Here is a 281338-nt window from a genome sequence, read left to right as displayed (position 1 = left end):
AACATCTCGTCTGTTGAAGCAGATATTTGAGAGATTTCAATTGGCCAAACAGAGATTTTGAGTGAAGCTGTTGAAAGGTTATCTGTGTGAATGTCTATTGACTGGTTTGTTTAGTTTAGAATTGTGACATAAAATAGATTTGACTGGGCTGTTATACTGACCTCTGAATGGATGGTTGTGGAAGTCTACACTTAATCAGAATACAATCGAAATCTGAATTGATCAAATCATTGCTATCTGTCTTACAAAACTCCCTGAGGTATTTCAGTTTGTTCGATTATAGGGTTTATAAGACTTACTTATTATGAACAGGCGACGTTCCTCAACTTTCATTATTGACACGATAAGCACCGTTTCCTTCGAAACAGGCTTTACTCTCAACTGCGATAGTTCAGCTATCGAATACTGTCAATGTGCATTGTGTGTTTCTTGAATAAGCATGACCGAAAGTTCCCTGCTATGATTACAGAAGAGATTTACAACACTTAATGAGCAACTCTCAACCCAAAATACTCCCCCCAAGGGATTGCGTTTCATTTTCAAGGGTTCAAGATTACAACCAAATGTTCTGTTTAGAAAAAAGTCAGTTGGCTCCTTCGTCTGGCCTAGTAATGTTAATTTGTTTGCCATTCAAGGTAAGGTTATTCTAATGAGCCATTGGGATACTACGATTAAAAAGCCATTTTCTCAATCGTCTCAGTCAGGCCATTTCTGAGGCTTTCTCCTGTTTTTGTAGTTTCTTAGTGCCTTGTTCATTTGCATACTGTGGTATTTGAGAAATCCATAAAATAAATCTTTGATCTGCCACAGTTTTGTCTAATCAATCCCTCGGCCCTAGAAACTACCATCACTGTCTCAGCCATCAAATGGTGAGAGAGCCACAGCTCCAAAGAGAGAGAGAGAGAGAGAGCGCGCGAGAGATCGAGAGAGAGCTGTGTGTGAAATCCAACTACCATCATAATGGAATCTGCCGCGTGTCTCTTACTTTGGCTACTCAGCCCTACTACTTCACTGGATTTAGTCACGACTGACATTTTCCACAGCTTGCTCGCGTCCCATTACATAAGCACACTAACTGGGGTTTTGAGTAGGTATCGTCGCTCTCTTGTTCGTGAGGGTTCATAGGCTTAAGTCGTGTGTTTTAGGCTGGGTTTTGAAAGAGAGTAAGGGCCAGGGTGTGCTGCTTTTTATATAAATATTCTTCTAGGCCTCCACGGTGCTCTATAGTTCATAAGAATACAGTGCCACAAACTCGGATTTTGATTTGAGTCTACTAACATGTCATTACGATTAATCAGTGATTCAAAACCCAACAAAGTGTCGCGAGCGCTAAAAATAGCTCAACAGTCAGTCTATTTAAAATATGGACTATTAATGATGGAGATGAAAAGTTCAAACGCTGCCACAAAACATAAGCAACTCATCAGAGCACGTAATTACCTAGCCCCAACCCAGAGCAGACGTATTTAATTAGGCTGTCATGTTTAGACTTCCTCAGACTTTAGTAGCTACTAAACCATGATTGATCTCCTGTTTGTAGGGAGAGGCCACAGTAAGTGGATGTCTCCCCTACAGTGATCAGGTCTGGGCCTACTCTCATTGCCTAAGCACCACACTTCTCACTCGAGGGGGGTGTAGAGAGCATCAAAACGGGCATCATTCTGGATTCAGTCTATTGCCTGTCAATTGTATCGACACTCACTGGATGAGACATACGGGTGGGGACTCTAATAGTGTGATTAATCAAGGCAAAATTGGTCATTGGCGTTTTCATTACTTGTTGATGATGACAGTCATGGGCAGCATACTTTATAGTCACTGTATTTTCTCTCCTTGATAGATGAGCATATAACATTCATCTGTATGCTAGTCAGACTAGAAGAGCATTTCAATGCCTTTCTGCCGTTTTGTTATGTATCTATCCAGAGTTGCCAATGTGTTAAATGCCACTACGCTTAATTTGAGGACAGCTGACAATTTTTCTTTAGTCGCCATCACTCAGCATCAACCCAAGGTTATTTTAGGTTTCAAGATCAGTCTGTCATTTCTCACTCACATATATATATATATATATTCCAGCTATTGATTCTGCTCCTCTGAAAAAATGGATTATAATGAAAACCCGCTGAGGTGTGTGAGTTGTTTGACCACTGTATTGTCCATAGTGAATGTAGGACTGCTGTCTACAGCAAGTCAGTACTGTAGGAAGTGGACCCACTACTTTTCGTTGATGGGATGAGATGGTCTTAACCTTTCTCCTAAACCCGCTCCCTGACCAGCCCACCCACATGGATCTGCTGGAATGTAATTTACTGTATGAACAGATTACCTTTCTGTTTTCTACACATCAATCAATCTCCGTTGATCCCATTCCACACCATAAAGCTTCTTCAAGGTTAAATCTTTCATACTACTAATATATACATGATGTACTTGTTCCGTCCTGTACATTACACTAGATTTGATATTTAATGGTTTGCATCTGCCCATCAGCGGTAGGAGAAGAGAGAGCAGCACAATCATGGTTTGCTCTTCAAACACTGCTCCTCCACACCATTTTATGAGCTTGTTTGTTTTCCTGTAGTGCAATGTTAAGTCAACTGGTAATTATTTTTCCAGGATGATCATACTCTGTATAAACTAAACTATTACAATGTTCTACTATAGGCAGTGCAGTGGAGGACTGCAGAGCTGACAATGTGTTTGTGTTTACTAGAGCGTCTTGGAGACATTGCGATGATGTGCGTCTGTCTGTGAGGAGCTGTTGGAGCCCAGGGTTGGCAGGGCTGGGAGTTGAGATTTGGTTCTATTTAGTAAGCTGCTCTTTTGCATTGAGCGGCGTGTTATTGCTGCAATGGCGTGTTTGAAACCGTTGTGTAAATGTGTGTTTATGAACACAAGGATGAGCTGCCAGCTGCTTCAATAGGGGTCGAATGATGCACATTTTTCCATTCTATCAGCGTGTCTATTAGCCAGGCCCTGGAAGTTTTTTTTTTTTTAGCACGACAAAAGGAGAACCAATATTAAGACATAAACACGTGCTCAAATTAATTAATTCTAGATATGTTTCTGTTCTGCCCGTCAGCCCTGCTGGCTGGCTCTTTCATCTTTTTGGGCTCTCCTGATCTTTCCCAGGTGGAGCACAACCAGACACTTGACGATGACCGGATCTGACAAGGCTTTGAAAATCTAGGATAAATATTGGATTGGTGTTGTGGCGCAACAGGGGCAGGAATTGATTAGAAAAGGAATTTGCCTTAACTCTTTAACAGAGGCATGTCATGGTTGTGGGTAGACTGCTCTCTCCTGCCGCAATTCACAAAATAAGAGGGCTGTAAAGAAAAATAAAATACTCTGACAAACCCATACAAGACAATATGAGCCAATCGCAACTCCCTATCTGACGATCATAAATGAACATGTTTATTTTTATCTATTAGTAGCAGCATACTTCTGTATTACAGTTTGATTGTTCTCTTTTACCAGAGCCTGCAGCTCTCTACTACTCATAGTAGATAAGGAAGTAGTGTTTACAGAGGTTCTTGCGAGGTTGTACATCCATTTGAAAGAGAGTGAGGGATTCATTAGGAAGAAATATCGTTAAAGTAGGCGTTCTTCTCTGCATCAGGTTTGAGTAAAAGTGTTTTGACCTCTGCCCTCTGTATCACTCCTCACAGAGAGCCTTCTTACCTTGATGACGAGTGTGTGCATTTTTTGTTTTTTTAAACTGCTTTTCATTCTATAGAAGCTGCCAAGTGTATACAGCAGAATACATGGATGTAAAATACAGTATGTTAAAGATGAGCGTTAAAGATGTTTTGGTGTAGGACATACGGGATGGTGGGAAAGATTATGATTTCTTCCTTCATTACTTAGGTTTTCAGTGAGAAACATCTTGGGCCCTAACACTGGATGCTTGTCAAGCATAATTTACCATTTTAGTATTCTGTTAATGGATTATGCCTCTGGAGGGGGCCTATGCATTTCCCCACCTCTGTACACTGGTGTATGACTAACACATACAGACACAGTAGGCTATTCCCTCCCATGTGGGTTATGATACATCTCTTCTTCTGTGTGTTTCATTATGATTCATCTTTCTGAATGTCATTATGGAACAATAATATATTCCACACATCATGCTATGTCAGTGGGGTAAATCTGTTATTTCTAGGAGTTTCACAATATATTTGGTGAAAACACACTACTCTCATTTGTGGGAATTCAGTCAATCTCCCATTTGCCTGTAACAAGAAATGATGCACATCGTCAATATTCCTGTAGTGTATTGAGATGCGTGAGGAAACTAATCCCCGTTTGGATATATGCAAAGTGTACCCTGGTATGGGTAGTTTTGTTTCTGTTGGGTAACTATGGAAACAGTGCTGGTGTGTAAATGTGACAGCGGTCTAATCCTGTGGTGTGAATGACACATCCTGTTGCGTGAATGACACATTTAGAGGAACCGTTTGTTGTGTAGGCTACAGAGGTGAACTGTCCAGGGGTGTAGTTGATAGCTTTTAGAATTCCACTGTTGTTATGTAAGGGGATGTGTTTGGAATAGTCATTCAGCTTTTAGACATCTGTGTTTTAGTGTGTACAGCCACTTGATCACCCAAACCTATCTACCATACTGAAATGGTTTCAGCCTCATGCTCATGGAAAACAGATCACTGTTGGTAGTACTACAAGCACAGTACACACACTGAGTGTACAAAACCTTAAGAACGCATTGATTTGCACCCCCTTTTGCCCTTAGAATAGCCTCAATTTGTTGGGGTATGGACTTTACAAGGTGTCAAGTGTTCCACAGGAATGCTGGCTCATGTTGACTCCAATGCTTCCCACAGTTGTGTCAAGTTGGCTGGATGTCCTTTTGGGGGTGGACCATTCTTGATACACACGGGAAACTGTTGAGCATGAAAAACACAGCAGCGTTGCAGTTCTTGACACAAACCGGTGCGTCTGCCGCCTACTATCATACCCTTTTCAAAGGCACTTTACATATTTTGTCTTGCCCGTTCACCCTCTGAATGGCACACATACACAATCCATGTATCAAATGTCCTAAGATTTAAAAATCCTTCTTTAACCTGTCTCCTCAAATTACATCAAATTGTATTGGTCGCATACACAGATTTAGCAGATGTTATTGCAGGTGTAGCGAAATTCTTGCCATGCTGCCATGTCTGTCGGCGCCCCTTTATCTACACGGATTGAAGTGGATTTAACAAGTGACATCAATAAAGGATGATAGCTTTCACCTGGATTCACCTGCTCAGTCTGTCGAGGAAAGAGTGTTCCTAATGCTTTGTACACTCTGTGTATATTTTATTATACTAGAGAATGTACATACGGTTGTGTGGGTATAGACTGTTCAGCAACTGTAATGATACTTTATGTGTACAAGCTGCTGGACAGAAATCTCCGTTGAAAGAAAAACCCATTAGTTGGTAAGTGGAGTAGCGCATATCCTTTTTCTAACCCCAGGGAGAGCCTGTTTTTTTGGCTCATAGAGGAAACTCGTATTTACTGTGTGTTTTTTGCCCTTGTGAAAGGATGACATGCACAATCTTGGCACTGAGAAATGCCAAGTCGTGGGCATGGAGAGAAATCCGGTCCGCCCATTTTTTTGTTGAGCATGTGTCAACTTAAAAACAACTTTAAAACAACGTGACTTGAGAATTACAATCTCATCATCTGACTTAAAAGGATTTGATTGAGACTCATGGCAGTCAGTTTAATTTCATGTCCTAAGACACTGGAGATGTTTGACTGAAAATACATATTCAGATTTAGAAGGGAAATGAATTGAGGGCAGGGGTGTTATCGCAACAGAAGGGGTCCAAAAGGGAGCTAGTAACATACATGACATTGTCAGTCTGACTAACAGCACACGTTATGCATAAGCATGGCATATGCTGTGGATTTGGTGACATACAGCTTGACCTCAGTGTAATTGCTCTTCCTGACTCCCCATTTCTGCTTTTCTTTTCCAACAAAGCTTATGTCATACAGCTCTCTGTCTGTCTTCATATCTGGGACAGTGCTTTTGAGATGGAATATGTTTTATTTAGCAGCCTTTCTAAGTGCACTCTAACATGAATTGAGAGAGCCATGCACCAGACTGTATTTTTGACATAGCTACAGTAGAGAACGTGGCTGTCACTGTGTGATTATTAAGAAAAATGACGCCATTATTGATACACCATTACAGAGATATATTGTTTTGTGTAAAATCGTCCACATGCTTCCCAGCCGAAACAGTTCGGAATAGTTGGTGCATATATTATGACATTTTGTTCGTTTTAGACTTCGGTAAGGGTTTTTTCGTCTGTTCGGCACATTTTCTTTCTTGAGGCAAGCCGAAGTCATTGAGAAATACTGCACCAAACATCTTAGTTAGATGTAAAATTGCACGACTAAGATCTCCTCTGACAAAATGTCAAAATTAATGACAGATTTCATGAGTTGTCTTTTCTTTTTTTCTGACTTTTGAGGAAGTGGCTGGCTACGGTGTCTCAAAATGGACAAAGAGTACTATCTTGTTTTTCAAGCGAAGGTCTTTTAAGGGAGTATGTGAGCACACTCGTTCTGTTCGCCAGCCGAACTGAAGCCTTACGGCGCCGCGCTCCGGATTTACTGTACTCGAGCTTTTAATGATGCCAGTTCTGTGATTTTCAGAAGGTGATAAAGTACTGTACCACTGAATGTTAGGAGATGGAACTGACTGCTTGTTTACAAATTTAGCGCATGTCGTAATGTAAATAATGTACAATGAGCTCCAAGTTTTGGGACAGTGACACATTGTTTTGTTTTTTTGGTTCTGTACTCCAGCACTTTGGATTTGAAAATGATACAATGACAATGAGGTTAAAGTGCAGACTGTCAGATTTAATTTGAGGGTATTTTCAATCATATCAAGGTGAACCGTTTTGAAATTACAGCACTTTTTGTTCACAGTCCCCCCCCATTTTTCGGGACCAAAAATATTTGGACAAATTCACTTGTGTATTAAAGTAGTCAAATGTTTAGTTTTTGGTCCCATATTCCTAGAACACAATGATTACATCGAGCATGTGACTCTACAAACTTATTGGATGCATTTGCTGTTTGTTTTGGTTGTGTTTCAGATTATTTTGTAAGAATAGAATGATTCTAAACACTTCTACATTAATGTGGATGCTTCCATGATTACAGGAATCGTGAATAATGATGACTGAGAAAGTTTGAGGCATGTTATTGTAATGGTGAGAGGTTGGCATGTCTTGGGGGTATGATATTTGTGTGTCTGTAACTAAAACAAATAGTTAAGGCATCCAACAAGTTTGTAGAGTCACAACCTAGATGTAATCTTTGCGTGCTACAAATATGGGACCAAATACTAAACTTTTGACTACTTTAATACAGGTACAGTGGCAAGAAAATGTATTTGAACCCTTTGGAAATACCTGGATTTCTGCATAAATTGGTCATAAGATTTGGTCTGATCTTCATCTAGGTCACAACAATAGACACAGTCTGCTTAAACTAACACACAAACAATTATACGTTTTCATGTCTTCATTGAACACACTGTGTAAACATTCACAGTGCAGGGTGGGAAAAGTATGTGAACCCTTTTAAGAACTGGTTGACCCTCCTTTGGCAGCAATAACCTCAACCAAACGTTTTCTGTAGTTGCGTATCAGACCTGCACAACGTTCAGGAGGAATTATTGGACCATTCCTCTTTACAAAACTGTTTCAGTTCAGCTATATTCTTAGGATGTCTGGTGTGAACTGCTCTCTCGAGGTCATGCCACAGCATTTAAAATCGGGTTGAGGTCAGTACTCTGCCTGGCCCACTCCAGAAGGCGTATTTTCTTCTGTTGTCGATTTACTTTTGTGTTTTGGGTCGTTGTCCTGTTGCATCACCCAACTTCTGTTGAGCTTCAATTGCCAAACAGATAGCCTAACATTCTCCTGCAAAATGTCTTGATAAACTTGGGAATTCATTTTTCCGTCAATAGCAGGTTGTCCAGGCCCTGAGGCAGCAAAGCAGCCCCAAACCATGATGCTCCCTCCACCATACTTTACAGTTGGGATGAGGTTTTGATGTTGGTGTGCTGTGCCTTTTTTTTCTCCACACATAGTGTTGTGTGTTCCTTTCAAACAACTCAACTGTAGTTTCATCTGTCCTCAGAATATTTTTCCAGTAGCGCTGTGGAACATCCAGGTGCACTTTTGCAAACTTCAGACATGCAGCAGTGGCTTCTTCCGTGGTGTCCTCCCATGAACACCATTCTTGTTTAGTGTTTTACGTATCGTAGACTCGTCAACAGAGATGTTAGCATGTTCCAGAGATTTCTGTAAGTCTTTAGCTGACACTCTAGGATTCTTCTTAACCTCATTGAGAATTCTGCGCTGTGCTCTTGCAGTCATCTTTCCAGGATGGTGACTCCTAGGGAGAGTAGCAGCAGTGTTGAACTTTCTCCATTTATAGACAATTTGTCTTACTGTGAACTGATGAGATATATTTTGTTCAAGGCATGTTTCACATCAGGCAATGCTTCTTGTGAATAGCAAATTTTGTGAGCATTTTTTACCGGGCAAGGCAGCTCTAACCAACATCTCCAATCTCATCTCATTGATTGGACTCCAAGTTAGCTGACTACTGACTCTAATTAGCTTTTGGAGAAGTCATTAGCCTAGGGCTTCACATACTTTTTCCAACCTACGCTGTGAATGTTTAAATGATGTATTCAATATAGACAAGAAAAATGCAATAATTCGTGTGTTATTTGTTTAAGCTCACTGTTTGTCTATTGTTGACCAATTTATGCAGAAATCCAGGTAATTCCAAAGGGTTCACATACTTTTTCTTGCCACTGTATAAGTGTATTTGTCCCAATACTTTTGGTCCCCTAAAATGGGGGGACTATGTAGAAAAAGGGCTGTAATTTCTAAACGGTTCACCCGATATGGATGAAAATACCCTCAAATTAAATCTGTCAGTCTGCACTTTAACCTCACAGTCATTGTATAATTTAAAATCCAAAGTGCTGGAGTACAGAGCCAAAACAACAACAAAAATTGTTTTTATTCGAGCTGTCTAGCAAAACTGTTATTTTTTATTGAATGCTGATTTAGACGATTCTCTCACTGACTACCCCTCTACCTGACATCTAATAGCCTAACCCAGACACAACCTGGTCGTCAGGCTCTGTCTCAGTATTCGACTTGAAATCAATATTAATCTGTCTGAAATGTTTAAATATCCATTTGGGATTGTCAACTTAAAAGTTATGAGGTAATGTATTCACTGTGAATGTGGCATCACACTTTCTTGTGTAGTTTTAAGGTCTTCCTAATTGGCAGCATGTTGTGTTGCTGCTTGATTAGCGTCAGGGATTAGGAGATTCCACCCTCTGTAGAAATGTGTTTTCCAAAGGTTGGTATAGCAACCTGATAAATTCATCAGAATCTGTAAATGTATGTGAAGTTGATTTCGGATTACATTTTGTCCTGTGCTGAAATGACTGTATATTCTCCTCAAAGGAACCACATCCTCAAAACTCATTCTGCTGTACTACAGTATCCAGTGCCATGCATCCCATCCCATACTGGTCTATTGACAGGCTCCATCGTCAAAACATTACCATTGCTGTGTTGAGGGGCATGTAATACTGTAAGTTGTACTCTATGCTTGTGCTTAATTAAAAATAATTGAAATGTATCTGTCCCGTATGTGCCCAAACAGGTTGATAAGCTGGCCTCATATGGGGCTCCAGACTCAACACTACCCTCAACTAGCTCAAACCAAGTCTAAGAGAACACACCAGTCAGTTACACCTTGGTATCATTGTCTTGTTTGGGTTGCAGTCTCGTTGGTCTCTCATCTGAATCCTACAGGCAGAGCAGTGTAGTGGCACTTCACTTGATGGGAATGACCTTTTCACCAAAACAGATGGTAATGAAGTCCCTACATCTATTTCCCCTGTCAGAACGTTTTGAATTGTACTTTTCTATTGGATGTTGGTCTTGTACTGCTACTTGAAATGATCGGTGTGAAGTGGATGTATGTCAGTATGTCAGTACTTTTCAAACATTTACCTGAATTGTGAACTACGTTTGGATGCAGAGCTACAGTAGATTGGTGTCGCTATACCACAGTACTGTATGTACTGTCAAGTTTTTGCTGCACTTTTTGGGGGGGACGGGTTGGTGGGGCATAGACAAAATTATTGTTTTTCTGACATTGTGGTTCTAGATTGATATCAACATGAATTCATTACTGTGATGTTTATGGAAACACCACTTTCCTGATGTCAGGGATTCACCGCTTGCTTGACATTTTGCCGTTTGTGAGCGTAAAATAACGTCATCTGTTGCCTCCCCTGTCTATTGTTCTAATGATGGTATTTTCCCAGAGTGGCATCATCTCCAGGCTAGAAGCTTCCTTCCCTCTAGCGCCCACCACTCATTTAAACCTCCTCTCTGAGCGCTTATCTATAACGTATCAACTCAGTGCGAAAGAGATCCTGACACCTCCCGCTGCTCCCTCCCTCTTCTCATTGCTGTAGCTCAGACATCAGTCTTAATGACTCCCAGGGCAGTGGCAACCCGTCATTCATGGCAGGTGGGGCTGGTTTGCGCCCCACATTTTTAGCAAAAAAACCCACATTTTATTATTTTTGGGGGCTTGCCTGTGTTGCATGTTATTTTGGCATTAATACGTGTCACATATCAGCTAAAATTGCCAAAATCCATTGCCAGGCCAGATTACTACCCGTCACCACCGAAGATTTAATTAGTGTATTTCCTGGTGAGACAAGGGGACAGCCCCCCCCGGAGGTGAGGATTGCTTTAGGGTCGGGGGCCTTCTCACTAGCCTCAATCAATTTTCCGCTTCATTCTCACTCAGTGTAAAGATCCATCTTGTCAGATATCATCTATCCAAAATCCATGGTCTTTGGTTTGTTGTTTTGAAGGGTGGCAGTTTCATCCACAATTTAAAATGGATTTTCACATTGTTTGCAGACAATGATTATCCTCTTAGATTGGATTCAACCTGTTGATACAGTACTTTATTTTCAACATTGTACATCTAATTAAAATGATAGGGGAAAGGTGCTCTGTAATGTAATTAACTCACAAATCAAGGGAATCTAAGGCCACAAGGACATTGGATCATGAGATCAACAATGTTCTTATTAGATGAATCAGGCCAGATGGTTGAAAGACTAGGCATTAGGAGTGAGGGCTGGGGAAAATTGTAATTACTAAGATACTACCTCTGAGTTTTTAGTTCAGGCGTCCTGAGAGACAGCTTCTCACAGCTGAGAGAGAGGAAGGTTTTATTTGTGTTATCTATGTGTCAGTGCAGCCATGGTATTTCCTGTGTGTATCAGAGCTCAATTCAATGGCTGTCTACGGTGGAGGACACTGATCTATATCGCCAAGAGAATCCCTTTTGTTCTGGCCTGACGTCACATTAATAAGAATGCTATATATCAGGGTTTCCCGAACTCGAAACCCTGCTATATATAACCAATGCTATTCAATCTGACTCAAGTCATTATTGTAAAACAAAGAAATGTTTTCTGTCTATATACAGTGAGCTCCAAAAGTGTTGGCACAGTGACACGTTTTGTTGTTTTGACTCTGTACTCCAGCACTTTTGATTTGAAATGATACAATTCTTATTAGGTTAAAGTGCAGACTGTCAGCTTTAATTTGAGGGTATTTTCATCCATATCGGTTGAACCGTTCGGAAATTATAGCAAAGCCTTGAACTTGAGACAGAATAAGATGTCACTCTGGTGCCACAGCTCAGTGAAGTACAGCAATCAGAGACACCTGGCTTCAATCATTTCTTTATTTGGTGATTTTATGATGAACAGGTTTAGGACATTCAACTGGTGTGGAGCAGGAGGGGGGAAATCAGTTTAGCTCATTTCCACTGCTTTCCTCCCTGCGGTCTGTAATATGCTTACGTTCATAAAAATGCGTGAAGCAAAATCTGTCACTCTCTTTTTTTATGAAATGGGGAGATAAAAATATAAAAAATATGCCAGGTTAATTGCCAATTAATCTACCGTTTGTGTGTGTGATGGAGGGGCTGATACTGTTTCTATGGAGACTGAGGATGAATCGGGCAGCAGAGGGGCTTGGGCTTTGGCTCTGACGTAAGGTGTCCAGTGAGGATCAATCCTCCATAGGTACATCAGGTTTAGGAACTACAAAGGGTAACCCCCACAGTGGGCAGCCATTCAGTTTCTGAGGGAAGCCAATGTTACCCACTCAGAGATCCCTTGGGTGTTTGTGACGTTAATGTTTGATTGTGTAGTGGTGTTTCCTGTTATCACACTGTTGCAGGGGCTGTATGTTGAAACCATTCTATTCTCTATTATGAATTTGACATCTTGGAATATCACATCAAATCGTTGATATTCAGCTACAGCATGTACTGTACAGATCAATGTTGTGATTCAACATTAGGCAGATATGCACATCTCCAAATGTGTCAAGTTGATTTGCTTAAGCATTAAATCATACGGTGACTGCAGAACTTTACAATATCACCTGTTATCAGATTTAGTAATAAATCAATATCCATTATTTGTGGCCAAACCTAAGATGAGTTCAGATACCCTGAATGGTTGATAATGAATCACATTGGTATTGTAACTGTGCCTGTTTTTCTCCTTTAATTAAATTCTTATTCCCATAAAAAAATGCATTGTGATTAAATCTGCTCTGCCTCTTGCTCAAGTGGCGTGGGCTACAGTACATGGTGAAAGCAGAATGAAGATGGATACTAAAAACACCATCTGGGCAAAGAATCCTCCATTTGCGTTATCCTGGCATTGTGATGGGAACGTCATTTTTTTTGTCAACATTTCCAACAGAGAAACTTGTAATGAACAGAAATTAATTTACCAGAAGGGTTAGCTGAAAAATATCGCATTAATACACATAACTGAGCCGTGAAGCTTTTAATGTGACAGTCGTTGAAATGTGTTGAAACTGAAAGCAGATATCACATCTGTCTTCCACTGGAGGAGCTGAGGATTGCAACTGGAATAATCACTGGGGAATTCTCATGTGGTGAATCTCATTAGAGAAAGATGGCTGGTTGGGAAACAGCTTCACCATATTCAACAAAATAATAATTCCATTCCATACTATCACCGTAGAGAAGCCCTATATAGATGTAGGATCTTAATTTGATCACCCTGTTGCAGGAGAACTTTGAGATTTAAAAAAAGCTTCTGAAGTTTTTAATTTCCGCTTTGAAATTTCGGCTTGATTTTCCCTCACGAAAAATGTATCAACCCCTACAAAAATGTCCATAAAAAATCCACATAATAATTCACATTTCCTGATTCTGCAGGTAAATTTTTTTCCCGCTGTAGTAGCAAACTGGCTCAGATTACAATCCTACATCTGTATGTAACCTTGTGATGCTTTGTAGCGTCCATTATCTAAGTGTTGCCCCTCACTTTAGTTTTACATTGTTTACGTATATGAAAGGTCGGGCTGTCAGGATGTCTGTTAGAGCTGTTCTGTTCGCTGCTCCACTGCTCACACCTGCCTGTTCCTGCATCACAGCACACTCAGTACTCTCCATTACCCAACACTGTATAGACCATGAATAAGGTACCACCGTTTTTACTAACTGTAACTGAATATCATGTAACCATCTTTGAGGAGATAGAAAATGTCTCAGAACGACAGTAATAACAACCACCTTAGAAATCATATCAAACATGGTTGAGAATTGTGCTACCAGAGACTACAAGGAAAATGTTGAGGAGCAGGTTGCCATGGGGATATAGTCTCTCCAGCTCTCACAAGGAAATCAGTGCATTTTTTTTCACAACAGTCCTTCCCCTTTTCAGACACATGGCCTGCATGGCCTGGCTTTACTGTGGTGAAGATCCACAGCTCTGTCTGTAGGTCTAGCGCTTCTGTGGAATCAGTTGCTGCTGTTTTATTACTTGACTATTACTAGTTTCTTACATGTTCTAATGAGTGGGAGGACGAGTGTCTCTCTGCATTCCGGGAAGCCTTGGTTTATTATTCACAATGTAAAATGTAGTCCGTCATCTGAATGTAACGGCAACAACAACATCAGCGCTAGGTTACTCTCCCTAGTCCATATTTCCTGTTTGATAGTCTACCAGCCTCCCCATGTTTAGCTTGTCGTCTGTGATTTGGCCAATGGGAGAGAAGGGCACAAAGTAACAACTAAATCATTCAAATTAGAAACCACTTAGAAAGCTGTTATTCAATCTGCTAATGCTTGGTAAGTGTCTACATGCCTAGGAAGTTTTTCTTGAATCGATAAATACTTGTTTTTTTATTGACAGGTTTTTTTTCAGTCCAAATTCTCTTTTGTGATTATTGACCTGTGGAACAGTCCCTCTGTATCTAATCATAATATAGTATGTCCTTTTTATCAGTAAGAAGAGGTCTTTTGATTGGTATGGTTGACGATGATAATAATTATTGTTGTATTTTCTCAAGACCTAAAATTCAATGGTATTTTATATGGTATTTAGACACATTTACATAATGGTATAACATTTCCCTTCTTTACATCAAGTTTGCCAGTACAACTATATAATACCTTAGTTTAATTTTCCTATCTTTAATTGTGGCTATTTTGGCAATAAAAATATATATATTTAGTGTATTTTCTTCCAAATATCAGTTTCAAATATATATTTTTTGTGTGTTTTTTACCATTTGAAGACCGTGTAACATTTAACCCCGCAGCCTGTTAAAATTAACCCCACCAAATTTATTGTAACATTAATTGTAATGTTTTGACTTTTATTTGTATTTTATTTAACCTTTATTTAACTATAGGCAAGTCAGTTAAGAAAAAATTCTTATTTACAATGATGGCCTACTCCGGCCAAACCCGGTCGACGCTGTGCCAATTGTGCGCCGCTCTAAGGGACTCCCAATCACGGCCGGATGTGATACAGCCTGGATTCGAACCAGGGATTGTAGTGACGCCGCTTGCACTGAGATGCAGTGCCTTAGACCGCTGCTCCACTCTGGAGCCCAAGACTCATGACTTATGCCTTGAATTATAAACTACTATGTCCTAGAAACGTAGTTGATGTGTAATGGTAGCTGAGATATGTATATTATTCATCTAACTCAAATCATCTTTTCATAAATGAGCAAAAGACTGAAAGTGTTACTTTGTGCCCCAGTCTCTCCTATGAGCAGCCTATATGTGGCCTGACAGACATTTTTATCATGCGCTCGGTCTCTATAACCAGTGTTCAATCCAGCCAGCAAGGGAGAGGTCGGCTGGGGCTGAGCGGTGTGGCCTAAAAAGGACATCTTTCGCTATTCGTTCAAGTAGTGTTACAAAATAAATATTTATCCAGGCCACGCCGTTCCTCATATAAAACAAACTAAATGAAACTTCTATTCATGTTGTTTAACTTTGGATGTGTGTGCTCATATGTACTATATTTAATGGAAGGGAGAGTCCTGTTCTGTTTCTTCTCAAATATGTTTAGGAATGTGTTCATTACTGTGAGGAACAGCAGAGGGATACTTAATATTATCATTACGTTCAAGTACAAGAAAGTATTGCACAGTTCAGCGCTATTGTGCTTTAAGGAGGTACCGTTCTTTACAGTTCTCATCCTGGGCTTGCACTATGTTGACTATTTTGTGGATGTGGACTGTATTTTATTCAGTGGTAGTGCTGTAGGCGTGATACTGTACCAAATGTAGTTTCATAGCCGTTTTTTTTTTTGTCTAAAATGTAGTGTGACGTTTTTTATAGATTTTCTCATCTCACATCAGCACCTTTTGAGTTGAATAACAGACTCATGACAGAAAGGGTGTGTGTGTTTGGGTGTGCTTTCACATGCGTGTCTCTCTTAGTGTGTGTTTTGTGTTGAGACCGCATGTTATCAAAACCCAACACGTTTCTGGTGTACGTTTTACTAATGGGGCTTCAACCTTCGAGAGGGACAAACGAAGAGGATTAGTTGCCGTTCTATCATCCACTTTACGATGAATGCTCGATGGCAGGATTAAGAGTGCATTCAATTAAAGGTCACTGTGTTTTTTAATCCTCTCAATGTAGATATTTTGAATTTAGTTAAATTAGCGACAGCTTTTTTGGAGAACACCGTCAAAGTCCAGTCTTTTTACTGTGATCGAAATAATTTCCACCGGACATGTCATGATGAATGATTCCAACCTTTAGATATTGATCTCAGAGGCTTGATAAATACTCCCAATTCCTAATAGGTGGGTTGACTTTAAAGGGACAGCAATTGTATCAATCACAGTGGGCTGCATTCACTGCATTCAGTCTCATCAGAAATAAGCCACGCAAGGGGAAATAAATGGGGGAAGTTACTGGTATTTATGGTTTTAATGGTGGTTTTTGATGTGATTTAATGTTGTGAGTAAGTCTTAAGTGCTGGCCAGCTGGGCCTGATGGTTAAAATAGGACAGAGAGACAGATGGGAGTGGATGGACACACAGTTATGATTGAGCTAAACACGGTGACTAGGAAGGATGCAGCAGCCACATGCTGTACATGTATTGATACACTAGTGCTGTGTCGAAATACCTAATACTGTTTGCTAAGGTCTCAGGTTAAAAATAATGGTCTCAGGATCAGATTGCCTTTACCAGCTGTGAAGGAAGGTCATTGGTGTATAGTGAGTTACTGAACCTGACGCATGTACAAATATTTAGGGGATAGTTTGATATGATTAGCTGATATAATTTTATGTAGATGTTTGAGTACGTGGAACAATGATAATTTCAACAGGCAATACATTAGGGAGATCATTTGGCAAATTTAAGAAACGCCCCCAGTGGTACTGCTTCCTTCTCTTTTCTCAGTTCTCACCGTCACACTTGACCGCATTAGAATTAGAATTATACAAATTATCCATTCAATTAAATGACTGGCACCTTGCCACAGCTTTATGCAAATGTGTAATTGCATTTGAGGACAAGAACCCTGAGAAGAAAACACTTGTTTTAATCTAGTGTGATCATTTCAATGTAGGGTGTCTGGAGAACAGTGGGGGCAGATGAGGATAGGCTTTTTAGTGGCGAGTAACACATGTACTATTGTACTAACTGACAACATTGTTTTATGAGTGCACAAAAACTGTGGACTTAACCTTGATGCACCCAGACATTTTAAAGCAACTTGTAAGAGTTTTACTTTCACCCCAAGAAAGCAACTGTACATTAATACAGTATTATACTTGCTCAAGGTAAACAAACAGACAACACAGTGTAGCTATCCAAGGTCAAATGAGAATTTGTCTGGTAAAATTGGAATTGTTCACCTTTACCCTGTCTCTTTCTGAGTAAATCTTTGTATTCCCTGGCTAGTGCACATAAATCATTAATTTGACCTGGAAACATCCATTGAAATATGAATGACATTATTACACAGCCGAATGAATAAAGGAGGACTGTTGTAAAGCTGCCAAGGCCACCAGTGGGAGGTTACAGCTAAACTGTGCTCTTTAACAACAATACAAACTGTTTAATGATGTGTTGTGGATGTAAATGGGTGGTAGAGGCCAATTCACTCTATGGTTTAAAAGCTCCCTTTATTTTCTCAAGCACTCCTCTAATAGTCAGTGAGCGACAGTGTTAACTCATGATTATGTAGCCGACTGTATGTAAATAGTTGAAATGAGGACATTTGCATTGAGGGTGTAAATGAGGGGTTTATTACGCAGTATTAGGTACTAAATGTTTGTTTATTATTAGAATGAATGTGTGTGTGTAGTGTCTCTTGAGTGCCAAGGGTCTAGTGTGTGAGATATTCAGGGTCATATCTTAGAGTGCTTGCAAGTCAGTGGAAGCTCCTCCTCCTCCTCAGTGGAGGCTCCTCCTCAATCCTTATCCCAGTCTGCTGTTCCCACATGCTTCAAGAGGGCCACCATTGTTCCTGTTCCCAAGAAAGCTAATGTAACTGAGCTAAACGACTACCGCCCCGTAGCACTCACTTCTGTCATCATGAAGTGCTTTGAGAGACTAGTCAAGGACCATATCACCTCCACCCTACCTGACACCCTAGACCCACTCCAATTTGCTTACCGACCCAATAGGTCCACAGACGACGCAATCGCAACCACACTGCACACTGCCCTAACCCATCTGGACAAGAGGAATACCTATGTGAGAATGCTGTTCATCGACTACAGCTCAGCATTTAACACCATAGTACCCTCCAAACTCGTCATCAAGCTCGAGACCCTGGGTCTCGACCCCGCCCTGTGCAACTGGGTACTGGACTTCCTGACGGGCCGCCCCCAGGTGATGAGGGTAGGTAACAACATCTCCCCCCCGCTGATCCTCAACACTGGGGCCCCACAAGGGTATGTTCTGAGCCCTCTCCTGTACTCCCTGTTCACCCACGACTGCGTGGCCATGCACGCCTCCAACTCAATCATCAAGTTTGCGGACGACACTACAGTGGTAGGCTTGATTACCAACAACGACGAGATGACCTACAGGGAGGAGGTGAGGGCCCTCGGAGTGTGGTGTCAGGAAAATAACCTCACACTTAACGTCAACAAAACAAAGCTGATGATTGTGGACTTCAGGAAACAGCAGAGGGAGCACCCCCCTATCCACATCGACGGGACAGTAGTGGAGAGGGTAGTAAGTTTTAAGTTCCTCGGCGTACACATCACGGACAAACTGAATTGGTCCACCCACACAGACAGCGTTGTGAAGAAGGCGCAGCAGCGCCTCTTCAACCTCAGGAGGCTGAAGAAATTCGGCTTGTCACCAAAAGCACTCACAAACTTCTACAGATGCACAATCGAGAGCATCCTGTCGGGCTGTATCACCGCCTGGTACGGCAACTGCTCCGCCCACAACCGTAAGGCTCTCCAGAGGGTAGTGAGGTCTACACAACGCATCACCGGGGGCAAACTACCTGCCCTCCAGGACACCTACACCACCCGATGTCACAGGAAGGCCATAAAGATCATCAAGGACAACAACCACCCGAGCCACTGCCTGTTCACCCCGCTATCATCCAGAAGGCGAGGTCAGTACAGGTGCATCAAAGCAGGGACCGAGAGACTGAAAAACAGCTTCTATCTCAAGGCCATCAGACTGTTAAACAGCCACCACTAACATTTAGTGGCTGCTGCCAACATACTGACTCAACTCCAGCCACTTTAATAATGGGAATTGATGGAAATGTATGTAAAAATGTATCACTAGCCACTTTAAACAATGCCACTTAATATAATGTTTACATACCCTACATTACTCATCTCATATGTATATGTATATACTGTACTCTATATCATCTACTGCATCTTGCCATCTTTATGTAATGCATGTATCACTAGCCACTTTAATCTATGCCACTTTATGTTTATATACCCCACAATACTCATCTCATATGTATATACTGTACTCTATACCATCTACTGCATCTTGCCTATGCCGTTCTGTACCATCACTCATTTATATATCTTTATGTACATATTCTTTATCCCTTTACACTTGTGTTTGTATAAGGTAGTAGTTGTGAAATTGTTAGGTTAGATTACTCGTTGGTTATTACTGCATTGTCGGAACTAGAAGCACAAGCATTTCGCTACACTCGCATTAACATCTGCTAACCATGTGTATGTGACAAATAAAATTTGATTTGATTTGGTTTGGAGGAAGGGAAGGACCATCCTCATCAGTGAATTTCATAAAAATAGTGAAACCTTAAAGTTGTCCTTTTTAGATAAAACTATACACAATATATGTACATGTGACCAAATAATTGATTATTGAAGGTCTACACTAGCCTCAACAACACTCTACAACACTGTAGGGTAGCACCATGGTGTAGCTGGCGGACAACTCGTTTTCGTCCTGTGTACATTGACTCTAATACAAACCTAGGAGGCTCGTGGTTCTCACCCTCTTCCATAGACTTACACTGTAATTATGACAACTTCCAGAGGACATCCTCCAACCTATCAGAGGTCTTGCAGCATGAACTGACATGTTGTTCACCCAATCAAAAGATCAGAGAATTAATCTAGTACTGAAAGCATAAGCTACAGCTAGCTAGCACTGCAGTGCATAAAATGTGATGAGTAGTTGACTCAAAGACAATAGTTGAACAGTTTTGAAGAAATTCTTCAAAAATTAAGGAGAAGCAAGAGATATTTTGGAGAAAAAAAATAGCTTTCACTTACTTAGCTAGCGAATGTGGCTAGCTAGTTTAGCCTACTCAAAAACACATCTCAAACAGAGAGGGATGCTATGTTAGCTAGCTGGCTATGGCTATCCCACACTGGAACTCTTCTAAGTTAAGTTGTATTCATTTATTGCCACCGGGGCACGCCGATGGACCTGCTAAACTGCTTGCTGCTGACTGTACACTGTACTGCATGATTGTAGCAGGTCTACTAACTTGTGTGATCAGGGGTGTATTCATCCTGCCGATTCTGTTGAAAAACATTTCTTAAAATGAAGCAAACGGAACAAAATGAGAATAAACATACCTGAATTTGTCCAATAGAAACTCGTTTGCAACTGCTGGACTAATGATTACATCCTTGATCAGCTAGATGCAGGCAAGATTGCAAGGTGGTATTGAATGTGCCAATGTTTGTCACCTTGATTACTCAAATTTCAACATTGTAATATTTCATTCATAGGCTAGGATGTAGCAACATGATGGGAATAGGGAACATTTTAGTACCATGTAGTAGCCTAAACCAATGTTACATTGAGCTGGGTGAATGTGAATGACAGTCATCCAATATGCTGTAATAGAAATAAGGCCATGCTCATAAAAAAAATGGCCTCCCATAAAGCACCGACCGCCACTGTTGCAAGTGATTGTGTGTTGCTCTGTACTCAAGTAATGAGAGGGATCTGAGTCTTGCTGTGAGTAATTCAGAGATTTTACTGTGAAAGAAAGTGTACAACAAGGACCACTCAGGCTGATTGGCGTCTGGTTTATCCTTGAGGGCAGTAGAGGATTTAGGTCTAGGTGACATTGGCAGCCGCCAGGGGCGGCATGGGGCGCCCGCACAAAAACATTTGGAATGGTGACATTTGCGTGATCGGTTTTCTATCACTCATTTGCACATCATGTCAATGATATCATGTCACCATGTGGGACTGTGGGGCAATTAACCTTGTCGGAGTGGGCTAGGCAGGCAACTGCCTGGGAAGGTCTCCCACTCAGAAGTACGAGATGGGGAGGGGGGCGGGGGTAGGTTGACCTCAGGTCTCCCCACTGGAAGCCCGAGGTAGGGGGAGCGGGGGAATCTATCAAATAGCACACCTCTAACTTTGTACAGTACTAATGCAATTAGTAAAATCAGTCACATTACGAAATGCTACCAAATACACCACAATTCATTCATAATACTGTGAATATATAGTTTCACAGACATATTGTTGCATTTTTTTTCTGGTTTCTGCGAAATCGTTAAGAATAATATAAAACCAGTCTGCACACCACCAAGGTGAACTGGTTTAGTCTTGACTCTTGGTTGACAGTGTTGGGGGATGGGTATTGTAGTCTTGACTCTTGGTTGACAGTGTTGGGGGATGGGTAATGTAGTCTTGACTCTTGGTTGACAGTGTTGGGGGATGGGTAATGTAGTCTTGACTCTTGGTTGACAGTGTTGGGGGATGGGTAATGTAGTCTTGACTCTTGGTTGACAGTGTTGGGGGATGGGTAATGTAGTCTTGACTCTTGGTTGACAGTGTTGGGGGATGGGTAATGTAGTCTTGACTCTTGGTTGACAGTGTTGGGGGATGGGTAATGTAGTCTTGACTCTTGGTTGACAGTGTTGGGGGATGGGTAATGTAGTCTTGACTCTTGGTTGACAGTGTTGGGGGATGGGTATTGTATTGATGAGCGCCAAATCAACACGTGTTTCTATTTGTCTTTGTTAATTCTTTTTGATATTTATGATTCTTTTTGTATATATTTTTTATATTTATATAGTTTTAAATGTTATGATTATTTATTTGTGTTCCAAATGTCTGACAAAAAAATGACAGTTAGTGCAGAATGGTGCTTTTTGGGGGGGCCTGAAGAGGGGGTTCGCCCAGGGAGCCATACAAGCTACAACTGCCACTGCTTGAGGGATAACTGCTTTCGAAGTGGACATCATGGTCAGACACTTTCAAATGTGTTTACCTTTCTCAGCCACTTAAATGTGACTGAAAATAGTAGTGTAATTTCTACTATACGATACAACTATTTCTAAATGGAACTCAAATCGTCCCACTTCAATCAGGATCCTTCTAGGATCTTCTACAAGAGAAGAGAAGAAAATGTCTTGCCTCATTTATCTTGTTTAGCAACCAGTCTTGGTTCCCAAATGATTAAAAACACACCTATACTAGCCAGGCCTGTGTTTTTATGAGGGAATGAGGTTAACCAATCAAGCACTCTGTGTTGACGTGTACAGTAAAGCCTTTTTCTTTAATAAGGAAAATGAACAGAATGACCGGGAGTGATGAGACCAATGGATGGAGGAGGAAGGTGTAGCTGGAACGAGATGCTCTGGGTGACCTTCAGTATCCCTCCAAGCAGAAGTTATTTACATGGCTGATTTTTAGAGGGATTGGTGGGGGGTGAGTCAGAGCATGGTTTCCATTTTTGTTTAGATGTGTGGGCAGATGATACCAGCGCAGGATTGGTAGGATTTTTGAAGAAGGGAGTGGGCCTCCACTTAAACTCTCGCAGTACATGACTCTGGTACTCGATGGGAAAGCAACGCAGCAGGCCTCAGCGGATGTCGTTACCTTCATATAATGGGCTGGTGTTTGTATCGGACCACCTTTTCACAGGCCCAATTAAATGTCTGAGTTGTTCAACGTCTAAAAACCCACACTGAAATGACAATGTATCACTTTGAAGAAATGGCCTGATACAGAATGCAGGCGCAAATGTTTCTGCCAATAGACACGCTCTTTGAAGCTACTCTTGAATACTGCAGGACACACTTCATATTTGCTCAGCCATCCATTTCTCCACATATTCTCTCTCGGCTGTGTCTGCATGTCATTTATTAATAAGCATGTGGAGTGTGAGTAGTTGGGCAATGAGGTCTTTCCTCTTGAATGAACAACAACCACCGTCTCCCTCGCTGTATGAATCCCAGCAGTATACTGTACTAAAAGTCAATTTTATCTTCCCAGCAAAAACCAACGCCTAAATACCTTAGATACAATGATATATCATTGAAACAAGTGAGCATCACACTCATTTCACAGATAGTGTAGTAGACAACGTTACCATCACACGCTGTGCAAACGGAGGTCTGAGCTTACAATGGTATGTGATGGGGGGCTGACTGAATGAGAGCTGCTCAGAGCTTGAACAGCTTCCCTGTTCCAGACGCTACCCACACAGCCCCTCTTTCCTAGTTATCGCAGCGCTTTCATTTCCCAGAAGGCTTGGAGGGAGCTGCGGTCTGCCCTAATAAGCTGCTTGGAGGATAGTCAGGATAAAGATGCATCCTCTCATTCTCATAGTGACATTGGCAACTGCATTAATTTACCTCTTACAGACACACTAGAGCTAATTTGTACCTATTTAGAATCCTATTTCTGCATTCCATATTCCATGCAGTAGGGAGTGGAGGAATATTGGTATGGGCCCTGACCTTCTAAACAAATGTCAAACCTTTCAAACGTTCACTGGATAACTGCCATATGTGGCAAATGTTACACAAAACAAATATTTCAAACTTTTTTACCACTAATATCAAATATAAAATAAAGTCAGACAAGAAAAGTTTTGTTACATTCCTAACGAGGCTTATTTACATATCTATCCTTCCATCCTTGTTAATCGCATTCATTACTTGATGCAGATAAAGAAAATGCCAGAAGACATTTTTATACTGTTTGAATGTACCACAACTACTTTAACTCCATCTCCATTTCATCCTAATTCAAAAGACGACATGAAAGCCGACAGGTACAGAAATATACATTGTTTTACACCAACATGATTGACTTGATGTTTTAAGTGTCGAAAGTTTAGAAGCTAACAGCGAGCAGCTATTTCCAGTACATATGTACCCATTACGTCAAAAAAGCTGACGGGGAGTGAAGATGGGGAATGTAAACAGATATGTCTACATACTGTACCCTTTGTTGCTGTGAACAATACAGACTGGAAGATCTCTGAATCATTCATGTTACCCACTCACTGTGCAACACCTATCAGCAGGGGTTGTTGAAACAAGTTTCATAAAGTTCATGACGGCACACACTTTACACCCTCAGATAGAAGTGACATCACACCGTTTACACCCTGCCTTGTCACTTCTATCTGAGGGTGTAAAGGTAGAGTATAAAGTCTGTGATTACACCCTCAGATAAAAGTGACATCATACAGTTTACACCCGCCTTTACACCCTCAAATAGAATTGACATCACACACTTTGCTGTAAACTTGAGTCAGGACTTGGCCCTTTCTGGGTATAGCTCGTGGCATCCCCCTTTCTCTCTCTCTCTCTCTCTCTCTCTCTCTCTCTCTCTCTCTCTCTCTCCTACACCCAGGTTCTGTTATCTCAGGTCGTAAATTCCTGGAGGAGACTCTCTCCCTCTGGCCATGCAGAAAGAGAGACACATAGAGAGAACAAAGGATTTCACATGGCGAACTCCTAAATCCCTAAAATGGGAATTTGATACAAAAGATCCACTTGTTAGAAGGTGGGAATGGTCCATTGATGCAAGTGTGTTTCATTTGATGACAGAGAGGACAGGAAACACACATAAATATATCTCTGTATATGTACATTTCTCAATTATGGAGTTTGCATCTAATTCTTGTATAAAATGAATGAGTAAAGATGAAACTATTTGTGAAATGATGTAAGGTGATGTTAAACAGTTAATGAAAGATAATTGTATTCCCTTTAAAGTTTAAGTCATTGGTCCGTCCCCCGTGAGCACAGACATGATCTGGTGTCATAGACCCGGCTTTTCTATTGTTACGAATAAAAACCCCTCCTGAGGAAATCCTCTTCAGACCACGCGAACCTCGATGGACACCGAGGGGGCACAGGTTGAGTTAGCTTATACTGAGGTTTTTGTGGTCTAAGGTTGAAATGGTTGTTGAATTCCTAACCATACCACATGGAGCATTGGCTACACGTCTGGAAATGGTTCAACTCTGACTATTGATCCCTACAGAATAAGAGCAAAAGACGAAGACCAACAACCGCCGAAACAGCTATTCTATGAGAACATTTTTGAATGGTACTCTGAAGTATCCATTCTAACCACGAAAGACTTTGATCTTCAGGGATGCAGAGAGAGAAAGAGAGACTTGGTTGAACTCTCCAACAGAAGGACTGACGATTCCAACAGAGATCACGACGACACACTGGGCGTAAATATATATTGATTACAATTATTCCCGAATGAGTGAGCGTTCATGTGCAAAGGATTAGCATTTAAATTAATATAATTCTAAACGGTGTAGTGACTCCTTTTGTCTTTCCTGCCCTTTTCAGTCCACACCCACTTCCCTTTGTCCACCAAGCCGTCATATCGGCTTAGCCCACTAGGGAACCTCCCCTATCATTTCCTTGTAACCATATCTACTGTGTTGTTTGTTTGTGCATTTATGTGATTATTTAGTTAGTTAGTAAATAAATGATTAAGACAATTGATGTATGGATGATTCATGGTAAAGGCTGGGTTTGTGCAGATGACCAACTATTTACGACATTTGGAATGAGACTAACGTGAGGTAAAGAATAATTCCTTAATTAGAAGACTAATTGATCAGATATTAAAATATTATAACTTTGTAATTTGAAGATTTTCCTTGGTGCCCCGACTTCCTAGTTAATTACATTTACATGATTAGTTCAATCACATAATAATTACAGAGAATTGATTTGATAAAATAAAATCACTAAAATCACTTTAATTTAATGATGCCAAAAACACGACACTTGACAAGACGCATGTTATTTCTTGTCATTGATTGCTATGCACGGACCCGGTAACAACGACAATCTCAGCCCATTCACAGCACAGCAGTAGCCACTGACAAAGAAGTCCCTCCCTTAATAAAGGCCATTATGTAGTCAAACTGTGTAACCAGCTCTTACAGACGTTTTCTCAATCAATACAGTGTTTAAAAGCAGTATGAAACATTTACTCTGCCTACAATGATTCATAGGCTACTCTTGGCACAATCAAGCACTCGTTATGGCATTTCACTGAAACACGACATGACCCCCCTGAACATAGAGGAGCCTTCAGAGATTGAGGCAGGAGGGTGGGTCACTGATTTCACTGCAATGGTTTACAATGTGAAGTAGGTGGACCTCATGAGACGGTCGAGTCCCCCAAGACCCCCAGCATTGATTCACCCGACACCCTCAGCTTAGTGTGGACAGGATAGGTCACACTCTCTGGTTTACCAACACGCCTCCTGGAAAATGAGGATGGGGATTAATAGGCCATGTGACTCAGTCAAGACATTATTAATAGGAGTGTAATGCCCCTGAGTGACCTTGGCTGCAGCCTAATGGTGGAGTTTCCTAAAAAATGAAGGACAATAACAAGGTGCTGAAGTTCACAGAAGGTAAGCCAATTAGTAGATAGAGGCAAGAAACAGTCTTAGCTTGCTCAATAGTTTGGCTAAGTAGCAGTTTTATCAAACGTTGAATAACTGAATAAAGAAGACATCCACATTTCAAGACACTGTCTTACTGGATCAATGACAGTAAAATTGATATGACATTTTAAGCAATCTTTATCATATTCATGTTTTTCTCTTGTTTTGACACATGAGCCTTTGCAGCTCTCCTTTGTCGCATGCCTGAAGCAGCTGCCTCGCTGCATTTGGGTTTAAATACTGAGGGTGCCTTTGTTGCCATGGCAGTCAGAGGGGGTCCCAAACCACTGCCGGAAATGTGTTGCAGATTGACGTCCTAATGAGCTAGAATAGCATCCCGAAGGCCAGGGTCTCACCCAACGCTCCCATTCCCCTGGTGAGTGAGTGAGGTCCAAACCCCAAGGCTCCTCAGCTCCTACCAATTAACCCTGGCCTGCCCTGCTCCGCAAAGGTCATTTGTCGTCAGTGACAGGGGAGTCCCCAAGGAGCACCGGTGGGAGGATCTAGCAATGAGGCAGAACTAACAAAGTACTTTTTTTTCTTTTGATATAATATTTATGCTGAAATAGATATTGGCTTTTTTGGTTTGTTGATTGTTGTTTGAAGCCGCAATGTTATTTGCTTTGATGCTAACTCAGTCAAACTTTATCTACCTTCTCAAATCCAAAACTATCTCCAACTTTATCTGTAACCTTTTTCTGTTTAGGATGAGTATCCGAGCGGGAGTTGTGTGGACAGTAGCCTATATATGCCACGATATTCTCTAAAAATGTACAAAATCAAAGCAAAAGATACTCTTTATTACTTTGCATGAAGTAACATTCACTACTTAAGAACATCAGAGGATTAGTCAGTGCTTCATCCATATCCCACTGGGCACAGATGTCAATTCAATGTCTATTCCACGTTGGTTCAACATAGTTTCATTGAAATTACGTGGAAACAATGTTGATTTGAACAGTGTGTGCTCAGTGGGATGATATTACCTTATTATTTTAGAAGTGGCTTATGGGAAGATTATATATTGTGAATAGTCTACCCATGCTAAGAGAGCATAGCAATAACAGACCAAATCGGCAAGGCAGAGGCTGTATTTTTGAAGAATATGAGAGGCGGATTGGAATTCACGCCACTCCACCTGTCCAAAATAGACTTGCACCCAGACATCCAATGTTTCATTGATTGCTGTTTTACAAAATACCACCTCTTATAGATAATAAATAGGGGACACAAAAATATTAAATCCAATGTCTTTCTAATTGCAGTCAGATAGACATTTCAGCTTAAGAAAACATGGAAAATATATCAGATCCTGAACATGCACATGGCACAGTTTCTCCTGTTCGTATTGACAATATGCAATCCTTGTTTAAATATCAGGCTTCCTGGAAGTCGCACACATCTTGGTTCACTCCCCCTCCAGATGGAACCATCTTATGAGACTCCTCTCTACTCTGGCAGCTCCCAATTCGATACTCCCAGATCTCTTATTATTCAACATGGGAATGCTATTTACTTCCTTGCCAAAGATAAAATATTTTCCCTTCTCAACAGATTCAAAGTTTGTGGGGCGAGAAAGCAAATGTTAGGAGAATTTCTCAGTTCATTCACTTTCAGAATTCAAGAGACGAAAGGAACATCAGAAAAACAGATGCGAGCAGAAATACTCTGTACTGTTTATAGTATTGATTCTATCTTTGTGTTTAAAATACATCCACTAAGGCAAGGTTACATACTTTTCTGTGAATACATAGCACATTTCCAAGGCGGTGGAGAGCAAAATAGTATATGCTATCATTAAAGACAAATGTTACTCATTGAAAAGCTTAATTTTATTCGGAGAAATTTGTAAATGGTACATTTTACGCCTTTTTCTTTAAAAAAAATAGCAATGTGTGTTGAGAACAATACATTATTAAAAGCTCCATAGCAAAATATCTAAACAACTCTTGTACGTACACTGACCAGTTTGAACAAAAAGTACAGCGTGTTGCAACAACACACAGACTATAGAAACGTGACAAGAAAAACCACAAGTTAATGGTGTAGGTTTCTGTACTTCTAAGTTCACTTTGAACCTAATTTGAAAAAATGTATGAATTGATTTGTGCTGCAAACAGCTCACACACGTAACACAGCCACTCTTTCTTTAGACTGCAAACAGACGGACTACCTGAGAGCTCCATCCCAAAACGACATGTGATCACACTTACAATTTACAAAGCAACACTGACAGTGAACAGCTAGAATTGTATTGCAGAATGATCTTGTCACACAAACAAACACATTGTTAGATTTAGGTCCAAGTAGTGGGCTTCATATAGCCTGGAACCAGATGTGTTTGTGCTTTCTTGCCAACTCATATGGTCCTCATCAGGTGGAAATGACCATAGGAGTTGGCAAGACAGCACAAACACGTCTGAGACCAGGTTTTGTAAGAGTTCCATTTAAAACCTGGTCTCAGAGCTCCCTCGTTTCATAGTGTTGCTCATGAACTGCTTATCGTGTTCAAAGCTGAGGTTATTGTGAGACCTGGAGATCATGAGCAGTTTCTCTTTCTTGGTGTAATCCTGTTTGACTGCTACCTGGGGCAGCTGCAGTCTGTCCATAGGATCCTCCTTGTTCTCCAGCTTCATGTAGCCTTTACTGTTGCTGCGGTCCAGCCGGGGCCAGCTGGGATGTTTCCTTTGCTCTGGCTTCACTGTTAGGGTGGTGGGCCTTCGATCCAGGTCCAGAGACTTGGAGTGAGAAGACAGCATGTGGAGGGAGTTGTTGGAGCCGAAGTCCTTGCGGGCAGTCCCGGGGGACAGGTACCTCCCACTGGCAGAGCCTGCGGACAGAGAGCTATGAGAGGACGAGAAGGAGGGGGACTCTGTGGCTGAGTTACTCCTGAGGAGCATGACGTCGGGAGGTTTGTAGGCTTTGGCAATGTCTGCCGGGACAGGCACAGCCAGGGACTCCACAGAGGGGGGTCGGGACCTAACACTAATGTGCTCCAGGTCCTCTGTGATGTTGTCCATGTCAGGCTCGTCGATCACACAGTTGTTGAGCTTGATAACGGGCAAGGTGAAAGCGCTGATCGAGGACGAGACGATTGACCTGGTCTGGCATCTCTTGGGGAAGCTGCTCTTCTCGTCCCTGTGGCGGCTGCCCTCATGCTGCAGACCAAAGATGGAGCCAGAGCGCTCTCTGTAGAATGAAGGCAGGAGACCATGCCCCCCTTTGGCCTCGTTGAGAAGACCCTCCTCGTCCTCCGTAGAGCTGGCCCTGCGAGACACCCTCACATTGTTCCCCATGCCGGGGAACCCTAGCAGGGTGTTAGCAGCAAGCTTGGAGGCACACTGGTTCTCATAGGTCCGGACCTCATGCTCCCTACAAGAGCCTGAGTAGGCCCCGTTCATGTACTTGTGCTCTTTGATCCTCAGGCTGTGGATGTCGATGACGGTGGAGTACATGTCTCTCATGTGGATCACCTTGGTCTCCCGGTCCCTGTTTTCGTGCAGGATGGCATTGGCACAGATGAAGATGAAGATACCGATACCCATGGTGAAGGGGCCAAGCATCTTCATCTTCTCAGAGTGCAGGTGCTGCTCAAAGAACTGGGCCAGTGTACCGCTTTCCTCCCGGGTCACCCTAGTGTCGTTGGTGGATAGTTTGGCGTTGGCCGCTGCGAGGTCCTCTCTGTGTGGCCAGTAGCCCAGCACGGCCATGGCGATGCCCATCAGCAGGATCAATACACCCAGGATGAGGAAGAACCCAGAGGCAGAGTAGAGGCGGATCTTTCCCCTGACCACCACAACGTCGGCCCTGGGTTTGCGCTTGGCCCTCCTCTTCTCCTGGGCCTCTCCTGGGGCTGGGGACTGGATGGGCAGGTGGTGTTGGGAGCGGGCTGAGTCCTGCCTCTTCAGTGCAGCAAGGTGACCCGTAATCACTCCACCAGCTGAAATCATCACTACCGCTGTCCACGGCCCTGTAAAGACAAACAGAGAAGGGAAGTGAGACGCATCTGGTATGTTTACTGATGTCTCTTCTCTAGTTGCTGGGTTGCTGGCACTGTCCTCCTGGTATTCCCATGGTGGGAGGCAGAGCAACCTTAACCTTTGGGGGGCGTCATCAAGCTGGGAACAGCATCTGCAGAAAGCATTAGCTTGCTTTGGTAATTAAGAATGATGACAATTATGTTCTAATATTAATTCTAGTCACAGCCCGTAGGCAACAATTCATCTGGCATCTGGTGTTTGCCCTCTTTGTTTTTCCTCGCTAAAAGAAAGGAGGACTTTTTTGGAAGCCAAAATGATGATTGAAATGGCAAATTGCTTTATGTTTGTGAACGAATGAATCTAGATTTATCTGTGATATAGCACTTTACATTTACACATGCCCCCTGCCTTTTCCGCTCCAGCTGTTTGTATCTCTCTCTTATATACTGTGGGGAGAACAAGTATTTGATACACTGCCGATTTTGCAGGTTTTCCTACTTACAAAGCATGTAGAGGTCTGTCATTTTTATCATAGGTACACTTCAACTGTGAGAGACGGAATCTAAAACAAAAATCCAGAAAATCACATTGTAGGATTTTTAAGTAATTAAATCTGTCACTCTGTCTCGCTTTCTCTCTTACACACACCACAGACAAGCACGCACAGATTCTCTTTTCCAAATTACTCCATCTATTTGTCATCTCAGGAGGAACATCTCATTTCCTAGTAGGGTTTAAAGAAATATAAGAGGCCGTTACTTAGTCCCTATGATGTTAAACGGATCTTAAATTAGAAAGTATAGAATTAGTTATGGCAGTCTATCAATGGAGATGACTCACAAGGGACCTTGAAATATTTTACAGTAAAGTAGAGCCTCAGCTAACACAAGCAGCACTGGTCAGTACTACTCAGTACTCAACCGTACTGACTACCATACACCATCATATTTCAACATTTGCCAATGGACCGTGACAATCAACTTATGGGAGAAATATGTTATCTTTTTAGGAACGGTCATCTCATTCAGTGTATCCAATAAAACCCCTTCAAAAGTACCGACAACCAGGTTGAAGGCAGGAGAGGTGCAGTAACATGGTGCTTCACCAAGAGGTGGGTGGAGGGAATCATCAACATCCTCTCTCTGTCAGCACTAACAACAGGAGGTACTGTAGTGTGGACAGGTTGTCATGTTTACACACCAGAGTGTGTCCGAGGAGCACACTCTCGCTCTATAGGGAATATTTACACTACCGGTCATAAGTTTTAGGTTCTTTATTTTTACTATTTTCTACATTGTAGAATATTAGTGAAGACATCAAAACTATGAAATAACACACATGGAATAATGTAGTAACCAAAAAAGTGTTAGACAAATCAAAATATATTTTATATTTGATTTTCGATATTCTTCAAATATCCACCCTTTGCCTTGCTGACAGCTTTGCACACTCTTGGCATTCTCTCAACCAGCTTCACCTGGAATGCTTTTCCAGCAGTCTTGAAGGTGTTCCCACATATGCTGAGCACTTGTTGGCTGCTTTTCCTTCACTCTGCGGTCCGACTCATCCCAAATCATCTCAATTTGGTTGAGGTCGGGGGACTGTGGAGGCCAGGTCATCTGATGCAGCACTCCATCCCTCTCCTTGGTCAAATAGCTCTTACACAGCCTGGAGGTGTGTTAGGTCATTGTCCTGTTGAAAAACAAATGATCGTCTGTCCCACTAAGCCCAAACCAGATGGGATGGTGTATCGCTGCAGAATGCTGTGGTAGCCATGCTGGATAAGTGTGCCTTGAATTCTAAATAAATCACAGACGGTGTTACCAGCAAAGCACCTTCACACCATAACACCTCCTCCCTCAGTCCTTTACTGTGGGAAATACACATGCGGAGATCATCCGTTCACCCACACCGCGTCTCACAAAGACACGGCGGTTGGAAACAAAAATCGCCAATTTGGACACATTTCCACCGGCCTAATGTCCATTGCTCGTGTTTCTTGGCCCAATCAAGTCTCTTCTTATTATTGGTGTCCTTTTAGTAGTGGTTTCTTTGCAGCAATTCGACCATGAAGGCCTGATTCACACAGTCTCCTCTGAACAGTTGATGTTGAGATGTGTCTGTTACTTTAACTCTGTGAAGATTTATTTGGGCTACAATTTCTGAGACTGGTAACTCTAATGAACTTATCCTCTGCAGCAGAGGTAACTCTGGGTCTTCCAATCCTGTGGCGGTCCTCATGAGAGCCAGTTTCATCATAGTGCGTGAATGTTTTTGCGACTGCACTTGAAGAAACTTTCAAAGTTCTTGAAATGTTCCATATTGACTGACCTTCATGTCTTAAAGTAATGATGGACTGTCATTTATCTTTGCTTATTTGAGTTGTTCTTGACATAATATGGATTTAGCCCTATTTGGTTAAAAAAAAACATATTCTGTATACCATCCCTACCTTGTCACAACACAACCGATTGGCTCAAACGCATTAAGAAGGAAAGAAATTGCAAATAAACTTTTAAGATGGCACACCTGTTAATTTTGTCATGTAATCCGTTACATGTAAGGGATTGCAAAAAACGGTAACTGTAATCTGTCCATTACCACCATAAATATTGTTATCAGATTACAGATACTTTTGAAAAACTAGATGATTACTTTTAAATTCAGAAAGGATGCTCAATGATATTCAAATCAGCATTGACAATTTTTAGCCATGTTTTTACCACCTGAGCGAGTCTGACCACAAGTCAGAGACCACTATGATGACACACCAAATGTTTTTTAAATTACTTTATTGAACCTTTATTTAACTAGGGAAGTCAGTTAAGAACAAATTCTTATTTACAATGAAGGCCTACCCCGGCCAAACCCTAACCACTTTTGGCCAATTGTGCGCCGCCCTATGGGACTCCCAATCACGGCCGGTTGTGATACAGCCTGGAATCGAACCAGGGTCTGTAGTGATGCCTCGAGCACTGAGATGCAGTGCCTTAGACCGCTGCGCCACTCGGGAGCCCTGATAGATCACGGGAAAAGAGCAGGAACAGGCTTTTGTATGCTACAGTCCGAGCTATGTCTTCCAATGGTGCGGCTGCTGTCGGCATCCAAAGATTATTCAACTTGAATAAACGCTTGGAGGTAAAGATGACAGCAGCGATGTAGTTTACGGCGATATGGATATCACTTATTATTGATATCTACATAGCGCATTGATGTGAATCACACTGCTACTCTCTCATTTAGCTATTTGTGCCTTACGGATTGTTGTTGTTGCGGATGGCTGTTCACAAATCTAAATGTGTATTTGAACCCAATAATGGTTGAAATCAAGAAGCTTAAGCTAACTATCAATCATTGTTTTTGAAACCAGTCGACCGCCAGTGAAAAATGTGCTCTTGCAAATGCTGCATAGTGCGGATTCAAGCCTATGGAATAAAAGTGGGGCTTTTATTGCTCAATCTAATTCATGCTGGTAAAAAAAGAAAATCCATAGGTCTAATGGACACATGCATTAAGAAGGAAAGAAATTACACAAATACATTTTTAAGAAGGCACACCTGTTAATTTTGCACACTTTTGATAGACTTAAAGGGGCAATCTGTAGTTGCTACATCCATTTTTGTATTTATACAGTTGAAGTCGGAAGTTTACATACACGTTAGCAAAATACATTTAAACTCAGTTTTTCACAATTCCTGACATTTAATCCTTGTAAAAATTCCCTGTCTTAGGTCAGTTAGGATCACCACTTTATTTTAAGAATGTGAAATGTCAGAATAATAGTTGAGAGAATGATTTATTTCAGCTTTTATTTCTTTCATCACATTCCCAGTGGGTCAGAAGTTTACATACACTCAATTAGTATTTGGTAGCAGTGCCTTTAAATTGTTTAACTTGGGTCAAACGTTTCAGGTAGCCTTCCACAACCTTCCCACAATAAGTTAGATGAATTTGTCCCATTCCTCCTGACAGAGCTGGTGTAACTGAGTCAGGTTTATAGGCCTCCTTGCTCGCACGGTTTGCAACTGCACATGGGGACAAAGATCGTAGTTTTGTGAGAAATGTCCTCTTGTCTGATGAAACAAAAATATAACTGTTTGGCCATAATGACCATCGTTATGTTTGGAGGAAAAAGGGGGAAGCTTGAAAAAGCGTGTGCGAGCAAGGAGGCCTACAAAACTGACTCAGTTACACCAGCTCTGTCAGGAGGAATGGGCCAAAATTCACCCAACTTATTGTGGGAAGCTTGTGGAAGGCTACCCAAAATGTTTGACCCAAGTTAAACACTTTAAAGGCAATGCTACCAAATACTAATTGAGTGTATGTTAACGTCTGACCCACTGGGAATGTGATGAAAGAAATAAAAGCTTAAATAAATCATTCTCTCTACTATTATTTTGACATTTCACATTCTTAAAATAAAGTGGTGATCCTAATTGACAGGGCAGGGATTTTTCACTAGGATTAAATGTCAGGAATTTTGAAAAACTGAGTTTAAATTTATTTGCTAAGGTGTATGTAAACTTCTGACTACTGTTCAAAAGTTTGGGGTCACTTAGAAATGGCCTTGTTTTTTAAAGAAAAGCACATCTGTTGTCCATTAAAATAACATCAAATTGATCAGAAATACAGTGTAGACGTTGTTAATGTTGTAAATGACTATTGTAGCTGGAAACGGCTGATTTTTAATATCTACATAGGCGTACAGAGGCCCATTATCAACAACCATCACTCCTGTGATCCAATGGCACGTTGTGTTAGCTAATCCAAGTTTATAATTTTAAAAGACTAATTGATCATTAGAAAACCCTTTTGCGATTATGTTAGCACAGCTGAAAACTGTTGTTCTGATTAAAGAAGCAATAAAACTGGCCTTCTTTAGACTAGTTGAGTATCTGGAGCATCAGCATTTGTGGGTTAAATTACAAGCTCATTGTAAACATTGTAAATGTAAACAAACACTATATAGCCTCATAACATGGTTAAAACAAAACATTTTATATCACGGATGGTCAGTCCTTGCATCCATAGCTTTTTCTATTAATCTGAGAGTGGTTACATTTCTCCAGGCCCATCCCTCAGCTTTTTTACCAAAACAGAGGCGGGGCGACCGTTTTGTTATTGTTTCATCTGTGGATTTGCCCTTTAAACAGCTGCATACTATCAAGATATCAAAGTGTCACCAACAAAAAGGTTAACAATAGGCCTATAGCAAATGCAGCATATGACATTCATTTTTCACATGTACTGTAAATAGCACTTCTCAGTATTGCTCAAAGCATGCCATTCCATGAGGGCAGCATTTATTGTTCAACTGGAATCAATGAGTCCAATCAGTCCTCCATGACAACAAAATCACAAACAACAGAGTAGGGCTAGCTAATATGTCCTTAGTTTTGGGGTTATGCTCAGGTAAAACAATTTAGCTAATCTATACTTCCATATTTCCAAGTCCTATTCTTGAAGATCAAGGTGTGTAACATTTATTGGAATGACTGGAATTCTGATAGACTTGTTTTTAATGTAAAGTTATAATTTAATCATATTATTATATGTAATAGAAAGCGATGGGTTGGAAGAAGCCTACATAACTTTAACATCCATAAATGTAGCATCCAAATATGGCCAGTTATGTAAACTTTAACATTGATTTATCCTGCAATAGATGTTGTTCAATTGGTAACATACATGTTAGTCTTCTCTAATGCCTCTTAAGGGGAAAGTAATCTCAAAGAAACGGAAGGTAATCAGATTACTTTACCGAGTTTGGGTAATCCAAAAGTGACTTTATTTGATAACAATTTTGGACAGGTAACTAGTAACTAACAGATTACATTTAGAAAATAACCTACCCAACCCTGCATCTGAGTAGATCCCTCAAGGCACTTCCTTAGTAGTTTATGGTCACTGCACATGATTGCATGGTGAAAATACTAGATGTCATATGTTCGAATCTACAAAAATTTGTTATTCCCATTGCAGACAGAGAGGAGACTCTTGGGCGGATGCATGACAGTTGTATGACCCACTTCTCTGACTGTATCCATCCCCCCCCACCCAGTCCCCCCCCCCCAGCATTAGGTCTGAAAGCAGGTGTGGGTGGTGTAGCCTTTTGATGTCGACTTATCTAAAGTTCACCATTAAATACCAGGATGAGGCGAGAGAGGAGCAGTGGGCGGCAGGGGGTGGATTATATCAATAAATCGGAGAGTGCCGTTCCTGTTGACTTTCTTTTCTTCTTTTTAACGATGTGTTTGGAACATAGAACATTGCTTGAATGCCACATATTTTTTTGCAAAAGGACACACAGGAAATCTAATAAGAGTAGGACAGCCCATGAGAATCATAAACATCCGTGGACGTGAAAAGACTATTCTGTCAGAGATAAAAACAGAATAGATGAAAAACAGACAATAATATGTCAGGGTGTCAGTGAAGATATATGTCTGTTGAGTGTTGAAAACCAAATCTGGTCTTCTCAGATTGTAATGTGTCAAACTTGACATGAGTTTAAATGATCAGATAACGCAAAATTCCCTTGCTGCTTTGGCAAATGATTTATTGACTGCAGCCATAGCAGATGAGATGAGGAGGAGGATTGTGGTCAGGGCATTATTGGTGTGATCAAGGGGGCAGCCTGGTCTCATAGACTAGACGTAACATAGTAAATGTACATCTGTGACGCTAAACTAGTATGATATGTTTGGTATGGTTACATAAGACAGATGGTGAAGTAAGTCAACCATTCCCATAACCCTAACCCTAACCCTTTAACCTAACTCCTAACTTTAACCCTAACCTTAACCCCTAACATCTAGCCTAGCTAACGTTAGCATTATCCACCTAGCTAACATTAGCCACAGCATATTGTTATTCGTAACATATCATATAAAATGGATGATACCATATGAAACATAACATATCACTCTAATTGGAGTGTCTCGGATTTACATTTACTAGGTTACATCTACCCATGAGTCCAGGTTGAAGTGGGAGGTGTTGTTCCAGACGCTGCATAATGTCTGGATTAGAGAGTGAGTGCGAGAGAGAGAGAGAGAGAGCCGTGTCAGTAACTTCTAGACGGGCGCGTGTATGCAGTGTGTGGGTGGGCGGTGTAATGGTACCGCTGGTTCCAAGAAAATGAATCATTTGCACAGTAATGCAATAAACAATAATACAATCAATCACTGCATGTGCACGTGTAGAGATACAGTATGTAAAACCTACAAACACCAGATCAATAGAATATTTGCAGCTATGTTCCCATTTTCATTTAAAAAATGCCTGCAGGGTAAATTGTTTAAAACAGCTATGAATAATAGCCTGTGATGAAACGATGGGAAGGAATTTTGAATTCACCAGAATAAAAGAAAAATTGAGAGATCAAAGTGGTGAGAAGGATAGAAATGATATTTGCTACGAGCGCAGCTCCATGAGACTACCCAGTCAATGGATTCGATAGATAAAAACATCTGTTTAAATAAAGGTTCAAATAGAACCATGTAAATAATCGTTATTTTATTACAGAAAAGGCCATCGAGGACAATACGTTTTTCTTGAAGAATAATGTAATTGTTTCTTACCTGTAAAATATGGTGCTTCTTTCTAGCTGGTGTTATTTGCCCATTACGCATGGAAAATGATAACGCAAGCCATGTTTCTCAACACTCATGGTTGGCTTGCTATGTCCGTTTGTATTCCCATTACATCTATAATCGAGTGCCGATACGAAAAAGAATAAACTTCCAAAGAGAAAAGGTTTCAATGTTTCGCTCCATTTCCAAAACGCGCACCTGGACTGTTGGCCACACGGCTGTACTAACTGCTCCAAGCTGCGCAAGGCGCAGATAATGTCTACTATTGTTTTACTGTCAACCTTCTCAACTTTTTGTCACTAAAGCCCGGTGATCCACACACAGTCGACTATAACAAAGCAAATCCGTGTTCTGTTTAGCCCACTAACATTAACGTATTCACATCTGGGAACAAAGCGCTGTGAATCCTTTAGGAGTAGAACCAAGACGCCTTATCATGTCCACTTTCATTTCCTCCATGGAATGGTAGCCTGTAGATAGGCTCTCTCCACCAGCTGGCTTCAGCTCGGATTAATGCATTTATTTGGGATGTAGACTAGGAAAAGCATTGTACTCCCACAGTGAGTAGAAAAAAACAAGAGAAAACGTATTTGAATAATATATGCGTGGAGAAGTCAAGCATCTGAATACAATATTACCATAATAGTTTACAATGTCCCCAATGCAAAGACAGGAATTGATGCAAATATTGATAATAAGTAGTAATCTAAGCTCCCTGCATGTTGCTTTCAATCTGGAGATGCAAATGATTGAGTTAACCAAGTCCTTTGATGATGACCATTTAAGAATGCAATCAGTTATAATGTCTCCATAACACAGATATAATAGCCTATATAGCCACTGAATCCAGATGAAACTCATTCCCTGTTCCTACTGCCTACATGCTGTGATGAGCAAGCACACTCAGAGTAAACAACCAACTGTAGCTTATTGTAGCAGGAGCAATTAAAGGGTTAAAAGCCCAGAGATCTATATCGAAATGTTGCAGATGTTTGAGTCTGTCATTTCCTGTGTTTATGCAATGCAAGTCTGGCTCAACTGGATACCAAAAAAAAAACATATTCACTGGGGGCTTCGAGAGAGCTAGGGCTTAAAGTGTACGTGGCTGGGTTTTTATAATAATTTCTCCACTGTGATACTGCCTAAATGTTCTCATTTGAAATGGGACTAACCCAACTTCTAGTATTGTTAGGTTCCACTTCAGCCTTTGGGGTTGAGGGGCTGAGAAAGGGTTTTAAAGAGGGGCTACGCCTATTCTGTCTCCCAACCCCTCTGGTCCTTGTTTGGAATTCTCAGGGTTTGTTAAATGGGGAGATTGACAGCATTGTTAAGATGGTGCCGAAGAGAATGTCTGACGTGTTACATGCCCGTAACAAATTGTGCTATTTTGTTTGTTTTTTTGCATTGTTTGTAACTTATTTTTGTACTTATTTTGTACATAATGTTGCTGCTACCGTCTCTTATGACTGAAATAACTTCTGGACAGCACAAACTGGAAGAACCTTTTTCCTTTAACGAGTCCGACGAGAAACTGCTCTCCCGGGAACAGGCCCAGATCCCCGTCATTTGCATGGAGAAAAGACGGAGGAAAGGAGGACGAAGATCAGACTGTCTTTTGAGAATCCATAGGTGAGAGAGTAAACTCCCACTACCATCGATTCTACTTGCTAACACGCGATCATTGGAAAATTAAACTGATGATCTACAATTATGATTATCTTACCAACGGGATATTAAAAACTGTAATGTCTTATGTTTCACAGAGTCGTGGCTGAACAACGACACGGATAATATAGAGCTGGAGAGATTTTCAATGCACTGGTAGAACAGAGAAGCTACGTCTGGTAAGACGAGGGGTGGGGGGTGCGTGTCTTTTTGTCAATAACAGCTGGTACGCAATGTCTAATATTAAAGAAGTCTCGAGGTATTGCTCGCCTGAGGTAGAGTACCTTATGATAAAATGTAGACCACACTATCTACCAAGAGAGTTCTCATCTATATTATTCGTAGCCGTCTATTTACCACCACAGACCGATGCTGGAATGAAGACCGCACTCAACCAACTCTATAAGGCCATAAGCAAACAAGACAACGCTTAGCCAGAAGCGGCACTTCTAGTGGCCGGTGAATTTAATGCAGGCAAACTTAAATCAGTTTTACCAAATTTTTACCAGCACGTCACATGTGCAACCAGAGGGAAAAAACCCCAGACCACCTTTACTCCACACACAGAGATGCATACAAAGCTCTTCCCCGCGCTCCATTTGGCCAATCTGACCATAATTCTATCCTCCTGATTCCTGCTGTTCTGGATGACTATGTGATAACGCTCTCGGTAGCCCGATTTACAAAGCCGCGGGCATAGATGGATTACCAGGACGTGTACTCAAAGCATGCGCGGACCAACTGGCAAGTATCTTCACTGACATTTTCAACCTCTCCCTGACTGAGTCTGTAATACCTACATGTTTCAAGCAGACCAGCATAGTCCCTGTGCCCAAGGAAGCGAAAGTAACCTGCCTAAATGATTACTGCCCCGTAGCACTCACATCGATAGCCATGAAGTGCTTTGAAAGGCTGGCCATGGCTCACATCAACAGCATCCTCCCGGACACACTAGACCCACTCCAATTCGAATACCGCCCCAACTGATCCACAGATGACACAATCTCAATCGCACTCCACTGTGCCCTTTCCCACCTGGACAAAAGGAACACCTATGTGAGAATGCTGTTCATTGACTACAGCTCAGTGTTCAACACCATAGTGCCCACAAAGCTCATCACTAAGCTAAGGACCCTAGGACTAAACACCTCCCTCTGCAACTGGATCCTGGACTTCCTGACGGGCCGCCCCAAGGTGGTAAGGGTAGGCAACAACACGTCTGCCACGCTGATCCTCAACACTGGGGCCCCTCAGGGGTGTGTACTTAGTCCCCTCCTTTACTCCCTGTTCACCCACCTGTACTCCCTGTTCACCCACAACTGCATGGCCAAACACGACTCCAACACCATCATTAAGTTTGCTGACGACACAACAGTGGTAGGCCTGATCACCAACAATGATGAGACGGCCTATAGGGAGGAAGTCAGAGAACTGGCAGTGTGGTGCCAGGACAACAACCTCTCCCTCAATGTGAGCAAGACAGAGGAGCTGATTGTGGACTACAGGAAAAGGCGGGCCGTACAGGCCCCCATTAACATCGACGGGGCTGTAGTGGAGCGGGTCGAGAGTTTCAAGTTCTTTGGTGTCCACATCCCCAACAATCTATCATGGTCCAAACACACCAAGACAGCCGTGAAGAGAACACGCCAAACCTTTTCCCCCTCAGGAGACTGAAAAGATTTGGCATGGGTCCCCAGATCCTCAAAAAGTTCTACAGCTGCACCATCGAGAGCATCCTGACCAGGTGGATCACCGCCTGGTATGCCAATTTCTTGGCATCTGACCATAAGGTGATACAGAGGGTAGTGCGTACGGCTAAGTACATCACTGGGGCCAAGCTTCCTGCAATCCAGGACCTATTTAATAGGCGTGTCAGAGGAAAGCCCATACTATTACATTGAAACCCCCCCCCACCTACATGTACAAATGACCTCCAACCTGTACCCCCGCACACTGATTCGGTACCGGTACCCCCTGTATATAGCCTCGTTATTGTTATGTTATTGTCTTACTTTTTATTATCTTTTACCTTAGTTTATTTGATAAATATTTTCTTAACCAACAGTGCAGTTCAAGAAGAGTTAAGGGCCTGTAAGTAAGCATTTCACGGTAAGGTCTACATTTGTTGTATTCGGCGCATGTGACAAATAAAGTTTTATTGATTTGATATGGGGACCTTGGTGGTTTATTTGTGTGTTATTTATGGCTTTTCCAATTGCTCTAAGAGGGAGGAGTCGGTGTACCACGGCAAGTTGGGATTAGTCTGTGGGTCCCGTGTGGCTCAGTTGGTAGAGCATGGCGCTTGCAACGCCAGGGTTGTGGGTTCGATTCCCACGGGGGACCAGTACAAAAAAAAAAAAAATATGAATGTATGTACTTGTAAGTCGCTCTGGATAAGAGCGTCTGCTAAATGACTTAAATGTAAATGTAAATGTAGTCTGGGTAACATTTGAGACGCAGCCTTGGTGTGATGATAAATACACTGGAGTAGCACTCTGCTGTCAATCTGAAGCCAATTTTCTGAGTGTGAGCATCTCAGCTGCATGTGGTCACATCCCACTGCATAACTGTCTAATAACATGAGTGAATGGAGCCAGACTAGTGAATCTCAGTGAGGGGACAGGTTTCATCCATGCATGTCCTGAGATCGTTATCCACACCAGCTGTAATACATTTGAATGTACTGCATGACACATGCGTGACGAATGTGCACACACAGCACTATACTTGTGGTCTCTTTTTTGTGTGTACATTCACTATCTTAAACCATATTAAATTAAGCATATTGTGAGGGGTATTTTTGTTTTATGCAGAAAAGCTGCTGAATTGTGTCAGGGATGTCAGTGAAAGGGCACTGTCTATTTTTCTAGGATGTCATACAACTCAATTTGATGGATACATTATCTTCTGTTGATGGCTGAGATGAATCATGTTCATTGTGTTCATTTTTTTAGCTCTTTCAGTGAATCCCTCAAAGCCTTTTCCAGATCAGTGACGATGTATGGCATCCTTTAGGATGCCACAGTTTCCTTGTGACTGTTGTGGTGTGTGAATACATTTGGCATTAATTTCATCTGAGTATTGGTCATACATTACAATTACCATGTTAAAGTGAATCCTCCTTGTACATGCTTCACATGCACAGTACATCAGGGCGTACATACCGGCATCTTGAATGTGATCAATTTAAGACATAGGATGCTGAACAAAACTCATTTAGGATACATTTATGAAATGTTAAAAAATAATAATAATACCAATATTCTGGATTCTAGCATCTCAATTCAACACAGTCCCAAATACAATCAAATGCTCAGTTCTAAAACTTAAGCTTGTGATAAAATCCACCCACATGAGCCCTAGTGGAACAGAAGTGTAGTTCTAGTGACCTTTCCAAACAGTATTCGTGTTTTTTTTAAATTTCCTTAACTAGTACGTGTACATACAGGTCACGTGATCTTATCAATCACATGGAGTCAAAAAACTGGAGGGGGACCTATTGGTCAGGTCGAGTGTCACAGGTCATCGTGTGTTTCCCAGAGGTTAAGTTCGGGAGAGAGGAAAGCGCATCAGCCTGCGGAACAGAGAATGAACATCTGAGGAATTTTGAAGAAGAATCAAAAGGGGCTTGTTTCTTTCTGATCTTCTCAGCAAACTTTGTATTTAGCAGCTCCCAGCCTTCCTTGGAATGTGTTTCTATAGAAGAGAGCTGAGTAGGTGCTGTGCTGCGGGAGAAACACACAGTGAAGTAAAGCTTATTTCAGCGGTAGGGCCAAATGCTGTCTCCACAGATTAATCTCCTGACGTTCTGCAGGCTGTGTAGGTGTGATCATAAACCACCCCCGGGTCTAAAGATAGATTACCTCTTGCAATTAGGATTTCACATGAAGAAAACACGTCATCCTGACATTGAAACTAACAAAGACTGGGTAAATCTTGTGACGACAACGGTCTGGTCTGGATTCAGTCAATATTTAATTGACACAGAAGTTTGCCGTCATTCCTATCTTTTGTGTAAAATGGGGCGGGGGTTCAAAGCGTGATTCTGGGTCTTATTTTACCCTGGCAATTTCTTTGAATACACTGTTGTCACTGAGTAACTGTTGAGTGATTTGTTAAAAAATAGAAGCCCAGTGGGCAAAACCGGATTGAAAAGACGTTAGTATAATTATGGTCACAAACTGGTTGAAAAAATGACTTTTTTAAAAGTATTTTTACTGACCAGAATATGACGTATTTTTCTGACCACCATACAACCAGCGGGCCATAATTCTGACCACTATACTATGTGTTATATTATGTAATGGTCATAGTTAAGACCTCATCATAACCTGGCAATGACCACCTGAATACAGCTTATTACCTACTGTAAAAAGTATTACAGAGGAATACACCAATTAAAGTTTCAATCTGCAACATATTTTTACATTTCAAATAGATCAAGCAATGGCAAAAATAAATCTACATTAAAAAAAGACACATCTAGGTACATTAATTGTTTCATAATTCAGACATTACATGCATAGAAAGACTGGGACAGAGTATATAAAGGCCCATTGTTTTTTTAAATGAATGATTCATAAGAGTGGTGTGATGGGGTAAATCCCCATCAAGGACCTCTGAACAGAGAAGGCGAACTGGAGCGTAGTGGCCCCCTTGAAGAGTGGTGTGATGGGTCAGATTTGAAGAGTAGTGGCCCTCTTGAAGAGTGGTGTGATGGGTCAGATTTGAAGAGTAGTGGCCCTCTTGAAGAGTGGTGTGATGGGTCAGATTTGAAGAGTAGTGGCCCCCTTGAAGAGTGGTGTGATGGGTCAGATTTGAAGAGTAGTGGCCCTCTTGAAGAGTGGTGTGATGGGTCAGATTTGAAGAGTAGTGGCCCCCTTGAAGAGTGGTGTGATGGGTCAGATTTGAAGAGTAGTGGCCCTCTTGAAGAGTGGTGTGATGGGTCAGATTTGAAGAGTAGTGGCCCCCTTGAAGAGTGGTGTGATGGGTCAGATTTGAAGAGTAGTGGCCCTCTTGAAGATTGGTGTGATGGGTCAGATTTGAAGAGTAGTGGCCCTCTTGAAGATTGGTGTGATGGGTCAGATCTGCAGTGAAGACAATCAGCGCAATACAACTTTATCAATTTGAGATTTTAAAAGCAAACTAGAAAAGAACATTACTGAAGAACCTTTGTGGACTCAGCTGGTTAAAGGTATTTACATGGTACTAATTGAAGACGTTTGTGGCAGTTATAGCGTAGAGATGTCTTAAAAAAGAGCAACTTGCTCATATACATACTTTGCGTCCTCCTCCACCACGGTCGTCAGGGACATATTCTAGGACTTTCCCGAGGGCCCGCAAAACATCAACCTCCTGTTTCTGGCTTTTCATGACACTTACTTTAAGCATAAAAAGAGAATAATATACATTAACGAATGGCATAATGTGGGCATGCAAGACACGACAGAACAGTAACGCACATCTAAAATATCTTTAACAGTCAGAATCTACTAAAAATGTCACATTGTCTATGTCAAATGTCACCGCTCACATTTACTTACAAATTATAATGGAACACACATGAGTGGTATGAAAGGCATATTTGCTCCTCTGTCCCTTCATATGGAAGTGGGACATTAACTTATTGGTGATCAATCTGAAACAATTTAAGAAAGAGGATATCAAAATTAGACAGTAGTTGGATAATGATTTTTTATTTGTTTTACTCATCTCTAAATGGTCAAGTTTTGCTTAATCCTAATACTTGTTGTAATATTCAAACAACTTTTTATAAACATACCGCTCCATAATCCTGAGGCCATTGTCCCGGACAGAGGTTCCCCCAATTGAGGACAGCTTTGCAGTCTTAGAATAAAAAAGGTAAATGCAAAAATGTATGTATAAAGAGACAAAATATTATATTTTTTAAAAGTTGTGTGTCTGTCATATCATTCCTGCAACAAACATTGTTAGACCTTAGTGTAATTGACAAATCTCTTCCTCTTCTCTGCAACTGCACACGTGTGTGAGTTTGAGTGAGCGACCAGGAAAATGAGCAGGAGCGAAATGGGAGAAACTTTACATGACTCACCAATTGAGGTGTCTGTTGAACACAAGGGTTTTGCACCTTGAAATAGGATTTGATTTGCTTTACAGACTTATATTAGAGTCGGTGCTACCTCAATTGGATCCACTTACACTAAGATCAGGCACTTATGGGCAGCTGAATAGCATGTCTCTTGGGGAATCCAGTCTCAGTGAGACCTGATGCAGAGAAAAAACGTTACTGATCATCAGCATAGGTCATACAAACCTAGCTCTTACCAAGCTGGTTAGTAGGATTCAATACACATTGAAGATCAACATTTTGCACACCAAACTTACTGTTAATGACTACGGATTTAAGGACGGGTGGTTCTATTTGCCCCTTTACCTGGAATGTGGCAGAATACTTCACTGGTAACTGAGTGGGTGGCCAAGGACTGCTGACCTGCATCAGGTAATTTACAAGTTTCATGAACTGTAAAGACAGAAGCGAATCATGATTAACCGTTAAGTTCATTAACCTAGCTACTACAGAAGACCTGAGGCTTTCACTAAGTTAGACTTAGCCTAGCAAGTATATTGACTATGTTGCCCCTCAGAAATCTGGCAGTCAGGCAGACAGACGGAGAGAAAGCGAGATAGACAGAAAAACATATGCCTGTAAATAACTAAAACAGATTCCAATCCTAGTTTTAGTTGGAACTGATATGCCTACCTCCTTATTTACGCTACTGAAATGTAAATAAAACTAGTGCACACATTATGTTAATTGCTTAAAAGCTTTAAGGGAAAATATAATAGTCATATTTTCAGGTGCAATAATTTTTTACTAATTATTGACGGAAATAAATGGGGTTGTGTAAATCCTGGTAGATTGTAGTAAGATATTGAAATAAAATGCGTAGGCCTATGTGTTATTTGTTAAATTCTGAAAACAAATTTAGTTAGTCAATAGAACATCAAAATTGCATTCAGTGGAACAGAAGAAAATGTGCTGCACAATAAACAGTGCAATTAGCTAACACAGACAAAAGATTACTGTTAGAAACACACACAGCAAGCTACCAGATATCATTCATTTAAAAAAACATGATTTAATTGTACTGCATTTTAACGGCAGTCAATTTTTGTAAGGGTTTCCTGTATATTGTGCATGTTTATTATACATGCTGATAGCCTAGAACAAATGTTACGGATAGAATGTTCACTTTTCAATTGGATGGACTGCAACTAGGAAAAACATTGCCATAGCCTGTAGTAAAATCAAGAGCATTTATAGCGTCAGAGATTCTCTAAATTAGGGACCATCTCTGATAGATATAGGACCATAGAGACTGTCAACATTTCTTGCTTGTTAATGACCTAACAAATTGGATGACTTGGAGGTGAAATATATCATGTTTCTTGCTTTTTTAAAATTGGTTTCATCACCTGCCGAATAAAAACCTTAAATGGCCCTAGTCTTGAAAAAGTGAGTTGAGCTGGATAAGCTGAAGTAGACTCGGCCCGAGAACCATTAGCCGGAGCCCAGAGTAACATGATTCTGCTGGATTCGAGAAGAGCTTGGCCCACATGAAGGCCCCCCAAGTTCGAGTCCATGCCGAGTCCCCCAAGTCTCAAACGGAATAGACCTGAGCCCAGCGTGTTGACTGGGTACAGTGTGCCATGAGACCTTAACCCACTTTGGTGCTCTCTGCAAGCTGTTGTTTGCCAGCTGAATCATGCGAACCCTGCTGAAAAAGAACATTACTCCAATTGTAATAATTGTAATGGTTCTAGTGTCTTATATCCAATGGATGCATGGCCCCAAACACTGTGTACATGTTTATATAGATTGGTTTCGATTCACTGAGTAGCATTTAGATAACTGGACAGCAGTTAAATCAGATTTGAACCATAAACCATAAATCAACCAAAATAAGACATATTTTTCATGACGTCAAAAAGACATGAAACAGACGTGTTAATCTGACTAACCAGACTAAAAAATATATGTCTTTAGCACGTCGCATGCCTACTGAGAAGGATATTATATACTCTTCATGGCCTTGGAGGTTATTAACTGTATAGATATCACATAATATTATAACCAATTATAACCATGAAGTATGTTATCCTATTCTTTTATTCACAGTCTTTTAATTACAAAAAACTAAATCAGGACATTTTTCTAATTAAGCGTATGATCTTTCTGACCAACCTGTTTACTACTCTGAGTTCTGATCAGTATGAGGATCATGCCTTGAGGAAGCAAACATCAATGACCAACCGAGCCTTTGTATTGTATTTTCCTCCAGCTACAGTTGCCTCATATCCCCCTAGAGTGCATCTCCTCCCCTCTCTTCTCCTCTCTTCTCTCCAACTCGCTCCTCTTCTTACAGTGGGTCAAGCTCAAGGCCAATTTCTTCAATAATGCCTGGTATAAAGGAGATTCCTGAAGGACGGTGCTATTGAATTAGAAAGGTGGACAGACGGTCTGAATACACTTAGCAAAGGACAAAAAGAGATTTAAATCCTTGGCACCATCATTTCTGTTATAGTTGGTGGATGTGAAATCTATATAATCATCTGTTGTGCAAACCTCAGTTGCAATGGTTCCATTTATATCAGGTTGTACAATGTAGAAGCATTCTGTTGGCAGTGAAGAATAAATGTATTCACGAAAAGAAGTATCACCCAGAGCATCTGTTACGTATGAGTTTTTACTGAACCTTCTCATCGTACTACAGCTGGTAACACGTACTTTCAGTGTAGCCCACATGTTTTTGACCTGGGTAATATAGTAAGATGGGAAGCCGCCTATAGCTAATTGGAGAAGCTGTGGTCCATCACAGACAGACTCTCTACAGCATGCTGTCATCTCCAGTTACAGCAGATGCACTAGCCTCTCTCCCAGGGAAGTGTTACAGCTACAGCAGATGCACTAGCCTGTCTCCCAGGGAAGTGTTACAGTTACAGCAGATGCACTAGCCTGTCTCCCAGGGAAGTGTTACAGTTACAGCAGATGCACTAGCCTGTCTCCCAGGGAAGTGTTACTGTTACAGCAGATGCACTAGCCTGTCTCCCAGGGAAGTGTTACAGTTACAGCAGATGCACTAGCCTGTCTCCCAGGGAAGTGTTACAGTTACAACAGATGCACTAGCCTGTCTCCCAGGGAAGTGTTACAGTTACAGCAGATGCACTAGCCTGTCTCCCAGGGAAGTGTTACAGTTACAGCAGATGCTGCCACACTCTTTCCCCGGACACGGAGAGCTCCAACTCCAACTGAAAATCAGCCACGCAAACTTGGCTATTGTAAATCGCAAACTTCAAAAGTTCTACTTTCCATACTGTTCTCAAAGTGTTTACTGGCATGTCCGTTCTTTACTCGACTGAAGGTAGTCGTAATAACACTTACTTGGCACTGAGGCTGAGCAGATTTGAGATGTAGCTTGGAGCTAAATGGACAAAAAAACCTCGGCTGAATCATGAACAAGGTAATAGTCATGAAATACTGAACCCCTCAAACATGGGGGCTATAAAAAAACAAAATCTACAGTTTCCAGCCCTTCCAGTGCTCATCAGATGTCTTTTAGTCTGGAGCACATTTGAAGAATAGACTGCCATACAGCTGCAGTGGCAGGGACTGATAGACTGTGCCAGCTTCTAATGTCACTTTCTCTGAAATGAGACATGGCATTCACGTTCTTCTTTGCATAGCTCCATTGTGTCACCACCACAAATTAACATTGTGAAGTGTTTAACATAAAGAGAGCGTTTATTTATTCAACAATGGTCTATATCTTTGAACTGTTTTTTTCAGCAGATCTCTGTGACGTCATTCTGAAATAGAAATATGATTGGGAGGAAAGCATGCAGAGACATGTACGCACACCCTCCTTTACAGACAAACACACACACACATACATGGCAATGACGCCCATCTAAAATACAGAGAACAAGAGATGGTGTCTCCATGGTAACGAGGATGCTGGTTGCTGTGGCAGCATGGCAGGAAAACCTTAGTTAGTTGAAGACCTATTACACAAAGAAAAGTAGTGATTCACACACACTTATAGTCTGATGCTGAAAAGCATAGTCTTCCCCTGTAATTACTTTAGTCATTTAGTAGATTGAATAATATGATGTCTTAATAAGACAATAAAGATGCACTCTGGGATATAAACCACAACAAATTCGTAACATATTGCACAAATTGTATTTGTAACATATCACACGAATTGCAAAATTTGTATGATATACGAATTGCAAAAATTTGTAGCATATCACGCAAAATGGATGACATAGTACACAAAAAATGGGGACCAGTTTTGGCTCGCGACCACTACTTTCAAAACTACTGGCTGAAATTATGCGAAGTTCAAGAGTGCATCTTTAATTCACATCTCCTTTTGTTAAAATGACATCCGTACCGTGTATCTTCATTCAGCCTGTGCTGATGTGAAGACATTGTGAGTGTTCAAAGTTATCCTGTGCCATAGAGTAATATTATGTGGGTGATGAGGTCTTGTTGATGTTCAGTTGGTTGCAAAAATGTTTTCTAAACGTATCCCAACTGTATCAAATATTTTGGCAGATATGAGTATATCCAAATACCTTGTGCTGAAATAACATTTTATTGGTCTGTGCCTGAATTGTGTTTAAAAAGTGCCTACCCTAACCTCCTTATCTACACAGCAGTGGAGGCTCCTCATAGGAGGAAGGGGAGGACTATCCTCCTCAGTGAATTTCATAAAAATAAAAATAGTGAAACATTAAAATTATCCTTTTTAGATATAACTACACAAAATATATTCACTTCACCAAATAATAGATTAAAACACACTGCAATGAAGGTCTACAGTAGCCTCAACTGCACTCTGTAGTGTGTAGCCAGAGGACAGCTAGTTTCCGTCCTCCTCTGGGTACATTAACTTCAATACAAAACCTAGGAAGCTCATGGTTCTCACCCTCTTCCATAGACTTACAGAGTAATTGTGACAACTTCCGGAGGATGTCCTCCAACCTATCAGAGGTCTTACAGCCTTAACTGACATGTTGTCCACCCAATCAAAGGATCAGAAAATGAATCTGGTACTGAAAGTATAAGCTACAGCTAGCTTGCACTGCAGTGCATAAAATGTGGTGAGTAGTTGACTCAAAGGGAGAGAAAGACAATAGTTGAACAGTTTTAAACAAATACATTTCTTCAAAAAACAGAAGCACGAGAGAGAGCTAGCTAGATTTTGTTGTATTTTTTTTCATTTTTACTTTCACTTATTTAGCTAGCGAATGCAGCTAGCTAGTTTAGCCTACTCAAATACCCGGCTCAATTAGAGAGGGATGCCTAGTTAGCTAGCTGGCTATGCCTATCCAACACTGGAACTTTTCCAAGTCAAGGTAAGCTTTTGGTTTTATAAATGTATTGCCACTGGGGCCCACCGGTGTAACTGGTAAACTGCTTGCTGACTGTACACTGTACTGCTTGATTGTAGCGGGTTCACTAAAGCGTTAGTTCTAGTAGCTATGTTGACTATGACATTAGCTAATATGGTGACAATGATGTTGGCTGTGTGTAGCGGTTAGCGCTTATGATATGAAGGTTTGGCTTGGAAAGGTTTTTTTGTCTGGTCACAGACAGCTGATGTGTTGTGCATTGAAGTCCACAAGCGAAGGTAAAAGGTGAGAGGAGGGTAGCGCGTAGATGTGAGAAGGAATTAACGAGCAAAGTGATCATGCTGTTTGTATGTGGCTGCTATGAAAGTGAACTGTGTTTGTGTGTGATCAGGGGTGTATCCGTTCTGCCGATTCTGTTGAAAAACGCTTCTTAAACGAAAGCAAACAACTGAATTTGTCCAATAGAAACTCTCATTTGCAACTGTTAGACTAATGTTTACAACCTAGAGAGTGTGAAAGGTGGAATTGAATGTGTCACTGTCTGTCACCTTGATTACTCAAATGCTTCTCTCGACCTGTGCACCTTCGTTGTAAACTTTTATTCATAGGCTAGATTGTAGCAACCTCATGATGGGTACAGGGAAAATGTTTGTATTATGTAGTAACCTTAACCTATCGATGTTACATTGAGCTGGGTGAATGGACAATGAATGACATTCATCCAATATCCTGTAATAGAAGTAAGGCCATGCTCATGAAAAATATTAATCGTCCCCCCTAATCTTAAACGGCACGACCTCCACTGCAACAGACAATGGATAGCCAGTTCAGTGGGAATTATTGATTCATAATAAATAAAAGTCAAACATTTAGAATCTGTATGATCTGTTTAGAAATGTTGTTGTTCTGGCAGGCTCATCCTTTCTTTATACATCTATTATGGATTTTCTCCTGCCTTCCTGGTCTCATTATCCAGAATCTTTCTTTTTGATCTAGAATTAAACTATGACTGGTTAAAACTCAGTTACATGCTCGTGGGAACAATAGGCTCTTATTATGTGTAAGATATAACCATCATTTAAAGAGAAAATAATTATTCAATTGGATAGACTACAAACAGTCAGAATATACGTATTTGCCTTGCAGTGTAGGCTACATCTGCCTCTGTCATTCATCCTGGATGTGCATCATCCTGATCATAGACTGGCACTGGTCAGGGGCTCCCCAAGCAATTGCCTTACAGGCTGAGTGAGGTAATAGTGTGGAACATCTGCTCTATTATCAAGGGACTAACGTCAGTGTAGATGACTTGGTACAACTGGAAAAGTGATAGGTTGTCAGATTTGGCTGATGATTCCTGTTTTGCATAATTGGGAGAAGAATTATGGAGCACTTTGATGACGTGATAAGGCCAGGCTGGGCCAGGCTAATTCAGCCAAATCTCACTTGGCTGTGACCGGGCCATATTGTTTTATCATTCTCCTCTCTTTCCTCTTTTACCCTGATCATTGCCATTTGGCTTGGATTTGAAGCTGAACTTGGATTGTCGGTATGCATTCTTCTTTTCAGACTATTTAGGTTTAATCCTTGGTCAACATGTCACAGAATCCTGCATTTGCAGAAAAGGAGCGGAGGTTGATTTTACTTTAAAAGAGTTACAGCTCTGTTTTCACAGAGCAGAACATTCCAATCCATTCCACAATATTCCAGTGAAATTTGCTGCAACATTATGCGGCATGTACAGTGCATTTGGAAAGTATTCAGACCCCTTGACCTTTTCCACATTTTGTTACGTTACAGATTTATTCAAAAATGGATTGAATAGTTTTCCCCCCTCATCAATCTACATACAATATGCTATAATGACAAAGCAAAAACAGGTTTTTAGATTATTTTGTACTTTGTTGAAGCACTTTTGGCAGTGATTGCAGCCTTGAGTCTTCTTGGGTATGACGCTATAAGCTTGGCACACCTGTATTTGGAGAGTTTCTCCCATTCTTCTCTGCAGATCCTCTCAAGCTCTGTCATGTTGGATGGGGAGCGTTGCTGCACAACTATTTTCAGGTCTCTCCAGAGATGTTCGATCAGGTTCAAGTCCGGGCTCTGGCAGGACACTCAAGGACACTCCTGTGTTGTCTTGACTGTGTGCTTAGGGTCATTTTGCAGTGAACCTTAACCCCGGTCTGAGGTCCTGAGCACTTTGGAGCAGGTTTTCATCAAGGATCTCTCTGTACTTTGCGCCGTTCATCTTTCCCTTGATCCTGACTAGTCTCCCAGTCCCTGCCGCTGAAAAACATCCCCACAGCATGATGCTGCCACCACCAAGCTTTTCCATACGGATGGTGCCAGGTTTCCTCCAGACGTGACGCTTGCATTCAGGCCAAAGAGTTCAATCTTGGTTTCATCAGACCAGAGAATCTTGTTTCTCATGGTGTGAGAGTCCTTTAAGTGCCTTTTGGCAAACTCCAAGCGAGCTGTCATGTGTCTTTTACTGAGGAGTGGCTTCCGTCGGGCCACTCAACCATAAAGGCCTGATTGGTGGAGTGCTGCAGAGATGATTGTCCTTCTGGAAGGTTCTGGAGCTCTGTCAGAGTGACCATCTCCCCCGATTCTTCAGTTTGGTCGGGTGGCCAGCTCCAGAAAGAGTCTTGGTGGTTCCAAACTTCTCCCGTTTAAGGATGACGGAGCCACTGGGTTCTTGGGGACCTTCGATGCTGCAGAAATGCTGTGCCTCAAAACATTCCTGTCTAGGAGCTCTACGGACAGTCAATTGTTCTCACGTCAACTGTGGGACCTTTATATAGTAGGTATGTGCCTTTCCAGATCATGTCCAATCAATTCAATTTACCACAGGTGGACTCCAATCAAGTTGTAGAAACATCTCAAGGATGATCAATGGAAACAGGATGCTCCTAAACTCAATTTCGAGTCTCATAGCAAAGGGTCTGAATACATATGTAAATAAGGTATCTGTTTTTAATTTTTAATAAATGTGCAAACATTTCGCTTTGACATTATGGGGTACTGTGTGTAGATTGATGAGGTCCAAAAAATATTTCATCCATTTTAGAATAATGCTGTAAGAAAATATGCAAAAAGGGAAGGGGTTTGAATACTTTCCGAATGCACTGTATTAATAATAATCAGGAATGACAGTGAAATTGGTTTGTCATATGCATATTGCTCATATGCCACCATGACATACATTACGAGGATGATCCACATGTGATGGTAGATTAATGAACTGAAGTTAGGATCTTTTCCCTGGCTAATCAAAAACTGCTGTTGGGCTCAACAGCATTCCTCTATTTGAGAGATAATGGCTGATGCATTTTTGCTTTGTCAGTCTGCTGTGTGAGAGCATATGACCTCTTTTCACTGTAGCTTTAAGGCCAAGTCTCCCAGAGTTGCTGTGTTTCTGGAGGAGGGAGAGAATGGCTGGGGATTAGCTGTGTGTGTGGGATAACTGGGCTTCTCCAGCTGCTGGATCATAGGGTGCTCCACAGGAAATCCCAAAACGCCATTCACATTCCAGGAGGAACTCACAGTTTTTAGAAATGACAATGTTGTGCGCGTTGCATCATTGCATCATGTAGGAAACTATTAAGAATGTAGGCTATGAGCTGGTGCTGGATTTGAAACAGACTTTAAAATCTATGCCAATGTCTTTAGAGTATACACTGAGTTCTTGTAGCCAATGCAGCACTAAAAGTGAGAAAATGTACAGCACACAAGTTGATCATGAATGATTAAAGTAAGTGTCCAGTGTTTCCACATTTCTATTAGATATGACCTATAATAAATTACAATATGAGTGAAATAGTTTTCCTTCCAAAAAATTAAGTATTTAATTAAGTATGTTAAAAAGCAGCTTTTCTGTGTTGAAATGGTGTGGGCATACCCCGGTGGCGGTTAGTGGCGTTCGAGATAAGGGAGGACAATATTTTTATATAAGCATGGCCTTATTTCTATTGCAATATATTGGATGACTGTCATTCATATTCCATTCACCCAACTCAATGTAACATCGATAGGTTTAGCCTCCAAACATGATATTCCAATTTGCACTATACCCATCATGTGGCTGCTACAACCTAGCCTACAAATGAATGTTTATAACGTAGGTGAACACGTAGTAAGACAAATTGGAGTAATTACATTTTCATTCACTTGTGGACTTCAGTGCACAACACAACAGCTCTCTGTGACCAGGCTCAAAAACTATCCAAGTCAAACCTTCATACCATAACCGCTAACCGCTACATCGTTCTCACTATGTTAATGTTATAGTCAACAAACTAAAACTAACGCATGAGTAAACCCACAATCCATGTGTACAATCACGCAGTACAGTGTAGAGCAAGCAGTTTAGCAGTGACACCGGCGGCGCCAGTGGAAATAAACGAATAAAACCGAAAGCTTTTTTTGTTGTTGTATTTCCTTTTATTTGAGCAAATAGAAACGCATTGAATAACACATTCATAAATGGCAAAAAATACAGTAAAAAAATAAATCATAAGGAATAAGGTTTTGAAGTGTTTGTCCTATATCTAGGTGATAAAACTACCTCCATACTTCCATTCATTTGTATGGGTTACCGTCAGATGAGTTCAGTGACACTTGTGGAGAACACCATTGTATTTGTGAGACTCTCCCCTTTCCACAGTCATATTAGTTTGTAGCCCAAGCGGTTCGGACGCTACAAACGTTTTCATGAGAAGACAGATTTTGGGAATGTCTCCTGGTCTGACAAACACTTTCAACCGCAGATGGGCGAAATAGGCAGATGGAGATTTTCTTTATTATGTTCATTAGATTGACGCACAGGATTTGACACAATACTCTTAAGGATTTTAAATCAGTTATTTGGTGACATGTACATTTATTTAGTGTAGTTTTATCTAAAAAGGATAACTCTGTTTCACTGTTCTTATTTTTATGAAATTCACTCCCCTTCCTACTCGAAGGAGCCTCCACTGGCATACTGTCACGATCGTCTTCGGGAGAAAGAGAGGAGGACCAAGGCGCAGCGTGAAGTGAATACATTCTTCTATTTATTAAAGAAGAAACGAAGAACACTTGACAAACTTACAAAACAATAAACGAACGTGACGCTATACTGTATATAAACAGTGCAGACACAAGCAACTAACATATAGACAATAACCCACAACCCACAATACAAAACAGGCTACCTAAATATGGTTCCCAATCAGAGACAACGCAAAACACCTGTCTCTGATTGAGAACCATATCAGGCCAAACACATAGAAATAGACAAACCAGACATACAACATAGAATGCCCACTCAGATCACACCCTGACCAAACAAAACATAAAACATACAAAGCAAACTATGGTCAGGGCGTGACACATACCCTGACAACAGAATGGTGTGGGCATATACCGGTCATAAAGAATATTTATGAGAGTAGACTGCTGATTGGATATCATCCTCTATGAGGAAATAGCCAGCATTTTTGATACGGTCTGTTTGAGATACAAGTTTGAGGTGTTATTTTCTATAATTTATGCTTTGGCCAGAAATATGAGTATAGGATGAGTCAAAAACATAATTTGGGTATAATTTAACGGAATATGAACTTTTAAAAGTGAGATTTTCAATGGACAGTTACTTTAATAACACCAATTGAACTATCCATTATAATGAATCAGGATTCATTGTTATTGATAAAATTATCAGTCACAACAATTTTCCACTGAAGTTAATTTTATAATTAAAAAAATGCCTAAAAGATGGTGGCTCTCTCCCACCCTATTCCAACTCAAAATTGAAAGAGGCAATCATGAGATTACATTGTCATTAGAAACACATAATAATCATAGGAAATTCTGCTTAGGAGCAGAAATCAGAAATAATAGCATAATTGCATTTCACATCTGATCCTCTCTACCAAATGTCAGTCAGGGCCAAGTGTAATAAATGTACATTTGCATTCATTATCAGCCAAGTTCATGGACTGTTTTGTGTCTGAGGGCACATGTAGAATTATTCAAGCAGTGTAATAACAATCTAGAACATAGCCCTCGTCTATCTGCAATCTGCACGGTGCCCTAGCTACACTATGTTTGTTTATTCATGTGCATACGCATTCATAATCTCATAAGTCTGTAGGCTTGTTAGCTAGAATAAGTTGCTCCTTTGTTGGAGAGAAAAATAGCACCAAACGTCATGATAAATATTCATAACAAGGCAAAAATAGATGCATATACCAGCTTCAGCTTGACATTTCCAGAAGATGCCAACTGTCATGCTCTGGCTGTAGAGGTATTGGAGGCAATTGACTCTTATACTGTTTTTCTACAGCTATCCGCCTTTTTAGGGTAAAATGAAATATTCCCCCTGAAGCTAGTCATCTGTAAGTAACCAACCTAATCTAGAGTCGTCCATGGGAAAAGGCTATTCAATAACAGAGTATGTACTGAACACTTCCCTTAGCACCAAACATTGAATTAAGTTCAAATCATATAGATAAATCAGGAATCTGTGGTAATGCCTATTTCTAAATTCTGTTGAAAATCTTTATGCTTTGCAGTAAATAATACATTTCCCATTTGAAATCTTGTGCGTGACAAAACACATCAAAGACAAGGATCCCTTGACAAACAGTCCAGCTTAGATTCTTAGCTGGAGGCGATTTAGAAGAATGAAGCGTCGACACGATGATCAAACATCAGTTGTCAGATGATTTGTACATGGAATAAGAAATAATAGAAAATTAAAAGATTGTGTTGAACCATGCGAAAGGGTTCACTGCATGAAAAGAGAACAAGTGAATTATGTTTCCCTTCTTAGGGTATTAAATATGACATGGTGACAATAGGAAAAATATAGCACTTTGTGACAGGATGTGAAAATTCTTTGAGATTAGTGAGATGAATGAAATATGCATAATATTCTGGTACTGAACACTTCAACAAAGCCAAAGTGGCTTTAGTGTACCCTGGAAGGACAACTTGAGACAGAGGTAACACCTGGGACACAAGTAGACTTAACAGTAACACAAGAGGCAGCCTTAGTGTACTTCTCATTGTATTTATTTGTGAACCAATACAGGTGGAATTAAAGGCTTCATCATTATATTAGCTTCAGAAATGGCAAGCTCTTTTCCATTTACATTATTTTGCATAATTCTGCACACAGCAGTCTCACCCACCGGTATGAGATTTAAATAAATAAATAACAGCAAAACATAAACTGGCATTTTGTTCTCTTTAGGCTTCGGCAAAGCAAATTGAAATAGCACATTACAGTCAACGTTATTTAAAGAGCACTAAGTATGCTATTTGAGATTATCAGCAATGTACCTATTCAATTATATTTAACAATTGCTTTAAATTGCAGTACATAAATAAACAAAATTGAACAATTGTCCACATGAAGAAATACCCATGTCCATATAGATAGCCTTTTATTTTATATTTGATTCAATCAACCAAACCCGTTCCCTGGGTTTAGTACATTAAAGTACTGTAAACAGACACTTGTCACTGCTCCAGAGGTCCTGAACAGTACTGATGAGGTGACTGTACAGTACACAGGAGAAAGAAACCAGACCAAGATGACCCACGTTGGTCTTTATACAGGTACTGTATATTGCTATCCATAAAACATAAGAGTTGGGGGCATTTACCATGGGGAAATGAAATGCAGGGCCTGGTACATTGAATTATTACAGTAGGGTGGTTTGGTGAGAGAATAAAAATCATTTTCTCCTCTCGGTTGAAATATACAGCCTTCTCCTACAGCACCACCAACCCATCAGACAGACAGAAGTGACAAGGATCAAAAATCATGATTACTTTCTCATGAATGTATTCATTTCTCTGACCTGTATGACGCCGGCATTCCAGAGACACTGGAACAGCTAAAGCCAATAATCTTCTATAATACCAGAGACCCTGTGCAGATGGCACTTTCTACATGATGAAAAGTTGCTGATTGTGATGCACTAAAGGAAATCTGAAGGATGATAAACTAATAGTCCTCTGCATTTCCAGTTTCAGTTTTTAAGTAGATCAAACACCACGCCAACACTAATATAAAAAAATGAAAATTACATTTCTTCAATGAGTCAATCCTATTGGAGATTCTCAGTATGCAATATGGTTGTCTTAAAAAAAAAAGAAGAACTTGTGCAATTCAGTTCGCATGAGATACATCCGCTGGGAAGGACAGTTCTTTGTGCTTCACATCTTTGTCTGTAGACCTCCTCCTAAGGGGGAAAAAAATAGTACCCTCCCACCTTCGTTAGAGCTCATTACATGCCGATTCCTCCGCCGTCTTGAACATCAAGATGGAGTTGTAGATCTTAATGGCTGGACCCAGCTTGATGCTCATGATCCTCACCAAGTCAACCTGGGTCAACAGCAAGAAGGCTTCGCCATCTATTTGCTGGACAAGAACATGGGAGGGAGGAGTTAGAGAAGTCTCACATTTTAAAATGGGCACCATCAAAGCATTTTCCTAATAACCATTTTTGCCTATTGAATATGTTTCACATTCAACCTCCAATAGCACGTAGTTAAGATATAGGGGTGCTCAAAGAATTCACTTCAAAGACTAGGTTTTTTAAGGATTCTCCACCATGAGGGTTATGCAAATGTTCACGCCTCATTAGAGGGGGTGTTTTACAGAGGTTGAGTCATATTCTACCTTTAACAACCTGTCGTAAAATCACCCGCTGTTACTGTTGACAGAATGGCACAACATGAACATGAATTCATGAGAACCATGAGAAGAATTTCCTGTGTTTAATGACTTGGATGATCTGTAGAGAATACCCAAATAGGCCTAATTGAGTGGGCGAATAAAAGTACACTTTTTTTTCCTTGAACCACAGGCCTCTGGGACAATTAAGTTATAGAATTTTTTTGTGAACAATTGTTTTTATTGCATCACAAAGGCAATACAATCGATAATAGTTTTAAGAGATTATCTGAAGATTAATACAATACACCAATTTATAGAAAAGATGACCAAAGACTACCTATCTCCAATCCACGTCTTTGTTTCTGGAGCTGAAAATACTCAGGTTTGTTGGGAGAATGAAATGATGGGGGACATATGAGAGTGAATCAGGCGTCCACCAGCAGACTGTGTGACAGCTGTTTCTAGTGACAGCTGCTCTGTTTGCAGTCCCCAGTCAGTCAATCAGTCAGTCAGTCAGGGACTAGTACTGCATGTCTTATGTATAACTGCTTCCATCACTCAATTTAGCTCCAGAGAAATATGTCTCGAGTTGCCTTTATTAGCCATTGGAACAGCTGGGTAATCCTTTAGTCGTTAACAGTTCTATAAAGTGACTCCATTCATGAATGTCAATCAAGCTGCCAGCATATTCATTCTTTTCCCCATTGACCCACTGCCTCAAGTAGAGAGGTTCATGGACACAGCAATTATCAATATGCCAACATTTATCTCTAAGGACTGTTAGTTGAACTACTGAACTCATACAACCCTTACACCTCTACTACACTGCATTATTACAAGTTGTCATTTAAAAGTTTAAAAGTTACATTAGTGAAACATTAAAAAAGTCATCATTTTTAAAACGATACTAAATACATTTATGTTACCAAATAAGTGATTAAAACACACTGTAGCCTACAGTAGCCTCAACAGCACTCTGTAGGGTAGCACCACGGTGTAGCCGGAGGACCGCTAGTTTCCGTCCTCATCCTCTGGGTACATTCAATACAAAACCTCGGAGGCTCATGGTTCTCACCCCCTTCCATAAGCCCTATTTGCATGGGCCTAGTATTTTATATAGAACGTCAGTTATGTAATTATTACACCAGCATGTCTGTTTTTCCAGTGGATGATTCGGATGGGATTAGCTTTACCAAACTGCCCGTTATATTTTTTTCCCTCATTCACAATTGACCGTTATTACGGAAGCCTGGAGGCTCTTCTAGGCATGAAGATATTTCAAATGTCTAGGGATAGCTTTAAATTGGCCTAATGGGCTTCAGTTCGGAGAAAGTCTAAATAATAGTAACGACTACCCCACGGTTTCCCTGTTCCATCTATTGCTGTTCACTGGACCCTATGATCACTTGGCTACATAGCTGATGCCTGCTGGACTGTTCATTAATCACGGTACTCCATTTTGTAAATTTTTTTGTTTACCTGTCAGCCCCAGCCTCGAACTCAGGCCCTACGTGTAGTTAACCGACCCTCTCTGCCCATTCATCGCCATTTTACCTGTTGTTGTTGTCTTAGCTGATTAGCTGTTGTTGTCTTACCCGTTGTTGTCTTAGCTAGCTCTCCCAATCAACACCTGTGATTGCTTTATGCCTCGCTTTATGTCTCTCTCAAATGTCAATATGCCTTGTATACTGTTGTTTAGGATAGTTAGCATTGTTTTAGTTTACTGCGGAGACCCTAGTCCCACTCAACATGCCTCAGATACCTCCTTTGTCCCACCTCCCATACATGTGGTGACCTCACTCAGCATAACTAGCGCATCCAGAGATGCAACCTCTCTTATCATCACTCAGTGCCTGGGTTTACCTCCACTGTACCCGCACCCCACCATACCCCTGTCTGTACATTATGCCCTGAATCTATTCTACCACGTCCAGAAATCTGCTCCTTTTATTCTCTGTCCCCAACGCACTAGACGACCAGTTTTGATAGCCTTTAGCCTTACCCTCATCCTACTCCTTCTCTGTTCCTCGGGTGATGTGGAGGTTAACCCAGGCCCTGCGTGTCCCCAGGCACTCTCATTTGTTGACTTCTGTAACCGAAAAGCCTTGGTTTCATGCATGTTAACATCTGAAGCCTCCTCCCTAAGTTTGTTTAACTCACTGCTTAGCACACTCCGCCAACCCTGATGTCCTTGCCATGTCTGAATCCTGGTTTAGGAAGGCCACCAAAAATTCTGAGATTTCCATACCCAACTACAACATTTTCCGTCAAGATAGAACTGCCAAAGGGGGAGGAGTTGCAATCTACTCCAGAGATAGCCTGCAAAGTTCTGTCATACTTTCCAGGTCTATGCCCAAACAGTTCGAGCTTCTAATTTTAAAAATGAATCTCTCCAGAAATAAGTCCGCCGCCTGTTATAGACCCCCCTCAGCTCCCAGCTGTGCCCTGGACACCATATGTGAATTGATTGCCCCCCATCTATCTTCAGTTCATTCTGTTAGGTGACCTAAACTGGGATATGCTTAACACCCCGGCAGTCCTACAATCTAAGCTAGATGCCCTCAATCTCACACAAATTATCAAGGAACCCACCAGGTACAACACTAAATCTGTAAACATGGGCACCCTCATAGATATTATCCTGACCAACTTGCCCTCCAAATATACCTCTGATGTTTTCCATCAGGATCTCAGCGATCACTGCCTCATTGCCTGCATCCGCTATGGGTCCACGGTCAAACGACCACCCCTCATCACTGTCAAACGCTCCCTAAAAAACTTCTGCGAGCAGGCCTTTCTAATCTGGCCCGAGTATCCTGGAAGGATATTGACCTCATCCCGTCAGTCGAGGATGCCTGGTCGTTCTTTAAAAGTAATTTCCTCACCATCTTAAATAAGCATGCCTCTTTCAAAATATTTAGAACTAAGAACAGATATAGCCCTTGGTTCACTCCAGACCTGACTGCCCTCGAACAGCACAAAAAACATCCTATGGCGGACTGCACTAGCATCGAATAGTCCCCGCGATGTGCAACTTTTCAGGGAAGTCAGGAACCAATACACGCAGTTAGTCAGGAAAGCAAAGACTAGCTTTTTCAAACAGAAATTTGTATCCTGTAGCTCTAACTCCAAAAAGTTTTGGGACACACTCTTATGGAGAATAAGAGCACCTCCTCCCAGCTGCCCACTGCACTGAGGCTAGGTAACACTGTCACCACCGATAAATCCACGATGATCGAGAATTTCAATAAGCATTTCTCTACGGCTGGCCATGCCTTCCTCCTGGCTACTCCAACCCCGGCCAACAGCTCCGCACCCCCCGCAGCTACTTGCCGAAGCCTCCCAAGCTTCTCCTTCACCCAAATCCAGATAGCAGATGTTCTGAAAGAGCTGCAAAACCTGGACCCGTACAAATCAGCTGGGCTAGACAATCTGGACGCTCTTTCTAAAATTATCCGCCGCCATTGTTGCAACCCCTATTACCAGTCTGTTCAACCTCTCTTTCATATTGTCCGAGATCCCTAAAGATTGGAAAGCTGCCGCGGTCATGCCCCTCTTCAAAGGGGGTGACACTCTAGACCCAAACTGTTATAGACCTATATCCATCCTGCCCTGCCTTTCTAAAGTCTTCGAAAGCCAAGTTAATAAACAGATCACTGACCATTTTGAATCCCACCGTACCTTCTCCGCTGTGCAATCCGGTTTCCGAGCTGGTCACGAGCGCACCTCAGCCACGCTCAAGGTCCTAAACGATATCATAACTGCCATCGATGAAAGACAGTACTGTGCAGCCGTCTTCATCGACCTGGCCAAGGCTTTCGACTCTGTCAATCACCGTATTCTTATCGGCAGACTCAACAGCCTTGGCTTCTCAAATTACTGCCTCGCCTGGTTCACCAACTACTTCTCAGAGTTCAGTGTGTCAAATCGGAGGGCCTGTTGTCCGGACCTCTGGCAATCTCTATGGGGTTCAATTCCCGGCCGACTCTTTTCTCTGTATATATCAATGATGTCGCTCTTGCTGCGGGTGATTCACTGATCCACCTCTATGCAGACGACACCATTCTGTATACATCTGGCCCTTCTTTGGACACTGTGTTAACAAACCTCCAAACGAGCTTCAATGCCATACAACACTCCTTCCGTGGCATCCAACTGCTCTTAAACGTTAGTAAAAACAAATGCCTGCTTTTCAACCAATCACTGCCTGCACCCACCCGCCCGAATAGCATCACTACTCTGGACGGTTCTGACTTAGAATATGTGGACAACTACAAATACCTAGGTGTCTGGCTAGACTGTAAACTCTCCTTCCAGACTCATATTAAACATCTCCAATCCAAAATTAAATCTAGAATCGGCTTCCTATTTCACAACAAAGCCTCCTTCACTCAAGCCGCCAAACATACCCTCGTAAAACTGACTATTCTACCAATCCTCGACTTCGGTGATGTCATTTACAAAATAGCTTCCAATACTCTACTCAGCAAACTGGATGCAGTCTATCACAGTGCCATCCGTTTTGTCACCAAAGCCCCTTATACCACCCACCACTGCGACCTGTATGCTCTAGTAGGCTGGCCCTCGCTACATATTCATGGCTAGACTCACTGGCTCCAGGTCATCTATAAGTTTATGCTAAGTAAAGCTCCGCCTTATCTCAGCTCTACCAAGTCATGATAACACCACCAACCCGTAGCACGCGCTCCAGCAGGTATATCTCACTGGTCATCCCCAAAGCCAATTCCTCCTTTGGCCGCCTTTCCTTCCTGTTCTCTGCTGCCAATGACTGGAACGAATTGCAAATAAAAATCGCTAAAGCTGGAGACTTATATTTCCCTCACTAACTTTAAACATCAGCTATCTGAGTAGCTAACCGATCGCTGCAGCTGTACATAGCCATCTGTAAATAGCCCACCCAATCTAACTACCTCATCCCCATATTGTTTATATTTACTGTTCTGGTCTTTTGCACACCAGTATTTCTACTTGCACATCATCATCTGCTCATCTATCACTCCAGTGTTAATTTGCTCAATTGTAATTACTCCGCTACTATGGCCTATTTATTGCCTTACCTCATCACGCCATTTGCACACACTGTATATAGACTTTCTTTTTTCTATTGTGTTATTGACTGTACACTTGTTTATTCCATCTGTCTGTTGTTGTTTTTGTCGCACTGCTTTACTTTATCTTGGCCAGGTCGCAGTTGTAAATGAGAACTTGCTCTCAACTAGCCTACCTGGTTAAATAAAGGTGAAATAAATAAATAATAATAAAAATATAAAATAATAATAATACATATCAATAAGAACCATTAACTGTAACCTATGCAGACAGTTAATGACGTGACGTACACTAAATTACCAAAAGTATGTGGACAGGGAAGGGCCTTCCCCAAACAGTTGCCACAAAGTTGGAATCACAGAATCTTCTAGAATGTCCTTGTATGCTGTAGCATTAAGATTTCCCTTCACTGGAACTCACACTGCCCTATCCCATCTGGACAAGAGGAATACCTGTAAGAATGCTGTTCATTGACTATAGCTAAGCTTTCAACACCATAGTAACCTCCAAGCTCATCATTAAGCTTGGGGCCCTGGGTCTGAACCCCGTCCTGTGTAACTGGGTGCTGGACTTCCTGACCGGCCGCTCCCAGGTGTTGAAGGTAGGAAACAACACCTCCACTTTGCTGATCCTCAACACAGGGGCCCACAAGGGTGCATGCTCAGCCCCCTCCTGTACTCACTGTTCACCCATGACTGCGTGGCCACGCACGCCTCCAACTAAATCAAATCAAATGTTATTTGACACATCCACCGAAATCAACAGGTGTAGACCTTACCATGAAATGCTTATTTACAAGCCCTTAACCAACAATACAGTTCAAGAAATAGAGTTAAGAAAATATTTACTAAATAAACGAAAGTAAAAAATAAAAAGTACAAAATAAAATAACAATACCGAGGCTATATACAGGGGGTACCGGTACCGAGTCAAGGTAATTTGTACATGTAGGTAGGGGTAAAGTGACATGAATAAATAATAAACAGCCAGTAGCAGCAGTGTCAATGTAAATAGTCCGGGTGACCATTTGATACACTTTTATGCAGTCTTATGGCTTCGGGGTAGAAGCTGGTAAGGAGCCTTTTGGACCTAGACTAGGTACTCCGGTACCACTTGCCGTGCGGCAGCAGAGAGAACAGTCTATGACTTGGGTGACTGGAGTCTGTGACAATTTTTTGGGCCTTCCAATGACACCACCTAGTATATACAGTGAGCACCACAATTCATTGGACAGTGACATTTCTTTTGTTATTTTGGTTCTGTACTCTAGCACTTTGAGTTTGAAAGGATACACCCATTTTCGGGCAACAAAAAACATTGGACAGTTTAACATAATGTAGAATAAAGTAATCATTGTTAATATTTGGTCGCATATCCTTTGCATGCAATGACTGATGGAAGTCTGCGATGCATCAACATCACCAGACGCTGGGTATCTTCCCTGGTGATGCTCTGCCAGGCCTGTACTGCAGCCATCTTCAGTTCCTGCTTGTTTCGGGGACTTATTGCCTTCAGTCTCCTCTTCAGCATGTAAAATGCATGTTCAATTGGATTCAGATCCGGTGATTGACTCGGCCTGTTAAGGATTTTCCACTTTTTGGCCATCAAAACCCCCTTCGTTGCTCTAGCAGTATGTTTAGGGTCATTGTCTTGTTGCATGATGAAGTGCCGTCCAATGAGTTTGGAGGCATTTGGTTTTATCTGAGCAGATAACATATTTCTGTAGACTTCAGAATTCATTGTTCTACTTCTGTTTGCAGTCACATCATCGATGAAGACAAGTGAGCCTGTTCCACTGGCAGCCATACAGGCCCAAGCCATAACACCCCCTCCACCATGTTTCATGGATGAGGTGGTATGCTTTGGATGTCGCATGTCTTTTTTTTCTCCACACTTTCCTCTTTCCATCACTCTGGTACATGTTAATCTTTGTCTCATCTGTCCACAAAACTTTTTTCCACAACTCTTGGGGCTCTTTTAGGTGCTTTTTAGCAAACTGTAATCTCGCCTTTCTGTTCTTCAGGCTTATCGGTGGTTTGCATCTTGTAGTGTACCCTCTGGAGTCCTCCTGGTGTAGTCTTCTACGTACGGTAGACTTTTGACACATCTACACCTTCATCCAGGAGAGTGTTTTTGATCTGTTGAGCTGTTGTCAGGGAGGTTTTCTTCAAGTATTTGGTCTTCCTCAGTCTACCGGGTCTTTTGACATAATTGAGTTCACCGGTTGTTTTTTTTCTTGTTAATGATGAACCAAACTGTTGACTTGGGCATGCCCAGGGTTTTTGCAATGTTCCTGATTGATTGATTTTCATTTCTGAGCCTTATGACGGCCAGCTTCATTTGCATCGACACTGCTGTCTTCCTCATGTTGTCACACCCCAACAACAACCTCCAAAGACAATAGCAAAGTCTAGAATCAATACTATTCATCAACAGCTCTCCTGCATTCACTAACGACACAAATGAATACACCTGCTTAACAACACACATCTGTGAAGCCAATTCAACAAATACTTGTAGTAACTTAAAATGGGGGGACCATGTACAAAAGGTGCTGTCATTTCTAAACGGTTCATCCGATATGTTTGAAAGTACCCTCAAATTAAAGCCGACAGTCTGCACTTCACTCTCATTGTCATTGTATCCTTTCAAACTCAAAGTGCTAGAGTACAGAACCAAAATAACAAAAAATGGTCACTGTCCAATGAATTATGGTGCTCACTGTAGGTCCTGGATGGCAGGAAGCTTGGCTGTAGCTCGTATGCTGAGCAGTTGGTATACCAGGTGGTGATGTAACCAGCCAGGATGCTCACGATGGTGCAGCTGTAGAACTTTTTGAAGATGCCCACCCAATCAAAGGATCAGAGAATGAATCTAGTACTGAAAGCATAAGCTAAAGCTAGCTAGCACTGCCGTGCAAATGTGGTGAGTAATTGACTCAGAGTGAGAAGACAATAGTTGAACAGTTTAACAAATTAATTTCTTCAAAAATGAAGGAGAGACCTATATTTTGTTGTATTTTTTCACTTTCACTCACTTAGCTAGCGAATGTAGCTAGCTAGTTTAGCCTACTCAAACACCTGGCTCAAAGAGCGAGGGATACTATGCTAGCTAGCTGGCTATCCAACGCTGGAACTCTTCCAAGTCAAGGTAAGCTTTTGGTTTTATTAATTTATTGCCACTGGGGCTTGCCGGTGTAACTGTTAAACTGCTAGCTGCTGACTGTACACTGTGCTGCATGATTGTAGCGGGTTTACTAATATGGTGATAATGATGTAGGCTATGTGTAGCGGTTATGATATGGTTTGACTTGGAAAGGTTTTTTCGCCTGGTCACAGGAAACTGATGTGTCTGAAGTCCACAAGCGAAGGGAAAAGGTGAGAGGATCAAAGGGCGTACATGTGAGAAGGAATACAATGATTAAAGGGATCATGCTGTTTGTAGCTGCTATGAAAGTGAACTGTGTTTGCGAGTGATCAGGGGTGTATTCATTCCGCCGATTCTGTAGAAGAAAAACGGAAGCAAACGGGTATCAACAAAATGGGTATAAACACACCTGAATTTGTCCAATAGAAACTATTGTTTCCAACTGTTTGACTAATGATTACACCCTAGATCAGCTAGATGCAGGCAAGACTGTGAAAGACGGTACTGAATGTGTCAATGTCTGTCACCTTGATTACTCAAATTTCTTGCAACCTGTGCACTTACGTTGTAAACTTTCATTTAAAGGGTACGTTATAACAACCTCATGATGGGAATAGGGAACATTTGAGTATCATGTAGTAGTGTGTGTGTGTATCAGTGGTTAGCTGCAGGTTCTGTACTGAAACTGTACCTCGTCTCTGAAAGTGTGCACGTGTTCCCTACAGCCTGGAAGACCTTGGATGAACTCAATCACCTGTAACACATTGGACATCATGCTTAGTATAGTTATCCAAATGAACAGCACAGTCACTGCACAGCAAGCAACAATGTAGCGACAATGCAAATCATCCATTACCTCCTCCACTGTCCATGAAGCCACTTTGCTTGAAGTGATGCCAGCCACAGTGGGAAGTAGCTTGCTGTGCTGGTCCCAGCAGAAAGGAGAGCTGCTAGGGGATGGCGAGGTGCATGGCATGAACACTGACTGGTGAAGGGCTTGCTGTAGTGTCTGCTCTACTTTAGGGAAGGGAAGGAAATAAACAAAAATCCTCAAATTAATTCACTTAAATTTGGAAAAGCAAGGAATTTGTTGCTGTGATTACCTGAAGATGAACAGCTTGATACTAAAGGGATCTGATGGAAGTCTTTGGAGAAACAGAATGCAGATGCTTGGTGCTCACTCCTAACCATATTGGGAAGCTGTGGGAATCAGCCTAATTAGATAGTGAGTTAATGCTGACTGTTTCTTTATCCAGGCATAAACCCAGCTTTGAGAATCTTCCAACATTTATCTCCTAAAATTGACAATTCAAGTGAAGCGGAAAATTGTGATGTTTTGAGAGTAATTCTAAGGTTTTGATGGAACACAAAGATAAATATTGCCTGAGGAGGAATAAATCTAGAGAAATTCACATTAAGATCACTTCATTGGCTAATTGCACACAAGGTCCAACCGAAATTTGACTTCCGCTTTTAACCCAACCCTTCCGAAAGACACACATACATACACATTTAAAAAAAAACATTTTTATGTAGGAACTAATCTACTGTAGCAAGAGAGGGAAGCAATTACAGTCTGGACCAATTAGAGAGGTAGCAAGGGACACAGTCACAGACTCATGGATCATAATTCTTTAGGACAAATTTAATGAGGTGACAGTTGTGACATAGCAACTTCATGTAACTTTACTTTGGTTGATGGAGAAACTAACAACAAAACAGTTGTTCGCTTATGAACAAACACCCCGAGGACATCAATATTCACGTTTCAGGGAAATGAGGGAGTATTTTCTGGAAGAGTCACTCGCCATTCTACTGAGTAAATACCTGAGAGGCACTGGGTGTTACTCCTGCATATGCATGTTAGAGAATGATCACTGCTCATTAAATCTAGAATATATACACAAATAAATATATATACACACACACATACATACATACATACATATATACAGTTGAAGTCGAAAGTTTACATACACTTAGGTTGGAGTCATTAAAACTTATTATTCAACCACTCCAAATGTATTGTTAACAAACTATAGTTTTCGCAAGTCGGTTAGGACATCTACTTTGTGCATGACACAAGTCATTTTTCCAACAATTGTTTACAGACAGATTATTTCACTTATAATTCACTGTATCGCAATTCTAGTGGGTCAGAAGTTTACATACACTAAGTTGACTGTGCCTTTAAACAGCTTGGAAAATTCCAGAAAATGATGTCATGGCTTTAGAAGCTTCTGATAGGCTAATTGACATCTGAGTCAATTGGATGTGTACCTGTGGATGTATTTCAAACTCAGTGCCTCTTTGCTTGACATCATGGGAAAATCAAAAGAAATCAGCCAAGACCTCAGAAAAAAAATTGTAGACCTCCACAAGTCTGGTTCATCCTTGGGAGCAAATTCCAAATGCCTGAAGGTACCACGTTCATCTGTACAAACAATAGTATGCAAGTATAAACACCATGGGACCACGCAGCCGTCATACCGCTCAGGAAGGAGACGCGTTCTGTCTCCTAGAGATGAACGTACTTTGGTGCAAAAAGTGCAAATCAATCCCAGAACAACAGCAAAGGACCTTGTGAAGATACACAGGTACAAAAGTATCTATATCCACAGTAAAACTAATCCTATATCGACATAACCTGAAAGGCCGCTCAGCAAGGAAGAAGCCACTGCTCCAAAACCGCCATAAAAAAGCCAGACTACGGTTTGCAACTGCAAAGATCGTACTTTCCTCTGGTCTGATGAAACAAAAATAGAACCGTTTGGCCATAATGACCATCGTTATGTTTGGAGGAAAAAGGGGGAGGCTTGCAAGCCGAATAACACCTTCCCAACTGTGAAGCACGGGGGTGGTGGCATCACGTTGTGGGGGTGCTTTGCTCCAGGAGGGACTGGTGCACTTCACAAAATAGATGGCGTCATGAGAGAGGAAAATTATGTGGATATATTGAAGCAACATCTTAAGACATCAGTCAGCAAGTTAAAGCTTGGTCGCAAATGGGTCTTCCAAATGGACAATGACTCCAAGCATACTTCCAAAGTTGTGGCAAAATGGCTTAAGGACAACAAAGTCAAGGTATTGAAGTGGCCATGACAAAGCCCTGACCTCAATCCTATAGAAAATGTGTGGGCAGAACTGAAAAAGCGTGTGCGAGCAAGGAGGTCTACAAACCTGACTCAGTTACACCAGCTCTGTCAGGAGGAATAGGCCAAAATTCACCCAACTTATTGTGGGAAGGTTGTGGAAGGCTGCAATAAAATGCAAATTAATTACTTAAAAATCATACAATGTGATTTTCTGGATTTTTGTTTTAGATTCTGTCTCTCACAGTTGAAGTGTACCTATGATAAAAATTACAGACCTCTACATGCTTTGTAAGTAGGAAAACCTGCAAAATCGGCAGTGTATCAAATACTTGTTCTCCCCACTGTATATATACACTGCTCAAAAAAATAAAGGGAACACTTAAACAACACAATGTATCTCCAAGTCAATCACACTTCTGTGAAATCAAACTGTCCACTTAGGAAGCAACACTGATTGACAATAAATTTCACATGCTGTTGTGCAAATGGAATAGACAACAGGTGGAAATTATAGGCAATTAGCAAGACACCCCCAATAAAGGAGTGGTTCTGCAGGTGGTGACCACAGACCACTTCTCAGTTCCTATGCTTCCTGGCTGATGTTTTGGTCACTTTTGAATGCTGGTGGTGCTTTCACTCTAGTGGTAGCATGAGACGGAGTCTACAACCCACACAAGTGGCTCAGGTAGTGCAGCTCATCCAGGATGGCACATCAATGCGAGCTGTGGCAAGAAGGTTTGCTGTGTCCGTCAGCGTAGTGTCCAGAGCATGGAGGCGCTACCAGGAGACAGGCCAGTACATCAGGAGACGTGGAGGAGGCCGTAGGAGGGCAACAACCCAGCAGCAGGACCGCTACCTCCGCCTTTGTGCAAGGAGGAGCACTGCCAGAGCCCTGCAAAATGACCTCCAGCAGGCCACAAATGTGCATGTGTCTGCTCAAACGGTCAGAAACAGACTCCATGAGGGTGGTATGAGGGCCCGACGTCCACAGGTGGGGGTTGTGCTTACAGCCCAACACCGTGCAGGACGTTTGGCATTTGCCAGAGAACACCAAGATTGGCAAATTCGCCACTGGCGCCCTGTGCTCTTCACAGATGAAAGCAGGTTCACACTGAGCACATGTGACAGACGTGACAGAGTCTGGAGACGCCGTGGAGAACGTTCTGCTGCCTGCAACATCCTCCAGCATGACCGGTTTGGCGGTGGGTCAGTCATGGTGTGGGGTGGCATTTCTTTGGGGGGCCGCACAGCCCTCCATGTGCTCGCCAGAGGTAGCCTGACTGCCATTAGGTACCGAGATGAGATCCTCAGACCCCTTGTGAGACCATATGCTGGTGCGGTTGGCCCTGGGTTCCTCCTAATGCAAGACAATGCTAGACCTCATGTGGCTGGAGTGTGTCAGCAGTTCCTGCAAGAGGAAGGCATTGATGCTATGGACTGGCCCGCCCGTTCCCCAGACCTGAATCCAATTGAGCACATCTGGGACATCATGTCTCGCTCCATCCACCAACGCCACATTGCACCACAGACGGTCCAGGAGTTGGCGGATGCTTTAGTCCAGGTCTGGGAGGAGATCCCTCAGGAGACCATCCGCCACCTCATCAGGAGCATGCCCAGGCGTTGTAGGGAGGTCATACAGGCACGTGGAGGCCACACACACTACTGAGCCTAATTTTGACTTGTTTTAAGGACATTACATCAAAGTTGGATCAGCCTGTAGTGTGGTTTTCCACTTTAATTTTGAGTGTGACTCCAAATCCAGACCTCCATGGGTTGATAAATTTGATTTCCATTGATAATTTTTGTGTGATTTTGTTGTCAGCACATTCAACTATGTAAAGAAAAAAGTATTTAATAAGAATATTTCATTCATTCAGATCTAGGATGTGTTATTTTAGTGTTCCCTTTATTTTTTTGAGCAGTGTATATACACATACACTACCGTTCAAAAGTTTGGGGTCACTTAGAAATGTCCTTGTTTTTGAAAGAAAAGCTAATTTTTGTTCATTAAAATAACATCAAATTGATCAGAAATACAGTGTAGACATTGTTAATGTTGTAAATGACTAATGTAGCTGGAAACGGCAGATTTTTTAAATGGAATATCTACATAGGCCCATTATCAGCAACCATTACTCCTGTGTTCCAATGGCACGTTGTGTTAGCTAATCCAAGTTTATAATTTTAAAAGGCTAATTGATCATTAGAAAACCCTTTTGCAATTATGTTAGCACAGCTGAAAACTGTCGTCCTGATTAAAGAAGCAATAAAACTGGCCTTCTTCACGAGACTAGTTGAGTATCTGGAGCATCAGCATTTGTGGGTTCGATTACAGGCTCAAAATGGCCAGAAACAAAACAACAAAGAACTTTCTTCTTAAACTCGTCAGTCTATTCTTGTTCTGAGAAATTAAGGCTATTCCATGTGAGAAACTGAAGATCTCGTACAACGCTGTGTACTACTCCCTTCAGAGAATAGCGCAAACTGTCTCTAACCAGAATAGAAAGAGGAGTGGGAGGCCCCTGTGCACAACTGAGCAAGAGGACAAGTACATCAGTGTCTAGTTTGAGAAACAGACGCCTCTATCACGTCCGTCGTTAGAATGAGACCAAGGCGCAGCGTGGTATGCGTACATTCTCTTTTAATTAATGAACACTGAACAAACCAACAAATATAACAAACGAAACGTGAAGCTATACAAAATAGTGCTGACAGGCAACTACACATAGTCAAGATCCCACAAACACAAATGAGGAAATGGCTACCTAAATATGATCCTCAATCAGAGACAACGATAAACAGCTGCCTCTGATTGGGAACCATATCAGGCCACCATAGAAATACAAAAACACCTAGATGACCCACCCAAGTCACTATCACGCCCCAACCAACACAGAGAAAAAACAGCTTACTATGGTCAGGGCGTGACAGTACCCCCCCCCAAAGGTGCGGACTCCGACCGCAAAACCTGACTCAATAGGGGAGGGTCCGGGTGGGCATCTATGATGGATGACGCAGGGCGTCGGGGGCGGCTCTGCTCGTACCCACTCCGCTCGCAGATACGTCTTTCTCCATGGCGGCTCTGGTGCGGGGATCATCGCCGGAAGCTCCGGACCGTGGGTCGTCGCCGGAGGCACCGAACCGTGGATCGTCACCGGAGGCTCCGGACTGAGAACCCCTGCTGAAGGCTCTGGACTGCAGATCGCCGCTGGAGGCTCTGGACCGCCGACCGTCACTGGAGGCTTCGTCGCTGGAGGCACCGGACAGTGGATCATCGCTGGAGGCTCTGAACTGGGAACCACCACCGGAAGCTCCGGACTACAGATCGTCGCCGGAGGCTCTGGACTGCAGCTCGTCGCCGGAAGCTCCGGACTGCGGACCGTCGCCGGAGGCTCCGGCCCGTTGCCGGAGGTTCCGGGCTGGGGACCGTCGCCGGAGGTTCCGGACTGGGGAGCGTTGCCGGAGGCCCCGGACTGGGGAGCGTCGCAGGAGGCCCCGGACCGTGGGTCGTCGCCAGAGGCACCGAACCGTGGATCGTCACCGGAGGCTCCGGACTGAGAACCCCTGCTGAAGGCTCTGGACTGCAGATCGCCGCTGGAGGCTCTGGACCGCCGACCGTCAGTGGAGGCTTCGTTGCTGGAGGCACCGAACCGTGGATCATCGCTGGAGGAACTGAACTGGGAACTACCCCTGGAGGCTCCGGACTACAGATCGTCGCCGGAGGCTCTGGACTGCAGCTCGTCGCCGGAAGCTCCGGACTGCGGACCATCGCCAGAGGCTCCGGGCTGCGGACCGTCGCCGGAGGCTGCGGACCGTCGCCGAAGACTCCGGGCTGGGGACCGTCGCCGAAGACCCTGGGCTGGGGACCGTCGCCTGAGGCTGCAGGCTGGGGACCGTCGCCAGAGGCTCCGGGCGACTGCCAGTTGAGGACTTGTGAGGCGTCTGTTTGGGTAGGCACAAAACTACCTTCATACTTCATTTGTTTTGGGGCACTTGTGGCGGTCGTAGAGCAAAATGGAGAATGTCGTGTTCCTTGAGAGTCTCCCCTTTCCATAGAGTGGTCATAATAGTTTGTATGTCAAACGTTTGGACGCTACAGACATTTACGTGAGAAGACTGATTTTCGGGATGTCTCATGATTGGACAAACACCGCTCTAGCTCTGCTACCTTTCATCGCAGATGGGGAAGTGCGGCACTGGCGGATGCAGTGGATTGTTATGTAATTTAGATTGACGCATCGACTCTAGGGGGTTAAACCCACATTCTAATCGTAAACCCCTTTAATTCGGATCCAAAATCCCTCATGACCATATTATAATTCTACTGCGTCGATGAAGCAACTGCCTACTTCATTTCATCTATTTCATCTTCACTCCAGTGCATTTTTGCAAAGCTCCAGAACGTGATCAGACTCACTCACCATCACATTTAACTTTAACAATACTGTGATCCATGTTAATATGAATGCATTTTTTAAAATTCTCTAAACCCTCACGTAAGGGCCTAAAACCAAAATCGTCCATTAAGTTTGACTACAATAAAATCTATTTTATAAGTTGTTTATTTGTACATGTTTATCTGCTCCATGTGGCACCACTGAATATGCTAGGCATCAGAATGAAAAGAACAACTGAAGACATTAACAGAATAAGGAGCATTTGTTGCTGTATAGGATGCATAGGTCTCGGAATAATTACATGAAAGGGACCCATATAAAGTGACACAGAGAGAGATGGAGCTTTGAAAACTCCTTACAGAAGGTGATCAAAGCCAAAGTGCCTTTACTGTCCAAGGCAGATATACAGACTAATTAACCCAGCATCATCCTAAACGGAGCTAGAGACCGAGTCATTCCATGTCACCCAGAAACATCTATTTCCTTATGTAATTAAGTATATCTTCCATGGCTGTACATAAAGTACATGCTGTTTAAGGTTACTACACACGGTGGCAGACCCCGCAACTGTCAGAAAGGTCAGTGCCGTTTGATGTCTGTTTCAGGAAAACATCTTCTGTCTGTCTCTGTATTCAAAGAATATTTCCCTCCAGTTTGCTGCTTGCTGCTGGTTCACTCTCATTACTGGCAGTTACCTTCTATCCCTTCAGAGGTGTGAGAACTCACAAAGGACCAGAGCAGAGCCTTGGATGTTCTGACACTGGAACATCACACAAAGAACCCTGGATCCACAGTACTGTACTGTAGAAGGAGTGAGTCATCCCTATTGTCTTTAGGTTAGGGTTAAACTACACTGCAAAGACAGTTTTGGTACTCAGTGCTGTTCGGTTTCATTGGGAGAGGATGAGAATATTGGAATTCTCAACAAATGAACTATAACCAAAAGGAGCTAGGCTCAAATGACAACAAACAAGAAATTCAAATCATTTCAGCGCGTGCCAAAGACATGAACATCCACATAATAACACTGTGTGAAACTTTTGTTTTGAGAGCGTGCGCCTAGCTCTGGCAAGACGCAGAGTGAGGGGAGGAGACATCCCAAGAGGTGAACACATTCAGCATAGTAAAAGACAGAGGGAGAGCTGGATCTACATTACTGATTCATACTGTGAAGGAAGGCACTGGGTAATGAGTGGGAGGCCATAGATCAGACTGTACTAGGGAGAGACACCGTGCAGTGACGCTCTTAAAATATTTGAACGATAGGAAGAAAAGAATGTTGTTCAGAGACAGTACAGTACCTTTGGTTTCCATTATGCATGACACCTCACTCTCCATCTCCTCCTCCACCGGCTCCTCGACCTTCCTCTGTTTGCATGGCCGCCCAACCCTGGGAGAGAGAAGGGAGTCAATAGAGACACACAGATAGGGCAGTACTGCAGGGACTGAGCTCACACAATTTGGAACAAACGTTTCATGACATATTGAGTCACTACTTCATTGATTATCACTGTGCATTCCAAGATGTTCCAATACTAGCCGTCACTACTCCTGGGATGAAAATGTCATTGCTTGTAATCACTTTTTAATCCTAAAAACTGTTCCGTCATACTCAACCAACACGCTGCTCTGGTTGAGTCTTGATAAATCCTAAATAACAGGGTGATGACTTGAGTTTCTCTCTAAATTAAACTTAGCTAAGGCATTCTGTCGCCTCTCTTCTCCATGTGTGCAGAAATAGTTAGGTGCATTGGACTGAAAGAAGGTCCCAACTCCTGAATAAAAGAAAGATAAAACTTAGCCCCAGTCCCTGGACAACCAATTAATCTACGCAAATAAGGTTTAACATTTAAAGAACCTATACAAATCAAGCTGCCCACATATTCCATCAGTTATCGGAAATACCAACACATCTCTGAGGACATGCATGTGGAGTAGAAATGTCTAGTAAAATGGGATTGAGTGCATATTAGAAATACCTGCTCGTAATGACATTTAATAGTTTGATAAACATTTTTTAAAGAGAAACTGTCACGACTTCCGGCGAAGTTGGCTCCCCTGCCTGTTCGGGCGGTGCTCGGCGGTCGTCGTCACCGTCCTACTAGCCGCCACCGATCCCTTTTTCGTTTGTCTGTTTGTTTTGTCTGATTAGTTGCACCTGTGGTTTTGTTTTCGTAAATGAGCTTCCCTATATTCAGGAGTTTGACCCGCCCTTGTTTTGTGCGGGATTGTCTTTTGGTTACATGCGTGTGTTTTGGGTTTTGCAAGTGTTTCTCTGCGCCCTGTATGTTCGGGCTTATCATTTTTTGTGAAGTAGTAAAAAGGAATATTTTTCCCAAGTGGCTCTCTCTCTGCGTCTGATTCTTTCACCCACCTAGTCCCGCGTGACAGAAACAGCATTATGTCATATATGACTAATTGAAATCTGATGAAAACAGTGCATGATGGTTTTGGTAGTGTATGCCTAAGGAGGGACTTCTACTAGTACACCTTATATAAACACAATGAACGGAAGGTAATTGTAGGGCAGGCATTAACCTCATCTTCAGCCTCGAGAGAGAGCCGGCTGGTGAACAAGATTAGGCAGGCATGAGTCAGATGACAGTTTGACAAAGCTCAGGGAAGCTGCTGTGGAGAGGCTTGGTAATTACAGCAATCTTCAATTATACTACTCTGACTGTGGCTCTCTCTGTGTGGTAATAAATGTGGTCCAGAAAATAAAAAATGTCAAAATATCACCTTAATTGCGTGTCGGTCACTTGAAGGAGAATGTATACAAGGTTACTAAAAGGGCACACCCCACGCCAAATTCGGACAAAGGCCATCAGCATTCACAAAACATAAGAAATTCACAATCTAGTCATAACCGGTCTGGTGAAAAGCACATCAGGTTAGGGTTGTCGCTGTGACCGTATTACCGCCACACCGGGTCCGGGAATGCGGCGGACACAAAATGCATAAATATTAAAAAATTACCCGTTCTGAGAGGACTTAAAGGACAACCAGTCCAACCCGAGTGATGGAAGCAGCAGAAAAGCCAATTGTTTTGCTACTTTATTAAACCAAGAGAAAGAGAAAAGGGGAAAAGGGAGAAAGAGAGAGAGCGAGAGAGAGAGGGACAGTTGTTGGCTATTAGGGAGCGGAGGCTGTGCAGTGTGTGTGAATGTGTGAGTAAGATACAGGAGGCTCGGAGTACCAGAGCAGCAACGGAGGGAGAGACGGCAACCACTTATCTCGCGCTAGACTAACTTCTAGTTACAGTTGAAGTCGGAAGTTTACATACACTTAGGTTGGAGTCATTAAAACTCGTTTTTCAACCGCTCCACAAATTTCTTGTTAACAAACTATAGTTTTGGAAAGTCAGTTAGGACTTCTACTTTGTGCATGACAAGTAATTTTTCCAACAATTGTTTCGTTTACAGACAGATTATTTCACTTGTAATTCACTGTATCACAATTCCAGTGGGTCAGAAGTTTACATACACTAAGTTGACTGTGCCTTTAAACAGCTTGGAAAATCAAAAGAAATCAGCCAAGACCTCAGGAAAAAAATTGGAGACCTCCACAAGTCTGGTTCATCCTTGGGAGCATTTTCCAAACGCCTGAAGGCACCACGTTCATCTGTACAAACAATAGTACGCAAGTATAAACACAATGGGACCACACAGACGTCATGTCGCTCAGGAAGGAGACGCATTCTGTCTCCAAGAGATGAACGTACTTTGGTGCAAAAGTGCAAATCAATCCAAGAACAACAGCAAAGGACCTCGTGAAGATGCTGGAGGAAACAGGTACAAAAGTATCTATATCCACAGTAAAACGAGTCCCATATTGACGTAACCTGAAAGGCCGCTCAGCAAGGAAGAAGCCACTGCTCCAAAACCGCCATAAAAAGGCCAGACTACGGTTTGCAACTGCACATGGGGACAAAGATTGTACTTTTTGGAGAAAAGTCCTCTGGTCTGATGAAACAAAAATTTTACTATTTGGCCTTTTTATGTTTGGAGGAAAAAGGTGGAAGCTTGCAAGCCGAAGAACACCATCCCAACTGTGAAGCACGGGGGTGGCAGCATCATGTTGTGGGGGGGCTTTGCTGCAGGAGGGACTGGTACACTTCACAAAATAGATGGCATCATGAGAGAGGAAAATTATGTGGATATATTGAAGCAACATCTCAAGACATCAGTCAGCAAGTTAAAGCTTGGTCGCAAATGGGTCTTCCAAATAGACAATGACCCCAAGCATACTTCCAAAGTTGTGGCAAAATGGCTCAAGGACAACAAAGTCAAGGTATTGGAGTGGCCATCACAAAGCCCTGACCTCAATCCTCTAGGAAATTTGCGGGCAGAACTGAAAAAGCGTGTGCGAGCAAGGAGGCCTACAAAACTGACTCAGTTACACCAGCTCTGTCAGGAGGAATGGGCCAAAATTCACCCAATTTATTGCGGCAAGGTTATGGAAGGCTTACCCTAAACATTTGACCCAAGTTAAACACTTTAAAGGCAATGCTACAAACTACTAATTGAGTATATGTAAACTTCTGACCCACTGGGAATGTGATGAAAGAAATAAAAGCTGAAATAAATCATTCTCTCTACTATTATTCTGACATTTCACATTCTTAAAATAAAGTGGTAATCCTAATTGACCTAAAACAGGGATTTTTTACTAGGATTAAATGTCAGGAATTGTGAAAAACTGAGTTTAAATGTATTTGGCTAAGGTGTATGTAAACTTCCGACTTCAATTGTATATATCGTCTCATCCGATTGCATAGTACCTGTCTTGACTATGTCAAACTGAGAGAAGCTAGCTAATTAGGCTAATTGAGGCTAGCCATAACGTTACTGTGCTTCTTACCATCCTACAGTTAGCTGCACATAACCACAACTCCACTCAGATTATAGCCTAAATAGCAGCCTACCTGTTGGCTTTTGGTTGTTGTAGCTTTTCTTTCTCATTTCACTTTTAATTCTGTCATTTTAATTCCATCTTTCATTGATTAGATATCCCCTGACTTGCTTGCCACATAAGCAGAGCAGCAATGCAATTGTCTCTCTCGCTCTCCTCTGCGGGAAGTGCAAGGATCAGAGCGCAAGTCTTTATTTAGCGACTTTTTCCAAATCATCAATATAGAGTCGCATCATGCAGCCCATATGTTTTGATTTCTAAGACATTCCCAGGTTTATAGGCCTATCACAACTAAATAAATACTGTCTCTTATCGTGATGGCATAGGCTATACGAAATGTTTTGTTTTTAATTTATTTTAAATGTAGATGTTCCAAAGGCGAGCATCAGCAGCTTGTATGAGTGGAAGCCCAGAGATGCTAAATGTGTTTATGTTAATTTACAAGTCAATAACCGTGAGACCGCCAGTCATTTGCATGACAATTACCGGCGGACAAAATGTAGTGACTGCCACAGCCCTACATCAGGTCCTCACAATCCTATCAGTCTAACACTGGACCAGCCGGCAGTAACGACACAGTCACACACCACTCAACCATCCGATTGAATGCGGGTTCTGTCAGCCATTCCGGATAGTGCAGGGCTTTTCACGTGTACTGTAAGGGCCACTCACCTCCTTTTTGGCTCTGTGCCGGCAGATTTCTTGATTGACCGCTCCATGGCACTCGCCACCCCGATGCCAGCCTTCTCGCCCCTGCCAGGCTTGTCCAGGTGATTTGGGTTGGCGCTTAAGTGCTTGCTAAGAAATTAGCAGAGAGAGAAATGTTTCTTAAGTACAATAATAAGAGAGCCATGTTTGGAACGGTTAAGCATGTGAGTCACTTCAGACAGAAATAGATGAGGGCTGTTCGCACTTTTTTGGGGTGTTAAAATGCTCGAAGGAATTTGGAAATGAAGTTGAACTGCAAAATTCGAAGCTACGCATTGATAGTCTCAGCCAAACTCTACATTCTAATACGCCTACACTGGAATCATATATTTTCCCCCCTACAATATCGGTCTCAGACTGTCTTGAGAATAAATTGTAGTTAAAGCAGTGTTTTGGTTACTGATTGGTCCTTACTCTGCAGTGAGAGCTGGAGGTGGGTTGATATCTGGGTTGGGTTCTGCCCGTCGGGGTCGCCCCAGTCCTCCTGACCCTGGCATCTCACCACTTAGACGGTCTGGCAGCACTGAGTCCTTGTTGATGTTGATGTCAGAGTATGGACATCCCACCGCACTGCAAATCAGAGCATATACATTATTACAAATGACTGATTTAAGGAAAAAAGACTTGGTGTAATAACTTCATAATAGGCCTTAATTACAACTTAATAAAGTGTTAATCACAAGACAAGATATTAATTCACACATCAGTGATCTTGGGGACAGAATCAAAAGCTAATATAAGCAAAGCAGCAGAGAGATATGTATATATATCTTTTAAGGCAGCTCGCTCACACTGAGTGTGTGTCACAAACGCTCTTTCCTGTCTAATCGGGCAAACATTGATGTTGGCATAAAACAGTTTACACAGTTCCTAGTACTACTCAATAGTCACTACAGCCAACCTAAAGAGTTCTGAGTTTCTGGGGTTGAAGTGATTCATTCCAGGGTGATGAATCTCAATTTGGAAACATTGAACGTGCTCTAACTCAAGCTACAGACAGTAGCAGTCTGCAGACTGAGACTACTTCATTCACAACGCCTTGTCATCGTCCACCTGTGTAATGTGCTATTTCTCATTACCTTAGGGGGAAACATACTTTACCTCAACTAAAAAGGAAACGGGATGGGTCTATATAAACAACATATTTGCATTGAAATGGTTGAGTAAGCCTCGCTGTCACACCACGACCACTCTGACTGACGAGAGGAGAGAGAAAGAGAGATTGCGTTTCTCCCTTCCTCTCACTCTCCGCTAATCCCTCTCTCCTTTTCCCTAGCCGCTGTCACACATTTTTTTTGCATAATGAGGGCTCTTTCACATGATTTCTGTCCGTAGCTATCTGTCGCTCTACCGGTTTAATATTCCAGGTGTGCCAACAAACACTGATAAAGCACCTCTCATTCCATAGATACATTTTAATACACTACATTCTGTAATCAGACTCCAAGTTAATCAGCTTACATTACAGATACTGAACCAACGGACTGTGTCCCTATTAAAAATTGTCTCTACCGCAGTGTGCACGACCTCCGGTCACTCCATAATAAAGCACCGCAACGTCGGGAGAAAGAAAGAGAGTCATTATGCCTTTTCTGCAAATATGTTTCTGCTCACATTAGTAGATCTACAGCTAGAGGGGTACATGTTGTAAGAAAGCCCGGTGAGGCAGAGGTGGGAGTATGGAGAGTGGAGACGCGGTTTCTCAGGAGAAAAGGGAAAGAATTGTGATGAATACTGATGGGAGAGAGTGACACTCATGTGCTTGCAGCGCTGTGCTTCTAGCTCCACGCAGCCAATTATACAGCCTATATACAGCCTCACCCCAGGGGCATTCAGGTATGTGTGGATCATCTACAATACCTACCTATATTGTTGACCTCCAGACCTACCACAGCTGCTGTAGGCTAACATTCACTTTCAGTAGGAATACATTGGGTGTCTCTTGCATTATGAGTCTCTATGCTACAGTAATACAGTAATAAACGTAACTGGTAACTGGTGGATCAATGAGCCTGAAGCCCAGTTTGACCGGCAACAAGTGACCATTCACCGGCATGTAGCGATATGAAGCCTGTTGGGGTTATAAGTGGACATTTCTATTGGATGGTAGTTTTGATGGCCTGGCCAGCCAGACAGAGTGATTGCTGTGAGTGTGGGTACCTGTGGTGGCCAGAATAGCGGGCTCCTTTGATGTGGCCCACACCTTTACACCCTGGGGTGGGACATCCGCCCTGCTCAGATGACTCAAACAGCTCCTGTGGACCTGGGGATAAGGAGAGGAGAGGGGGGTGAGATATTACATCCAGATCTACCTAGTGATACCCTATTCACTACATGACCTCAGGCGAACCATCCTAAAATAATGTTCACAGAATCTAGCCGATTAATGTAATGCGAATGTGCTGTGTCCATATTAGGACAGCCTCAGTCACAAGGAGTTGGTGTCAACCTCTCAAGGAGCTGGTACTATTGACAGTCAGTACAGGTAGAGAGAAAGCAGATATGTCCCTGGATGTGTCCATATGACACGAGTGAGCTGCCATGTGGAGCAGTAGCTCTCTCTCTGAGAACCCAGCTCTCTACTCTGAAACATGACGGCAGCATCAGCTGCACTCTAATCACAACTCCTCAATCCATGTTTCCATGGACACCACTACACAGGGAGAAATTAGTAGTAAGTGGAAAGGGAGGCAGAGGGAAGTTCATTGTTCAGCTCCCAGCATCCTCAGGGTAAAATGCAGGACATTGACCACAGAGAGAGCCAGGACTCATGATAATAATTTGCTTTTTTTCCCACCAACAAGGCTTCTTCCCACCACTCCTTCAATATAATGACGGCAGATCAGATTAAATCGACGCAGAGACGGAACCGTCTTTTCAGGGAAAAGCATATTAAGCTATTTGCGATTGAACGGGATAAGAAATAGCAGCGTCCATTGAGGCCTGGCTCTAAGTGTGTCTGCTAGGAACCGTAGGCCTGGAACTGAGGCAGGGAGCTGGACATGAATAGATTAGGATGAGTCATAAAGCCACTCACTGATTGGGGGCTGGAGGGGGTGGCCTGTCTTAGCACACCAGCCCGCAGGGTGGATGTCTGGACTGTCTGTGTCCACCCAGTAGTCATACTCATCTGTCCAGCCATCAAAATGGATCTAGAGGAACACACACCAAGGACAAACAGTTACAGTAGAGTCCGACCATATACGGTAAATATAGAAATGTGGGGAAAAGAGATTTAATCAAAACCATGGTCGAATGATAAAGACATATCTTGGAGATTAGAAGCTGAACTACTGATTGCGTCAATCTAGCTGACAAGCACTGTCTCGGACTGAAGCCCTTGGCACTGCCCTTCCAGCTGGAGGAGGCTAGCCCGGCTATCTGTGGGAGGCCGACACACAGCATAGTTGGTAACTATCGCTCATCCTCTGTTCTTATCCACACTCCTGACAATGATAGTGTGCTTCACAGTATGGGGCAAACAAGAGGAGACAGGAGCACACCAGGGTGTCGTGGGAAGGCAGACCCTCCTAGTACACAGCCAGCTTCCCTGCCTTGCTAAAAACTATTGTTATTAGTTCAGTTGAAGACAACATGAAATATGAAGCATGCGCTGGCACAAAGGGACTGAAGATGGGGAAACAGCATGAGAATGTATGTGATGCTTGAAGGACAATGAGAGCATGAAATGCATGTAGTGTTGGTTCGTGTATGAGTGGTGAGAGTGATGGTGGTGGGGGAATGGATGGAGCTGCAGAAAACAGTCTTGGAATGAGTGAGAGAAGATAAGAGTTCAGAGATAGGAGGTCAAGATCAACATCGAAAGCCTTTGTATATAAAGTGACAAGTGACAGTGACAGTAGAGAAACCAAAGCTAAGCTGAAGGAGTACGAGTTTAGAAACCCGGAGGGACTATATAGACTGGAGCTATGCTATCTAGGGCTATTTTTGCTCCATGAGATGACGGAACAGTATAGGCATAAGTAGGGCAGAGGGGGAGGCCCTGACATACACCCCAGGCAGACAGCTGTCCATCGACTCCCAACACTGACCTACTGTTCACTTCAGAGTTCAAAGAGCATTGAGCTCATAGCTCTCCTGAAAATGGTCTAAAGGAGAGAGTCAAGGAGATGTTAATTTGATGTACTGGAAACTGGAATAAGGGGCAATGGGGAGGTCTTGAATCATTTGTATATGTATTCCCAGTAAATCAGCACATATCTCCCACAGGACACCTTCATACAGAGTTCATCTCCCAATTTCCTACGTAGAGCTGGAGTTTCATTCTTTTTTGTTCTTTGAAATGTTTCGGAGAAATCTGTAGTGAACCAGAACTCAGAGATTATACTCATAATAATTCTGTAATCTAGGATTATACTAGTTCAGATCTAGGGTCTAATAGTTACACACTTCACAGTGCAGATGAGTGACGTATTGGCTAATCCTCCTGTCCTGTACAGCTGGACTAAACCCCCCCCCCCCCACACACACACACACACACACACACACACACACACACACACACACACACACACCGAGTCAAACTCATCCCTACATCTGAGCTAAAAACTAGTGATGGGAGAGGAAGGGAGACCTCCTAGTTATTGACATAGACAGAAGTGTTGCTCCAGCTGAGTCACAGTATCATGTTGAATGACTCCAGTCTGGAGTGCAGATGGATACTGGTAGACACAGTGGTTAGACAGAGACAGATAAGAGAGTTGAAGAGATGTTCTCACCTGGACCCTGTGGTCGTCAGTGTCTACCACGGTGGCCACTCTGACAAGCATGGGGTTCCTCTTGTCCACCGTCTCCAACTTCATGAGTGGCTGGAAACTGTGGGGGGGTTTCTGTAGAGGGAGAGTGGGGTGGGGGGGTGGGGGGGGGGGGTGTTAGGGCTCAGACACACCAATAGCGCTTGCGGGCCGAGTACTTAGCACCTCTGAACATAATTTGCGAACCGAGTGCGCTCTGATTTTACATGTAGAATCGAGTGAATAACTCCGGTAGTCCGACCTCTACAGCGGGTGGTTCTTAAAGCACAGCGCGCTGACGATTGGCAGACGAACGCTAGATCCACATTCGGTGCGATGTGTGCGCATCTTTAGGCAGCATATCATATGTCACACTCTGCGGCAGACGGCCAGCTAGGCTACTCCAGTAAACTGTGTTGGAATGTAGATGTAGGGCTGCCACATCGTCTTGCGTGCCGAGGATAGAGAGATGAACAGCCGTACCCCTTTAAAAGCCCTGGCAGGAGCCGGTGACGAGTGGGTCTCCTCCAGATACTTTCCCCAGGAGAAATTCTTGACATTGGGGTAACCTACAGGAAAGAGTAATGAAAAGGATTGAGCCAGATTGAGCACAACTACATATGATGTATTATGTAGTACATGTGTGGGCGGGTAAAGTCCCTTGTGCTTTCTGTCATTCTAAACCATCGGTCTTCTCCACAGTGGAATAAAATAATTTACAGATCAGATTAAAACAAACAAAAAAATTCTGTCATTTAGCAGACACTCTTATCCAGAGTGACTTACAGTAGTGAGTGCATACATTTTCATACTTTAATTCATACTGGTCCTCTGTGGAAATTGAACCCACAACCCTGGCGTTGCAAGTGCCATGCTCTACTAACTGAGCTACATGGGCGGTGATCTGTTTGGAAACTTTCCATGTGTTAATCTTTACTTTCAGAACTGTATGCTCAATCATCATTACACATTTGTGGTATCCTGGCATCTACAGGATAAATAGTGAGTTAGTATCTCACCTGGAGGCTTGGTGAGAATCCTGTCGTTGTCTTGACACCAGCCCACTGGATGGATGTATGGACTGGTTGCATCACACCTACGGAGGAGCAGGAGAAGGACAGTGGTAACAAAATGCCATCTGCTCAGCAGATTTCCCATTTCTTTGTATATATATTCCTCCTCTTCCCTATAAACTGTTATGACATGAACTTCCCCACAAACTGTTACGGGGGATTGAATAGGGATAATGTTTAGGAGTAAGCACGAGGATAGGAGAATAGATCAGCTGACATTGTGACAGACTCTGAGCCACTGTGGCTTCAGCCACCTTATTTCTGAGTGATTAACCCGTTCAGCTAACCATGATGGCATGTTATGCAACAATCACTTTGACGTATCGGGACAGTCAGGGCGAGAAAGGATACTTCCGTCACAACTTCCCACTGTTCCCTCTCTCCACGTCCACCATCAGTAGGATAACATATCACTGAATGATGGGCGGCACACCATTGACGAGTAGATTGTAGGTAGTAATACTCCTATGATGCAGTCATTGCATCAGCGTTGCAGGGTAAATTGCAAGGGGCTTGAGAATCTGGTCAGTATATCGCAACCCTCCTTACTTGGCCAAAAAGGTTATAAGACAACTGAAATATCTAAAACGGTTTACTATTTCACCATGGACTCAACATACTGTATCGAAACCAATCCCTTTTTGTGTTGTGCCAGTGTGACACAAAGGTGTGGTAATCTACATTTGAGGATTGCCATTGTTTCTTCCTCAGTGGTCAGTGTTGTTACAGCAAGCTTGTCTAAGGGACAACATAGATTCCTAGTGTCCTACTCTCTGGCCAGGCCAGGGTGAAGCAGAGCCCAGTGGAGTGGTTAACCTGCTCTTTGGCCCAGAGGTGTGATGCTGTAGGGCCTGGGACTGGCTGACGTGAGCTGTAGCGACAACACACGAGAGAGAGCGTCATCTCCCTGGGGGAATCTGCTCGTCCCTTAACCGCTCCAGGCTCTACTCTCTCTCTCTAACTCCTCTCCTCCTTGACATTTATTTGACGATCATCCATAATTCAGCCAATACAAGCTCTTGTATCGTGCAGACTGGGACTTCCTCCTGGCAGTCCAAATCCCAAGCTGGGAGGGCTTAGAGCGGGCACGAAACGGCAGTAACGACACACGCAATTCTCAGTCAGAAAAAGACAAACAAAGGCGAAAATCAACAAGGGTTGGAGGGATGACAATTGAGGGGGGAAAGAAGACTAGAGAATTGTGAGGAAATTGACGTGCGTGCTAGTGTCAAAAGAATAATTCATGGTACAGCCGATTCATACTGTACTTAAAATGTATTACACAAGTAAAGTAGCTTGTTTGCTTGTGTAAAATATTAATAACAAACACTCTGGTAAGAGGCAATGCTTTTCTCCTCCCAGACACAAACATTCTGTTGTAATAAATCTAGCACCATCTAGTGTTCAATTCTGCAACAAGAAAAAAAAAGCAATATAACTTAGATATGGCATCAGTAAACACAAATCACTGCTTTGATTTTGAAGTCTGAAATATTGTAAGGAAATGTTAGGAAATGTAAATCACAAAGTTAGACATTACCAGAAGTCGTAGCTCTCATCCCAGTTATCAAAGTGCACCAGGAATCGACTGTCCACCATGTCTGTTACTGTGGCAACACAGATGAAGGAGGGGTTCTTCTTGTCAATGGCCTCCAGCTTCATCCCAATTCTGAATCCTAAAGGAGTGACAGTCTGGAAAATAAAAACAGGACAGTTACTCAGAGACAAAAGCTCACATGAACCTTCTTGTATTATAGCCTTTAAACTGCTCATGAAACTACTTCATATATATGTTGAACGGGTTGATGTCAAGTATTGCACTTCAATGAAGGAGGTGTAAAACTGGGTGTGAAGTCTAACTAAACTAAACAGTTTCACCTAGTGGTTAAACACTAGTATCAAAGCAATATGAAAGCGATCCGTAAGGCCTTGGACACACTGGGATTTTGTGTCAGAGAATTGCAGATGAAGCCAATGGAAGTCAACAGTTGCTGATAGAATGACAACGCCAACGGAGATGATTGTCCGAGGGGGGGGAAAAAACACACAAACGGTCTGTCTTTTGATGGATGCAACTCGTCCAAACTCGTCCGAAAATAGTTGAATTGAGTTTAACTTTTGACGGACAAAAACTGACAATGATGTATGTCATATACAATTTCATCCGAGTTTATGCATCGGAGTGTGTCCCCGGCCTAAATTAGATCTGTAGGCTGCTCTTACCGTGTTCTGATTCTCAAACAGGGCCTTGGGAGCTGCCTGGGCTTTGCTCAGCTTGATATACGACAGCCAGCTGAACTCCTCGTCCTTTAAACCTGTCCATCCATAGAGGGGGGGGGGGGGGGGGGGATTTGGATAATTTGACTCTTTATCAAATATTCTTGGTTCAATTTCAGGTATGCTAGTAATCATGCAGAAAATAGCTACTAAAAATACACGAGTATTGTTTTCCTGTTGCCATAGGTAACCCGCTTGCACAAAGTCTAACAAATGAATTGTAACCATCCCTATATGACTAGTCTCACATAGGAAAGAAAACTGGTCAGCAATATTGTATTAAGGAAATACTAATGAGAAGATGAGAGAGTGCTACAGCAACAGTTTGAAAATATCCCACCCAAAATGACCAATACTGTATATACGTTATTGTCTTTTCCAGGTGGATATCTGTCTAAGGTGGCATGTCTCTTACCTTTGGGGGGGTGAAGCTTGTGTCCCGTTTTCTCACACCATCCCACAGGGTGAATGTCTGCAGAGTTGGAATTCACCCAGAAGTCATAGTAGTCGGAGTACTTGTCAAAGTGAAGCCGTATTCTGTGTCCTGAAACCTAAACATGGAAGAAGCATTAAGCATCTTCATACATGACATGGCTATCCTGTGTTTGCTACTCAAGGGATGAATTAAGTAGTAGCCTACTGACTAGGCGCGCATATGATGCCAACATAGAGAAGTGGACATAATTCAAAGTACAAAAACGCATTTATGGTCTTATAAATACTGTATTTTGCTAATGCCATTGCATAGCAACACATAAGTCATCACAACTATCACAGCTTGCACTGGAACAAGAACAATGACAATGCAGACTTTGCTTCAGATCTTCCCAAATCTGAAGATATCCATGACATGAGTTTCGACTCCCCTGAGAGGGCAGCAATGATGAGTCGAGGTGAGAGGTTACCTCAGCTACAGTGAGCACACAGTACATGGAGGGGTGCTCTGGATCCACTCCCTCTAGCTTCATTCCCACCCGGAATCCATTCTTACTCTGGGGGAAGGCCTGGTGCTGAAAGGAAAATGTGACGTCATTAGTTTAAAGTACATATTTCCAGGCTTTTGAAAAATAATGAACTTAAAGCTGCAATATGTGACTTTTTGGGCGACCCGGCCAAATTCTCATAGAAATGGGAGTTATAGATCTGCCATTCTCATTGAAAGAAGCAGCAGATATGTTCTATGTGCGCAATTTCTATGCTTCACATTCTCAGGTTTCGTTTTCTGCATCTTTTACTTTTGGGTTTGGAAAACCAGCTTCAAACAGAGGAAAGTACAATATTTATGGTTATGGAAAATATATTGCACAGCAGTTTAGATGGTACAAGGATTCTCTACACTATACTTGCTTGTTTTGTCACATAAACTGAAATTATGCCAACTATTAGAATATTAGCAACCAGGAAATGGTGGAGCGATTTCTGTATAGTGCACCTTTAACACTGTTTTTGTAGGCAAAGAATAACACATGTGATTAATGAGTTGAATAAATGAATTCTCAACATGTAGGAAGAAATGTAGGACTTGATGTGAAATATCATCTTAACCCTGAATGACAAGCTGTAGAGGAGAAATAGACTAAAGAATAGAATGACTAGAAGGAAACGGAGAAGGATAAGGGTTTAGATTTAAGTCAATAACCCATTCTATACAGGCCTGAGGGGTATGGTATGATAGCGCACCTCTTTGAACAGTTTAGTGGGGGCAGCAATGGCTTTGTCCTGCTCCAGATATGAGGCCCAACACCAAGACTTCTTTTTCCCTCCATATGGAACAGCTGCCATAGTGAGACAATGATTCATTAGATTGTGTAAAAAGCAATCCACAACATTACATTGCAACACATGCAGTTAGTGTGTGTGTATGTGCAAATGGCAGTGATTATATCAATATGGTGATTGTGAAAATGAGTATCCGGGGCCTGAGTGGCCCCTCACAAGTGTCCCTCCCACTGCATGTTTCTACTCACTGTGTCTCAGTAGGCCTGCGTCCCCCCTCCGTTTCCTTCTTCCTCGCGGCGCGCCACGGGTCGTCTTCCTGCTGTCTTTCTCCTCCTGTTTGATGCACACAGGAGGCTTTACACACTAGAACACTAGAATATGCAGGAACATTTTAAGACTAAGAACAGTACCAGTCAAAAGTTTGGACACACCTACTCATTCCAGGGTTTTTCTTTATTTTTACTATTTTCTACATTGTAGAATAATAGTGAAGACATCAAAACTATGAAATAACACATGGAATCAACCATCAAGTGCTATGATGAAACTGTCTCTCACGAGGTCCGCCACAGGAAAGGAAGACCCAGAGTTACCTCTGCTGCAGAGGATAAGATCATTAGATTTACCAGCCTCAGAAATTGAAGCCCAAATAAATGCTTCACAGAGTTCAAGTAACAGACACATCTCAACATCAACTGTTCAGAGGAGACTGCGTGAATCAGGCCTTCATGGTCGAATTGCTGCAAAGAAAACACTACTAAAGGACACCAATAAGAAGACACTTGCTTGGGCCAAGAAACATGAGCAATGGACATTAGACCAGTAAAATCTGTCCTTTGGTCTGATGAGTCCAAACTGCCGTGTCTTTGTGAGACGCAGAGTAGGTGAACAGATGATCTCTGTATGTGTGATTCCCACCGTGAAGCATGGAGGAGGTGTGATGGTGTGGGGGTGCTTTGCTGGTAACACTGTGATTTATTTAGAATTCAAGGCACACTTAACATGGCTGCCACAGCATTCTGCAGCGATACACCATACAATCTGGTTTGCGCTTAGTGGGACTGTTATTTGTTTTTCAACAGGACAATGACCCAACACACCTCTAGGCTGTGTAAGGGCTATTTGACCAAGAAGGAGAATGATGTAGTGCTGCATCAGATGACCTGGCCTCTACAATCACCCGACCTCAACCCAATTGAGATGGTTTGGGATAGGTTGGACTGCAGAGTGAAGGAAAAGCAGCCAACAAGTTCTCAGCATGTGGGAACTCCTTCAAGACTGTTGGAAAAGCATTCCAGGTGAAGCTGGTTGAGAGAACACCAAGAGTGTGCAAAGCTATCATCAAGGCAAAGGGTGGCTACTTTGAAGAATCTAAAATCTAAAATATATTTTGATTTATTTAACACCTTTTTGGTTACTACATAATTTGACTGGTACTGTATGTAAATGTGATATTTCAGTTTTATAATTTTTATACACTTGCAAACATTTCTAAAAACCTGTTTTTGCTTTGTCATTATGGGGTATTGTGTGTAGACTGATGAGGGAAATAAATGATTTGATCAATTTTAGAATAAGGCTGTAACCTAACAAAATGTGGAAAAAGTCAAGGGGTCTGAATACTTTCCGAATGCACTGTACTCACACATACAGTACAGACTAGAGCAATGTGACATTTTGGCGCAGGCAATGAGGACAGTGTTTACGAGGTAGTATTGAAATCATTCTGAATTTGTGTTTACTGTACATTGAAATGTTTCCATTTTGAAACAATAATGATAAAATCAGAGATTAGCCAAGAGTTATCTACACCAGTCGGGTCGCAGCACGTTCTGTGAAGCATTCATTTAGTACGAGTTATGACACCTCAGCAGGAAAGGCATGCAAGGCTAACGCGTCATCCCTCAAAATCTTGTGCAATTTGGAGTGATGCCAAAAGATTTACAGACTTGAGGTTCTATACCATATAAATCAAATAAGCAATATCTACAAAATGTGATGAAATATCAGTAAGATGTCAACAGTTATGTATAATTCAGTAGGTACACAATTCAGGATAACATTTGTAAAAAATAAAAATAAAAATCCTTGGCGTAATAAAGTAATACTGACATAGACCTCATCATCGTCCTCAGACGGGACCTCTGTGGTGTCCATCTTGTACTGCTGCAAAGACCTCTTACGGCTGACCCCCACCACCTCCCCATTACTCTTCCAAACTTCTTTCTTTAGCTTCAGCTCACTGCAGTGGAAAGAAAATATAGAGTAAAGGTTTGTGCAAAAAGGATTACCCTTCTAATAAACTATAGTTTCAGTAATAGCTGAACTGCAAAATATCTAAAGCATGGCCAGCATGAAACATTTATGCCAAAATAGTCTTCATTCATGGCAATTTCTGAAATCTAGGCGCAATGACTAAAAAAATAAACAAAGAAATGCACTAATGAAGTGCTGGGCAGAAAACAAAACTGATTGTTACTAGGATATTATTAGATTGTATAACTAAATTGATTTTCAAGTCTAAAATTTTAAGGGGGACCACACCTTGTATTTCAGATTCATAACGCATTACTCCTACATTGACTTACTCAAGGGCTGCCTATGAATAATCCTATCATCATCATCAAAATCTAACAAAAATTACAATCTTAACTGTTTAATACAGGATGTATAGTCTGTCTTTCTCTTCTCTGTTGCCATGGCAGTAGTAAATCCACAGAAGGAATACCACTTTAAGGTGCAACGTTCTGTTCGCAGTTTCTCCAATTTAAAACAATGGATATTGGGGGGCCACGGTAGCACTGTCTCTCTCTCTCTCTCTCTCTCCAGCTCAGAGCTGCATTAGCATCACCGCGAGTCTTTACATTTAACTGATCAATTATTTCTGGCTTCCACCCTGCATAGGATGGCTTGCCAAAGAAATGTTTAGGAGGTAGACTTATTGATTTTCTTAAGTATATGAAATATGTTTATAGTTGTTGTGGTTATGAATGTAGGAAACAAAATATATATGGTTGCTTATATCAGCACATCGAGACATGAATAATAAAAATTAAAATAAAAATTACGTTAAAAAATGTATTTAACCACGATAATTTCGCATAATAGCACAATGTATGTCTCTCATTGGCTGGGTGAAAGTCTGTACTGGCCATTAAGCGGAAGTTATTACAAACAGAACTTCATAAGCACAATAAACACCAGTTCAACTACCGGAAAGTAGCATATGCAGAAACTGCAGTTGTGACCAGACCAGAATAGATGCCCTGGATACTAATGAAACCCTAGTCCTCCCCACTCCCCAGGCCGCTCCCGAGGCCACTCCCCAGCCCACTCCCCAGCCCACTCACTCCTGCTGGTCCTGCTGTAGACAGCGCTCACTGCAGTGGAGGCCATCAGACATGAAGTCCACGGGGGAGCCCTTCCTTTGGCAGCGCACACACACCAGACCTCTCTGGGCCCACTGCCCCTCCTGCATCTCCTCTATCTCTTTCACGGCTACCGCAGCACTGTCTGAGAGGGTTGTGGAAGGAGGGAGAGAGGGCGAAGAAAAGAGAGTCACAAAGTCATCCTCACCCATATCCTGTGTGGCTAATGAATCATTTCTAAGCTCAAGGTCAATAAGAACAGAGCAATGGGATAACATAAAAGGTTCCCATGCATTCCCTGTTTCATTAAAAAACAACAGCAGCATAGCCACCAGCTAGACTGAGACTCAAATTGAAGGCCTTATTTTGAGATAATCAGAAATGCTCAAATAGATAGCTGATAGCTGACCGCTTATGATGATCACGATTCACCATTTTGTGATTAGCTTTGCTGAGCTCAATTCGACTGACTCTCATGCCTAGGGTTAGACACAATAATGACAATTATTGAAAATGCACATGTCTTGTATATCAAAGGTATCCTAAACTATTAACATGAAATACTATTTCAGACAGAAAAGTTACAGGATGGATAATTATCCAGTTTTGTAAATAGCCATTATAGACAATATAATTATTTGCAGTGAAACGTAAAAACAAAGCCAACTCTACAGCAGTGCCCCTGTGACAACCATTTTGGACCCCCTTGTGGCCCCCCTAAATGTGGAGTATGAAATAATTTTTTACATAACTAATTTTTGCTATCGTTCTTCATTTTACATCCGTTATTAGACAGTGGCAACGATGATGATTCTGAACATGGTCTTTTGCCTGCTAATGTGACGAAAACGATATGACAACAATAACGTCTAATGTAACTGGCCCCTCTAACAGTACAACTGGCCCCTCTAACAGTACAACTGGCCCCTCTAACAGTACAACTGGCCCCTCTAACAGTACAAATGGCCCCTCTAACAGTACAACTGGCCCCTCTAACAGTACAACTGGCCCCTCTAACAGTACAACTGGCCCCTCTAACAGTACAACTGGCCCCTCTAACAGTACAACTGGCCCCTCTAACAGTACAACTGGCCCCAGCTTGGCCCCCCCAGTTGAAATGGTCTAGAACCGCCACTGCTCTACAGCGGCTTCTTAAAGACTGTATGCATGGTGTGTGATAAGCTGGTGAAAACCTTCAGTTAAACATGCCTAGTTGAAAGATGAAACAGAAAATATATGCACATCCCACCGGATCAGGTGCATCTCAGACCCCAATGGGGATACAAACATTGTACATGCGTATGCTTACATCTTATAAATATATCCCTTCCGGGAGCATCTAAAAGTTGTGGACATTGAACCATGCCATCTTACCCTCCTGAGCAGTGGGCACTGCCCATGTAATGGTGGCATGAGCTTTCTTCACACTCTCATCTTCTCCCTCCTCTGTCAGGACCTCCAAGACTCCAAACTCATTCACCTTAAACTAATAAACATAACACAAACTTTCAAAATGGATTAAAAATCAATGTTTTTCTCTCACCCATCTACACACAATAGCCCATAATGACAAAGTGAAAATGTGTTTTTAGAAATGTTAGCAAATTTATTGAAAATTAAATACAGAAATATCTAATTTACATAAGTATTCACACCCCTGAGTCAATACATGTTAGAATCACCTTTGGCAGCGATTACATCTGTTAGTCTTTCTGGATAAGTCTCTAAGAGCTTTGCACACCTGGATTGTACAATATTTGTCTATTTTTCTTTTTTAAATTCTTCAAGCTCTGTCAAGTTGGTTGTTGATCATTGCTAGACGGCCATTTTCAAGTCTTGCCATAGATTTTCAAGCCGATTTAAGTAAAAACTGTAACTAGGCCACTTAGGAACATTCAATGTCGTCTGGTAAGCAACTCTAGAGTATATTTGGCCTTGTGTTTTAGGTTACAGTCCTGCTGAAATGCGAATTTGTCTCCCAATGTCTGTTGGAAGCAGACTGAACCAGGTTTTCCTCTAGGATTGCGCTTGTGCTTAGCTCTATTCAGTTTATTTTTATATTTAAAAACTCCGTAATTCTTGCCTATGGCAAGCATACCCATAACACGATGCAGCCACCACCATGCTTGAACATGTGAAGAGTGGTACTCAGTGATGTGTTGTGTTGGATTTGCCCCCAAACATAACGCTTTGTATTGAGGACATAAAGTTCATGTCTTTCCACATTTCATACAGTTTTACTTTAGTGCCTTACTGCAAACAGGAAGCATGTTTTGGAATATTTTTCTTTTGTTCCTGAGTTAGGAAGGACGCCTATATCTTTGTAGTGACTGGGTGTATTGATACACCATCCAAAGTGTAATTAATAACTGAAATGCTCAAAGGGATATTCGATGTCTGTTTAAAAAATATATATATTTACTCATCTACCAATAGGTGCCCTTCTTTGCAAGGCATTGGAAAACCTCTCTTGAATACTTATTGACTCAAGACATTTCAGCTTTTAATTTTTAATAAATGTATCAACTTTTCTAAAAACATAATTCCTCTTTGACATAATAGGGTATTGTGTGTAGCCAGTGACACAAAATCTCAATTTAATCCCATTTTAAATTCAGGCTGTAACACAACAATATGTGGAAAAAGTCAAGGGGTGTGAATACTTTCTGAAAACACTCTATATGTGAGGAGTGAGGACATACTGTATATTTAGATGAATAGTGTGATTAGCGCCATGTGACCTAGTCAGGAAAAAGTCCTTGGTCCTAATTATGAATTATACAATTTATGATTTATACAATTATATATATCATTGATTTTGTCATTACACAAATGGATCATTCTATTTCATTATAATGTGTCCTTATTCTGATAGGTATAACACAAGTAAAAAATATATATATATATATATATATATATATATATATATGGCAACATTGAACGTTTTCAGCTATTGTGGTGATGTGTACCTTCAGCTCACTCCCAGTTAGTGTTCCAATACCATCTTTCCAGTCCATGGCACCATACACATCAAAATCAGGAGTTGCTGCATTTGTAGCTGTATTTGTAGCATTTTTAGACTCATCCATGTTAAAAATGGGGATATCTGAAAAAGACAAGATGAAGCCACACCAGACAATAAATAACACTGTGCAGAATGAATATGGCATAGGCCTACTGAATCTACATAAACTGACGTTAAAAACATCAGTTTAGTAAAGTTACTGCAACCGTAGTCCTGCGCAAAGTGCAAGTCAAATGAAAAGAAGAGAAACAAATGAACGTTTCACAGACCGGCTTTGCAACAGTGTCTCAATAATGGTTTCACAGACCGGCTTTGCAACAGTGTCTCAATAATGGTTTCACAGACCGGCTTTGCAACAGTGTCTCAATAATGGTTTCACAGACCGGCTTTGCAACAGTGTCTCAATAATGGTTTCACAGACCGGCTTTGCAACAGTGTCTCAATTATTGTTGAAATGTAACAGCGGAAGGCCTGCAACATTGTAACTCAATGACATACATCAACCACTAGAGGTCAGTGCTGACTAGGTTTAGACGACTGCGTTTGAAACTTTCAGACCCTATCAAACAATGAAATCACTGAACAAAAAATGTAGACGATATGTTTAACGTATTTGATAGAAATTATGAATTATTGATAGTTCATGCAATAGGCCTATGATCTATCAATATTGCTGTCTTTCAAATATAATTCATGACATTTCGGTAGGGTATATAATTTGTGTGTTATGTATGCGCCTAAAATAATAAGTATAGGCATTAAAACAGTAGCCTACATTAACAGCAAATCGTTGCCAGGCATTTACGAAATTGCAATATGAAAGTAACTTACATTTTATGCATGCAAAATGCATTTCCATCCCAAACTATTTGAAGGATCGATCCTCTCTCTGCTAAGCGTCAAAATTGCATCATATGCAGATAACACTTTTTAGAATTATCAACAAATATTATTACAAAGGAAAATTCCGCGTGTTTACTGTGCACATGTTATTCAACCTGTGTGTTAGATTTTATCATCAGATGTCCATTGTCGGTTATGAGCGTTATTAATATTTATTTCGAGCTTTCTGAGTCAAATAGTTTTAATTACGAGTGGGATTAAATGATTCGGTTGGGCGCAACCAGTTCGCATTTCCTTTGTATTCCAACTAGGTGTGTTACAGATATTTTGTGATGTCCCTTAGCAAGACGCTAATCATGCATTGTATCAGATATTAACACTTTTCTTTGCTCTGATACTATTTAATGTGTTTTAAAGCCAGTTTCCCAAAATGGCGGAGCTGGAATATAGTCCTATATAATTCTCACCGACAGGCCTGCAGACTCGTTGCTCTACAACAAACATAATATTTTAACTGCCATGAAAGCTTTTTGGAAGGAAATTATGATATAAATATTTTAGACCAGTTCGCTTGTCAAGCGCAATGTCTTCCTCTCCCCAGCCATAACAGGGAATTACACTGAAGCAAACATTATTCTTGAAAGAGTATAATATACCATTATTATATACGTCTCTGGGAGACAAGAAATCTAGCACAACATATTTTCTATCATTGCAGTAATTTTCGACGCAACTTTTGTTACAATTTTAGAACGCAATATATTCACGCTCTACGCATTGAACCTCTTCCTGACTGATATTATTGATGACACGTCCAGTCGTTTTGTACTTATTGCTAAGTTTTGGTCAAATTCCGTCGCAATGAACCTCTAGCGAAAGTATTATATAACAGATCACTCATTACTATAATGCATAATTTCCTCCATCAATTGTTTTATGCTAAAGTACATTTGTTTTAATTTGTCTGTTTCTTACCCAAATTCTCCCACGAGTACTGACAAATTGCCCAGGCAGCCGTCAATGCGCATGAGCATGGCTCTGAGCGAGTGCTTGCGGTGGGTGCCTCAGCTAGACTGTAAAACACATCATGCCAATATCGAAAGTTTGAGCTGGTTGAATAACAACATATGTAATAGATTAAGCCATTATTTGTCGCATAACCTAGTCATCGACATAAAACCATCAGCAAATTATTATGGAAGCGTTGTGGATGTTCGGAGACTGAGATAGGCGATGATTAGAATAAAATAACACGAATACCATGTTACTAAAAATAAAACCCAGTTTGCTTGTCGACAGTGAAATGGGGTGACTTGCGAAATAGCACAAAGAACGTCCAAAAACGTTTTAATACCGACATTGTGTTGTATCCTTTAACATAAGTTGCGCCATCAACCTATTTTTCAATTTTGTGTTTAGGTTTACGCATCAACGTTGTTATCGTTACAGTTAAAAATAAAAAAACAATCTGCTTGTGAGTCCTGTGCAAGAAACCATGCAAATTAAAGCAGATTGATGTACAAAGTTCCTTTATGCCATGTTGTAGTCTGTTATTACTATGAACAAATTGGCTCAGCTTGATTTAATGACATCTAAATGAAAAACAGTAATGGGCTGTAGCCTGGGCTGTAGCCATGGCCTACTGTTTAATTCCGTAACTCAGACATCCAGCTACCTTTATTGGACTTCTAGTTTAGCTTCTCTAGAGTTGATCAAGGGAACTTTAGAACACAATATAATAGAATAGAATATACAGAACAGATATAACAGAATAGAATATTGTATAATATAATAGAATACAGTTAGAATAGAATACACTAAGTTTGACTTCCATCAGTAATGGCTTTCCAGACTGAAGCAAATGTTGTACTGTAACGTTTTGTGTAGATTTTGTAGTCAATCAAGCTTATCATTCATTTCCATTACCATTGCCTGAAGTTATACAAAACATATCCCATATGGTCTTATAGATATGATCATGAGTATGACTACTTTTTCTGTAAAATCTTTCATACTTATGGGCTGCTCTGTAAGAGCACGTATGGCAAATGCGTACTGCATGGGGTGCTACTGCTGTTGCAGATCACCGTACTGTAAATTTAATTTGTACCTTATGGAGCCCAATTCCAAGTTATGGAATGTCCATAGCCATAGTGGCATGGCATAAGGGAAATTACTTCATTGGGAGCCCTTTCCTACATATGACTGAGCAATTAACTGAAGAAATGCTTTGTGTTGGTGATCTCTCCTCTATTGCATGTTTAGCGATGGTTATGCACTCACTGTACATAACATTAGTTATTAGTGAGTTACAGTGTCACTAATCCACTACAAAGAAAATAAGTGCATATGATGCAGTGCTGATTAGGGCATGGAGGGTGATTGTCAAAAGACATACTGAGGACTGTGTTCATGGTTTAAGTGCTTAGGACTTGTTTCTGTTTCCTCAAAGTTCTGTCATGGTTTTAACGACACATGTAGCACGGGCCTTGTTAATATCTCAACTCTAAACATTCAAGAATATGTCCGGTTTGCAGAGAGATCATATGTCGCACAATACACTGTAGATCAGTGGGCCAGAGAAGCAGAGAACACCACGGTTCTGAAGAACTGTGTGTCCTATTTACATTTCATTTACCCAGAGTCAAGTCTGGCTTGCCTCCTGGTGCTCCAGCAGCTGTTACAGTATATACACCCCAACAGGCCAACAACACATTAATATTCTAAACAAAAATATGGCCCGGTGAATATGCATGCACTGACATCACAGTGTGTGAAGACAGGTTGGTTGTCACACCACTCAGGTGTATTTCTAGCCATTGTGGGTTGGTGCTGCTGTAGAAGTGGTCCGGGCCTTGGGTCGGGCTTTATCCAGAATGGATTGAGATAGGAAGCTTTTTTCATGTGTTTAAGCCCATTAAGAACAGTCCTCATCCTCCTGCTGTGTTTGCTCTAGGTAGGCTTCCTTTTAGCAACTCCAATGATAAAAGATAAAGGCGGCCATTCATGTTGTTGGACTGCTGTTGCAGGTATTGTGGGTATTGAGGGTATACTCTGAAGCGCAAAAAACAAACATCAATCAAGATCAAGACCAATGTCAGTTAAACATGGGTAAATACGTTGGACTCCAGTTTTGGATACCACAGGAAGTGGAGCAGTAGGGAACTAAATGTACGTGTTAACCTGTCAACTTAGTGTGGCACTGTGTACATACAGTCATAACCAAAATTATTGGCATCCTTGATAAAGATGAGCAAAAAAGACTGTATAAAATATATAATACTAATACTGAGCTATATTGTATGCAATTTTTTAAAAATATATTATTTATACTAATACAATTGCTCAGAGAAAGAGATTTTGTTTAAAATAATATTTGTTTTTTTCTCAAAAAGATAGGGGTCAAATGATTGCTACCCCTGTTTTCAATCGGGGTCAAGTCCTGAGACTGAGATGGTTTTGTGGCCAAGTAACCATTTATTTTTGGATTTTGATGTGTGCTATGGGTTATTGTCTTGCTGGAAGATCCACTTGCAGCCAAGTTTCAGCCTCCTGGCAGAGGCAACCAGGTTTTTGGCTAAAATGTCCTGGTACTGGGTAAAGTTAATGAAGCCATTGACCTTAACAAGGGCCCCAGGACCAGTGGAAGCAAAATAACCCCATAACATCAAAGATCCAGCACCATATTTCACAGTCGGGATGGGGTTCTTTGCATCGATCCTTCATTCGATGCCAAACCCACCACTGGTGTGTGTGGCCAAAGAGCTCTATTTTCACGTCATCTGATCATAGCACCGGTTCCGATCCAAGTGCCAATGCCGTTTATCAACCTTCAGCCTTTACATTTGTTGGATGACATGAACATTTAACTCATTGGCCACGCACACCAGTGGTGGGTTTGGCGTCGAAAGCAGGATGCGAAGAACCCCATACCTACTGTAAAATATGGTGGTGGATCTTTGATGTTATGGGGCTATTTTGCTTCCACTGGTCCTGGACTTTACCCAGTACCAGGACATTTTAGCCAAAAACTTGCTTGCCTCTGCCAGAAAGCTGAAACGTGGCCGCAAGTGGATCTTCCAGCAAGACAATAACCCCAAGCACACAACAAAATCCACAAATAATAGATATTTTATAATATTTTATAAAATAATATATATTTTCCACAATATTCAAATGGTTTGAAGACCACAAAATCAAAATTTTGCAATAGCCATCTCAGTCTTGACTTGAACCCCATTGAAAACCTCTGATTTGAATTGAAGACGGCAGTCCAAAGATTCTGTATGGAGGAATGGTCTAAGATCCCTCCCAATGTGTTCTCCAATCTCATAAAACATTTTCGAAAACGTCTCAGTGCCGTTATGCTAACAAAGGAAGGGCGCCTGAGTATTGAAAACAGGGGTGTCAATCATTTTGACCCCTATCTTTCATAGAATGTTTTTAATTTTTCACTGAGTAATTGTATTAGTATAAAATAATATAATTTCCCCATTTTTTTTAGCACCCAATATAGCTCAGTATTTGTATTATTTATTGTATACAGTCTTTTTTGCTAATTTTTATCAAGGTTGACAATCATTTCGGTCATGACTGTAGGTCATATGCAGCTGCTGTCTATTGTAAATATCACAAAACAGCTGACTAGTCAATTTAGAGCATTTGGTCTGGACTTCTAATACCTCCCATTGAAATGACTGAACCTATCTGAGTATACTGAGTATAGTTTAAGCAAGTATTTTAGTGTGAAATGCCTACATGGCCTTCCTTTTAGTAGTTTTGTGGTGACAGCAATGGTTGAATGACTCCATATTATTATGGATCATATTATAGGTTTTATTAGGAATGAACGACTGAACTTCTTAGGGTCTTGTGTGATGGAGTCCTATATCATGTAAAAATTGTTCTCCAGAACTTGCTGATGGACATGATGTCCTTCTATTCTGTTTACTACATTTTGGTCAGTCTTTGCATTGGTATTTTCAGGGTCTAAAATAATAGATATTTTCCACAATATTCAAATGAAGTATATCCTGTCTTTCATATATAGTAGTTCCATTGTCATATGTTGTGGTACATGATTGACTTGTACTTCCTTTCTTGTGAACACAGAAACTACCCACAAAAACATGCACGATGTCTGCATGGAACCCACATTTTGCTTTCTGCCAAAAAGCATCACAAATGATGTCCCTAGTGCTACCTCACACATTTACTGTAACTACAGTTAATGGCAAATGTATCATTTATGACTCAAGTTTCACACGATTCATATTCTCTGCAGGGTACATGAGGTTGACAGCCTTTTAGCACACTTTGACTGCACAACACAACCATCATTGCAAAGTCCAAAATAGGTGAGTTGATCCAAGGCTTTATTCTTGTTATTCAGTAGTTGGAAACATTACCCTTTTTTAGATTGACTACCAATTATGTGTGTTCATGTTGGTAAACATGTTGGTTGGGTTTCTTTATAGCACTTTGTGACATCTGCTCAGTGGTGTAAAGTACTTAAGTAAAAAAAAATAAAAAAATAAAAAAGTATCTGTACTTTACTTTACTATTTATATTTTTGACAACTTGTACTTTTCCTTCACTACATTCCTAAAATTATGTACTTTTTACTCCATACATTTTCCCTGACACCCAAAAGTACTCGTTACATTTTGACAGGAAAATGGTCCAATTCATACACTTATCATGAGAACATCCCTGGTCATCCCTATTGCATCTGATCTGGCGAACTCACTAAAAACAAATGCTTCAGGTTTGTAAATGATGTCTGAGTATGCCCCTGGCTATCCATAAATGAAAAAAACAAGAAAATGGTGCCGTATGTTTTGCTTAATATAACGAATTAGAAATTAATTATACTTTTACTTTTGAAACTTAAGTACGTTTTAGCAATTCCATTTACTTTTGATACTTAAGTATATTTAAAACCAAATATTTTAAGACTTTTACTCAAGTAGTATTTTACTGGGTGACTTTCACTTTTACTTTTCTATTAAGGTATCTTTACTCTTACTCAAGTATGACAATTGAGTACTTTTTCCACCACTGCTTCTGCTGATGTAAAGAGGGCTTTATAAATACATTTGATTTGATTTGATTGGTTAGTTCAGGTGTGTAGTTTGGATTCCCTGCACAGTGACTGTGATCTCCATGGAGCTGACTTGTCTTTCGGGAGGCTTGATATATGCGTGGATTGTGGAGGAGTGGGTATGGGACTACGCCATCCCAGTCAAACTAATACACATCGATCTGACGGTAGCAGGTAAGCAGCAAGAGATTGAGGCAAGGGGAGAAGAATCTCATTGTCCAAGGGTTCATAAATGTAAGCTTTTCTGAACAAACCTGATATAACTCAAACCATCAATGACTTGTATTGGGCATATTTACTCTTTAGTTAAATCGACAGATTATTACAATTATGTGTCTATGGACAGCCCACTGCCTGCTGTCTACTTTGTATTCAAATATGTGTCAAGCACCATGCTTCAAAGGTCCCTCTTTCTATTGTGTAACATCAATTAGTGTTGATATTGTATAGCAGCCAGCCCACGTACTGTAATGATATCTGGGTGCCTGGTGCTGCCTGTGCTCTACAGTAATGCCAGGTTTGATAATAGCAAACACATTAATGACTCCACATGAGTCTACTCCCCACCTGAGACACATTTTTCACAGGATGTTTAAGTATGACTTTCAGTAACAGCTAATGGATTGGATTAGAAGAACAAACAATGTCAATGTTAATTCTATCACTGAATTGATGGGATTTCAATCTAGGTTATGTTAGGCATGGTTGTAAGGCTGCTTTAGTATAAAGATGGCTGTCACAATAACATCATGTTCATACATGCTGGCTCATTAGTTTCACAAGCTGACACGAAGCATAATTTTATTTATTTATTAGTTTATTATGGTTGAAAATGTGTCATATTCAATTACTATCCTGTCTGTTTCTTTCATCCAGTTTTTCCATCACTGGATTGCTATTGGTAAGGAATCATACTTGATGTCAGGCAATTGGGAGCCAATAAAAATAGAATTAGTTGTCATGTATTATCGCATGAATTAGTCATTCTACATTTATTTTGCAAGGGATTCAATATTTAGGTTTATGATTAAAAATCGACTCTTTCACTAATCTTATCCATTCTGTGTTTTACAGGTTCTGGATTGGTAATGATGATGGAGGCCAATGATGATGGAGGCTAACTTCTATCATACAAGCTTTTCAGGAATCATTTTCTGTATCCGGAAGAGCTCCAAAATTTCTGGCAAAAACATTTACACTAGCTTTTCATCAACAAAAAAATATACAGTTGAAGTTGGAAGTTTACATACACCTTAGCCAAATACATTTAAACTAATTTAATCTTAGTAATCCTAGTAAAAATTCCCTGTTTTAGGTCAGTTCGGATCACCACTTTATTTTAAGAATGTGAAATGTCAGAATAATAGTAGAGAGAATGATTTATTTCAGCTTTTATTTCTTTCATCACATTCCCAGTGGGTCAGAAGTTTACATACACTCAATTCGTATTTGGTAGCATTGCCTTTAAATTGTTTCACTTGGGTCAAACGGTTCGGGTAGCCTTCCACAAGCTTCCCACAATAAGTTGCGTGAGTTTTGACCCATTCCTCCTGACAGAGCTGGTGTAACTGAGTCAGGTTTGTAGACCTCCTTGCTCGCACATGCTTTTTCTATTTGTTGGAAAAATGACTTGTGTCATGCACAAAGTAGATGTCCTAACCGACTTGCCAAAACTATAGTTTGTTAACAAGAAATTTGTGGAGTGGTTGAAAAATGAGTTTTAATGACTCCAACCTAAGTGTATGTAAACTTCCGACTTCAACTGTACAGTCAATGATATTGTTTTATATTCAGTTTTTTTACTGCACACTTTTGGTACTCTATGAATCAACATATTATAGTTTGCAATTATAGTTTGTTTGGAAGGACTTGTTGAGAATTTTAAACACTTCTTGCAAAAAAAGCTTTTTGTTTTGTGAATCTGGTCCATATCCTCTTCCATGCCATTGAAAATAATAAGGAATCACGTGATCTTTTTTCATTTTTGTTTATTTATTTAACCTTTATTTAACCAGGTAGGCTAGTTGAGAACAAGTTCTCATTTACAACTGCGACCTGGCCAAGATAAAGCAAAGCAGTGCGACACCAACAACAACACAGAGTTACACATGGAATAAACAAACGTACAGACCCCATCATAGCACTGAGACTGCACTTGTGAAGGTGGTAAATTACCTTTTAATGGCGTCAGACCGAGGCTCTGCATCTGTCCTCGTGCTACTAGACCTTAGTGCTGCCTTTGATACCATCGATTACCACATTCTTTTGGAGAGATTGGAAACCCAAATTGGTCTACACGCACAAGTTCTGGCCTGGTTTAGATCTTATCTGTCTGAAAGATATCAGTTTGTCTCTGTGAATGGTTTGTCCTCTGACAAATCAACTGTACATTTCGGTGTTCCTCAAGGTTCCGTTTTAGGACCACTATTGTTTTCACTATATATTTTACCTCTTGGGGATGTCATTCGAAAACATAATGTTAACTTTCACTGCTATGCGGATGACACACAGCTGTACATTTCAATGAAACATGGTGAAGCCCCAAAATTGCCCTCGCTAGAAGCCTGTGTTTCAGACATAAGGAAGTGGATGGCTGAAAACTTTCTACTTTTAAACTCGGATAAAACAGAGATGCTTGTTCTAGGTCCCAAGAAACAAAGAGATCTTCTGTTGAATCTGACAATTAATCTTGATGGTTGTAAAGTCGTCTCAAATAAAACTGTGAAGGACCTCGGCGTTACTCTGGACCCTGATCTCTCTTTTGACGAACATATCAAGACTGTTTCAAGGACAGCTTATTTCCATCTATGTAACATTGCAAAAACCAGACATTTTCTGTCCAAAAATGATGCAGAAAAATTAATCCATGCTTTTGTTACTTCTAGGTTAGACTACTGCAATGCTCTACTTTCCGGCTACCCGGATAAAGCACTAAATAAACTTCAGTTAGTGCTAAATACGGCTGCTAGAATCCTGACTAGAACCCAAAAATTTGATCATATTACTCCAGTGCTAGCTTCCCTACACTGGCTTCCTGTTAAGGCAAGGGCTGATTTCAAGGTTTTACTGTTAACCTACAAAGCGTTACATGGGCTTGCTCCTACCTATCTTTCCGAGTTGGTCCTGCGGTACATACCTACACGTACGCTACGGTCACAAGACGCAGGCCTCCTAATTGTCCCTAGAATTTCTAAGCAAATTTCTCCTATAGATCTCCATTTTTATGGAATGGTCTGCCTACCCATGTGAGAGACGCAGACTCGGTCTCAACCTTTAAGTCTTTCTCTTCAGTAGGTCATATGATTGAGTGTAGTCTGGCCCAGGAGTGTGAAGGTGAACGGAAAGGCTCTGGAGCAACGAACCGCCCTTGCTGTCTCTGCCTGGCCGGTTCCCCTCTCTCCACTGGGATTCTCTGCCTCTAACCCTATTACAGGGGCTGAGTCACTGGCTTACTGGTGCTCTTTCTTGCCGTCCCTAGGAGGGGTGCGTCACTTGAGTGGGTTGAGTCACTGACGTGATCTTCCTGTCTGGGTTGGAGACCCCCCTTGGTTTGTGCCGTGGCGGAGATCTTTGTGGGCTATACTTGGCCTTGTCTCAGGATTGTAAGTTGGTGGTTGAAGATATCCCTCTAGTGGTGCGGGGGCTGTGCTTTGGCAAAGTGGGTGGGGTTATATCCTTCCTGTTTGGCCCTGTCCGGGGGTATCATCGGATGGGGCCACAGTGTCTACTGACCCCGACCTGTCTCAATCTCGAGTATTTATGCTGCAGTAGGTTATGTGTCGGGGGGCTAGAGTCAGTTTGTTATATCTGGAGTACTTCTCCTGTCTTATCCGGTGTCCTGTGTGAATTTAAGTATGCTCTCTCTAATTCTCTCCTTCTCTCTTTCTTTCTCTCTCTCGGAGGACCTGAGCCCTAGGACCATGCGTCAGGACTACCGGGCATGATGACTCCTTGCTGTCCCCAGTCCACCTGGCCTTGCTGCTGTTCCAGTTTCAACTGTTCTGGACGTGCTACCTGTCCCAGACCTGCTGTTTTCAACTCTCTAGAGACCGCAGGAGCGGTAGAGATACTCTTAATGATCGGCTATGAAAAGCCAACTGACATTTACTCCTGAGGTGCTGACTTGCTACACCCTCGATAACTTCTGTTATTATTATTATTTGACCATGCTGGTCATTTATGAACATTTGAACATCTTGGCCATGTTCTGTTATAATCTCCACCCGTCACAGCCAGAAGAGGACTGGCCACCCCTCATAGCCTGGTTCCTCTCTAGGTTTCTTCCTAGGTTTTGGCCTTTCTAGGGAGTTTTTCCTAGCCACCGTGCTTCTACACCTGCATTACTTGCTGTTTGGGGTTTTAGGCTGAGTTTCTGTACAGCACTTCGAGATATTAGCTGATGTACGAAGGGCTATATAAATACATTTGATTTGATAGAAAAAATCTTTATACAGTGTGTGCAAATGAGGTAAAATTAGGGAGGTAAGGCAATAAGGCCATAGTGGCGAAGTAATTACAATGTTTTTTTTTTATTTAAATTTTATCCCATTTTCTCCCCAATTTTCGTGGTATCCAATCGCTAGTAATTACTATCTTGTCTCATCGCTACAACTCCCGTACGGGCTCGGGAGAGACGAAGGTCAAAAGCCATGCGTCCTCCGAAGCACAACCCAACCAAGCCGCACTGCTTCTTAACACAGCGCGCCTCCAACCCGGAAGCCAGCCGCACCAATGTGTCGGAGGAAACACTGTGTACCTGGCCCCCTTGGTTAGCGCGCACTGCGCCCGGCCCGCCACAGGAGTCGCTGGAGCGCGATGAGACAAGGATATCCCTACCGGCCAAACCCTCCCTAACCCGGACGACGCTATGCCAATTGTGCGTCGCCCCACGGACCTCCCGGTCGCGGCCGGCTGCGACAGAGCCTGGGCGCGAACCCAGAGACTCTGGTGGCGCAGTTAGCACTGCAATGCAGTGCCCTAGACCACTGCGCCACCCGGGAGGCCCAGTAATTACAATTTAGCATTTAAACACTGGAGTGATAGATGTGCAGAAGATAAATGTGCAAGTAGAGATACTGGGGTGCAAAGGAGCAAAAAAATAAATAACAATATGGGGATGAGGTAGTTGGATGGGCTATTTACAGATGGGCTATGTACAGGTGCAATGATCTGTGAGCTGCTCTGACAGCTGATGCTTTTTAGAGGTGAAATAAGCACAATTGTTATTACTGTATTATTACTGTAACAAAGTGTTATTACAAAGTGTTACTACTGCGCTATTACTGTAACAAAGTGTTATTACTGCATTATTACTGTACCAAAGGGTTATTACAAAGTGTTACTACTGCATTATTACTGTAACAAAGTGTTATTACTGCGGTATTACTGTAACAAAGGGTTATTACTGCGTTATTACTGTAACGAAGGGTAATTACTGTAACAAAGGGTTATTGCAAAGTGCTACTACAGCATTGTTACTGTAACAAAGTGTTATTACTGTAACAAAGGATTATTACAAAGTGTTATTAATGTAACAGTGTTATTACTGTGTTATTACTGTAACAAAGTGTTATTACTGCATTATTACTGTACCAAAGGGTTATTACAAAGTGTTACTACTTCGTTATTACTGTAGCAAAGTGTTATTACTGTAACAAAGTGTTATTACTGCGTTATTACTGTAACAAAGGATTATTACAAAGTGTTATTAATGTAACAAAGTGTTATTACAGTGTTTTCACTGTAACAAAGGATTATTACAAATTGTTATTACTGTAACAAAGTGTTATTACTGCGTTATTACTGTAACAAAGTCTTATTACTGTAACAAAGGATTATTACAAAGTGTTATTAATGTAACAAAGTGTTATTACAGCGTTTTCACTGTAACAAAGGATTATTACAAAGTGTTATTACTGTAACAAAGTGCTATTACTGCGTTATTACTGTAACATAGTGTTATTACAAAGTGTTATTAATGTAACAAAGTGTTATCAGAAAGTTGTATTACTGTCTTATAACACATCACCTCATTAACACTAAGAAATCTTTGCGATAGCATAGTGGTGAATGTGATTAAGCCTGAGCATCTGTTGTCTGTCAAAGCGCTTTGGATTAAGCATGCTTAGAATTACCGAGGCAGTAGTGAGCAGTCAGTCAGTCGCTCCTCCTCGTTACCTTGATTGGTGTCATTTCAGTACTGCAACCAACATCCTTCTCTTGAAGGGGGTCAGTCTGCTGATCACTCCATTCTGCAATACTGACCCACGTCACAGTTGTAATCCCAGTGACCCCACATTTACACAGACACACCCCAGACAGGGAAGAAAGACTGAGAGTAAACTAAAAGGATTGAAAAGCTACATCAGGAAGTACAGTATCTACCCCTAATATGGTTGATTTGCATCACACAACAAATACAACTGTCAGACCCACAGTTTGATTTTCAACTGTCCCCTTCCATTCACTTTGAAGACATTAATAGCAGCATGTTCTTTGTAATGGATTTGTAGTTGGAATGAGAGCACAGGAAAGAAGGGCATTAATCATTTAATGAGATTACGCAAAGGTGCTGGAGGGTGTATGGGAGGGGACCCAAGGGCAGCTCTTCGGGCGCTGATTGCCGTGTGCATGCTCTCTGAGTGTGTGTGCGCGTATGTTTGGCTGTGTGTGTGCGTTAACACCACTCTGCAGCACATGGCAAGGTGAGCCATGGAGTCGAAGAGGTCCTCCCCTCACATGGGATAAGGGGGTTCTCCTCCTCTCTGACAATAGAGCGTTGGACCTCAACAAAAAATGGTTACCATGGTTTCCAAATTCGTCTATTATCTTCATCTAAGGTACGGAACCGATTTTAGGGCTTGCTTTACTGAATGTGTGTCACACTATCTATTATGGGATATGGACTTGAGTGACTTATGTGTTGACTGTGTTGCAAGATCTCTGAAAACACATGCTATCCTCTTTTTTTCTGATGAGGTTCTGTGTGTTGAGACAGGGCAGCTTGGTAAACACTGGGACTTTATAGATTGTAGCTACTGAGGTCATTCTTGATAGTCCTTCAGTCACGAGAGATATAAAGTTGACAGAGCTGCAGAGGGCAACGCTCTCAGAAATAAGAAATGTGAATAATCAGGAATAACAAAATAGTAATCCAAGGGCGATAAATCATATGAAGGCTAACTGTTCCCGACAAAATAAACATCTTAAACCTCGTCACCAAAGAACATGAAAAATATTGTGTTGATGTTCCTAAGCTTGTGCAGGAAGCCAAGCAAAAACACCACTGTCATGTGCAGATTCAGTTTCACTCCATTCTTGTACCTGCTGGTGTACATTTCACCTTGTTAAGAGCTTTTCTCATGTCATAGTCCACACCTGTCCAGAAGGACTGAGGTGGGGTGTTATTAGTCTAATATCAAATTTATATAAGGGTTAAAGTGTAACATGCCAAGAATATAAATGTTTCTGTTTAGTGAATTCTCACAAGGTTTTGTTAAGTGTTATCACAGCAATGGATCCAGTCCCTTTTGAGCATCACTGCCAGTGATTCTTACACTAAGGGATTTCCTCTGCTGCACCTGACAGACATAGAACATTGTTGTAACTGACCACCAGATGGCAGTATAGAGGTAGCCTACTAATGTGCTGTTGTGTGGGAGGCCTTTGTTGTAATGGCCAGTGCTGCTCAGATGTCAAACCTATGAGGCGTGTTGGAGCTGGTCTGATAACTTTCCACACCATTATAACCAGGAGAGAGGTCTTCCGATTCAGCCTGCCGGACTAATGAATATTCACTAATTGATTGGAACAGAATCTAACCGTTTTGAAGTGTAACATAATGTCTTTGTCTTCTGGCACGCACCAGCGGCCCACATGTAAACATCTAGTACTTCAACAAATAGTCATTTGGAATATGGACATTTACATAAATCTCACAAAATACACGAATTAAATTATATGTAACAACAAAATTGTTGTACTGCCGCTATTACCGTGTTACTACACAGGTATAAGATCAACGTAATTCAGGCTTAAATGCATTGAATCCATATCATTAGATAGTCACAGAGGACCTCAGATCAATAGTGATTAGAATAATGCATTTTAATTCACAAAGTACAGGTGAAATGACAGGCAATAAGCCATTATTGTGCATTATAATGCATACTACATCCTGATTCATAACAATATAGGCCAAATATGAGCTATAACATACTGTAACTTGGAATATTACGGTAGTAAAACATCATTGTGCTGTTTTCAGGTTTATGCCTAGTATATGCCATTTAGCAGAGGCTTTTATCCCAAGCGATTTACAGTCATGCGTGCTACATTTTACGTTACTCGACAAATGTATGACCCAGATAGGATATCAGTAGTGCTGGGGCCAATGGTTGGGGGACCATATAAAGTAAGTTGATAAGATAGATGGCTAAGACAACAAAAAAGTGATCTTTCATACAGTCATACAGGTCTGGCCCGCCCAAATTACAACGCCAAACAGCATTCTGGGCGTTGCTTTCAGGCAGCTGTTGATTATCCATGTGTGAGTTCGTTTTGGATGGCTCGGTGCACCGGGTGTTCAGAGTTTGTATATTTTAGACCATTACATTGGTCCTTAAGAAAATGTACACTCATCCGGAGAACCGGGTCATGCAAAACGAAATCTCCCCATGTTATTAGAGGAGGCGGTGAGCTCATTGAAAAAGACAACTCCCCTCACACACAGAACAGCTCTCCTATTCCTGGAGGCTGTACATTCAAAGTTAACTGCGAACTTCAACAATAATACGGCATGACTCGAGCAACATGAGTCGCCAGCAGGACCCCAAGGGAGTCATCTTGACCGGATATATTAGCAATATTGAAGTTGTATCGCCTGCCTCGGGTGTCAATAGTGCCGAAGAGATCGAGTCTTCATCGCTGAGGTGAGCGTATAGTCTGTTATTGACCATAGCCCACACCCTACTGTAAGTAACATTGTAACATTGCCGCATGAATAGTTAAGAAAAGGTGCCAAGGTCTTCCAGTTGCTCCGCATGTAACCTCTAACAGAAAGAACACTCCGTGTAACGTTAGTCCCCAAGTCGCCCCTGACTTTTCCATGTGTTGATACATTGTTACCATGCTGACACATTGTGTGAAATGAAATAAGTTCTAGACTAAACAAGCAGAGGAAATACAGGCTTGCGCATGATAAGACAATAGGTTTTCTGGATTAAACTTTTTATATCATGTAAATCATAGAAGTAGGATATAAGTGATGTTTCATATGTAGGCTACGCTACGTCACAGTGCCGAAATGAGACTGTCCAAAAACACCTCGTTTTGTTAAGTTAGAGAAATTGAGCGTTAACACAACATATATATATTATATTTACACACACTTTGTTTGTTCTGCACATGTTTAAAGAACTGTAAACACTATCCAATAACAAACCCCACGCATACAGGGTGAGGACACACACATGAAGACAGCACTGGCCAGTTGAAACATGATGCTGGTTTTCCAGTTCAAGTGGCCATCTGTAAAAGCCAGTGTCTGTTATAGGCTGCAGCTACAGTGGAGGAGCCCTGGCGTGTATGCAGGTGCCTCCACTCACCAGCTGGGTCTGAGGGTCCCCAGTGGCTCTACAGAGGGCTGTCCCTGCCAAGGCTGTTTTGGATACTACGTACAGGGGTCTGTCTGTACTACTATGCCATAGTAGCACCATCTCTATTTGGCATGGTGTGGTAAATGTGGCACCTACATCACTTGTTTGTCTCATGTGCCAGTTCAGTTGGTCTTGCTTCTGCATGGGAACAAAAAGATTAAAAACAAAAGTCCAACTGGGTGCATGTTGTGGTCAATGAATGTTGCCCAGTTTGTTGGAATAATAGCCTGCAGTTACAAGTTTTAAGTTTATTACGAGAGATTTTGCCACCAGCTTACTGAGTCATTTTGGTCTTACTGTATAAACAAGTTACCGGCAGTACATGGTGGACTACTCGCCACAGAGCTTTTGTTTTCCACTTATATTGACTTATTAGATAACTACTCATTCCATGGAGGCAAATAGAAAGAACAGAGTAGAGCACTTTTAATGAGTTGATAACGAAACAGTTTGGACAAATAAAATGTGGTACACAGATGGGTGTGTTGGTCTTTATGCCTGCATGTTTTATTAAGTTAGGATGTAGGTATTCATGTTTTGACTGTAAACGTATTCTTTCACTGTATACATGTTTATATAGAAGAGGCATTAATGAATAATTGATCAAGTCGTTTTGTATTCTTTACATAATGTGGTGGGTCAGGTTATACCCAATCAATAAGCTCCGCTGGTAGTGTGTTAGTTGTTTTACTCTGACTGGAGTTTCTAATGTTCAAAACATTTGAGTAATTTAGCAGACGCTCTTATCCAGAGCGACTGCATACTTGTTCATACTGGTCCCCTGTGGGAATCAAACCCACCACCCTGGCATTTCAAGTGCCATGCTCTACCAAGTGAGCCACAAAACAGCGGGGTTAACAGGTACAAGTCAAGGCCAAGTGAACAGCCTGTGTTATGATTTCCATCGAATCAGGTGAGCCGCTGAGCTTTTTGTGAGTGAGATATAATATTGACTCAGGGACGACCTACCTTAAAATGCCTCCAGCAATGTAAACATTATGATGTTACCACACGGAGTCAGTGCACAAAATCAACACAGGTTATCATCATAGTGTTATTGCTGCTGTTTGTGTTTTTATTGTTTTTCCATTGACACAGCAGCACTCTTTGCATTCCCTGTTGTTTCCTGGTGTTGAAAATGTATTTCCACCTCCAGTCGAGATTATTCTGACTTGTGTTCATTTTTAAGTCCTTTATCACTGAACTGCCAACGACATCTTTTGAACGTCGTATGTAATGAACATTCCGACCTAGACATTTCCTAAATAAGTATAATTAACACATTTGATGTTTTTAGAATTTTGATAACACAAACATTTGTGTTTTAGGAGTACACCGCCCCCCCCCCCCCCCCCCCCCACACACACACAATTGTGAATAAATAGACTGACGAACGGTGCAGTCTCTGACGAATACAATAACACTTCTTTGAACAGGGAAGGGTTTGAAAAGTGTTCTTGACCTTTCTTTTCTATACAGAGGAACATACACTATCTCAAATCCCAGAACCCATCACTGGGGGCTTTCCCATGCAGTCTGTCCAATCCAGCTGGCCCATATGACTACAGAACTTTGGCCTCAGTTCTTTGGAGCTGTCTCCTTTGTGTATACATTCATCAGGGACCACTGTATCTGCCCCCACATCTTGTACACGTGTTAAACCCAGCCTTTTCTCCAGTCAATGACATGTCATTTGAGAGTGTACTCAGGCAGTAAGTATTATACAGGAGATTGGAGGGTCAGACTGAACCCCCAGCAGTAACGTTCCATGACTCTGTTGGGGTTGTCACAGCAATCAACCGGCTTGGGCCCATGTGTCGCTGTATTACATGTAGTGGATGTTTGGAATGTGCCTTATGAGTTAAGTCAAACTTGATTGCTAGTGCAGTAGTGTAATCCCCTGTTTCCATTGCGGTGCTAAACCATGCATGTTCTGCCGCTATGTATTTTAGACACATGTTGTCACCACACTTTGCCCCACAGTGCCACACTCAGGTTAAGGTTTAGTAAGCCTTCGAGATGGTACAGTATACCTATGCCACTGCCCCCTGAACTGCACTGTCAGTTCTTCTGTATGAATGGGTCTACATTATAAACTGGGTGGTTCGAGGCCTGAATGCTGATTGGCTGAAACCCGAGGTATATAACACTGTATACCATGGGTATGACAACATGTATTTTTACTGTTCTAATTACGTTGGTAACCAGCTTATAATAGCAATAAGGCACCTTGGGGGTTTGTGGTATGTGGCCAATAAACCACAGCTAAGGGCTATATCCAGGCACTCTGCGTTGCACCGTGCGAAGAACAGCCCTTAGCTGTGGTATATTGGCCATATACCCCACACCCCCTCGTGCCTTATTGCTTAAGTATACTATGACCCCTCTTCTTTGTGTCTGTATGTAAAATGACCATGCACTAAACAGCCGAGAAAGACTACGTTGTTCCCCTTTTTGTCCTTGAGCACTGGCAGTTTGTCACTCTTGGAGCCAGCAAGATAGCTGACCTTTCCATGTGAATGGGTCTGGCTGTGGGCTAACATTGGTGGTGTGTACATTGCTGGGATACTTGACTTTCCTTCCTTGTTCTCGAGTTCAAACCTTGCATTTGCTCCTAATGGGGAAGATTGTGTTTGCATTTCTGTCTTGGGATGGAATACAAACTAACATTGGTGCACATTCTGCTTTTCCCCTTTATTAGCAGTCTATTCCCCTCTAAACCAAATGTTTGTGCTGTGTTTTAGCTTGTTCCCCATAAAGGTTTGAATAAATAGAATGTTTTCCAACCCTCAGATTCTTCCAGAATTGTTCAAACATTGTGGCAATATTATCTAGAAAACAGACAGCGATTGATTTGTGAAAGCCTTTTCTCAACAACCTCTCTGAATTTCCAATTTGCAATTGCGTGTTGTTTATCCAGGGCCAGAAATGTCAGGCGTTACTGATACCCTGTGCATTTCCTGTGGCTGGGAAGGAGCTGAGGGCTGACTCATTTTACAACCTCCCCAGACCTCAGGTGAGGCCTAACAGGCCTGCTGCTCATTTATATTCTGTCCTGTCTATGACCATGGAGGGTAGTGTGTACGGCCAGTACATCACTGGGGCCACGCTTCCTACCATCCAGGACCTTTTATACCAGGCGGTGTCAGAGGAAGGACCTAAAAATGGCCAAAGACTCCAGCCACCCTAGTCATAGACTGTTCTCTCTGCTGTTGCACGGCAAGTGGTACCGGAGCGCCAAGTCTAGGTCCAAGAGGCTTCTAAACAGCTTCTACCCCCAAGCCATAAGACTCCTGAACAGCTAATCAAATGGCTACCCGGACTATTTGCATTGTGTGTGTCGCCCCCCCCCCCCCCCCATTTTTACGCTGCTGCTGGTCTGTTTATTATCTATGCATAGTCACTTTACCTCTACCTACATGTAACCTCGATTACCTCGACTAACCGGTGCCCCTGCATATTGACTCTGTACCGGTTCCCCCTGTATATAGCCTCGCTACTGTTATTTTGTTGTTGCTCTTTAATTATTTGTTATTTTTCCATTTTACTTCAGTTCATTTTAGTAAATACTTTAATACTTATTTTTCTTAACTGCACTGTTGGTTAAGGGCTTGTAAGTAAGCATTTCACTGAAAGGTTGTATTCGGCGTATGTGACAAATACAATTTGATTTGATTTGAACTCGTCACTGCGAGAAATGGACCAGGAAGCCATGAAGAACATTCTGTAGACCCATAGAGCTGGTATTTAAGCTCATTTGTACTCTTTAGTTTGAGGTTATCACATATTATATCTGTCACATTGGTTGTTTAAAACAAACCTTTTACCCCTAAGCTAAGGTGTACGTTAGCCTGGCCTGGCTTGACCCAGATTGACTGTTTAGTATCAAGTGCGTAAGCAGAAACAGTAATTTGGGAGTGTGGAACCGCTGAGGTTTCATGATTTATTTTTGCCACTCTAGGTGTCCCTTTTAAAGGTCAAATGCAGCAGTTTTTATCTCAATATCAAATAATTTCTGGGTAACCATTAAGTACCTTACTGTGATTGTTATCAACTAAATTGGTCAAAAAGAATCAACAATAGCTTCTTAGCAAAGAGCAATTTCTCAAGCAAGAATTTTGGTAGTACTGTCTGAGTGGTTTGAGTGGGAAGGGGAAAACTCAAAATGACCTATTATTGGCAGAGGTTTGTAACTCTTTCTTATTGGTCTATTAACTCATTTACCAAATGGTGATGTCACCGTGGAAGACCCAAACTCCCTCGCACCAAAACGGGCTGAAATTTCAGGCAGTCTTTTCAAACAGCTTTTACACTAAAAGGGCATTATCATAATTTTCACTGTAATATTCCAACCTCATAGTATTGAAATGTGTATATAAAACACAGGAAAATCAATTTTTTTGACTGCACTGGCCCTTTAAGTGCAACCACCATAACTATTTGGGGGAGTATAGCAGCTTTCTGATGCCCATCAGGACTCCTCTTTGTGCTTTCCCAGGGTTCACTCACACGGAGAAGCCTATCTGGAGCAAGCCAAGCCTTCACCAAGCCCGCAAGCCCACACATGCATTATCCTTAAACTAGTAACTTGGCATTCTGTAAAAGGGTCTAGGCTGTGGCCAGCTAACAGCAGCTGACAGCAGGGGTTGCACAGAACTACGTGCTAGAAGTGTGACACGGCCAGAGGAAAGCAGAACTGCTGCACTGACTGACTGAAATGAGTTAACCCTTCACGTTCATGCTAATCCAAGTTCTATGTGGAAAATACAACCACATTCTTGTGAAAACACCGTGTTCATAGAGTTCCAATCCTAAAATTAGTACCAGACAGCCACCCAGTTTGTTTACGCATTATTAGAATGGTCTGACTTGTAGTATTTATAACTCACTTTAACCCTAATAAAATGACTGAAATAGTACTCATACTCTCTCCTTTGTCCACCAGTCGCAGGACAGGCCACTACAGTGTCCAGAACCGTGCCAAAAATGCACCGGGAAAGCCCCCGTACCACCGCTGTAACTCCCAGGACTCGTTGGACGAACTGGCCATGGACGACTACTGGACCGAGGTGGAGAACATCACCCTGAGTGGAGAGGGGGACGCAGAGCCACACGAGGAGGTGCAGCTGAAGGTGCCTGATGGTATGGAGCTCTACTCTATAGCAGGAGTGTCCACTGAAAGTAGAGAGGCCCTTTCCTTCACCTTAAGTGAACAACTGCTTCAGGGTAACATTTTAGACAGAGATTTAAGGTTTAGTACAGTATTCACTATGTACATTATATGACTAGTGATTTACCTAGATCACTGTCTGAAAGGATTATTTTTTTACTATAAACGCAACATGAAGTGTTGGTCCCATGTTTCATGAGCTGATTCCAGAAATGTTCCATACGCACAACATTTCTCTCAAATTGTGTAGAAATGTGTTTACATCACTGTTAGTGAGCATTTACTGCAAGATGGCGCCATCTCTTATGACCGAAAAGAGCTTCTGGACATCAGAACTGGGATTACTCAACTCAAATTGGACAAGGAGTTCTTCCTCAATGAGTCAGAGGGATATACTACAGACACCTGACCAGGCCCAGATCCCTGTGATTCGCTGGAAAAGGAAACGTAGGTTTTGCGGAAAAGAGATCAGGATGCCTTGTGAGGATCAGGCGACGAGTGGCTAATCTTGTCTTGCCTTCCGTTCTGCTAGCTAACATTCAATCGCTGGAAAATAAATCGGACGAACTGAAAGCACGTATATCCTACCAACGGGACATTTTAAAACTGTAATATCTTATGTTTCACCGAGTCGTGGCTGAACGACGGCATTAAGAGCATATAGCTGGTAGGTTATACACTCCATCGGCAAGACAGAACAGGAGCCTCTGGTAAGACACGGGGCGGGGGCCTATGCATATTTGTAAACAATAGCTGGTTCACGATATCTAAGGAAGTCTCAAGGTTTTGCTCGCCTGAGGTAGTGTGGTCTACAGCTTATCATGAGATACTCTATCTACAGTTGAAGTCGGAAGTTTACATACACCTTAGCCAAATACATTTAAACTCAGTTTTTCACAATTCCTGACATTTAATCCTAGTAAAAATTCCCTGTCTTAGGTCAGTTAGGATCAACACTTTATTGTAATAATGTGAAATGTCAGAATAATAGTAGAGAATTATTTATTTCAGCTTTTATTTCTTTCATCACATTCCCAGTGGGTCAGAAGTTTACATGCACTCAATTAGTATTTGGTAGCATTGCCTTTAAATTGTTTCACTTGGGTCAAACGTTTTGGGTAGCCTTCCACAAGTTTTCCACAATAAGTTGGGTGAATTTTGGCCCATTCCTCCTGACAGAGCTGGTGGAACTGAGTCATGTTTGTAGGCCTCCTTGCTCGCACACGCTTTTTCAGTTCTGCCAACAAATTTTCTAGAGGATTGAGGTCAGGGCTTTGTGATGGCCACTCCAATACCTCGACTTTGTTGTCCTTAAGCCATTTTGCCACAACTTTGGAAGTATGCTTGGAGTCATTGTCCATTTGGAAGACCCATTTGCGACCAAGCTTTAACTTCCTGACTGATGTCTTGAGATGTTGCTTCACTATATCCACAATTTTCCTAGCCTATCAGATACTTCTAAAGCCATTACATAATTTTCTGGAATTTTCCAAGCTGTTTAAAGGCACAGTCAACTTAGTGTATGTAAACTTCTGACCCACTGGAATTGTGATACAGTGAAATAATCTGTCTGTAAACAATTGTTGGGAAAATTAATTGTCATGCACAAAGTAGATGTCCTAACCGACTTGCCAAAACTGTAGTTTGTTAACAAGAAATTTGTGGAGTGGTTGAAAAACTAGTTTTAATGACTCCAACCTAAGTGTATGCAAACTTCCTACTTCAACTGTAGTTTTCCACTGTATTTTTCGTAGCGGTCTACATACCACCACAGACCGATGCTGACACTAAAAATGCGCTCAATGAGCTGTATTCCGACCATAAGCGAACAGGAAAACGCTCATCCAGAGGCGGCGCTCCTAATGGCCGGGGACTTTAATGCAGGGAATCTTAAATCAGTTTTACCTAATTTCTATCGGCATGTTAAATGTGCAACCAGAGGGGAAAAAACATTCTAGACCACCTTTACTCCACACAGAGAGATGCGTACAAAGCTCTCCCTCTTCCTCCATTTGGCAAATCTGACCATAACTCTATCCTCCTGATTCCTGCTTACAAGAAAAAATTAAAGCAGGAAGCACCAGTGACTCTGTCTATAAAAAAAAGTGGATAGATGAAGCAGATGCTAAACTACAGGACTGTTTTGCTAGCACAGACTTGAATATGTTCCGGGATTCTTCCGATGGCATTGAGGAGTACATCACATAAGTCACTGGGTTTATCAATAAGTGCATTGAGGATGTCTTCCCCACAGTGACTGTATGTACATACCCCAACCAGAAGCCATGGATTACAGGCAACATTCGCACTGAGCTAAAGGGAGGAGCTGACACTTTCAATGAGCGGGACTCTAACCCAGAAGCTTATAATAAATCCCGCTATGCCCTCCGACAAACCATCATACAGGCAATGCGTCAATACAGGACTAAGATCGAATCGTACTACACCGGCTATGACGCTCGTCGGATGTTTCATGGCTAGCAGTGACACGAGCTACCAGATGAGCTAAATAACTTCTATGCTCGCTTCGAGGCAAGTAACACTGAAATATGCATGAGAGCATCAGCTGTTCTGGACGACTGTGATCACGCACTCTGCAGCCGATGTGAGTAAGACCTTTAAAACAAGTCAACATTCACAAGGCCGCTGGGCCAGACGGATTACCAGGGCGTGTACTCCGAGCATGCGCTGACCAACTGGCAAGTGTCTTCACTGACATATTCAGTCTGTAGTACCAACATGTTTCAAGCAGACCACCATAGTCCCTGTGCCCAAGAACACTAAGGTAACCTGCCTAAATGACTACCGACCCGTAGCACTCATGTCTGTAGCCATGAAATGCTTTGAAAGGCTGGTCATGGCTCACATCAACACCATTATCCCAGAAACCCTAGACCCAATCCAATTTGCATACCGCACCAACAAATCCACAGATGATGCAATCTCTATTGCACTCCACACTGCCCTTTCCATCCTGGACAAAAGGAACACCTATGTGAGAATGCTATTCATTGACTACAGCTCAGCGTTCAACACCACAGTGCCCTCAAAGCTCATCACTAAGCTAAGGACCCTGTGACTAAACACCTCCCTCTGCAACTGGATCTTGGGCTTCCTGACGGGCCGCCCACCAGGTGGTAAGGGTAGGTAACAACACATCCGCCACGCTGATCCTCAACACTGGGGCCCCTCAGGGGTGCGTGCTCAGTCCCGTCCTGTACTCCCTGTTCACTCATGACTGCATGGCCAGGCACGACTCCAACACCAGAATTAAGTTTGCTGATGACACAACAGTGGTAGGCCTGATCACCGACAACAATGAGAGATCCTATAGGGAGGCCTGACCGTGTGGTCCCTCAATGTGATCAAGACAAAGGAGATGATTGTGGACTACAGGAAAAGGAGGACCGAGCACGCCCCAATTCTCATGGACGGGGCCGTAGTGGAGCAGTTTGAGAGCTTCAAGTTCCTTGGTGTTCACATCACCAACAAACTAACATGGTCCAAGTACACCAAGACAGTCGTGAAGCGACTGTGCATGACAAAACCTTTTCCCCCTCAGGAGACTGAAAAGATTTGGCATGGGTCCTCAAAAGGTTTTACAGCTGCACCATCGAGCGCATCCTGACGGGTTGCATCACTGCCTGGTATGGCAACTGCTCGGCCTCTGACCGCAAGGCACTACAGAGGGTAGTGCCTATGGGCCAGTACATCACCGGGGCCAAGCTTCCTGCCATCCAGGACCTCTATACCAGGCGGTGTCAGAGGAAGGCCCTAAAAATGGTCAGACTCCAGCCATCCTAGTCATAGACTACTCTCTCTGCTACCGCACAGTAAGCGGTACCGGAGTGCCAAGTCTAGGTTCAAGAGGCTTCTAAACAGCTTCTACCCCCAAGCCGTAAGACTCCTGAACAGCTAATCAAATGGCTACCCGGACTATTTGCATTCCCCCCCCCCCCCATACTGCTGCTACTCTCTGTTATTATCTATGCATAGACACTTTAATAACTCTACCTACATGTACATAATTACCTTGACACCGGTGCCGCCGCACATGACACAATGACTCTGTACCGGTACCCCCAGTATATAGCTCCGCTATTTTTATTTACTGCTGCTCTTTAATTATTTGTTATTATTATCTCTTACTTTTTTGTTGTTGTATTTTCTTAACTGCATTGTTGGTTAAGGGCTTGTAAGCATTTCACTGTAAGGTCTACACCTGATTTTATTTTATTTCTCCTTGCCCAGATGGTCCATACACCTTACAGGTGTGGCATATCAAGAAGCTGATTAAACAGCACGATCATTACACAGGTGCACCTTGTGCTGGGGACAATAAAATATCACTTTAAAATTAGCAATTTTGTCACATAACTTGACACATCTATGGTATTGTGTTTGAGGGAGCGTACAATTTGCATGCTGACTGCAGGAATGTCCACCAGAGCTATTGCCAGGGAATTTAATGTTCATGTCTCTACCATAAGCCGCCTCCTACATTGTTTTAGAGAATTTGGCAGTCTGTCCAACCGGCCTCACAACCGCAGACCACTTGTAACCACGCCAGCCCAGGACCTTCACATCTGGCTTCTTCACATCCGGCTTCTTCACATCCGGCTTCTTTACATGCGGGATCATCTGAAACCAGCCATCCGGACAGCTGAGGAGTATTTCTGTCTGTACTAAAGCCCTTTTCGTGGGGAAAAAATGAATTCTGATTGGCTGGGCCTGGCCCCCAAGTGGGTGGGCCTAGGCTTAGATTAGGGCCTAATTTATTTAAATTGAGTGATTTCCTGATATGAACTGTAACTCAGTAAAACCCACTGTTGCATGTTGTGTTTTATATGTTTTGTTCAGTACATACTGTAGAGCTGACTAGGATAGTCTGGTCTGTTGTCCAGCCCATGTTATTTTGCAATACCACCACATAATGATTTCTTATTGCTTTCATCCACAGAAGACAATAGACTTGCTTGATCCTACAGGATCAGGAAATGCCTATAAAAAGCACTACAAAAGTGTATTGTTTATTAACTTGACATTCATTGTTTTGTCTGGAGAACTTAAAGCAGGAACTTCCTTTTGTTTCCGTTCCTTTCTAAAACAAGATGGTTTGTGTTAAGGGGTTAGGAGTGAGATCCTTCCCTGTTTCATGTCTTTCTCTATTCCCAGCCCTCAGTACATAAAAATGGCATAATAGTAATTGCATAGTAATAATCTATGAATTACTTGTTTGTTTCTTTATTTTTCAATAAATGACTGTCCTCACTAGTCTTCAGGCCTACACCCATATCTTTCCCATTAACATACTACTGCTCTTTTGGTGCAGCATCAATTCATCGCTAACTCAACTTGTCTGTCTGTAGAGGGGGAACAGGAGGAGGCATGGCTGACGGAGGCGGGGCTGGCCACTCTGTTTGACGAGTCTGCGTCGGACCCCGAGGACATGATGGGGCTGTTGTCCACGCTGACGCGCACCCAGGCCGCCGCCGTGGAGAAACGTGTTGAGAAGCTACAGCAGACCCTCAGGAAGAGGAACAAGCAGCACCAAGTACCTGACGTCAGAGACATCTTCAAACTCCCAGGCACGCCAGAGTCAAAGGTCAGCCTACCACCGGTCCCGTTTAAAATGCCAGTCATGCCTGAGATGCCTTGCTACATAAAAAAAAACCAGTGACTTGTTTACCATAGTTGGTTAATATAATTACTAATCACAATATCTGTTAATGGACACCTGAATGTGAAGTAATACTTAACTGAGTATCTTAATATTATGCAAAAGAAGGTCTTGTACTCACAATTGGGGTGAAAAATATGACTTTCTACAATATCAGCAGTTACTTTTAGTAGTTTGAATCATTAATTGATAAGAAATGACCTATATTGAATTCCGATGAGAGCCTGCTTCTGTTTTGTATTATGTTGCAGGAAGATGAAGCCAAGTCACCAGAGAGAAGTGAAAACAGGAAAAAGGATATTACGACAGATGGCATGTACCACAAGTTCTACTCACTAAATCTCTGTCTGGGCATGTTGGTCTATACCTATAGAAAACATCACTGACTCGCCACAAAAATGAACTGGTATTTCTATCCACCGTGTTGTTGCTTTTATGTGATACTGTAGATTTCCTGAAATGGTTCATGATCACAGGAAGCAGAAGTGAAGATTCTATGGAAGAGCTGTTGAGAAGATAACTCGGCAGTACACACACAGGAAGCAGGGACATTGCCTCTTGTCTGTTCGCGCCACCCCTCTGACCTTAACATGAAGGCTGTCAGGAATCCGCTCCCTATCTTCCATTATCCACTTGCCTGTTTTCCTATTAGTGGAGATGGCATGGAGGCACTGCAGTTCTGTGTCAGGGCCAAGGCCTTACATGTCTGTCTGACATGGGTCACAGAGGGCAGACTGGCTCTCTGGCTGTTGACTTCCACAGGACTAGTCGTTGTCCCTTAGTTTCCCTCCAGTGGGCAGAACAGTCACCACCACCTAGTTCTAATCTCCCCACTGCTGACTAAAGACTTTGTCCCATCTGTGGACTTTCACACATCTAATTCATGAATTGCCTGTGTTATCTCTTGCTGTAGGTCTAGCTTTTAATATGTCCCAATAATAACTCTGTGTGTGTGTGTGTACAGGTCAAGCGATGGGGCTGGGGAACAGGGCAGGCCCTGCTGAGCAGAGTGTGTCTGAACCTGAGACAGACATCAACCTAGAGGTGTCCTTCTCTGATCAGGCCCTCAGCTATAAGGAGGGCTCAAAGGGCAGCAGTGAGGCTCTGACAGACGCAGATGACAAGCTACCTGTGAGTACCCTTTTAAACATTAACACCACCACACAGATTGACTGAGCCGCTCATCCGGAGCAAAGTTTACATGCCAAAACAGGAAGTGTCACTCGTCAAAATAGCAGGATCCCATAGGCCAGTTTGGGACAAAGGATTTCAAATATTTATATGTTTTTTGGCAGAAGCAAGAACTGTGCCCTGTAGTGTTTATGGATTGAAACATGTTTCTGTTTTTACTTAGCCTACATCAGTAATGATTGACTAAATTATGTTTTGAAATTTATATGGGCCATTATTTACAGTGTAATTGTAGGCCTAGGCCTACTGCTTGTGTACTAGTGTAAGTTATATGACATTGAATGATGTCATTTGCACTGATGATAACATTATCAATCAAAACCTTTTGAATAGAGTTTTTGCATCATATAATACATTTCAGTCAAAAAACTGTTCTAGACTACTGGTGTATCTGAGTTCTAGAGCCACCACCTAGTGGTGGCCCTAGAAACACCAGGTGGTTCCAGATACTCCAATAATATGTCAGGGTCATATTCAATAGGCATCAAACAGACCCTGTTTTGGTCTCTGACAAGTCCAATAAGAAGCGCTTGTTTTCATCTTCCATTGCAAAATGTTTTGCTACGGTGTGCACTAATGAATACAACCCAGTTTTGCTAACTCCTAATGTAACCTGTGCTTCGCTATATGACAGAACTTCAAGTTAAGCAGAGACAAGACAGGGCTGACCAAGGTTGGGGACCTGTCCCCCCAGGACATGAAGAAGGTGCACCGCCTGGTGCTGATAGAGATGACCGCTCTGTTTGACACGGCAGGCATCGACCTCAAAGCCCACAAAGCAGTTAAACTCAAGGTCAAAGGTAAGCCAGTATGCTAGAACTGGAACACAACTGTATAACATATCTAAGAACCCGGAGGACTGTCCCATCAAGCTCTGACACAATTATGTTTGATGTGTTTGTGTTCTAGAGTCTGGCCTGTTTGGAGTTCCCCTGGCCGCCCTATTGGAGCAGGACCAGAGGAGACAGCCAGGGACCAAGGTGCCAATCATACTGCAGAGGGTGAGCAGCACAACCTCTCATTAACCACTGATCCTGGTTCTCTTTAATCATACAGTACGTCTGAATGTGTGCTCTGCAGTAGAAATATCTTCAGTTTGCTGTAGTGGTAATGGCATTGTTATTTTGGGGCGGCAGGTAGCCTAGTGGTTAGAGCGTTGGACTAGTAACCGAAAGGTTGCTAGATCAAATCCCTGAGCTGACAAGGTAAGTCTGTTGTTCTGCCCCTGAACAAGGCAGAAAACCCACTGTTCCTAGGCCGTCATTGTAAATAAGAATTTGTTCTTAACTGACTTGCCTAGTTAAATAAAAATGTGCTGTTGATTTGGTGGTTTAAAGCTTATAAGTGTGTTCTATTGTTTCCAGCTCATCTCTCACATAGAGGACGAGGGTCTGGACACAGAGGGGCTTCTACGGATACCCGGAGCAGCCATAAGAGTCAAGGTCATTGTTCATCGTTGTTGATAGATCTAGTCCTGCTTCATTCAATGTCTGGAAGTATTTGCATGCTGTAACAACAACTTAATGTAGCCAAATTCTTATTTCCCTAATGGAGAGGTTAGTGTAGATGATATGATTAGTGTTGTACTGTAGGATGATGTGATAAAGCCTCCAGTGTGTGGATGTGTTTCACTATACTTGTGGGGACCAGAAGTCCCCACAAGAATAGTAAACAAACAAAAATTGGGGACATTTTGTTGGTCCCCACAAAGTCAAATGCTATTTCTATGGGGTTAGAGTTACGTTTAGGGTTATGAGCTAGGGTTAGGAGTTAAGGTTCAGGGAAAATAGGATTTTGTGCCCCCACAAGGTTAGCTGTACAAGACTGTGTGTGTGAGAGGGAGAGTGCGTGTGTGTTAACATGTGACCTATGTGTTCGGCTGGCAGGCGGTGTGTGTGGAGCTGGAGGGGAAGTTCTACGAGGGCCTGTTTCCATGGGAGAGTCTGAAGCAGCACGATGCAGCCAGCCTGCTCAAGCTCTTCATCAGGGAGCTGCCCCACCCGCTGCTCACTGTGGAGTACCTCAGCGCCTTCATCGCAGTGCTTAGTCAGTCCCCCTATACATTATGAACCACACTTTCTATACATACAGTGGTGCACTGTATGTATACTCATTTACAATGTTATCTCGATTCCGTTTGAGTTTTGTCTTATGTTGACTCATGGATTAGTAAAGCAATCCCATTGTGGTTGTGATTTTGTTTGTTTGCCTTACAGAACTGCCAACTAAGAAGCAGCAGCTGCAGGCTCTCAACTTGCTGGTCCTGCTACTTCCGGAGTCCAGCCGTGATACACTAAAGGTAGATGGCTCTTTTCCTGTGCTAGTTCTCTAGCCAATACAGTATAGTCTCATGTTATCTGTTGGAGACATTGTAATGTATCTTATGGTGGTTTCAGGTGCTGATGGAGTTCTTTCAGAGGGTCATAGACCACAAAGAGCAGAACAAGATGACCTTGAACAACGTTGCCGTGGTGATGGCTCCAAACATCTTCATGTTTAAAGGCTTCCGCAACAAGATCAGTGAGCAACAGGAATTTTCCCTGGCCACGGAGACCGCCAACATCGTCCGACTGCTCATCAGATACCAAAACCTGCTCTGGACGGTAGGCTCAAGTCATGGTGCCTCATTTATCAATATTGCGTAAACTAAAATACTACTTACGAATGGAGTTTTGAATGTTTGTATGCATAGAAAAAGTGTGATTTTAACAAACAATCATACAAGCATCATACACACACACACACCGGTAGGAGATAACCATTGATAAATACCAATTGTTCTCAGCCTCAGTGCTCATGTACGACCGTGGCTATTTTCATTTCGAAACACCCCTAATTAACCATATATAGTCAATCATAAAGCCTGTGGGGAAATACAGCACCGTGCCATGAAATACAACGTCGCAACCCAAAAAAGCGAGAAAAATATATATATTTTCAGAGACTAAAGTAGAGGTGCTAGTGTCAGAGATTGAGTACAACCCCCAAAAAATATTTGGTTGCTCAGCTGTGGCTTGACCAGTAACAATGAAAACATATCTACAAAGAGAAGACTGTAAAGACAATTTGTTTATTTTGCAATGGCAAATGTACTTACAATGAGTAGGCCATCCATCCTCAACTCCCTCCTGCAGGCGTTATAGGCCAACATTACTGTTCTGCAAAATGAACGAGTCGTGCAAATCACATAACCTATCCCCTGAACATTAAAAGTGGAGGCCTTTTCTGTTCACATAGTCTTTTTGGGATGGTGCTTTTACGGTGACGTGGGTGCCGTCTATTGCTTCGTTAGTATTGGATGTCAGTGGAGGCTGCTGAGGGAGGACAGCTCATAATAATGGCTGGAATGGAATAGTATCAAACACATGGTTTTCATGTGTTCGATACCATTTCATTGACTCTATTCCAGACATCAGATATTATGATCTGTCCTCCCCTCAGAAGCCTCCACTGTTGGCTGTGCATCTGAATGTCATGTTTACTTTTTTTTTTTAAAGTGGGTCTTAAATCCTCACAAAAATCCTATAAGATTTGATTTGAGAAACGATATCTGAAGAGCCAATCTGTGCATTCTGGAGAGAAAAAAAAGTCCCACTTGTCTCTAAAAACGTGCTCTCTGCGAAATGCAGCGTTTGCCAAATCCTCCAACAGAGCAAGATCAGCCTATCATTCTATTTCCCATTGTTAAAATACTATAAAAGACAATGGTTTCACTTGAACTTTGTGCCTATAATTTAACAAATGACTGTACTTTGTATTGATTGTTATCGTAACAAATGCACTGATGTGGTCAAATGATATGCCTGTCAAGTTATGTTGCATGAATTCAAATTGGAAATACAATGAAATTGAAAATAATTGATTTATTACTCGCATAATTTCAGACATTTTCAACATGTATTTTCCCCATTCTATGCTTGACAGGAAGTTTCCTTATTCCACCACTTGTGCGTACGCATGGCTGTGTGTGAATTTACAGACACTCGAGCAAATGTTCATATTGATAAATGTCACACTTTGTGTGGAAATGAACCCACGCATGGTTTACGCACAGATTTGTGCCTAGGCATGATTGATAAATGAGGCCCCTGGACTTTATGTATCGGGCTACTGTATGTAATTGGTATGGCTCTTCAATGGCACAATTTGTAATTGTATCTTACATTTTTCACAGATTCCTAAATTCATAATGAATCAAGTCCGAAAACAAAACACGGAGAACCAGAAGAAAATGAGCAAAGACCGCGCCATGATGAAACTCCTAAAGAAGATGGCCTATGAGCGAGAGAAACACGAGAAACAGGAGAAACCCCTCTCTGAGGTGAGGGCAGCAGTAGCAGACAAAGAAAGGTGTCTGTTTGTTTGTAGCACCTGTATATGGTATTCCAATTGGCTCTGCGACCGTACTGAAAAGCAGTTATAGCTGAGGGCAATACCCATGCTGTTGAATGAATCAAGAGGAGAATATGTGAATGACTCGACTCAAATGCCTTCTGCGCTTCCTGGTTCAAGTGATGAAAGAGGGGGAGTGGCTCCCCTGTGACACCTATTGGCAATATGTAGAACTGCAACTCCGTTTTTTTATTGTTTTAAAATGACAATAATGAAGAAATTGCATAATATAACAATTTGAATACCTCAAAGAATATTTGTAATGAAGAGCAATTTTCAATAAATGCTTTTTGTATAACTGCTGTACATTTGTAGTGGTGTAGTATGGAGTACAGTAGCGACACTAGTATTATGTTGGTTAGCTGAGACATGTCTGTGTTGTCTCTCCCCATGCAGGTGGACAGTAGTTCTCAGGGCTTCATCAGGGTCCAAGCCCCTCAGTTTTCTAAGGTCTCCATGGCTGTCCAGCTGACTGAAGAGTTGCAGGCATCTGATGTCCTCAGCCGCTTTCTCAGCCAGGACAGGTGAAAACAACACCCCTCCCTCCCCCTGTTCTCCGAGGGGCACTACTGTCATCCCGTTACACACCAAAGGCTTGCAGTCACCTAATGATTCCTCTCAGCCCACTCCCTCACACAGGGTATTCTGAGTGCAGTTAAATTACACTACAGAGACATTTACACCCTGGGTGGGTTATAACTGAGCAGCCTATGGGAACTGTTATTTCTGTGACACTGCACGGCGTGGCTCTGATTTCTCTGTATTTGTATACTGCCCTAGAAAGGCAAAACAATGCTGATTTTCATGATTTCGACTGGCTCAGAAAAGCTGCCAGCCTGTCTGTCTCGTCCCGACTCCCGACACGTTCATTACCAAAGGACAGTTGGAGATCGAATTTCAATGTTGCAAATGTCGGCGAGACTGACAGCAATGCTATTACAAATCTCTGCTGTTGAAAACCAAATGCTAGTCTAAAATAAATGGGAGATAATTTCTAGATGCTTTTTACAGTGTAGCTCTAATATATACATTGCCTGGCTGGGCTGATGAGACAGTGGATTGCGCAGTCACATGGAACAGAGTCTATAGGCATTTCGACATCATAGATGATTTAGCCGGTACTAACTTGTGGAATAGACACCGGCTGGAATGCGGTTTTAACCAATCAATGGCCAGGATTAGACCCAGCCGTTGTGTATATATAAGTGATAATGCACTGATGTATTATCTTATTATGAAGTAATTTGATTTGACCTACAGTGAGCTCCAAAAGTATTGGGACAGTGACAATTGTTGTTTTGGCTCTGTACTCGAGCACTTTGGATTTTAAATGATACGATGACTGAGGTTAAAGTGCAGACTGTCAGCTTTAATTTGAGGGTCTTTTTATCCATAACTGGTGAACCATTTAGAAATTACTGTACTTGTTGTACATAGTTGTTGACCATGAGTATTGGAACAAATTCACTTATGTGAATTAAAGTAGTGTAAAGGTAAGTATTTTGTCCCATATTCATAGCACGCAATGACTACATCAAGCTTGTTGGATGCATTTGCTGTTTGTTTTGGCTTATTTTTATTATTTTGTGCCCAATAGAAGTGAATGGTAAATAATCTATTGTGTCATTTTGGAGTCACTTTTTATTGTAAATAAGAATAGAATATGTTTCTAAACACTTCTACATGCATGTGGATGCTACTATGATTACGGATAATCCTGAATGAATCGTGAGAAAGTTACAGATGCACAAATATCATACCCCCAAGACATGCTAACCTTCTCATCATTATAATAACAAGGGAAGTTAGCATTTTTTGGGGGGGTATGATATTTGTCCCAATACTTTTGGTACCCTAAAATGGGGAGACTATGTACAATGTATTTCTAAATGGTTCACCCGATATGGATGAAAATACCCTCAAATTAAATCAGAAAGTTTGCGCTTCAACCTCATAGTCATATTGTATAATTTCAAATCCAAAGTACTGGAGTACAGAGTCGCAACAAAAAATGGGTCACTGTTCCAATACTTTTGGAGCTCACTGTATGACCCTTAAAATGCAGGTACTGCACTCTGCCTTTTGTATGACCTTAAACAACTATACGGGTAATGCAAAGGCAAAATGCGTTTATCCAACTGTTTTGTTGTTTTTCCTGTAACTTTGTATGGTCATTTATTTGACTTGGGTCATAGGTCAAATCAGTGGTCATGGTTGATATGCAGAAAAAATGAATTAATAATAAGATAATACATCAGTGCATTATCACTTCTCTACTGATGACATATTTCGCTGGACAGCAAATAAACGTTAAAGCCATTTGTCTCAGTTTCCCTGTTTGCGTAGTTACTGCTCTTTGCAGTGAAAACATGGTGGCACAAAGCCAAAGTGCAGTAACTTCACTTACTGCTGTTTGCCTTGGTTTTTACTTGGATTTTGTAGTTACTGCAAAATTCACACTCCATTTTCTCTCAAACTGAACATAATTGAACCAGAACACTTGGTCACAAGATTAAACAAATACTACAAAACCTGATTTCAGTCTTAACTCAATTTTGACCAAAAGTGTAGTTACTGTATTTGTATTTTGCCTTTGTAGGGAAGTATAAAACTCAACTGTTTATGAATGTTACTCTATTTGTAATTTGGTTTTTTTGTTTATCCCTCAGTATGTTGTCTGTGTGTGTGTGTTCTAGCTCTGTGTCTGTGAAGAGAGAAGATCTGTGCCTTTATGAAATCGGAGGGAATATCCGTAAGTATTGCACAGTGGCGTACAAAGTCATTTAACACACAAACCATCTCATATATCTTAGGTGGCATTTCTAGTTTCTCAAAAAGGATGATTCTATTACAAAGTATTATCTGTAAAAAAGGAAAAGGGGGGGGGGGGGGGGTAAAGAAAAGCGAAATGTGAACATCCTGCAGTAGACTGTATTCAGACCATATTCTGCTGTAAATTCATAGTAGTACCATCCAGTAAGTCATTAAAGGTGTTTTAAGGACATGGTTCAAATCCCACCTTCCCTTAATTGGAGCCAGTTTGCTACAGCAGGAAAATGCAGCAACAGGAAATGTGAATTATTATGAGTATTATAATTAGTGGACATTTTTGTAGGGGTTGATACAGGGAAAATCAAATCAGAAATTTCAAAGTAGGAATTACAAACTCCAGAAGCCTCTTTTTAAACCTCAAATACACTACAAGTTTTGAATTTCCTCATGCAACAGGGTGATCAATTTAAGATCCTATCTGTATGTCAGACATGTTCTTTGCTGTGTGTTCCTGAACAGAGGAGCGCTGCCTGGATGAGGAGACCTATATGAAAGACCTGTTGGAGCTCAACCCCAGTGCAGAGTGGTTCATCAAGTGCATCCAGAGATAGGATATCTGACTGCTCACACCCTGCAAGGAGAACGGACGGGGGTACCGCAAGAGAAAAGATTTCTATCTACTTCACCATGACATGCTAATGTTAAGGCTGACCACTGGACCAAAGGACAGGTATTACAGTGTTAATGGTGTGTCGTTTAGAATGCTACTGGAAGTCCAACTGTCAACGCATGAGGAGTTGGACAGTTGTGACCGAGGAGAGCCACTGAACAATAATCTGTGATACGTCTGTGTGTTGATGATGATGATGATGAGGGCAATTTCCTATACCATCAAGGTCCTGGATTAGTTGATCGTAATGATCAATACAGTAAATGGTCAAAAAACCAAGAAAATAGTAGTATTATAATGGTTATAAAAATGACAGGTTTGTCAGACAACATTGTATTTACATTAAATAATAGACATGGAAGCTCTAATATGATTTGTTTTACTCTGTATTCTCCCTTGTAAGATGGTGAGTGCATGCCTCCCCTAACTCAATTTGTGTTTTACTGTAGTTCTTTGTAAAGGTTATATTATTTGACTCGTTCCATCTCACCCAAATACTGTCCAGCGACGTCTGTAATCAGCAATGTCAGTGCTCAATATTGCAGATAAATAGACAAGTTACTAATTTGGTGATATTTCAAAACGATTCTTCCCTGTTACTACTTTTAAATTCACTGCCAAATCATAATGTATGGTGAGCTGAAGTAGTTGGTGGATATAACACTCCTTAGTTCTCATAGAGGGTATTCTAGCCCCAGTTTGCTATTAGGCACTTATCTGTGGGGTCCCTCTGAGCGATCCCTCCACTGTGACTTCTGTCCGTTTCATGTTGACCATGTAGACAGAATATGACCAGTGAAAGAGACAGCCAATGAGAATCAAAGGGATAACGTTAAGTACATTATTTAAATGTGTTTGTTAACATCAGTTCTCAAGCTGTGGTCCTAAACTAGCATTTCAGGTTGCTTCCTAATAACATTAAAGTGTGCAAAAGATACTTTCAATGGAGGAAACGGTTTAAAATAATTTAATGTGTATGTCTGAACATTTCAATTTAGAAAGCAAAAATGATATAACTACAGATATGACTGTGCTGTATGAACTGTGCTAAACGATGTGATTTGTATACCCTCTCCCTGCCCTTATGTTGTGCTTTATACTGTAAATATGACTGTTGAAAGATGTCCCTTTTTGTTGTTGTATACTATATGTTCTACAGCTTCTAAAATGACCACTAAACATTTTGTAAATAATTGCATAATTACTCCTTTTTGGTGTGTGTGCTCATTTGGTATAATGCTACAGACACAGATAAATAAATAAATGAAAAAAGAAAGCAAAATAAAAAGTTTCCCCGAAGGAGGATACTGTGTTTTTTGTTTTGCTTGTGACTACATGAGTAGTACATATTTCCTTTGATGCGCCTGTACTGTGGCCTGGAGGGCTTGGCTGTAGTGGTGGAAGGGAACTTGGACACAATGAGGTGGCTGGAGCTGGCCAGACTTCACTAGATCACACACAGAGGTCACCATGGCCTGTAGCTGCGTCACATCTGCTGGGGAAAGAGACACAACAGACCCATATGGAAAATATATAGATGAATTAAACAATATTCTGCTGTTCTACCTGGAACTTGTAAGTAATACATATGGCAGCAAATACACTGAGAAGATTCATAGGTTCTTGTAATATCTGACATACCGTTGGTTAACATTTAGACATAACAGAAATGTTGCATGTATTGTTTATACAAACATAAGAGACAAGCTAAGCCTTCTAAGGTCTCATACATAGGACATACACATTTCAAAGCTCTTGAATACCACTGTCTCACATCACTTATTAAAGAAAGTCTGCCATGAGTAGGTGGAAAGGGGGAGGAGAGGATGAAGGAGGATGAGGAGTAGAGAGCTAAAGAGGGGGAAGAGATAAGGAGGGGAGAAAGAAGGAGGAATTACTTCTATAGAAGCAGTGAATCAATTTCGTTATTAAGTGGAGATCCCTCAATAATTCTCACAATAGCACATTGGTAGCAGTATCCAGGTTTCCATCCAACCATTTCATGAGAATGAATTACCTGACACATGAAAAAAGTCACGACCGGGCTGATGGACACATGAAATGCCGGTACAATTTTATAAATGTCGACAATTTGTTCGTTCGACATGATGGGATCTTTTTGTGTTGGTCAAATTAATTATGCGAAAAATGGCGGTGGAAACGCCTATATTGATATAATAACCTTCATATCGAATTAAACTTGAAGCCAGGCGAGGATATGTTCTCTGGTCCTCCCACTACGACTCGGGAAAGCATGCAGTTTATTAGGATCAGATTAAATAAATCATGAGCTTGATGCTCCTTTCCAATAAATATCGAGGGTCTTATTCTGGTGACATGATGATCGGTGCTGGACTACCATTTTACAAATACAAATAATATCGCTCTTATCGATAATATTCGCAATGTAGGTAACTTAGCCTACCCGCACTGTATCTGCAAGCTGTTGGCTTGAGCGCATGTACCAAGACCGGAGTGGGCATATTCGCTATATAACGCAACAGCTTTAGTGACAAAACCATCAGTTTAGTTGGAAATGCGATGCGAAACCCATTTAAATAGTATTTTTCATTCGGTACATGGGAATTTAACAGCAAAAGTTATTTTTATGTGCACTACGTCATCACGCACATAATTTTATCCACAAAAGTCAGTTTGATGAAAACAGCTCTGGTACGAAAATGCGCATATTGTTTTATAGAGATTTTTGAATGTTCGCATGAAAATCTGTTGCAAATTGGATGGAAACCTAGCTAGTGACAAATATCAAAGCTAGGCTAGCTTTGGTTAAAACCATGAGTGGAAGACCAAAGGCATAGCTGTATATAAATCAACTGTCCAGTAGGTGGTGCTGCCCAGCCTTAACTATGAAAACTCAAACCTGAAAATGTATAGTAATGCTCATGTTTTTGACTTATAAAAACAATGTGAAACCTATATGGAAATAATTAATTTTGTCGAGGTTACATTGTCAGAATATACACACTTTTATTATAATATTCATAGATGACTGATATAATTCATATATTCTGCCTCAAATATGTCACAATCATGTATTCAATTGTGTATGTCATATAAGGAATATACTGTAAGTCAACACATATACAAATACACCATTGACATATAAGGACAAATATACAAAATCTTACCAGATACTATGTAATTACATTCATTATTCGATTTTTGTAATCATTATTTTCTTCTGCCATACAAGATTCTTATTTGTTTTTCATGATTATTTTCCACATGGCTCAGTCTATGAAAGTTGGATAAAGTGTACACTAGAGGGTTAAAGTGAGTGAGCTTTGTGCAGCAAGTTTACCTTTACTGTTGTTTCTTTTCCACTGCGTCATCCAGAATCCTTGTAATGTTATATTCTTAAAAATGAGTGATTTCTTTTCGAGAGCCAAAGAAAACAGAAATGTCAAGGATTCGCTGTCAGCAAGGTTACATATGGTGCAATTTACAGTGCAATTTGAGAATCATTTGCGATTATGTTGAACAACAAATATGAACTCACAGCTGGAATCTGGAGAGGCTTTTTGGCCATCCCACCATATGTCACTAATGTTGCCCCATCACTGTGAGGGCATTCAAAAAGAGGGATTAGCTTTCACAGAGAATCAGTCCTTTCAAAGCCTAAATTAACACGATGGATTACATTATTTATGCAGACCATGTTGTAGTAAAGATTTAGGCTAGAAACCCTCCTCAGAAACCCACCAAAGACTAGAGAGGACAAGTCCACCACTCCGGCCTCCAACACAGTTCAAACCCAGGATGGGCTTTGGGAGCTCCTAAAATGGCAATACATTAGTGTAGTCTACAGTTGACTGTTGGAAAGAAGCTAATACCTCTAATCTCATCATACATTTGATGGTGTATCTATTCACTTACCTGAATTACGTTATCCAGACCCAGACATTGCAGGTCTTCTTCGGTGATAACAAAATCAGCTCCCATCGATTTTAGTTCCTCCTCCAACTCTTGTCGATTGGGTCTGAGAGAAAACATGAAAAATGTACTCATTGAATTTGAATATGAATACTGTTGTTATGTTCTGAGTCGATACTAGACAGAGTCCCCACCTGTCTCTGATGATGTTGATGGTCTTCACCCCCAAGGCAGCAGCTATTTGAATGACAGCCTGACCCACTGCACTGTTGGATCCATTCTGTATCACAGTGGCCCCTGCAGACAGTGAATAAATGATTGAATTAAGTAATTATTTATTAATGAATTAATACTTGTTTACTGCTTATGAAGCACCATTTCATAAAACGTTTCACACTTGAGTAACAGTAGCTTGTACAGGCAACAAGAATGACCAAAAGGACAGTGTCCCACAGAAATAATGTTTATCGAACTACTGTTGTCTACCTGGTTTGAGTGTAACAAAGTCCTGCAGCATCCTGTAGGCAGTGCAGGGGTTCACCCCGATGGTAGCAGCCCCCAGCAGAGGGATGTCCTTGGGGACCTGGAGAAGGTCATCAGCCTCACACACTGCCTCTGTCCTCCATGTACCTTTAAACAGAACCCCACCCAAACGCTGTCTCACAATGATGATGTCATGTCACACAACACAAATACAACAAGTAGTTTGAGACTCTTGTCTCAATCATTTCTTATCACTAGGTCTTGGTCAGGGTAAAACCGAAGGTATCCACATGGCCCTCCCACCACTGTGGTTTTACAGACAGAAGAGGAATGTACTGTAGTACTGATGTACTGTTTTCTCACCAAAGCCGGCATCCCACGGTATGGCCCAGTCTCCTGGTCTCAGAGAGGTGACCTTCCTACCAACCTCCACCACCTCCCCCACTCCCTCATTCCCACCCACAGCAGGAAACACTGGAAGGATTGGGTATGTGCCTGTGGATTACAATGCAAATAACTGTTTTATACCCTGTGTAGTCTTGAAAACCCGACCCCTAGGCAACAGCAGCGGGAGGCGAACTGAATGTCTAGAGAGAATCTATGGTAACACGAGGTAACCGGAGCCAGACTCCAGCACCTTATGGGTGCAAAAGGAAAAGTAATAATAAGTAGGATAAACCAAGGTTATGCCAAATTTAGGATTAGGGTTATGGTTGAGGCTGGGGTTAGGGTTGAACCTGTATGCCGACATGAAGCTAGAGTTAGGGTTGTGGTTGAGGCTGGGGTTAGGGTTGAACCAGGATGTGGACATAAGCCTAATGTAACTCTAGCCCTGTTCAACCACCTCTACATACTTTATTCTTAGTTATTATGAAGTGTTACCACATCTCTTGAAGATACAATCTCGATTAACTGATTATCTATCATGTATTTTTGATTCATGCAGTATGAATGTTACCTTGTAGCATGTTAATATCAGCTGGATTCACTGGTGCTGCCAACATCCTCAGTCTGACACTATGTTGACCCAGGGCTGGCAAGGACATCTGCTCCATTCTATTATATGGACAATAACACAATCATGTAAATTAGAAATTGCCATCCACATTGATGTTTATGTGTTTCTTTATTCATATTGAGGAAACAAGATTACAGCTACAGTTAGGTAGCAATGATAAAGAGTTACAACTGGGGAAACAGCACATGGTCATAATGTCTTTGACAATCTTTTTATATATTTTTCAATTAGCTTTGGGACTGAAGTTGGCTCCTCTCATTGTTCGGGCGGCGATCGACGTCACTGGCTTTCTAGCCATCGCCGCTCTATTTTTCATATATCCATTTGTTTTGTCTTGTTCCATACACACCTGGTTTTCATTCCCTAATCACACTAAATGTATTTAGTCCTCTGTTCCCCTCCATGTCTTTGTGTAAAATTGTTTTGATGTTATGTGGGTATTGTTACGCGCCAGACTTTTGTTTATGTTCCATGTTTTGGGCACGTTATATGTACTTCTGTGCTTTCGTTTGGACCGGAATAAAAAGTGCGCCTGTTAACTACACTCTGCTCTCCTGCACCTGACTTCGCCTCCAGTACACACCTTTAACAATTTTCACAAGTATGTGGTGAATTTTCAAAACTCTTAGTACAAAACTCCAAACTGGTAACACTTGTAACGCAGCAAGTCTTATATGTAAAGCCTTCTATTGTGCCCTCATTGATCCAGTATACAACCATTGATCCAGTATACTGTGAAACACTGATTTAATCACCCAAAACACAACGTAATGATATCTTCTCAATTTAATTGTTTTAACGACCAGTTAATCCTACTAGAAAAAATGCAAGATACATGTTTCAAAATAGCCCTTTGAGTGTAATTTGCTACAGCACTGTAAGTTACAGTACATTACACTGTTTTCACATTAGGAAACACACTTACTTTAGCCCTCAGAATATTCTCTCTTTCTAGCCCATGTCTGATCAAAGGTGTGATCATTGAAGGTGTGATCATTGAAGGTGTGATCATTTCACAATCATTGATGAAAAAATATAGATATATTGTTCCGATATAATAAAAAAATAGGTGTACTGTAATCAAATGAAATAAATTGAATTAATTAAATAAAGATAACGTTTAGCATGGCACTAGTTTTCATCATGCCGGTCTTGAAAATTTGGCCATAGGCTCTCATCGACATTACAGTAAATATTCTCATTGTTTATGCACCTGGGGAAAAAAACTTTTGGCAAGGCAAACTCGACTTGAGTGGGTTGAGTCACTGATGTTATCTTCCTGTCCGGTCTTGTGCCCCCTTGGGCTCGTGTGGTGGGGGAGATCTTCTCTGCCTTGTCTCATGGTCGTAAGTTTGTGGTCTGTTGATATCCCTCTGGTGTTGTGGGGGTTAAACTTTGACAAAGTCGGTGGGGTTGTATCCTGCCTGGTTGGCCCTATCCAGGGGTATCTTTAGACAGGGCCACAGTGTCCCCCGACCCCCCTGTCTCACTCTCCAGCATCTATGTTACAATAGTCTATGTGCCTGACGGCTACGATCCTTCTGTCCTATCTGGTGTTTTTCTCCTGTATTATCTGGTGTCCTGTGTGATCTTAGGTAATAGCCCTCTAATTCCCCCATCTCTCTCTCACTCTCACTCTCCCCTCCCGGAGGAGCTGAGCCCTAGGACCATGCCTCAGGACTACCTGGCTGTCCCCATCCCCAGTCCACATTGTCGTGCTGCTGATCCAGTTTCTACTGTTCTGCCTGCGGTTATGGAACCCTGTCCTTTTCACCGGATGTGCTAACCTATCCCGGGCCTGCTTTTGACCCTCTCTCTCCCTCTCTCTCACCTGCTGTCTCGACCTCTGAATGCTTGGCTATGAAAAGCCAACTGATATTTACTACTGAAGAGCTGGCCTTTTGTACCCTCTATAACCACTGTGATTATTATTTGATCATGCTAGTTCTATGAACGTTTGAACATCTTGATTAAAGATCTGGCCTTAATGGCCATGTACTCTTATAATCTCCACCGGCACAGCCAGAAGAGGACAGGTCACCCCTCAGAACCTGGTTCCTCTTTAGGTTTTTCCTAGCCACCGTGCTTCTACATTTGCATTGCTTGCTCTTTGGGGTTTTAGGCTGGGTTCTGGACACGATCTATGTGACAATCTGTTCATGTAAAAAGCTTTATAAATACATTTGATTGATTGATTGATTGATTGATTGATTGAAGTGGATTTAGCAGCTGACATCAATAAAGGATCATAGCTTTTACATGGATTTACCTGGTCAGTCTATGTCATGGAAAGTTTTTCGTAAAGTTTTGTTCACCCAGTGTACATATGAAGTGGGTAAAACAGTATGTAAACATTATTAAAGTGACCAGTGTTCAATGACTATGTACATAGGGCAGCAGTCTCTAAGGTGCAGGGTTGAGTACCGGGTTGTAGCCGGCTAGTAACAGTGACTAAAGTTCAGGGCAGGGTACTGGGTAGAGGCCGGCTGGTGGTGACTATTTAACTGGAGATAGAAGCTGTTTTTCAGTCTCTTAGTCCCAGCTTTAATGTACATATACTGTCTCCGCCTTTCAGATGGAAGCGGGGTGAACAGGCTGTGGCTCGGGTGGCTGAGGTCCTTGATGATCTTCTTGGCCTTTCTGTGACACCGGGTGCTGTAGATGTCCTGGAGGGCAGGCATTGTCTACCTGGTGATGCGTTGGGCTGACCGTACCACCTTCTGGAGAGCCCTGCGGTTGTGGACGGTGCAGTTGCCATACCAGGCGGTGATACAGCCCGACAGGATGCTCGCAATGGTGCATCTGTAGAAGTTTGTGAGAGTCTTGGGGGCCAAGCCACATCTCTTCATCCTCCTGAGGTTGAAGAGGCACTATTGTCTGTATAGTGAAACCATTTCAGGTTGTCAGTGATGTGCACGCCGAGGAACTTGAAGCTTTTCACCCTCTCCACTGGGCCCCGTTGATGTGGGATGGAGGGTGTGCTCCCTCTGCTGTCTCCTGAAGTCCACGATCAGCTCCTTTGTTTTGTTGACATTGAGGGAGAGGTTATTTTCCTGGCAGCACTCTGCCAGGGCCCTCACCTCCTCCCTGTAGGCTGTCTCGTCATTGCTGGTAAATAGGCCTACCACTGTTGTGTCATCTGCAAACTTTATGATTGAGTTGGAGACGTGTGTGGCCACGTGTGTGGCCAGGTCATAAACATGGCGAAGTCCTGCACGGAGCCTTCACCGTGCTGCCACTTTAAGAGCGCATCAGCAGTCAGGAAGGAGGAAATAAAGATAGCTCCTCCGGCTCTCTGTGTGAAGCGCTCGGTTGGCGCACATTTTGACAGTGTGTGCAACTCTGCGGAAGTCTTGTTGATTTTCAGCTTGCTTAGTTGTAAAGTTGATCCGCCGGTGTTACCGCTTTAGGTCGTGGTTGTAATATTTTGGGACCGCTCCTGTCATTGTTCGCATGAAGTAGTAGCAACATTGTTGCGAAGCTTTGAAAAACAAACCATCAGGTGTATCAGACGGACAGAAAGTGCAACTGCAAGCCTGAGGTCAACTGCTAGGAATACCCCCTCTCTCTCTTACTCTCATTTCCCCTCTATTGCTCCAGTGCTTTACTCTGCAGCAGACTTTCTTTTTTGTCAGGACGCTCCCTTTGCTGTTTAGTGTCGTTGGACTGTTAGTCCCCTGCCAGTTTTATTTGGTGTGACATTTTAGTTAAGAGAGTTTCTGTGAGAGTTATTGTTTGTTGTTGTTTGAACTGTATTGCTTTTGTGTGGGACTACTTACATTTGGCCGAGAAGATTTTTTGATATTTTAAGGCCTTTGTTTGATCTATGAACTCCCCCACCCCACACATCCATTCATATCCCCTGCACTCCTCCCCTGGGAGGTAATACAGATTATTACAAATCATTTTATGTTGATGACTGGGTTCTTGTCAATTGCTTCTATGAAGTTGCAGTTAAATTGCTCTGCCATTAAAATTGTTTGAGGTATTATTGATTGGGTTACCCCTGTGCTGTGACGTGTGTCTGGCTACCTGGCAAACAGGCAGTGTTGCCAACTTAGCAACTTTGTCGCTATATTTAGCGACTATCCAGACCCTTCTAGCGACACATTTTCAAAAAATCGACTAGCGACAAATCGAGCGACTTTTTCTGGTGTTATTGGAGACTTTTGGAGACTCTGACGTGAAAGCACGTACCGTTCTTACTCTTCTCAACGAGCAGCGTGTGCTGCCGTGGGCCCCACCCCCATCCCAAAGCACTCACAGGCGGCCCAGTCCTCGTGCAGCAGTCCCTCCCAGCTGCAGTCAGAGCAGGAGATGTTCATCCCTCCGCGTCCAGACTGCAAATGAATCGCGCATGCGGTAAGCAGCTGCTGGCTGATCCCACCCTGGGCGGGATGTATACGTAAAATGTTCTTTGTCTAAAATAAATCACTGCACAAAAATAAATCACTGCATTTGACTCACACAGCCTCAGTCACTTACTCACCTTGTCCACTGTGTGTGTGCCTCTCTGTGACATAAGCTAAACATCTAGCTGGCTAGCTCATCATGTCTCAGTCTAAACTGTACACTCAAAATACAGAAAGGAGTGGGAATCAAACCCTGAATTCAGGCTGGTTGAAGCCGTTTATTGAAGATGATACACGGGCATACTGCCTGTATTGTAAGGCTGATTTCTACGCCAAACTTAGTGATGTAAAAATACACATGACAACTGAAAAACATACTCAAAAGGCAAAGCCTTATAACAGTTCCACCCAAAACAAGCTGCCATTTATGGTTTAAAAAAAAGTACTCTGCAAAAAAGGCTGAGGCATTAGCATTAGCTATCGCTGAACACTGTTCCATGCTGGCATGTGATCACATTGGAGAAGCATGTAGAGCTGCTTTCTCAGACTCCACTACTACAGAAATTATTAATGGTGTTCTAGGACCATACTTTCTGAACAAGTTGGTCACAGATGTGGGTGACCAGCGTTTCAGCCTCCTCCTCGATGAGTCCACGGATGTAAGTGTTTCTAAGTACCTGGGGGTTGTGATAAGGTACTTTAGTGACACCAAGCAGCCAATTGTATCAACATTTCTGGGGCTTGTTGAGTTGGAGGGAGGAGATGCCAAGTCTATAGCCCGTGCTGTTGTGGCTTTCCTCGAGAAGTGTTGTCTTAAAAAGAGAAACTCCTGGGGATAGGGACTGACAATGCCTCTGTTATGACGGGGATTAACAATGGGGTCCATAAAGTGCTGAAGGAGGAGTATGGCCTCAAATATCTGGTTCTTATTCGCTGTGTGTGCCACTCTCTGCAGCTTGCTCACATATTTAGGGTGTTTTTTTACTCACTTTTTGTCTCTCCCACGACGTTATTCCTCTCTCCGACAGCGTCCATCACAATTACATGCACATGGCCAATTATGCAAATTAGGCGATTACTTCATTTAGCAACTTCTAGCAACTTTTAGGACAGCCAATAGCTGCTTTCCTTACTGAGGAGTTGGCAACACTGCAGGCTACACTCAGTCTCTTCTGCAGATGTGTGTGCGTCTGGTAGTGGGTCTCTATCTATCCTACTCTTTTCCTTTCGGCAGGGTTAATACCTTCCTGAGCCCGAACAAAAATCTTTATCCTCTCTAACAATACCACTACAACCTTAAACAACTATATGGGTAATGCAAAAGGAAACTGCACTAAAATCGAAATGTGTTCATCCAACTGTCTTGGCTGTCTCATGCTGTGTGTGAAGGTATGTCATGATCAGGGATGCCTGAACTTGGAGTCCTGTCACGACTTCCACCGAAGGTGATTCCTCTCCTTGTTTGGGCGGTGCTCGGCGGTCGGCGTCGCCGGCCTACTAGCAATCACCAATCAATTTTTCCTTTTTCGTTGGTTTTGTCTTTGGTTCATTCACACCTGGTTTTTATTTGCTTTAATTTCTGTGTGTATATTTACCCCTGTTCCCCCGCTTAGGTTTGTGCGGGGTTATTTTTCTTGTTGCTCGTAGAGGTTTGTTCCTCAGTTTATTCACATGTGTACCGTGTGTTAAGTATAGTAAGGAGTTTTCCTCCTTCCGTGAGTGACTGACTGTGTGTTCCATTTGTCTTGGGCGTCTATGGACATTGTACCTGTACCGTTTTGGGACTTGCCTATTAAAGACGCTACATTGACATCTCTGCTCTCCTGCGCCTGACTCCTTAACTACCTCCAGTACGATTACGCAACAAGTCCGATAGAAAACCAAGGCAAACTGCAGTCAAAACACAGTGGAACAAAGCCAGAGTGCAGTACATGTATTTTTGTTATTTTTTTACTGGCATTTGCCTTGGTTTTTACTAGGATTTTGTAGTTACTGCAAATTTTCTCTGAAACTGAATATAATTGAACCAGGACACTTTTTGTCACAAGAAAAAAAAACATACAAAAATGAATAATATAAAATAAATGGTCACAAGATAAAATGACACTACAGAGTCTGATTTCAGTCATAACTCATTTTGACCAAATGTGTAGTTACTGCTGTTTTCAATTGTATAGCAGATGTGCAAGGACCACCAGAGGGCAGGCTGGGCTCACGGATAGTAGCCCAACAAGGCATGTGAGACAAGGTAACCAGAGGCAATTAAGCACAGCTGACGGTACTAATGACATATTCTCTTTCCCCTATAAGAGAGAGGAGGGAACAAGCAGATAAAAAGGGGGGGGGGGGAAACTATCTCTGGAGGATGGCCATCAAGAGAGGGGAGCTATCCATGAAGAACCTGTGACTTTTGTTGTAGTTTAAAGATAATTGTATTGTGCTCCTGTTTAATCTGGAGAAGATGTATGTTTTTCCTTGGGAGATTTTCATTGATTATGTTGGAGTGTTTGTATTGACCAAATTCCCTCAATAGAGAACTGTGTTCAATCAAGAAAACCTACTCCTGACTCGTTTATTCCACCTTTCTGCTTTAGTGACGCCAAATTACTTGGTCCGCTCACACAGAGTACATCTATTAAAATCATAAGTCATTATAATAGTACATTACAGTATATATCATACTACACTGCTCAAAAAAATAAAGGGAACACTTAAACAACACAATGTAACTCCAAGTCAATCACACTTCTGTGAAATCAAACTGTCCACTTAGGAAGCAACACTGGTTGACAATAAATTTCACATGCTGTTGTGCAAATGGAATAGACAAAAGGTGGAAATTATAGGCAATTAGCAAGACACCCCCAATAAAGGAGTGATTCTGCAGGTGGTGACCACAGACCACTTCTCGTTCCTATGCTTCCTGGCTGATGTTTTGGTCACTTTTGAATGAAGGCGGTGCTTTCACTCTAGTGGTAGCATGAGACGGAGTCTACAACCCACACAAGTGGCTCAGGTAGTGCAGCTCATCCAGGATGGCACATCAATGCAAGCTGTGGCAAGGTGGTTTGCTGTGTCTGTCAGTGTAGTGTCCAGAGCATGGAGGCGCTACCAGGAGACAGGCCAGTACATCAGGAGATGTGGAGGAGGCCGTAGGAGGGCAACAACCCAGCAGCAGGACCGCTACCTCCGCATTTGAGCAGGAGGAGCACTGCCAGAGCCCTGCAAAATGACCTCCAGCAGGCCACAAATGTGCATGCATGTGAAATTTATTGTCAATCAGTGTTGCTTCCTAAGTGGACAGTTTGATTTCACAGAAGTGGGATTGACTTGGAGTTACATTGTGTTGTTTAAGTGTTCCCTTTATTTTTTTGAGCAGTGTATATGTTTATACTTTACAAACGTACATTTTCATTATGTAGTTCGCAATCTGTAGTAGAAAAAACCAGTGAAGTAATTAAGTTAAGGATGAAGTAATTGTAAAATGTATTTTAACAAATAAGACAATCATTGAAAGTAATGTCAGCATTGCATTGTGAAAAGCAATTACTTTATATGAACATGTATTGCAATGTGAAACATGTATTTCTAGATGAAATACTGATACGGTTTGGTGAAAAAGTGACTATGATTTTGTGTGTTGTACTGTACTTAGTCAATTTAAAAATTGCTAAGAGTTTTGAAACAAGAACCTTTTAATGATCTGTTTTGAGCAGAACTATTTTCATTTCACAGTGAGCATCTCAAATTCCCTCTCAGATGTCTTCCAATCGACACACAGGTATGACAACATCATATGATCCCTTACCTGACTGTGTCATACTGATGTCCGTGCTTTCTGTAGACCAGTGCTGAGCAGGAGTGGAGTTGCCGTAGAGAACCAGGGGCCAGGGTGGTTCTGCTCTCTCTCTGCCACAAGGACAGCACTCTCTCCTGGGTCAGTCTGAACAGAGGCCTCCTCATGACGATTGATGCAGCAAAGGCCACACTCTGGATGAACCAGTTCTACTTCTACACTGGGCATTAATGGTACCTCCCAGTAATCTCACTTCCTTAAATCTGACAGTCCTGATAGACTGGGAGGGTGAAGAAAAAATGTGTTTTCCCGTATCTCATCTCCATTGTGGTGGTGACCCTGAAGCTAAATACTTCACGATTGTGTAACAGCCGTCTAAAAATCGTAAATTCCCAATGCAGCTCATAAGAACGAAAGTCGGGAAAAGGTAAAGTTGTTATAGCAGGGAAGACATTCGTAGAGCTGAATTGAAGGGATAGTTCACCCAAATTACAAAATTACCCATTGGTTTCCTTACCCTGTAAGCAGTCTGTATACAAGGTATGATTTGGTTTCCAACTGCTAACGTTTTAGCATTTGTGGCACAAATCCCATTCAAGTCATGGTACAGATATTAGAATTTTTCGACCATGTCCAAATCATCCAATATTATCTCAAATTGAATGTGAAGCTCAACAAAGTCACTCAAAGATGATTTGAACATGATGCACACACATGGATTGCTGTCATACCTTGTCCATAGACTGCTTATAGTGTAAGGAACCCAATATATCATTTTGTAATTTGTGCAAACTATTCCTTTAAGCATTTATACATGGTATTATAAAAATATTATATTTAAATGCACTTCCAAATCAAATTGCAAACATATCTGTTGCTTAGCATTTTATTTTCACAATTCTTCCCATTTGAGTCCAGTTCAATGTTTGCTGCAAAGAGAATAGACATAGCCTACTGTAAAATAATTTATAATAAAATGTGTGTGTGTTCAGATTGATAGTAAGTGTTTCTCTGTTTCTAGAAGGTTAGACAGAGCGGCAGACTAAGGCAGTTTCTTGTTGGAAGAAATGTTGCTAAATTTATCTATGGGAAATGAATCAGATGACAACATGTGGCAATCCACAAGATCCCGAGTGTAAGTTAAAAGTCATGGTTTGACATTGTAATAAAGACGAGAAAATGATTTGAATGCCTTCAAAGCATATATTTGAAAATGTTGCTTGCTGTTAAACAGTACAAATTCCAACCACACCATGCATACGGTATGCTACATCACATGTAGTTTACATAGACAGGGGGCTTAAGACATACAGGAGAACAGAAGGTGATCCATAGTTCTCTAAATGAATCATGGTTGTATACTATGTCATCCTACAGGTTCCACTCACTTTGGAGGGGGTCGAGATACTTCACACTCTAAAAAAGCTATCCAAACTCTGGGTATAAAGCTGGTTGGCCATCTGATTCAGCATGAGGGAGAGTGTTTCCATGTGTTTTGGTGCTGCTGCTCTGCTTCAGGCAGTGACAGGCTTTGCTAGTCCGTGTTTAGGCTGCATTGGCTGGGCAAGTGAGGGGTTGAACCCCCTTGAACTCCAGGCCCTTGTTGAATTGAACCTCCAACACCTTGGATGCCTTGGTTATCTTCAGGTTGCGCATGCAGCCTTTGAATGAAGTGCTGGAAGTCAGGCCAAACTGCTTGAGCCCCTCTGGAAAAGGGAAAAAAGAAACAATTGATTTATGACTGTTATTTTCTGCCCCACTAAGCACATTTATGCTTCTATTTCATAAATCAGAAAGCCGATGACTCCTTGACGTTATAACTGATTATATCCTGAGGTTTAAATAGGAAGTAAATCAAACATTTCCAACATTATAGGGGAGCATGGTTTGCTACACATTATCCAGGGTCGTGTATCCAGGGTCAACTGTGTTTCAGGAGTTATACATGAAACCTGATTCCACAGGCATCCCACTGGGCACAGATATCAATTAAACGTCTATTCCACGTTGGTGCAACTTAATCTCATTGAAATGACGTGGAAACAACGTTGATTCACCAGTGTGTGCCCAGTCAAATCAAATCAAATGTTATTTTCACATGCGCCGAATACAACAGGTGTAGACCTTACAGTGAAATGCTTACTTATAAGCCCTTAACCAACAATGCAGTTTTAAGAAAAATATGTTAAGTAAATAAAATAGATAAGTAAAAAATAAAAGTAACAAATAATTAAAGAGTAGCAGTAAAATAACAATAGCGAGGCAATATACAGGGGGTACCGGTACATAGTCAATGTGCAGGGGCACCGGTTAGTCGTGGTAATTGAGGTCATATGTACATGTTCTACATGATACATTTCTAACTGAATGTTCAATGTTTGATAACGCTGCCTCTACTCAATGTGTCCCAGGTGTGAAATGCTTGGTGGGTGGTGTCCAGGGGAGAACGACTGGCCGCTTTCATTGAAGCCATGAAGTTTAAGGTCAACCGCGGTACTGCAGGCATTGTTTGCAGAAAACAGGGTCCCCCATTATAGGGGAAAATGGCAATCTTAATAGAAATCAAATATTTTTTTGAAGACAATCATGGTACCAATAATGTATGTCCTTGAACCGATTATTTTAAAATCTCACACAGAAGAAGTTCTAAGTGTAATTTAGTAGCTAATGGCAGCCTGCAGTACCTCGGTCGACCTTCAACTTGAGATACTCAATGAGAGGGGGCAGCACTGAGCTAGCCTGCAACGTCACTTCCTGGAGTAGCTCAAACTGCACATGTTATGTCTACATAAATCTTCCACGAGACGCTATCTTAATTAAAGGGATACTTCGGAATTTTGGCCATCTACTTCCCAAGAGTCGGATGAACTCGTGGATACCATTTCTATGCCTCTTTGTCCAATATGAAGGAAGTTAGAGGTAGTTTCGCGAGCCAATGCTAACTAGCATTACCACAATGGCTGGAAGTCTATGGGTATCTGCTAGTTAGCAGTTACACTAGTTAGCAACTTCATTCCAGCTGCACGCAGAGACATACAAATTATATCCACAAGTTCATCTGACTCTGGGGAAGTAGATAAAGGGAATCATTGTCAAAATCCCAAAGTATCCCATATATGCAGTCATTGGTGGTGTTGTACGAACCTGGGTATCCACCGACGTAGATGGGGTCGTTGGTGTCAACGGTGTTGGACCTGGCGTTGGGGCTCTCTGCTTCCTCCTTCCTGCCGTCCACTATGATCTCCAGCCTGTGGCGAAGCTTGTGGGCTGTGACCGAGTGCCACTGACCGTCACAGAGGCCTGCCTCTACTTCAGGCTGGTACTCCGCTGTGATCCGGCCCGCTCCGTTGTCCACGTGGAACAGCAGCTAGGGAGGCAAGAAGACATACTCAGAATACACCTGAAGATCTTTGTGAGCTATACTCGGCCTTGTCTCAGGATGGTAAGTTGGTGGTTGAAGTTATCCCTCTAGTGGTGTGGGGGCTGAGCTTTGGCAAAGTGGGTGTGGTTATATCCTTCCTGTTTGGCCCTGTCCGGGGGTATCATCGGATGGGGCCACAGTGTCTCCTGACCCCTCCTGTCTCAGCCTCCAGTATTTATGCTGCAGTAGTTTATGTGTCGGGGGGCTAGGGTCAGTTTGTTATATCTGGAGTACTTCTCCTGTCTTATCCGGTGTCCTGTGTGAATTTAAGTATGCTCTCTCTAATTCTCTTTTTCTCTCTTTCTTTCTCTCTCTCGGAGGACCTGAGCCCTAGGACCATGCCTCAGGACTACCTGGCATGATGACTCCTTGCTGTCCCCAGTCCGCCTGGCCGTGCTGCTGCTCCAACTGTTCTGCCTGCGGCTATGGAACCCTGACCTGTTCACCGGACATGCTACCTGTCCCAGACCTGCTGCTTTCAACTCTCTAGAGACCGCAGGAGCGGTAGAGATACTCTTAATGATCGGCTATGAAAAGCCAACTGACATTTACTCCTGAGGAGCTGACTTGCTGCACCCTCGACAACTACTGTGATTATTATTATTTGACCATGCTGGTCATTTATGAACATTTGAACATCTTGGCCATGTTCTGTTATAATCTCCACCCGGCACAGCCAGAAGAGGACTGGCCACCCCTCATAGCCTGGTTCCTCTCTAGGTTTCTTCCTAGGTTTTGGCCTTTCTAGGGAGTTTTTCCTAGCCACCGTGCTTCTACACCTGCATTGCTTGCTGTTTGGGGTTTTAGGCTGGGTTTCTGTACAGCCCTTTGAGATATCAGCTGATGTAAGAAGGGCTATATAAATACATTTGATTTGATTTGACTTGTCTAATAGGTAGTTTGTAACAAAACATGAGCAACCGTGATTCTGTTGAACCCCATTAATTAATTTATACAGTACAATAGCTTTGCATACTCATGGTTGTTGTTAGGCTTACAGTAAGAGATTGTAGAGTCTGGTTAGAACTAAATGTGTGTGGGACAACAAAGCAGTATTGTATTCTATGTTTGTGTGTACCTTTCCGTTGTGCAGTTCGATGCCCAGGCCCTCCATCTTGGTGTCCACCTGGCTGCTGACCGCCAGCAGAACCCCGTTGCTCTGGGACGTACGGAACTCCAGCTCCAGAGACACGTCCAGACCCACCCTGTAGGAACCCACTGGAACAGAGGACAGGAGATACAGGAAGCAGTCAGAATTGATACAACAACTGCCATGAGATTGAAAAATAACTTTGAAAAGTTGGTGTACGAGTAGTCAACCATTCGTCATCAACATGTATTGTTCCGCGTTATTATTATATTATGTGATTGTTGGGATATATTGCATTGTGGGGTCAGGAACAAGTAAAGGTCATAACTATAGCTACAGTTCTATGTGTTGAGTGTCAGAATGTACCTGCTTTGACATATCCAGAGCCATCAAAGTAGGTTCCCTTCTCAGTGCTGATGAAACAGCTGCCCACGTGGTGGCTGGAGGTGGGCGCGTCCATGTCCAACACATTACCCAGCATCTTGAAATTCCTGATGCAGCCATTGATACTGTACAAGACCTAGTAGTGGAACACAACCAACACTATACCATCACACATGACTTTTACACTGAAACATCTCATTGACTTTTGAATGCGTCCCATAACTTATAAATGATTACTGTTAACGTCAACACTTTAAGCTGATCGCATGTAATACCAAACAATTACAGTAATACAGAGTCTATAGCGAGGCTTGTGTTTCACTTCCTACAAATGAAATACAACACCAGACCAAATGTGAGGAAGTGTGTATGAACGTACTGGTCCGATCCTCTTGGTGGTGTAGTTGACGGGCAGGCCACCTATGTACAGCATGCCAACCACATCCAGGATGTCAGCCTTCTTGGGGCTGGTGGTGTGCTTGGTGTAGCGGTTGTCTATCACCAGTACACCTCTCTGTTTCTCTCTCGTCACCCGGATCTGAGACAGCAGAAAGGAAAATCATTTTGGGGGAAATAAGGACAATAACAATCTTTAATACACGACGAACATAAAGTACTGTAGTTTCTGGTTACTTTGCTTGCTTCCTGTTTTGGTCAATTAACTAGTCAGAGTGGTTTTATAGCGTCATTGTGACATACAGTATTTAGCTGTCTGCTCTCACTATATAAACTCACTCAGTGAAGTAGACCCGATGGTAACTGCCTACAGACTCTGTACACCATGTTAGGGGTTATAAATGATGATTCATATTGGTTTCATTGTTGCTATGATGATTGTTTCACCAGCTGACTCAAGATCCCAGACCTTGTGCCAGTGTCCGTCGTTGATGATGCGTGGCACGCTGACTGAGGTGTTGCCGTGGCCTAGGTCGTAGCCGAGGTGGGCCATGCCCTCCTTCACCTGGATGGTGGCAAAGTCGGCATGGTTGATCCTCGCCATGTAGAACACCAGGCCGGACTCTGCTGTGGTCCGCAGCTCAAACTCTATGATCAGTCTGCAAGCAAACAGATTCACAACACTCTCAGTCCAATATGACGTTTACAGATATTACCCATGTCTTTAATAACATTACTATGTATACTTTAGATAAGAAAAGGTCTCATTTTGGTTTACTGTTATCAAAGCCATTCAAGGTCGACATACCTGTTCTTAACCTTAGTGTCGTCGAATTCAAAAGCAACATGGCTGTTTTTGGAGAGCCCAAACTGTTTGGCTTTCTCTAAGACCACTGGAGATGCCTCGGCAGCACAGGGAAGCTGTTGAAGTGGGGGGGGGGGGGGGAGCAGTCTTAAAAACATCATATTAACACGATCTCATTCACAGAGTGCATTAAGCGACAATGCAAACCTTCCATTTAATATGAATATGCAGTAGTTGACTTACTTTTTGTCTAAAGTGCTATTCTAACATGTGCCACTAGATGGCGCTAATGAAAAAGACATGGAGTTGCTATTATTAAGACCACCTGAAAATTGACATTTGCTTTTGAATCTGAATCACTTCTTTTGTTCAGTTCTGTACATGAATACATTTCTATGCCCTTTTCTTCTATATTTTTGTTTAGCCACAAAGGCTCCCATTGCTTAAAAGGGCATTTATTTAACTTAAAGTCACTAGCCCGTTTATAAAGAAGAACTACTACAACCATATCGACTTACTTAGAAAGTACTTCTCATCTAAGAAAATCCCCATTGAAAGTAAAATGTCTGTTGCCAATACTAAGAATATGGACATGGAATGTATATTTCACATGAGCAACAAATCTTCACACAGGCGGCATGGTGTTGAAGGTCTTTGGCTGAAATCCAATGAGATGAAGGTTCAGCAGACACATACTGAGACGGCTCAGGGGAGGGGGGGGGGGGTGGGGGGGTAAGAACGTGGACACTTAGGGAGAAGTGAGTGAGAAGAGTGGTACCGGTGGGACTGTGACAGCACCGTGGTCAGGTTCCTCTGTGGCGGGGCTGAGCTCTGGAGGTACGACAGGGAGCGCGTCCTAAAGTAGCGGCAGGGCAAGGGGGGTGAAAGGGTTAAGCTGTGTTATACACTACCAATCGGATTGGCTACAGCATTCATGACACAGGCGGTCCACCAATCAGGCTGGGGCACTGATGTTATGAATGGCAAAAGTATGCACAGCAGGTAGCTAGAGGAACAGTGCTAAGAAAAGGATTACAGTAGTATTACATAAATGCACATCATTTCTACAAGCCAAGAGAGGTACTACTAGTGACAATACTGTCGCAATCTATACATTTGCCTACGATGATGCATCCATGGAGATATATCATGAAAATATATGAGGAAAATACAGGTGGGGTAGGCCAATGCAAGGCATCTTGGTTAGATATGAGAGAGAGAGAGAGAGAGAGAGAGAGAGAGAGAGAGAGAGAGAGAGAGAGAGAGAGAGAGAACAGAGAGAGAACAAAGAGAGAACAGAGAGAGAGAGAGAGAGAACAGAGAGAGAGAGAGAGAGAACAGAGAGAGAGAGAGAGATGTAGAGAGAGAGAGTGATGTAGAGAGAGAGAGAGATGTAGAGAGAGAGAGAGATGTAGAGAGAGAGAGAGATGTAGAGAGAGAGAGAGATGTAGAGAGAGAGAGAGATGTAGAGAGATGTAGAGATGTAGAGAGAGAGAGAGAGATGTAGAGAGAGAGAGAGAGAGAGAGAGAGAGAGAGAGAGAGAGAGAGAGAGAGAGAGAGAGAGAGAGAGAGAGAGAGAGAGAGAGAGCTGCTACACTACCTCAGCTGTCAGCCAGAGAGGATATATTGAGCACAGGAGCTATAAGAAAGAGCCCTGTCAACACTGCAGCTTTATCTATAAAGCAGACCCAGTGGATTGGAAAACGACCCATTCTTTATTCCAGCCACATCAACCTCTCTGATAGTGTATTTAGACTCAGGGCCAACCGGCCTGCCTGGCTGAGCTTTGCTGGGGATGGATGTCAGCTCTTTATGACTCATGGGGAAAATGTATCACACCATCATAGGGTGGGAAATGAGTCATTTAACCTGATACCCCTCGAGTGGGAGTGGGACCTACAGTGGGAGGTGGAGGGGTCTGTCTGGGTGTCGGGGTGGGTGATGGTACAGCAGGAGCCTCAGGTTGGAGCGGCTGGGACACGTCTTCTCCCTTGGTCTCCTCCTCTTCTTCTGGGAGCGGCAGCGGGGGAGGGGGAGGAGCCAGGTTGGGACACTGGCCGATCTCTGCGTTCTGAAAAGCCACGGGCTGGGAGAAGTCTGTGAGGCTGTAGGGCATAAACAAGCGGTCAAGAAAACACACACACACACACATGCACAGACGTGCGCGCGCACACACACAGACACACAGGCACGCAGGGCGAGAAAGAGAGAGTGTGTAAATGGCTGATGATGGGGCATGGCTATCAGTGTAATCAGTTGAATTATGAACATGGTTATCAGAAAGGACAGCCCCATTAAAGCCAACTAAATATGGGTCAACTGTGTTTAGCCCACTGGCGAGAGAGCGAGAGAGAGAGAGAGAGCACTGATTCCTAATGATAGGAATGTATTATCATCTGTAGAGAGAAACAGTTGAGTGACAGCATTTACAACCTCTTTAACTGGGAGAGACAAACTCGCCATGAAACAGCAACTACATTACACCACAACGCATGTACAACACTTCCCACATAGCCTTCCATCAATAATATCTACGATCAGGATAATGAATGGTGATGGTAGATAGACTAGATGTACTCGGGAGATAACAGGAGATGGTGAGAGACGTACATAGTATTAATCATGAGGTTCCAGATGCAGCCTTCGAAGGGGTCGTTGGGTCTCTGGGAGCTGAGCTCTACGTCAGGGGGGATACCCCCGATGAACAGTCTCTTGATGCCCATGGGTTGGTCGTTGGGAAGGGCCTGCTCCCTCTTCAGCTCCTCATCCACCTGGACGGCAAACGACCTGGACAGAGAACCACGCAGGGCAGTGAGACACTTTGAGCCAGCTCTGTGTAAAAACAGCTAAACATGAACGGCTGGGAACTGGTTTTTTAAGACACCAGTTATTGTGCTGAACTGTATGACGCTGTTGTTCAGTGTATAGCAATACCAATGTGTGTGTGTTGGTGCGTGTTACACACCTGCCACCCAGTCTCTCGATGCGCAGAGTGTGTTCTCTCCCGTCGTGCAGGATGCCCTGGTCAGGCTTGCGGACCACCCTGCGTGGGCTGTGGCTGCCTGTGAACACCAACACCTCCAGGGACCCCTTGTTCAGCAACACGGCCAGGAAGGGCTGCAGGGGAAACGAGAGGAGATGTGAGGGGGAAGAACCATGGAGGCACAACAACATCCAATCTCAATGACCAACCACCTCAGAACAGACTCAGGGACACAGGGTTATACAGGAAAGCATTATCTCACATAAACACCATGGCTATTAAACAAGGGCTTTATGCACTATCTGGGACAAGCGAGGACAGGCTTTATGCACTATCTGGGACAAGCGAGGACAGGCTTTATGCACTATCTGGGACAAGCGAGGACAGGCTTTATGCACTATCTGGGACAAGCGAGGACAGGCTTTATGGACTATCTGGGACAAGCGAGGACAGGCTTTATGGACTATCTGGGACAAGCGAGGACAGGCTTTATGGACTATCTGGGACAAGCGAGGACAGGCTTTATGCACTATCTGGGACAAGTCAGGACAGGCTTTATGCAATATGGAGCCCTGAAGACAATTAGAACTGTATACACTTCGCCCAGAAACATGAACAAAAACAAATTCATGATGAAACCTCACAAACGGAACGGAAGTAAACTTTATGTAATTGCATAATGATATGCTTTTCAACCCTGAGGGCCTATAGCATTTATGTAAGTCCTCTATTTCTCTACACGGCTTGATTCGATTCTGTCTGGGCAGAACTTCAGAGAAACTGCGTCCCTCTCTGAAACATACCAGGCAAGAAATAGATAGATTTAAGTGCCTCTTGTTATGATTAAATTATCTGTAATCAGTCCAGTGCGATGGCGAGCACATCCCTCGACAGCGTTGGAATTGCAGACTAGCATGCACAGAGGGAGTTTGCCTAGGGAGAGTGAGGGAGAGCTACTGTTACAATATCTCTGGTCTGATTCAGCACGCGCTCCTCCTGTCCCCCTGCGCAAATTGGCAGAATGAATGACGCGGACACGGAGACCGGCGAGGCCGACTTGTACTCATTCGAAATGACATCCACTTCATTTACCAGGCCCTAATGATTTTCAAAGGTGACGGTCTGGACCTTTCCCAAGGGTTATCGCTGAATTGGACGTGATCCATCAGAGGGCTGTTGTATAATCTATTTCTTACTAACGGCACATGAAGGGGGAATGCTAGAGGTTAAACCCACTATCATTTCCTGCAGCCACGGGCAATAATTGATGTGTTGGACCACAGAGGTCTGCAGGCGAAGAGAGGGAGAGATTGAGAGAGAGAGATGAAGAGTACCCTAACAGAGACGCAGAAAGCCATATTTTAATCAAAGCCGTCGTGTCGCAAATCTCCCAGCCTTTAGCCCTCTGTGAAAGATGATCAACTTTTGTTTGCTGTCGGGTGAAAGTATAATGATTACAGCTTACAGCCAATCCATCTCCTTTATCGTTCATTTAATAAGGAGCCTTGCACACAGCAGGAGTTGATTATCAATGTGCTGTTAGTTTTTCAAAGCAACTCAGCCAGACAGCACAGCGCCCCTTATTAAATTACAGAAATCGAGAAACACCTCCAACAACCATTCCAGTTCTACTGGGAAATAGGATGCAATGACTTATAAAGAACAAGGAGGTGACATTATAGAGGACTAGGTGCCTAGTTAGGAGGCTTCCATAACTGCAACACTGAAGTGAGAGAGTGTGTTTGTTTTATGTGTATGTGTGTGTGTGTGTGTGTGTGTCTGCGTGTGTCTCATCGTCCTCCTCTTACTTCCCCAGACTGCCTGCGTCTCCTCTTGGGGAGTTTGAACTGGGAACTGGCTCCATTGCTGCTCCCACTGCCAAACAGGATGATACCCTTATCGCTCTTGGTTGCGAAGGACAGGCTGATCTCTGTGCCGACGTCGAAGGACATGGACCTCAGCTCCATGTGACCTGGCTTGGAGAAGCTCACCGTGTGGAGGTTCTGTTGGGGAGAGACCAAAGATCACAGTCATTCCCAGCACAATCAACTGAGAGTCATCAGTCATTTTCAGGGTTCTTTTTTATCATCTGAATGCTGTATAATTGTACAGTATAGTATGAAGCCTATGTTGCTTTGTTTATAATGTTCATATCAATTTCAGACTTATGTCAAACATAATAATAAACCTTGTTTGTTAAAGTACAGTTTGTTAGAGTACCACTGTATTCATTTGCATCATCTGGCATTGACACAGGGTCCACAACAAATGAAAAAGCTGAATTGAGGGTGAAATCTTGCAAACATCTTCCAAACACAACTGAGACGTACAAACCAGCCTTTGTTGAATTCAAAATGACTTCTCCCTCTCAATTCTTGGCATTGTTACACTCTTTTGCATTCTGTGTCTGCGGTGTCTGCATAAATATTTAAATATTTTTCCTGAACAAAAAGAACACTTTTAGAAGCAGCGATTCCTCTTCTTTATGTGCCCTGTCAATTTCTCATTATTCCGCTCATCTTTTTCAGTTTCTTCACTTCAGTTTTCTGACCTCACTCATTTGTATTCTTCCTCGTGTTTTTTTCGAGGGATGTTCGACAACGTGTCGGGCCATGTTTCGTGAGCAGGCCTATATGTATAAGTAATGAAAGGGGGCGGGGAAAAGAACAGGAGTATGAAAGAGGAGGAGTGCTGATATGAACTCTGACCTCTACAGAGCAGCCTTTGGTCAGGCCGGTGTAGTCGGAGCTGCTCAGCAGGTTATAGGGTGTTCTGGAAACCTCAATGTCTCTCATACAGCCAGCATACTTCTTCTTGGTAACCTCTGACCTGTAAAGAGAAGAGAGAGTTGTCTCCATTGCCATTCGGACCTCCATTCTGTTCATTGTGGAAGTGCTGTCCTCATTTCAGGAGTCAATGACTTTGAGACGTCGACCAAATTGAGACTGCGTTCACTCTAAATGGATAAAGTCAGGCTTCTTTTTTGAAGGTGTTTTAAGAACATTTCTTTGGTATACCTTTTATCTGGGGTTTATGCTAAAGCTATGAAACAATTAGATAGCAGCTTCTGCATAGCAGACACAATGCTACGAAGAGTACCTCATTGTTAAATGTTCATTTCAAAATTTGCAACAAAGTGCCAGCAAATTCCATTTCCAGTAACATGCAAGAGAAGTGGTGGGGTGACAACACAGCAGCTATTGAATAAAAAGGAGTGGAAGCTGTCTCCTACTGGTCCTCAGAATTTTGTGCTCGTGTTTAGTTGGACTAATATCTCAAACCTCCATTGAGAAATGGACGGGTCTATACTGACTCTATTCTGATGACCAGCTTGTTGCATTAAAGCATCTACAACTTAAGAGCATATTTTTCTGAACTAAATGCATGGTAACTTGCATGGTAAAGCCAAGTTTCAAGAGAGGCTTTAGAAAGTCAATGGGTATGCTAGTACATGCAAAAGGTGACACAGTAAACTTTAACAGTACATGTTTTACCTTGACTTGATACTGTAAGAACAAAATATAAAAGCATATGCGTGTTAGCACAAGTACGACACACAAATGAAACACTGTCAGAATACGTAGACAGAAGTCACAATCACAAGTGAAGAAAGTACATTCAGTTCCCCCTTGTGTGTGTTGAAAGGGTCTATAAGGCCTATAGAATATACCTCGGATACTGCCGGAGACTGTGAAGGTCTAACATTCAATGTTTACAATGACAGATCTATATAACCCATTGCTAGCGTTTATGCTATCTATTGTTAGAGCTAAATGAGAGCTAACGCCAGAGAGGGCAGTGACAATGTGACACACTGACTCAAGGTCCGGCAGAAGACAGAGGTGTTCTAATGGAAACTGTCTGTCTGTCTGCCTGGCTGCCTACATCCCTTGTCAATCCTCAACTTTCCTAGCCAAATGTGACAACATGAGAAGAATAGGAACAGTGGGTAACAGACTGTACAGTACTGAGTGTCTGAGCAAAGAACATAGCAAAGGTTTAAAGACAAGCTATCCGAGGTGTACTTTAGTGTGTGTGTGTGCTGATGTGTGTGGGTCAAACAGACATGTAGCATAAGGCCCTACTGTGGAGGTGATTGACATCCTACAGAGTACATACCTGTAGTTTCCAATGGTTGGCAAACCCCCAAAGTAAATCCTCTCCTCCTCCTTGAGGTTGAGCCCGGTGGCAGAGCCTTGGGATGACACCACCAGCTTCTCCTCTTCATTGGTGTCTATGTCCACGATGGTCACCGTGGCTGGGGTGGAAGGAAACCAACAAGGGTAAACGGCTGTTCAACAAAAAAGCTCTGATCAAGCTACAAAGGCTGTATGTTCTACAAACTATGCAGTATCTACAAACGTCAACTAGAGTGGAACGTTATGTGTGTCGTGATGAGCGTGAGGGTCACCTTGTTTCTTCATGCGGGCCATAGTGAAGGACTTCCACCTGCCGTCGTTGTGTCTCTTGATACTGAACACCGAGCCGGTGCCTGAGCCCAGGTCAAAACTCACCTTCACTAGACCATCACTCAACTCAGCACTCATAAAGTCCTTCTGTCTCAGAGAGAGAGGGAGAGAAGGAGAGAGAGAGAGAGAGAGAGGGAGGGAGAGAGAGGGAGAGAAGGAGAGAGAGAGAGAGGGAGGGAGAGCGAGAGGGAGGGAGAGAGAGAGAGAGAGAGAGAGAGAGATGGAGGGAGGGAGGGAGAGAGGGAGAGAGAGAGGGTATATTGAGTAACATTGATAACCGATCAAAATCGAACACACATTTAACAGTTTTCATTACTATTGAACTTGAGCAGTTTGCTAGTCCTTGTTACGAGACAGGTGTGTGTATGAGTGAGGTTACCATATCCTTGGTGGCAAAGTACATGAGCAGGGAGTCGGTGGAGAAGGAGCGGAACTTGAACATGACGGTGGAGACGTTGGGGTTCCATCTGGTGGGCCGGCTCACAGCAGCGTAGCCCTCCCCATCAAACTGTACCGTCCCCTCTGTGTCTGACGGCTGGGGGCTGGAGAACACCCACCCAAACACTCAGCAGTAATCACACAGCCAAGTGAACTTTTAGTACATAAAATAGTGCATAGTGAACTTCTAGAGTAAAACATTTGTGAACGTTTATGAGATCGACAAAGAAAGTGAATCGAGTCCATACACTATATGAGACATTCATATCTAGTACTCAATGTGATGTGAACATGCAGGCCTACCTAACCACACATCCTTTGCAGTCTCCTTCTCTCTCTCTGTAGTTCCACAGGCCAATAGGTTTGTTGTCCAGGTATGTCTCTCCCATACACCCGGAGAAAGTAGTGGTTTTGACCGCGTCCGCTTTCTGCAGGACAAACATCGATACATATACAACGATACGAATAAATCTGGCAAAAAAAGAAAGAGGTAACAAAGGACTAAATATATAGCTCTGGGATAAACTTCTGTATGGCAAAGTGATACTACCTTCACACTGCCTAACATGCCACCGACAAACAGGTAGGCATTCTGGTCCACATCCAGGATAGTATAGCCCTCAGGAGAAGTGCCACTCTTAGAGGTGGGCATGATGCCAGCTTTGGGACCCTCCAGTGCATGGACAGAGATAGTGCCATTGATACCATTCCTGGGACCAATACAGAAATGATCAGATGATGAATTAAAACTTCATGAACTTTTCAATAAGGAGCCTACCTGGCACAATCAATGTTAAAAGATGAACTAATGAATAAACTCATAGACGAATCCCTTTGAATAATCTTTGCTCTGAAAAAAGATCCGGTGTGGAATATGTATAACAATGGCATTCTACCGTGAGGCCTCGATGCGATGCCAGTTGCCGTCGTTGATAGTCATGTCAGGGTACTCAACCTTGCCCACTCCAGAGCCCACGTCCCATAGGAAGTTGACCTTGCCCTTACGCATCTCAATGGCCAGGAAGTCAATCTAGAGGCAGACAGAGGATGAGCCAATAAGATACAGCGCTGCAATCTCCTATCTGATAACATTACAGGTCCGTTACCATTCTCTCTCTCACTATGGGTCTAGGCTGCTGTAGTGTAGCAGTGCAGGACACATTAGAATAAGATCCCGAGGAATTAAGAGTCACAGGAAAATCAGGAGAGGAGCAACAGGACTGTGATTTCCCCAGGGAAATCAGTGATGAAACCAGATGAAATAGTCTGATTTGAGCGGCCGGTTAATTGCTGTGCTCGCTGTTGCAGTACATAGACGCAATATCACCCACTCTCTCCCGAGGATCTCACAGGGAAACAAATAACCTTCTATTATTTTCTCTCTGACTTTAACATAATTGGTATTTATCTTGCATGTTGAGAAATATCCACTGGTGGAATGATTTCCAATGAATTGGTCAACAACACATTACACATCCCAAGCTAGAGACAAGCCCAACCTAAACAGTGAGAAATGGCCCTAATATGTTACGTTTCACACACAAATGTATTAGTTGCCATATTAGGGTTAAGTGATTTATTTAGTGATTGTATCCACAAACACACACATCCATCCCAGTGTGGTGCTCCTCTGACTCACGTATTTGACACTGCCCAGGTAGAAGAGTAGGTTATCAGGGGAGGTGGTTTTCACATTCACAGTGATGGTGTTGTAACGACCTTTCTTGATTTCTGGTCGATAAGCACGGATACAGTCTCCCCCGGAGGACACGGACACTTTAATCTTTACAGGGAAACATCACATGGATCTTTCACCAGACAGACTGAAAAGGCCCAACCCACTGGGCACACACTGGTTGAGTCAACGTTGGTTCAACGCCATTTCAATGAAATTACGTTGAACCAAAGTCGAATAGACGTTGAATTGACATCTGTGCCCAGTGGGAAGAAACGTTCAGGAAAACACACCTGTGTAGTTTTATTTATTTATTTTTATTTATCCGTTATTTTACCAGGTAAGTTGACTGAGAACATGTTCTCATTTGCAGCAACGACCTGGGGAATAGTTACAGGGGAGAGGAGGGGGATGAGTGAGCCAATTGTAAACTGTAAACAATTGTAAACCAATTGTAGTGACAGAAGTACACGTGCAAGAGCAACAATTTGTTATTGTACTCTTTTGTACCGAACAAATTAAAAACACTTTATCAAAAAGCCTTGAGTGTAAGAGACTTGTGGAGGAAGGAGTAGAAAAACAACAACACTTTCTTTGACAGAATGTTCATTGTTTAACAGAGCCTTCACTCAAACTGTGGCGACGCATGTGCACCACAGGCTAAAGAGAATGATTCCTGTGACGATGGCACAGTTAGCAGAATGGCCGGCTTAGAAGCCACTGATCAGAGCGGTGGAAACAGAGGAGGTGGGAACGAGAGAGAAGGACGGAGAGGAGAAGTGTGACTCACAGAGTTGGCCTGCTTGCGCGCCTGGTTGATCAACTCTTTAATCTGAGAGATGTTCTTCTTCAAGTTGTCCTGCAACTCCTTGATGGGCTTCAGCTTATCCAGCAGTCTGTCTGCCTCGTCCTCCAGGTCTTTCACCTTGGCCCCCGCTGCATGGACTGACACACACACAGGCACACACAAAAACACAAACACGCACGCGCACAGCACACGCACGCCAGACACACACGCGCACAAGAACAAACACGCACAAGGGACGGACAGACACGCACACACCGGGTAGAGAGACGTCAGTCTAAAAACGCCAAAGATCACACTTCCTTGCTAACTGCTCTAGAAATTCCACAGCCACTGCTTTCTGTGAGCCAGGCCTATTAGTTAGAGATCAGCGGAGAGAGGGCGGCATTGTAATCACTTATTTAAAGGTAAAGAGCTGAAAGCGGTTATGAAAAGGAATAGAATGACATAGTAAATGGCTTGCCACGCGCTCATAATTAGCCACCGGTAATCATTCCGGTGGCTAAGGCGTACATTAGGATAACAGGCTTAGTGAAGCTCTAAAATACACGTTTTAATCTCGTTGAAGTGAAACAAAGAGATGGAATGCTGAGGAAGACAGAATGAAAGAAAGAAAGAGCAATTTTATTGTTACTATTTTTCCGGCAGCTATGGTACAGCCCATGCAGCACTAATGGGTACTCTCTCTTGTCATCATGCAGGAGCTTTAATCAGGTAATATAAAAGGTATACATACTTATTGCTGTTGGGGTTCAAAAGAAAAATGGGACAGAAAGAAAAACATATGTGAGGTACAGAATTATACAATGCCATTGTGTGAGACAGAAATGAGCCAGAGTAATAGCTATCTACGCTAAATTGAACCGAAAAAAAATGAACAAATGCATTCAATCAGCTCATGACTTGGCGCAAATAATACATTTAATATACAGTAGATACTACAGCTAAGGCTTGCCTACCCTTAAGAACTACAACACCCAGAGGATCTCTTACTGTTTTTTTCAGGGTCCTGGATCATATTGTTGGCCTTGTTGACATCATCCTCCAGCTTGCTGTAGTTCTTCTTCAGGCCCATCAGGCTCAGGTTCATGTCTCTCAGTCTGGCCAGAACATCGTTGGCTGTGTCGTTGGCATCTCCTGCCTTGGCCTTGGTGGCCTGGAGCTTGGCTGCTGTATCTGGACACAGTTGGTATCCAGTATGTAGTTATCTGAAGTTCTAGAGAGACTAGTAATCCAACATGATACGGACTATCGGAGGTCGTCAGTCATACATGATGTCTAACAGTCTTACAGAAACCTTCGTGTCAACTCTGCTGCCCACCGGTCAGATGTTTTTAACGCACCCTGCAGCCTCGTCTGTCTGATACCTTCCCATTTTTAACCTGGACTGTGCCGCATTGACTTCTGTCATGGTGGATCTATAAGAGCATGTGGCCTCTCACCTCATAGCTACACCACTATCGATCCATTCTGTTCCCACATCCTGGGCTCAGCCTGACAAATTGCTCCAGCAGCAACACACATCAACGAGAAGTATTTCATTTGTAGCTTTCTTTTTAAACAAAGGTCATTTCCTACTGTTGTTTCTGTGGTTACCATTGGGGATTGCATTCAGCTTCCGTAACGTATCGTCCAGATCCTTGAGCAAGCCCTTGTTCTTCAAGCCACCAGCTTTCACCCTGGCCTGGAGACTGCCCACACTCTCAGCGTTCTCTGAAACACAAAGACGTCCGCTTGGTTCCAAAACACATATCCACGCCAATTCTCCTCAGAAAAACAGAGCTCTTTGAAATATGTCTGGCGCGTATCATCAGAGTTGGTGGGTGTTGTATGGGGAGAGGATCAACATGATTTTGTCTCGGTGGAACTGGGTTTACCTTTCACATCGTTCTCTAACTGCCTGGCTTCGTTCCACAGTTGAACGCTCTTCCGAACAGAGTTCTTGGCATTATCCTTCAAAGAGCCTTTGGGTCCTGATGCCTGTGTGTGTGTGTGTGTGTGTGTGTGTGCACCAAGAACGTAAGCTTGAATATCAGAACAGTGCATTCCACAATGACCGAATAATGTAGTAGAATAATTACTTAGTGTACATACAAAAATACAATAGTACAAGATACTCCTAGGTATCTTGTACTACACAAACACTGTTTAATATAGAACTTATAATATATTTTTGATATTTTGTTAATAGTGTATGGAGAGGAAAAGCAGTGTTTTTGAACATAGGACACACGGGCTGAGGAGATTTCCACAGAGGGGACCAATGGTCCCTCTCAGCCCCCTGAGCCTCTCCCTCTCTCCTTCAGAGAGAAGAAGCGAAGGAGAAAGAGAGGGGGATCAGGTTTGTCGCCACCTCTGCTTGCTGCTGCTGCAGGAGGCAGAGTCATGATAATAAGGACGACAGTGCTGGAACTTTGATCTCTCCAGCGTGACAAATGGAAATGAATAAGGAAATGCAAAACGTTTAAATGCCAAATCTCTGCTGCTCAGCACTTTAGAGAGAGAGGTCCTCTTCGAGTCCTTACACGCAAGCACACACACACACACACACACACACACACACACACACACACACACACACACACACACACACACACACACACACACACACACACACACACACACACACACACACACACACACACACACACACACACAGGTGTGTGTGTGATCTCACCAGCTGAAGGGCCTCTGTCCCACGTGCCCTGGCCTGCTTTGCCTCTTTGTCAGCCTCCTCGATGAAGTCCTTGATGTTGCTGTACGCATTGAACGCTGCCGTGGCATTAAAGGACAGGTTCTTGGCTTCAGCCAGGATGCTATGAGGAGACAGCAAGAGACTTGGTTAGGACACCAGCCAATACACTGTCTGTGAGCCAGCCTATGTGCCTGCCTGTGTATGTGTGTGTGTCTGTCTGTCTGTACCGGTCCAGTATGTTTGAGGACTCGTTGAGCTCAGCAGCGTGGTTCTCAGCGTCCTGCAGCAGGTCAGTCAGGGTGTTGCCACTCAGGCCCTGGGTCAGATGGCTCACTCTGTAGTCCAGCTGCTCATGGAGAGGACCCAGCTCATGCTCCATCTCCTCCAGATCCTACAGAGAGAGCGAGAGAGAGAGAGAGAGAGAGAGAGAGAGAGAGAGAGAGAGAGAGAGAAAGAAAGAAAGAAATAGAAAGAGAGAGAGAGACAGACAGACAGAGAGAGAGAGAGAGAGAGAGAGAAAGAAAGAGAGAGAGAGAGAAAGAGAGGAAGAAAGAGAGAGAGAGAGAGAGAGAGAGAGAGAGAGGAGGAAAGAAAGAAATAGAAAGAGAGAGAGAGACAGACAGAGAGAGAGAGAGAGAAAGAAAGAAAGAGAGAGAGAGAAAGAGGAAGAAAGAGAAAGAGAGAGAGAGAAAGAGAGGAAGAAAGAAAAAGAGAGAGAAAGAGAGGAAGAAAGAAAGAAAGAGAAAGAGAGAGCGGTAGAGGGGCAGACAGAAAGACAGATAGACAGAGCAGGAGGGCAGCACAGGCAGACAGAAAAAAACAGCAAGAGAGAGAAAGAGGGAGAGAGATCAAGGTGAACCCCCTCGTTGATGCAGGTGGGACGTACAGATGTACAAATCAAGTCCTGGACAGAAGAAAGGTCTACAGTAAAGTCCAATAGTGCTGCAGGCTACATCTGTCTGACATCACAACAGCAACCCAACAGAGTAAAGGTGTGTCTTCCTTCCACAATGAAGGGCTTGACGGGCCTGATTGGAGTTGGGATATGTGTGTGAGCAAAAGAGTGTGTATACCTCAATCTCCTTATTGATGCTGTCTGAGAGACCGTTAGCTTCAGCCAGAATGCGCTCTCCGTCTGCCAGCACGTCTTCAGTTCCTTTCTTCACTGAGCTCACAGCATCCCTCTTCCTCTGCAAACAGACAGACAAGAACAGTCAGCTCCAGTAACTTTACAGAAACAACAACCCACGTTGTGAGTGATGGTGCATATATAGCTATGGAATAGTTAGAATGTGTATGTATGTGTGACCAGGCTGCTGACTTCCAGGGTGGTGAGGTTCCGCTGGTTCTGTCCGGACAGGGCCCCAGCCTCCCTGCTCTTCCCCTGGGCGTCCTTCAGCAGGGCCTGGGCGTCATCCAGCTTGGCCCGGTGGTCACCCATCTTCTCTGTCACCTCTGCCTTCAGGTCCTCCGTGGCCTGGTGGGGGTCCCCGAAGAGACGCTTCACCTTCTGGTACAGGGCCTCCGCCAGTCTGGAAAGAGGTAGAGAGAGAGAGAGAGAGAGAGAGAGAGAAGGGTTTAGAGAAAAATAGACAGATAAAGAGAGAGAGAGAGAGAGAGAGAGAGAGAGAGAGAAGGGTTTAGAGAAAAATAGACAGAGATAAAGAGAGAGAGAAAGAGAGAGAGAGAGAGAGAGAGAGAGAGAGAGAGAGTGATTGGGAAAGAGACAGGAAGAGGGGAAGAGCACAACAGAGGTGTGAGAAGGAGGTAAGATATTCTTTGTCTCTCCTTTCGGTCTTCTTCTCCTGACGCAGGATCAGACCAGACACTAGATGTCACTATTTCTTCTTGTGTGACTCTTCCAGGCCTCAGCCAGAAGGAAGATGGTTGGATTAGAAGGAATGATATTCCTATCACCCACCTCAGGCCAATTTTAATTAGTTCATTAAGATTTTGCATAAGAAAAGTAAACTTTATTTATTCAGCTGAGATTTGCTGAAAATTATTTATAGAATATTTTAAAAATGGAGAAACAAAACACACATGTGAAAGTTGGTACAGAATACCAGGATGTTTTTAAGTGGATCGCCTCTTCGTTTACTAGGATATGAAAGCAATCATTTAGCTGAGATTATAATGACCCAGGAAATGCAGGGAATGCCTTCCTAGAAATAGGACACAGGAGTCATTCAGTGGTGTATAACATGTGTGCGTATGACTGGATGGTTCCATCCCTGTGTGGACCACAATAGCTTGACATCTCTCTGCTAGTCTCTCAAGCTAGTCAGACCTTACCCCAGCTCCTCCTCTGAGATGTGCTTCTTGCCTCCCAGCTGGCGTTTGCGGAGCTCGGCTAACATGGTCTCGATCTCCTGGTGCATCTCGTTTAGGCTCTTCTCTGGAGCTCCGTTCCTCCTGCCCAGAGTCTCATTCAGCTCTGAAGCCTTGACCTTCAGAACTAGAGGACACGGGGAAGCCATTCTCATTTTAACACGCACTTGCAAACACACACACACATACACACTGCCATAAGGCCCAATTCTCCATCTCCTGATAGTGTCCTATACTGTCACCTCTAGCTGAAAGCCTGAGAACAGAATGTGTTATAGAAATCAAACAGTGTTTGAGACATGTCTCCTCTCATCAAAACACACTGCTGCTGCTTTGACATGCCATGAAGATTACCATTATGTTGGAGGCAGACATCCAGACTGACTACCACATGTTAAAGTGGCAGCACAGAGAGAGAGAGAGAGAGAGCGAGAGAGCGAGAGAGCGAGAGAGAGAGAGAGAGACAGATAGAGACAGAGAGAGCGAGAGAGCGAGAGAGAGAGAGAGAGAGAGAGAGAGAGAGAGACAGAGAGACAGAGAGACAGACAGAGAGAGAGAGAGAGAGAGAGAGAGAGAGAGAGAGAGAGAGAGAGAGAGAGAGAGAGAGACAGAGAGACAGAGAGACAGAGAGAGACAGAGAGAGAGAGAGAGAGAGAGAAAGAGAGAGAGAGAAAGAGAGAGGGGGGATCTGAAAAGGCTGTGCGTCTGTTCGCTAGGCTGCTAACATCAAAGAGCCATGCTGAATCCACCCTGGCCTCTCAACCCGCCCAACGGCCAGTTAGTTAGTACAGGAAGTGTGTACTACTTTTGACCTACACTAGATGCCACGATTAGCAATGAGCTCATGCTCATGTGCGTGTTATGTGCACACAGCCAAGCCTTTGAGTGTGTGTTCTCAGAGCACAGATGGATGAGCTACAGAAGCAGCTAGCTAGCGCCCAGATTAGATGAGCGGCTCAAAGGCAAGGCAGAACAAAGTGATGGACAACAAAAGCAGAAAAGTTTCACTTTTTTACATCCCATTCAAATGGCAATGGAGGCTTCTTTTTAGGTTGATTCAAAGACATTCAAATTCTGCTTGACAAAACAATGTACTTTAATCAAATGAATGTGGTCTTTGAAATCAAAAACCCAATCAGTTCAAAAGAGACGGGGAGAGAAGTTGCTCCGGCTGGGTTCTAATTAGAAAACAGATCATCAAATAAAAGATGAAGATGAGGCTTAATTGGATGCGTTCCTTACATTCCTGAAGAGTTCCAACATAAACATTTCATGGCATTACAAAGACAAAATATATACCTATTAAAGGAGCCCGGTGAGGAATAATTACATACCATGTTTCAAAGGCAATTAAACACAAACGTTCCCGTGGATCGCATCATCAGATTGATTCGTTTACGAATGCATCAGCATGAAAAAAACTATCCAATCTCTTCCTGACCGCTTTCACGAGCTGCTCGATGTGCTTATGAAAATCTGTGGGGAAGTTAAGTGAGACATGCTCTGTGAATTTGACTTTCAGTGTGTTCATTGCTTTTTGGAAATCTTTCAGAAGATACTATTTTAATGTAAATGAGGATGGCATCTGTTAAGTGTGTCATTGCGCTCAATCAGTAGACATGTTAATAGCCCATTTGAACCAGTCCAATCCTGTGAAGGGTCAGAGACTGTGTTTGAGCTTCAGTGAAGGTTTGTGTGCATGTTTATGTGTGTGTGTGTCTCTATGTGTGTGTGTGTGTGTGTGTGTGTGTGTGTGTGTGTGTGTCTCTCTGTGTGTGTGTGTCTCCTTGTGTGTGTGTGTGTGTGTGTGTGTGTGTGTGTGTGTGTGTGTGTGTGTGTGTGTGTGTGTGTGTGTGTGTGTGTGTGTGTGTGTGTGTCTGTGTGTGTGTGTGTGTGTGTGTAAATCAAATTAAATCAAATTGTATTGGTCACATACACATATTTAGCAGAAGTTATTATGGGTGTAGCGAAATGCTTGATGTCTATGTGTATGTGTGTGTGTGTGTGTGTCTATGTGTGTGCGTGTGTCTATGTCTATGTGTGTGTGTGTGTGTATGTGTGCCGCATAGATCTGGCAGTACCAGTCCCACCTGCTGTAGAGCGTGGAGCGGGGCTAGTCCATGCAAGCGAGGCAAGCGAGGCTGGGTGGAGAAATGTTCCCTGCTGACACTAATCACGTTGCCCACAGTGAGGAGCCACCACGTGCCAGTCCACTCTGATTATACCGCCTTCTCCAGACCCCATCCTCCATCCCTATTAATTAGGCCTTTACATGGCTCCACGGCTACAGCGACTAGGCCCTTTATCAAGTGAATCATCTTCCAATTTCAACCCAGAGAGAATGTCACAGCACAGAGGCGCCTAATCACAGAGCAGAGGACACAGCACAGAGCCCAGGCACTAATTCCCTCAACATCCTGACCCTCCGCCCTTTACAACACTGAATTAGTACTCTGCTCTCAGACACTAAGCTAGCATTATGGCAGGAAAGTCATTTAGATTTAACTGTTTTTTTAAATGGGAGGATCTTATAGGAATGTAGACCCAGTACCTTCTGCAGCCAGTAGGGTGTTCTTGACGAAAAGTTCCAGGTCTTCAGCTCGTTTGTGGATTCTATTAGCATCGTCACCTGTTTGCTCGCCGTCTGCCGACACTTTGGTCGCCTGAGCAAGAACACACACACACACACACACACACTCAATCAGTTGGATGGACATGAACTGATGGCTAGAGATAAACCAATCCAGGATGTGCCAGTGTTCAGTGTTCATTCAAGATGGACCCTTGATTGCATGTTTCCTATCCTGAATCCTGTGGCCCCCTATGGTCTAACAATGGACAGCCTCAGAGTACCTGGTCAAACAAATCTATTTCATAACCACCAGTCAGAGCTGGTATGACCTTTCAGAAATCCTCTATAGATTAAAAAATAATGATTGAGGGATTCAAGCAGCTGAGCACCACAGGCTAGTGGCCAATTCTCAAAAAGGGTTTAAGTTTTTGAGATATCCCTACCCGAAGTATTACAAAGCACAGCCATGTTTTTCCATATCTCTAAGGTCTCCCATAAATGGAATGAATGGTTGTATAAACATATTTTACTGCAAAAGTTGTTATGTTGTGACATACCCCCATAACTCAAACAGCGCAGAATTATACCTTGCTGGAGGAGGAGGGGGGGGGGGGCAACATAAGCCCATGTAACCCAATATTGCAAGCCCTGATATTGCTAATATGTGAAATACAAGTAGTTAATTGTCTGCCCTACATACACAAACAAACATTAAAGCATTTTGGAAATATAGACCTGTAAACACACAGATATAATCGGCGGAAATATCAATTATTAATATTTAAGATTAATGAAAACTTCAGTTTGGTAATCCGTTTCTGGTAAACTGGCCCATAGCGGGTTACAAATTTCCAAGCTCTCAGTGCTGTATGGTCCTGCCTGACAAATATACATACATTAACACATGTTTTTTTGTTGATGTGGCTATTGTAATTGGCTCTCAGGAAAACACCCCCTAAACTCAAAAAGTGCAGAACAATGCTCATGCAAGCTCATGCAACCCAAAATGGCTAACTCTGATATTGCTAAAATTCGGATACAGTTGAACATGTTGTGTCTGTTGTTATCAGCTCTAAGGCAAGTGGGCTCAGACACTGAAAACTGGCATTTTTTTCCAGTGAAAGGTTCCTCTGTGGATTTTATATGTTTCGCCTCCACTCTTGCAATTACATTAGACGGCCCCGCTAGACTTGACTCCAAATCAATACGGCATCCAAAATCCAATATGGCTGCCACATTACCATTACACGGTGGTTTAATCACGTGCATATCTGTGCATGTTTTAAATGAGATACATTTTTCAGATTTGTGTACTGTACTTATGACCTGTACTCAAGCATATTTTTGTGTACTTTAACTATGTTAAGAATCCAATATGCCCACCATATACATTCAGACACATTTGTCTGGATATACAGTATAAAAAGGAAGCATTCTACTTGGCACGGCAACACAAAGCATTCCAAGACCCGAGCATCTTTGAGAATCAATGAGGCAACTGGGAGGCTCCAACGAAAGGAAAGAGAATCCAACCCTGGACTCTGACCACCCTCTCCCTAGCTCTACAACTTGCCCCCACTGTGATATAACTTGCCCCTCCAGGGAAAACTCCACCCATGGTATTTGTTTCATTAGTCTATTATTGATATACTATATTTCAAATTTTTTGTATGTCATCAATCAAGTTTTCAAGATATGTATCTTTCGAAATACAGAAATACAGCTGGTATGATGCATTTAGCATCATATCATGCAAAACGCTGCACTGATTGCTAACACGCAAAACACTTTGGTACTACACTGAGTGTATAAAACATTAGGAACACCTGCTCTTTCCATGACATAGACTGACCAGGTGAATCCAGGTGAAAGCTATGGTCCCGTATTGATGTCACCTATTAAATCCACTTCAATCAGTGTATATGAAGGGGAGGAGACAGGTTAAAGTAGGATTTTTAAGCCTTGAGACAATTGAGACATGGATTGCGTATGTGTGTTTTTCACGCTCATCAGTTTTCTGTGTGTATCAAGAATGGTCCACCACCCAAAGAATATCCAGCCTACTTGACACAACTGTGGGAAGCATTGGAGTCAACATGGGCCAGCATCCCTGTGGTGCCCGTTTTTGCCCCTTAGTAGAGTCCATGCCCCAACAAATTGAGGCTGTTCTGAGGGCAAAAGGGGGTGCAAGGAAGGTGTTCCTAATGTTTTGTACACTCAGTGTATATCAACAATGGACAAATGAAACAAGCACCAAAAGATCGTTTTTGAGTGAAGTTTCCTTTAAGTCGCCTCCTTACCATTTAGAAGTGAGCTTTGATTAATTGCTAGTCCAATACGTCTGCCTGAATCCAACAAGACCTTCTGCTGGCTCACTGCATTTGTGATGCACATTGGAATGTTTCGATGCACTCTTATCGTGTTTGGGTTGAGCTGGCACATTGCTTCTTCCAGACAATAATGTCCACCATCCTGGCTGTCTGCCCTGGAGTTGCCGTGTTGACTTGGCGTCATTATGGTGTATGGGGAAGATGCAACCACACACGACAAGCGCATAAGGCAGGAGTTCACTACAATGAAACAACACAATCTGACAGTCAATGCCATCTTATTGGGCCTTCATATGTCATAGGAATTGCACCTCTCCAATGTCAATGCCATCCTTAATCTCCCAGAACTGTCCTTGATAAACCCATTCCACAATCAGTCCTCTTCTCAGGCAGTTACTAGACAGAGACACCATGGAAATAGACTGCCACTTGTCAGTAGGCCATTCAATAGCCAAAACGCCGTCTGGAAATTGCTGGCGTGCATTGTCCTCATATGTACCTATTTTGCTACCAACCCTGGCTGGCCAGCCCATTTGACACCTGAACTGGGCTTTCATGCTGGGGTGACTCATGCATTGGTCTGGGAATCTGCAGTATTCCCAACATCTCTATAAGGACATATGCCATTTATGGCAAACAAGAGGCACATTGGGATGGTAAAACTTGCTGTATGTGATAGTTTATGGTGGCTGGGGATTGGCTGTGAGACAGTTGCTTGATCATCTCCATCTCCTCTACAATTATTTTACTGTCCATTGAAGCCCAGGGATCATCTTCAAATTTATATGGGTGTGGACCTGTGCTATGTCCCTCACAATCAATGCTTCTCAGTCATAGTCTATGAGCCAGCTACACTCGAACTAACGTCTAAGTAACCTGGTCACCCTCACAGGTGCTGTTACTCATCACATCTCCTGCTGGGCGTGCCCCAGTCTATAACGGCCATATTATCATCCTACCTGACTTCCAAACAAATATAGAGACATATGTAGGACGTGACCTGCAGGACTACGCCACATTTAACATAAAAAACTCTAAAGGCAAGTCTGTTTGTGACAGCTCTTTCACAACCAGACAAGCAACCATTCCACTACTGGAGTATCCCCGGCATCATTCAGGTAGGGATAACATTCCAGTTGTTAGGCAATGGGTTTCTTTGGTATGCAAGGTGCATCTGCTGATTGCCTATAGCGAAATGGAAACGGATCATCTCAAAGCCCCAATACTCCGCCAGACATACAGGAAGGATAGTACCGTTGTCGCTACAGCTTGCCCCGAATAACCAGTTAACTGTGCAAACTGGTCAGGCCCCAGAACTACAACCACCACTGGCTGGCTACTTTGTCTCCTCACCCTGTCAGGACACACTCATGTCCTGGTCACCTCAAAGACTTTGAATCAACCTTGCACACTTAGTTTCAGTGAGGAAAATGAGGGATGTATTGTACCAGTCAAAAGTTTGGACACACCTACTCATTCAAGGGTTTTTCTTCATTTTTACTATTTTCTACACTGTAGAATAATAGTGAAGACATCAAAACTATGAAATAACACATATGGAATCATGTAGTAAACAGAAAAAAACATTAAACAAATCAAAATATATCTTTTTTGTTAGATTCTTCAACGTAGCCACCCTTTGCCTTGATGACAGCTTTGCACACTTGTTGGTATTCTCTCAACCAGCTTCATGAGGTAGTCACCTGGAATTAATTTCAATTAACAGGTGTGCCTTGTTAATAGTTAATTTGTGGAATTTCTTTCCTTCTTAATGCATTTGAGCCAATCAGGTGTGTTGTGACAAGGTAGGGGTGGTATACAGAAGATAGCTCTATTTGGTAAAAGACCAAGTCCATATTATGGCAAGAACAGCTCAAATAAGCAAAGAGAAACGACAGTCCATCATTACTTTAAGACATGAAGGTCAGTCAATCCGGAATATTTCAAGAACTTTGAAAGTTTCTTCAAGTGCAGTTGGAAAAACCATTAAGTGCTATGATGAAATTGGCTTTCATGAGGACAGCCACAGGAAAGGAAGACCCAGAGTTAAATCTGCTGCAGAGGATAAGTTCATTAGAATTAGACTGAATCAGTCCTTCATGGACAAATTGCTGCAAAGAAACCACTACTAAAGGACAACAATAATAAGAAGAGACTTGCTTGGGCCAAGAAACACGAGCAATGGACAGACCTTTGAAAGGCTGGTCATGGCTCACATCAGCACCATTATCCCAGAAACCCTAGACCCACTCCAATTTGCATACCGCCCCAACAGATCCACAGATGATGCAATCTCTATTGCACTCCACACTGTCCTTAGCCCACCTGGACAAAAGGAACATGTATGTGAGAATGCTATTCATTGACTACAGCTCAGCGTTCAACACCATAGTGCCCTCAAAGCTCGACACTAAGCTAAGGACCCTGGGACTAAACACCTCCCTCTGCAACTGGATCCTGGACTTCCTGACGGCCCCCCCCCCCCCCCCCCCCCCCAGGTGGTAAGGGTAGGTAAAACATATCCACCACACTGATCCTCAACACAGGGGCCCCTCAGGGGTGCGTGCTCAGTCCCCTCCTGTACTTAATGTTCACCCATGACTGCATGGCCGGGCACGACTCCAACACCATCATTAAGTTTGCCGATGACACAACAGTGGTAGGCGTGATCACCGACAACGATGAGACAGCCTATAGGGAGGAGGTCAGAGACCTGGCCGTGTGATCCCAGGATAACAACCTCTCCCTCAACGTGATCAAGACAAAGGAGATGATTGTGGACAACAGGAAAAGGAGGACCGAGCCCGCCCCCATTCTCATCGACAGGGCTGTAGTGGAGCAGGTTGAGAGCTTCAAGTTCCTTTGTTTCCACATCACCAACAAGCTATCATGGTCCAAACACACCAAGACAGTTGTGAAGAGGACACGACAAAGCCTATTCCCCCTCGGGAGACTGAAAAGATTTGGCATGGGTCCTCAGATCCTCAAAAAGTTCTATAGCTGTACCATCGAGAGCACCCTGACTGGTTGCATCACTGCCTGGTATGGCAACTGCTCTGCCTCCAAAAGCAAGGCACTACAGAGGGTAGTGTTTACGGCCCAGAACATCACTGGGGCCAAGCTTCCAGCTATCCAGGATCTCTATATCTAAAGGACGGCCCTAAAAATTGTCAAAGACTCCAGCCACCCTAGTCATAGACTGTTGTCTGTGCTACCACACGGCGAGCGGTACTGGAGTGCCAAGTACCCCCAAGCCATAAGACTCCTGAATAGCTAGTCAAATGGCTACCCAGACTATTTGCATTGCCACCCCCCTCTTTTACACTGCTGCTACTCTCTGTTTATTATCTATGCATAGTCACTTTAACTCTACCTACATGTACATATTACCTCAATTACCTAGACTAACCTGAGCCCCCGCACATTGACTCTGTACCGGTACCCACTGTATATAGCCTCGCTACTGTTATTTTACTGCTGCTCTCTAATTATTTGTTACTTACATTTTTTTTAAATGTACTTATCTATTTTTTACTTAACACTTATTTTTCTTAAAACTGCATTGTTGGTTAAGGGCTTGTAAGTAAGCATTTCACTGTAAGGTCTTAGCGAAATGCTTGTGTTTGTGTTGCTCTATAACATCCATAGAGTACGACCCTGCATCACACAGGAAGCGGTACATGTCCTAATCCAGGCACTTCATCTCCCGTCTGGACTACGGCAACTCGCTGTTGGCTAGGCTCCCCGCTTGTGCCATTAAACCCCTGCAATTTAGAGTGTGGCTTCTAGCAATGTAATTGTCTGCATCCTTTCCAATCACCCATATATATATATATTTTGTATTTTTGTAAATATATATATTATTTTAAATATATATATATGGTATTAAATATATTTTCCTTCTTTATTATTTTCCCCTAACCCTACCACCTCTCCCCTAATTGGGGTAAACTAATAGACAACAATACTTAGGCTTATACTTCTAGCTACAGTGTATACATTTTACAGACACAGTATATTTTACATTAGTTATCTTTCCTTTCTTTTCTTGTCTATCCAAGGATCTTTCTGCAACAGAACATTCTATGTTCTCAGACACAAAGAAAACCTTGCTAGAACCGGTATCTAAAGTTAAATACAAAAGTATTCATCTGTTTTCAGTTCTCGGTTCCTGTCCTCACTTGAAGTTGATATCTTTCTTTTAATGACAGATTCATTTGAGAAAAATAAACAAAACAATCTATTGTTGTAATGCTCACTTTCTTTTGACTGTATGTATCAATTGAAAGCTAACATATGACCTAACATCAATCAAAATATTGATTGGCTAACCTTGTCATTCCAATTGGTTTTATAAAATAAATAAAAACCTTCACTCACAACTGCCTATATCTTTCACACTAATTATTGTAAGCGTACATACAAGGCTGTCTTGAACGCTTTATGAATTGGGATGGTCCAGTTTCAGTTGACCCATTTACTAGACTGTGATGAGGAAGCCAGGACAGCCACATAGTGGCCACAGGGACAGTAGTGCCAGCCCCTGGGAACTCAGGAGTGGACAGTGTCAGCCTGGCCTGAGTGTCCTACCTACCCGACTCAGCAGATCGTCCATCTCTGTCACCAGGCTGCCCAGGTTACTGTCGGCCAGCTGCAGGCGCCTCTCCGGCGAATTCTGTGGCGAGAGCATGTGCTGTGTGGAAGACACGTGCACGTGCACACACACACACACACACACACACACACACACACACACACACACACACACACACACACACACACACACACACACACACACACACACACACACACACACACACACACACATACACAGGGGAGAATGTCAGAATGGGGCATTAGGCAGAAAGGTCATCTACTGTTTAAATCACCATGGGTCTGGTGAGTGAGGTGTGAGCCTCTGCTCGATACCCTGTATTTAACCATCCACCCCAGCCCAATTCATCAGTGTTATGCCAGTAGGGCTCCTGCCAGACATCTCCTCACAGGCCTATAAGAAGCAGAGCACCAGCAGCTGGAAAAGGGCATTAGCTCAGTGGACTCCAAAAACGCAGCTTGAGCCAATGATCTGGCTTTCCACATGAGGGTAGCAATCAAGTGATGTCTTCATTGGCCCCCCTCATGATGCCCTTTAGCAATAATCTGCATCTTTGTTGTGCCTTATATCTCCAGCTCCATCTCCTCTGCTTTCCGAGGATTTGGGGGAAATTTCACTCTTGTTATCGCACAGCTGAGATGCGTTTGAATGCCACTGTTTGTGTAATATATCACTGTTATATCACTGTTACAGAGTGTGGTGTTTGTGTCTTTGGTCTTTGTGTGAGAGAGAGAGGTGGATGCCGTTAGCTGAACGGAGTGAAGCTATGGTATTGTCTGGAGGGGATATGAGGAGTGTTTGAAACCGGGGTGTGAGTCGGGCCCCACGTCCCCCCCTGAGACATTAACAGCTGAGAGATATTTACACAGCACCTTGTCGAGGTGGGCAACTTAATCACAACTGATTCTGTTCACCTTAGCAATTCAGTCAGGTACTCACTAGTGTGAGTAAACAAACACGCCAAATTGAATGTAGGCCTACAGAGACAAACCTGATCTTAGGGATCTAGATATCATAGATTTGTCTAATACAGGAATATTGTAGTACTCTCTCTTTGGAGCGGAGGTGAACACTAAAGGAAGTGTTTGGGTGCTTTCTATTCACCTTGAGTTCCTGCGTCATGTTCTCAAACCGGTAGAGGACTTTGTAGGGCGGTGGCAGAGGGGTGGTGAGGTTGACACTGGTGATGATACGATGCAGTCTATCCATATCTCTGATGAGGAGCCCGGCACAGTCATCATCGCAGGCTGTAACACACACACACACACCGACACCAACACGCACACACACACACCATGGCAGTTAGAAACCTCTAATGACGAGTGGTCTCTAATGACACCAATTAAAACCATTAGAGAGCGTTCAGGCTCGTTCAGAGAATCAAATAATAATCCCAGCTAACGTGTGTGGTCAGGGTGACACTGAGCACTGAAGCTGTGTGTGGGTGTGTATATGGGTGACACTGAGCACTGAAGCTGTGTGTGGGTGTGTATATGGGGGACACTGGGACAGTCTCTCATTGGGACACCAAGACACTCTACTTGGGGTCAAAGGGTCAACCCCAAGTGCATGGGGATGCTTATGGTAGCTTGTTGCCTGGCAACATCTCTACCAAAGGGACATGCACTGTCACACATGAAAAAAATACTAGTTTACTATAGAATACTACAGGACTTACTATAGAATTCTGTAGTAAATTGTAGTATACTGTAGAATACTATATTACACACTGGAGTATCCCTCGATCATGTGTAGTACCTACTATAGAATGTAGTAGTATACTGTAAAATAGTATAATAAGTACTACAGTAATGTCTGCAAAAACACTACAATCTGCAAAAACACTACACTTTTTTAGTAAACACTACAGTATTTAATTTGGGTATACCTTGCCCATTCCAGTCCTCCATAGCCCAATTTGTGCCACCCGTAAGTGAGAAACGTACATGCCAAGTATATACCATATATTGTGTTCCCTACAGATTACAGAAAAGAGCAGAAGCTCTGAACTATCTGTTCAGACCCCAGTCCTACCTGCCTACAGGTTATGGAAAATGTGCTATTTTTGTATTTCTCCAGTAGGCCTCCACTTCTATGTCAAAGAACAAAAACACGATAGTAAATACTATAGTACTGTCTGCAAAAACACTACAGTAAATACTATAGTAAACTACAGTATGCAAAAATATTACATTAATTACTACAGTATATACTACAGTTTTATTGTACTACAGAATTTATACTATAGTTAATTATGAATACTACAGTATACTACAATAAATACATGCCCACAAAAACATTACAGGGAATACTACAGTAAAGTCTGCAAAAATTATACTGTGAATACTATAGTATTTATACCATAGTATACTATAGACTTTTTTCATGTGGGGTATGTACAAGGGCGACTATGTTAGCACCGGAGAAGAGGACAAAGTCTGGGAGAAGTGCTTTTTAATCTGAGCGACATGGTGGAACGGGTTGAACCGCAGCTTCCTCTTCCTTCACCTTGTTTAGTTTAGTTTCATCCCATTCCCCCACACACACCAGCGCTCTTTCAAAAGACACAACCACTCTTTGAAAACCCTTCAAGGTAGCCATCCTCTATCCTCTACTCTTTAGGCTTGGGAGAATCCTGGAGTTTCTGTGCTGGTTTAAGATTACACAGGAGCAGCACTGGGGGAAGGGATCTCGAGCGTGAAATTTAACACAGTGTGAAACGGCTTTTGGCAGCCCATTATGAGTGTTCGACATGCCACAAGCAACGAGAAACAAAACACACACAGTACACACACGCACACACACACCACTACAATCAACAAACCATGTGTGAATTTATCATATCCTTCGAATTTCTCCTGGATTTTCCCACATAAAAAATGAGTTGAGAAATTAACATGTCAGAAAAGTTTTTTTTTATAGACCCGCTGTTATAAAGGAGGAAGGCCTGACAATCCACACAGTAAGAGAGCACACATCCTGTGAATGTGAGAGTTTGTGATAAAACACTCCAAAATGCACACACTGCATGAAATACATGCAAATCCTGTTACCCTCCCCAAAGGCAAAACAACATGCACCCAATCAGTTTCACCTGAATCATCTGACATACTGTATCTAACAAGCAGTGGACCCCTACCATCACTGCTTCAGGAAACCTGCTAGAGTCCACGACTGGGAACAGTTAGACATTATTTCAGATAGTCAGCTTGCCAGGTTAGTTGGCACCGTAGCCTACAGAATGGTATCTACAACATACAGTACTATTCATTGCCTGAAGTATGATAACATGTAGTCTCAAACAAATTACAATAATTCAAGAGCAAACAATGTTACAAATGAAGCTTTGATAACTTCGACTTCTTTTTTGACAAATATAGTGGCCGCCATCTTTGTTTACTTTGGGATTGGCGCTTGGGATAACATGTTGTCTGCTGTGGGATATACTGTATATAATATAGCCTGTAGTACATTGTCTCCCTCGGCCCTGCCAATTGCTCAAAGCAAATGATCGGACTTGCTGTGCTATGCTAAATCTGAATTATTAACATCAGGGGATCTTAACCTGGATTGGTTGATGCCAGTATCAGATAAACTGAAAGATATTTGCACTGAGCTAAATTGAACTCAACTGATAACTAAACCAACCTGCCCCAACTTAAAACAGCCTGAAAAATCTACTATTTCTGACAAACGCCCCTCATAAGTATACAGCCATTGGAATCTTTGCTAACGAGCTCAGTGACCATCGTCTGCATTAGAGATACTAAACTACCAAAATTGTGTTTGCGCATTATTACAAAAATACATTTTTGAACTTTCAATAAGCAAAATTTCCTGTATGATCTGGGGTTGTATGATTGGGTGTGTCCTCTATCTCTGATTTGGATCAGGCCCTTAAATGTCTTACCTTTCTTTTTAACTATGTTGCAGATAAGCATGCCCCATATAAAAGATTAAGGGTAAAGGGCAGATCTAACCCATGGTTTACGCATGAATTGTCTGAAAGATTTGATGAAATAAACTTAGCTTGGGCTAAGGCTACTATTGACTGATTCTATCTCTGACTAGCAGTCCTTCAGACATTTGAGAAATAGATGTCTTACTCTGGTTAGAAAAGCAAAGTCAACATACTTCTTCAATTGTGTATCTGAGAGTGGTGAAAATTCCAGCTAAATTCTGGAAAGTGGTAAAATGTAATTCCACCTCTTCATTACCCCAGCAGGTTATGACAGCCTCTGGTACCATAACAGACAAAAATGAAATTTGTGGTGCTTTTTATAACCATTAGGCTTCAGCTGGCCACCTATTTGAAAGAATCATTTTTGAAAATACCTCGTTCCACTAGAGAAATTCCTTATACACCTCTAAACAGATAGCAGAGAATGATGCACTTCCAGGCACTCACTCTTAAAAAAATTGAAAAATGTTATGTCAATGCTGTACTTGTACTAAGTGCCTTGCAAAAAATGTATGTACAAAAATTCACAGGAAATGAATAGCTTGATCCCTTTTTACTGCAGCTTTCTGCCCCCATCATTATATAACCTTTGACCCACTTTTTTTATTCAAAAATTGCTTCTGGTGCTATCTCTAAGATCTGGAAGGCGACACATGTCCTCCCCCTTCACAAAGGCGGGGATCCTTCTAACCTAGATAACTATTGCCCATTTCTAAACTATGTTGCCTTGCAAAAATATTAGAATCACTGGCAAACGCTCAGCTAATAACTTTTTTAACTCCAAATTATATTCTTAATGTCTGGTTTAAGACCGAGACATAGCACTGTTTAAGCAGCTACGCTTGTCTTAAATGATGTGTTAAATTGCTTAGATCGTAGGATTCACTGTGCTGCCATATTTATAGACCTATCCAAGGCCTTTGATACTGTCAACCATCACCTACTCATTCCAGGTGTCTTGCAATTGGTTTGGGAACTATCTGTCAGACAGGACACCATGTGTGCTTTCTGATGGTGTCAAGTTACCTTGATATTACTAAAGGTGTCCCACAGGGGTAGATTTCAGGACCTGTTTTCTTTACTATTTATATTAATAATATTGGTCTATCTGCAAAAACCTGTTACATTCTGTATGCTATTGACCCTACTGATGACCAGGCTATGTTATAGCTGCAATCTGATTTTGTTGATACTTAACAGAGGAAAAACTGAATGTATGTCTAAATCTCTTAGAAATATTTCAGATGGTCTACACACAGATGGCACTGGAGGACTTTCTCTTTGAGCAGGTTCCCGTCCTTAAATATCTGGGATTTTGGATTGACAAACATTTGAAGTTTAAACAACATATGGATGAGCTAGTTAAGAAGCTGAGATTTAAAGTAAGCTTCTTTTATAGAACTACATCATGCCTCTCTCTAAACAGCAGGAAACAGGTTGTACAAGCAACCTTCCTGCCAGATCTTGATTATGGTGGCACCTTTTATCAGAATGCAGCAGCCACTAACCTAAAATCCTTGGATGCAGTGTACCATAGCGTGCTTCACTTTATCACAGGTGACAGGTTTAACACTCACTGCATCCTTAATCAGAAGGTCAGCTGGCCCTCTCTAAATTTCCGTAGATCACTTAATTTCTCCTTTTTTGTTAATAAAGCTCTGCTGCACAAGCTTCCAATATACACTACATGACCAAAAGTATGTGGACATCTCATTCCAAAATCATGGGCATTAATATAGAGTTGGCCCCCCCTTTGCTGCTATAACAGCCTCCACTCTTCTGGAAAGGCTTTCCACTAGATGTCGGAACATTGCTGCAGGGACTTGCTTCCATTCAGCCACAAGACCATTAGTGAGGTCGGGGACTGATGTAGGGCGATTAGGCCTGGCTCAAAGTCTGCGTTCCAATTCGTCCCAATGGTGTTAGATGGGGTAGAGGTCAGGGCTCTGTGCAGGCCAATTACGTTCTTCCACACCAGTCTTGACAAACCATTTCTTTATGGACCTCGCTTTGTGCAAGTGGGCATTGTCATGTTGAAACAGGAAGGGCCTTCCCCAAACTGTTGCCACAAAGTTGGAAGCACAGAATATATATAATGCTGTAGCGTTAAGATTTCCCTTCACTGGAACTAAGCTGAACCATGAAAAACAGCCAAAGACCAATATTCCTCCTCCACCAAACTTTACAGTTGGCACTATGCATTTGGGCAGGTAGCGTTCTCCTGAAATCCGGCAAACCCAGATTCATCCATCGGACTGCCAGATGGTGCAGCGTGATTCATCACTCCAGAGAACGCGTTTCCCATGCTCCAGAGTCCAATGGTGGCGAGCTTTACACCACTCCAGCTGATGCTTGGCATTGCGCAGGGTGATATTAGGCTTGTGTGCGGCTGCTCGGCCATTGAAACCCATTTCATGAAGCCCCCGACAAACAGTTATTGTGCTAACTTGCTTCCAGAGGCAGTTTTGAACTGGGTAGAGTGTTGCAACTGAGGAAAGGCGGTTTTTACACGTTACTCATTTCAGCACTCGGCAGTCCCATTCTGTGAGCGTGTGTGGCCTACCATTTCGCGGCTGAGCCGTTGTTGCTCCTAGATGTTTCCACTTTACAATAACAACACTTACAGTTGACTGGGGCAGCTCTACCAGGGCAGAAATTTGACCGACTGACTTGTTGGAAAGGTGGCATCCTATGACGGTGCCACGTTGAAAGTCACTGAGCTCTTCAGTAAGGCCCTTCTACTGCCAATGTTTGTCTATGGAGAGTGCACAGCTGTGTGCTCGGTTCTATACACGTGTGTCAGCAATGGGTGTGGCTGAAATAGCCGAATCCATCCATTTGAAGGGGTGTCCACATACTTTTGTATATACACTACCATTCAAAAGTTTGGGTCACTTAGAAATGTCGTTGTTTTTGAAAGAAAAGCAAATTTTTCTGAATTAAAATAACATCAAATCGATCAGAAATACAGTGTAGACATTGTTAATGTTGTAAATGACTATTGTAGCTGGAAACTGCAAATTGTTTATGGAATATCTACATAGGCGTACAGAGGCCCATTATCAGCAATCATCACTCCTGTGTTCCAATGGCACATTGGGTTAGCTAATCCAAGTTTATCATTTTAAAAGGCTAATTGATCATTAGAAAAACATTTTGCAATTATGTTAGCACAGCTGAACACTGTTGTGCTGATTAAAGAAGCAATAAAACTGGCCTTCTTTAGACTAGTTGAGTATCTGGAGCATCAGCATTTGTGGGTTCGATTACAGTCTCAAAATGTCCAGAAACAAAGTATTTTCTTCTGAAACTCGTCAGGCTATTCTTTTTCTGAGAAATGAAGGCTATTCCATGTGAGTAATTGCCAAGAAACTGAAGATAGTATAGAGCTAGAAAATGGTATATCATACACGTATTATACAAGTAATTCTGCTTTGAAAGTTGCTAAACTTGTAACCTCACTTTTGAGAAAATGTCCTTTGAATGTTTTGGTACCTACTGGAGAGCTCACCTTTGTCTACACCCATTCAGCATCGTTCACACTCTTTTAAGCTTTAGCCCCACCCATCTCTTTAAGGATTCACATGTGAGGCTATGTACTATACAACCAAATATTTCAAAACTAAAGGCTGGCTTATACTACGGGTGTGTTCGTAAATTTAATGGGTGTGTTCATTAACTTAATTTGATGTGCCAGAGTGTGCTCTGTGTGTTCATAAACTGAGAGCGTTGTCAGATTGTCCGTCCGTTAATTCAGAGCATTTCGCTCTCGCAGTGTTCAGAGCGCGCACACTGGACGCTCTGGGTGAAAAGTAGGGTTGATCCGAGAGTTCTGACCTAACAACAGCAGTCAAGCACCCGAGCTAACTGGCTAACGTTGGCTAGCTTGCTAGCTTATTCCAGACACAAATAAGATAACAGCTCACTGACCATTTTACACGCCCTAGCAGAGCTGGTTAGGCTGTTTTTATGTTATCCAGAGCGTTGGTGACTGCAACTGTGCTGCTGGCAACAATTTAATTACACTTTTTTTGGCAGCGTTTACTGACACCGGCCATACTAAACGGGTGTTGAGCATTCGTAAATTCGTCAGTTATTCTGCGCTCTGGCACACTCAGACGAGAGTACTCTGAAATCGGAATAGATAGCCAGAGCTAATTTACCAGCTACGTCTATCGACAGTTGTTGCAGTGACATCATAAACAATCTATTGAAATAGTTACTTGCATAGTGAAGTCTTTTGTTTAGACATGTAGCTAGCTAGCTATACAATTAACCATAATCCCAACTCATAAAGTTACTACCATGCATGAATCTGCATGGTATCTGCATGTTAGCTAGCTAACATTAAGCTATAACTAGAAATGCTAATGGCTCTGAGATACGAATAATATTACAACACAGATCATATACGTTATGTTAAATTAGAAATGTGTAATATCTGAAAATGTAGCTAGCTAGACTCTCTTACCCGTATACATGGATGGACGCGTCTCCCTCTCTGCCACGGGTGCCATGGTTTTCCTTAGTTTGAAGATGTAATCCGGAGACAGGTGTTTAATACAACAGCCTTCTGTGTGTTGTCTTTTCGACCCAGTCTGCATATTTGCAATCAAATGCCAGAATCTCCTTAGCTATCATACTCTAATTCCACTGATTTCAAAACTCGGTCCTCCAGAAAGTGGAGAGCAACACTTACGCAGTTCTACTACGTGATATCTTTCAAAAAAGCAGCGTTAGAAATGATTACCTACACATACTGACCACCTCATATTATAGACAGAAGCTGCTACATGGCAGACCAATCCAAACTCATCTCTCGGCATGTCCAGCCCACTCATTATTTCAGCCAATCATGGCTAGCGGGAAGGTTGCTGACTTTTTCCATGGCTAAACCAACTAGGCTCGTACTTTAACAACTGTAATTATATTTGCAGATGGCATAAAAGTTTGTTATTTAGGCATTTCTGCCCAAAAACGCATTTTGATCAAAAATGTAAGTTTAGGTTCAAATGGCGCTCCTGTGAAGTAGTAACACGCGACATACGCCTAGTTTCCTGAAACAAGTCACATACTGTATGTCCTATATTTGAGAGATATAAGAAAGCTGAGTTTATTTATTTATTTTAACCATATTTAACTTTTTGGGGCACTATATACACATATATATTTCCATAAATTATTTTAACTGGTACCGGGCTACCTTCAGACGAGTCTTGTGAAGCTTGTGGGCGTTCTAGAGCAAAACAGCCATCATGTACGTGTACACGAGAGTCTCATCTTTACATAAAGGGGTCATATTATACCGTTCGGACGCTACAGACGTTTTTGTGAGAAGACACATTTTCAGGATGTCTCCTGGTCTGACAACCACTGCTGTCGCTCTGCCACCTGCCAATGCAGATGCGGTGGATTGAGACACAGCTCATGCAAAACAACTGATATCTCTAGCTTAAACAGACAGATGTTTATGGGGATTTTTTTACAATGCAAATTAGATTTACGCGGTGCATGGACATCGACTCAAATACAAGGTACCAAACCCGCTCACAAGGTTTGTTAACTCTTAAGGTCCCTAGGTAAATCAGCCTTTATGTTTGGAATCATTTACCATCCTCATTACCTCTTGATTCTCTGGTGCCAATAGGGCAGTTTAGAACGCTGATGAGGAACACATTCACAGAGGTTTGCGAGTGTTTTGGTTGATTGCAATAACTTATGTGTGTTGTTGAAATGTAGTGTATCTGTGGTATGTTGTAGTGTATTTTTTTTGTTGCTGTTTTATTGAATTATCATGTTGATTTGAGAATTGCTTGTTCTCAGGGCACCATTAAGAATGAGACCCTGGCCTCAATTGGTTTCGCCTGAATAAATAAAAGTAAAAATAATAATTTGTAAAAAATCACTACAAAGTCTTTGAATTCAATAAACTCTAAATTCCCTCTTATGAATATTCTAATCCTCAAGGCCTGGCTAACTAAGCAGTTTTACAACTGTCCCCTAAGTAATTTTCTACCACTTTAGACTCACATAAAAGGTAAAAAAAAATAAAAAATAAAAAGTCTTAGTCTAGAATATTGAATGAACAAAAACAACCAAGAAAGTCCTACAAAGAAACCTTGCTGATTTTCTGTACTAGTAATTGTGTTTGTGTGTGTATTGAAAACAGTGCTATAGTAAGTTATATTAGTATACATACACACAATCCCAGAGGGCCCACACACATGCCTCTCCATGCACTGGCTGCAGGTGCGTCCAGTGGCCCCGGGTCGGCAGCGGCACTGGCCTGAGCGGGGGTCACACGGTTGGGGCCACGCCCCGTACGGGTCACACTTACACTCCTCACACTTCCCGCCGGGGGCACGGGGGTCGCCGTGGTAACCCGTGGCACATCTAGAGGAGCGACAACAAGGTTTAGAGTTTAGAGTAGTAAACTAACAGAAAGTGATGTTCAGTTAGCAATGTGGGGCGGCAAGGTCCCTGATGAGGTGAGTTCAGTATGATTCACAAAAAGCATGTTGGGGTTTGTAAATGTTGAGGAGAGAGTTCGTACCTCTCACAGTACTTTCCCTCATAGCCCTCAGGGCAGGCAGTACAGCGGTAGTCGTTGAATCCCTCTGTTACACAGGTAGGGCTGAAACTGAGAGAACGAGAGAACTACAGATGAGAGCTGCTTTATTGTACAGTAGTAGAGCCATGCACCTGTGTCTCTGTGACCTACTTGTTCTCATGGTTGGTGAGGGGGCAGGCACAGGGCTTGCAGTCATCGGGTCTGCCCCTCACTACACCATAGTATCCTGGGGCACAGCGTTCACACCTGTCCCCCTCTGTGTTGTGCTGGCAGTTCTGTAGAGAAGACACCCCCGTCCCTTCACTAATATCATATCCACATTCACAACCATTCACTCCAAATAGGCTACACCTGCAGAATCAAACTAAAACCCAGTGGCTGTCGAGGTGGAGGGTGGATGTATTTTAGCTGTTGTTTTGAAGTGAGGGCCCTTCCAGAGTGTGAGCTCTGTCAGCCCAGAGCTGTTTTCCTCTCCTCTCTCAACCACTCTGTCTGAGAAAAAGTGCCAAACTGACAATTGAGAAAGGCAATACTAATCAGTCAGCGGAAGTTGCGGCCTACTGAGCCGTGGTATTCCAAAGACGTTCATTAACTTCCTGTGTACCTCAATTAACCAAATTACGCTGTACAAACTCATTTAACATTTTCAATTTGCCTGCTCCGTAAAATGCAAATGATATTGTTATTAGCACAAATACAAATGAAAGCTGGGATTGCTTTGACAACATAGAGTTCTAGTTCCACACTATAACATGAGGCAGGGCTGGCGTCCATGTGCTCTAGGGGAAGATTTGGGAAGCAGAGAATAAGAGCTTTGTTGGTCATTAACTTGACCAAAAGGCCCTGTTTTATATTTGAAGGGCACATTATGTTCCACATTAAACAGCATGGACTTCTCTCTAGCGTAACATCTTTGTTAGTATTTCCAAGTCAAATCTACGCCAGACACTAACCTATGCTCTACTTCCTGGTGACAGTGGACCATGTGGCCAATCAAATTGCTTCTGAACAAATCTGCTGATCCTCTACATTTGGAGAAAGTTCAACTGTTTAGACTGAGAGCTGGTTTGAAAACCAGGGGAGCTGAGAAGGTAGATAAAGGTCTGGGCTGATGTAAATGTGAAACGGAGCTGAAAAGTAAAGCGTTGGGCTAATTACCCATCTATGGCAGAGAGTAGAGTAGAGTAGAGTGGGCGGGTATGGGTGCAGTCACAGGGCAGCCTGCCAACCAGTGCCAACGACACCCTTCTCCTCAGGTCATGGGGACTTTGTAAAGACCTTACCTGGCAGATGGATGTCTCTGGGTCACAGGCCTCACTGTGCCTGTTGCACTGGCACTGCACACAGCTCCCGATGCCTGCTCTGGAGGCTGCGCCACCGCTGCGGGCAGACAGGCGGTAAAACCCGGCCCCACATTCCTGCCGATGGGCGAAACAGAGACAGACACACGGTTACTGGTTAGGCTGTTACACCCCCCCCCCCGAGCCGCTCACGGTAGTGCCAGGCTCTACTGGAGCTCCAACGAGACACACGTACTGAGAATTAATCGGGTCAATTTGAGAAGCCATCTGTTCCCAGCAAACACGTTAAACGCCTGTTTAAAAATACTTTATTAACTATGTGGCAGCTTCAAATACGTGCCATCTGTCTGGTTTGCTTATAGCCACCTTTATGAGGAATCCAGTAGGAGACACATCAGTAACACTCAGGTTTGGATGGAAGTTGTCGTAGTAACACAAGAGTTAATTAGGAGTGTATTAGAGCCGCGCTAAAGAGTGGGGGAGCTTTAGATGTGTCTGGATGGAGCTGTGAGAAAGAGAGGGAGAGAGAGAGAGAGAGAGAGAGCTGGCAGTTTTGACAAGAAGAATTGTCTTGTGGAGTGTTTCTAACAGCTGTTTCCTCCTGTCTCCATGTCTGTGGCTTTGATTGGACCGTGACTGACACACACACACACACACACACACACACACACACACACACACACACACACACACACACACACACACACACACACACACACACACACACACACACACACACACACACACACACACACACACACACACACATAGCCCTCTCTGATGGATGACCCTGTCGCCATGGCTGATGCTCTGATGGGAGACACAGAGACACAGCTGGCTCAGTGGCTAGCCAACTTACCTCGCAGGACAGGCCGGAGTAGCCCAGGGGGCAGTCACACTTCTCTATCTGGTGAGCCCGCTCACTCTCCACGGACGGCCTTCCCTCCTCTGCCACCTCCATAGAAATCTCAGAGATCCTGCGTTTAGTAGAGAGAGAGATAGAGACAGGGAGTGCGACAGCCACGTGAGCCAATGTCAACAATACAACTATACTTGAAACATGATATTATCAAACGCTATTGCCCCCTGTTCGTTAAATGGAATGAACATGTCACTGTTAAATGCAGAGGGTTATCCATGTTAACATGACATGATTAATCTGACCATGATACTAAAAGAAAGGGTGTAGAGTAAACAGCCCTCTAACAGTATGTTTCAGTCTAGCCCATTGTGTGTTCAGACAAAGACAGAGAGGAGAGCTCACCTGCTGTGTCTCATCATGTTCCCATGGGAAGCCTTGATGAGGACGTAGTCAACATAAAACAGCACGTCCATGAAGTCCTCGCGTGTCATGGCCTTCTTGTCTTCGTACTTCCACTCGTGCTGAAAAACAAAACATGTTGATGACATCCCCGGCATCAAGATCCTATTCAATTACTCGAGAGGCTATGTCATAAACCCTCAAACTCCGGAAAGTAGTGGAAATGGCAGCCACCAGTCTAATTGGAATGAATGGCAGTAGTGGCATAATCCTAATTTTACTTATGCAGGAAAATAAAAGTAAGGCATGTGATATATCAGAAATTGTGTAAGATAATTATTTTATATACATTTTATATACAGTACCAGTCAAAAGTTTGGACAGATGTCTTCACTATTATTCTACAATGTAGAAAATAGTAAAATAAAGAAAAGCCCTGGAATGAGTAGGTGTGTTCAAACTTTTGACTGGTACTCTAATTATAAATACAGTTTATACACGTTTTATTCATTCACATGTTCGGTATAAATAGCCTCTAAAATATATGCAAACAGACCATAAATGTCTCAAAAATGTTTTATTGGAAAGCTGTGAGTGCTATTATATGATACAATATCAGAACCTGTTGCATTTACAACTTGTCTACAGTAAGTCCTATCATCAACTGATTTCAGCCAGTGTATGGCTGTGGATTGACTGCGTTGTTTGAATGGAATGCTGGCATAGCTTTGTAGCAAGTACGATCTGTACGCGTAGGCACATACTGCATGACTGCAAGGTGTCCCGATATCTTTTCCAACTGTCCCGTTATCTGGTTTTAATGTCTACTCTAGAATGCCCTTCTTATAAATCACAAACGAGAATTCAACAGCGCTGTGGTATAAAGTATTTTTGAATTCCTAATTCTATGATCACTTCAATGTCAATTTCTCATACAACAACTTCCGAGGTTAGAATCTAGCTTTGAAGAGTTTTTGGGACAATGACAAGAGATGGACTTGCATGGCATCCACCACAAAGGACCATAATTGTTTAACAACACAAGTGAGTTTCAGTGTCAAATGGATCATGACTGCATCTTTAGACACTAGGAAACTGTAGCAACAAGACAAGAGAAGGTCCACCATGTAAGCCTATGCCATGGGGGTTTCCAAACTAGTTTGGCCCTTGACCCCATATTGATATCAAACATTTTTCGTGACACCCACCATGTAATCAAAAGCCAGTTTACTTTAAAAAAAAAATGGGTTATGACAGTCTATTACAAATCAGTCTGACCGTATTTTTGACCGTATTTCAATCTGAAAGTATGGTTTGAAGTGACTGAAATGCATCAGAAAGGTATTGGGAAGTTCAGAAGATCATTAGTCAATAATGTTGTATGATCTTCTGTGAAGAAAAGAACATCATCATTGATTAATGTTATTTTTCCTCCAGTCTGATTTAGTGCCTGGTCTTGTCCACTCGGTTCTAACGGCTTGTGGGCATAGTAGAGGAAAACGGTATGCACTGTATGTACATGTTCCAGAGTGTCTTATCGTTCAGTGATAGGGTCCTAATGTTTTGTAGCTTCAACCGTTCAAGAGCCATATTTGTAGGAAGAAAACAGAAACCACTCTGTTAATTACAACCTCATCTAACAGCTACCGGAGGTTACTGACGTAACCCCGGTACTTTGAAGTGAAAATTTTCTCCCGCGACCCCCTTTTCAAATCAGGTGACCCCACATGTCACGACCCCTAGTTTGGGAAACACTGGCTTACCTCTGTCATGTCGATCTCATGCCGGGTGAGTTGTCCAATCTGCAGTCCCTGCATGTGGCGGACCATCACCTTGTCTCTGTTGGGCCCTCCCTTTATGATGACCTGGGGTTCGTAGGAGGTGCGGCCTGCCTCGTCACGCCCCTCAAAGTAGATGGCGTACTTCAGCTTGCCGCCGTAGGCTGTGATCTAAAGAGGAGAAACCACGTCCAAGTAAAGAAGCTTGTTAGTACTATTCACATCTCTGAACAGAATACAGTTAACTCCTGATAAGTGCAAGTTGGAAAGTATTTCAAAGCAGTATTGTTCACCAGTTCTCAATTCAAATACATTTATTGTCACTCCAGATATCTGTATGTTTGGGTTTAGTGTAAGCATAGTCTATACGTAAAGCAGTCCCAAGAAATTTTATTTTATTTTTTATTTTACTTTTATTTAACTAGGCAGGTCAGTTAGAACAAATTCTTATTTTCAATGACGGCCTAGGAAGAGTGTTCAGGGGCAGAACGACAGATTTTTACCTTGTCAGCTTGGGGATTCGATCTTGCAACCTTTCGGTTACTAGTCCAACGCTCTAACCACTATAAAGATTCGATTGTACACCTGTTATCAACTTGGGGTTAAATAATATCGAGATGAGGGTGCTCTCACCATGGAACCATGGAATTGTTCAGGCAGTCTCCAGTAGTAGAGTTCGGTCAGCTTCTGGGAGACCAGGTCAGCGTTAGCGATGATCTCTGGGTGCTGGAAGGTCACTCCGCTTGTGGTCTCCTGCAGGTTGGCTTTGTCCACTAGGGGCAGCTTGGTCTGCTCTGGTTTCAGGGACAGCTACAGCAGCACAGACACAACAAACAAACAGCATCACTTATAGGCCTTAATGTCACAGAAAATACACAGATAATGGGTTGTATTTGGGAAGCTCTGTTCCAAGGGTTTAAATTGCTTATGTTGCGAGAGAGTGATGCAAATGTGTTTCAAAAGGAAAACAGCCTCTGTGACATTGGACAACTGTATTCTCCAATAACACACCAGGACTCAGCCTCTCACATAGTTGTAGATTAAAATGCATTTCACATCCTGAGGGCAGGCCAGAGATGTGCTTAATTGGGCAAGTAGAACATGCATATCTTTAAGAAGCCACTTCTGTACAGTAGACTGCGCCTCTGAGGCCCCTGTTTTAAATTTGCCCTCCCTTCCCATCTAAATATCCAGCAAATGGCTCACTAAAGGCTCCAGGGGGGCCAGGCGGTGCCCCTCACCTCACCATGCAATCTCATGACTCACTGACTTAGAGAAAATCTCCTGACTTCCAATGAATGAGGGAGAGGATTCTCAACTGTCTGTCTTTTTTTCTCTTCGTCTTAAAGCCAACAAACTTAGATTAACTTTGGGACGGCAACCTTTATTTAATTTGTTTGTCGTTTCCATTTATATGAAAGAAGGGTCCCTCTTCCGATGTCCTCAGCTGCGGTCTCCATGGACACAGCGGATGGAGGGTTATCAGGTCTGAGGCGCTCTGGCAGAAAATCCTTATTAAAAACAAACAGGGAAGCTGCAGCTCCCAGCCTCTGCCTGCTCCAAGCCCCCAATAAACCCTCCCCCCCCCACTGTACGAGGCTATAATATATATTATCCTTCTGTTTGTGCCTGGTCCCCCTGGTTCTCGCTACGTTCCATAAATTACAGGGAAATAAGATGGAGAGTAAATACCTGGTTGGGAATGAATCAATGGAGGAGAACCACTTTCATGAAATTAATACTTACCCTGTTTCCCATAAAATCATATAGCTGTGTTGTGGCATTTCTCTCTAGACTATTTCAGTACTTTGGTTGCACATACAGTAAGTTGTAAAGTATATCGGACTAATTCATGTTTGTTAACTGTTGCATGAGAACAAATGTTGTTTTATCATAGCCTATATCTACTGTAGTCTATATTAAGTAGCCTATATCAAGAAAGCATAGAACAGTGGTCAGCAACCTTTTCTGAGCCGAGATCCCTTTCTGAGTGAAAAAGCAGGCCATTTAAACATGACTTAAAAAACGTAAGCCTATGCAACATTAACCTATTAAAAAACACTTCCGTAGCAATGAGGTTTGTGCAGTAGGCTATAGGCTCAATACATCACTGCATATTGGCTATCCTTGAATTGCCCTGCCAATGTTGTTCTTCTCAGACCATTTTAAAATTATATTTTAAAACGGAAGGTATATAATCACACTGGTAATATATCATTTGTTGTAGGCCTATTACTTGTGAGCCATAAATTGAAATCATTAGCGTTTTTTATTTTATTGTGATGGTCAGTCTTAGCGGATGGAGGGCGGGAGAGAGAGAGCGAGCAGTGGAGAGGCTGCCTCTCACTGTTCATCAGCTCTTCCTCCTTCTGCTGACTGACCAAAAATGGGACACTGTCTTCCAGCTGATGGTGAAACTCGAACACACTTCATTTATTTCTGAAATACGCTACTCCTCGATATTAGAGAGACGCAAGTCGCTAACAACAACGCAAATCTATTGATACACTATGTAGCGCGAGTGGATAGGGACAGGGCGTTTTATGGCTTATAAAAGTGTTGAATAAAGTGTTGACAGTGCTGAATAAATTTTTTAATATTAAATCATTCAAAAAACATCAGTACTCTCTCTGTAGTCATGTTTTTGTTTAGTTTTGAAATCTCACACAGTAGAGTCAGCTATCAAATTCTCAGTGGGCTTGTGAAAGCTGCAGACACGGTGATCTGAGCTATCTAGTTAGCCAGTGGTAGGCCTATAAATTGACTTTGCTCTCCGGGTCCGCTGGGTAGATGGGAATTTGTACTTTCAGACACATGAAATGGTTCAAAACGGGAACACTTTGCCTACCCGGCGCGCAGGGAAGCTGAATCAATTGCACCTACCTCAAACAGCGCGAAACGAATAAGAAAATAGGAAAGGAAGGCTTTATCATTTGGCTTTTTACAGAAATATTTGGCCATTGACTAGGAAAGCCTTGGAGATCGACCGGTTGGTGACCACTGGCATAGAACATTATTCATATTATATGTGTTTGTCTGTGTGTGCGTGTTGCGTGATGTGGGTGGGTGCACTCACATTTGCTGTACGTTTGTGTATGAATATAGTACCTGTGTGTGGGTGGACTTGCATGTGATGGGGAATACATGTGTAGATGTCTGCTGCGTGTGGATTTGTGTCACATTTCTTCATGACTTGACTTACCCACATGCGGATGAGGCCCTGTGCCTCAGTACAGGTGCTGGACATACCAAAGCAGTAACACTGACTGCAGCCTAGTGGGTTGCTTGTGCTCAGGCCGAAAGTCCTCGTCTTACACTGGTCACACTTCAGACCCTGTATATTCACCTGGGGACCGAACACTCAGGAATTAAGACACAGTCCAAGTCCAAAATGGCTGATGACCAATATTGTCCATAATTTTTAAAAACTTTTTCAGTAAAGTATACATAAGAACAAATACAAAATCAATCTGAATAGATTTGCAAAGATAATATATGCCTAGAGAGATATTTGATTTAAGACAGAGCCAAGCTATAAATAACAGTGGCAGAAAAAGTAATATCTCTTGTGCTCTTCGCCTATTCTGCTCTGGACTGATCAAAGAAGGTGATATTCACAAGAATCCAAAGGCAGCCATGTGTGTAGATACACTAGGTGCATGTCAAAGGGGCTACTGTGTATGTGTACCACAGTGACATGTGTCTGAGAAGGAATGATAAGGGGCATACCCCCGCGTACAGCAGACACACACACAGTGACAGCCCTGATAACAGTGCATCACCCCAAAAAAACACTATTTCATATGGAACTTTTCCCTTCTATTTTATCTGATGCTTTCCCCTAGCTCCCACAGCACTCCCACAGCATCCAGAACTGAGAAGCCGCATTCATAACAGACATTGGTTGTGCCATGAACTACATATAAACACTTAGTTTACACACCAGTCTGTGGGTTTAACTTTAAGGAGGATGCTAAGGATGCCAGAAATTCTATTGCCATGGCTTCATGTAACACACAGAGCCACGCCACCTCATCACCGTGTCCATCACTGTGTCCATCACCCCTCCAGTCACTGTCCATCACCGTGACCTTCACTAACATCCCTAAACCCCATCAACCTCTTCTCTCTATCCTTCCATCCCAGTAGTCTAAAATAAACAGCCAGCGAGGGAAGACGCACACACACACAACAGTACAACAAGAGACCCAACAACTGTCTTCTCTTCTGCATGTGTCACCTTTACTTCAGAGTAGAAAGTGGCTTTTTACTGGGTGGCGTCTCTCTCTCTCTCTCTCTCGCTCTCTCTCTCTCTCTCTCTGTCTCTTAATGAGAGTCATCACCTCTCATAGCTGGCCCTATGTGACAGCCTGTCACAATGTCACAGCACTGTCACTGTGAGGCACGGAGCCGGGGATGGCGACGCCTGCCTGCCTGGCGCTAGCTAATCTGAATGCCTTCCCCCCACGTCAGGTCTATTTCCATCTCACACTTCCTCCCCCACACAGATACACACACAGACGCTACCCTGCCTGCCTGGGTTTTGTTTGCCTGGCTCTGGGTTTGTTCGACGCTGGCAACCAGGCAGAGGATGGCGACAGGCCCTATGCTGAGCCCAGATAGGGAAGGTACTAGGTAGGTACGGAGAGCTAGAGTGCTGCTGTTGAAACATAGGCTATATGGAGCAATCTACCTTAGTCACTCTAATGGGACATTTCCAGGTAATTGCAGTGAGGCTTAGAAAATACAGGCCTAGTTACGCTATGTAACTCCAAGTTTAAAATGTGAAAGTGGTAGTGAAAGCTACTTTGATAAGTCAGTGCTGGCTAGACATCAGGGAGGTGCCAGGAGAGCTGGCTTTGGTTTCTTTTGGGAGAATTTCATTGTAGTTTCTTGCTGTCATTTATTTGGAGAAGTCTGATGCAATCACTTGACACATCACCCTGTGATGAATATTCTAGGTGATAATAGTAGAGTATATAGATAGTAAATAGAGTAGACTACAATCAACTGATGGTTGTGGGTTACCTTGCAGCTGCATTGTCCAGTCCTGTCTGCACAGGCGCACACATCTTGGTCTGCATCACAGGTCTGGCTGTCTGAACCGGCCACGTTGCATTTGCAGGAAATGCATTGTGGGAAGTCCCGGTAGCCCAGCTTACACTCGCTGCACTTCTCTCCCTGGAACTGGTCCCGGCACATGCAGCAGCCTGTGTTGGGGTTACACTGCTGCGTCATTGAGCCCACCTGGTTACAGCCACAGGCCTGTGGAGGAGATTGTCAAGTATTCATAATCAATGTACCATTATATTAATCAATACCCAGTCACAAAGGGTTAATCCATCAGCTTCATATAGTAAACATTCCACTAACTTTCCACAAAGCGGGTTAAAACGTTGGCTGCAAAATTAATTATACAATTATACATATCGTCACAGCAGTAATCCCATTATGTGTTTCTCCATTAAATCTCAAAGCACTTTTGTGCGGTTTTAATTTCCATTTTGTGAATGTTCCGTACTATAAAAGTTGAAGTTATTTTGCTAAACCTTTTTAATGAGCATTTTTTATCAACAAAAGAATAGGCCTAACTTCAGGGAAGAGCCAGACAGGACCAGTGTGGAGAGGAGTGGCGTGAGATGAGGTGAAGTAAGGTGTACCTTGCAGCCCGCCATGATATCATGACCCCAGTGATTGGGGGCACATTTGTCACATCTCTCCCCCACGGTGTTGGGAGGGCAGACGCACTGTCCCGTGTTGGCATCGCAATTATTTGCCACATGGGCGCACTGGCACGCTGGGAAAGGGGCAGGAAAAACATACTCCACTCAAAACAACAGAATAGGCTCAGCACCACAACTTTCCATTAAAACGGGAAGAGAGAAAATACCCTTTTTGGTTTGAGTTCATCCAGCATTTAACATCAAGGAAAGCAAGGAAAGCAAATCTAAACAAGATGCATTCATGTATTGTATTGACCAAAAGTTATTTGCAGACATCAATCAGTTAGATGGAGGTCAATTCTTACGTGTGCAGCCACCCTCCTGGAAGTTGAAGTGTCCTGGAGCGCATCGGTCACACTTGGGCCCAGTGACACCAGGCTGGCACCGGCACTGGCCCGACTCGTCACAGTCAAAGGACTTGGACCCAAAGGAGTTACAGTTGCAGGGGACACAGACTCCAGCGGACTGAATGCCATAAGTCTGGGGCTGTGGGACAGCACATAGATACTGAGGTCATTCAGGGACTCCATAGAGCTGTCATAGACAGACATAGGGTGTTATTACCACAACAAACAAGTACAGCACACAGTGACACACCGCAAACACTGTAAAACACACAGCTCAGTACTTCAGACAACGTTTTCAAGAACACACAGCATACAATAACGTCTCTGTACGAGAAAACATTATTTGAACCGTAGTAACAATAGTAACAATTCAATTGATGGTGAGGACATACAAAATATTAGAAGTACAAAACATAATCTAATATAAACTAATTTCTCCGTGCAACCGGCAGAGGAAATGCCCATGTCTCATTATAAATGCAGCAACATGTGGTGAATAAGTAAATGGGAATTGTAGCTATAGAAGGCGATGCGACGGGGAAAGAGGCAGCCAAAGACAGATGGTTCGATATGAATCTGATTATATGAGGAGCCAACAGCTCCTGCCTGGCTGGCAATCTGCATTATTCTCCCTTCAACTGAAAGGAATGGTGACGGTGGTAGGTAGCACGCATCCCCGGGCCTCTCCCCCAGACTACCTACCCCCCCCCCCTCCGGGGAGCTCTCTCTGGGGGTGCTGGGAGTCCTGGTGGGATGCTTCCACCACCCCATGTGGATCCAGTTGTCTCGGAGGCGGGAGTGGAAATGGATGGCTGATTGATTGACAGAGAGCGGTTAGCGCCTGAGCAGCAACCAGGTGTTGTGTTAGGGATGACTGACGTCTGTGTGTGAGAAGTGCCTGCTTACTCTTGTCAGCACAGCTGAAGAATAATGCGTGTATGTGTAGCGTGTCTGTGTTTAACGTGGTTGTGTGTAATGTGGTTGTGTGTAGCGTGGTTGTGTGTAGCATGGTTCCAGCCTGGTGTGTTAGCGTTGCACACAATATGAGTGAAGTAGGCAATTATTGCCTTCATTTTGTCAGCATCAGCCCTGGCTAATTCTCACTTGAAACCTAATTTTTGTGTTTAGTAGGTTAAATTACACATTCTGTTTAACATATGTTATATACTATAGTGATCTGTTCTTGCAATTTGTAGTCTATGACATTTCAGATTTACATGTGATAATTGTTCACTAAGTAGTTTGGAGCAAACTACTTTTTATCAAAGTAACTTAAGGTAAGTAAACCATGTTTTTCTTAAGGGTAGCTTTAGTGTGGCTTTTACTTCAAGTGTGAAGTAATTGGTAGCTTGGTGCACTATATTTTCAGAGTAGCTTCCCGAACACTGCCACTGACCAAGGTGAGAAAACTGAACTTTTAAATAAGAGTTCAATTAAGATGAATGCCGTAACAAAGGCTGAATAATTAACTATCACAACGTCAAGGGCTGGCTTGATAAGTGGGAAGTATTATAAAACAACAACTTATGAAGAGATCTCACATCAATTGAAGGGTCTAGTGGGGGCTGGATTTTCCCAAGAATCCTCAATCACCTCTTTCCAATGTAGACTACTATGTGACTGAATCACACTGTGCATTAAAGTATTTCTTCAACGCCTCAAAGATTTACAATTACATCTAGCTGTACAGTACAAACGTAGGATCTTAATTGGATCACTCTTTGCTGCTGAGAATTGCATTCCTGCACCCGCAGAAAATGCAGATGAGCTTTGTGATTTACACAAATTCACTAAAAACCTGCACTAACACACAATTATATTAATAGTATTTCACTTTTCATGTTATGGACTAAAGGTTCAAATCCTGTTGCTGAAGGATTATTTTGCTGTGACAATATGGGTCAAATTAAGATCCTACATCTGTATATCTAAAGAATGCTGTTCTACACCCATACCTTATCTGCAACCAGTATATGGATATTTACATACTGTACATAATAGTTCATATACATTCATACAGTAGCCTTACAGCTAGTTCATATACGCACAATTCTAGCTCAATTAAAATATGTGTTAGTATGTGCAGCCTGTATCACACAAGGCTATTCAGTGACAGGTCCAGGTGAAACCTGAGCAGAAAGCAGAGGCTAAGAAGAGTGGAGCGCCAGGCTGTTTCACATACAGTCATTAAGGTCAGAGGCTTACTGCTGACCAGGCAATGTGTCATGTCAGCTCAGGTCAGGTTAGAGTCATGCTGTGGTCCAGCCAGTACACATCAGATCTGTTCTGTTCGGAAGATGGTGAGTGGTCAGTTGTGGTCAGTCAGAGAAGGCCTATATGGTCAGGTTTGAAGTGGGGTCAGGTTGCAGTCACATATAGTCAGGGTCTGGGCTGGACATGTTCGTTGTGGCTAGGTGAGGCAAAATTATAACTATGGACCCTGTGGGTAGGTTGGTTGGGCAGGCTTGGTTGGTGGGTGGGTGGGTGGGTGGACGGGTGGTTGGTAAGTGGGTTGGTGGTTGGTGGGTGGGTTGGTTGGTTGGGCAGGCTTGGTTGGTGGGTGGATGGGTGGGTGGGTGGGTGGATGGGTGGTTGGTGGGTGGGTTGGTGGTTGGTGGGTGGGTTGGTTGGCTGGGCAGGCTTGGTTGATGCGTGTGTGGGTGGGTGGGTGGGTGGGTGGGTGGGTGGGTGGGTGGATGGGTGGGTTGGTTGGTGGGTGGGTTGGTTGGTTGGGCAGGCTTGGTTGGTGGGTGGATGGGTGGGTGGGTGGATGGGTGGGTTGGTTGGTTGGGCAGGCTTGGTTGGTCGGTGGATGGGTGGGTGGGTGGATGGGTGGTTGGTGGGTTGGTGGTTGGTGGGTGGGTTGGTTGGCTGGGCAGGCTTGGGAAGCATCACAGCACACTAACACACTAAAACACTCCGTGCTGCAAATCTTTACTGTCTTTACCGCTGAGGTGCGGTAGGCTGCCCTGGGACAGCCCCCAGAGCGGGACGAGCCCCAGCGCTGGACCTGCTGCAGCCGGACCCTCTCTATTGGCCTGCGCGTCTCCCGACGCTCGTAACCCTGGCGACCCAGGTCGCAGCGACGGCCCACGAAGCCGGGCTTACAGATACAACGTCCCTCCAGGTCGCAGCGCTGGGACATGGCCCCTGTACGGCTGCAGGAGCACGGCTTACACACCTGCTCCTCTGCATCCCACCAACAGTTGGGCTTCATTCACCAGGAGCAGTGAGGGGCAGGAAGTTAGTTATCTGTGAATGTCTGAGGTACTGAGTATAAATGAGGTCGTCACCCTAAAACTTTGGGAAATATTTAGATGACAATATATTTGTGAAACCAAACACCGGAGTGAAAAATTGGTTAAACTTCAGACATCAGCGTTACTAATCAACAGTATCTGACGCAGTAACTGATTTGAAATGTCCCCATAGATTGTCCACCTTTTTATGGGTATCCCAATGATAAAATGACATTGTGACCGAGTTGACATGATTCGGAATGACAGCTGATACTTTGGTGACCTACCATGCACTCGTCACACTGCCGTCCCACCACATGCTGCTTGCATTGGCATTGCCCATTCTCCTGGTGGCAGACCTCCGACACAGAGCCATTGTTGTGACACTGGCAATCTGTAGACCAATGAGAGGGGTGGGGAGGAGGAGAGGGGAGGAGGGGATATCAGTTGAATGAATCAGATTTAGAATAACAAGGATCAGACTAAGTTCAGCCCCAACAAGGCCCTCTCAGATAAGAGTATGTACTGTACAGTACAACTATATCCTCTTGTTCTCTTCTGTCCTATTGCTGTGCAGTACTACTGTCTATTGTCATCAACTCATACAGAGTACACAAATCCACCCGCTTTCAGATTGCTAGACACAGGAACACATTTGCATTGTATAACCGGCTCATTATTTACTTTAAAAAGTCCTAGTGATCTGCAAGAGAAAACACAGGCACAGATGGTTTCCTATAGGACTGGTTGGAGGGGACATCTGCTTTTTTTCTGTCTTTGTACTGTGCTCAGTCGCCCACGTAAGGTTTAAAAATGCCTGCATTTATTCAATGTTTAACAGGTTGGAATGACTATGAGTTGTAAGACTCCCTTTCTCATCCTGACAGCATGGAGTCCAGATGGGATCTAAAGTGGGTCAAGTTTTTAATTCGGGCTGTCTGAGAGAAAGAGAGAACGAGTCGGGTTGATGGTTTCATCACACACTGAAACCAGCAACAAGATTACACTGTGCATCAGCCACATTATGTTGCAGAGATCTGTGACAATGATCATCAACTTGTTTTCCCTGCCACCATGATAGCACGGGCAATTTCCATCAACGACGGCCCTGTTTCTGCATTCCTAATGTTGATTACTCCATGTCCGCCCAAAATGCCCCACCGCCACTTTAATCAGTTAGGACAGCCAGACTAATCCAGCGAAAATTGATTTCTTCTCACCAACCTACTTTTTTCATTCTACAGATTTCATTAAAACGGAAGTAGTGTGTCTACCTTTTATCACTGCAGATGAAGGCAGCTATTCCATTCTATTGTAGAAGCCTATAGAGGCCTTAGCTGCATGTTTAACTATTGTGCTTTACCAGTCTAGTCTAGTCTTAATGTACTGTCAATCACTATCAATACCTCTATAATTTCTTTGTCATCTTAACATTTTGCAGCTGTATATCAAGAGTTATAAATCAATAATTAATTTGTCTATAAGCCGTGATAAGCTGTAATGCATTTTTAATTATCTTGGCATCATCGTCAAATGGGTTGTTTTGGTAAACTGAGACTAATTAGTTATCTTCATCCAGACATTATCAACGTCGCAGACTGTACTGCTGAGAACAGAGAGGCAGATGAATTATAAACTTTTATGGGGTGAGCATTGAAGTTTGTAAGTCAACACAGGTTGTTTATGTGGATTTACACAGACAGTCACCATCTGCACACATTCCCATATTCTCAAAGCCAAACATTTTCAAAGACACCGCCACATCTGGCATGCAGGCTGTCTGTCAGGCAGGAAGGCAGACAGGCAGCGCTCGCATAACATTACAGCAACACTCCACTCTTCAAAGGAGACTCAGACAGGGACAGGGGCTTTAACGTACTGCAGGCTCTGATACTTATGTACTTCTTATACTCACGTTGGCAGTTTTTGGCCTCGATGGCGTCCCCGTAGAACCCCTCGGCGCAGGTGTCGCAGGTGGTTCCCCCGTAGCCATCCCGACACCTCAGGCAGGAGCCGGTGATGGGGTCACAGCTCCGCGGTGAGGCCAGGTCCAGGTTACCGTTACACTGGCAGGGCTGGCATGAGCCCCCCTTAACCGTCGGCTGACCAAAGTAGCCATTCGAGCACCTACAGTGACCAGAGAGGAAGAGGGAAATCATGACTTATGGCTAGGGCCCTGAGTTTTACCTTACCATACTGTACGACATGACCAAGAGAAACTCTGGGCAAGTTTTTTTCTTTCCTGACCTTGTGTCCTGACCAGGAATAACCGCAGTCCCTAGTTACAATATAGCCCTATCATGACTAATTTGAGCAGGAAGGAGCGAGGGTACTGTACGTAGTGGACTGAATGATCACTGCTCAGCTATGAAGAGAATGTATTTCCCATGAGTAGAGTCACAGTATAAATGACAGAAATGGACATATGGTCACTGTGCCTCTGTTCTTTTTCAAGTCACTAGAAGGCTAAATGTCTCAGTGAAACTGGATAAAAAGCAATCACACCCAGCATGCACAGCTGTATATCACAGACACTTCAGTGTTTCATTAAAATTACTTCAATGATGAAACTGGCATCAATTATGAAATTGCCTTTTCAAACATGAACACTTAGCTTGTGTATAATTCACATATTCAGTAGGGACAATAAGGGGGCAGTAGACAGTATCATTGGCAGTCAAAACACAGAGAAATAATCTGAAAAGGCAAACGCGCAAAGCCACAGAAAATATCGCTATTCCCCCTACCAACTCTTATCTGCAATGTCCTGCTTTTCCCGCCATATATCTCCTCAGAAGCGAGTCGTGTTCTACCCTGATAAAGATATACATTCTAGTGCCTTCTTGTTAAATGGTTGCTACATTTCTTATCTCCACACCGCCCTTCTATCTGCATGATAGCAAATGGGAAAAGTAATCATTCCATATCATGCGCAGTGGATTCCTTTAGTCGCCGGAGACTTATTAATTTAATATGTTATTGCTTCCGACTGTCTTATGTGAGAAGGAGCCATTGGCGTGGAACAGTGAGTACGTGTCGGTAATTTAATTTCAACCATCAAGCGGGTGTCTTGGGGAGTCGACAGCACTAATGCAGATATCATGACCAAACATGCAAAATGTAAATAAGTACAAATTATTGAATCATTTTACTTTGGAAACTGAAAAGAAAGAGCCTCCACCCGTAACATCCTATCCCATTTCCCCAACCACACCCATCCAACATGTCTCCATCCAACCACAACCACCCACCACCCTTCACCACCTTTCCCCCTCTTAACATCCAAGGTTGCTTTTACCTCCATCCCCCTCTTAATACCACCCCTTCCCCGTGGGCCGGAAAGTATATATATATTATGGAAATAGGTATATACTGTATATATAGTTTGTATGTGTTGAGCGTTCTAGATTGTTTATTTGTATACTGAACAAAAATATGAACAATTCAAAATATTTTACTGAGTTACAGTTCATATAAGGAAATCAGTCAATTGAAATAAATAAATTAGGACCTAATCTATTGATGTCACATGACTGGGAATACAGTCATGTTGTGCGTTCTCGATGGACATTCGGGTGCTTTCGTAAATTCGCTCTGGCTATCTACTCCGATTTCAGAGCACTCTCGCCTGAGTGTACCAGAGCACAGAATAATGAATTTACAAGCGCTCAACACCCGTTGAATATGGCCGGTGTCAGTAAACATTGGCAAAAAGTGTAATGAAATTGTTTCCAGCAGTACAGTTACAGTCACCAACGCTCTGGTTAACACAAATACTGCCTAACCAGCTCTGCTAGGGTGAGTAAAATGGTCAGAGTGGTCTCATTTGTGTCTGGAAGTAGCTAGCAAGCTAGCCAATGTTAGCTTGGGTGCTTGACTGCAGTTGTAAGGCCAGAACGCTCAAATCAACCCTACTCCTTGGCCCGAATGTCCAGTGTGCGCTCCGAGAGCAAAACGGTCTGAATTTACAAACGGACAATTTGACAACGCTCATAAATGCAGCCACTCCAGAATGAATTTAAGAACACACCCAAAATCGAAAAATGTCTAACTTGTAATTTGTTATGCTAACTAGCTAGCAAGAGGTTGCATAGCAACAGCATCATCTTCCAGTAGAGAAAGCAAAGAGCAAATACACTCAACTGAAAGTTCGGTTGCACTACAATTAGGGTGTGGAAATGTTATTTCCCTTAGATATTAATTTAGAATCCTCCAATCCACTTATGCTGTAGCCTACTCTCGACCGTCACGTTGTACAGCACCATATTTTCCATTCCATCCTAACGGGAAACTCTGAGGGTTTTGTTTTTCTTGGAATAGAAACACCATAATATTAATACAATTAATTAAGCCAAATTTCTTAAAATCAATCCCATATACTATGTTATTACAAAAAAGGTTTTCAATTCTCTGGTAATGCCAATATGGAAGACTATCAAATGCTTCTCAAAGATGCCCTCTGTTGGTCAAACTAGCATAAACTTGCATTAACAGAAAAAATGGCTGACAATTAGATAACGTGCCACAGAATGCTGCAGCAGCCTGCAAGGTGTGCTGCAGTATGACACAACTTTTAAAGGAGGAACCACTGTACGCATCTGTTGGTCACAGATACCTTAAAAAAAAGGTAGAGGCGTGGATCAGAAAACCAGACAGTATCTGGTGTGACCACCATTTGCCTCATGCAGCGCGACACATCTCCTTTGCATAGAGTTGATCAGGTTGTTGATTGTGGCCTGTGGAATGTTGTTCAACTCCTCTTCAATGGCTGTGTGAAGTTGCTGGATATTGCCTGTTGTATACGTTGGTCCAGAGCATCCTATACATGCTCAATGGGTGACATGTCTGGTGAGTATGCATTTATATTTTTGCAGTGTGATGCATAAGTAAAACTACTTTAAAGTACTACTTAAGTAGTTTTTTGGGGTATCTGTACTTTACTTCACTATTTATATTTTCACAACTTTTACTTCAATACATTCCTAAAGAAAATAATGTACTTTTTACTCCATACATTTTCCCTGACACCCAAAAGTATGTTACATTTTGAATGCTTAGCAGGACAGGAAAATGGTTAAACTCACGCATTTATCAAAAGAACATCCCTGGTCATCCCTACTGCTTCTGATCTGGAGGACTCACTAAACACAAATGCTTCGTTTGTAAATTATGTCTGCGTGTTGTAGTGTGCCCCTGGCTATCTGTAAATAAAATTAAATTGTGCCATCTGGTTTGCTTAATATAAACAATTTGAAATGTTTTATACTTGTACTTTTACTTTTGATACTTAAGTATATTTAAAACCAAATACTTATAGACTTTTACTCAAGTAGTATTTTACAGGGTGACTTTCACTTTTACTTGAGTCATTTTCCATTAGGGTATCTTTACTTTTACTCAAGTATGACAATTGGGTACTTTTTCCACCACTGTATTTTTGTTCAGTGTATGTGTTGGGCTTTAGCTGAGATTATTCTTTACAGAGTCAAGTACATTTGTCCAGGCCTCAATTGTACCTTGACTAGCACCATTCATTCTCGCTGTCGACAATTCTAATGTTACAACGTCTAATAATAACTGCATCCACTGGCAAATTGGGAGAGAGTGAGGTGATTGCCATCTAAGAGCCAGCATATTTTTTTTTGCGGCAATGCTGCCTGCCAGCTGTAATGATCTCTGATTGATTGAGAGATTCAAGAAGCTGTCATTATCCCTATTCCCACTACAGGATATGAAGGAGAGTCTGAGGAGCCGGGTGATGAAAGAGAATTCTACTTTTCAATTCACAGTATGGCCTTGCCTTACCTTTCGTTGTGGCTGGCAAAACAACATTCTTGGTCCGCAGCTCAAATTGACCATAAATATCACAGTAGCCGCTAGACAGTAAGCACAAACCATTCAACAAAAACATATTACACTATTGAATAACGCAGCCAAACCATATTACACTCTTGAATAATGCAACAGTTCAAAGGCATGAAGGCCTATGTGCAGAAAATGAAAGGGATTCAATTCTTGTCTGTAGGCTACATACATTAGGCTACATACATTAGGCTACAAAAGCACAGAGCTGCTGTAACACCATGTCTTCATCAAGTAACGTTAGCCTATCAAAACATTTCATGCATGCAAAAGTGTGTAAACATATAGGAGGTCCCGTGAAAAAAATAAAGATCCCCGAATGTCACGGTATAATTTGCACTGGTTCTGATCAACATATTTCATGCTAGTCTGTCACGTATACTCCCTCTCCGGCACTCGAGGTCACCAGGCTGCTCATTATTACGCACACCTGTCACCATCGTTACGCGCACCAGCGCCTCATCAGACTCACCTGGACTCCATCACCTGCCTGATTACCTTCCCTACATATGTCACTCCCTTTGGTTCTTTCCCTAGGCATTATTGTTTCTGTTCCAGTGTTTCATGTCTGTACGCTACCCGTGTTTTTTGTTTTGGTCTATATTCATTTATTTATTAAATACACTCTCTGAACTTGCTTCCCGACTACCCAGCGTACACGTTACATAGTCTGGGTGCTGAGATTCGATGCATGCAAACTTTACACTGCACACGTATACTGAGTGTACCAAACATTAGGAACACCTTCCTAAAATTGAGTTGGACCCCTTTTTGCCTAGGAACAGGCTCAATTCGTCGGGGCATGGACTCTACAAGGTGTTGAAAGTGTTCCACAGGGATGCTGGCCCATGTTGACTCCAATGCTTCCCACAGTTGTGTCAAGTTGGCAGGATGTACTTTGAGTGGTGGACCATTCTTGATACACACAGGAAACTGCTGAGTGTGAAAAACCCAGCAGTGTTGCAGTTCTTGACACACTCAAACATGTGCCCCTGGCACCAACTAACATGCCCCGTTCAAAGGCACTTAAATATTTTGTCTCGCCCTTTCACCCTCTGAATGGCACACATACACAATCCATGTCTCAATTGTCTCAAGGCTTAAATATCCTTATTTAACCTGTCTTCCCCCCGTCATCTACACTGTTTGAAGTGGATTTAACAGGTGACATCAATAAGGGATCATAGCTTTCACCTGGATTCACCTGGTCAGTCTATGTCATGGGAAAAGCAGGTGTTCCTAATGTTTTGTATACACAGTGTATTTCTCTGTACACTTGTAACTTCATGCATAATAACCATTCTACTGTTTACATGGACCCAGATGGCTAGGACGCTACACCACAGCCATACGTTAAGCAGTGAGCTTTACTCTTGTAACGAGTAAAAATAGGGAAATATGAAATGTAAAATGAACCTTTCTTACCATTTATATGGATTATGATTATAAAGATGTCATCCAGTATATAATCCACCATGATCTCATTATATAGATAGTCCAGAGGTGGGCAATCATTTTGGCTCGAGGGCCACATTGGGATAAAAAAGCGCTGCACAGTTGTTTTTTTTTCACTGAACGATTTGTTGGTCAAAAGCAATTTGCGGGCCAGAAAAAGGGCAGTTATTTGAAAATATATATGTCCGATATAATTTATATAAATATATAGGTCAATTATAATTTATATAAATATATAGGTCCATATTATAATTTATATAAATATATAGGTCCATTACAATTTATATAAATATATAGGTCCATTACAATTTATATAAATATATAGGTCCATTATAATTTATATAAATATATAGGTCCATTATAATTTCAACATCCTTTCTATCTAGTTGTAGACATTCAAGAGTGACCTGGAGTGTTTTTTAACCCAAAATAATAATCCTCCCCACCTCCCCGGGCTGTATGTTGCCCACGCCTGAGATAGGCCTACTGTATATTCTGTATTTCCCTGACGACTCAAACTGAATTCTTCCACTGCTCTATGTTCGCTACATACTTCAGTCTGAGACTGCCGTTATTGATGTAATTTGTGGTGACGTCAAAACGAGGGCTGTTGTACTAAACAAAGTCATCATCGATTTAATCATCTCTAACCAATCAGTATCAAAGCCAATTATGCATTTCTAAAAGGCAGCTTTACCCACGTGAGTTCTGACTCTGGTCCAGCAACAAATCGGTTTCTGGGACCAATCAGAATGGTTAGAATGTGTTTGAGTTCTAGAAATAGTCAGGGAGGTACTCAGATTCAGGCTCATTGCAGAGAAAAAACTATCGTCCGTGGGCATGGCGTAGCGTTTGGTCGGAGAAAGGAGTTTGGGTAGCTAGGCAACTACGTCATGTCCGCTAAGAAAACTCCTATTACCCACATCCAACTCAGTCCAGTCCAGTTGGGTCTGTGGTTCCTGACTGGGTGAGGGTGAGGGGGCTATTCCTGACCAAATGTGCCCTCTGATGTATTTACACACCCATGAAATCTCCCTGGCAGCCTGGCCGCCCTGCTCTCTCAGACAGACAAGAAGGGTCCGTCTTAGACACTGATGTCTCCCGCCAGGTGTCTGCCTTCCCTATCTATAAATACATCTGCAGCTTTTCCTCTTGGCTCCAAGAAGACGCCTTTAAAACAGGAAACATTCTCACCCCAGCCTGGCAACGCACACCGCTCTATCTGTCAGGCCCTGGTGGATCAGGTATCCATGCCCACTCGCTGCCAAACTAAACGTAAACGCTAAAATGTTTCAAGGAGCTCAGAGGCTCAGACATAGAATAGGCACAGGATTGGAGGTCTGTGTCTATCAATCGAAAGCAGAGTCTGTGTCTCTCTATCTTTTCATCAGCCAAGCTTATGTTGTGTATTCTCATCGACAGCTTCCCTCTGTTCGCCTGGCCACTCAGATCAGCTTCCAGAAAATGTGAAGTGAAACCTCTTTCCCTGCTCTAGCTGGCTGATTCCTCAGGATAGACTCTTCTTCCCAAATCAATAATCTTATTACTGGAAACTCTGCACTTGATTGGGAGAATGTACTCCTGGCCCCTGCAGAACGTCTTCCCAGGAAGGAGAGACCTCTTCACACGCCTCTTTTAGCTTCGACTGCCAATTTGTTTCCAGGAATTGCAGTAGTTTGACGGCACTGAGGAGAAAGCTATTATTACCAACTAACCCTCCTTGGTGCTGCAGCAGGGCACTTGTTATCAGGCAGACAATGCTCCAATTCCAGAGTTCAGTTCACTCTCACTAGACTAGAGAGAGGTACCGTAGGTCCAGGTGTGGAGAGGGACATTATGAGAGCCCACCTCTGTAATGTCCTTCACTTCACCATTTCTCAGAGAGCTCCTGGGAGAGAAGCCGGGCCCCGGGGCCCCCTTCACAGGCAGCCATGATAGATGAGGCCCCATCCTGTCTGTCTGTAGCGTAAATGAGCTCCTGTCCCCCATGTCCCCCGTATGGCCCGCAGAACCCAAATCCGTCCTCACCCCACCTCTTGCTTTATAGATCAAGAGAAGAGCAGAGCGGGCAATCTGCAAGGCAGCGCAGCACAGGGATGGCATGAGTGCCCACAGCAGCCTGTCTCCATCTGTCAGAGGGTATGGGTCAAAGAGAGGGGTGTTGCCTCACCCCATCCCCTTGACAGTTTTCTGACTCTAAGCCCTGCGGCAGTGCCATAAGGCCTACCATCAAACCCACACCTACCACACAGCAAGTAGAAATACCAACAATCCACCCCTCTGTCTCTCAGAGAGAGAGAGAGAGAGAGAGAGAGAGAGAGAGAGAGAGAGAGAGAGAGAGAGAGAGAGAGAGAGAGAGAGAGAGAGAGAGAGAGAGAGAGAGAGAGAGAGAGAGAGAGAGAGAGAGAGAGAGAGAGAGAGAGAGAGAGAGAGAGAGAGAGAGAGAGAGAGAGAGAGAGAGAGAGAGAGAGAGAACTGATGCATTTATGTCGCAAATGAAATTAAGAGACCTCAGAACAGAACTGCGGGCACCGACTACTAAGTGATCAATCTTTCCGCTGGTCCAGAGAGGCTGGTCCTTTGTCTACTGATGCCTCTGGGAAAGATCCCACCGCTCTGAAACATCAACTAAACCCATCTGTATTCTCCACGCTTTTATGAGTGGCTTTCATAGGCACACAGTACCATATGGCAACCGAACTGAACAGACAAACCAGAAAAGACCACAGTGGCATATGGGCTGCTTTTGAAATGCATGTGTAATGAATAACAAACAAAGAAATGCACTAGCCACCAGTGTGAGAACCATACATCATCTAAAACTGCCAATAGTCATGAGCATAATCAAATCAGAAGATATCCATTTAATTAAATGAAATACAAGACTAATTATGGTCAATCTATAACCTATTGACACAGTTCTCTCTTCATGCGGATTACATCTGTCCTCTTGCACAGCATCACATACCGAACATAGACCTACAATGCATTCGGTAAGTATAGACCCTTTGACTTTTTCCACATTTTGTTGCGTTACAGACTAATTCGAAAATTGATTAAATAAAACAATTCCCTCAGCAATCTACACAAAATACCCCATAACGACAAAGCGAAAACAGGTTTTTAGACATGTTTGCAAATTTATAAAAAAGTATTCTGACCCTTTGCTCTGAGATATGAAATTGAGCTCAGGTGTATCTGTTTCCATTTGATCATCCTTGAGATGTTTCTATAACTTGATTGGAGTCAACTCTTTCCAAATCATGTCCAATCAATGGAATCTACCACAAGTTAACTCCAATCAAGTTATAGAAACATCTCAAGGATGATCTATGGAAAGAGATGCATCTGAGCTCAATTTCAAGTCTTACAGTACCAGTCAAAAGTTTAAACACCTACTCATTCAAGAGTTCTTCTTTATTTTTACTATTTTCTACATTGTAGAATATCAGTGAAGACATCAACATGATGAAATAACACATATGGAATCATGTAGTAACCAAAAAAGTGTTATATTTTATATTCCTCAAAGTAGCCACCTTTTGCCTTGATGACAGTTATGAACACTCTTGGCATTCTCTCAACCAGCTTAATGAGGAATGCTTTTTCAACAGTCTTGAATGAGTTCCCACATATGCTGAGCACTTGTTGGCTGCTTTTCCTTCACTCTGCGGTCCAACTCATCCCAAACCATCTTAATTGGGTTGAGGTTGGGTGATTGTGGAGGCCAGGTCATCTGATGCAGCACTCCATCACTCTCCTTCTTGGTCAAATAGCTCTTACACAGCCTGGAGGTGTGTTTTGGGTCATTATCCGGTTGAAAAACAAATGATAGTCCCACTAAGCGCAAACCAGATGGGATGGTGTATCGCTGCAGACTGCTGTGGTAGCCATGCTGGTTAAGTGTGCCTTGAATTCTAAATAAATCACAGACAGTGTCACCAGCAAAGCACCCCCACAACATCACACCTCCTCCTCCATTCTTCACTGTGGGAACCACATATGCGGAGATCATCCGTTCACCGCAAAGACACGGCGGTTGGAACCAAAAATCTTAAATTTGGACTCATATGACCAAAGGACAGATTTCCACCGGTCTAATGTCTATTGCTCGTGTTTCTTGGCCCAAGCAAGTCTCTTCTTCTTATTGGTGTCCTTTAGTAGTGGTTTCTTTGCAGCAATTCGACCATGAAGGCCTGATTCACGTAGTCTTGTAACGGTATTCCTCCTCCTCTACAACCGAAGAGGAGGAGTAGTGATTGAACCAAGGCGCAGCGGGTTGTGATGACATATTTATTTACAGAAAAGACGAAAAACACGAACTTCACTATAAACTAACAAAACAACAAAACGGAGTAGACAAACCTGGACATGCGAACTTACATAAAACGCAGAACTCACGAACAGGAAAATGACTACACAAAAGACCGAACTTACAAACAAACCGAACAGTCCCGTATGGTGCGACAAACACTGACACAGGAGACAACCACCCACAACGAACACTGTGAAACAACCTACCTAAATATGACTCTCAATTAGAGGAAACGCCAAACACCTGCCTCTAATTGAGAGCCATACCAGGCAACCCTTAAACCAACATAGAAACAGAAAACATAGAATACCCACCCAAACTCACGTCCTGACCAACTAACACATACAACAAACTAACAGAAATAGGTCAGGAACGTGACAAGTCTCCTCTGAACAATTGATGTTGAGATGTGTCTGTTACATGAACTCTGTGAAGCATTTATTTGGGCTGCAATCTGAGGTGCAGTTAACTCTAATGAATTTATCCTCTGCATAAGAGGTAACTCTGAGTCTTCCATTCCTGTGGCGGTCCTCATGAGAGCCAGTTTCATAATAGCGCTTGATGGTTTTTGCCGCCGCACTTGAAGAATCTTTCAAAGATCTTGACATTTTCTGGATTGACTGACATTCATGTCTTAAATTAATGATGGGCTGTCATTACTCTGCTTATTTGAGCTGTTCTTGCCATAATATGGACTTTGTCTTTTACCAAATAGGGCTATCTTCTGTATACCTTGTCACAACACAACTGAAAATATATTTTGATTTGTTGAACACTTTCTTGGTTACTACATGATTCCATATGTGTTATTTCATAGTTTTGATGTATTCACTAATATTCTACAATGTAGAAAATAGTAAACATACAGAAAAACCCTGGAATGAGTAGGTGTGTCCAAACTTTTGACTGGTACTGTATGTAAATAAGTTATTTCTGTTTTTTATTTTTAATACATTTGCAAACATTTCTAAAAACCTGTTTTCGCTTTGTCGTCATGGGGTATTGTGTGTAGATTGCTGACGAAAACATTTATTTAATCCATTTTAGAATAAGGCTATAACGCAACAAAATGTGGAAAAAGTCAAAGGGTCTGAATACTTTCTGAACGCACTGTACATACAAAAAGACATTCACATTTCTCAGAGAGAGTTGTCGACAACCCATTGAAGAAATAGGTAATCTACCAATACCAAACAGCAGGTAACAAAGGACACTGAACCTCTCACACCGAGTAAAGTCAACCGGACTGCAGCTGTGTTATGACTGTGGTAGTATTGTTATGACTGTGGTAGTATTACTATGACGGTGGTAGTATTGTTATGACTGTGGCAGTATTGTTATGACTGTGGTAATATTGTTATGACTGTGGTTGTATTACTATGACGGTGGTAATATTGTTATGACTGTGCTAGTATTGTTATGGCTGTGGTAATATTGTTCTGACTGTGGTGGTATTGTTCTTACTGTGGTAATATTGTTCTGACTGTGGTAATATTGTTATGACTGTGGTAATATTGTTATGACTGTGGTAGTATTGCTATGACTATGGTAGTACTGTTATGACTGTGGTAGTACTGTTTTGACTGTCTAGGAGTGTTAACTCCTCTTCCTTTTGTCTTTGGGCACTCACCTGTCACAGCGTGGTCCGGTGTGCCCCGGCTGGCATCGGTCACATATCAGCTCCCCTCGCGGGTCCACATGGCACGTGGGGCTGAAACTACGATGTTTTTGAGTAAGAAAAACAGGAAGTAGAAGAAAAAGAAAAGAAACACGTATCAACAACCCCATCCTTCTGTCCCCCATAAACACAACAACATCACTGAGTTGAAAAAGAGGGAGAGTCCAGCTCCTGTCCCCCTCCTGATCCCAAAGATAGAGCAAGAGTTGGGCTGGGTCAGGGATAGGTTCCAGTGTTCCTGACAGAGGGCTGATGGAATGACTGGCCAGTCTATTTCAGAAGACACTGGATCCCAGGGCAGGAACGGTGGGGTAGCACTGCCTTTTTGGAATGTCTGGGGGAAGAAGCTTTCTTTAGCCGCTGGTTCTGCTACTATGGCCTAGTGTAGAGGAATGCTCAGCTGCTCAGCTCCTGGCCTGGGGGCACGCCGCTCCACTCTGGCCACCAGGGGATTACCACCCATTACCAGTGCTTGACTGGAGCTATTGTCTCTGGCCCTGTTCACAAGTAACCGACTTCAACATGGTGGAACCACAACAGATCTAGGCGACAGCATCGCCAGTCACGGTGGTGGACCCCCCCCCCCCCCCCCCAAAAACACAGGATTAGAGTCATGAAAATGAATCTTAGGTAGGGAGAGGTCAGTATGGCTAGATAAGGATTCTGATTAAGTGTCATATAAACTTATTTCCATGTGAGATGTGATGACATACTTGTTGGACGGGATGTTGAGGGGGCAGGCGCAGGGCAGGCAGTCATTGGCTGTTCCCTTGGTAGCGTCCCCATAGAAACCAGTGATACATTCATCACAGTGGAATCCAATGGTGTGGTCAGTGCAGCCCTGGGAATATACAGTAGGTTTAGTTAGGTTAACAACCATTCTTTCATTCTAGAACAATACCAGTACACACTTTTTTTTTGCTATACATCCACTATAAACCAGTTTTTCCAAGTAAAACTCTGGTGTAGAAAAAGGAGGAGGAAGGAAAGTGCTGCTAAGGTACACAGTGGTATGTTTTTGTAGACAGAAGCTGCTAAGGTACACAATAGTAGGTTTTGGTAGACGAAAGTTACTAAGGTACACAATAGTAGGTTTTGGTAGACGAAAGTTACTAAGGTACACAATAGTAGGTTTTGGTAGACAGGAGATGCAAGGTTCTTGAATGGCGCAGCGGTCCAAGGCACTGCTTCTCAGTGCTAGAGGTGACACTACAGACCCTGGTTCAATTCCAGGCTGTATCACAACCAGCTGTGATTGTGAGTCGCATAGAGCGGGGCACAATTGGCCCAGTGTTGTCTGTGTTAGGGTTTGGCCAGGGTAGGCAGTCATAGTAAATAGGAATTTGTTCTTAACTGAGTTGCCTAGTTAAATAAAGGTATAAAAAAACAATAGTAGGTTTTTGTAGACAGAGGGTGCTCTTTGGTAAATAAAGGAGGACCAAGGCACTATTCATATAATTCATTAAAATGCCTTTATTTGTATCGCATGTTCAATGGAAACCAAGCTTCGGCCATGCAGCCGAAATGCGTCTGAGTTTTTAACCGTTGTTTCCATTGAACATGCCACAGAAACAAAGGCATTTGAATGAATTATATGAAGAGTGCCTTGGTCCTCCTTTCTTTTTGATAAAAATCTGGTGCATTGTCATAATTTGTTTGAGTAGCAGCTGTGCTTGATTGGCAATGCAGTCACACGTGTGAACGCATGTTCAACATTTGAGAATAATCTACAAAGAAACCCAAAGTTTTACCTGTCTCCTCTCTATAGCGTTGTCTGACTGGGATGGTCTGGTGAATAATTGGGAGAGACTTTGAGAGTCTGATGTTGCCAAATTAAACGTAATGCATTTCCCCATAGATTGGCATTAACCCAAACTCCGGTAATGCACCGCTAATGAAATGAGAGCAGTTTTTTTGGGTCCTCGCATCGTCAGCCCCAATAAAGCCTAAACGCTCTTGAGTCAATTGCAGATGTCTACTCAGCATAATCACCAGCATAGAGAAGATTTCTTGATTATGGGGGTGGGGGTGGGGAGGCTAATAATGGATAATGGGGTTGATGTGATAGGGGGGAGGGGCGTGCGCTTACCCCCTTCCCCACACAAGACTGGCTCTGTGCCACTTGCTTGGCCTATTTGTTTCTCCAAATCATTTCCTGTCTCTGTTAAAATGTCCAATCCCTGGTGGGATCAATCCTGAGAGCTTGATGCAAGGCAGGCAGGCACACTCTACTGAGCAGGAGGAGGGTGGCCAGGGTTTAACTCACTCTCATGATATCATTTACAGGCACTAACCTGCCTTGGAGGAGACAACGCTAGGCCTCAGGGAAGTAGCCTACCGTAGACACCACAGCTGACAGATTACTGCGCATGATCGCTCCTAACCTACAGAAGTACAAAATACCTTACTCTCTCACAGGAATGGCGAACTCTTGAAATTCCTTTTGTCGCTAGCGATTTGGACGACTGGATGCACTAGTGCCTTTTGGACATTTTAGTGCATTGAAAAAAAATCCGACTAATGTACATATTTTTTAAATAATTTGTATTTTGATATTTTTGTGAAGCAGGGCTCCCCTTCAAAAAAAGGACTTTGATCTCAATGGACCTTACCTGCTTGAATAAAGATGAAATCAATACAAATAAATAAACATCCCATTAACATCCCCATCTCCCTTCCACCTGCTCATAGCTGATATATAATAAAACATCCCATTAACATCCCCATCTCCCTTCCACCTGCTCATAGCTGATATATAATAAAACATCCCATTAACATCCCCATCTCCCTTCCACCTGCTCATAGCTGATATATAATAAAACATCCCATTAACATCCCCATCTCCCTTCCACCTGCTCATAGCTGATATATAATAAACATCCCATTAACATCCCCATCTCCCTTCCACCTGCTCATAGCTGATATATAATAAAACATCCCATTAACATCCCCATCTGCCTTCCACCTGCTCATAGCTGATATATAATAAACATCCCATCAACATCCCCATCTCCCTTCCACCTGCTCATAGCTGATATATAATAAAACATCCCATCACTGTTCTAGCAGTCCGTCTGTTTAATACTGAAGGAGGTCTAGTCTGTCTGAAGGCAGCTCAGACAGTGAGAGCAGAGCGGTGGGAGTGGTGCGCCAGAAGAAGGTGAGAGAGGTCAGAGAGCGCTAGCTAGCTGTTAGGATGAGGACAGACAGACAGCTGAGACTGGCCCCGGGCCCTCGGGACACAGCCCTCCACTCAGCTCACGTCTATCTGAACACAGAGTCATGACAAATCTCCACAGGGTACACCCTGATATCTGTCTCCACCGACACAGCCCTGAGCAAAACACGCACAGGCTGCGGATGAAAAGAGGGAGCAGAAAGTCAATAGGATAGAAAATGGTATCCTGGTTGGGAACCAACCAGCAACTCTCTTCAGGTGGAGGCTTAATCCTCACAAAAGCCAGTGCTATAAGGATTTAACAGTGGTAATATTACCAAGGGTGGGATTGTTACAACACCTGGAGCACACGTATGCAAATAGGACATAATGCCATACGATGCCAGTAGGTGATGTCAGGAATAGTCTTCTGCGAACTATCAAACATGTCCGTCCAACAAATTGTCGCTGTTGATTGGCCAAGCTTCAAACACAAAATAAACACTTTTTACTATCTCCAATGGTAGCATTTGCCATGCGCTGCGTCTTTAGGAGAGCACAGCTGTGACCTGTTGTAAGGTGAAACTAGGGAGCAGGTGCTGTGTCCACCATTAACGAGGGAGGAAGGAACATGTTAAAGTAGCTCAGTGGAATGAGACAGCTCTGAGAACTCACACCCCTGCGACTGACAAGTCCCTGTGTGTTAGACAGTCAATGTAATATATATATATTTTTTAAACAAATATGAATTTAACCTTTATTTAACTAGGCAAGCCAGTTAAGAACAAATTCTTATTTACAATGACGGCCTACCCCGGTCAAACCCTAACCCGGACAACGTACCAAGCATTGTCCAGTGATGTCATCACAGTCTGTGGCATGGCCTTGGCAGTCGCATGGTTCACACACTCCTTTGAACATGGTGCTGTTAACCCTTCGATGACCCGATGAACACATCTGCAACACAAACAGTCACCAAGGCATATCATGACCATGAAAAACCGGGTACAGAATGTTGACATTTTAAAGACACTGCTTTGTAGATGAATAAAAATGGAACGCTGTGAAAACAAATCAAATGTCTCCAAGCTAAAGTGGAAAATGTGGAAATATAAATGACTATTTTTAGTCAGTGAGATTTGGCGTTTAATTGCCTCAGAAGCTGTTTTGCGGTTCATAATTAGACCTACAAAGCCGTAATTGATGCATCAATTTTGCTGCACTAAGTGCTTTGATTTGTACAGTTGGAGAGACATTTTCTATATTATTGTTTAAAAATGCATCAGGAATAGTAATACAATGAATTTGAAATGCTACATTCAGATATTCAACCCAAATCATTGCCACTTTATATCATGTTTACATACCCTACATTACTAATCTCATATGTATATACTGTACTCTATACCATCTACTGCATCTACTGCATTCCTTTACACTTGTGTGTGTATAAGGTAGTTGTTGTGAAATTGTTAGGTTAGATTACTTGTTAGATATTACTGCATGGTCGGAACTAGAAGCACAAGCATTTCGCTACACTCACGTTAACATCCGCTAACCATGTGTATGTGACAAATAACATTTGATTTGATTTGAGTAAATTGTCAAAATAATTGAAGCAAGCAATTTCAGGTAAACAACGGCTGTTTTTATCTGAGTAGGTGCACACACTAATCCAAAAGCAAAACATTAGTTCAAATTACAAGTAAGACAATAGGGAATGCGCAAGCTTCACAATAGTACAATGGCCTTAAAATAACCCTTAGAAAAACAAGCTTTAGAAACACAAGCTTTATCAGCCATTTTGTCAACTCTCAGTAGATACTGTGTAGTTCAATGCACTCGTGGACATTGATCGGACACAACACTCCGTCAGGCATTGCTTCAAAACATTTCTTATGAGGCTGAAAACAACGAGGTACACCCAGAGAAAGACAACAACAACAAACGTGCCCTGTGTTTTCTCGCTCTGCACTTTCTCTCTATACTGACCTTAGTAAGAAGTGCTACCTTGTCATACCTCTGCAGAGAGGAAGAAAGGAAGAGAGGAGAAAGAGACAGGAAAGAGAAAGGTGAAAACTACACCGAAGAAACAAAAGACTGGCTTAGATAAAGGATTGCCTACAAAAAGCAAGAGCATAATGGTGAGCATAGAACAGCAAGGACGTTTTTCTCAAAGGATAAGGACAGAAACGAAGCACAAGGGAAAAACATTTTAAACACAAAGGACATAGAAAAAAAACACATATAAATAGATATTAGACCCCTGGGCATTGGGTGAAGAGAGTATAAAACAATCATCAATACACGTACTATGAAGATTTACCCTTTCCATAAAGGTTATGCAATTGGATTTGTAGATATGAAACCTCAGGCAACATCTTTCTTAGTACTCTGTACGTTTAATGGTTTTGCTGAGGGAGAAAGGATTAGTACTGAGCCCGCGAGGCCACACAAGTGTCACCGCACACTTCACAGCACGCCACCGCCGCTATTCACCGAGGTCACTTCCAGCATTCTCTCCCTCTCCAGCGCCTATCAAGACTTGATGATAACCGTGCATTCTATTTCATTCCCCCTCTCCCTGCCGCCTCCCCCACACACATTTGGTGTCAGCACAAAACGCCACATGCAGAAATCAATACCCATCGCTTTTTTAAATAGAAAATGCAGTTTTCAACCGAGAGTACAGATTGCTGTAATAGCACACCCTTGTTTGTACCTGTATGTCAGCTTCTCTTTACACTTACAAGCCAACTACGCTCCCGTAAGCATGCATGCCCGCACACACCCAAACCGACCAATCACACACACTTTACAATGAATGGAAGTGAAAATGACACAGCAGCAGAGAGCCACTCTCACACAGCCACTTTTCACTTTCTTTTATTTTCCTATCCCAAGAAAAACCACATAAAATCGCGGGGAAATGAAAGCTGTGATTTACCTCACAAGACGTTCCACCGTATCCAGGAGGACATTGACACATCTCCACAGCATTGGCCATCTTCTCACTGCTGGAGAACTCACTGGCCACCTCCAGACTGACAGAATGGAGCCTGGTAAAGAGAGGACCGATACAGGAAGACAGAACCAGAACATCACAGTATTAGAAAAGAGCATCAGGTCAACTTTTCAAATACAATCTAGACAAGATCAAATTAACTGTTGAACATGAGAACACAGAGATCTGAAAAGTTTCTCTCCAATCTGTCTTGCCAGACCTCATAACGACGTTCTCTAACATACAAATAACATCAAGCACAGAAAACTCCAGCTGATTTTGGCCTCTTGTGCCAAAGAGCGGATGTAGTGGCAGATCAGTGTGGATCAGCACAAAGGAGGGTGCAGTGTGTGTGGTTACCTGTAGATGGCGACCCGCTCATTGCTGTGTGAGGCTCTGATGAGGAGGCTGCTCACATTAGTTAGAGCCATCATGAAATCTCTCTTGCTGACAGGCAGGCCTGTCTCCTGATTCTCAAAGTGGTCAGGGTAGAGCAGAGTTCTCTTTGTGCTTTCCGAGAAAGGGTACACCGGCAGACCGAACCGACTGTCAATCATTTTTATCCCGCCGCCCTGCAAGAGATGAAATGTCAGAGTTTTTCCAACCCTTGTTTGAGAGACAGCATCCATGTTGGTGCATGTATTTAATCGCCTCATGCCAGAATGCGAAGTCTTGGCTCTGACTGTCAATATTGGCCATAAATGGAGCATGGGTACCACACATGAATAATCCTCTATTCTGAGACACCATGAATAGCTCAATTGTATAAAGAGTGACATTTCCTGAAATTGTCTTTGTGTCCAGATTGTTCATTGACTCAATAAGTGTGCGAGTTATTTTTCAATGTATGCATAGTAATTTATGTGTAGGTGTGAGCTGAAAGGAAATAGAGAGATCTGTGTGAGTATGTGTGCAAGAGAGAGAGAGAGAGAGAGCGAGAGAAAGAAAAAGAGAGAGAGAGACGGAGTAGAGAGGGAATGCTGATTGCATACCGCCGATGGATGCATTGCCAGGTAGAATTTAAGGGTAAGATCTCCAAACACGCTGGTGGGAATCATCATAGAGGATTATTAGATGTTATTCATCCCGCCTGCTTATTTACTGTTCCAATGGCTGCTGGGAAATTACAATTTATGGGTGCCGGCCACTTTATTTGCACTGAATTAATGGAGTGTACACATGCAAAGCAGGGTTTAACTATCAATAATGACCTGTCATATATCCAGGCTCTTCCCCATATCACGTATGACATGTGCTCTCCTCTCTGCAATATCTTAATAAATCCCAGTGACTGAGCTTAGGTGGCTGTCATTTGACACTAATGGGGCTGGGAATCTCTCCCTCAGACTCATAATACAAACATCTGTGTACAAACACCAGTATAACAAATACACACTGAAGATGAAGAGGGACGTCTCTGACCAACCTCTGATATCATCCAACAATCTGTAAACACAGGATATTTGGGATGGAAAAGGGTTGAAATTGTGTTGTCAGATTTATAGTTTTTAGCATTTTATCATTGATTGCACTAGAGAGCAGGCTCTCTTGCTGGTTTCCAGATCCTCTGGATAAACTACCTCTTCAGGCTTAACTCTGAGGTTGTAATCATGATCTGAGTTCTCCAGCTTTTGTAAAGAGGCCAAGAGGACATATCAATGTCACATCGGATTGGTGTGGCTGAATTTGGGTTTTGAATGATATCACCTATGTGTGTGCGTGACTGTGTATGTGTGTGTGTGACTGTGTGTGCGTGACTGCGTGTGTGTATCCCATTATTCAGAGTGCTTAAGGGAGAAAATCTTAAAGCATTCCTCATGGATCACACACACACACAAATAAAAGACAGCGAATGAATCCTCTCACTGCACTCGGCTGACTGAAGATGAAAACGATGACAGATGAACCGCTGGTCCACGATGGAGCGTTAGTAAAAGGACACCTCGCTAGCGTAATAGCCCGGGAAGACAGAGAGAACAAACGACGGAGAAAACGTGCATACTGCGTATCACTCCCAAGGTCAGCGCCGATCGTCTCCTCCATGTCAGGAATGATTAAACGACACTAAAATGAATCCTTTAATTGATTCGCAAACAGCTTCGGCAAAGTTGTGTGAACGACAACAACAAAAAACGGTGGTGAGCCAGCTTCAAAGCGGGGTCTTTTATTTGCTGTTTCACGACTGAGGGGCAGAAAGTGAAGTAGGCCTTGTCTTCAGAGCAGCGTAACAATCGGATAGGCCTCAGAGAGCCTTTACTGTGAGATATATGCTGAGCGCTGCACAAACTAACGCAGATGCATTGCAAATTTAGTATAGAGCTAGACCAACTGAATAGATACACTCTTCTCTGGGGCCCACTCTACGTTCATGATAATCAACAGCGGTTTTGTTATATGTTGTAATAAAAAAACACAAGCGGTCCTTGCTGTCATGTTGGATGATACAGCTTCGTCAACAGAGCGCTTGTTAGGAGCATTAATGTCTTCTCTGAGAAACATCTTCCTCGCTTAATTTGATGGAAGGATCCTCACTTTGAAGAAATCATTATTTTATTGACCTCTCATTCTTCTCTTATTCTTGTCTAATTTGCAAGCGTGTATGGATTTCAGTAGACAACTCTGTAGATATTTAAACATGTATTTTGTCTTTTACTATTCTATCCTAGCCTTCTTCTTTGATTAACCTCTTCATCTAAGTTACCCTTCAATGTCATGACAAAAGAATATTGGCAAAATGTATTGCTCACAGAATAGAAAGGTCTGATCAGACAGGATTCTTAAAAGGAAAATATATTGGAGACAACATTAGACAACAAAGAGAAAAAATGGAAAACTATGAGAATACATGAAAACCGGGTATAATCTTTATAGCAAATTTTGAGAAAGCCTTTGCTACAGTACCTCAGTACCTCTGAATCTGATAATAAGAGCCTGGATTTTCTTTTAAGGATCTCTCATAAAATGGGTAAAAGTAATGTACAATAACCCTTTATGTAAAATAATAAATAACTGTTACTTCTCGGAAAGGTTTTAGCTGTCAAGAGGTGTAAATCAAGGTTGCTCTCTATCACCATACCTATTTATTACGGAAGTGTTAGCGATAAAAATCAGATCCAGTGATAACATTGAGGGCCTAAAAATTAAGGGATTAGAGACAAAATTACCAATTTACGCAGAAAATTCAAGTTTTCACTTGAGTCCTCAATCTTCAACCTTGAAGGGCCTTATTGAGTACCTGGATAATTTCTCAATTTTCTCTGGACTAAAACCCAACTATGATAAGTGTTACGGATGGGTCTCTAAAGATACAAACTTTTAATAGCCATGTGGTCTCCCGATTAAATTGGCAAATGGTGAAGTTGATGTGCTTGGTGTACATATCCCGTAAAAATGTTACGTTGTTGCAAATATTAACTTTGGTAGAAAACTTTGTAGAATAGATAGGATATTGAAACTGTGGAGATGGAAACACCTGTCCATCTACAGGAAAATTATCCTAATTAATCCCGTAGTGATTTCACAGTATATGAATCCAATCATGGCTCTACCGACTCCAGGAGAATCTTTTAGCAAGTCGAGAAAAAAATATATTTAATTTTGTCTGGAATGGCAAACCAGTTAAATGGGCATATTTATCTAATGAACATGAGTTTGGATTGTTAAAATTGCTGCCAATCAAAAACCATTCATGGCTTAAAATAACTAGTATAAATCATAAAATGTATCAATTTCAGTTAAGGTCGAGAGGTTTGACAAGTTGAGAAGAGATTTTTTATGTCCCAATACCATGGCAACCGGTTTATGAACTGATATACAAAACAAAAGTTGATGCATCAATCCGTTCATTTCAATTTAAACTATTATATAAAATTCTCATGACAAAAAGAATGCTCAATAAATGGGGCATTGAACAGTCAGCCCTGTACAGACTCTGCAACGAAGAAACAGAATCAATAGATCATCTCTTTTGGTACTGCACTTCGGTAGCTCACTTTTGCAGTCAGGTTCAGGAGTAGATATTGAGTCATAATGTCTGTGTTCAGATAGACCTACAAATGGGAAATATGATTATACTCTTAGGTAAAGTATTTATTTTCAGCGTAATCTTGGTAGACATTGTACAAATAGAGAGGCTCAAGGCACTTTTGAGACATCACACTAAAATAGATGAACGTATGTCAAAGGAAATAGTAAATGGTGGTGTACTGGGAAGGACGCTATATGTACAGTACCAGTCAAAAGTTTGGACACACCTACTCATTCCAGGGTTTTTCTTCATTTTTACTATTTTCTACATCTAAACTATGAAAAAACACATATGGAATCATGTAGTAACCAAAAAAGTGATAAACACATTATAATAGATTTTAGATTTTACATTCTTCAAAGTAGTCACCTTTTGTTTTGACGACATATTTGCACACTCTTGGCATTCTTTCAACCAGCTTCAGCTGGAATGCTTTTTCAACAGTTGAATGAGTTCCCACATATGCTGAGCACTTGTTGGCTGCTTTTCCTTCACTCTGCGGTCCAACTCATCCCAAACCATCTCAATTGGGTTGAGGTCGTGTGATTGTGGAGGCCAGGTCATCTGATGCAGCACTCCATCACTCTCCTTCTTGGTCAAATAGCCCTTACACAGCCTGGAGGTGTGTTTTGGGTCATTGTCCTGTTGAAAAACAAATGATAGTACCACTAAGCGCAAACCAGATGGGATGGCGTATCACTGCAGAATGCTGTGGTAGCCATGCTAGTTAAGTGTGCCTTGGATTCTAAATAAGTCACTGACAGTGGCACCAGCAAAGCACCCCCACACCATCACACCTCCTCCTCCATGCTTCATGGTGGGAACCACACATGCAGAGATCATCCATTCACCTACTCTGCGTCTCACAAAGACACCGTGGTTGGAACCAAAAATCTCAAAATTGGACTCATCAGACCAAAGGACAGATTTCCATGTCCATTGCTCGTGTTTCTTGGCCCAAGCAAGTCTCTTCTTATTATTGGTGTCCTTTAGTAGTGGTTTCTTTGCAACAATTCAACCATGAAGGCCAGATTCATGCAGTCTCCTCTGAACAGTTGATGTTGAGATGTGTCTGCTACTTGAACTCAGTGAAGCATTTATTTGGGCTGCAATTTCGGAGGTGTGATTAACTCTAATGAACTTATCCTCTGCAGCAGAGGTAACTCTGGGTCATCCTTTCCTATGGCGGTCCTCATGAGAGCCAGTTTCATCATAGCGCTTGATGGTTTTTGCGACTGCACTTGCACTTTCAAAGTTCTTGAAATCTTCTGGATTGACTGACCTTCATGTCTCAAAGTAATGATGTTTCTCTTTGCTTATTTGAGCAGTTCTTGCCATAATATGGACTTGGTCTTTTACCAAATAGGACTATCTTCTGTATACCACCCCTACCTTGTCACAACACAACTGATTGGCTCAAACGCATTAAGAAGGAAAGAAATTCCACAAATGAACTTTTAACAGGGCACACCTGTTAATTGAAATGCATTCCACCTCATGAAGCTGGTTGAGAGAATGGCAAGAGTGTGCAAAGCTGTCATCAAGGCAAAGGGTGGCTACTTTGATTTGATTTGTATTGATGTATAATTTTATGTATATTTTGATTTGTTTAACACTTTTTTGGTTATTACATGATTCCATATGTGTTACTTCATAGTGTTGATGTCTTCACTATTATTCTACAACGTAGAACATAGTAAAACTAAAGAAAAACCCTGGAATGAGTAGGTGTGTCCAAACTTTTTGCTGGTACTGTATATATATATAATTTTTATGTTTTCCACTTCATCCTACAACCAGGGGTGGTGTTGGGAAATAAATAAAAAGGGGATCAGAAAGGTGCAACTAATGTTATTTTATAGACTAAACTGTCTGTTAGTTTCATAGCTGATCTATCCTCATAATTATTATTGTTTAAAGATATCCTCTGTGAGAGAGATAGATAGAGCTCTGCCATGGGGACCAGCAGGAATGTGTAAAACAAGGCATATGGGAGACAAAAGACTGCAGCACTACTAAGCTGAGCTCATTTTTGGAGGATCAGCTAATGACAGCCAGATGCTGTCAAACACTATGAGCCCACACGCACACGCACACACACAGACACGCACACACACACACACACACACAGACACAGACACAGACACGCACACACACAGATTATCCACAACACATTGCTTTGCGCCAAACCACTTTTTAAATGAAACCAGACATAGCATTCAGACATGTCTAGAGTGAACTTCAAAAAACGCTGAAAGGATCTTTGAAACTGAAAAGGGACATGTCACATGATCAGTCTAGACCAATCAGGTTGAACATTACTTGGAACAACATTCTCTATGGGAGCACTTGCTCTATGAAGGAGTTCGTGTTGGCACCTAACCTAAAACATGTAATCGCATTATGAGGCTATTTGCACTTACCTCTATTATGACATTAGGAGAAGAGTTAACTCTGATGTCCTGGTCTTTCTCCCCTGCATCATATGAGACTGTATAGACAAGACTTCCTCCATAGGCTGGGAGCTGTAAACAAACAGAAGTCAACATTTTATGTACTGTGCACAGTGAAAGTTTACATACCCCTTGCACAGTTTTCAAATTTTGTCGCCATAAAATAAAAAATAAACATTTCTACTGATCTACACAACCTGCTCCACATTTTCAAAGTGAAAAAAGGTATTACAGAACATTTTCTGAATTAATTAAAGATAGAAAACAAAGATGTCTTGATTGTGTATTTCTTCACACCCCAGAGTTAATACTTGGTGGAAGAACCTTTGGCAGCAATTACAGCTGTGAATCATTTTGAATAAGATTAGGGCAACATATAGTGTTGTGATGCAAAAATTCTAGCAAATAAATAGTGCATAGGATTAAAAAGGTATTGTCAGATATTATTCATCCTAATCAGACAGATTTTTTACATGGACGATAATTTGAGATGGTATAAAACAAGTACTGGAAACAATAGAACACTATGAAAAATCCAAGAAACCAGACCTTGTATTCATAGCTGACTTGGAATATATATATATATATATATATATATATATATATATATATATATATATATATATATTAAGTACGACTGGAATTTATATGCTGTATAAATACCTGGAATATTTCAATTTCGGAGAATATCTTATAAAATGGGTTAAAGTTATGTATAGTAACCCTAGGTGTAAAATAGTAAACAATGGTTACTTCTCAGAAAGTATTATACTGTCAAGTGGAGTAAAACAAGGTTGTCCACTATCGGCATATCTATTTATTATGGCCATTGAAATGTTAGCTATAAAAATCCGATCCAACCATAATATCAAGGGGCTAGAAATCCAGGGCTTAAAAACAAAAGTGTCAATGTACGCTGATGATTCATGTTTTCTTTTAAATCCACAATTTGAATCCCTCCACAGCCTCATTGTCACGTTCCTGACCTGTTTTCCTTGTTTTTGTATGTGTTTAGTTGGTCAGGGCGTGAGTTGGGGTGGGCATTCTATGTTATGTGTTTCTATGTTGGGTTAAATGTGTTGCCTGATATGGTTCTCAATTAGAGGCAGGTGTTTGACGTTTCCTCTGATTGAGAACCATATTAAGGTAGGCTGTTCTCACTGTTTGTTTGTGGGTGATTGTTCCTGTGTCTGTGTCTGTCGCACCACACGGGACTGTTTCGTGTTCGTTCGTTTGGTTAGTCTGTTCCTGTTCTTCGTGTTATATATTAAGTTCTCAAGTTCAGGTCTGTCTACGTCGTTTTGTTGTTTTGTAATTTTTCAAAGTGTTTTTTCGTGTTCGTGTTCGTCTTGTCTTTAAATAAATTAATTTATGTCTTCATACAACGCTGCGTTTTGGTCCGACCCTTACTCCTTCTCCTCATCCGAGGAGGAGGAATTAGACAGCCGTTACAGAATCACCCACCAACCAAGGACCAAGCGGCGTGGGAGAAAGCAACAGCGATCGCAGGATTTCTGGACATGGGAGGAAATATTGGACGGTAAAGGTCCATGGGCACAGCCAGGAGAATATCGCCGCCCCAAAGCTGAGCTGGAGGCAGCGAAAGCAGAGAGGCGGCGTTTTGAGGAGCTAGCCCGGAAGCAGGAGAAGGATCTGGGCTACACTACGTGGGAGGAGATCGACAGGTGGGCGATCGACCCAAGGAGAGTGCCGGAGCCCGCCTGGGATTCTCTGGCGCAGTGTGAGGAGGGATACCGGCGAATGGAGGCAGCACGACGACGCGGTAGGAAGCCTGTTAGTCAAGCCCAAAAATGTATTGGGGGGGGGCTAAAGGGTAGTGTGGCGAAGTCAGGTAGCAGAAGTCAGGCGAAGTCAGGTAAATTCATTGATGTCTTCATACAACGCTGCGTTTTGGTCCGACCCTTACTCCTTCTCCTCATTCGAGGAGGAGGAATTAGACGGCCGTTACACTCATGGAGGATCTAGATAATGTTCTAATGTCTCTGGATTACAACCAAATTATGATAATGATTATGATATTACGTATTGGATCACAAAAAATACAAATGTTACATTACTGTGTAGTTTACCAATAAAATGGTCTGATGGTAAGGTGGACATACTTGGTATTCATATCCCGAAAGAATAGATAAGATCTTGCTACCATGGAAAGGAAAATACCTGTCTATTTGTGGAAAAATCACCCAGATTAACTCTTTAGTCATATCCCAGAAATTAGGTTTGCAGAAGTCTAAGGAGGGTTTTCCTCTTAACTTTTTACCTGGGCTTTGCTCCTTTCAGATTTATTTTCATCCTGACAATCTCCCCAGTCCTTGCCAATGACAAGCATACCAATAACATCATGCTGCCAACACACCTGGGGTGTGAAGACAATGCAATCAATACATCTTCATTTTTTATTAACTTCGAAAATGTTTAAAAAAAATTGATTTCACTTAGAAAATGGGGAGTAGGATGTGTAGATAGGTAGGGAAAATCAAATTGTATTCCCTTGTGAAGATAGTACAAGGGGTGTGCATACAGTTGAAGTAGGAAGTTTACATACACCTTAGCCAAATACATTTAAACTCAGTTTTTCACAATTCCTGACATTTAATCCAAGTAACAATTCCCTGTCTTAGGTCAGTTAGGATCACCACTTTATTTTAAGAATGTGAAATGTCAGAATAATAGTAGTGAGAATTATTTATTTCAGCTTTTATTTCTTTCATCACATTCCCAGTGGGTCATAAGTTTACATACACTCAATTAGTATTTGGTAGCATTGCCTTTAAATTGCTTCACTTGGGTCAAATGTTTCGGGTAGTCTTCCACAACCTTCCCACAATAAGTTGTGTGAATTTTGGCCCATTCTTCCTGACAGAGCTGGTGTAACTGAGTCAGGTTTGTAGGTCTCCTTGCTCGCACACCCTATTTCAGTGCTGACAACATATTTTCTATAGGATTGAGGTCAGGGCTTTGTGATGGCCACTCTAATACCTTGACTTTGTTGTCCTTGAGCCATTTTGCCACAACTTTGGAAGTATGCTTGGGGTCATTGTCCATTTGGAAGACCCATTTGCGACCAAGCTTAAACTTCCTGACTGATGTCTTGAGATGATGCTTCACTATATCCACATAATTTTCCTTCCTCATGATGCCATTTATTTTGTGAAGTGCACCAGTCCCTCCTGCAGCAAAGCACCCCTACAACATAATGCTGCCACCCCCGTGCTTCACAGTTGGGATGGTGTTCTTCAGCTTGCAAGCTTCCCCCTTTCTCCTCTAAACATAACGATGGTCATTATTGCCAAACAGTTCTATTTTTGTTTCATCAGAACAGAGGACATGTCTCCAAAAAGTACGATCTTCGTCCCCATGTGCAGTTGCAAACCGTAGTCTGTCTTTTTTATGGTGGTTTTGGAGCAGTGGCTTCTTCCTTGCGGAGCGGCCTTTCAGGTTATGTCGATATAGGACTCGTTTTACTGTGGATATAGATATTTTGTACCTGTTTCCTCCAGCATCTTCACAAGGTCCTTTGCTGTTGTTCTGGGATTGATTTGCACTTTTTTTTTGATTTGCACTTTTCGCACCAAAGTATGTTCATCTCTAGGAGATGAGCGGTATGACGGCTGCGTGGTCCTATGGTGTTTATACTTGCGTACTATTGTTTGTACAGATGAACGTGGTACCTTCAGGCGTTTGGAAACTGCTCCCAAGGATGAACCAGACTTGTGTAGGTCAACAACAAAAAACTTCTGAAGGCTTGGCTGATTTTCTTTTGATTTTCCTATGATGTCATGCAAAGAGGCACTGAGTTTGAAGGTAGGCCATGAAATACATCCACAGGTACACCTCCAATTGACTCAAATGTTGTCAATTAGCCTATCAGAAGCTTCTAAAGCCATGACATAATTTTCTGGAATTTTCCAAGCTGTTAAAAGGCACAGTCAACTTAGTGTATGTAAACTTCTGACCCACTGGAATTGTGATACAGTGAATTATAAGTGAAATAATCTGTCTGTAAACAATTGTTGGAAAAATTACTTGTGACATGCACAAAGTATATGTCCTAACCGACTTGCCAAAACTATAGTTTGTTAACAAGAAATTTGTTGAGTGGTTGAAAAACAAGTTTTAATGACTCCAAGTGTATGTAAACTTCCGACTTCAACTGTATGTGTATAGCGACTGTATATGATAACTTGCCCTGCATAGAACAGAAAGTCTTACCACCATCAAATGCACTTTTACAGTTTAATAGCATGTAAAGACAAGGACCGAGATTAGGTCTGCATGCATAGTGAGGGTCATAGGAGTTATTGCATTAGTACTCAGCTTGGATATAATACTTAGCTAAAATGATCTAGAGTCCCCTTTAAAACCCAGTGAAGTGTGAAATGACCCAACACCACCAACAAATCTCCACTCCTCTTCAGTGACATTACGAGCTGTGTGTAATGACCGTTAAGGGACAGGTTTTATAGCGGGACACACTACCCATGCCTGGCAGTAATACTGACGAGGCTGTACTAGACAGATGCATTACAATCAGCTTTTAAACAAAGATCCTTAAAGATGGACACAGTTACAGGCACTGTGCTCTTGAAGATTAGGATGCCTAGTTTGCCACAGCCACAAGTGTGTTTTGTTCCAATGATGACTGCATTCCTAAAATGTAGGGCGTCTTGTCTGTACAGTTGAGCACACATTCTCGGATCCAGGACAGCCTAACCTCCTTTGTATTTGTGCATCTTTGTTTTTCTTTCTTTCTGCTTCTTCTTCTCTCCTCTGGCTCCAGCTCTCCAAACAAAGCAGAGATGTGTGTTGTGTTTTTCCTGCTAGAAAGGGGCCCTCTTATCTTGGTGTTATTGAGCTGCTCTCTTTTCCTCTCCTGGCCCCCTGCTGAGGCTATAGCAGGGAGCTCTCGGGGCTTTGCTGTGTTGAATAAAAGGCCCTGTCGTTATCTGACCTGGGAGAACCTAAGACTAGACTGGACCTGGAGGGCAAACCACTTTCCACTCAGCACTTATCAGAGGGGCCCTGAGTTTTCCCTGACCAAGAGACCTGTATTGGATATAACTAGGGACCAGAGTTGTTCCTGGTTAGATCATCTGGTCAGGGAAAACTGAAGGCCTTTCAAGCCCCAATGGTGCTTCTGAGTGGTGCAGCGGCCTATGGCACTGCATCTCAGTGCTAGAGGCTTCACTACAGACCCTGGTTCGATTCCATTCTGTATCACAACTGGCCGTGATTGGGAGTCCCATAGGGCGGCGCACAATTGGCCCGGGTTAGGGTTTGGCTGGGGTAGGCCGTCATTGCAAATAATTTGTTCTTAACTGACTTGCCTAGTTAAATAAATAAAAGCACCATCAACACGCTGGCTAGAAGACCAGCCACAGCAGGGAGCTACATACACCAGACCCAGAACTTCAGCAGCACCAAAGCACAACATCTATTCATTTGTGTTGTCAAACCATTGGTTTTGGCATCGCTGATGTCTATCCATTTAGGATATAATTCATGCATAGCTGGGCAGACAACCAACATAGATATAAAATGTTACTATTGTACCTAAGCATGGGGTTTTGGAGAAGGATTGAGCTAAAGCCTTATTTGTTTCTATAAACAAGGGCTAAAGTGAGTCGTGTACAGGGTGCAGGTCCTATTATAATATCATGACATAATATAATATATATATATATAATATCAAGTCTTTCCTCACATAAATCCAATTCACATTGAGAACTCTTCACCCTCTGTGGAACAAAGGGGCTGGTCTATGAAGGTGAAGTGCATTGTGGGTGGGAGGAGCAAGGGAAATCAAACCTTTTGTTAAGGAGCAACAGCATGCGTCAGCACACCACTCGTGGCAAAGTTCTAATCCTCCTGTAAATAGCGTCAGAAACACACAACAGGACACTCACATCAATAAACCATCCATGTCGCAGTAGGATCTCTTTGTCTGGGATACATAACAAGAGCTCCTCAGATACAATCGTATATCTCACAATCCTACTGGAGCACAGTGGCTGATCCTGAACAACCATAATAAATTGTATTTTGCTACACGAGGACAGATTGAGTTACAGGACAAATAAAGAGAGCACTGCGAAGAGAGGACTTTGGGGTTCGGATCCACTTTTATACATCACAGGGGAGGCCGTGTTAGAACAGAGACAGAGAGACAGAGTTGCCAGCCATCCCACACCAAATATGCCCAGACAAAGATGGAGCGAGAGAGCGGGAGAGACAAAAACAGAGGAGGGGGGTAATCAGGGCCCATCTTTCAGGAAATTAACAACAGACCATCCAACCTTCCGCTGGGCTTCTGAAAACAAGAGTTGCACCGTGACCCCAGGAACCCATAGATCCTGACATCTGTTCCCCCATTACGAGCTCTGGCTCTGTTGACATTAATATCCAGGAGGCATCAATGTGTGTTTTCCCACCGGCCACCCACAGGAATGCTACAAAGAGGGGGCTCTGCTCAGATCCTCTGACTGCCTCCAATATGGGGTCCTGTTTTGTTTGTGCATAGTGGGTGATGATCCAAAACTAGGGCTTGGAAACACGGACATCTGGGGAACACTTTAACTGGCCCCAATGAGACCGTCCAAAGTGAAAAGATCCGGGGCAGAGACTATTTGCTGACTCAAAAGCTACAAGAATTTCCCTACTTGTTTGTCCATCTGTAACCAATACCATTTGTTTGGGTTGCTTCATGGAAACATTTCCGCCATGTTTTTCTAAAGTATTTGGGGTAGATGTAGATCAGAAAAACTAAGCAATTTACTAAAACAGTTGGAGTATCATTAAAATAATTGGCAAGTACTGTATAAGAAAGCACACATCTTGTTTCTAAGCAACCCACACATTTATAATAGAGTTCTGTTGTAAAAAAAATACAATATTTGAATCATGGGGACTTCTTTAAAACAAACAAACCAACAAACAAAAGATGGTCGATCCACTTATGAAAAAAGCTCCAGGATCTGCTGAATGAGCAGGCAGCTTTGGAGGCGTCCTTGTTGCAGTTCATCAGACATGTAAGTGGCAGAGCCTGGAAATGGGGCCGTTTGTGCCCTGCGGCCTCTGCCCCTGCAGTGTGGCGGGAATAGAGGGAGTAGAGGGACGATCACGGTGTGTTAGCCACAGCATGCAGTCTGGAGCTGCAGTCTGGGACAGGCTAGGAGTGGCTGAATGTCCTCCTCTCTACTGTCAAGTGGGACAGAGGAGCACAGTATGACAGTGTCTACTCAGAGCTCTGTTAGAATCCTATAGGTGGCGCTCTCTCAGTCTCTAGTCTATAGGTTCCCAGTGAAGACTACCTCGTACAGGGGGCCCAGCCCACAAATGAAGCCAAACACACACACACAATAAATAAATACATTCATATGGGTAAAACAATCATTGGCACCCACCCATGCATATTCTCTTGGGCACTCGGCGCTCCGTCGGCCTTGTCAATCTGAAGGCGAGGGGTAATGGCCCCCGCTCCTCACTGGGAGAAAGTGCTGAAGTGTGTACTCAGGCAAGCGCTACCGAGATGGGTTCATTTATCATCATAATAGTCTATTACCCATGATAGGTCACAACTCAGTGAAGAGGCAGCCGCTGTAATTGGTGCTATTCCTTTCACTTTGCTCGGCCAGGGAAGGCAAGGAGGCAGCCCTCGGCACAAGGGCAATAGTCAATCAACACGTGGAGATTTCTGTCTAAAAAAGTTAATTTGAGATTTGTTTGCAGGTTTATGGGTTTTATTATCTCCTGTAAATCTGTCACCACATCCCCTGTTAAATGGAGAAGCAGGATATACGTGGTCAAGAATCAGTTCTAGAAGTTAAAGGAATAGGCAGCAATTAAGATGCATTTTTTTCACTGATATGTCAAACAAGTGAATATACAGCTGTACACATTTTTTTATGGGGGCTATATTTGTGACGTGGTAAGTTTGGACCCAGATGCAGAGAAGCGACCAGATAAGGAATCAGTGGTTAAAGATAAACATAATACTTTACTGAGATACGGTAGCCGCAGGATCACAGTACACTTGAAAAAACAACAAACACTACGTCTCGAAAAATCACACAGGAATTGAACACACACGGTAAACAATTCAAGCTTCTGCAAAGGACCACATAAACACACCTCTCTTAACAGGGACACAATCATGAAATAATAAGACACACCTGAGTCCAATAAAAGTCTCTAGGGCGGTCTCTGTCGCCCTCTGGTGCCAGGAGGAACCATGACAACATTGTGTTAACTTCATTCTAATTATTGTGTGGTGGTAATCTGATCTATTTTACCTGAATCTCAAGAACTCTAACTCAACAATGATACAAACTGAGTGAGTTTACGATGGCGCTGGAGGGAAGGGCTGCCATCTTATCGGCTCTTAACCAACCATGTTATTTTGTTTGTTTTTTCGCGTTGTTCATAACTTGTTTTGTACATAATGTTGCTGCTACTGTCTCTTATGACCAAAAAGAGCTTCTGGACATCAGAACTGCGATTGCTCACCTCAAACTGGACGAAGAGTTCTTCTTCAATGAGTCTGACGGGAGGGGATATACTACTACAGACACCCGACCAGGCCCAGATCCCCGTGATTCGCTGGAGAAGGAAACTGAGATTTCGTGGAAAAGATCAGGGTGCCTTGCGAGGATCAGGCGACGAGTGGCTGATCTGCCCTTGCCTTCCATCCTGCACGTATATCCTACCAACGGGACATTAAAAACTGTAATATCTTATGCTTCACCGAGTCGTGGCTGAACTACGACATTAAGAACATACAGCTGGCGGGTTATAAACTCCATCGGCAGGGCAGAACAGCAGCCTCTGGTAAGACACAGAGCGGGGGCCTATGCATATATGTGAACAACAACTGGTGCACGATATCTAAGGAAGTCTTGAGGTTTTGCTCGCCTGAGGTAGAGTATCTTATGATAAGCTGTAGACCAAACTATCTACCTAGAGAGTTTTCATCTGTATTTTTCGTAGCTGTCTGCATACCACCACAGACCGATGCTGACACTAAAATCGCGCTCAATGAGCTGTATTCCGACCATAAGCGAACAGGAAAATGCTCTTCCAGAGGCGGCGCTCCTACTGGCCGGGGACTTTAATGCAGTGAAACTTAAATCAGTTTTTCCTCATTTCTATCATCATGTTAAATGAGCAACCACACACAGAGACGTGTACAAAGCTCTCCCTCGCCCTCCATTTGGCAAATCTGACCATAATTCTATCCTCCTGATTCCTGCTTACAAGCAAAAACTAAAGCAGGAAGCACCAGTGACTCAGTCTATAAAAAAATAGGTCAGATGAAGCAGATGCTAAACTACAGGACCGCTTTGCTAGCACAGACTGGAATATGTTCAGGGATTCTTCCGATGGCATTGAGGAGTACACCACATCAGTCACGGGCTTTATCAATAGGTGCATCGAGGACGTCGTCCCCACAGTGACTGTACATACATACCCCAACCAGAAGCCATGGATTACAGGCAACATTCGCACTGAGCTAAAGGGAGGAGCTGCCGCTTTCAAGGAGCGGGACTCTAACCCGGAAGCTTATAAGAAATCCCGCTATGCCTCCGACGAACCATCAAACAGGCAAAGCATCAATACAGGACTAAGATTTAATCGTACTACACCGGCTCCGACGCTCGTCGGATGTGGCAGGTCTTGCAAACTATAACAGACTACAAAGGGAAGCACGACCGAGAGCTGCCCAGTGACACGAGTCTACCAGATGAGCTAAATAACTTCTATGCTCGCTTCGAGGCAAGTAACACTGAAACATGCATGAGACCATCAGCTGTTCCGGACGACTGCGTGATCAAGCTCTCCGCAGCCGATGTGAGTAAGACCTTCAAACAGGTCAACATTCACAAGGCCGCAGGGCCAGACGGATTACCAGGATGTGTACTCCGAGCATTCGCTGACCAACTGGGAAGTGTCTTCACTGACATTTTCAACCTCTCCCTGTCTGAGTCTGTAATACCGACACATTTCAAGAAGACCACTATAGTCCCTGTGCCCAAGAACACTAAGGTAACCTGCCTAAATGACATGCCTTTAGCCATTAAATACTTTGAAAGGCTGGTCATGGCTCACATCAACACCATTATCCCAGACACCCTAGACCCACTCCAATTTGCATACCGCACCAACAGATCCACAGATGATGCAATCTCTATTGCACTCCACACTACCCTTTCCCACCTGGACAAAAGGTCACTAGTGGTATGTGAGAATGCTATTCATTGACTACAGCCCAGCGTTCAACACCATAGTGCCCTCAAAGCTCATCACTAAGCTAAGGACCCTGGGACTAAACACCTCCCTCTGCAACTGGATCCTGGACTTCCTGACGGGCCACCCCCAGGTGGTAAGGGTAACAACACATCTTTCACCCTGATCCTCAACATGGGGGCCTCTCAGGGGTGCGTGCTCAGCCCCCTCCTGTTCTCAATGTTCACTCATGACTGCACGGCCAGGCACGACTCCAACACCATCATTAAGTTTGCTAATAACACAACAGTGGTAGGCCTGATCACTGACAACGATGAGACAGCCTATAGGTAGGAGATCAGAGACCTGACCGTGTGGTGCAAGGACAACAACCTCTCCCTCAACGTGATCAAGACAAAGGAGATGATTGTGGACTACAGGAAAAGGAGAACCGAGCACGCCCCCATTCTCATTGATGGGGCTGTAGTGGAGCAGGTTGAGAGCTTCAAGTTCCTTGGCGTCCACATCACCAACAAACTAACATGGTCCAAGCACAGCAAGACAGTCGTGAAGAGGGCACGACAAAACGTAATGCCCCTCAGGAGCCTGATAAGATTTGGCATGGGTCCTCAGATCCTCAAAAGGTTTTACAGCTGCACTATCGGGAGCATCCTGACGGGTTGCATCACTGCCTGGTATGGCAACTGCTCGGCCTCCGACTGCAATGCACAAGAGAGGGTAGTGCGTACGGCCCAGTACATCACCAGGGCCAAGGTCCAAAATAAATAGCTTCTACCCCCAAACCATAATACTCATGAACAGCTAATCAAATGGCTACCCCATCTGGAACGCTGCTGCTACTCTCTGTTATTATCTATGCATAGTCACTTTAATAACTCTACCTACATGTACATATTACCTCAATTGCCTCGACACCGGTGCCCCTGCACATTGACATTGACTCTGTACCGGTACCCCCTGTATACAGCCCCGCTATTGTTATTTACTGCTGCTCTTAAATGATGTGTTATTCTTATTTCTTATTTTTTTGTTGTTGATATTTTTAAAACTGCATTGTTGGTAAAGGGCTTGTAATTAAGCATTTCACTGTAAGGTCTACAGCTGTTGTATTCGGCTCATGTGAGAAATAACATTTGATTTGATTTCAACTCTATTTGGAGAGGGAAGGACATAGTAAACAGCAACAAGCCTCCCCCAAATACATAAAGCAAACATAAAGCCCGAAAGAACGAGACCCGTGTGCAGTCATAAACTATGGTAGGAACTGGAGCGAAATGTAACAATTTCTCTTTTTCATTAGAAACGAGGCTGTCACTTTTAATGCATGTCACAATGGTGATAATTCATGAGATGAAACATGGCACCACGGACGTACAGGAGTAATTGTGTTGGGCTTTGAGCGTCACGTTAGCATGAGAGAATTCTCTGCTTCAGTGTCTGATCCTTTTACTGAAATCCTGCTTGACTGCCTTACACACACACACACACGCACGCGCACACGCACACACACACACACACACACACACACACACACACACACACACACACACACACACACACACACACACACACACACACACACACACAAACAAACACACAGACACACAGACACAGACAAACATACATTAGTTCCCTATTGTGGACCCCTATATAAAGCTCATAATGATGTGATGTGCCTTTTTGACATTAGGGAGAGCAGAGTAAATCGTCATGCCTGAAGATGTTTGTAAGAGAAAAATATATTATTACAGAGTTCATGGAACGAAGCATCGCTTTCCCCCAGAATGCAGTGAGGGGAATAGAATGAGTTAGAGACAATGGGATGGGAAGACATGCAAAGGCTATGAGGAGAAGAGGGAAGAAACTAATAAATAGTCAAACTTAAGACCGAACAATAGTGTGTGGTGTGTGTGGTGTGGTGTGGTGTGGTGTGGTGTGGTGTGGTGTGGTGTGGTGTGGTGTGTGGTGTGGTGTGTGGTGTGTGGTGTGTGGTGTGTGGTGTGTGGTGTGTGGTGTGATAAAGAGGGCTGTTGTGGGCTGACCTTGTTGCCCAGGTACTCTCCAGGTGCGCTCCAGTAGTAGATAGCAGGAAGGTGTCTCCTGGCTTCCTGGTTATCGATCCTGAGTGTCTGGGACCTGTCTCTGTCTCTGCTGGCGCCAGGCCACACCTTCCCCTCCCCATCCTCTGCTGTGAGGGACCAGCCGGCCATGGATGTCTCCTGAACAGAAACACATAGCATATGGGTTTGATTCTATCAATGTATGCAGAAAGCGTCTGACTGTTTATGACATTATGATATGTCCTTGTTATGGCAGTGTTATGTAGCCCTTATGATGGAGGATTTTTTTCTCTCTGCATTGTTGGGAAGGACTCGTTAGTACGCATTTCACTGTTAGTCTACACCTGTGGTTTACTAAATAAAATGTTTCTTTGTGATTTGTCCCTTCAAATATTGAGATATTCTGCTTCTGGCTTTACCATGCAGTGTTGCCTACATATTGCCATCAACTGTTCTTAAAACTGTGACAATCCCAAAACACTCATTTGCTATTTTTTCCCCTCCAATGAACACAGAGACGACTCTTCCTGGGTCGAGATAAGTATCGAAAGACATATTCAACAGTCAGATTTTGGTTGAGATATTTTTCGGTGATTTATATTCTTTATGTGCGAGGCAGAGGAAAATACATCATGGTTTGACACCACTCGGCTTCCCTCTTCCTTAAATCACAATGAACACTCTTGTCTGGCAGCCTGCGATTTATACGACAGACGCTTCCCCTTGCCAGGCTATGATCATGTTTGGGTTTTTTCTATTCGCTCTCATTTTCTTTCAATAGATCTGCCAAGTGAATATCCTCAAATGTTGAATAAAGTGCCTTTTCCTCATGTTTTTTACATTAACCTTGTGTGTGTGTGTGTGTGTGTGGGGGGGGGGGGGGGGGGGGTTGGTTGTGGGTATGGCAGGCTGATAGAGCAGCTGGCCTAAGAGGCCTGTCATTAGGATATAGAGAGGTACAGAGAGGTACAGATCATTAGGATGGAGAGAGGTACAGAGAGGTACAGGTCATTAGGATGGAGAGAGGTACAGAGAGGTACAGATCATTAGGATAGAGAGAGGTACAGAGAGGTACAGGTCATTAGGATGGAGAGAGGTACAGAGAGGTACAGATCATTAGGATGGAGAGAGGTACAGAGAGGTACAGGTCATTAGGAGGGAGAGAGGTACAGAGAGGTACAGGTCATTAGGAGGGAGAGAGGTACAGAGAGGTACAGGTCATTAGGAGGGAGCGAGGTACAGAGAGGTACAGGTCATTAGGAGGGAGAGAGGTACAGAGAGGTACAGGTCATTAGGAGGGAGAGAGGTACAGAGAGGTACAGGTCATTAGGATAGAGAGGTACAGGTTATTAGGATGGAGAGAGGTACAGAAAGGTACCGGTCATTTGGATGGAGAGGTACAGAGAGGTACAGATCATTAGGATAGAGAGAGGTACAGAGAGGTACAGGTCATTAGGATAGAGGTAGGTACAGAGAGGTACAGGTCATTAGGATGGAGAGAGGTACAGGTTATTAGGATGGAGAGAGGTACAGAAAGGTACCGGTCATTTGGATGGAGAGGTACAGAGAGGTACAGATCATTAGGATAGAGAGAGGTACAGAGAGGTACAGGTCATTAGGATAGAGAGAGGTACAGAGAGGTACAGGTCATTAGGATGGAGAGGTACAGAAGTACAGGTCATTGGGATGGAGAGAGGTACAGAGAGGTACAGGTCATAAGGTTAGAGAGAGGTACAGAGAGGTACAGGTCATTAGGAGGGAGAGAGGTACAGAGAGGTACAGGTCATTAGGAGGGAGAGAGGTACAGAGAGGTACAGGTCATTAGGATAGAGAGAGGTACAGAGAGGTACAGGTTATTAGGATGGAGAGAGGTACAGAAAGGTACAGGTCATTTGGATGGAGAGGTACAGAGAGGTACAGATCATTAGGATAGAGAGAGGTACAGGTCATTAGGATAGATGTAGGTACAGAGAGGTACAGGTCATTAGGATGGAGAGGTACAGAAGTACATGTCATTGGGATGGAGAGAGGTACAGAGAGGTACAGGTCATAAGGTTAGAGAGAGGTACAGAGAGGTACAGGTCATTAGGATAGAGAGAGGTACAGAGAGGTACAGGTCATTAGGATAGAGAGAGGTACAGAGAGGTACAGGTCATTAGGATGGAGAGAGGTACAGAGAGGTACAGGTCATTCGGATGGAGAGAGGTACAGAGAGGTACAGATCATTAGGATAGAGAGAGGTACAGAGAGGTACAGGTCATTAGGATAGAGAGGTACAGGTCATTAGGATGGAGAGAGGTACAGAGAGGTACATGTCATTGGGATAGAGAGAGGTACAGAGAGGTAGAGGTCATTAGGATGGAGAGAGGTACAGAGAGGTACAGGTCATTAGGATGGAGAGAGGTACAGAGAGGTACAGGTCATTAGGATAGAGAGGTACAGAGAGGTAGAGGTCATTAGGATGGAGAGAGGTACAGAGAGGTACAGGTCATTAGGATAGAGAGGTACAGAGAGGTAGAGGTCATTAGGATGGAGAGAGGTACAGAGAGGTACAGATCATTAGGATGGAGAGAGGTACAGAGAGGTACAGGTCATTAGGATGGAGAGAGGTACAGTGAGGTACAGGTCATTAGGATGGAGAGAGGTACAGAGTAGAGGTCGACCGATTATTTAGGGCCGATTTCAAGTTTTCATAACAATCGGAAATCGGTATTTTTGGACAACGATTTGGCCGATTAAAAAATATATATATTATTATTCTTTATACCTTTACTTAACTAGGCATGTCAGTTAAGAACACATTCTTATTTTCAATGACGGCCTAGGAACGGTGGATTAACTGCCTTGTTCAGGGGCAGAACGACAGATTTTTACCTTGTCAGCTCGGGGATTCAATCTTGCAACCTTATGGTTAACTAGTCCAACGCTCTAACCACCTGATTACATTGCACTCCACGAGGAGCCTGCCTGTTACGCGAATGCAGTAAGAAGCCAAGGTAAGTTGCTAGCTAGCATTAAACTTATCTTATAAAAAACAATCAATCAATCATAATCACTAGTTAACTACACATGGTTGATGATATTACTAGTTTATCTAGCGTGTCCTGCGTTGCATATAATCGATGCAGTGCACATTCGCGAAACAGGACTGTCGTTGCGCCAACGTGTACCTAAACATAAACATCAATGCCTTTCTTAAAATCAATACACAAGTATATATTTTTAAACCTGCATATTTAGTTAATATTGCCTGCTAACATGAATTTCTTTTAATTAGGAAAATTGTGTCACTTCTCTTGCAACAGAGTCAGGGTATATGGAGCAGTTTGGGCAGCCTGGCTCGTTGCGAACTGTGTGAAGACTATTTCTTCCTAACAAAGACAGCCAACTTCGCCAAACGGAGGATGATTTAACAAAAACGCATTTGCGAAAAAAGCACAATCGTTGCACGACTGTACCTAACCATAAACATCAATGCCTTTCTTAAAATCAATACACAGAAGTATATATTTTTAAACCTGCATATTTAGCTAAAATAAATCCAGGTTAGCAGGCGTTCATTGCACGCAGAGTCAGGGTATATGCAACAGTTTGGGCCGCCTGGCTCGTTGCGAACTAATTTTCCAGAATTTTACGTAATTGTGACATAACATTGAATGTTGTGCAATGTAACAGGAATATTTAGACTTATGGATGCCACCCGTTAGATAAAATACGGAACGGTTCCGTATTTCACTAAAAGAATAAACGTTTTGTTTACGAGATGATAGTTTCCGGATTCGATCATATTAATGACCTAAGGCTCGTATTTCTGTGTGTGTTTACGTGTTGCTGTGCGTTTTGTTGCCAACCTTACTTTGCTACCTGACAACTTTACGGTTTTTACTTTTTAATTACCGTTTATATTTTTAGTTTTCCCTCACTCAACTTTCATTCAACTTTTTCACTCCGGATGCTTTATCTGGACATGGTTCGTCAGGACTTCCAACAGCCGAAGCTAAGTAGTAACATTAACATGATGCCTTCTAATTGCAGTTGCTGTACTCATAATATACAGGAGAACGATCGCCTTACGGCGAGGATAGCTGTGCTGCAAGCCCAGCTTCAGACGCAATCGTTAGGCAAGGGTAATGTCAGTGTAGGAAAGAATGAAACAGCGTCTGTGCCACCAGTAAGTACAGATAGTAACGTTAGTACAAATCCCCTCGCACGGTCCCCGCAGCCGGACAACTTTCTCATGGCTTCTGGAGGGAAATGCTGTAGGAATGCTCAACCGGTGTTGCTCATTCAGCCGACAAAAACTTTCAACCTGTTTTCCCCATTAAGCAGCGAGTTGGAGTCTGAGGCCGAGCTTTCTCTGGTCTCTACTCCTCCCATTACGGGGTCTGAGACGCCGAAGCTTCCCACCATTAGCTCTGACAAATTGAAAACCCTAGTCATTGGCGACTCCATTACCCGCAGTATTAGACTTAAAACGAATCATCCAGCGATCATACACTGTTTACCAGGGGGCAGGGCTACCGAGGTTAAGGCTAATCTGAAGAGGGTGCTGGCTAAAGCTAAAACTGGCGAGTGTAGAGAGTATAGAGATATTGTTATCCATGTCGGCACCAACGATGTTAGGATGAAACAGTCAGAGGTCACCAAGCGCAACATAGCTTCAGCGTGTAAATCAGCTAGAAAGACGTGTCGGCATCGAGTAATTGTCTCTGGCCCCCTCCCAGTTAGGGGGAGTGATGAGCTCTACAGCAGAGTCTCACAACTCAATCGCTGGTTGAAAACTGTTTTCTGCCCCTCCCAAAAGATAGAATTTGTAGATAATTGGCCCTCTTTCTGGGACTCACCCACAAACAGGACCAAGCCTGGCCTGTTGAGGAGTGACGGACTCCATCCTAGCTGGAGGGGTGCTCTCCTCTTATCTACCAACATAGACAGGGCTCTAACTCCTCTAGCTCCACAATGAAATAGGGTGCAGGCCAGGCAGCAGGCTGTTAGAATCTGCCACTAGCACAGTCAGTGTAGTCAGCTCAGCTTTCCCCATTGAGACCGTGTCTGTGCCTCGACCTAGGTTGGGCAAAACTAAACATGGCGGTGTTCGCCTTAGCAATCTCATTAGAATAAAGACCTCCTCCAATCCTGCCATTATTGAATTAGATTGTGATACCTCACATCTCAAAATAGGGCTACTTAATGTTAGATCCCTCACTTCAAAGGCAGTTATAGTTAACTAATCACTGATCATAATCTTGATGTGATTGGCCTGACTGAAACATGGCTTAAGCCTGATGAATTTACTTTGTTAAATGAGGCCTCACCTCCTGGTTACACTAGTGACCATATCCCCCGTGCATCCCGCAAAGGCGGAGGTGTTGCTAACATTTACGATAGCAAATTTCAATTTACAAAAAAAAACTACGTTTTCGTCTTTTGAGCTTCTAGTCATGAAATCTATGCAGCCTACTCAATCACTTTTTATAGCTACTGTTTACAGGCCTCCTGGGCCATATACAGCGTTCCTCACTGAGTTCCCTGAATTCCTATCGGACCTTGTAGTCATAGCAGATAATATTCAAATTTTTGGTGATTTTAATATTCACATGGAAAAGTCCACAGACCCACTCCAAAAGGCTTTCGGAGCCATCATCGACTCAGTGGGGTTTGTCCAACATGTCTCTGGACCTACTCACTGTCACATTCATACTCTGGACCTAGTTTTGTCCCATGGAATAAATGTTGTGGATCTTAATGTTTTTCCTCATAATCCTGGACTATCGGACCACCATTTTATTACGTTTGTAATCGCAACAAATAACCTGCTCAGACCCCAACCAAGAAGCATCAAAAGTCGTGCTATAAATTCTCAGACAACCCAAAGATTCCTTGATGCCCTTCCAGACTCCCTCTGCCTACCCAAGGACGTCAGAGGACAAAAATCAGTTAACCGCCTAACCGAGGAACTCAATTTAACCGTGCGCAATACCCTAGATGCAGTTGCACCCCTAAAAACTAAAAACATTTGTCATAAGAAACTAGCTCCCTGGTATACAGAAAATATTCGAGCTCTGAAGCAAGCTTCCAGAAAATTGGAACAGAAATGGTGGCACACCAAACTGGAAGTCTTCCGACTAGCTTGGAAAGACAGTACCGTGCAGTATCGAAGAGCCCTCACTGCTGCTCGATCATCCTATTTTTCCAACTTAATTGAGGAAAATAAGAATAATCAGAAATTTATTTTTGATACTTTCGCAAAGCTAACTAAAAAGCAGCATTCCCCAAGAGAGGATGGCTTTCACTTCCGCAGTAATAAATTCATGAACTTCTTTGAGGAAAAGATCATGATCATTAGAAAGCAAATTACGGACTCCTCTTTAAATCTGCGTATTCCTCCAAAGCTCAGTTGTCCTGAGTCTGCACAACTCTGCCAGGACCTAGGATCAAGGGAGACACTCAAGTGTTTTAGTACTATATCTCTTGACACAATGATGAAAATAATCATGGCCTCTAAACCCTCAAGCTGCATACTGGACCCTATTCCAACTAAACTACTGAAAGAGCTGCTTCCTGTGCTTGGCCCTCCTATGTTGAACATAATAAACGGTTCTCTATCCACCGGATGTGTACCAAACTCACTAAAAGTGGCAGTAATAAAGCCTCTCTTGAAAAAGCCAAACCTTGACCCAGAAAATATTAAAAAAACTATTGGCCTATATCGAATCTTCCATTCCTCTCAAAAAAAAATGAAAAAGCTTCCTGAAGACAAACAATATATATGAAATGCTTCAGTCTGGTTTTAGACCCCATCATAGCACTGAGACTCCACTTGTGAAGGTGGTAAATTACCTTTTAATGGCGTCAGACCGAGGCTCTGCATCTGTCCTCGTGCTCCTAGACCTTAGTGCTGCTTTTGATACCATCGATCACCACATTCTTTTGGAGAGATTGGAAACCCAAATTGGTCTACACGGACAAGTTCTGGCCTGGTTTAGATCTTATCTGTCGGAAAGATATCAGTTTGTCTCTGTGAATGGTTTGTCCTCTGACAAATCAACTGTACATTTCGGCGTTCCTCAAGGTTCCGTTTTAGGACCACTATTGTTTTCACTATATATTTTACCTCTTGGGGATGTCATTCGAAAACATAATGTTAACTTTCACTGCTATGCGGATGACACAGAGCTGTACATTTCAATGAAACATGGTGAAGCCCCAAAATTGCCCTCGCTAGAAGCCTGTGTTTCAGACATAAGGAAGTGGATGGCTGCAAACGTTCCACTTTTAAACTCGGACAAAACAGAGATGCTTGTTCTAGGTCCCAAGAAACAAAGAGATCTTCTGTTGAATCTGACAATTAATCTTGATGGTTGTACAGTCGTCTCAAATAAAACTGTGAAGGACCTCGGCGTTACTCTGGACCCTGATCTCTCTTTTGACGAACATATCAAGACTGTTTCAAGGACAGCTTTTTTACATCTACGTAGCAAATATCAGAAACTTTCTGTCCAAAAATGATGCAGAAAAATGTATCCATGCTTTTGTTACTTCTAGGTTAGACTACTGCAATGCTCTACTTTCCGGCTACCCGGATAAAGCACTAAATAAACTTCAGTTAGTGCTAAATACGGCTGCTAGAATCCTGACTAGAACCCCAAAATTTGATCATATTACTCCAGTGCTAGCCTCCCTACACTGGCTTCCTGTTAAGGCAAGGGCTGATTTCAAGGTTTTACTGCTCACCTATAAAGCATTACATGGGCTTGCTCCTACCTATCTTTCCGATTTGGTCCTGCCGTACATACCGACACGTACGCTACGGTCACAAGACGCAGGCCTCCTAATTGTCCCTAGAATTTCTAAGCAAACAGCTGGAGGCAGGGCTTTCTCCTATAGAGCTCCAATTTAAAGAATGCTCTGCCTACCCATGTGTGAGACGCAGACTCGGTCTCAACCTTTAAGTCTTTACTGAAGACTCATCTCTTCAGTAGGTCATATGATTGAGTGTAGTCTAGCCCATGAGTGTGAAGGTGAACGGAAAGGCTCTGGAGCAACGAACCGCCCTTGCTGTCTCTGCCTGGCCGGTTCCCCTCTCTCCACTGGGATTCTCTGCCTCTAACCCTATTACAGGGGCTGAGTCACTGGCTTACAGGTGCTCTTCCATGCCGTCCCTAAGAGGGGTGCGTCACTTGAGTGGGTTGAGTCACTGACGTGATCTTCCTGTCTGGGTTGGCGCCCCCCCTTGGGTTGTGCCGTGGCGGAGATCTTTGTGGGCTATACTCGGCCTTGTCTCAGGATGGTAAGTTGGTGGTTGAAGATATCCCTCTAGTGGTGTGGGGGCTGTGCTTTGGCAACGTGGGTGGGGTTATATCCTGCCTGTTTGACCCTGTCCGGGGGTATCATCGTTTTGGGCCACAGTGTCTCCTGACCCCTCCTGTCTCAGCCTCCAGTATTTATGCTGCAGTAGTTTATGTGTCGGGGGGCTAGGGTCAATCTGTTATATCTGGAGTACTTCTCCTGTCTTATCCGGTGTCCTGTGTGAATTTAAGTATGCTCTCTCTAATTCTCTCTGTCTCTCTTTCTTTCTTTCTCTCTCTCGGAGGACCTGAGCCCTAGGACCATGCCTCAGGACTACCTGGCATGATGACTCCTTGCTGTCCCCAGTCCACCTAGCCGTGCTGCTGCTCCAGTTTCAACTGTTCTGCCTGCGGCTATGGAAACCTGACCTGTTCACCAGACGTGCTACCTGTCCCAGACCTGCTGTTTTCAACTCTCTAGAGACAGCAGGAGCGGTAGAGATACTCTTAATGATCGGCTATGAAAAGCCAACTGACATTTACTCCTGAGGTGCTTACTTGCTGCACCCTCGACAACTACTGTGATTATTATTATTTGACCATGCTGGTCATTTATGAACATTTGAACATCTTAGCCATGTTCTGTTATAATCTCCACCCGGTACAGCCAGAAGAGGACTGGCCACCCCTCATAGCCTGGTTCCTCTCTCGGTTTCTTCCTAGGTTTTGGCCTTTCTAGGGAGTTTTTCCTAGCCACCGTGCTTCTACACCTGCATTGCTTGCTGTTTGGGGTTTTAGGCTGGGTTTCTGTACAGCACTTTGAGATATCAGCTGATGTAAGAAGGGCTATATAAATACATTTGATTTGATTATTATGTTATAATTAAGTCTATGATTTGATAGAGCAGTCTGACTGAACGGTGGTAGGCAGCAGCAGGCTCGTAAGCATTCATTCAAACAGCACTTTCCTGCGTTTTGCCAGCAGCTCTTCGCAATGCTTCAAGCATTGCGCTGTTTATGACTTCAAGCCTATCAACTCCCGAGATTAGGCTGGTGTAACCGATGTGAAATGGCTAGCTTGTTAGCGGGGTGCGCGCTAATAGCGTTTCAAACGTCACTCGCTCTGAGACTTGGAGTAGTTGTTCCCCTTGCTCTGCATGGGTAACGCTGCTTCGAGGGTGGCTGTTGTCGATGTGTTCCTGGTTCAAGCCCAGGTTGGAGCGAGGAGAGGAACGGAAGCTATACTGTTACACTGGCAATACTAAAGTGCCTATAAGAACATCCAATAGTCAAAGGTATATGAAATACAAATACAAATCGTATAGAGAGAAATAGTCCTATAATCCCGATAATAACTACAACCTAAAACTTCTTACCTGGGAATATTGAAGACTCATGTTAAAAGGAACCACCAGCTTTCATATGTTCTCATGTTCTGAGCAAGGAACTTAAACGTTAGCTTTCTTACATGGCACATATTGCGCTTTTACTTTCTTCTCCAACACTTTGTTTTTGCATTATTTAAACCAAATTGAACATGTTTCATTATTTATTTGAGGCTAAATTGATTTTATTGATGTATTATATTAAGTTAAAATAAGTGTTCATTCAGTATTGTTGTAATTGTCATTATAAAAAAAAAAAATTAAATATAAGCCGATTAATCAGCATCGGCTTTTTTGGTCCTCCAATAATCGGTGTCGGTATCGACATTGAAAAAGCCTAATCGGTCGACCTCTAGTACAGACAGGTACAGGTCATTAGGATGGAGAGAGGTACAGAGAGGTACAGGTCATTAGGATGGAGAGAGGTACAGAGAGGTACAGGTCATTAGGATGGAGAGAGGTACAGAGAGGTACAGATCATTAGGATGGAGAGAGGTACAGAGAGGTGCAGGTCATTAGGATGGAGAGAGGTACAGAGAGGTACAGGTCATTAGGATGGAGAGAGGTACAGAGAGGTACAGGTCATTAGGATAGAGAGGTACAGAGAGGTGCAGGTCATTAGGATGGAGAGAGGTACAGAGAGGTACAGGTCATTAGGATAGAGAGAGGTACAGAGAGGTACAGGTCATTAGGATGGAGAGAGGTACAGAGAGGTACAGATCATTAGGATGGAGAGAGGTACAGAGAGGTACAGGTCATTAGGATAGAGAGGTACAGGTCATTAGGATGGAGAGAGGTACAGAGAGGTACAGGTCATTAGGATGGAGAGAGGTACAGAGAGGTACAGGCCATTAGGATGGAGAGAGGTACATAGAGGTACAGGTCATTAGGATGGAGAGAGGTACAGAGAGGTACAGGTTATTAGGATACAGAGAGGTACAGGTCATTAGGATAGAGAGGTACAGAGAGGTACAGGTCATTAGGATGGAGAGAGGTACAGAGAGGTGCTGGTCATTAGGATGGAGAGAGGTACAGAGAGGTACAGGTCATTAATGCCCAGGCTGATTAACCTTTCCTCTGATAATGTCCCACTTTGGTCTTAATATGACTGATTCCTTTGTGTCATATAGGTTGAAAATGGTCTTCTCCACAAACAGATTAGACATTTACATTTTACATTTAAGTCATTTAGCAGACGCTCTTATCCAGAGCGACTTACAAATTGGAAAGTTCATACATATTCATCCTGGTCCCCCCGTGGGGAATGAACCCACAACCCTGGCGTTGCAAGCGCCATGCTCTACCAACTGAGCCACACGGGACCACACACACACAAACACACGCATACACCATGTCCTCTAACTTCCCTCAGACACATGGTCGCCCACACACACACACGGCCAAGTACACACACGCAAACGCACGTCCTCAACCCCCCCCCACCACCCTCACCACACACACAGTGGTTAAAGAATGGTGGTTTGAAGGGAGAACTCAAGGTTAGGTTAATTGCGTAGACAGATGTGTGGCTGTCTGTCACATGCAGTATTCCACCGTAGATCAGGCCCTGTAATCCAGTGACGGGCCTGCCTCCACTGCCCCCTCCTCTCCCCCTCCCCCGCCTGTCTATATCGCCACCCTACCCACCACCCTGTTTACCCACAATTACCCTCTGCAGATCATTAACCTCTGACCCTCGCCAACCTCATCCTGCCAACATGTCAGAGTGTGTGGCGCGGTATAAATCAGCCTGTATTTATGGCTGTGTGTGTGTGTGTGTGTGTATGTGTGTGGCTCTGCCTCCTCCTCCACTGCACCCTGTCATCAGCCCAGCCATCAGCACCCTGTTTTAATAAGGCCGGCCAGTAGAGGGTTAACTCTGCAGCACAGCGCCAGGCAAGAGGCACTAATGAGTTGTGTTTGCGGGGGAAAATGAGAGAGTGAGGCCTGGCGTAGTCTCTTACATTATGGTATGTCCAGTGGGAATCGGAGCAGTCACTCGCCACGCCGGAACAGTAGCACTTCTCACAGCCGTGGAGACGCTCGCCCAGGAGATGATAGAAACCCAGCTTGCAGCGGTCGCAGTTCTCCCCCTCTACGTTTTGCTGGAACATACACACACACACACACACACACACACAGACACACACACACGCAACACACACACACATACACACAAAAACACACACACACACACACACACGCAACACACGCAACACACACACAAAAACACACACACACAGACACACACACACACACACAAAAAAACACACACACACAACACACGCAACACACACACACACACACACACACACACACACACACACACACACACACACACACACACACACACACACACACACACACACACACACACACACACACACACACACAGACACAGAGCATCTGGATGAGAAGGATGTGCTATACAGGCACTCACACACTGTGACAGCCCACACACCCCTGGGACAGACATTCCCTCTCTCCCAAGATCACACACTACAAGTAGAAGTAGACAAAAGTCATTAAATGATAACTCATGTGAAAAACAATAAGCTAAGTGATGCCAGTAACATTCTACAAAGTATGACCACACATTGACACACCACACACACATTAACAACTGGTAGTGATTATTGTCTGGTTGAATCTTGGATTATTAAACATGCGCAGATAGATAAACACTTGGCAAAATCAACATTTTATATGCCATCATCCCTGAGCTTCGGCTAACGAACCGCAATGCACATTCATTTGGCATGCCCACGTAGCCAAAGCCAGGTTTCTGTGGTTTTGAGTGGCTAGATACTTTATCTCGCCTGGGGAAAAGAAAGAGGACATGAAAGCATTACGCTTCACAAGGCCAATTCAATTCCCCTGTTGGACTGCATTTGTTTCTCACCATGTTTGTGTATTGTAAATAGTGACTTCATGTCTCATAGTCAACCATTAATAGAAATTGCGTTGCCATTCTGGAATGGTGCCACTTTCTCTTGAAATATCATTTCCAAATGTTATATTCCACCTACATTGGCTGGCTGCCTGCACAAAGCTATCACTGCTTGGGCACTGTCAAATGGGAACTGGCACACCCCAAATTACATGATTTCAGAGGTAGGGATTTTCCAATAATTTAATTGGAAAAAACTGGTCAGCGTGTCTTTGTTTAAACCTCTACAGTATATGACCGAGAAAAAAAACATAATCAGGTATATGATAATTTTTTTCAAGATGCTATCAAGGGAAAGAAAATTAGGTACTTGAGAAATGATTAGCTATCCTAAATGTTACATTGAACCAGCGTTCTCCAGATGCCATTTCTCTAGCTGGAGAAAGTGATGATGTGTTCGTTAGATACCGATGGTCTTTCTCTGCCTGTGCACTTAAGTTGGAGAAAAGTTTCAGCAGCGTCTGACTCACCTAGAGACAGAAAGAAACGCAATGTTCGACTGCACATCATCCCCACAGCTCAATAATTAGACGAAGAGAGCAAAGTTCCCCGCTTCTCCTTGACATCCCTGCGGTCAGACAGTATAATTGGCTAGTGAAAGAGTGAGTTTGCCCAGGATATGACATATGTGAGACATGAGTGTGCACAACAGCAGCGGCGGAAGTAGCCGGCTAATTTGAACAACAAATGACAAGTCACAATTTCTACAGGAGCAATTAAGAGAGAAGAACTCGAGCCAACTCGGAGCGGTTGGCCCTACGAGGCCGTGAAGCGTTGCGCTGATGGGTCCACCCCTGACACTGAATGGATTGGTTCTGGTGGTGTGGGAGGAGAGGAAGATGGGAGGATAGAGATACAGGGAGGAGGAGGAGGAGGATGAGAGCGTGACCTACCTTGCAGACACAGGGCAGCAGGCACGGATCCTTGTTTATGCTTCCGTCTAGACTGCAGTTACAGCGGATACAGTTGGGGTAGCCGCTGTAGCCAAAGGTACACCTGTCACACTGCTGTCCCCCATAACCCTGCTTACAGTGGCAGGATCCAGCCGTGAGGTCTGTGGTACCAGACAGGAGGAGAGACGCAGGCTTTAGCACTAAACAGGGAGACCGGGGGTGGGGGGGGGGGGGGGGGGGACATATGACAGCTAGATCAGCGGAGAGGGGAGAACAGGGAGGTTGAGGAGCATACCTCCTTCAGCCTGGGACTGGTCTGGAACACATGCTGGGGACAGAGAACCTTCTGGGTCACAGGAGCAGGGCTGACACGGGTCGGAGTCCTCTGGACTCAACTGAAGGGAAGAGGAGAGATGGAGAAACTGACAAGTCGTCTTTGATATTGGGAACATAGTATATCATGATAGGGCCCAGAGTATTTCCTGCTCAGGCCAGGAAAAACTCATGGCCCTAGTCACGATACAAAGCTATAGATACGGAGTGAGATCGCTATTGATTATTCACTGCTTGGCTCCTAGTCAATTGGACTATACAGTACCAGTACATACCCCAGTGGCTCTGTAGTAGCTATCAGCACAGGTCTGGCAGTTGACTCCGGCTGTGTTCCTGGTGCACCCTACACACACCCCTCCCCCCACGTACTCCCCCTGGGAGTTCAGGCTCTGTTTGTTGCCTGCCACTGTCTGGTTGAAGTAACACTCCTCAGATTTCCCATGGCAGTTGCACTCTGCAGACGGCATCAAATAAAATCAAAGGAAAGATCCAGTAAACAAATTAAATTATCACAGTACCTCAAGGGAAAAGAAGACCTGCATGAAAACATTGTTTAGCGCTGTTTACCAGGTGTCTCTCAAGTTGACTTCCATAAGTTTTATGAAAAATTTAACTGAAATTTTTTCCCCATCAAGTTTACATCACATCAAAATAAGATAGCAAGATAGAACCAAATCACATAACATATGATCATACTAAACAATTCAATATAAAATTGGCAGTCGCATGTGCAGTATGTAATACTGTGTTTATCACTGTGTGATCTTACTCTCACAGACGTGGCGAGTGAGGAAGGTCCCAGCCATCCAGGGTTTCTGGTTGTATCCGGGGCAACAGCGGTCACAGCTCTCCCCACACGTGTTGTGTTCACACTCACAGCTGAATTTCTGACAGGGGATGAAATTACGCCACGTTACAGTGTCATCGTCATTGAAGGGACGACAGATCTTTTCACCCAAGACACAACTGGAGCGCACTTCAAACGAGGGCCGCGGGTCAAAGAGTATCACGTGTCCCTTTTGGAGTTACAATCAAATGCGAAAATGAACTGTATCTCACAATGTAGAGAAGGGGCCATGGATGGAGACTGTAGGTTGATTGACATACCTTGGTCTGTTTGTTCAGAGGGCAGGCTTTAGCATGGCCATAGCAGATACACATCCCTCCAACTGAGATGTCTTTGATAGAGTAGTAATACTGCGAGAAAAAAACACATACGAGACAGTAACAAGTGGAGAGAAATAGAGAGGAATATTTCTACCATCAGACGCTGGCTAATTCTACAAAAAAATACATCACAGTCTAGTTTATTCAAAGACACTTATTTCTCAGAGAGTGAGAGCCAATTTCATCCACAATTTCATCATTTAAGTCCCTTTTGTATGACTAAATTGAGCAGTATTTTATAAATGAAAAATTCCCCTCTCAAAATAAACCCTGCAATCTGTCCGGTAATTATGCGTCACACAGGAGCTCACTGGGTGACTGATAGTGTAGGCCAAAGTCAACACATGATGAGGTAGATGTTGCTCAGAAAGGAACAGATTTCTTAATTATAGACATTTTTAATTAAGACCCATCTGTCTGGTGAACGCAATGTAATCAACGTGCCGCACGGCCATTTCACTGATTCTGAAAGCCGTGGTGGGTAAAAAATGAATAGTGGCTCACAGATGGAATACATGAGGCTATATGAAGGCGATGGTAATGCGTAGTCTACGACATGTTGCGTCGTTCTTACCCGCCTGGTCACGATGGGGTCAACATCGCGGGGGTCGTTGAAGGCCAGGGTCATGAGGTCGGCGTTGAGGGTTCTGATTCGCTGGAACTGCAGGCGGATGTAGCGTGCGGAGGTGAAGTTCAGTAAAGTCGGGGAAGGGTCATCAGCGCTCGGCCTTCCATTGATCAGAGAGGTGTGGATCTATGCCCCGGGTGCAAATTGAGACAAAGCACCGAATGGTACAGATTCTTAGTAATGAATTAATACATTCAAAAAGACCCCAAGTATGCTATAAAGGAAAAGAGAGATATTTAATGACCCCTGTTCAATACTGTATTTAACAAAGACTCAATTCAATCTCCACACAGAAAATCCATTAAAAAACAGCACCATTACAACATTCTGAGCACACCACTGCTGAGGTGAGAAGACAACACATTAATGGACCTGGATAAAAAAATAATTTGGTTGCAGCTGTGAAGGGTTAACCGTGTCTGCTAATTCAGGCGGTGTGGTTAGCTTGGCTGTTTTTGAAGAAGTCAGAGAGAGTGACATTTCAATATAAGATCTGCGATGTGTTGACACCGCCTACGACTCATTAGGATTTCGCTATGATCATGCTGTACGCTTCCTGTCACAACCTAAAAGGAGCCGGCTGACAAGAGCTCCTAGGGGGGCCTGGGTGGGGGGCTCTGGGGGGTAGGTGGAGGAAGGAGGAGGGGGAGGAGAAGGAGGGTGCTAGAGAACTGAGTTATGTGGGTGATAATACAGTATAAACTGGCTCAGCGTCGGTGCTGTGGACTGGACTGCTTCATTATCGTCAGTGAGAGCAGACTGCAATCGGCTCTCACAATTAAAAGGAGTTGCTCCGATCCACAACTGATGAAGGCAGCGTTGTTGTCCTTTGTGGAGTGTGTGTGGGTTGATTTCTGTGTGTGTGTGTGTGTTTCTTCTTTGTGCGAAGTAGGCTTTTTTTATTCCAAATCCTCAATGAAAACAAATATGCGAAAAATGCTGGATGTGGATGATGCAACAGAAAAGAGAGAGCATTTCTTGACTTCAACCAAGCACACCATGAAATAAAATGTGCTATGTGCCTAGACTGTATGTGCTATGTGCCTAGACTGTATGTGCTATGTGCCTAGACTGTATGTGCTATGTGCCTAGACTGTATGTGCTATGTGCCTAGACTGTATGTGCTATGTGCCTAGACTGTATGTGCTATGTGCCTAGACTGTATGTGCTATGTGCCTAGACTGTATGCCTAACTCGTAAACAAGATGTGCACTATTAGGGCAACTTTGCTCACCACAACTAGAATTAAGTCCATTTGATTGTGAGCAGCTGGTGAGTGATTTCAAAGCCGACTCATGTAATTGAACTAAACCACCAGGGCACTTAAATACTACTGTAGCTGGCAATCAAGTCAGCAGCAAATGGCTTCAATACATTGCCCATTAAAGCAAGTGAATGAAAGTGCTGGTGGTCTTATTTCATGTGGGCCATGGGTGAATCTAATATATTATAGTGAAATGGAATCCAAGTTTTTACCTTGTGCATTTTTATTGAAATTGGATTTCAGTTTGAAGTGTTCAACAAACAATCATATTTACTATAGAAACAAGTCCCTGTAGCTGTTACACCACAGCTGACCCCTACGGCCTTTCAGTGACCCTACTCTGACCTCTGACCCCTCACCTCTCCATTCTCCAGGGGTTGGATTTTGGAGTAGAAAGAGGTGCAGATGACCTCGTCGTCGCGTGTGTAGGATGGCGGTCCGGTGCGGGGAAGGATGTTGAAGCGAGTGAGGCACTCTGTGTCTGTGATGGCATAGTACTGCCAGGGGGTAAAGGTCACCCCATCCAGGGAACGCTCCAGCACCCAGTTACCTGGCCTGGGGGAGTTGGCAGCTTTCAGAATCATATAGGCAATCTGGAACACCTGGTAGGGCAGAAACAAGAGTGTTACAGCAGTATATTTCAGATATAACTCAGGAGCTTAGCTTACAATAATGAACTGAATCTTGACAGTCCTCCCTTTGTGTCTCGTGAAGTAATTGAAGAAGTTTCATATTCAGGTTAAGAAAACACTTTTGATAGACACCGTGACACGTTCCTAGACAAGGGTAAGTCAGATCGGTGAGGTTTGATGGGAAAACCGGAGACACTAAAATAATGAATCCTGTCAGGGAGCAGGGTCAAGAGTGTGCCTCAGGTGTTTATCATTATGAAATCTCCACTCCTGTACAAGATTCACTACAACATGGAGTCCCTTCTTTGAAGTTTCCAATGAAACAGCACATGTATTCCCGTGCTTCAGTCTTTTCAGCTATTCAGCACTGGAGGACCTGAGGGCAGATCAGCTTTGGCTGTCTCTGTATGTAGCAGGACAGAGCTAAAGTTACATCTACAGTACTATACCCTCGAAGGCCACATTTGAATTTCATCAAACAGTAAATGCAACACTTTGACAGCTCCTCAAGAAAGACAATGAGCACAGGGGCAAGGCAACATTCTACCTTGCTTGACAACAAAAAAAAACACAGCTATTTTGTCGTTGACTTCTTCAAGTTAATATGTCTCCCATCCTGGGAGAATGACTCGACATCAAAAATGACTCACAGTTTGCCTCTTTCATCTACAGTAGATAACGGTGTAGCGTTTCAACGTTTACAATAGAGAGAGCGCCACTCAACCCGCCATTCATCCCGTTCACTGAAACCCAATAGGATTCTGCCCAGGTAGCAGGGGAAATCTCACAAAGCCTCTTTGTTTCTTTGATTCAGATGAAGCAGGAAGACAGGAAGGCTGGTGGATGTTGTCCTCACACAGCATAAGGGGTATGTAGGGGGGATGTTTACCTAAATGTGATGATTAAAGTGTAGAGTGGAGTCTGGAGGGAAAGAGAAACGAGAGCTCTTCAGTGCTCGACAAGTGTTGGAGTCGCGACCTGACCGTGTGGATTACGGGCCAGGGACAGTTTAGAGCTAGAAGTCCAATGACATCATTGGCAATAGTGTCAACACCTGCTCTGCTGTGATTCTTTGCCCCTACTGTCTAAGCTCTAAGTTCTGGGTAATTTTAAACACGGATAAAAATCAGCAGATTTGGGATATATTTGTTTGTTTGCACATATTTCTTTGTGTTTGTTTTGATCAAAGTTAAATCAGAAGAGATTTGCTGTTCCTGAAAATCTGCAGTCGCTATAAAGAATATTAATGTAGAGCACAAGTCGTACATGACAAGGTGAGAGCACTAGTGTCTATAGTAGTAAAGGAAAAGTTAAATTTGGAAAACAACAAAATAGAATGGCCAGGTCTTGGGTTCAGTGATAGATAACCTGTAAACATCAACCATTTAAATTGCTCTGCTGAATTAAAGCACAGAACTTAGATAACCTACCTACCTACGCTCAATCATCTATTTTCCACGTATCACAGGAAGTGATAAAGAATGTCCGTCAAACACTCTTTTTAATTACTTTGAAATAAGGCCTATGACTACAGAGAATTCGAGAGTCAATATCTATAGGTCCATTTTTATTTTAATCCACAACTATGTAGGCTAACTCTCTGAGCTCCAGCTATAGATAAAGCCAGGTGACATCACTGTCATTCTCAACTGGAGGCTGAGGTGCCAGAGGTCTAAGGTGTGGGCTTGTTTTGTGTGCCCTTAAGTGTTGAGAATAATCCTTGCGGTATGTCGCTGACGCCCGCTTCATATTATATTTCACACTAAGTCGAGCGCCACTCACTGACAAACACCTCCATGTCTATGAATAGCATACCAAGCTAAAGTATCTGTCATGTATGTCATTAATCATCAGCTGTCATATAGAATATAATTCAAACATGCTCAAATGTCCTGTATATGAACAACACGTGCTATTTTCTCTGACTTAGACATGTAGCATGATCAAAGTAGTAAAGTCTATGTGGATGTCTCATTTCCCATAGTAGTTATGCTCCTGTTCAGATCCCCCTCTGTGTCTGTGCTAAAGTCTTGGGAGCATTGAACTAATAACTGATTGGACCACGTCAGTCAAACTGGGAAAAAATGATTTACAATTTTCGGTCTCATCAAAAAGTGGCCAAGACACACACGCATGCACACACACACACACACACACACACACACACACACACACACACACACACACACACACACACACACACACACACACACACACACACACACACACACACACACACACACACACACACACACACATACACACACACACACACACACACTGCCCCCTCCGGCAGGTAGCCTACTGGTTAGTGCGATGGGCCAGTAACTGAAAGGTGGCTGGATTGAATCCCCGGGCTGACAAGGTAAATATCTGTCGTTCTTCCCTTGAGCAAGGCAGTTAACCCTCTGTTCCCCCGGGCGCCCGAAGATGTGGATGTCGATTAAGGCAGCCCCCCGCACCTCTCTTATACAGAGGGGTTGGGTTCAATGCGGAAGACACATTTCAGTTGAATACATTCAGTTGTACAACTGACTAGGTATCCCCCTTTCCCTTTTCCATCAGTGTCAGTCATTATTCCGATTTCCACTCCATAACGAGGGGGGAAAGTAGAGCACTGATGTCACGGGCAATAACGATACGTTCACACACATCATCGACAGCGCCAACAGCACAGACTCATTTATCGCAGGAGATGACAGCAAGCATGGTGACTGGCCGCCAGGGAAATGCGCCTGAATGGAGCGCAAATAGGATTCCATTTTAAAGGGCACTGATGGCGAGAACACTTTGCATACAGGGCCATGGGTAAAGCTAGCTCAACCATGAGAGAGGGAGTGACAGAACTTAATAGGTAATTGTTCCTTGCCACTGTGCTTCCAAGCTACTGCTTAGCACTTTGTGACAAATGTTGTTAAAGGCTAAAGACAAATACTGTAGTTTGTTGGGTGTTCACTGTTGGCGTCAGTTCAATTATATCAATTCATTTATTCTCAATAAATTTCTACTGCATACAACTACTGATTAATTGTTCTTCATGGTGAAATAGCAATATTATAACCTTGGTATATAACCCTCAATATGCCATTACATCTAATTAGTCGAACAGATGGTTTTGCTGAAAGAAAAAAAAAAAGCAATTTTCCAAGATGTGTTATCTCGGGAATTGTTTACTGTTCATGTTGTAAGAGAGAAATGAATATACCATTTTTACTTAAAACCAAACTCCCTAATCTGCCAAACAGTTTGAGCTGGGACAATATGTGTAGTCAAAGTAATTCCATCACCACGGTGACAGGCCGGATAGAGATGAGTGATGGGCCAGTTCCCATTAGCATGGAAAAAATGGCTGCCTATGCACTTCTCGGTGTCAGATTTCAATCGCTAATTAAACACAGGCAGGTATGATTTATGAACGCTTGATGACCTCAGTGAGACTCTGTCTGCATACTTACCACTCAGATACAGTATTTGGGTCACTTTCACATGTTTATTATGTACAGTACATTAAATAAATTAAATATAAGCTATACTTTTTTTAGCTCCTATTACAAATTCAGTCTTTGGTTGATGCTTACAGTCTTAGAAAAAAAGGGTTCCTAAAGAGTTCTTTGGCTGTCCCCATAGGAGAACCATTTATAGTTCCAGTTAAAAACATTTTGGTTCCAGGTAGAACCCTTGTGGGTTCCATGTAGAACCCTCTGTGGAAAGGGTTCTTCTACATGTAACCCAAAAGGGTTCTACATGTAACCAAACGGGTTCTACCTGTAACCATAAAGCGGTCTTCAGAGGGTTCTCCTAGGGGGACAACCAAAGAAACCTTTTAGGTTCTAGATAGCACCTTTTTTTCTAAGAGTGTATTCCTGGTTGAATAACCAATGATGGGCTCACTGTACTGGAGCCAGCGAGGAGATTAAAAAATATATATATATTGATCCCCTTCATCCTTCTTGGATTTTTTTTTATTTCAGTGTCCCAACTTTGTATCATTGTATATTTAATTCAACAGTGTGAGTGACATGGTCATTAATTCCGGATTGACCCTGCTCTGGTCTCCTGTGTAATATGACAGGCTGATATTAATGAAGGAGATGTGCTTGCATCTCTATTTACTGGAAGGGAGAGACCGAAACAGACTGGGACCCTTCGCCTGGGTCTACAGAGAGCCACCCTCTGAACCTAAGCATAATAACTCAGCCAGGGACAAACTCCCACGAATCACCAGCCGCGGAGGCCCTAGGAGCGGAGCAACGTCTTCACGCTCACCCTTGATCATATTCGAGGCCTTGGGAGGAAGCTGAGTTACTGTACCACCTACAAAACTAATCACAATCTAGCCTCAGGATCCCCTCTTCCCTGATTCCTCTCTCTCTCTTCCACCCTCACACACACACACACACGCACGCACACATGCACACACACACACGCCGCCAGCGCTTGAACCCAGAACCCAGAGAGACCCAGCACACTGCTGAACTTTATTAACGGCGAGTCTCCATTGGGTTGAATCATTTCCTGTTGTAGGTCAACAGTAGAGGAGTCATTACAGACGCTCTGATAGTCAGAGATATCAGGTATACCATGGCAGTACAGTCTCCTACAGAACACACAATCTTGAAGGAGGAAATCAGCAGCCCAGACACCCTCTCAAATGGGCCAATTTAAATAGTGCTTTGTGGGCATAAATGCAACTACCTTCATGCTACGGTTCCTCTAGGGTTAATCTCAAATTGTTCTAAGGATGGCTGCACTCTTCTCACTGCAATGGAGATATTATATTGAGCAAGTGAGCAAAGTGAAAAAAATATCAATTTTAGAAAGTAATAGCTATAGTGTCAGTGCCCAAGAAAAGATTTGTATTAAACTTTTTATTTTTCAGAAATTGACAGAGGGAACAAAACTGATGTTGGTGGGAAGCAGTAGCACAATTCCTCTGGTAGGATGCAGTAGTACAATTCCTCTGGTAGGATGCAGTAGTACAATTCCTCTGGTAGGATGCAGTAGTACATTTCATCTGGTAGGATGCGGTAGCACAATTTCTCTGGTAGGATGCAGTAGTACAATTTCTCTGGTGGGAAGCAGTAGCACAATTCCTCTGGTAGGATGCAGTAGTACAATTCCTCTGGTAGGATGCAGTAGTACATTTCATCTGGTAGGATGCAGTAGTACAATTCATCTGGTAGGATGCAGTAGTACAATTCCTCTGGTAGGATGCAGTAGTACAATTCCTCTGGTAGGATGCAGTAGTACATTCCTCTGGTAGGATGCAGTAGTACATTTCATCTGGTAGGATTCAGTAGTACAATTCATCTGGTAGGATGCAGTAGTACAATTCCTCTGGTAGGATGCAGTAGTACAACTCCTCTGGTAGGATGCAGTAGTACATTTCATCTGGTAGGATGCAGTAGTACAATTCCTCTGGTAGGATGCAGTAGTACAACTCCTCTGGTAGGATGCAGTAGTACAATTCCTCTGGTAGGATGCAGTAGTACAATTCCTCTGGTAGGATGCAGTAGTACAATTCCTCTGGTAGGATGCAGTAGTACAATTCCTCTGGTAGGATGCAGTAGTACAACTCCTCTGGTAGGATGCAGTAGTACAATTCCTCTGGTAGGATGCAGTAGTACAATTCCTCTGGTGGGATGCAGTAGTACAACTCCTCTGGTAGGATGCAGTAGTACATTTCATCTGGTAGGATGCAGTAGTACAACTCCTCTGGTAGGATGCAGTAGTACAACTCCTCTGGTAGGATGCAGTAGTACAATTCCTCTGGTAGGATGCAGTAGTACAATTCCTCTGGTAGGATGCAGTAGTACAATTCCTCTGGTAGGATGCAGTAGTATAATTCCTCTGGTAGGATGCAGTAGTACAATTCCTCTGGTAGGATGCAGTAGTACAATTCCTCTCCTTTGAGAGATTGAAATCCATAACAGTCTTTTCAGACAGTTCAAGCCAGGGGTTTTCACAGAGGTCAACTACAACCCTCTTCCACGTCAGGCCACCTGTGCATCTCACATGACGAGTTACACATAACATCTCATAGCAAGTCTTCAGCCAGCATATTTACACATACTCTTTCCAAACCAGACTAAACAAACGTGTGAGAATGTGAAACCCCAGACAAGTGTCACATCAGGCTGCCAAGTGCATTACACTGTTGACCGTGACTTGGCTGAGAGTGGCTTTACAGTTCCAATGGGGTTTACAGTTAGCCTGGTCCCAGATCTGTTTGTGCTGTCTTGCCATCTCTTATGATTATTGTCATGCCAGGCAACAAACACAGGAGTTGGCTATACACCACAAACAGATCTGGGACCAGGCTAGTTTAGTATCACCCTCATCTCCTACCTGCTGTAAGTCCAGAGTGACTGTGACGTAATGGTAGTCCATGCCGTTCTTAATGCTGGGGCTCTGCCACCATCTGTTAGTTCCATCGATGGCATATTCAATCGGGTGGCGCTCTAGGAATAAAAATGAAATGAAAGAAAGCATTATGCTTCAGGAGATAAGCAGTGTTTGAAGATAGGAGATATGAGTTGCATGTGACTGCTGGATATCAGATGATTGAGCACTGTCAATCATAGGCTACTTATTTTCGGACATTTCCGTGCTAGTTAGAAACCATGGCAACAGCAAGGAGTCTGCTAATGAATAATAATGAATAAGCATTGCTTATGGAGGCCCCCCCCACTGTCTCTGTGCGTTGCTTATGGAGGCCCCCCCAATGTCTCTGTGAACTACTCCCCACACATTATCATGTACAGACAGAAACAGCCTTTCAAAACCTCTTTATCTTGGCAAATGAAATGTTAAATGCTTTTAAATACCACTTTATCGACCTCCAAAGAGTTGTCCTCCTCTGTATAGTGTTGTCACTCTCAACCAAGAAGAGTGATTTTCAAGGAACAGTAAAAACATTCAAATGTGGTGCTTAGAAAAGACTGGAACTGTACACATCTTAAGGTACTTTAAGATTTACTGCATTAGAAAATCAGTCTATTCGTTATGCATAATTTCCTAATCAGAAAAAGATAATTAAAGTTGCCCTCTTGATTAAGCAGTTTAATAGTTTTCCTACCATTTATGAGAGAAATAATTCATTTAAATCATTCCCAATTGGTTCACAATCAAGTTTCCCTTTCAAAAGAATTGTCTCTAATTAGAAGTTATGCTAATCACTGTCACCTTAATTCTTACATGTACGCGTTGAAGGGCATTCCTAAGACATTTCAGCGAAGATTAGGAGCCACACAATGGTTTGGTTTCAATGGGAATTAAAGAACAAGTCAAGTGATTCATTGGCTGCTGTACAGGCTAGTGGCAGAAATGGCAAGACATTTGTAACAGTCATCACCAGAAGACTTGCAACAGGTGAAAGCACAGATGTTATTATAAGGCTTGTGAGTCTCCTTCTAAGATGTGTATATTCTTGCATGGCTACTTGCTCACCAGGCACACAGCTGTAAGATGTGGATGGGTAAAATATGGACTCAAACATTGTCTCTCTCTTGGTAAAACAAAGAAACTAATGGCATACTAATATGGTGGGAATGTACAGTATTTCATATCATGAGTGCCCACCATGACAGGCTAAATGTGAATGAACAAAAAAGACCGTTCTATTCAGACCTGAAATTACCAGAAAAATGAAAGACTCATTAATTGAACGGTGAGACAAGATAAATGATGACGAGTCCATTTCTTCTTCTCTTTATCTTCAAGACAGGAAGTCCTCTTCGCCGGTAATTGTCCACTAAAAGCATTTACAGTACCCTCCCGCTTTGATTCAAATTACTGGGAGTGAATAGTAATGACCTCTCTGAGAGACTTGTCTAATTACTGAACAAGGTCGGCCTGTGTTTGTCTGTCTGTCTCGCAGGCCGATCAGTCTCTCTGATATCTGTGCTGCCTGCGCCCTGGACTCTAACATATGCTGCTCAGCTGGTACATGGAGCTCTGGGACGCGCCCCAAATGGCACTTTATTCCCTACATAGTGCATTAGCTGTGGGCCCTTTAAGGCTGTGTCAGGATTACACTCAGTGGCCAGTTCATCTAGTACTGGGTCAGCCCCCCCTTTGCCTCCAGAACAGCCTGAATTCTTTGGGGCATAGAAACGTTGCTCAATTGGCATCAAGGGACCTAACGTGTGCCAGGAAAACATGCCCCACACCATTACACCACTGCCACCAGCCTGTACCATTGACACCAGACAGGATGGGACCATGGACTCATGCTGCTAATTCCAAATCCTGAATCTGCCATCAGCATGACACAACAAGAACCGGGATTCGTCTAACCAGGCAATGTTTTTCCACTCCTGAGCCGTCCAGTGTTGGTGATCGTGTGTCCACTGTTGCCGCTTCTTCTTGTTTTTAGCTGATAGGAGTGGAATCCAGTGTGGTCGACTGCTGCAATAGCCCATCAGTGACAAGGACCTACGAGTTGTGGTTCCGAGATGCCGTTCTGCACACCATTGTTGTGCTGCGCCTGCAGTTTGTGGCCCGCCTGTTCGCTTGCATGATTCTTGCCTTTCTCCTTTGAGCTCTCATCAACAAGCTGTTTTCGCCCACAGCACTGCCGCTGACTGGATGTTTTTTGTTTGTAACACCATTCTCAGTAAACCCTAGACACTGTTGTGCGTGTTAAGCCCAGGAGGCCGTCTGTTTCTGAGATATTGGAACCGGTGCGCCTGGCACAGACAATCATACCACGCTCAAAGTCGCTTAGGTCACCCGTTTTGCCCATTCTAACGTTCAATTGAAGAGTAACTGAATGCCTCGATGCCTGTCTGCCTACTTTATATAGCAAGCCACGTGACTCACTGTCTGTAGGAATACAAAAGATTCGTAAACGGGGTGATGTACCTAATAAACTGGCCTCTGAGTGTATCTTTAAGCAATAAGGCCCAAGGGGGTGTGGTAAATGGCCAATATACCACGGCTAAGGACTGTTCTTATGTACGACGCAATGCGGAGTGCCTGAATACAGCCCTTAGCATTGGTATGTTTGTCATACTTTCATCCAATCAGCATTCAGGGCTCGAACCACCCCGTTTATAATTTTATGTATCTTTGCATAGTTTACACCCACACCAGTTTGTCTTAGGTGAATCTCTCAGTCAGATAGGCTGTGAGTTTTAATTACCAGCAAAAGTGCCTGTCAGAAGATGAAGCATGGCTTCTATCTGTGTACACAGCCCATTGTTGTGATTAACACAGGAAGATGTGTCCTCTGTTAGATAGTGAGATATGCTCACAAACGCAGGCTGTGTTACCAGACCACAAGTCAGAGCTCTTCAAAAGTCCCTCCTCAGCAATCTCAGGCCATGTATACTTCATAGGCTGAGCCCATTGATTTTGGAATGGATAAATGATGAGGAGCAGTGATGCACTTTGATGAGAGCAATGTGCAGATGGTTTCTCTAAATCCTTGCTGAATGTGGTATACAGTACTCCACACTCCTAGTCCTACAATGTGAATCATGCTGATACAATACAAAGTAGAGGTGTACTGTAATATGCAGTAGGTACGGTATAATATTGATAGTTACCAAATTGCCTCTCGCTGTTGTTGTTACAGATACGGCACTGGGTGTTCCTGACTTGCAGTCCGGGGACGTGCTCCACCAGTTTGCAGTACATCTCTGGTCCTGTCTCTCCACAGGTAGCGTTGCTGCTGATATCTGCCATAGAGGCCAGGTTCAGCACCGCTGGGAACAGACCTGAGGGAAGAGGATCGGGAAACATAAGGTACTTAATACTATACAATTAACATACTGTACATCTAGCTGATATATAAACAATACAAGGTTGTCTGACCAATTCTGTAACATTTTTGTAACTTCCTTCACTGCCGTTGCTGTACTACGAGTGGAGTCCTATGGTGAATAGGCCCCAGAGAAAGAGAGGGTTGTGTCCCAGGCCAGTGTGACAGGTCTGACACAGAGTTCACAGAGAGGAGAGTGAGACTCAACCGGTATGAGATTATAGAGTAGAGCCACGGTCCATCAGGTTTATACCCACAGTCTCCCCTAGCTCACGGTCCTGTAGAGGAGGGAGGGACAGCATCCTTCATTCATACAGAACTGTTGATTTCAAGCAATGGCAGAAATAGGACACCAATGGTACATATCTGGCAATGGTAGGAATAGCTGAGACGTCACTTCACAATCAGGGCTGGTGTTTGATCTCTCTCTGCCCCTCCATCAGAAAACAGACATAAACAGACAACAGTTTCTGGTTTAAAATGAAATACTGTACAGAGCTGTTGGTTCAGAAGAGCTTCAATGGGAACGTAAATAACAACTGTCCATGGGGGATCAGATAAAAAGGAGCTGTATGTGTCCTTAGTTCTGAGAGAGAGAGAGAGAGAGAGACAGACAGACAGACAGACAGACAGACAGACAGACAGACAGACAGACAGACAGACAGACAGACAGACAGACAGACAGACAGAGAGAGAGAGAGAGAGAGAGAGAGAGAGAGAGAGAGAGAGAGAGAGAGAGAGAGGGAGAGAGAGAGAGAGAGAGAGAGAGAGAGGGAGGGAGGGAGGGAGGGGTTCTCATCACGTGCTGAGCCCATGTTGCCCCCTTGTTCTGTTATGGCTCTGTATGGGAAGGAAACACTGACTGAGTGTATCAAAGACTGGGCCCATTGCTCTGAAATGGCTCCCAGCTGTTCCTCCAGATGTCCAGGCCAAATGAACTGTGAAGAACATCTGAAAACTGCAGAACATTTTGTTTTACGGATGCCTATGAGGAACTCTGTGGCGCGATAGCACTGACATTCACCAGCTGATGAAGGTCTAAGAACACTGGCCTAACTGTTAAAAGTCAAATGATGAGGTAGTATGGTAGCGTAACAACCTCTAAAATACACTGTGCCCTACGCTCTGGAACTTGAAACACTACTTGGTTAAAGTCCGTCCGAATCTTTATACCACCTATAGGTGTTTTCCCCTCACTCACCCAGCCACTAACACAGGCTGATTAATAAAACAGTGTCTGGCTCCATTTGCAGCACCACATTTAACACAGCGGGGACTATTTGCTGGTAATTAGAGCGGAGCAGTTGCCTGAAAGCATAGGAGTGAATATCAGTACTGGAGCAAGGCATTTGACTAGGTTTGAAGAGACATGAAATCACTGTATCATGAGGCTGATACTTACAAAGGAAGATACAACAGAGCTCTGAATGAGGAAGGTTAATACAGAAAGATCCCACTACATTCTATTAGAGTTTTTCTCAAAGGACAGCAATTTCTCTTCGCTTGTACCGAGGTCAAGATTTCACATTCTCATCAGAGGCACAGAGGGAGGAATAGTCACGGAATAAGAAAGGACTATCATCAGCTATGATCATACTTTACATTATTACTGTATAATCTAAATGTCAATGGTTATGGCTAAGTACCTCATACTGGTACTAAATTACACTGGCCTTTTAACTGACACAAGGTGTATTTGAGGCATTGATGTTCACATACAGACAGTTGTGTCCCACATACGGTTGCTCTATTGATTTCCAACAGTGGTAAGCCAAACAGGCTACAGTATGTATGCTGCTAGGGGACCTGCTACTGCTATTGTACATTAGTATTTTATTGAATAAGGAGAGGGTGGATTTCTGATCGTGGGCCTGTGTTTGATATATGAAGTATGGATGACAAGGCTGGGCTCAGTCTATCTCTCCGTGCTCTCTCCAGCCTCCGATCAATACTACTTTGGATGCAGCTCCCATTCATATCATGCTTCTGCTGATTCTTCATTCAAGTTGATAAAACAAATTATTGTTTCATGCTGACTCTCCCGCTAGAGTTGTCTGCCAGATTCTTAGAAAGAGATGGATCTTTCTCGCCTAACATCTAACAGTTTTCCAAGTGTGGTTCTTTTCCCTTCATTCAAAATGAATGCCTGGTCTACAAAGTCTGACCAACTAAATGTCAGGAATAAGAAGATATACAGTACTGTAGATCTACTTGAAATATTTCTAGGTTGTTATGAAACATCTGCTTCACATTTAGAATGCTCAGTTGATATGCAGCATTACTTGCTTGTTGCATAATGCATTGTAAAGCGTCATGTCATCCAGTACACAATCAACATACACAGTATTACTGTAAAAAGAAAAGCAACCAAAAACGTAGTTGTTTCAACAGATTATTATTAAGTAACTGGTTCCACAACATTTTATTTTGTTTACTCAACTTTTTGGTCCAAGAGTTACCTGAATAACAACAACAAAAATAATTGGCCCAAACAGGTCCGATTTGAGAAAACGTTGACAAAAATTCACTGAATTTAAAACGAACCATATGTTCTTTTAACTAAACTTAACAAAAATATAAAAGCAAATTGCAACAATTTCAATGATGTTACTGAGTTGCAGTTCATATAAGGAAATCAGTCAATAAATTAAATTAGGCCTTAATCTTTGGATTTCACCTGACTTGGCATTGGCGCAGGCATGGGTGGACCTGGAAGGGCATAGGCCCACCCACTGGGAAGCCAGGACCTGCCAATCAAAAGGAGTTATTCCACACACCAGGGCTTTATTACAGGCATAAATACTTCTCAGTATCATCAGGTGTCCGGATGGCTGCTCTCAGACGATCCCGCAGGTGAAGAAGTTGGATGTGGAGGTCCTGGGCTGGCATGGTTACACGTGGTCTGCAGTTGTGAGGCTGGTTGGACGTACTGCCAAATTCTTTAAAATGACATTGGAGGCGGCTTATGGTAGAGAAATTAACATTCAATTATCTGGCAACAGCTCTGGTGGACATTCCTGCAGTCAGCATGCCAATTGCACGCTCCCACAACACTTCAGAGGCATTGTGTTGTTTGTCAAAACTGCACATTTTAGAGTGGCCTTTTATTGTCCACAAGGTGCACCTGTGTAATGATCATGCTGTTTAATCAGATTCTTGATTTGCCACACCTTTCAGGTGGGTGGATTATCTTGACAAAGGACAAATGCTCAATAACAGGGATGTAAACAAATTTGTGCCTCAAAAAATTGGGAAATTAGCTTTTGTGCATATGGAACATTTATTTCAGCTCATGAAACATGGGACCAACACTTTAAATGTTGGGTTTATATCTTTGTTCAGTATATAAATTATTATTTGGGCATCTTAACTACAGAAGGCTGTTCAACTTGTTACACACAGAGAGAGCTTTTAACCAACTTCTATATTTGACATACATGATTACATTGTGCATGTTCATTTATCTTGTCCTCACCAGGGATTTGAACTCACAACCTCTTGGTTCATGGCATGCCGAGCTTCCTGCTACACCACCATGTCTGTGTCAATTATCAGTTAATCAGACTATTCTCTCATCATTGGTTTGATTTACTTATTTAAGCAATTCTATGTTTTTCTGTATAGTTGTCTAATGTTGGTGAGGCATGTTACTTTTAATGTTACTCCTTAATCACTACGATCAATAAAATATTTGTCTTGAGTATACCTTTAACAGCGCTGAGATTTACTTTGAAGTGCAAAGTGTAGCAATACAGGTGAAATCAGTTATTGACACAGACATGGGGGCGTAGCAGGAAGATTGGAATACTGTGAACCAAGAGGTTGTGAGTACAAATCACAGATGAGAGGTCGAATAATTTTTACTCTATAAATTAACATGCACAATGTAATCGTATGTCAAATGTGTATGTTGAAAACATTGTATGTTAAAAGCACTGTGTGTAACTAGTTCCACAGCCTTTTTTAAGGTAAGATGCCCAAATAATAATTTCTAGTTAAATGAACACATGAGACAATTTGAGCAAACACATAATTTTAAGTTGACTGAATTCTTGCTTACGTTTTCTCATGTTGGAGCTAAGTTTGGGCTAACTAAAAATGCTACGTTCAGCTAACACTTTGACTGAAAAGTTGAGTAAATTTTAAAAAGCCTGTGGAACCAGTTACTTAATAATATTTAGTTGAAACAAGTAGATATTTTTACAGTGTACAACAACATATAGGCTCAGGAAAATAGGCTACTTCCGGACTCCCTGCTCTCCCAGTTTTCACACCCTGATCGGTTGCACCTGTCCTTGTGATTGTCTCCACCCCCCTCCAGGTGTCACCCATCTTCCCCATCATCCCCTGTGTATTTATACCTGTGTTCTCTGTTTGTCTGTTGCCAATTCGTTTTGTTTGTCAGGTCAACCAGCGTTTTTGTTCTCAGCTCCTGCTTTTCCCAGTCTCTCTTTTTCTAGCACTCCTGGTTTTGACCCTTGCCTGTCCTGACTCTGATCCCGCCTACCTGACCACTCTGCCTGCCTCTGCCCCTGAGCCTGCCTGCCGACCTCTACCTTTTCCCCACCTCTGGATTGTTGACCTCTGCCTACCCTGAGCCTGCCTGCCGTCCGGTACCGTTGCCCCACCTCTGGTTTACTGACCCTTGTCTACATTGACCTGTCTATTGATTGCCCCGGTTGGAATATTAAACCATTGTCAATTTGACGTGTCTGCATCTGGGTCTTACCTTAATTCCTGATAGTAGTTGAAACTTATTAAACAGTGATGAAGGCCCTGCTCTGACATATGCCAGCAGACTGTTTGGTTGTCCTTGAGATCCGTGTCCACATTAGACAGTTTAATCCTGATGCTTAATGTGTCTGGTAAAAAATGAGTACATATTAAAGGGGTCACGCAGTCGCCCATTGATTGATACGGCAGTATTTATTTTTCAACTTCATCATCGTGGCAGGGTGCACCTTTAAACGCTACACCTTTAAACGCTACATTATATCTGCTCAATGCCAAAGCCCAGTGGTGTAGCACTCAATCACTCCTCTAGATGGGTCACCTGTCCAGTCCAGCCCAGTCATCAGCCTTAGCCTCAGACGTGTGTTTGTGTGCACTCTCCAACACACATCAGTCTCACACTGCACACGTACTGCAGGGGATCGATACAGGCCTGACACAAGGACAGCATCACCACGACAGGCCCAAAGACGGATACATATTCTCAAATAGAAATCCAACAAAAAAATCCATCCATAAGATGAAATATACATTTAGGCATAACTGGTGATGGCTAGCAAAGCTCACTATGACATATGGATTAATGCAATGCAAAGTACCCGCTGCTTTTCTTGCTGATAGCAACTTTCCATTGCGAGAAAAAAAAATCCATTAGCTATTGTTTATACCCTTTCTTCTTTCTCAAGGGCTGTTAGTGTGATCACATCCCACACCGGGTGATGAGGGATTGAGAGTCCCACCAGACAATTATGGAACAGTTAAGACCTCTGTAATGCAATCTTGAGAGGGAGGAGAGGGGGTTAGAGCCCCCACCACTGACTAGCAGGCTTTGATGAAACAACATGCCGTTTCCCTAGTAACTACATCTGTGGACATCCGCTAAGAAATGAATGACTTCCTTAATAGAGGATAATGACACTTGTAATTTGCAATTGGACAAAAAAAAAAAAAATGTTTTTTTTTGTTTCAGCAATCAGTCATTCATTAGCATGTTAAAAGGCAGGATGAATGTTCTTTGGTTTCTTTCCTTTGGACCTGGATTCAGACAGAGACGTCCAGGGAGGGAAAGAAAATATGAGGCAGACAGACAGACAGGAAGCAGGATGTTATACTGTAAAGGCCACATCCATGTCCTGATGTGCTCTAGGATTACACTGAAAACACAGATCCCGACTTCCTAGACTACTAACGAGTGAAAAACAGAAATGAAAACATGCATGGATATGTAGCATGGATGGGATCAAGGCCGAATAAAGACCAGTCTGATGTCTTTGAGCAGCAGGCAAATATTCTGCAAGCTACAAAAACAGAAATCTCACTCCTTCTACAAATTGCCAGTAAAAATATCCCAACGGATGAATCAATAAGAAACTGACCTTTCGCATCAAATTGGAATACATCCACATCATTGATGTACATTTTCTCTGTAGTAGTAGTCCTATACGTCATTGTCATCACATTCTTCATCATAATCATGATGACCACCATCATGATCATCCCAATTAGGCCCTATTTCAATTATCGTCATTTCAGCATAGAGCAGCTGTAAACGCTTTCAGTTCATGAGACATTATATTATCTGAATTATATGTTTGATTCTAAAAATGAATAAAAGCAAATTGTAAATAAAATTAAAAAGAGAACATGAATCCAACATGGGATCAATGAAGGTGAGACGCCTGAACTGTGAGCAGCATCTGAGAGCCTTTCAAATGCCTGCTGCACTTCAAGAAGAAATCCACTCATGGTGCCTTCAATCAATGTTTGATTTACTGCCTTGAACAATACACTGTCACCAGATGTAAGATTCATCATATTCAAGGTCGCACCATAACAGAAACAAACCATAACTAAACCCAGTCTTCTTCCTAGAACACAAATGCAAAAGGATAGAGCTCTTAGAGCTCACAATCTCAGGTTATTACAGAACAGTTAAGAAATTAAGTTTCTTTATTGAACAGTTATTTGACCGTTTTACATTCATTTGTCTCTCTCTAAATGGAGTCATTGTAACCATGAGCATAGCAGAATGTCCTTGTGTGTGAGTTTAACCTAAGCTACATTCCTTTACAGGTGTTGTGTCGTTTTTTTCTCTCACAAAGTCCTCCTATAGTTATAACTAACTATTGTATAAAACGTTACATTTTCCTGTCCTTATTCAGGCTACTATTCTTCAGTCTAGAAACATTTACAAGTTCACGTAAGACCATCAATTGATCATTAGAACCTATTTCAAATATAACAAATGTTGATTGGAAGTTTGTGAGTGTTTAGGTTCATGATAAATACAGACCAAGACCAAATGTTTTCCTGAAAGTGTTCACAAGCTAACCTCAGGCTTGTAAACAGGAAAGCACCCAGTTTAGACCTTAATCTTGGAAGCAATACAAGCTGTCTAGACATGGCGAGGTTCACTGGCTGGGTTCCTCATGCAGGTCAAGACTATTCATGAGACCGCAAAAGACCCCGATGGCAGGCAAATGGACAACACACACACACACACCCATAGCACTTGTACATCATCAGCGATCACTCAGGTCGAGTTTGATTGAACGTGAACACACATACACACCACAGGAGGCTGGTGAGAGGTGGACAGCTCATAATAATGGCTGATATCATTACAATGACCCCAGTCCTTCCCGTATAAGGTACCACCAGCCACCTATGATACACACACATAAACACACAGTGCATGCAACAAACATCTCAGTTTAGTAGGATTCCAATGTACAGTATCGGAGAGGGAATAATTGGGAAGCTCCACTTTGGTTGTTTAATCAGCTCTTTCACTATCTAAAACACAATTCTCTTAAATTACATACCGTCAAAATGAGGTTGCATTCTATTTCATTTCATGTCAAATAAAGAGGTGCAGTCAATCTGAAAAGTCATTTCACTTGACATTGACAGAAGCACAGAGTAATTTCAGTTGAATTGGCACTGCTTAGCTGCCATTACTAAAAAAATTGTTCAGTCAGAGAAACCCAGGGTGTGTTCAGGGCTAAAAATTGAAGAATTTCATTTGATCAAACCATATTGAAAATTATAGTAAAAAGGATGTGTCAGACCCAAGTGCATACCACACTGCTAAATATATATATTTGAAATTCATGCCATTTCAAAGATCTTAAAGGGATACTTCTGGATTTTGGCAATGAACTTCCCCAGAGTCAGGTAAACTCGTGGATACCATTTTGTGTCTCTGCGTGCAGTTTGAAGGAAGTTGCTAACCAGCATTAGCACAAGTTCTAACTAGCATGCTAGTAGATACTCATAGACTTCAAGTCATTGCGGTAACGCTCGTAAGCCTTTGCTCACGAAACTACCTCTAACTTCCTTCATACTGGACAAAGAGACATAAAAATGGTATCCACAAGTTCATCTGACTCTGGGGAAATAGTATCCCTTAAAGTATCCCTTTAATAGGAATCTTAAGAAAGCGCTAGATCATGCTCTCAGCACTCAAATGTTCTCTCCCTCCTATGGTTCTAAAACAAAACATATTAGTCAAGCTCCTGAGGAAAGTTTACAAGACTATAGTCACTCTACTATAGTCTTATTCTATACATAGTGACAGGCATTTCCACAAATCAAATCCTCTTGAACTGGATAGAAACAGATTTAAAGATGAACCAGTGCAACAAAATTATTTGATATGAGCTCGTAATGGTGCCGATGTGACGTTCCACCAACTGTAATTCTATTGCAACTGCCATCAGGAGCCACGTCTCTGACTGAGAGAGAGAACTCTCTTGAGACTTCGTTACTTCATCAAATTCACACGTACACTTTTCTATGACAATAGATCTTCTCTCAGACATCATGTCTGAAAGTGATGTTCCCAGTCCCCACCTACTCCCCACCGCCCCTCAAGACTGGGTCCCACTGGAATGTCCTATGACAACAAGTGTGTCTTTCCCAACAGCTCTGAGACAACACTACCCACAGTCCTCGTCCGTCAGTAACACCACAATCGTAAAATCATCTGAATGCCTTCTCTTCTTCTATTAACGGGCGATATTAGCCAGGCAGGTCACCCTCCTCCCTCCCTCACCTTACCCTAGCTGCTCCTCTCCTCTCCCGTCCCCTCCACAGTAAGTGGTCACTGTGATTTAACGCGGTGCGGCCCAGTCAACGGTAAATCTCCCGTGAAGCAGCCTGTGTCCGGCAGTAGGATCCCCAGGGTGATTTAACATGGTAACCATCCCAGTTTCATTAGGACTCGACCTCTTACAGGGCTGAAGCACTTCCTCATGACCAGCCCAGCCAAGGCCAAAGCAAACAAGCCAATGCTCCTTACATGTTTATACAAGGAAGTAGTGGATATCTCTCCCTCTGCTGATTTACAATGTTACGAGCATATAGATATGACTAAAACTTCATTAATTCCAATGGGTGTTAGTTGTTTGGTTCTTTTTCAATTAAATTGAGAGGGATTGTAGTTACGTTCAAATGCTAATATAATATACTGTAATACGTCTCCCGGGTGGCGCAGTGGTCTAGGGCACTGCATCTCAGTGCTAGCTGCGCCACCAGAGTCTCTGGGTTCATGCCCAGGCTCTGTCGCAGCCGGCCGCAACCGGGAGGTCCGTGGGGCGACGCACAATTGGCATGGGTTAGGGGTTAGGGAGGGATTGGCCAGTAGGGATATCCTTGTCTCAGTAATAAAATGTATGCACTCTACTGTAAGTCGCTCTGGATAAGAGCGTCTGCTAAATGACTAAAATGTAAATGTACATGATCAATGACACATAGGGCAACATTTGTATTTGTAGTTTTATTTGACGTCCTATTAAGAACAAGATAGACATGGGCTAGTCATGAAACTCCCCTCAATTTCAACATGAATGATGACAACATGAATGATGTATGGCAAAGCAAACAGGTATCTACACTACAGTAGCCCTACATGCCAACTGAGAAAGATATATAAAGATATACAGTATAAATTGTGCAGTAAATTCCTAGGCCACACAACCTGCAGTCTCTCCTGCTCTGTTCTGGAGAGCTTGTTTCCCACTGCAGTTTACTGTGTTTTCCTGATGGAGATTAACAATATGTCGTAAACTGCTATAAATTGCAGGTTTTGCTGCAAGTAAAGATGCTGCAACTCGTAATTCACATATTCCGTTTGACAGCTTTTTAGCAGATTTCTGCCCATAAAATGCTATAGTTCATAAAAGCGACCAGACTGCCTTTATGGCGAGTCCTTCCGTCAAACGAGAAAATGTAAGAAAATATAATTAGAATAGAACATCTGTTCACTCTAAAGACCATTTTGTTTAAAGCGTTGAACACTGCAGTTAAAGGTCTGACTTCTAGATACTTTACTTTATTGCTTCTAAAGCGGTGCGCATGGCCCTGTAGGGGCCCATCCTGGTGCTCTGAGGTGGATGGTTTGGGCCCCTGGAAGAAACACCTGTCAAAGTGACTTTAAGTGAGGAGGAGCCCCAGCCCCACCTCCAGCTCTGGTCCCAGCCCCACCTCTATCTCTGGCCCCAGCCCCACCTCCAGCTCTGGTCCCAGCCCCACCTCTATCTCTGGTCCCAGCCCCACCTCCAGCTCTGGTCCCAGCCCCACTTCTATCTCTGGTCCCAGCCCCACCTCTATCTCTGGCCCCAGCCCCACCTCTATCTCTGGCCCCAGCCCCACCTCCAGCTCTGGTCCCAGCCCCACCTCTATCTCTGGCCCCAGCCCCACCTCCAGCTCTGGTCCCAGCCCCACTTCTATCTCTGGCCCCAGTAGAGGTCGAACGATTATGATTTTTCAACGCCGATACCGATACCGATTATTGGAGGACCAAAAAAAGACGATACTGATTAATCGGCCGATTTTTATATATATATTTGTAATAATGACAATTACAACAATACTGAATGAACACTTTTATTTTAACTTAATATAATACATAAATAAAATCAATTTAGTCTCAAATAAATAATGAAACATGTTCAATTTGGTTTAAATAATGCAAAAACACAGTGTTGGAGAAGAAAGTAAAAGTGCAATATGTGTCATGTAAAAAAACCTAATGTTTAAGTTCCTTGCTCAGAACATGAGAACATATGACAGCTGGTGGTTCCTTTTAACATGAGTCTTCAATATTCCCAGTTAAGAAGTTTTAGGTTGTAGTTATTATAGGTATTCTAGGACTATTTCTCTCTATACCATTTTTATTTCATATACCTTTGACTATTAGATGTTCTTATTGGCACTATAGTATTGCCAGCCTAATCTTGGGAGTTGATAGGCTTGAAGTCATAACCAGCGCTGTGCTTCAAGCATTGCGAAGAGCTGCTGGCCTACGCAGGAAAGTGCTGTTTGAATGAATGCTTACGAGCATGCTCCTGCCTACCACCGCTCAGTCAGACTGCTCTATCAAATATCAAATCATTGACTTAATTATAATAAACACACAGAAATACGAGCCTTAAGTCATTCATATGGTCAAATCTGGACACTATCATTTCGAAAACAAAACGATTATTCTTTCAGTGAAATATGGAACCGTTCCGTATTTTATCAAACGGATGACAAACCTAAGTCTAAATATTGCTGTTACATTGCGCAACCTTCAATGTTAGGTCATAATTATGTAAAATTCGGGCAAATGAATTACGGTCTTTGTTAGGAAGACATGGTCTTCACACAGTTCGCAACGAGCCAGGCGGCCCAGACTTCTGCATATACCCTGACTCTGCTTGCACTGAACGCAAGAGAAGTGACACAAATTCCCTAGTTAATATTGCCTGCTAACATGAATTTCTTTTAACTAAATATGCATGTTTAAAAAAAGATACAATACTTGTGTATTGATTTTAAGAAAGGCATTGATGTTTATGGTTAGGTACATTGGTGCAACGATTGTGCTTTTTTCGTGAATGCGCTTTTGTTAAATCATCACCTGTTTGGCGAAGTTGAAGTAGACTGTGATTTGATGATAAATGAACAGGCACCACATTGATTAAATGCAACGCAGGACAAGCTAGTTAAACTAGTAATATCATCAACCATGTGTAGTTAACTAGTGATTATGTTAAGATGGATTGTTTTTTATAAGATAAGTTTAATGCTAGCTAGCAACTAACCTTGGCTTCTTGCTGCACTCGTGTAACAGGTGGTCAGCCTGCCACGCAGTCTCCTCGTGGATTGCAATGTAATCGGCCATAATTGGCTTCCAAAAATGACGATTACTGATTGTTATGAAAACTTGAAATCGGCCCTAATTAATCAGCAATGCCGATTAATCGGTCGACCTCTAGTCCCCAGCCCCACCAGCTCTGGTCCCAGCCCCACCTCCAGCTCTGTTCCCAGCCCAACTTCTATCTCTGGTACCAGCCCCACCTCCAGCTCTGGTCCCAGCCCCACTTCTATTTCTGGCCCCAGCCCCACCTCCAGCTTTGGTCCCAGCCCCACTTCCAGCTCTGCTTCCAGCCCTACCTCCAGCTCTGCTTCCAGCCCCACCTCCAGTTCTGGCCTCAGCCCCACCTCCAGCTCTGCTTCCAGCCCCACCTCCAGTTCTGGCCTCAGCCCCACCTCCAGCTCTGGCCCAGTGAAAGTCCAGCTGTCTAAACGGTAAACAGAATGTGTAAGAATGTGCCTCACTCTATCGCCCCTGGTCAGGGGGCTTCTGTTGGGCTAAATAAATAATGCCATGGAAGAAGAAGGTGACTCAGACTGTCTGAAAGGACAAGACAAGGAGAAAAAGTGTGTCTTGTGTGTGTGATAATTATGTTCCCAGACATAGGATGCACAACAAGTAGTAGGAACAGAACAGCAGTACCACAGTGGAGGGGAGATGTTCTCCAGTTTCACAAGAGAACGTTTGGCGGTGTGCCTTCCAAAAGTTCTGCTCCTGTTACTCTACTCAAGTCTGGGCTCGGCTCTGGCCTGGGAGGGGCCTCACTGGTTCTCCTGGGCCCACCTCCCACACCCTTCCTATGTCTGCACGGGTCAGTCCAAAGGCCACATGCATTTTTCCAGTTTTACATTCCAAGTATTCTGTTCCAGTCATCAATCAAACAACACATCTATTTACCACAACATTTACAGGGCACAAAAGAAAAATGGTAAAGGCATTTAGTCCCCCCCCCCCCCCCCCCCCCCCGTTTCTCTCAGTCTCAGCAGTCTGGACGCTGTGTTCTCTCTACTTTCCGCTACAGTAAAGTTTCTCTTCCAAGAACAGCATGCACTCACATCTGTATTTTCAATTACACTATAGAGTCCCCAGCCTGGAGAATGTTGTTATTTCCTTTGATTATGGCCAGAAATCTTTTAAACAGTGTATCCCAGAGAATAATCCCTTTCTA

At 42.7% G+C, this 281338-nt stretch overlaps 5 protein-coding genes across 6 annotated transcripts; 1 reads left to right on the top strand and 4 right to left on the bottom strand.

Annotated features, from left to right (window-relative positions):
• Positions 1 to 28464: 28464 nt before the first annotated feature.
• On the bottom strand, positions 28465 to 38693 carry LOC120019496 (transmembrane protein 200A-like). The gene is made up of 2 exons (XM_038962795.1): positions 38207 to 38693; positions 28465 to 30613 (listed from the first exon to the last, which is right to left on the bottom strand). The coding sequence occupies exon 2, from the start codon at positions 30591 to 30593 to the stop codon at positions 29091 to 29093; it is 1503 nt and encodes a 500-aa protein (XP_038818723.1). The 5' UTR covers positions 30594 to 30613; positions 38207 to 38693; the 3' UTR covers positions 28465 to 29090.
• A 19689-nt stretch (positions 38694 to 58382) lies between these two features.
• On the bottom strand, positions 58383 to 97568 carry LOC120019280 (lethal(3)malignant brain tumor-like protein 3). Its single transcript, XM_038962590.1, has 21 exons — positions 97449 to 97568; positions 95854 to 95965; positions 94462 to 94624; positions 93224 to 93353; positions 91360 to 91444; positions 91073 to 91167; positions 90298 to 90402; positions 89808 to 89943; positions 89339 to 89430; positions 88656 to 88807; positions 87062 to 87138; positions 86526 to 86611; positions 86028 to 86138; positions 84326 to 84440; positions 83449 to 83551; positions 81703 to 81858; positions 81253 to 81378; positions 76971 to 77059; positions 69034 to 69191; positions 68869 to 68931; positions 58383 to 59702 (listed from the first exon to the last, which is right to left on the bottom strand). The coding sequence occupies exons 1-21, from the start codon at positions 97566 to 97568 to the stop codon at positions 59559 to 59561; spliced, it is 2418 nt and encodes an 805-aa protein (XP_038818518.1). The 3' UTR covers positions 58383 to 59558.
• A 15612-nt stretch (positions 97569 to 113180) lies between these two features.
• On the top strand, positions 113181 to 135284 carry LOC120019691 (rho GTPase-activating protein 18-like). Of its 2 annotated transcripts, none has more exons than XM_038963080.1 (15): positions 113181 to 113380; positions 119052 to 119248; positions 124646 to 124881; positions 125208 to 125268; positions 125921 to 126087; positions 126782 to 126947; positions 127057 to 127148; positions 127512 to 127589; positions 128034 to 128193; positions 128364 to 128446; positions 128544 to 128750; positions 130322 to 130468; positions 130936 to 131063; positions 133236 to 133291; positions 133831 to 135284. In XM_038963080.1, the coding sequence occupies exons 1-15, from the start codon at positions 113262 to 113264 to the stop codon at positions 133920 to 133922; spliced, it is 1989 nt and encodes a 662-aa protein (XP_038819008.1). In that variant the 5' UTR covers positions 113181 to 113261; the 3' UTR covers positions 133923 to 135284. The 2 variants fall into 2 exon arrangements, with proteins under 2 accessions (XP_038819008.1, XP_038819007.1); XM_038963079.1 differs by having other exon boundaries at positions 133209 to 133291; positions 133831 to 135269.
• On the bottom strand, positions 135241 to 147693 carry LOC120019692 (enoyl-[acyl-carrier-protein] reductase, mitochondrial). The gene is made up of 10 exons (XM_038963082.1): positions 147537 to 147693; positions 139317 to 139414; positions 138722 to 138853; positions 138362 to 138505; positions 138070 to 138172; positions 137879 to 137981; positions 137705 to 137778; positions 137502 to 137562; positions 137304 to 137376; positions 135241 to 135473 (listed from the first exon to the last, which is right to left on the bottom strand). The coding sequence occupies exons 1-10, from the start codon at positions 147689 to 147691 to the stop codon at positions 135313 to 135315; spliced, it is 1104 nt and encodes a 367-aa protein (XP_038819010.1). The 5' UTR covers positions 147692 to 147693; the 3' UTR covers positions 135241 to 135312.
• A 703-nt stretch (positions 147694 to 148396) lies between these two features.
• lama2 (laminin, alpha 2) lies at positions 148397 to 281004 on the bottom strand. Its single transcript, XM_038962589.1, has 68 exons — positions 280920 to 281004; positions 280286 to 280597; positions 278490 to 278761; positions 268570 to 268573; positions 268081 to 268251; positions 264878 to 264990; positions 258257 to 258499; positions 256580 to 256759; positions 255946 to 256035; positions 255608 to 255725; positions 255114 to 255292; positions 254801 to 254900; positions 254506 to 254666; positions 252627 to 252767; positions 240972 to 241148; positions 222547 to 222758; positions 222130 to 222241; positions 220026 to 220139; positions 216739 to 216866; positions 215978 to 216064; positions 204631 to 204842; positions 203003 to 203109; positions 199435 to 199615; positions 199067 to 199203; positions 198435 to 198671; positions 196609 to 196752; positions 194040 to 194216; positions 193392 to 193577; positions 191632 to 191750; positions 191227 to 191344; positions 190350 to 190484; positions 189217 to 189341; positions 189049 to 189135; positions 188695 to 188888; positions 179639 to 179781; positions 178514 to 178612; positions 171569 to 171680; positions 168982 to 169144; positions 168008 to 168218; positions 167760 to 167876; positions 166914 to 167077; positions 166669 to 166807; positions 165869 to 165971; positions 165588 to 165704; positions 164985 to 165167; positions 164728 to 164733; positions 163977 to 164131; positions 163151 to 163294; positions 162408 to 162541; positions 162062 to 162221; positions 161815 to 161939; positions 161453 to 161615; positions 161016 to 161160; positions 160724 to 160862; positions 160099 to 160110; positions 159313 to 159433; positions 158413 to 158607; positions 156587 to 156738; positions 156232 to 156408; positions 155522 to 155726; positions 154399 to 154476; positions 153624 to 153736; positions 153285 to 153474; positions 152799 to 152957; positions 152402 to 152555; positions 152024 to 152163; positions 150669 to 150891; positions 148397 to 149230 (listed from the first exon to the last, which is right to left on the bottom strand). The coding sequence occupies exons 1-68, from the start codon at positions 281002 to 281004 to the stop codon at positions 149070 to 149072; spliced, it is 9960 nt and encodes a 3319-aa protein (XP_038818517.1). The 3' UTR covers positions 148397 to 149069.
• Between the last annotated feature and the right edge of the window lie 334 nt (positions 281005 to 281338).

Source organism: Salvelinus namaycush, chromosome 24 (genome assembly GCF_016432855.1).
Source record: "Salvelinus namaycush isolate Seneca chromosome 24, SaNama_1.0, whole genome shotgun sequence".
Taxonomy (NCBI): domain Eukaryota; kingdom Metazoa; phylum Chordata; class Actinopteri; order Salmoniformes; family Salmonidae; genus Salvelinus; species Salvelinus namaycush.
The sequence above is the reverse complement of the archived record's forward strand: the minus strand, read 5'-3'. Positions and strand labels throughout refer to the sequence as shown.

Excerpts from the sequence above, each read along its gene's own strand:
- LOC120019691 (XM_038963079.1), top strand. The coding sequence starts at position 113,262 with ATGAGTCGCCAGCAGGACCCCAAGGGAGTCATCTTGACCGGATATATT. Across the intron at positions 119,249-124,645 it reads GCAGCTGAAGGTGCCTGATG|AGGGGGAACAGGAGGAGGCA; the intron begins GTATGGAGCTCT and ends GTCTGTCTGTAG. Across the intron at positions 126,088-126,781 it reads ACGCAGATGACAAGCTACCT|AACTTCAAGTTAAGCAGAGA; the intron begins GTGAGTACCCTT and ends GCTATATGACAG.
- LOC120019496 (XM_038962795.1), bottom strand. The coding sequence starts at position 30,593 with ATGATTTCAGCTGGTGGAGTGATTACGGGTCACCTTGCTGCACTGAAG.
- LOC120019280 (XM_038962590.1), bottom strand. The coding sequence starts at position 97,568 with ATGGATGAGTCTAAAAATGCTACAAATACAGCTACAAATGCAGCAACT. Across the intron at positions 89,944-90,297 it reads GTGTGCTCACTGTAGCTGAG|GTTTCAGGACACAGAATACG; the intron begins GTAACCTCTCAC and ends TTCCATGTTTAG. Across the intron at positions 59,703-68,868 it reads TGCACACTTTCAGAGACGAG|CAAATAGATGGCGAAGCCTT; the intron begins GTACAGTTTCAG and ends GTTCTTGTCCAG.
- lama2 (XM_038962589.1), bottom strand. The coding sequence starts at position 281,004 with ATGCATGTGGCCTTTGGACTGACCCGTGCAGACATAGGAAGGGTGTGG. Across the intron at positions 166,808-166,913 it reads TCCTCAAACATACTGGACCG|CATCCTGGCTGAAGCCAAGA; the intron begins GTACAGACAGAC and ends GTCTCCTCATAG. Across the intron at positions 160,863-161,015 it reads GGCCCGCATGAAGAAACAAG|CCACGGTGACCATCGTGGAC; the intron begins GTGACCCTCACG and ends CTTCCACCCCAG.
- LOC120019692 (XM_038963082.1), bottom strand. The coding sequence starts at position 147,691 with ATGAGGAGGCCTCTGTTCAGACTGACCCAGGAGAGAGTGCTGTCCTTG. Across the intron at positions 137,982-138,069 it reads ATCAACATCATCAGAGACAG|ACCCAATCGACAAGAGTTGG; the intron begins GTGGGGACTCTG and ends GTTTTCTCTCAG. Across the intron at positions 137,779-137,878 it reads GTCTGGATAACGTAATTCAG|GAGCTCCCAAAGCCCATCCT; the intron begins GTAAGTGAATAG and ends TTGCCATTTTAG.